General features: G+C 40.4%; 2 protein-coding genes across 9 annotated transcripts; one reads left to right on the plus strand and one right to left on the minus strand.

Moving 5' to 3' along the window:
• The first annotated feature begins 17,345 nt into the window (after window positions 1-17,345).
• Window positions 17,346-183,281, plus strand: gab1 (GRB2-associated binding protein 1). Of its 6 annotated transcripts, none has more exons than XM_078405050.1 (11): window positions 17,346-18,042; window positions 114,535-114,829; window positions 144,908-145,130; window positions 158,018-158,625; window positions 160,251-160,333; window positions 161,036-161,339; window positions 170,312-170,401; window positions 172,350-172,449; window positions 178,343-178,475; window positions 179,966-180,103; window positions 181,739-183,281. In XM_078405050.1, exons 1-11 carry the CDS (start codon window positions 17,971-17,973, stop codon window positions 181,892-181,894), a joined length of 2,202 nt encoding a protein of 733 aa, XP_078261176.1. In that variant the 5' UTR covers window positions 17,346-17,970; the 3' UTR covers window positions 181,895-183,281. The 6 variants fall into 6 exon arrangements, with proteins under 6 accessions (XP_078261176.1, XP_078261194.1, XP_078261212.1 ...); XM_078405058.1 differs by having other exon boundaries at window positions 17,349-18,042; window positions 179,966-180,094; XM_078405077.1 differs by lacking the exon at window positions 17,346-18,042 and adding an exon at window positions 81,493-81,574.
• A 4,917-nt stretch (window positions 183,282-188,198) lies between these two features.
• Window positions 188,199-226,992, minus strand: ints10 (integrator complex subunit 10). 3 transcript variants are annotated; one of them, XM_078405108.1, is made up of 18 exons: window positions 226,675-226,990; window positions 225,675-225,742; window positions 224,790-224,893; window positions 222,436-222,575; window positions 218,173-218,254; window positions 216,676-216,816; window positions 213,036-213,207; window positions 212,031-212,200; window positions 209,499-209,635; window positions 208,040-208,193; window positions 207,108-207,190; window positions 204,293-204,439; window positions 202,258-202,366; window positions 200,010-200,089; window positions 194,588-194,750; window positions 193,439-193,532; window positions 191,145-191,216; window positions 188,199-190,608 (listed from the first exon to the last, which is right to left on the minus strand). In XM_078405108.1, the coding sequence occupies exons 1-18, from the start codon at window positions 226,801-226,803 to the stop codon at window positions 190,452-190,454; spliced, it is 2,202 nt and encodes a 733-aa protein (XP_078261234.1). In that variant the 5' UTR covers window positions 226,804-226,990; the 3' UTR covers window positions 188,199-190,451. The 3 variants fall into 3 exon arrangements, with proteins under 3 accessions (XP_078261234.1, XP_078261242.1, XP_078261251.1); XM_078405116.1 differs by lacking the exon at window positions 191,145-191,216 and having other exon boundaries at window positions 226,675-226,992; XM_078405125.1 differs by lacking the exon at window positions 225,675-225,742 and having other exon boundaries at window positions 226,675-226,790.
• Between the last annotated feature and the right edge of the window lie 625 nt (window positions 226,993-227,617).

Here is a 227,617-nt window from a genome sequence, read left to right on the forward strand (position 1 = left end):
TATAGGTTTAATCCTGTATACTCAAGGACTGCACTGGCCTTAAAAAGGAAATTGCAATCCATGTCTCTCACATTCATTGTCTGATAAATGCCTTCAAATTATGATCCAGTCAATTCTTTTGAATTTGTTGTCTCTCACTTATTGATTGGATGTATTCATCATCTGAGATTGTGTTTTCAGTGTCGTAGAAATTAATTGGTGTTGGGTTCTGCGGTTCAATATGCACACTGGATGAATTGACACAATCGTGCCCATTTCCAGATTTTCACTGGTAATTTCATCCGGCAATTCTCCACAGCAATTACATGTCTGATCTTATAGACGTGCACAAAATCATGAAAGGAATAGATCGGGTGGACGAAAGGAGTCTCTTGCCCAGAGTTGGGGAATCAAGAATCAGAGGACATTGGTTTTAAGCTGAGGGGGGGACATTTTACTAGGATGGTGAGGGGTAATGCAAAGGATGGTAGATGTATGGACGAGCTGCCAGAGGAGGTAGTTGAGGCAGGTACTATTATAAAGTTTAAGAACGATTTTGACGGGTGCATGGATATGACAGGTTTAGAAGGATATGGGCCAAATGCAAGCACATGGGACTAGTGTAGATGGGTCATGTGGGCAAGATGGGCAGAAGGGCCTGTTTCCACGCTCTATAAGACTATGATGCGCATCAAAATGATGTTATTTCCTCATGTAATGCACCTTTTGGAGACTTGCAAAAAGAATGGCATCATTTTGTCTGAGGAATAGCAATTTTAAGGCACTAAAGAGCTGTGTTTACCAGCTCTGCATCAGACTGATCCTGCTAAGATAAGTTCCAAATGTCATCTGCCATCCTCAGCATCTCCCTTGCCCAAAGGAGACACATATGCAATCTAATCGCCGGCTAACCAACTCCCCAGAGACCTTGGCCCAACAATTTTCCAACGTCTACAATTTCTCTACCTTACAGGGCAACATTCTTGAAGAGCCAGACCAGTCCACCATGCAATGATTATAAAGCCCATCCTGCTGCCCAAAGGCCTTTCCACCATGCACAAGGCATCAATCATAAGGAGGTCTCAATTCTCAGAAGCATAATGGAAGCCACACAATAGTTTCTGAAATGGTTTTTGAAAAAAAGAGTCAAGATAATTGTGGCTACTTGATCCGAAAAATGCTTTCTTTTGCTGAAAGAAGTTTATACTTAAGAGGAAAAAATAAGTAGGGTTTTGATTTTGGAATTTTTGTTTGCGCTGGTTAAATCAACATTAATGAATTTTGACTGCTCAATATGGCTTGAGAACCAAAGAAATCAACCTAAAGCTTGATACTTGATGAGCTGGAATATCTAATTGAAATTGTAGTTTGAAGTTCATTTAAAATTTTGAAACATTGGATCATAAGTGGACCATTCAATCTTTGGAGTCTTTTATGTTTGTTGGGTCATAATAGGTTGAGTACAACTCCACTTTCTATTTCATTTTCCAGATCTGGGCGTTATTGAAAGGTGCCATTTATTGCCCCTCCCTGCACATTATGAGAATGTAGTCAAAGGCAAGTGAGGAGAAAGTCTAAACTCATCCTAATTTGAGCCCAAAAGGTCAAGAAGATAGCAATCTTGAATGGGTGCAGTTAGTCTGGTGAAAGTCCTCTCAGTTCTGTTGTTTCTAAGGATTAAATCCCAAAAAAGGTCAATGAAAAAACAGTAATATATTTCCGAGTCTGAAAGCTATGTGACTTAGAGGGGAAGCTGCAGGTGATGATGGTCCCATGCACCAGCTGCTCTTGTCCTACTTAGTAGTAGAGGTTGCAGTTTGGGAGGTGCAGTTGGAATAGCCTAGGTAAGGGCACTGCATTTCTGCAGTTGATACCCACAGTAATCACTGTTGCTGCTGGTAGGGTGATTTAATCTTTAGGATATTGATGGAGGGTCATACATCGTGGAAACAGGCCCTTTGGCCCAACTTGTCCCAGCTACACTAGTCCCACCTTTACACTAGTCGCCTCTTTATTTAATATCACTTGCTCTTCCATCCTGGATTCTATCGCTCCCCTTAAAATGAAAAAGCCTAAGCCCAAAGGTCGGCCGTGGCTCAATGACACCACCAAAGCCCTAAGAAGGGAGTGCAGAAAATCAGAAAGGAGGTGGAAATGTGACAAGCTTCAAATTTCCTTCGAAATTCTGAGAAACAATCTTCTCAAATACCAGGAAGCAGTAAAGTCTGCTAGAGCACAATACTTCTCCGACCTTATTTCCAAAAACTCTCATAACTCCAAGGTCCTATTTAGAACAATTACCTCTGTCATATGTCCCGCCCCCAGTACCAGCTTAGTTGGGTCCCCTGCTAAGTGCGAAGAATTCGCTAAATTTTTCACCAACAAAGTTGAGAACATTAGAATGAACATTTCCCCTCCCACCCGTGACCTAGCTGTCTCACTAGTCTGTTCATCTAAATTGGACTGCTTCCAACCCGTCACTCTATCCTCCCTTGCAAAGCTTGTCTCCGCTATGAAACCTGCAACCTGCCCCCTTGATCCTGCCCCCATTGCCCTTCTGAAGGATGTCATTGCAATAGCCGGTCCCAGCATCCTCTCTATTATCAACAGTTCTCTGGCCACTGGCACTGTTCCAACCAGTTTCAAGCACGCGGTGGTCCAGCCCCTACTGAAAAAACCTAACCTAGACCCCACCTTGCCTAGCAACTACAGACCCATTTCCAAACTGCCATTCCTGTCAAAAGTCCTTGAAAAGGCAATTCTAAACCAATTAGTGCCCTACCTGCACCAATACACCATCCTGGAAAGTTTCCAGTCAGGTTTCAGAGCCCACCACAGCACAGAGTCTGCCTTGTTGAAGGTACACAACGACCTGCTTCTCGCCATCGACACCGGCGACTGTGCAATCCTGCTCCTTCTCGACCTCAGCGCAGCGTTCGATACAGTGGACCACACCATCCTTATTGACCGTCTCCGGTACACGGTTGGCATTGATGGCACTGCCCTGAGCTGGTTCGCTTCGTACCTCAAAGATAGGAGTTTCGCCATCAACATAGGCAGTTATTCCTCTGCTCCAGCTAGCCTCTCCTGCGGAGTTCCACAAGGCTCCATCCTAGGCCCCATTCTCTTCTCTCTATACATGCTCCCCCTTGGCCAAATCATTCAAAGGCACGGCATTTCTTTCCACTGCTATGCCGATGACACTCAGCTTTACCTCCCCCTGAAACCCAACAACCAGTCAAATTTAAACAGCCTCTTACACTGCCTTGAGGACATAAAATGTTGGATGGCACAGAACTTCCTCCAATTAAATGAGAGCAAGTCTGAGGTCATCCTATTCGGCCCCCCCGACTCCATCAAATCGATAACAGGCAGTCTTGGAAGTCTATCCTGCCTAGTCAAACTGCATGTCAAAAACTTCGGCATGATATTTGACTCTGCATTAAAATTTGATAAGCAAGTCAACGCTGTGGTAAAAGCCAGCTTCTTCCAACTTCGAACCATAGCTAAAATCAAACCTTTCCTCCAATTCGACGACACAGAAAAAATCATTCACGCTTTCATTTCCTACCGCCTAGACTACTGCAACTCCCTATACACTGGGATCAGCCAATCTTCCCTGTCCCACCTGCAACTGGTCCAAAACGCCGCAGCGAGACTTCTGACGGGTACCCGTAAAAGGGACCACATCACCCCGATTCTGGCCTCTCTCCACTGGCTCCCTGTACGGTACAGAATCAACTTCAAGCTCCTCCTATTCACGTATAAAGCCCTAAATGGACATTCCCCCCCTACATCAAAAATCTTCTAACCCCCCTCTCTAACTCCAGGTCCCTCAGGTCGGCCGACTTGGGGCTACTCACTATCCCGCGGTCTAGGCTTAAGCTCAGGGGTGACCGCGCTTTTGCGGTTGCAGCTCCTAGACTGTGGAACAGCATCCCTCTCCCCATCAGAACTGCCCCCTCCATCGACTCCTTTAAGTCCAGGCTCAAAACCTATTTCTACTCCCTAGCGTTTGAGGCTGATTGAGGAGGCGCTGTGAACTGTTTGCGTACTACTGTATGTTTCATTTTTTTTCCTTAGTACCTAATCAGATGTACAGCACTTTGGTCAACGTGGGTTGGTTTTAAATGTGCTATACAAATAAAATTGACTTGACTTGACTGGACCTGCCTACGGTTGGCCCATATCCCTTCAAACCGGTATCTATATATGCGATATATTCCCCTCATGATCTTATGCCTCTACACCTTTATAAGATCACCCCTCAACATCCTGAAACAACATTCTTTATTAAAGAATAAAGTCCTAGCCTGCTCAACCTCTCTAGTCAGGCCCTCGAGTCCTGGCCACATCCTTGTAAATCTTCTCTGCACCCTTTCCAGTTCAACAACATCTTTCCTATAACAAGGTGCACAAAACTGAACACAATACTCTAAATGTCTTGTACAACTGTAAGATGACCTCCCAACTTCTATGCTCACTACCCTGATTGATGAAGGCCAATGTGGCAAAGATGTGGATGTAGGTGGCGCAGCAGTAGAGTTGCTGCCTTTCAGCACCAGGTTCGATCCTGACTATGGGTGCTGTCTAAATGCAGTTTGTACGTTCTCCCTGTGATCGGGTGGGTTTTATCCAGGTGTCCCAGTTTTCTCCCACATTCCAAAGATGTGTGGATTTGTAGGTTAATAGGCCTCTGTTAGTTATAAATTGTTCCTAGTGTGTAGGCTAGATCTAGTCATAGAATAATAGTTATAAAGCATAGAAACAGGCCCAACTTGACCATGCCAACCAACATGCTCCGTCTACACTAGACCCATTACCTGCATTTGAGCCCATATCCCTCGACACCTATCCTATCCATGCACCTCTCTAAATGTTTCTTAAATGTTGGTTTATACTAGTGTATGGGGTTATCGCAAAACATAAGCACAACCCCCCCGGTTAGTACAGAGTGTACAGAAAAGCCCACAGAGTCTGTAGGCCAGATTTTGGCTCCATTTCACAGTGCGAGTTGCAGCTAGCCGCAAAGGCCCGTTGCAGCCGTCACCTCCATTCCGGCTGTTGTGTGAACCATCATCACTCCTCTTACAAGGCCCTCTGCAAGCCTTGTCCCAGGTGGGGTGCCTCCCTCAGCCAACCTTGAGGGTGCGGAAGATAAGACTTCCCCCAGTCTGCCGCCTCTTCCTCCATCCTCTTCGATTCCCGGTACAGGGGCCAGGATTGGTGGCTTCCCTCTCTGGACAGGTTCTGTTGGGTTATTGTAGTTTAGTTTAGAGATACAGCGCAGAAACAGGCCCCACGGCCCACCGAGTCAGCGCCGGCCAGTCAATCGAGTGTACATTTATGGCCTGGATAACATTGAGCTTCTTGAGTTGTTGGAGCTGCACTTATCCAGACAAGTAAAGCCTTTTCCATTATGCTGTGGACTTGTGCATTATAGATGGTGTAGGGCCTTTAAGGTGCCAGTAGGGGGATCACTCACAGGAGGATGCCAAGTGTCTGACCTGCTCATATAACCATGTAGTCACGGGGCTAGTAAATTGAATTTCTGATCCATTGGGGTGACCCCCAAATGTCCATGATAAGGGACTTGGTGATGATAAGACCATTCAATGCCAGATAAGTGGTTAGACTCTATCTGGTTGTCTTCTTTTGACTCAAATAAAATCTCACCCAACAAATGTCTGTCAATTTCAGTATTAGTTGTCTCACCTCTGCCTTTTGTCAGAGTTCCAAAGCTCCACCAGCTCCACTCCCACTCAGTTATTTAGCATTCACAAATAACAGAGTGGTAACTTTAACAGTATGACCTTTGTTCTTGAACATTGGTCCAGAACTTCTGGAGGTTGCTTTTTTTTAAAGAACTCAGAGCACTTCCAGGAATGCATTCTCATATTCAGAAATACATTCTCAAATTCAGAAATCACAAAAATGCAATTCGGAAATCCTAATTATATCAGATCACCACTGGACACCAGAGGAGACAGTCTGTGGACTTGTATCTTGCTGAGGTGATCCTGACGCAATATCCAAGCCACCTTTGATTTCAATGGGGATTGTAGAGTTGTGGATATTAAGCAAAAGCTCCTTCCCTAATTATTTCACTAATTTAATGCCGTTATTTATGTGTTTCTAAGTTTTGCTTATAATCAAAATGTTTAATTCATTTTAAAAAAATTTTAAATCCCTCCAAGGTTTACAGCTAGGAAAGCTGGTTGTTTTCAGGGCAAGACTGCCATTGTGCATTGTTGGATGACATACTGTCACTCACCTTATCCGATGGATTTAAGAAGCTTTGGGCCACTAAGCGCTCCTCAATTAGATCAAGTAATCTCAATGCTAAGATTTATCTACTCCATCAAGTTATTTTATTATTTTAAGCAGTTTGATAAAATCACCACTTGATCTAAGTGCAAGAAAAAACGTTCCAAGTTTATAGAAGCTATCCTTGCAATCTAAACTCTTTAGGCTCTGGCCATACAATAAAACACCCTTATCGCCCGTAGACATTTTCAAAACTTTGGAATTTGGCATCCAAAAATGCTTCATTGACAAGTCACAATAAGTTGAGCATTTTGCAGCCACATTAGGTTTTTTGATCTTACAGCTACCACTTAGACAATGGTATGAATTTTAACTGTTTTCTGCAGCATAACCACAAAACGGATGGTTTGAAATATTCCAATGTTACAAACCGTAAGGAAATTTAACACAAGATTAAAATAATTGTTGCCCAACAATCTAAGTTCATGTTTGGAACATATTCAACAAGTATTGATAGTAAAGAGCACTAAATGGACAAGATTTTTTGCGGTGGGATAGGAACTGCTCTCGGTTATGTGTACTGTTGTAATATAGAGACACGAGAGTGCAGATGTTGGCATCTTGACCAAAAGAAAATAGACCACTGGAGGAATTCAGTGGTTAAGGCAGCATCTATAGAGGGAAATGGACAGATGATGTTCTGGGTTAGGACCATCCTTCATGCCTGGAGTCGAGGGGAGATTGAAAGAGATGGTAGAAAGGAGGGGGGCAAGAGCTGGCAAGTGAAAGATAGACCCAGAGAAGAGGTGTAGGAAAATAACTGCAGATGCTGGTACAAATCGAAGGGATCACAAAAGGCTGGAGTAATTCAGCGGGTCAGGCAGCATCTCAGGAGAGAAGAAATGGGTGATGTTTCAGGTCGAGACCCTTCAGACTGATGTCAGGGGAGGGGGTGGGACAAAGAAAGGATGTAGTTGGAGACAGGAAGACAGTGGGAGAACTGGGAAAGGGGAGGGTAAAGAGAGGGACAGAAGAGGTGGCTGATTAGCAGATAAATCCTCTAGTTGATTGCATTCAGTGACGTGGCCTCCACATCGGTGAAATCAGGTGTGGATTACTTCGCTGAACACTTTGTGACCATCTCCATCCTTCTCTCTCCCACTAGACTCACAAATCGAACCCTCCTTACTTGGATACCCTTATGGATTCCCAGCACTTGCTCCAGTCCTTTCCTCGCCTCTTTCCACCAGTTGTCTGCACTACACCAATCTTGAAGAAGGTCTCCCGACCCAAAACCTTGTCTGTCCATTTCCCCTCTGTGGATGGTGTGTGACCGGCCGAGTTCCTCCAGCAGTTTTAGTTATTTTTAATGTCGTTCCAAAAACAGCAGGGGGAGCCACCCATATGCAAATAATTTTCAAATGAAAGAAAATTGAAATGCCTTCCCAAAGCAAAGAGTTGAACTTCAAAGAAGCAGTGAATTGAGACAACAGTATAATAAAAGATATCTGATCAACATAGTGGACAGATTGGAGGGTTCATCCATTGAGGCAATATGGCTAGAGCTCAAAATTAAGGAAGATGCAATCACTCTAATGCAATTATATGATAAGACAACCAATAGCCAGCGGGAGATGGAGGAACAGATATATAGCTAGATGGAAAGATGTATAACCAACATGATTTATGACTGATTCCCCAACATTGATTAGGATTTCCTTAGTGCAAAAGGCTTAGAGGGGCAGAATTTGTCAGGTGTATACAGGAGGGTTTCTTAAAACAGTATGTCAATGGACCAACTCAAGGACGAGCCAAACAAGATCTTATATTGGGAAAAGAGCCAGGCCACATGACTAGTGTTTCAGTGGAAGAGCATTTTTTGGAACAATACTGGTAAGTCTGGTTGGGGGAATGAACCATATTATAGATTACATTATTACGCAGGAGCAAGTGAGAGTAAATGGGACGCAGCTTATAACGGGTAAGTCCACATCTGTTATATGGGAGTTGTTAAAGACCAGCTAATCAGAATTCAGGACCAGCATGTTCCAGTAAGGAGGAGGAATACGGATGGCAATGTACGGGCACCTTGGATGACCAGAGAAGTTCTAAATTTGGCCGAAAAGGAAAAGGAAGCATTTTTAAGGTTTAGGAAGATTAAATCAAACAGGACCTTTAAAGAATACAAAGTGAGTAGGAGAACACAAGCAGATAATTAGGACTAAAAGAGGCCAAGAAATGTCAATGGCAAGCCAGATTAAAGGAAATCTCAAGGTTTTTTATATATATATATTATAAACAAGAGGATAACTATGAAAAAGTATAACGGAGGGAATTTATGCTTGGAGTTAGAGTATAGCCGCATTACTGAACTAGTACTTTGCACTTGTATTCACTAAGGAGAAGGACATGGAGAATAGTGAGATCAGTGTGGAGTATACTAATATGCTTGAGCAGTATGAGATCAAGAAGGTCATAAAAAGCATTAAGGTAGATATATCCCAGGGCCTGAAGGGATCTATTCCAGGTTATTGAGAGATGCCAGAGAGATTGCAGGAGTCTTGACCAAGATCCTTGTATTCTCTCCCACCACAGATGAGCTCCTGGGGGATAGGAGAGTGGTCCTTTGTTTAAGAAGACGAGTAGAGATAATTCAGGAAATCGGGATGCATCACAGCTTGGTTTGAAAACAGCTCTATCCAATGCCTCAAGAAATTGCAGAGAATTATGGACGCAACCCAGACCATCACGCCATCCAACCTTCCATCCATTGACTCAATTTGCACTTCACACTGCCTCGACAAGGCCACCAGCATAATCAAGGATGAGTCTCACCATGGACACTCCCTCTTCACCTCTTTCCCATCAGGCAAGAGCTACTGAAATGTGAAAATGCATACCTCCAGATTCAAGGACAGCTTCTTCCTAGCTGTTATCAGGCAACTGACTCATCCTATCACCAACTAGAGAGCGATCCTGACCTACCATCTACCTCATTGGAGACCCTCAGATTACTTTTAATCAGACTTTACTGGACTTTATCTTGCACTAAACATCATTCCCTTTGTCCTGTATCTGTACATTGTTGCCGAACTTATCTGATGATTTGTAGATTCCCCTTAAAACCAATGATAAGAATTGACTGTTCATATAATTGGTAGCAATAGATGTATTGCCCCAGAATCTGGCTTGTAACTTGAAAGAATTCTACAACCAGAATGTCAAGGCGTGATCAAGTCACTTTAGCAGGTCCATTCACCCTTATTAACTCCTTGGAGTATGATTTAGTTCCATTTGAAGCTAACAACCCTAAACTGGGAAGTTCATTTAGAGTTAGGAAAGCACAGTCTAGACTGATTTCTTTCCCTTTCTCAATGCTGAAGGGGTCTCAGAACAGACACATGAACTGTTTTTCTTTCCACAGATGCTTCCAGAGTTCTGAGCTTTTCCAACTACCACTCATGTCTAATAAGACAGTGTATATAAAGGATAGACACAAAATGCTAGAGTAACAGCCGGACAGGCAGCGTCTCTGGAGAGAAAGAATGGGTGACGTTTTGGGTCGACAGCCTTCTTCAGCCAGAGTCAGAGGAGAGGGAGTCTAGAGATATGAAGGAGTAAGGTAGAGATATGGAGGGGAGGGCTGAGTTACTCCAGCATTCTGTCTATTTGCGATGTAAACCAGCATCTGCAGTTCCTTCCTACACATCCTAAATATGTATATATGTATATATTGGGAAAGAAATTCAAACAAAATTATAACTCTGAGCAATATATTTATATTTAAATTCCCTTTTGAAATTCAAATGCATCATTAAACAAACAAGGAAAAGTGGCTGAGGCAACCGTGACCTCTCCTAAAGCGTCACCCTTGGAATCAAAGCTCTTTTTCCTAATTGCTCCCTTTCTCTGATGCCAAAACTGAAGGGTCTGGTGCAGAAAAAAAACCATTGAACAAGCTGCTCCCAAAACATTGTGACAGGGAAGCCAAAGAGCACCACAGAAGCTATGAGAGTATTAGGACACTAAAAACCAGTTTCCTTACTTTCTGCCCTAGGGAAAATATGAACAATTATTCATCGGGCAAGCTCAACATGGTTTTTGTGGGGGAAAAAATCATGTTTGCCCAATTCAATGGAATTCTTTGATAAAGCAACATGCTGATTTCCAGAAGACTTTTGATAAGCTAGCACATCAGAGATTATTGAGGAAAATTCTAGCTGCTGGTGTAGAATATAATATGAGTAGATTATTTTACTGGCTAACCAGCAATGCAGAGTAGGCATAGAGAGCATCCTAACGCATGGAATCCCTGTGTGGTACCTCAGCTGCACGGAGGCAGAAAGGAAAGCTCTACAGCGGGTAGTCCATAGAGCTCAGAGGGCCATCAGAACACAGCTACCAGACTTGGAGGGCATCTACAACACACGATGCCTCAGAAAAGCCACCAGCATCCACAAAGACTCTTCACACCCCTGCAACAGTCTGTTCGAACTCCTTCCATCGGGCAGACGATACAAGGCCTTCTATGCCCGCACCTCCAGACTCAGGAACAGCTTCATCCCCAGGGCCATAGCTGCTATGAACCGGTCCTGCTGAGCCGGATGGCCACAACGCATAGATCAACTTGCACTTTACCCTGTCCAAAACTGTTACAACTGTTCGTTTCGTTGGGTTGCTGCTGTCTAAATTACCTAAATTATTGCATCGTATGGGAGGCGCATTCCCAATCTCGTTGTACCCCTGGGTACAATGACAATAAAGATATATTGTATTGTATTGTATTGTATTGTATTGTATTACATCTTTTTTTCTGATTGGCAAGATGTAACAAATAGTATGTCACAGGGATCGGTTCTACGGCCTCTAATTCTGGCCTCTAGCACATCCCTGACATTAATGAATTTCCTCAAGGAACCTCTCTGCCTGTACACTTTTTACTTTTTCTTTTGGATGATTTTTTAAAAACACTAGACCAAGTGGACCTGATGGGCCCAAACCTCTCCTGCATTGGTGCAGCACCCTCTCCTCCCCCACCCCCCCCCTTCCCTCCCTCCCCTCCCCCTCCCTCCCCTCCCCCTCCCTCCTCCCCTCCCCCATCCTCCCCCCCTCCCTCTCCTCCCCCCTCCCCCAACCCTCCCCCTCCTCCTCCACCTCCCTCCTCCCCCCCTTCCTCCCCCCCTCCCTCCCTCCTCCCTCCCCTCCACCCCCCCGGAAATGTTAGGTTATTTGCTTTGTTAGCAAAAAAAAAAAAGAGCATTATATTAGTGGAATGGTGTGAATAGAGAAAAGAGGATAGTGCAGTGCAGAAACAGGCCCTTCTGCCAGTGATGTCTGTGCCGAAGGTGATGCCAGACCAAACTAATCCCTTCTGCCTGCAGTGATCCATACACATCCTTTACCTGCATATTCACTTGCCTACGTGAAACCCTTTTAAACAATACTATTTAATCTACTTCCAGCACCAGACCTGGCACCAGGTTCCAGGCACCTCCTACTTTTAGTGTAAAGAGCTTATTCCACACATCGTTAAACTTTGCCCCTCTCACCCTTAAAGCCATGTCATCTAGTATTTAACATATCGACCTTTGGAAAAAGATTCTGACGGTCTACCCTCTATGTCTCTCATAAGTTTACAAATGTCCATCAGGACTCCCCTCAGCTGCCGATATTCCAGAGGAAACAATTTAAGTTTTTCCAACCTCCCCGTGAATATTGGACTTAAAATGCTTTTCCACTGATATGCCATCTGGCCAGGTTAATTTCCCAATACAAAATCTAGTATGATCCCTCCTCTGGTTCGATTATCCACATAATGTTTCAAGAAGGGCGGCACGGTGGCACAGCGGTAGAGTTGCTGCCTTACAGCGAATGCAGCGCCGGAGACTCAGGTTCGATCCTGACTACGGGAGCCATCTGTACGGAGTTTGTACATTCTCCCCGTGACCTGCGTGGGTTTTCTCCGAGATCTTCGATTTCCTCCCACACTCCAAAGACGTGCAGGTTTGTAGGTTAATTGACTGGGTAAATGTAAAAATTGTCCCTGGTGTGTGTAGGATAGTGTTAATGTGCGGGGATCGCTGGGCGGCGCAGACTTGGTGGGCCGAAAGGGCCTGTTTCCGCGCTGTAGAATCTAAATCTAAAAAAAAAATCTAAAAGGTGACAAGGGAGGTGCTGTGGTAGTCTGGCGTGCTGACCTCTACCGAGGCCAGACGACATTTCTCAGACACCTCTTCGTACTTATCCTTGGACCATGACCCCACCGACAAACACCAGACCTTTATCATCAGCACCATCACGGACCTCACCATTTCCGGTGATCTACCCTCCAATGCCTCCAAACTTATAGTTCCACAGCCCCGCATGGCCCGATTTTACCTCCTACCTAAAATCCATAAACAGAACTGTCCCGGCAGACCCATTGTCTCTGCCTGCTCATGTCCCACCGAACTTATTTCCACCTGCCTCGACTCCATCCTATCCCCCTGGTCAAATCCCTCCCCACCTACGTCTAAGACACCTCACACACTCTCCATCTCCTCGATAACTTCGGGTTTCCAGGCCCCCACTCCCTCATCTTTACCATGGATGTCCAGTCACTCTACACTTCCATCCCCCACAAGGATGGTCTCGAAGCCCTCCATTTCTTCCTCGACCGTAGAACCAGCCAATCCCCATCTATTAACACTCTCCTCTGCCTAGTGGAGCTGGTTCTTACCCTTAACAACTTCTCCTTTGACTCCTCCTACTTCCTCCAAACCAGAGGCGTAGCTATGGGCACTCGTATGGGCCCTAGCTATGCCTGCCTCTTTGTCGGGTACGTCGAACAATCCCTGTTCCGGGCGTACACTGGCCCCATCCCCAAACTCTACCTCCGCTACATCGACGAGTGCATTGGTGCTACCTCTTGTACCCATGCAGAACTCACTGACTTCATACACTTCACTTCCAATTTCCATCCTGCCCTTAAATATACCTGGACTATCTCCGACATCTCCCTCCCGTTTCTGGACCTCACCATCTCCATCACAGGAGACAGACTAGTGACTGACATGTACTATAAACCCAGTGACTCACACAGCTATCTGGCCTACACTTCTTCCCACCCTGTCTCCTGCAAAAAGTCTATCCCCTACTCCCAATTCCTCCGTCTACGCTGCATCTGCACCCGGGATGAGGTGTTTCACACTAGGGCATCAGAGATGTCCTCATTCTTCAGGAAGCGGGGCTTCCCCTCTTCCATTATAGATGAGTCTCTCACTAGGGTCTCTTCTACATCCCGCAGCTCCGCTCTTGCTCCCCCTCCCCCATTCGTAACAAGGACAGAATCCCCTTCGTTCTCACCGTCCACTCCACCAGCCAGCGTATCTAACAAATCATCCACCAACATTTCCGTCACCTACAACGGGACCCCACCACTGGCCACATCTTCCCTTCCCCTCCCCTTTCTGCGTTCTGCAGAGACCGTTTCCTCCATAACTCCCTGGTCCACTCGTCCCTTCCTACCCAAACCACCCCATCCCCGGGCACTTTCCTCTGCAACCGCAGGAGATGCAACACCTGTCCTTTTACCTCCCCCCTCAACTCCATCCAAGGACCCAAACAGTCTTTCCAGGTGAGACAGAGGTTCACCTGCACCTCCTCCAACCTCATCTATTGCATCCGCTGCTCTAGATGTCAACTTCTTTACATCGGCGAAACCAAACACAAGCTTGGCGATCGCTTCGCTCAACACCTTCGCTCAGTCCACCTTAACCAACCTGATCTCCCGGTGGCTGAGCACTTCAACTCCCTCTCCCACTCCCAGTCTGACCTTTTTGTCATGGGCCTCCTCCAGTGCCATAGTGAGGCCGGAAATTGGAGGAACAGCACCTCATATTTCGCCTGGGCAGCTTGCAGCCCAGCGGTATGAACATTGACTTCTCCAACTTTAGATAGTTCCTCTGTCCCTCTCTTCCCCTCCCCTTCCCAGATCTCCCACTGTCTTCCTGTCTCGACCTATATCCTTCCTTTGTCCCACCCCCCTGACATCAGTCTGAAGAAGGGTCTCGACCCGAAACGTCACCCATTTCTTCTCTCCTGAGATGCTGCTTGACCTGCTGAGTTACTCCAGCATTTGTGAATAAGTACCTTTGATTTGTACCAACATCTGCAGTTATTTTCTTACACTAATGTTTCAAGAAATTCTCTTGGATCCAGCTAAAAGAACCTGTCCTTTCTAAGCCTCTTGTTCTAAAGAAGTCACAATTAACATTGGGGAGGATGTGTAGGAAAATAACTGCAGATGCTGGTTGAAATCGAAGGTAGACACAAAATGCTGGAGCAACTCAGCGGGTCAGGCAGCATCTCAGGAGAGAAGGAATGGGTGACGTTTCGGGTCGAGACCCTTCTTCAGACTGATTTCAGAGGAAGGGGCGGGACAATGATAGGATGTAGTAGGAGACAGGAAGACAGTGGGAGAACTGGGAAGGAAGAGGGGAAAGAGAGGGACAGAGGAATTATCTGAAGTTAGAGAAGTCAATGTTCATATCGCTGGGGTGTAAACTGCCCAAGATTGCTCAATATTGGGGAAGTTAATGCCATCTACTGTTGCTTTTAGACCTTTCCATAATCTGTCAACATATCATAGGGAGGCCTGTAGTATAATCCATTCAGAGTGATTGCCTATTTCTTATTTTACGCTTTACTTATATTGTCTCAGTGGATAAACTCTGCAGTATGTCTTCTCTAAGTGTAGCTGTAACATTCTCCATGATTAGTAATGCAACTACTCCCCCTCATTTACCTCCTTCTTTAGAGATATCTCGTTGTGCCTAAGCAAGAATTAAAAAATGTTAGCATTCAGGTAGAAAAAGTGGTTGGAAAGGTAAATGGAATATTGGTCCTTATTGTGGTGGGATGGAAGATACAATTTTTGTCACCAATGTTAATTTAATAGACTGAATTGTGAGAAAATGCAGTCTTTTATGAGGAAAGATTCATACATTGGATCTGGAGTTAAACATGAGATTCTGGTGGATTTAACAGGTACATGGTGAGAAGAATCTATACTTCGGGTATTTTCAGGGTCACCCATTTAAGATGAGGAAGAATTATTGTCCTTAGAGAGCTGTGAATCTTTGAAATTGCCTTCTGTGGATGCTGTAATTACATACAGTACATTCAAGGCTGAAAGAGGGAATTTTTTTGACTATAAGAAAACAGGAGTTAGGCGTATCAGGCATGAAAATGGATTGAGAACAATCATATTTATTTTAATCTTATAGAATGGCACAGCAGGCTTAAGTTTCTCTCATCCTTTTGACCTTACCTTCTGCAGAGTAAATTAAATGAATCACGAAAGGGCTTTTTGGACATTTGTTGAAATGTCACATAAACAAACTGATGATGTAGCTGTGTTGCATTTGCTTTTTCAGGACTGCCATTAGTAACCTTGATGGACATAACATTCAACAAGATGAAAAGCAGGTTCCCAAATTTTGCAAAACCGTCCAAATGTTCCTACCTGAATAACTGTACTGCACAATTTGCCAAAGCAACCTTATGAAAAAACCCCAACATTTTCTTTGTTACATTTTGCTGAATGTATTAATTTATATTGATGTTGTGAAAATAAATCCTTAACGTAACAACATTTTCCACACGGTTTACTGTAAAACATTAAAAAACCGCCTTTACCAAACGTTTATTTTAGTTTGTGATGTAAAAATACACATTCTTTTCTTTGACGAATGCTAAAGTTGTCACTTGGATAAGTAAATCAATTATTGAATTTGGCAGCATGTAAAGCTTCGCGGAATGCATGTATAGCCCATAATAAAGGATTCTTCAGCAATTTTTTTGATGGTATACACTGCGCCCTTGTATAATCTGATGCAGCACATTTTCCCAGCCAGTTGCATGATGAAGTCATCATTTCATTTCAGACTATATCTTGTTAAATTAAGCATCCCACCGAAGTTCAGTAGAACTTCTTGTAAGTTTATTTTAAATAGGCGAGAATGAGCAGTTTTAGCAGCTTTAAATTCAGAATCCAAAACCTCCGTTTTTAAAGTACCGTGGCAGTGCTATTTAGAAACGCGCACTTCTGCTTCAACTTATTTAAGCACAAAACTGCACGTTATGGAGATGAGGTAGTGTGTTGTTTTCGTTCCATCTCTTATAAATCTCTATATCTTATAAATCTGCTTTCTGTTCCCGAAACGCGTTAATTCCCTGATCCATCAACAAAATTAATTTCCCAAAGTATTTTTGTTCAATGATCCCCTTTTTAGAACCTTCCTTCCGGGTCAGTCACGTAAGCATATCCTGAACCAGATAAACCAGCTCCTTGTAAATGTTTAGGCTTGTTTGATTGGGGGCGGTGGGAGCAAGTAGAAAGGGGGAACGATAAGGTGGGGTTTCTTTTCTGGACGAATAAGCCAGAAATAAGCCAGAATGGCCTTCTAACCCCACGATTATCTTGCGATCTTGTGACTTTCCACTCCACACTCAAGGGGGTTTCACCTTCCAGCAAGCGCTCGGAATTTGCGCGATCTTTTGTACCGCATTCCGCGAATTCTTTTCCCAGAGAGGCTAACAATTTTCTCATGACACAATCCACTAATGAACTGGGGTGGCAGAGCGAGCTCGCATTCAAGCCAATACTTTTTTTTTAAACTTTCACTTTGAAAAGTCCAGTTTACTAAAATCTAAATATGTACATCTGCTTTGCCTTCCAATGTCAAATAAAGAATGGTGCAACAAACACACTGTTCGGTTTTGGATAAATCGCAGTTGGTATTATTGTGTAAAATCTAGCATTGATTTCACCCCGGCCTCCCCACTGTATCTATCAGCAGGTTTTGTGAAACTGGATGGCCCCAATACCCAGAAGTTGGGAACGCAACGCACCCCTGCTGGGAATTGTAGTCCAACATGATCGAGAACTGACCCTTTGGAACTGCACTTCTAGACTGAATGTGAAGGCATGGATATTATACTTTCTACTGGCGGAGTTAGCAGTGGGAGAATCTGTTGATGTAACACAGGCCCGGTCTCCAATCGCGAGGGAGCTGGGGTGAGGATTCCTTTGCAACGTTTTCCAAGCCTGTTCCTAAACACCCAGGGACTCCGGTCTCGTTTGCAGAAGTGCGGCAGCGTCAGTGACTCAACCCCGAACGGTGCGGTGTCTGGAGGCGAGGAAGTTGCTTCCAGTCACTTCACTCCAAGCTCTGTTTGAGGAATGCAAAACTACAGAGCCCACAATTCCGTGCAATAATCCCTCCCTCCTCCTCCTCCTCCTCCTCCTCCTCTTGCTGTTGGAAAACGTCGCGTGTCGTCACGGAGCAGTCGGATCGGTTGGAGTCGCTACTTTGTTGGGAAAGTGTGGAGTCGAGTTGTTGGTGGGAGCGAAGCTGCCAAGCATCCCCGGGAGAGCGGCCGGGCCGGGCCGGGGCACGGAGTCAGGATCCGCACCGCTGCTGCCATCTCTGCCAGTCCGACCACCCACCCACCCACCCACCCACCCACCCAGTGCGCCGCCTTCTCCCACATTGCTGAGCTGGGAATTGGACAAGAAGTGAGAGAAGGAGAGAGAGAGAGAGAGGAGAGAGCGGTGGAGAGAGAGTGTACCTGGGCTACGCTGGGAAGTTGGCTCACAGGTCCTGGGGCTGGGCAGTCTTGGGGCTTAACCCTGGTTTGCTTCTAGCCGTCATTCGCACCGCTTACACCCTCAGCGCGAAGATGAGCGGCGGCGATATCGTCTACAGCGGCTGGTTGAGGAAGTCCCCACCGGAGAAAAAGTTGAGACGTTACGTAAGTTTCATTTAACAAAAAAAAAAACACCCATTTGAAATATGATACTTTGAATAGATCTAAACTAAAATACGGTAATTGTGAAGTTGTGATCCTGTGGGGAAATATTTAAAATTCGTTGGCAAACTAATTTTCCATTTGGAAGAGTAATGTGTCGATGCCTAACTATGCTGATACTGGCTGCAAATAATGCAGTAACTGTTTCACTGTCTCTTTAATTTTGTTCGTATGCAAACTAGGACTTGTTGTGAGTTACTATGTGAACTGCTTTATTGAGGTCCAAGCTGTGGGAGGGAGTAGCTGCCAGCGTTGGCGCAGTGTGTGTAGTTTACACCATAATTCCACCCTTTCTGGATGTTTGACATTCTGTATTAGTGTTATGATGTCCTGCGTTTGTTTTGATATTTACAACCAGCCATTTGTTGTCATTTGAAAACTAAATTTACATTTTTTTTAATGTTCTGGTGTGAATATTTGCTGAATCAAGCAGACTGTCATAAATGAAGTTTCCAGTGTGAGACACACCCATTAACTTGGCTGCTCCCCACAGTATATTTGAGGTGGAAAGGGTGTTGATGTATTTTCCTGCAGGTACAATGCCAAACGACGTGGAAGGTTGATGCAGCTGCCTGTTACGTATGGAAACCCGAGGGGCATGTCCTCCTGCGGAGTCATTATTGTCTCATCTCCAAGGTGTTCTCCCCTTGATAACTCTTGCTGAAATATTTTGGCAGCCTGTCAGATAAAGTTTAAGATCATTTACGTTTTAAAAAGGTGTCAAGAGTTCAAGCCATTTACCAGAAGCATCTCCCGCGGTCTGGAAAATTGGCTTTTAAATTGAGGGAAAAAATGGTCCGCGATATAAATTGTGGGATCCAAATTTCCCCAGGATTAAAATGCATTTTAATCATTCTGCAAAAAAAAGTATGACACTGGTAGAGGTTTGTGACAGCTATTAAGTTCTAATCAACTTTTCAGCAATTGAACTGTTTTGTACAAGCGACTTCGGGCAGTCGGAATGTCACGTGGAAACTTGCAAAAGCATTTTATTGCGGGTCAGCAGATTTTGAAAATTCAAGTATGCAAACCTCTGCTTTCTCCAGTCTACATATTTGCAGAGTTAATGGGCTAATTATTTACTGCAGCTTTAAAATATATTTTTTTCGGCTGGAGACTTTAAACCCTCTTTGGTGTTGCTGTGGTTGCTTCGCTAAATGAATAGCGCAGAAGACAAGATAAGTCAGATAAAGAAACTGCTTTCACGTAGATATTTGAAGTGGTAGCAGTTCCACACGTTAAATCACCCAGCCATCTTTTGAAGTGTGCTCGATTGGCAGAACATTTCTTTGGAGAGCATTTTCCTGATGTTTATTTAATTTATTAACAATATAACTCAAAAGGGATTTGGTTCTTGGTTCAACATTGGTAAGTCTGGGCTGTTCAAAATTTTATGCCCAACTGTTTCCTGTGGAGTTAATTACTTGCAGAAGACAGTGTCTTGCTATTGAAACTTGCTCTGAAAACTGGAACTATCTTATGTTATTCAAACTTGTAGGGGTGCCGAGAAGTGACCATCTCTCACTGATATTTGTATCTCTCATCAAATCAGTTGGTATGGAAATGTTGCTCGAATTAAGTTTGTTCTGTTGTAATTTTGTGATAGTGGTGGATCAGGAAGAAAGAAACTTGCAATGCTCTCCTTTGTATTAGATGCCTGAATTAAGAGAAGAACCCATATACAATGCCTTTACCATCTCCAGTACACCTGAATTACTTAATTGACAATAGATTACTTTTGAGGTGTAGTGCAAGTTGTTGAGTATGTAAAAATGCTGGCCAAATGTACACAGCAAGTCCAAACATGAAGGAAGCAAATACCCACAAAATCTGATTGTGAATTTGATTCAACGAAAAATGCTGACAAAAGAAAATAATTCTTTGGCTTTTCAGAAAGCTAATGGGGTTTTTACTCATGCTTCAAATGAAGAAAGGAATTATATCTTTATTCGAAATATGCAAGAAATTCTCAAAGGTCTGTTGCCATGGGTATTTGATATTTTCAAATTTAATTTCAGGTTTTACATTTTGGTTCATTAAAAACATATATTGGCCAAAAAAATAATTTGGTGCATTTTATTATGCAAAGATTTGAAACATATACATAATTGTGAAATGCAGTTGGCACAATTGTGCAAATTATATTGCAGTCTTCTGTGTGTTTGTAAGCATCACGTATTAAGATCCATGAATGCACAACAACAAAGTCAACGGCTCAGAACTTAACTAAAAGAGCAGGTATTACCTCAAAGGCGAAGCCATTTTTGAGCTTGAGCTAAAGAAACCATTCTGATCTAAGGGATAGTCAGTGAGTCTGCCACTGAATATTGTCAAGGAGTCTAAGCTGATGGACCAGATATCTGATGCATTTATCTATATGTGGTGTGATATTCGGGTATTGCCCAGCAATTGGTGCCGCTGAGTGCCCTCGGGTGCCATGATCAGGGATGTATGATGCCAACTCTGGAAGTCATTGCTCTAAGTTTGTGGCTCTGAGCACACACGTCTCATGGCAACTTAGAGTAATGTGACTACAACATACTAGTATCCATGGATCTGCAACGCTTCTGCTCATGGTACTTGCCATGTCGCAGCCATAGAAAAATGTAGCCCTCTGGCTACCAAGTCTGCATCAACCATCCATTTACACAATTCCAACTTTAATCCCATTTTTTAATCTCCCCAACATTCTCAACTCCATCCAGATTCCACCACTTGCAAATTACTACAGATAGATGCCAAACAAACCACGTGTCTTTGGGATCTGGGAGGAAACTGGAGTATCGGGAAGAAACCCATGTGGTAATAGGGAGAATGTGCAATCTCCACATGGACAGCACACAAGTCGGGGATTGAACCTGGGTTTCTGGCGCTGTGAGACTACCTGTGTCGTCATGTTGGCCCTTTTCTTTCATCCTTTTACATTGAAGAAAATCATTGCTTTGTAGTTAGTTCAGCAAAAAATAGGAAAAATGCTGTATTTCAGTGCAGGATTTTAGAGTTATACTTCTAACAATGCCACAGCGCTGATGTGTCAGCTTGCATTTTCTATAGACATTGCTAGTGTGACAACCTTCTGGAACCTAGTGTGATATCCTTTGACAGCCAAACTTCACTGTCCGCAATTTCACCAATTTTGGTATTGTCTGAAAAAGCACTAAACGGTCCATCTACATTTTTCTCCAAATCATTTATATATAGCACAAACACGGAGGTCCCCGCACAAATCCCTGTGGAACTCCACTGGTCACGGGTCTCCAGCAAGAATAACACCTTTCCACTACAATCTTCTTGTAAGCCAGTTTTGAATCCCAAAGAGCAAGGCTCCATGGACCCCATGCGCCTTGCGTGTTGTGACAGCAAATCTTGGCAACTAACTGTTCACTTGCAATGAAAATTAAAAAAACCTGCTTATATTAGAAACTGAAATAAGACAGGATACTGGAAGCATTCGGCAGGTTAGGCAGTAATTGTAAAAAGAGAAACAGATATTTCAGATTTTCGATCCTTCATCAGAAGTTTGAAAGAAAGAAAATTAATTTTCATTTACAGATATGGTATTGGTGGGTGAGTAAAACAAAGGAAATATCTTTGCAGGTCAGAGACTGACCTACTGAGAAGTTTCAGTTGATTCTGTTTTTATTTCACTCATTTGAATTGTTGGGGTGTCTTTAAAGCCCTCCAACATGTTTTGGGAGAATTTATGTGAGTAATTATCACAGTCATGATGGGAATTAATAGGAAACTTAACTGAAGTTTGATATCAATGAATATTTTAAGTATCTGACAACAAGAGAGAATAAAGATGGAGCGAGAAGATTCTCCTGTTAAACTTTCTGGAGCCCAGACAATTGGAGATATAGCATCAAAAATGGTGCAAAATTAATCAGGGATGTTCGTGAAGCTGGCATTGAAGGAACCAAATTTCTTTGCGGATCATGCAGATGGAGATTATTGGTAAAAAGTAGGTCAGAGCTAGCAAGAATTTGAATGGTCAGATAAGAATATGTTATTTGCTGTACTGAGAGCTAATGTAGCAAATATAGTGCATAATGAGCTGGAGTGTTAAGATTGGACAGCAGGGCTTTAAGTGAGCTTGCATTTAAGTAGGATGCATGCTGGAAGCCTTGCCAGGAGACCATCTTGATGGGAGGGGTAACAGATGGGCAGAGATAGAGCAATGATAAGCAATATTATCTCTGGAGATCAATTACATTTGTTGCTCTTGTAATTTTAATTTCTACAATCATTCACAACTCAGGCTCTGCTGCCAACTGGTGTTTTAAGGGAATAGCACCAGGTTACCCCATTGATGTGGAAATCTGAAATGGGCATTACAATTATAACTAGTTTTCTTGGTTAATTTAATATTTTGTAAACAATATTTTTCTGTTAATTTGATTCACAAAACTACAGAGCAAACGTGCAGTTCTTTTGTAGTAAAAGTAACCCTCTGCATCACGGCTGTTTTGATAGCGGAAATTCACTCTCCCAGAATTCACAAATCACGATCCAAAAATTCAAGACGCGCAATAAAATTTGAGCTCTTGGAATTCAGGTGGGAAAAATAGTAAACAATTCAACACAAAAGTAATCTTTTCACCTTGCGTTTCTTGCCGCATGTGCAGGTGATGTAGCTTTGTGTTACGGAAAATCACAACACTGACCGTTTTCTATGAATGCAAGTCACCCCACATTCACCTCCTTCTCTCCTCGCCTCCGCCTGCCCCCAACAGTAATCCGACCTCAGTGCAGCTTTTGGAATACAATTATCAATCACTGAGAAATAATTTCAACAATTTAAAAGAATCTGGCAAGTTCAAGGTATTACCTGTTATAATATTTTTTTATGACCTGTTTTCAATTAATTTTCTCTCTGTGGTACTAAGACTGGTTAGCAATTACGTGGTCCGTGTTACTGCCTCACAAGTCCAAGAAATCTGGGTTTGATTTTGACCTATGGTGTTTTCAAGTCAAGTGTGTTTTATTGTCATATGATCCAGATAGAACTATTAAATTCTTACTTGCTGCAGCACAGCATATGTAAACATTGTATGCTGTAAACAACATAAAAAACAAGAAAAAAAGGTTCTGTGTGTCTACACACACATACATACACACACGCACACACATACATACATATATATATATATGTATGTATGTATGTATGTATATAATTATATATATAATATAATTATAAAGAAAACAAACAATAATAGTGCGATAATAACAATAATAGTCTAGTTTGGAGCCTATTTGAGGCGGTAGTGTTTAATAGCCTAATGGCTATAGGGAAGAAGCTGTTCCTGAACCTCGACGTTACAGCTTTCAGGCTCCTGCATCTTCTTCCTGATTAAATGAGTTTGTGGCTAGGGTGGTGTGGGTCTCTGATGAAGCTAGCTGCCTTTTTGAGGTAGTGACTCCGGTAAATCCCTTTGATGGTGGGGAGGTCAGAACCCGTGATGGACTGGGCAGTGTTCACAACTTTTGCAGTCTCCTTCCTCCTGGGCATTCAAGTTGCCGAACCAGGTCGTTTGTAACCTGTCAATGTGCTCTCTACTGTACACCTGTAGAAGTTCATGAGAATCCTCTCTGACATACCGAATATCTAATTGTTTAAGGAAGTAGAGCCATTGATGGGCTTTCTTTATAATTGCATCAGTGTGCTGGGTCCAGGAAAGATCTTCAGAATTATCCATGCCCAGCAATTTGAAGCTTTTGATTCTCTCCGTCATCATCCATGTTTGTGTGTCCTCATCCTTCCTCGTCCAAAGACCACAATCAGTTCCTTGGTCTTAATGACAATGAGAGCCAGGTTGTTGTGCTGGCACCATTGGTCAATTGATCGTTCTCACTTCTATACTCTGATTCATCACCATCTGTAATTCGTCCAACGACGAACGGTGTCATCGGCGAACTTGAAGATGGAGTTTGCACTGTCTAGCTATACAGTCGTGAGTATAGAGTAAGTAGAGCAAGGGGCTGAGCACACATCCTTGGGGTGCTGATTGTTATTGAGGAAGAAATGTTTCTGCCAATTTGAACAGACAGGTCTGCTGATGAGCGAGCTTGGTAACCAGCTTGGAGGAGATGATTTTATTGAACACTGAGCTGCAGTCTATGAACAATAGCCGTGTGTTATTTTTGTCCGAGTGGTCCAGTGCAGAGTGGAGAGTCAGTGAGATCACATCCTCCGAGGACCTGTTTTAAGCGGTAGACACACTGTAATGGGTCAAGTTTCTTGTTGAGGTAGGAGTTAATATGCGCCATAACCAACCTCTCAAAGCACTTCCATCACCACAGACATTAGTGCGGTCGATAGTCGTTGAGGCACATCACCTTACTCTTCTTGGGGTCTCTTAAAGCAGGTAGGAACCTCAGACCTCAGTAATGAGAGGTTGAAAATACATCAAGTCTGTGTGAAGGTTATACGTTTCCTCCATGACTGCATGGGTGGGTTTCTGCAAGTTCTCTGATTCCCTCCCACTCCCCAAAAACGTGTTTGTGGGTTAACCGGCCAAATAATTACCCCAGAGTAATGGCAAAAGAATTAACAGTTAATTGATAGGCATGTGAGAGGATGATATCCTAGGGCTACAAGAAAAGGAGGCAAAATGGGACAGAAGAGGTTGTCCCTGTGCAAGCTGGTATGAACATGATGGCTTGAATGGCCTCTTGTGCTGTAATAAGTAAAATGAGCAATTTTAAATTTGGTTTTCTTTCCCACCCTGAGTGAGTACATTGGCATTGAGAAAATCAGACTTAAATACTTGTAAAAATGATAAGTGCATAGTAACAAAGGAGTCATTCATATTTTGTAGCCATGCCTTAAATGCAGTGGGACTGTCAGGATATTACAGCATTGGTCTGTCTCCAGTCCTTCACTTCCGAAGAAGGATCCAAGCTGGAAGCATGAACTTTTCTGTTCTCTCCACAGATAATAACTAATCTGTTTATCTTCTCTAGCATATTTGCTCATTGTTTCACGTTTCCAGTATCAGCAGCCACATTGTGGTTTGAGAATACAGTTCTGAAGAATACAGCTGCAGGTAGCACTGATTTTACTTTCCAAAAGCCCCATCTTTCACAATATCGTGAGCAGAAAGTCATGAGATGGCAAAAGCAGGAGGAAGTACTGAAAAGGAAATACAAAATTTACAACGGGAACATATCTTGTAGATGTAAAAACACATGAGACTGAAACCAGATGTATAATGTTCTGGCTTTCTTGTGAAGTTGTCAGCTATTTTTCCACTGACACTGATATCAGCATTAGGGTTAAGGGCCTGTCCCACTTAGGCAATTTTAAGGTGACTGCCGGCGACTAGGCTATCGCCGACAGTTCGCCGGGGTGTCGCGGGCATGATCGTGAGGAGTCTTCCAAAAATCGTAGTGGATCTCAGCGCGTCGCTGAGAAATCATCCGGAATGAAATTTCTTGGCGACAGCTGGCTTGTCGCCAGGTATCGTTGCTTATTGCGGGCGCTGTCGCATGCTGTCCCCAGGTTTGATAGGTTCTCTTAGAAGCATTTAGAAGCACACAATATTAAAATAAGTAAAGTTATTTCAAAATACCATAAAATGCTTGTGTTTAACCAATTTATTTACTGTCAGGACATTCGACAGTTAGATTGGAGGTGATAGTTTGACGGTCATGTAAGCATGGGAATTTTCGCGATGTTTATAGCCATCAGTCATTACATTTAAAGTGGGCTCCCAACCCAGATATGCAATCCAGAAACCAGATATGCATCTCCCGTACATTTTCAAAGAATGCCCACACACTTTTCACAAAAATCCACTTAACCACTTTAAAAAAAATAAAATTTAATACAGCTATTAGTAAACTGGAAGTAAATCCAGTTTATGCCTTGTTACAGTGAAGCTTGGTTTGTAAGTAACCCATACAAGATATTATAGTTCAAAACTCTCAAGTACTTACAGACTTGTCAGTGATTTCAGCGAAAATTAGGACGCCAGAGAAGCATTGACAGAGTGGGAATTTTGCGATGTTTCCGAAGACGGTGTAATCTCGGCATTGTCGTGGTCATTGTCGTCGGATAAAAGAAAATTTTGGCGATCTGCTACGACTTTGACAGTCGCCGGCAGTCGCCAAAAAAATCGCCTAAGTGGGACAGGCCCTTTAATGGTTGTGGTGGTCTGACAGCCAGACCTGTGATTATTGTTTGCTTTAGTTCCATTTTTAAAGGAGTTTGGTTCCTTTCTCCCACAGTTCGTGAACAACATGTGAATGCGCACTTCTCCCAATTTTTCACTTTAAATTGATTTGGCAAATATAACTTCAAAGAACAGCTGAGTGGAAAGGTCATTTGGAGTGGGTATCCCATTTGTGCAGAGATTAGTGCTGCTACTAAGTTCATTTAATAAATATGCCGGTGTCTATTTGATAGGGCACCCTGTTTATTGCTGCTATTAAGTGCTAAATTTATTTGAAGAAAAAATAGGTACTGGTTTAGGTTAAATATTAGCCTTTGCCTCGAAGACCAGGGTGTTCAAATGTATAGTTAAAGATGGTGTGGTTGATGGGACATATGTTTCATCTGCTAGGACCCTGTAAGAGCTGAATCTCTTCGAAAGCACCAAAATGGTTTTTAAAAATCATGCTTTTGCAGTAATGTCTTGTTATTTTACACACATCTTTTAATGAATTTGTGTGCACGTAATTAATAATTTGTGCTTAATTTGTTCTTGTGTGTTGTATTACTCTATGCAGCTGTAATGCAATGTGCTGCAATCAAGATTTTTCATTATACTTTTACCTCAAAAAGTAGTTGTGGAAATGACAATTTGGGCCTATTTGCGTGATGTGATGTGATGGCACGTTGGTTTAAAATGTATCTACTGGGGTATTGACAAGAACAAATTAAATCTGTAGATCTTTCTGCCCAAGTCATTGAGGCTTTTTATTCTTCAAACCTTGATTAACTGGATTATTGCCCATCAATTCTTGTGTTCTAAAAGTCTGGACCAGGACAATGGGGGTCTTGTCTAACTTTGCATATAGCTCTCTGAACAGAATGGTCAGAGCCACTGGATTTCAAGTAGCATTTAACTAAGCTGAATTAATTTTCAGTATAGCATTTGTTGATATCGACAAAGCACATGGTGTTTGGAAATAAATAAAGCTACATTTTTGTGTGTTTATTAATTTCAGACCTTGAGTTCTACAGGGTTGACTTATCAGTTGGCAATGCAAATGCTTAACACATCGCATACTTGCAAGAAATCTTGCACAAATTTGCAACATCTTTCATGATTATTGTTCTTGACATTAACATAGCTATTCACTTTGTTTGTAACGCTTCTGTATTTAAGTTGTGTTACTAATTTAAATTTTGAGCCATTGTATTTACTTAATTATGGTTCAGACTGCTAACTTGTTGACAAAAACTATAGTTATTTTCACTTCCACACCTTAATTATCTATTGTTTATGGAATTTGGAAAACTTTTCATTGAGATGTCATTCTAAGTACCTGTTTCCCCCCTGTAGGTGGCATTATAATTTATAATTTCAATCATAAATGTCCCACCGATGCACAATAGGTGCACTTTTAAGGATAATCATACCCTGTAATTGCACTATGTAACCACTGGGTCTAAAATTGCTCATTGATTTCACAAACTAAATAAATTGTAGTTTTGTTTTCAAATCTACTTTCGAAAGTTCAAATTATGGGTAAACCAGAATCCATTATTGCTTTCTATTTAACTTTTTTGGATGAATTGTAAAGCCAGTAAAAGTGCTCTTCGTGGTAATACACAGGATCTGCCATTAACTTGGGGTTTTGGCCACTCATGCCATTACGTGATCTGTGCTAGAACTGCAGGTTAGATATCTTGGGAAGTTCATTCTTGCCGGTTAATCGTCTGGTGGAAAGTTAGAAAGATCCTCTGATGGCAGGGTAGGTCACAGCCAGGAAACACAGCGATGAGTTTTGTCAAAGAACCAGTTGGTTACCAGTCATTTTGCCAGAGTATCTTTGGAAGAAGGGTCTCGACCTGAAACGTCACCCATTCCTTCTCTCCAGAAATGCTGCCTGTCCCGCTGAGTTACTCCAGCTTTTTGTGTCTATCTCTTCTATGAACTGCCCTTATGGTGTCAATAATATGGGTTGGTGTGATCGAAGATAGACACAAAATGCTGGAGTAACTCAGTGGGACAGGCAGCATCACTGGCGAGAAGGAATGGGTGACGTTTCGGGTCGAGATCCTGTTGTGATGTTGTGGTTGACATGATCTTTGTAGAAGCTGCCTTGGTTTGGCATGAATCCTCTTGAACTGCCTGCTTGTTATGATGTCTGTCCTAATTGTGAGGGAAATGATGTGGTTCAGAGCTAGGAACCGAGATTTCCTGTGGTGATGTGCTTAGTTGAATTGAGCTGGATGTGAGTTTGGTGTATCAAATACACTGATCAGCCAAAACATTATGACCACCTGCCTAATATGCTGTTGGTTCTCCATGTGCAGCCCCATATGCAGCAGGGTGCGATGCACTGTGTATTGTGACACATTCCTCCCGTGACTAACATTAAAATTTTCTGTGACTTGTGCCACAATAGACCTTCTGTCGGTTCGGGCCAGACAGGTAGCCTTCGTTGCCCTCGCACATCAATGAGCCTTGGGCGCCCAACACCCTGTCGCCGGTTTGTGGTTTGTCCCTCCTCGGACCACTGTCGGTATGTACTCGCCACTGCTGACCAGGAGCACCCCACAAGCCTTGCCTTTTCAGAGATGCTCTGACCCAGTCGTCTGGCCATAACAATTTGGCCCTTGTCAAAGTCGCTCAGGTCTTTACTCCTGCCCATTTCTCCTGCATCCAACACATCAACTTCAAGAACTGACTGTTCACTTGCTGCCTAATATATCCCACCCCTTGACAGGTGCCATTGTAACAAGATAATCAATGTTATTCACTTCGCCTGTCAGTGGTCATAATGTTTTGGCTGATCGGTGTATCTGGTGCACAATACTCTGCTGTTGATTATGAGCTGGCGGTGGCTGAAGTCTGAAGTATTGTAGTGATGGCTATCTTTGAGGAGCCTGCCAGTCTGCTGACCAGATTGGGTATTTTAACCTTTACTGCATTCATGTTCAGATGACTTTTATATGTTTGTGTTTGGCTTTGTGTTTTTCCATATTATTTTTTTTAGTTCCCTTCTAGCATTGACACAGTGGAGGTGGAATATATTAGAAACAGTCTACCCAATGCTGGGGTTAGAAGTGTAATATCTTGAAGTACTTAGCCAGCTCTGCAATGCCATAATTTAGGGTCTTCCCCAGTTCAGAAAATTTGAAGTTAATATACAGGCTTTTGAATTGGTCCAGTGGCAAGTCATTTGTGGTGATGTTGAACATAGATTCATTCTTGAAGCTACCCATTTTCTTCCTTTCTATATGCAATTTTGCCCTTGCAATTATCCTGAACCATGTGTTAGTGTTTAATAGTTTGGTTTCACACAAGGTTACGAATGACTTGACTTATGGAAATCTGACTTTACGCAAATTAAGTATTGCAAGGTATTCTTTATTGACAGTATACTGTATATATTCCATTAGTTTGATTATGGGCAGAGTTAGCGTGATTGTTCAATGAAATGAAAGTATTATAGCACGTTTATCGAGCAACAAAATATGGGTTATAGAGAAAATGGATGTTTCGGACTGAATCCGTTTTTGGATAGGAACAGTACCCTTGGATAACCCAGGGACTGCCTGCGATTCCTTAATACCTTGACAAACAGGCCTGCCACAATCAAAAATTTTGTAACAACTCCATCAGATTTGTTGATTGCAATATCTTTTCTAACTTATTTAAAATGTTGTCGAATTCTTTAACTGGTTTGGCTTGAATTCTGTAGCTTTTTGTCAGAACGCAGGCTTGGACCTTCATATTTTTGCCCACAGACTTAAATGGCATTTGGTTATGCAGTATGCACTTCTGATTTAACGAACTTCTCAGAATTTATGCTGAACTATTATTTCATCAGGTCTTCCGACTGGATTGTTTTGTGTGTGTGATAGTCGATAGTTATTTTGACATCCTCGTCTGGTATTTGTTTTGTGTTCCAAAACGAAAAAATGAAAGAGTATGCAAAGCTGGAGTCGCAATAACATTGTTCAATTTACAAAGGAAATGGTTTCTAGGTGTTTGCAAATCAGGCTCTAATTTTTAACACTAATGAGACAGTGTTCAGGGGGCAATGAAAGAATGCCATTCAATACTTTTTTTAAAAAGTTTAACCTGGAAAGCAAAACAATCGTTTTGAACAAAATGTGCAATCAGGAAAGGGAAAGATGAATAATGATCTGAATTGTTGACACCCTTTGTCCTTTGGACAAACAAGAGCAAGTTGATCGATAGAGCTCTGAAGAGAGAAGATAAAGACGTCTGTTCGGAAGTGAGGAAGTGATGGGCATGAGGAATGGAGGGGCTTGGTGGCCAACTTTGAAGGTTTCTTGGTGTTGAGTTTGAGAGCAACAAACGGGAGGAACATAGATAATTGGATAGGATAGGAACAAGAGAGGCAATAAAAGATAGATATTTTCTGCATTCATAAATCCAAATGTAGTGGGCAACTGCTGAAAACGCTTTATTATACATGATATTACAACACAATCAGAGGCTGGGAGAGAAATCCTGTTTGTCCTTTGTTAGAAGGCCTTGGAAGGCATGTGTGAAAGTACATATAACATGTAATTAAGTTTGTCAATTAGAGTCAGAATATACCACATGGGATAGCATTATGGTGGCAGCAATAAAATAACTGATTCAAAAGACATGAGGTGTGAGAAGATATTATTCTTGGTAACAAGGTATTCAGGAAAAAAAGATTAGGGTGGCAGTAGTGATCAAAGAAACTCTTATGGTACTGCCAGGATTCTGTGCTTGATTCCTGGCAATCCTTCCTTGTTCTGTTCTGTATATTTGATGTCATTGTAAACTCTGCTGCCTACCACGCATTGAATCCTGCTTGCCCATCACCACAGTACGTACCGATTAGCAGTTACTCCCCCAGTTAAGCAGCATTTCTATTTTTTATTACTGCATTTCCCCTTGGCCTTGCTGCTTTAATCTTCTCAGGCTGTACAACTCCTGAGATTTACACACAGCTCCATTTCTGGATTCTTGATTATCTCTTGAAATTAATCCTTCAACCATTGTCAGCCGAACAAGCATCTTGGCTCTGGAATTTCCTCCCCCTCTTATTTCTCATTCTAACTTTTCCAGGATGCTTCTTAAAATGCCCCTCTTTGATTAAACCTTTTGTTTCCTGCCCTTCTGCATAAATTATGTTCAGTTGTGTCTTGGAATGTTTCGCTGTTGTACAATTGACAAATAAATACAAATTATTGCCATTGAGCTTTTAATCGTGCACACTTATTTTGATGGGATTGGTATTCAGTTGAATGAGTGCACCTGTCTTTTATGAGATGGAACCTAAGACTGCTGTTAAAGACTATGGATTTCTCAGCAGCATCTATGTCAAAAGTGGTACTTTAATCGTTATCATATCCTGCGTTAAAAGTTGCATAATTCTCACTGCTTACATTTAACTAAGTATCCAGTTATAGACACGTGGAACTGCAGATGCTGGTTTGCAAATAAAGACATAAAGTGCTGGAGTAACTCAGCGGGTCAGGCAGCATCAGTGACAATGGGGCTGGGGCTCTTCAGAAGAAGGTACCAGCCTGAAAGATCGCTGTCCAGAGATGCTGCCTGACCCGCTAAGTTACTCCAGCAGTTTGTACCATTTCCCCCCCCAGTTATAGACTGCAGAACTTGCTTGTGTATTGATACCATCTTCAAAGTTATATTGTAAAGTAGGTCACAGCAAATGTAACACAGAAAAAGGCATATAATCCACCAGGTCCACATTTTTTTGGTCTCATCCTCTAGTTCAATCCAGTATTCTTGCTTAGTCTTTATTACCCTTTTCATATTTCTCCTATTGAAACCATCATCTAATTTCCTCTACCCTGGGTGAAATACTCTGTGCATTATCCCTATCTATTCCCTTATGATATTATAGACCTCTATAAGATCACCCCTCAGCCTCCTGCACTCCAATGAATACATGCCTTGTCTGCCTAACCACTCCCTATAGCTCAGCTTCTCAAGTCTTGGCAACATCCTCATAAATCTTTTCTGCACTCTTTCCAGCTTAATAACATCCTTCCTCTAGCAGGGTGCCCAAAACTGAATACTGTACTCCGAGTGTGGCCTCACCAATGTCTTGTACAACTATAAAGTCCCAACTTCTACACTCAATACCCAGACTGATGAAGACCAAAACCTACCTTGATCATTCCCATAATATCATAACTTAATTAATATATTCATAATTGATATATTCATAATTTAAGTATGACATGATTGCTGTGAACAGCCTGGGTCTTGCAATTGCTTCCCACAATGTCCAAAGGATTTATCTACCTTTGTGTTTTAAGACTCTAGCTGCAACATGAACTGCATTGAAGACATCCCTATTAATTTCCCCGAGTTCCCTAGCATCCATGTCTTTACCCAGGCTAAACATATATGAGAAATATTCATTTATGTCCTCACCCTTTCTCCAGTGGCTCCACACATAGGTGATCTCGCTGATCTATAAGGAGCTCTGCTTCTCCCTCATTACTCTTTTGCCCTCAATATACTTGTAAAATCTCTTTGGATATCCCTTTACCCCATCTGACAAAGCTACCCCAGATCCCCTTTTTGTCCTCCTGATTTCCCTATTAAGTGTTCTCTACACACCCGATACTCCTCAAGGGATTCACTTGATCCCAGCTGCCTATACCTGACATATGCCTCATTTTTCCTGACCATTGTTAATGATATCTCTCAGTGTGATGTATTATTAGCAGGAGGGGTTTGGGTTTAATTCTGAATCTACTGTTTATTCACTGTTGTTCTTGTTCACAGCAAACATGTCCTGCTTAAATACTGAACAACTTTAACAGTGATCAAATAGACAATAGACAATAGGTGCAGGAGGAGGCCATTCGGCCCTTCGAGCCAGCACCACCATTCAATGTGATCATGGCTGATCATTCTCAATCAGTACCCCGTTCCTGCCTTCTCCCCATACCCCCTGACTCTGCTATCCTTAAGAGCTCTATCTAGCTCTCTCTTGAACGCATTCAGAGAATTGGCCTCCACTGCCTTCTGAGGCAGAGAATTCGACAGATTTACAACTCTCTGACTGAAAAAGTTTTTCATCATCTCCGTTCTAAATGACCTACCCCTTATTCTTAAACTGTGGTCCCTGGTTCTGGACTACTCCAACATTGGGAACATGTTTCATGCCTCTAACGTGTCCAATGATATGCGAGGTTCCAGTTTGTGCACATATTGCAAATGTTCCAAGCTCAATTCCAAAATATAACCTCGACCGTCTGAATAAAAATATAAATGTTCTGTTGTTGAAAATATTTTAACTTTGCATCAGATTATTTTCAGCTATTAGCATAGCATTCTTTGGTAATAGCACAGAAAGTTCCAAAGTATGCATTCCACAATTAGCAGAAAGTTGTAGTTTTGGTTCTCGGAATTCTTTTGGTTTTTTTTGTCAAGCTGGTCTGTTTGAAGAACAGTGTTTGCATACAAAAAATTTGAGCTTTTCAGTTCTGTGGTTATTCAAGAAGAAGCAACATTAGTGATATTCTAATGCAAGGCTGCAAATTAGTTAAAATTTTCATTACAGACATTTTAAGATATTCCGTGGAATGTTAAGCATACTTTTTAATTTGTTCCATTTCCTGCGGATTATGAACATGTGAATAACTTGAATTTCTGCCTTTTTGATGTAGGCTCTTCTATTCCTAAAAATGTGTGGTGTCACTCTTGAGGAATGCAATTAATTTGTCCCTTCTGCCTTACATCAGCAGCATTCATTTCTCAGTTTGGTATTTGCAGTTCACAATATAAAGCTCCAGCATTATTGGTGACTATTAACACACTGTCAAAAGAATATCTTTAGCTATAACCACCATAATTTACTTTGGTTGTATTTGTATGAAGGAATCAGAGCCTGTAAATTTACAGTTTTGTAAATGAAAAGGATTCCAACTTTCTGAATCCATGCAACATAATGAATTCCGAAGAAAAATCTGATGGCAGAAAAATATATAATTTTCCTACGGCTCAAGTTATCCAAAGTGCAGATAAACCCTTTTATAAAACCTGATCTTCACCCAAATATGCACCTGTAAAAGAGGCCAGTGGTACTGATGAAGTGTAAGAAACCAGGTATTGTGTTTATTTACTTTCTTCCATGCCTCCTTCCTAGCCCCTCTCCTTTCCCCATCATGTCAGTTAGTGTGAACAACTGTTACCATGTTTGATCTCTGCTAACTCAGCAGGGAGTGAAGGTGAACCTGGGTCCTCCTTGCTTTCAGAGCACAGCAATTCACTGCATTAATTTTAAGAATCTCTGAGGGTGTAAAGTCATAGACTGATACAGCACGGAAACATGCCCTTCGGCTCAACTTGCCCACCCTAATCCCACCTGCCCATATCCCACCACACTTGTCATATCCATGTACCTGTCTAACTGTTTCTTAAACGTTGGGATAGATCCTGCCTCAACTACCTCTTCTGGCAGCTTGTTCCATACCCGCACCACCGTTTGTGTGAAAAGGTTACCTCTCAGATTCCTATTAAATCTTTTCCCCTTCACCTTAAATCTATGCCCTCTAGTCCTCGATTCACTTACTCTGGGCAAGAGACTGTGCATCTACCCGATTTATTCCTCTCATGATTTTATACACCTCTATAAGATCACCCCTCATTCTCATGCGCTCCAAGGAATAGAGTTCCAGCCGACTCAACCTTGCCCTATAGCTCACACCCTCTTCACTTTATAGTTTTCCAGCTTAACATCTTTCCTATAACAGGGTGACCAAAACTGAACACAATACTCCAATTTCTTGAACAGCTGAAGACAACCTCCCAACTTCTTTATTCAGTGCACTGACTGATGAAGGCCAGTGTGCCGAAAGCCTTCTTGACCACCCTATCTGCTGTGATACCACTTTCAAGGGTACAACGCTCCCCAGAGTCCTGCCATTCACTGTGTAGGTCCTGCCATAGTTAGACTTCCCAAAATGCAACACCTTACACCTATCTGTATTAAACTCTACTTAGCTTACCTGCCCAATCGATCAAGAACCCGCTGCAATATGTAGGGAGTGGAAGAAGAAGTTATATACAACCAGTGTGAATGGGTGTTGATAATCGGCGTGGACTCAGTGGGCTAAAGGGTCATGTTTCCATGCTGTGTCTCTAAAGTTAAAACAAAAAATAACTAGTTAAAAGAGAAAAAATAGGCTGAAGTTAAGGAAATACCTTCTAAGTAGATTGAATTTACCATAGTTCAGTTCCAGTTGAAACAAGGAACTGCAGGTGCTGGTTTACAAAAAGGACATAAAATGCTGGAGTAACTCAGTAGTTCAGGCAGCATCTCTGGAGAACATGGATAGGTGAAGTTGTAGGTCGGGACCCTTCTTCTGACTGGTTCATTTTGAGGTACGGCGAGATAACAGAATTCGTGGTTTCCTCCTAAAAAGCAGGCACTTAGATAATGAGCCTCTATAAAACGTAACCAAAAGTTTATTGGTAATGCTGGATACAAATCGTAGCTCTGAACTATTGGAATGGTATTGCGGCTTCAATAAGGATATGATGCAGAATTACAGGGCTGCTGCCTGGTGCGAGGAGATAAAGGTATGAAGAATACTTTTCTCACTTAAACAACATACTGACACAATTCTGCTTAAAGAAATGAAAGGATGGGATAGAGGAGATAGAACAGCCTTTATCCAATTTGTGATGAAATCTGGAGCAGCAGATTGTGTAAAAGATTTTGAAAGGAGCACAAGAAAATTCCTCTTTACTGAGTGAAGACTGTTGGTCCCGATTCCAGGGTTAATGACTAAGGTACATAACTAAGTTATGTAGGTATCACAAAATGCTGGAGTAACTCAGCAGGTCAGGCAGCATCTCTGGAGAGAAGGAATGGGTGACGTTTTGGGTCGAGACCCTTCCTCAGACTGATGTCAGGGGTGGGGGGGACAAAGAAAGGATTTAGGTGGAGACAGGAAGACAGTGGGAGAACTGGGAAGAGGGAGGGGAAGAGAGGGACAGAGGAACTATCTAAAGTTGGAGAAGTCAATGTTCATACTGCTGGGCTGTAAGCTGCCCAGGCGAAATATGAGGTGCTGTTCCTCCAATTTCTGGTGGGCCTCACTATGACACTGGGGGAGGCCCATGATAGAAAGGTCAGACTGGGAGTGGGAGGGGGAGTTGAAGTGCTCAGCCGCTGGGAGATCAGGTTGGTTAAGGCGGACTGAGCGAAGGTGTTGAGCGAAACGATCGCCGAACCTGCATTTGGTCTCGCTGATGTAGAAAAGTTGACATCTGGAAAAGCGGATACAAAAGATGAGGTTGGAGGAGGTGCAGGTGAACCTCTGTCTTACCTGGAAAGAGTGTTTGGGTCCTTGGATGGAGTCGAGGGGGGAGGTAAATGGACAGGTGTTGCATCTCCTGTGGTTGCAGGGGAAAGTGCCTGGGGAGGGGGTGGTTTGGGTAGGAAGGGACGAGTGGACAAGGGAGTTACAGAGGGAACGGTCTCTGCAGAACGCAGAAAGGGGAGGAGATGGGAAGATGTGGCCAGTAGTGGGATACCGTTGGAGGTGATGGAAATGTTGGAGGATAATTTGTTGGATACGCTGGCTGGAGGGGTGGAAGGTGAGGACAAGGGGGATTCTGTCCTTGTTATGAATGGGGGGAGGGGGAGCAAGAGCGGAGCTGAGGGATATAGAGGAAGCCCTAGTGAGAGCCTCATCTATTATGGAAGAGAGGAAGCCCCGTTTCCTAAAGAATGAGGACATCTCTGATGCCCTCGTGTGAAACACCTCATCCTGGGCGCAGATGCGGCATAGACGGAGGAATTGGGAGTAGGGGATAGACTTTTTGCAGGAGACAGGGTGGAAAGAAGTGTAGTCCAGATAGCTGTGGGAGTCAGTGGGTTTGTAGTAAATGTCAGTCACTAGTCTGTCTCCTGTTATGGAGATGGTGAGATCCAGACATGGTAGGGAGATGTCGGAGATGGTCCAATTATATTTAAGAGCAGGATGGAAATTAGTGGTGAAATGTATGAAGTCAGTGAGTTCTGCATGGGTACAAGAGGTTGCATCAATGCAGTCGTCAATGAAGCGAGCTAACTAAGTTATGTAAATCAGTGAAGGAAAAAGGGGTTAAAGGCCAATGGGAAATAGCATAGATAAAAGTGATCAGAATTAATTGCCATGAATATTAAAAGCAGGTCTTGGGCCAATTTCTGTTAAAACATGAATATATATGTAAGTAAAGGTTATTGCATCTGCAACGTAAGAAATAAAGTTGGAATATCTGGTCAGTGGGTCAAATTGCCATTTGATCTCCAGCTAATGCAATTTGTTACGTAAAAGGTAGCTTGGGTATTTAACACATTCAATAAAAACATAACATGCTGGAGCGATTAAATAATCATTAGTAGTGACAAACCTGGGTTTAGGATCTGGATTCTTATATGGAACTGAAAGCAAGGGAATGAGACTCATCTGGGGAGAGAGAGGTAGCATTGAAATAGCAGGTGTTACAAGTAGTTCACATTTTAATTGTCTGATCAATATGAAATAGTTTTAATATGCAAATAGAATTGCTTCAGCATCAATACTTGCAGTGATGTTTCAGCCATGAAATTAAATGTTTAGGAAATCAATTTGTTCATTGATTTTCATATGTAGTTCTGTGCATTTGATCATTCAGTAGGTGCAATGTTTGATGTAATATAAAAACTTAATTCGGCAGTGGTTGTTAATTGCCATTAAGATCACTTGATCACTGAATAGTTTAATATGGAAATTAACATGCTGATATTGTAAAAGTCCATATTGTAACCATTCAGAATTGTCTGTCATCCTATTCCTCCCCTCGCAAGCCGCCTCCTCAATACCATTAAGAATCTTGTATTTGTATGTAACTGGCACACAACTCGTTTATCCATCTCTCACCAGCTGTAGCTAGAAGTATTCAATGGATCTGTGGACAGAGAAGCAAGGTTAATATTGCAGTTCAGTGATCTTTCTTCAGAATTTCTATTGGGATCTTTTCTGATAAAATCTCTATAAACCAGGCTTGTCCCTGGAGAATGGAGAGATCATGTGGCTCATTTCTTCACAACATTGCATCTTTATACATTTGCCTACCCTGCCTGTTTTTTACCCCTTCACATTTAACAGAGTTCAATGTTATCTTTGTCACCAATCTTGAGACTATCTGATCAGCTATTTCTGTTTTTCCTTTCCACCTCATAGCCAAACCCTCTGATCCACTATATAGCTCTGAATCTGCATTTCTTTGAGCTATCGTCAAACATCACAGAAATGAGCGCTTGAGCGCAACTCATCAATGTCAAGTCAAGTCAATTTATTTGTATAGCACATTTAAAAACAACCCACGTTGACCAAAGTGCTGCACATCTGACCAGGAAAAAAAAGAAACATACAGTGGCAGGCCCGACCAAGATGCCCCACCAAACCTTGTCCCATTTGTCCATGTTTGGCCCATATCCCATTAAAGCTTTCCATCCTTGACTGTCGAAATGTCCTTTAAATGTCATATTGTACCTGCCTCAACTATTTCATCTGCAAGCTTGTTCCATATCCCCACCCTCTCTGTGTGGAAAAAGTTGCTCCTCGGGTTCCTATTAATTATTTTCCCTCTCGCCTTAAACGTATGCCCTTTAGTTCTTGATTCCCTTAACCTGGAAAAAGACTGTGTGCGTTCACCCTCATCATCTTGTACATCTCTATAAAGTCGTCACCCAGCCTCCTGTATTCAAGGACCAAACTCCTAACCTGCCCTATCTTTCTCTGTAGCTCAGCCTTAGTGTCCTGGCAACATCCTTGCAAACCTTCTCTGCACTTTTATACAGTCTAAGGGCACCTCTCCGATAGCAGGGTGATCAAAACTGAACTCTCTTTCTACTGTCTGCACACAAACTGAATTGCTGGAAACCTCGACATGTCATCAGAGTACAAGATACTCCATTTCTTCTGTCATCAAGAATGGCGACATCTGTCTCCTTTAAACATACCATAGCTGCTTCAAGATTTAACTGTTCCACTCCTGCACTGATTACCCTTTTCCAGCTACACACACAGATTTAAAACCCCCACTGCGATTATCCTGTAACCCCTATCTGCAAGTCCAAGTTTCCCAGATTTAACATCCACATCTTTGTTGAATTTCCTTCCTGTTTCTTGTGCCCAACCCAATGACGCCTAATCTGCATGACCTTGTTGTTCCTGAGTCTGACCTTTGCCCTAGCAACAGTATGCTTACTTCAGTCCTTCACAAGAATAAAAACTCAATGTGTTTTCAAAGATGTTTCATGCAAGAGTTATCAGACATTTGATTGCTTTTGAAGGATTTTCTTAAAAGAGAAAAGAATCCAGGAGTTAAAACGAGAGAACTCCAGAGCTAAAGGCACATTAGGGATGATTTATAAACAAAATCTGGATATATATAAAGGTTGGATTAGAGGAGTGCAATTATCTCAGAAGGTTATAAGATTGCAGGAGTTGAGTGGGATGGCCAAGGCCATGGAGAACAAAGTTTTTTGTAGGTGAGAGGCGTTGTGGACAAACAGGATGAACAGGACTTGTGAATTAAGACACTTGCAGCGAATGACTCAAGGTATAGAAGCATAGAAACAAAGAAAATAGGTGCAAGAGGAGGCCATTTGACCCTTTGAGCCAGCATCGTCATTGTGATCATGGCTGATCATCCATAATCAGTAACCCGCGCCTGCCTTCTCCCCATATCCCTTAATTCCGCTAGGCCCAATCAACATCTGCTAGCCCCAATCCGCTAGCCCCAATCATTCATCCGGTAGCCCCAATCAGCATCAGCATCTTCAACATCTTCAACCTCTCTCTGAGTCAGTCTGTGGTTCCCACGTCCTTCAAAGCATCCATCATCGTTTCTGTTCCAAAGAAACCTGTAACCTCCTGTTTAAATGACTACCGTCATGTCGCACTGACATCAGTCATCATGAAGTGCTTCGAGCGACTAGTCAAAACTCACATCTGCTACTCTCTCCCTGACACCTTGGACCCTCTTCAGTTTGCATATAGACCAAACAGGGCCCCGGACGATGCCATCGCCATAGCAATACATACTGTGCTCACCCACCTGGACAAAGGAAATACATATGTGAGAATGCTCTTTATTGACTACAGCTCGGCATTCAACACTATTATTCCCTCAAAACTCGTCCCCAAGTTCCTTGATCTTGGACTGGAGACCTCTATCTGCGGATGGATATTCGATTTCCTGATGGGCAGGCCCCAGGTGGTGAGAATTGGCAGCAACACCTCTTCCTCACTGATCCTCAACACAGGCACACCACAGGGCTGTGTGCTCAGTCCTCTCCTGTACTCCCTGTTCACGCACGACTGTACTGCTAAGCACAGCTCAAACAGCATCCTAAAGTTTGCTGATGACACGACCATCTTGGGCCTCATCACAGACAACAATGAGACGGCCTACAGAGAGGAGGTAAAGGCACTAATCAGCTGGTGCCAGGAAAATAACCTCTCTCTCAATGTCAGCAAAACTAAAGAGATGATTGTGGACTACAAGAGACAGCGGGGGAGTGGACACCTCCCCATCCACATCGGTGATGCTGAGGTTAAAAGGGTCAGCAGCTTTAAGTTCCTTGGTGTGCATATCACTGAGGACCTTTCCTGGACACTGCACACGGACACAATAACAAAGAAGGCCCACCAGCGGCTCTTTTTCCTGAGAAGACTGAGGAAGTTTGGCATGAACGCCAGCATCTTCATAAACTTCTACAGATGCACCATCGAGAGCGTGCTGACGGGCTGCATTACAGTCTGGTACGGAAACTGTTCTGCCCACAGCCACAGATCACTACAGAGAGTGGTGAAGATGGCACAGCACATCACTGGCAACTGTCTCCCGGCCATTCAGGACATTTTCTACCGGTGGTCCCTGCGGAAGGCACGCAGCATCATCAAGGACCACAGCCACAACATCAAGGCTGTTCTCCTTGTTACCGTCAGGCTGACGATACAGGAGTATGGCTGCGCGTACCACAAGACTTAAGAACAGTTTCTACCATCAGGCCATCAGGCTTCTGAACATAAACACATTTCAAATCATATATGTTGATTATTTTTAATATTGTCTTTTTACCTATTTTTAATATTGTCTTTTTACCTTACCTGTCATTTTTTATCTTATTTATCCTTGGAATATTTGTCTTGTCAAATACATTTCATTGTACCATTGACCCTGTGCCAACCTACATATGACAAATACATTTATTATTACCCAAGAGCTCAATCTAACTCTCTTTTAAATTCATCCAGTGAATTGGCCTCTACTGCCTTCTATGGCAGAGAATTCCACAAATTCACAACTCTCTGGGTGAAAAGTTTTTTCTCAACTCAGTTTTAAATGGCCACCCCTTTATTCTGAGACTGTTGCTCCTGGTTCTGGACTCCCCCAACATTGGGAACATTTTTCCTGCATCTAGCTTGTCCAGTCCTTTTATAATTTTATACGTTTCTATAAGATCCCCTCTCATCCTTCTGTGCGAGGAAAAATTATGCAAGAGACTGGAAAGAGGTTAAATGAGGTAATTTACCGTAGAACTAACAAAAACATGGGTGGAGGTTTGAAGAAGGGCCTCGACCCCAAATGTCACCTATTCCTTTTTTCCAGAGATCCTGTCTGACCCGCTGAATTATTCCAGTGTTTTGTGTAAATCTTTGGTTTAAACCAGCATCTGTATTTGTCTGAAGAAGGACTCGACTTGAAACATCACCCATTCCTTCAAATCAGAGTTGCTGCCCGACCCGCTGAGTTACTCCAGCATTTTGTGACTATCTTCAATGTAAACCAGCATCTGCAGTTTCTTCCTAGACATGGTACAGATTTAGTTTAGTTAGTAATACAGCATAGAAACAGCCCCTTTGGCCCACCAAGTCCACGCCAACCAACAATCACCCATCCATTCTAGTTTTATGTTATCCCTCTTTCACATCCACTCCCTACACACCAGGGGCAATTTACAGAAACCAATTTACCTACAAACTCGCATGTCTTTTTTGAATGTGAGAGGAAACCGGAGGTTGCATAGAAAACTCACAGGGGAAACATACAAACTCCACACACACACCCGTAGTTAGGATCAAACCGCGGTCTCTGACGCTGAGAAGCAGCAGCTCTGCCCCTGCACCGGGACACGTTGGATGTTGGAAGTTTGTATTGAGGTCAAATTTGACACCAGATGACAAACACCTGGAGCTGCAGATGCTGGTTTACAAAAAAAGACACAAAATGCTGGAGCAACTCAGTGGGCCAGGCAGCATTTCTGGAGAACATGGATAGGTGACATTTCAGCTCCTGATCCGAAACTTTACCTATCCATGTTCTCTGAGGATGCTGTCAGGCCCACTGAGTTACTCCAGGACTGTGTCTTTTCCTGTCCCACGGAACTGATTTCCACGTACCTCAACTCCGTCCTATCCCCCCTGGTCCAATCTGTCCCGACCTATGTCCAAGATACCTCACATGCCCTTCGTCTCTTTAATAACTTCCGCTTTCCGAGCCCCCACACCCTCATCTTTACTGTGGACGTTCAGTCACTCTACACCTCCATCCCCCACCAGGAAGGCCTTAAAGCCCTCCGTTTCTTCCTCGACCGCAGAACTATCCAATTTCCTTCTACTAACACTCTATTCCGCCTAGCGGAGCTGTCCTCACCCTCAACAACTTATCTTTTGACTCCTCCCACTTCTGCCATCTATGGCGTAGCTATGGGCACCCGCATGGGCCCCAGCTATGCCTGCCTCATTATAGGGTACATTGAACATCCAGGCGTACACTGGCCCTATCCCCAAACTCATCTCCGTTACATAGATGACTGCATCGGTGCTAACTCCCGCACCCATGCAGAACTCATGGACTTCATCAACTTCACCACCAATTTTCATCCAGCACTCAAATTTATGGACCATCTTCGACATCTCCCTCCCCTTTCTTGATCTCACAGTCTCCATCACAAGAAATAAACTATTGACTGACGCCTATTGCAAACCCACTGACGCCCAAGATGAGATGTTCCATACTAGAACATTCGACATGTCCTCAATCTTCAGGGAACGGGGGTTCCCCTCTCCCAACATAGATGAGACCCTCACTCGTGTCTCCTCGGTACCCCGCAGCTCCGGCCTTGCTCCCCTTCCCCCTAGTCCTTACCTACCATCCCATCAGCCGTCGCATCCAACACATAACCTTCTGCCATCTCCAATGGAATCCCACCACTAGCCACATTTTCCCATCTCCACCCCTTTCCGCCTTCTGCAGAGACCGTTCCCTCTGCAACTCCCTGGTTAACTCATCCCTTCCCACCCAAACCGCCCCCTCTCCAGGTACCTTTCTCTGCAACCGCAGAAGATGCAACACCTGTTGCTATACCTCCTCCCTTGATTCTGTCCAGGGACCCTGACTGTACTTTCAGGTTAGGCAGAGGTTCACTTGCACCTCCTCCAACCACATCTACTGTGTCCGTTGGTCAAGATGTGGACTCTTGTACATCGGCAAGACCAAACGCAGACTGGGCGATCGTTTCGTGGAACACCTTCGCTCAGCCCGCGTGAACCAACCTGATCTCCCTGTTGCAGGACACTTTAATTCTCCATCCAATTCCTATACAGACCTTTCTATCCTCAGTCTCGTCCATTGTCAGAGTGAGGCTTAACGTAAACTGGAGGAACAGCATCTCATATTTTGCTTGGGCAGCTTACAGCCCAGTGGTATGAATATTGATTTCTCTCACTTCAGGTAGCCCCTGCATTCCCTCTCTCTCTATCCCTCCCCCACCCAAGTCGCACTAGCTTCTCATTTTCACCCTGCAAACAGCAACAATGGCCTGTTTCCTTTATCATTGTTACTTTTTTGCATATCTTTCATTCATTGTTCTTTATCTCTCCACATTACCATCTTTATCTCTTGTTTCCCTTATCCGTAACCAGTCTGAAGAAGGGTCTCGATCTGAAACGCCACCCATTCCTTCTCTTCAGAGTCCATCGGGCAGTGGTCAGCACGGAATGTCCTGCAGGCACTGCAGGGGAATGACTCCATGGATCCTGTGGCGTGGTTCCCAGAGCAGACTACCCAGCTTGTCTGGCAAAATGCCTCATCGCCAGAACTCACCAACAAGCACCAAGACCTGGCTTGGCTGGCGGTGAGGGGAGCCCTCCCAGTCAGATCCTTCCTGCACTGCCGGAACCTCACTACCAGCGCACGCTGTCCTCGGGACGGCTGCTATGGAGAAGAGACGGTGGCCCACTTCTTCACAGAGTGGATTTGCAAAGAGAGTCTGGAGAGGTTTGTAGGGATCCCTGTCACGATTTATTCCGAGCAGCTCCGTCACAGAGGACTCTGTGATCTACGGACTGTCCCCAGGGACGCATTCGGAGACTGACATCGAGTGCTGCTGGAAGGTCATCAACTCGGTGAAAGACGCTCTTTGGTCTGCCCGAGCTTTGTTGACCTCCCAGTGGAGCGAGCTGTCTATCAAGGAATGTTGCCGACTGGCCCGCTGCAGACTGCAGGAGTACGTGCTGAGGGACGCACTGAAGCTTGGTGCAGCCAACGCCAAGGTTCTGTGGGGGAGGACCACAGTCTAGGGTCCTTCCGCTGCTGGACATGGGGGGCAGGGTCTGTTGGAGACCTAAGGGATACTGTGTAAATGTCTGTAAATTTGGAAGCGAATACCTGTATCGAATGTGTAACCTCCGGAAATGTCGGATGGGGTTGTTAAAAAGAAGATGTTTTGTACATATTTATTACTTGAATAAAGTATTTTTTTGATTTTTTAATTTTTTTTAATTCCTTCTCTTCAGAGATGCTGCCTGTCCCGTTGAGTCAGCTTTTCGTGTCCATCTAAGTGTCTTTTTGCCTGGTTTTCTGATTGCCAGGGAGAGGTAGCTTGGGAGCTAGGGAATGGAATTGGAGGTGGCAACTGAAGACAATGCCTTCAGTCTTCTCAATATTCATGTAGGAAATTTCTGTTCTTCTAGTACTGGATGCGAAAGAAACATTCTGATTTGTTTGAGACATTGCGAGGGTCTATGCAAGTGGAGTTGTAGAACAAAGTTTCAGCAGCTTTTTTTGCAAGAGTGTCTTCTTTGGTTTTGGTTGAGGGTTCATCTGGCACTACATGGACTTGATTTTAAATGGAGACAAGAGACTGCAGGGGCTGGAATCCTGACTTGTAAAAAATCAATCTACTGGAGGTATCTGTTGGGACAGGCAGCATCTGTGAAGAGAAACAGAGACAAATGTTATTTTGGGTCAGGACCTATCTTAAGTCTGAATTTCCTGAAGAAGGGTCCCCTCCCGAAACATTATCTGTCTATTTCCCCTTCACAAATGCTGCCTGATCTGCTGAGTTTCTCCAAAAAATTATGATTTGGTTTATGAATGGTGTGCATTTGCTGTTACCAATTTTTTTAAAGAAAAGGGACATATAAGAATTTGAATATATAGTTTTGGTAGTTTTCTGTGATATTTAGAAACAAAATGCTATCCCAACTATCATTTGCACTGGATTTTTGCAGAAGTGCTTTTGCCCTCTAATTTTATAGTGTTCAGGTATGTTTTAATACACCATTTGTGGTGCATAACCATATATATTATATAATTATCTTTTATTGGGATTTTGTCAATTCCATTCATTCTCCACTAAACATTTAATTAATTAAAAAATAAACTACTACTTAAGGAAAGGAATGTAGACATTATAGGAGATTTTTATTTGCTCCATTTTTATTACGTTTGAATTTTTGCTGGAGTTTACAGAGATATTTGTGTTTAATTAATTTTATTTTGGGCAGAAGCTTGAATAGCTTACAGAAAAGATTCAACGGGGGAACTATTTATAATTTCTAAAACATCGTTTTCCTCTTTCAGTAATTTGTGTGTATCGAAAGAATAAATGGTGTTTGTACTTTTGCTTTACTTGTGGCAAGTGACACAAAGATAATGTGAAGTTTTTCAAGTTCTGAAAGATTGCTTTGGTATTCTTTTGAAGTAGTGAAACTAACTGAGGAGCCAGCACTACTTTTCTGTAGGTCACTGGTGGATTCTTTGTCGTTTCATTTATTGTTAGCCACCAGTGCGAAACCTAGCCACCATTTTCTTTTTGGCTGATGTCACTTCTGAGCTGATCAGGGTAGTGACTGTGATTGCAGGGTGAGGAGTTAGTGTATGCAGTGAATTTTGACTGAAGTGGCTGTTTACAGTTGCTTCTCCTGCCAATGCAGCAAGACCTTGGTGACATAAATGATTTCCCCCTCCCTCCCCCCACCTCTTCCTCCAGCCACTTGCATGTCCTTCTTGGCCTTTGCTGTAACGGTGGTGAATCTATCTGATGTTGAAGTTTTCACTTTATAGCAGCCTGATCTTTGTAAGTGAAAATATGATCCAGCTTTCACCTCCACCCAAGTGCGATAAACTTAAAAATTAGTTCTTACAAATTATTCTAGCTTTTAAATAACCTCTACAAATTCGGGAGTTTGGGGGGGAAAAAAGGTTTTGTCATGGAGTCGAAAAGGTAAACAAGCTGTAACTTTTTTTTCGCCTGTTAGAAATCGGATACTGTGAGAAAAAGACTTGTTGTGTAAATATTACGTAAGTTGCAGTGATTTTATTTTTGATTCATTGCCCAGAACTGGTGAGATTGTTATAATGCACAACTGTGTAGGCAAAGACTAGTTTTGTGACAAGAATTCAAGTGCTTTGAGCAATGAGTGGTTAGCAATGAGTGCAGCCTTCGAACTGGAAAAACCGTCTCTACAAAACATGAGCAGTTGCTAGGGAAAATGGATTGACCAAAAGTGTTGGAATTAAGTGTGACTGATATGGCCGCTTCTGTATGTTTAACATCTGCTTGCAGATGAGTTAACTTTAGGGTGGGGTGGGAATTGTGTGTGGGTAGTGAGAATGTACCATTTATTTGTGGAAGATTTTTTTAAACTAAATAGTGAGATAGATTTTAACATTTTTTTTAAAAGCAAGTGTATAAACTGCACAGGAGAAAACATCCACCCACATCCTGTACTACTTTGCTTTGTGGGTGTTGTTGGTGAACGATTGTTTTCTCAGCAGTAAAGTGAACCAAAACTTTAACATTTAGTTCTTATGTTTTGAGTTGACTGGCTGAAGTGTTCTGCGGTTGGAATCAACTTAAGTGTTTTCAATTCATCATTTTGTGGTACTGTTCGTTAAATGCATTTGGATTTGTATATTTCATCAATACGGAATTGGTTTGTCAAAGAAAGCAATGAGATTTTAATCAGGTATGTTGTGGCATTATGTTAAAGATTAATTTTCGGAAAGCTCTCAATTATTTCATACTTATTTTATAATGAGAATGAAAGCAAATGTCTCTTGTTTTTGTTACTATGTGTCAAGGTCCTTTGTGCCACAGACGAATAGTAAAAGTTAAACCTCCGCATTTGCATACTATTAGTGCAGTTAATGGAGTTTTTGAGAAATTGAATGATTTGTTAAAGTTATGTTGGAGTATTTCATCTGTAATTGTGGATTAATAGCACTTCAATGTCTACTTTCAGATAACGAAAATGAAAAATAATATTTTCTCTACCTTTTGTTGCTTTGCTTTTGATCATACTTTTTACAGACTTTAGATTCTGCATAATCATTTTTAATGAGAAAATAGTTTGGACAGTTCAGTTTCAATGTAGCAATATGTCAGTTCAATTCAGTTGAATAGCTGATACATTTCAAGAATTTTTCCCATTGAAATTGTGGTTTGTTCTTTTCCGTATTTTTTTGGCATCTAAAAAGAAAATGTTTTTGTTGTAATTGCAGGAGAATGTGGGAAAATGTTCTGAAAGTGTGTAGTAGTATTCAGTTGAGTTTGATGTGGGAATGCTGGTGAGGTGTTAACTGGATCTCTTGCATGGATAATTTTGAATGCACAAGCCTAGAATCAGCATATATGAGTCCTAAAGTTGATCCTGAGAGTTTTACTTAAATGTCGTTTTTAGTTTTAATTTTAGCGATACAGCGAGGATAAAGGCCCTTCAACTAACCGAGTCCATGTTAATCAGTGATCAATAGTACACTAGTTTTATCCTACACACTAGGGAGAATTTACAGAAGCCAATTAACCTACAAACCTGCACCTCATTGGAATGTGGGAGGAAACCAGAGCACCAGGTGAAAACCCATGCGGTCACAGGGAAAACGTACAAATTCTGTACAGGCGGCGCCTGTAGTCAGGATCGAATTCTGGTTTCTGGCGCTGTAAGGCAGCAAATCTACCGCTGCAAAACTGTGCTTGTGTGTGTATAGAATATCTGTGTATGTTGCAAACTCGCTGAATTCTGTGCTTGTAGACTCATTGTAGAATGTATGTACAGGGAAAAAAAAGTTTATTTTAGCTCTTGGTCCAGTTTACATATGTGAATGCTAATTTTTGATGGTGCTTGCCCATTTGGGATTCTGGAGCTTATCTTGGTCTAGATTTTACATCGGTGTAGGTTGTGTATGATTTGATTAGAACATAGGAAAGCACAACACAAGAACAGGTCATTCGGCCTACCGTGTCTGCGCTTAAACTCATTTAATCACATCTACCTGCACATAGTCCATATCCCTCTGTTCATGTCTGTCCATATGCCTGTTAAATGTTGCAATTGTATCTGCTTCTACCATCTCTTGTGGTTTGGTGCTCCAGGCAATTACACGCTGTTTTTAAAAAAACTTGCCTTGCATGTCTCCTTTAAATTTTCCCACACTCATCTTTAAAACTCTGCCCTATGCTGTTTGACCTTGCCACCCCCGTGAAAAAGTCTCTGACTATTAACCCCATCTATGTCTTTTGTAATTTTATGTACTTTCAGATCACCCCTCAGCCTCCAGAAAAAGCAATCCAATTATTATTGGTCTAAATTACTTGTTTATAGTAAAACAGTTTATAAAAGTCCTGACAGTAAGGGACCAAGAGCAATCGCATTCTCGTGATCTTGCACCATTGGTATTTTTCTTACGGAGGTTCCAGGAATAGTTCCAGAATCCCAGGAATAGTCCCAGGTCTTGAAATGTCCTTGCTGAGTTGTCGTAGAAGACTGAGTGTTCTTCTCTTCTCTTTTTGCTTGGCCCACTGAAAAGAGCAAACGTCTGATTTTCTGGCCAAATTATGTGCACAAACCAGTATTTTCCTATTTGAGATTTTATGTCACAGATTCATTCTGGGACGAGTGCACTAGTCACAGTCTGAGATTTGAAGTGTAGATCATTCACAATGAATGTGAATTATTTTATTTTAAATAAGTATGGAATAATTTGCTGTTTGATCAATCCTGCAACCTCCCAAGATTTGGGATGAAGGCAAACATGGAAATTCACCTAAAGCATCCTTGCGAACATGCTTTCAGACAGATGGTTTGGATGAATATACAGGTCTCTGGAGGTGGAGCAGGTTAAAATTTCCATGTTTAACAAAAGAACGAGCTTAAGCACTTTTATACTTTACTTACATTAAGATGAAGGGCTGATATCTTGATTTTTCCTGCTTAAAATTCACTTTCACAACATTAAAAATAGCTACATGTATCTCAGAGTAATTTGTCCACACAAGAAGGAATTGTTAACTACTTTTTGCTTTAAGTTGACTAACTTTGAATTTCCCATAAACATATAGCTGCTAAGCAATTATTTCTGCGTGATTTAGTAAAGGTAAGGACATTACATTACATACACACATAAGCTCAGTTTTTACTGAAGAAAATACATTCCTGACACCTTTGGAATATTTTCCATTGTTCAGCATGAAACGTTTATGAGATTTGATTTGATTTCCTCAGAGACATTAAATGGAACTTGATTTGATTTTTGTCACTTGTTATCATGCCAGCCAATCAGTGCAATTATAAATTAGATAAATCTTGCTGATTATTTTCGATGTTATATCCAAAGATAATGAATGCAAAAATGAAATGAGTAAAGGGTTTTCTGTTTTTTCCAACCATGGTTTTGTTACAAACACGGTTCACCTCTAACCCCCTTAAATTGCTGACTTTAAATTATTTATAGTTCTATGGATGAATTTGCCGATTCAAAGCAAATGACAGCTGGTGCCATGGAAAGCAGGAAGGTCCCAGGATTAGATCCCAGTCTCTGGTGCGTTGGCAAATTTTGGTTAGATTCCGTTAGAAACCCTACAGTTTTCCTTTGGTCTTCTGGGTACAGTAAAGAGTCACCGGGCAAGTGTTCACCCCACATAATTATCATTTGAAGACATGGGGAGAATTGGGTCCAGGCCTCACTCAATCATACCCTCTCCCTTTCCCTGTCCCCCCTCTACAAGGAATGGGCCCAACTTGGTCTACTTGGTCTAGTCCACTGCTAAAAGTAGTGCAGATCCACGTGGACACACTGTGGTCGGCAACAGTAGAAATGTTTAGCATGAAGTCATTGCCTTCTGGAGGAAAACAATTGATGAAGTTTGTTGTTGTTGTTAGCCCAGTAATTAGATTACAGCTGTGTAAATCCTTGTTCAGAGCTTTCAAGTTGCTTTCGTGCTGTTATGAAGATAAACTATGAAAACTTATTGGACTGTTTCAGACTGTGACGCACTAACACATGGGGATCATGTTTTATTTTCTTTTTTTTCTTTCTACTTGGTGGATTGCCAAATTTTTGATGCAGTGGGTGACCTTTTATCCCCTGACTGACAGTGGTGTTGGTGGGAGGCAGGGGGAGTGGGAAAATACTCTGCAGACCACCCATTCTTTTCAAGATGCAACTCGACTTAAGGTGTTGATACAAACAGCTGTAATCTATTTGAACTCCTTGAATACATACTTGCTGATTTTTATTTGAGCAAGAAACTTCATAGATCATAGCCCAATCTTCATTTTCCAGTAAATGCACAGCATGGAATGTGAATTGCTTTTACAGCTGTTAGTGGGATGTCTCCAGAGATGCCAAAAACCCAAGTGAACTACATGTATAATAATTTGGTAAACATTTGCTATTACCGAGGCCATGACAATCTGAAATAGAGGCATACAGCACAGAGATAAACTCTTTGCCCTACCGTGTCTGTGCCAACCGTCAAGGACTCATCTCTATTAATCCCATTTACCAGCTTTTGGTCTATAATCTTGTGTGATATGATCATTCAAATGTATATCTGGATAATTGAATATTGTGAGAGTGTCTGCCTCCTTCTCCCACTCAGACAATGTGAATGTGTTCCAGATTCTAATTGTCCAATGGATAGAAACATGGAAAATAGGTGCAGGAGGAGGCCATTTGGCCCTTCGAGCCAGCACCGTCATTCATTATGATCATGGCTGATCATCCACAATCAGTAACCCGTGCCGGTCTTCTCCACATACCCCTTGATTCCGCTAGCCCCAAGGGCTCTATCTAAGTCTCTTTTAAATTCATCCACTGAACTGGTCTCTACTGCCTTCTGTGGCAGAGAATTCCACAAATTCACAACTCTCTGGGTCAAAAAGTTTTTTCTCACCTCAGTTTTAAATGACCCCTTTATTCTTAGAATTCCTCCTCTGATCCCATTGAAACCTTTTATCTCTTACCTTATATATGCCCTTTGGTGTGAAACAATTTGGCTACACAGAAATGTTTCTCGCTACCTTTGCATCCAGAGCCTCATGATTTTGCAAACATCATTTAGGTGCCCATTAATCATCTCTTCCTCAAGAAGAAAAACCTGTTCTGTCCAGTCTGTTGCAACTGAAATATTTAATCCCAGACACTATCCTTGTGAATCTTCTCTGCACCCTTTCGAGTGCGGTCAATGACCTCATATAATTTGGTAAGTATTGAACTGCACATAGTATCTCAGCTGTAGCCCAACAAAAGTCGCATAATGTTGTACATCCTTGCTCCAATATATAATGTGCTCACTAATGAATGCTAAGGGCGGCTTAGTGGTGCAGTGGTCGAGTTCCTCCCACGCTCCAAAGATAGGTTAATTGGCTTCTGTAAATTGCAAATTGTCCCTAGTGTGTAGGATAGTGCTAGTGTACGGCATGATCGCAGGTCGGTATGGACTCGATGGGCCGAAGTGCCTGTTTCCGTGCTGTATCTGTAAACTCTAAAGTCTATCCTATATGCTACCTTATGTAACTCCGGTCTCACCTTCTCAGGTACTTGGACCTGCACACCAAAATGCCTCTGTTCTTCAATACTCCCTAGTCCATCTATTAAAAAAATGCTATTTGATATTTTCTATAACTTCCACGGTTATGAAGAAAAAAACAACTTTATAACCATCTGGCATCAATGCTGATCACTTTGAGAGGAGAGATTTGACATAATTAAACAATAACAAAGGAGATTACTATCCTGCTTTGTCCCAACAACATATGCCAACTCCATGATTTCCCATGGTTTACAAACTGCTTTTCCTATTTCCTGGTGCTAATTTTCACACCTTATTATGCTTCATTGTTTGTCCTTGCAGGCCAAACTTTACCAACTGTTCTCCCAGAATGTGGCCTTTCTGTATCCAGCTCACTCTCCACTCCCCTTTTTCCTTCTCCTTAATCCAGTATCAATTATCTTGATGTCTGAAGAAGGGTCTCGACCTGAAATGTCACCCATTCCTTCTCTCCAGAGATGCTGCCTGTCCCGCTGAGTTACTCCTGCTTTTTGTGTCTATCTTCAATTATCTTGATGGGCTGGATTAGCATGTTCATCCAAGGAGCATGTCTACTCCGACCCGATCCAAACTAAATCAAGCCACTTTGAAATGTTTATATTATTTTTCAAAATCTAATGAACAGCATAATTTTAAAAAATAATAATTTCTAATCATTTATTTTTAAATGAAGGAAAATAAACCATTCACCAATACAGGTTCAGAATTCAGAATTACCTTTATTTGTCATCCAAAAAACAAGTCTTTTGGACGAGATTTCGTCACCCACAGTCCAACAATAAGAGCAATAAAATAAGCAAATTACACAACCCCAACCAACACAAAACACAACAAAAAGAAACATCCATCACAGTGAGTCTTCTCCAGTCACCTCCTCACTGTGATAAAAGGCCAGAATGTCTTTTCTCTTCCCCTGCCGTCTTCTCCCGCGGTCAGGCTGTTGAACTTGCCACATTCCAGGTCGCGCCGGACGGTGAAAGGTCCGCGATCCGGTGTGGGCGAAGACGCTGCCGCTGCTGCTGCTGCATGTCGGGGCAGTCGTGGCTCTCGACATTGAAGCCCCCGCCGAGCAGAGAAAAATCCCGCGGCCAACCCAAGCCCCGCGATCCGGGGCAGGCGAACACGCTGCCGCTGCCGGAGCTCCCGATGTCAGCATCCACGCGGCCCGAGCCGAAGCCTCCGAAGGCGAGTCACAGCCACTCCCGCAGCCTCCAAAGACAGCCGGCTCCGCGGATGGTAAGTCGCGGGCTCTGCGAACCAGAGCCCAGGTGGTCCCGGGTGGAGGCCGCCAGCTCCAGGAGTTTGGCCGATGGTAGGCCGCAGCAGGAACGGAGACACGACCCAGAAAACAAAGGTCGGGTCTCCGTTCGGAAGGGACCAATTTACAATTTTACAGTCCCCCCCCCACACACACACATAGTACACAACCACAAAAAACACGACATCACATCTACAATTAAGACAAAAAAAACAACAAAAACACAAAGACAAACGGACGGCAGGTAAACCGCAGCTGCTAGAGCAGCGCCGCCATTTTGGGTATTTATTTTCCTCAAGGTCGGTAAATTCATTCCAATAAATAGTTTTGCCTGCTGGAACAAAGGTGAGTATCAATGAAAAGTACATATAGCCCTACAGCTAACCATCACAGTAGTCAACTGTTGAGTGTACAGTGGGGATGGGGGAGGGGGGGGAGGTAGAGGGAGGGGGTGGTCTAGTGCACCAGTATCTATCCTTTCACGTTGTCTCCAGGTTCAATGGTTGTGCATTGCACCAGGAGATGAGCAAATCCTGGGGAGGAAGAAGCTGGTGGCTCGCTCTAGAATTGTCAGCTTGAAGCAAGTATGGTCAGGTCCATTCTAATAGTCCGATAGCCACACTGGTTTAAGAACAAGGAGACAAAAGAAACTGCTGATGTTAGAATCAAGAGCAAAAAACAAAAGAGCAAAAAACAAACTGCTGAAAGAGTTTTGCAAATCAGGCAGCATCTGTGGAGGAAATAGACAGACAATGTTTCAAATCGTGACCCTTCTTCAGATTGTTGAAAGGTTCCGACCAGATCTGTTCATTCCTTCCACAGATGCTGCCTGACTCTAAGAATAATTTTGAATCCACAATTTGAATCTGAAAGATAAGTTGGTGGTGATAAGATCACTGCCTCTCCACACTGATTGCAAAGCCAGTAGCTTCTTCCTTTCCTGGTGAAAGAATTTCAAGTTTTTAATTTTCATTATCTCCTGGGTGCGATGTACTGGAAATTAGTCTTTAGTTCTTGAATACTCCAGAGTATTCCTGGAGGTTGGCAACTGAAATGATGCAACTGAGACATTGATTTTTTTTTTGGTTGTTGAGGTAATTGCCCATCTGTCAGAGGGTTCTCTGGGATTAATGTGAATAATGGACGGTTTTACTGCTTTCCTTATCTGTTGCATTATTAGGACTCAGAGTAAACAGCAGCCGATTGCATCAATCAAATTTTTCATTACCTGGTGGTACTGTGTTAAAAAAGGTTTGCTGCCTGAATGGGAAGGTGAAGTGTGCTCATTCAGGCCATTCCTTTTGCTTTTAGTAAATGACTCCAAGATATAAAATGGATTGATGGAGCCCAGCAGTTACTGTTTCCCAAGGTTGAAATTGTGGGTGTAACTCCTGAGGTCTCTCTTTTCACAAATGCTGCCTGATCTGCTGAGCGTTTTCGCCATTTTCTAATTTTTTTGCAAAAAGACACATCTGTTTCACATTCTTGAGAGTGAATGATGATCTGGATACAATTGAAAAACATTTTTGCAATACGTGGCAAAAGATGTGAGGAAATCCGCTTTGGAAGAATGGCTTTGCAACTTTCTTTGCTCAAGTGTAATCTATTCACTGAATTCTGGGTACAAAAAGTCATCTTATTTTAACCAACTTGAAAACTAGTGCATTGTGATTGGCAACCTTAACTCTTTGAAATCTTGAAAGTTCAAGAAGATAGATTGGGTTTGCAAATCTTCACGTTGAAGACGTACCATGGAGGAGACCCCCCACTGCTATGTGCAAGTCAACAAGATGGCTATGGTCCATTGTGCATGACTCCCAAAGCATCGTGTGTGGTAGAACCAACCCTGCAAGTGCAATCATCCCTAAAGCGTTTTCTTCCAAGATCTTTCAACTTATAGAGGGTGGGAGATTGTGGGTAGTATAATAATAGGCAGTGAGGATGTTGGAAGAGAAGGGTGCAGAGGACAAGACCGGAGGCAGAGACACAAAATCGAGCAAATCTCCCGCAGCAGCCAAGGTATAGATGGGCCTTGAAGTACAATTGAAGCTGGCCTCACAACCCTCTGGACTCAGATGTTGCTACGTTGTTTGACACCCAGCTGCATGTGAACTGTGTGTGTGCGCAGTGAATCAAACCAGTGCAAGTGATGTCCATGGTGGTTGATCCTCCTGACTACCCAGAGGCCTGTTTGCCAGGAGGAATCAGTACACAGTCAGCTTTCAGATAACATTCACTTGCACAACTTCACCATGTGTGATTATTGCATATCATTTGCCACTGGTTTACAAAGGTCATCATGGTGCAGCATTGTCCATTGTTGGCATTTCTGTATTTCTGTCATCCTTAATTGATATTTAAACTATTGCTCTATTTAATTTTAATCAAGTTCTGGGGGTGCAGGAACATATGAGGATGTTGAAGTATGTCATTGTCTTGTAATCCACACAACACCTGTCGCACAGCGGGGGCAGTTGGAAATACAATGAAGATTGGAAACACCTGCTGGTCCTGGGCCTGGGTAATTTGTACTGAATCCCACTGTTACCATTGCAAAGCAGAGCTAATTCATGAGAGCCTGATTTGTAGCTTTATGCTGACACTTAGTACCCAAAGTAGCTCCAGAATATTTTCTGGAGCCTATTAGAGTTGAAGTACCAGCAATGAGTAAAATGAATTAACAGAGGTAAGGGTTTTATCTTCAGGAAAACTTTCCATTTTAAGAAATAGTTAAGCTCTTTAAAATGAAGAGTTCAGCTCTATCTTTGTGAATCTTTTGAACATGGCAGGGAGGAACATAAGTTCATAAGTTAAATTAAAGGAGCAGAAATAGGCCATTTGGCTCCTGCCTTTCAATCATGGCTGAACTATCTCCGTCAACCCTATTCTCCAGTCTTCTCTCATAGAAGGGGCTCATATATACGATACCTCAAATTACAGAACTAATTGGATGCAGTTGGTTTCTGTAGAATGAGCTACTGCATTCTCCTGGAAAACACTAATATTCTGAAGGAACTCAGCAGGTCAGGCAGCACCTGTGGAGGGAATGGATAGACACCATTTTGGGACTGTTCTGCTGTCTGAAGTATCCTTACCCGAAATGTCATCTGTCCATTCTCTCCACAGATGCTGCCTGACCCGCTGAGTTCCTCCACGGCTTTGTGTTTTGCTCAAGGTTTCAGCATCTGTAATCGTTGTGTTCTCCTGGCAGAGAGGAATTTTTCATATTGTTTTATCCTAAATAGCCTAGAGTGTTTTTTAAATGCCTCTCAGGAAATTGCACAGCTGTGTGAGTGTGTTGTAAAGGTGAAGATTCAGTGCAGGAGTTATATCAAGCTATCACAGGATAACCATGGTGAACCAACAAGAATTTTTTTTTTTACTGTGGTTGTGTAACACTTAAGAAGTTCCTGCAGAGAAATTATTATTTTAAATTGAAATATGCATTAGGGATGCAGTGGTTCAGGTTCTAAGGTGTGTGTGTATGTGCACAAAAAAAATCCACCTTGCATTTTATTTGAAGGAAAATAATGTGATTTAGCTGTTCGCCTTGCTTTGTGTGACATTCAATAAATAGTCAGAAAGATTGAAAGCATGAACAGTGGAATGGTTTGCTATCATCAATCATCCACAGAACTTGCAGATAGTCTTGCCTTTTATACCCCATTCTGTTTTATTATAAGCAATACTTGAATTAATTTACTTTTGATGGCAGTTCTTCTGTTGCTTCTCAGTTGCATTCACCGCATGTGACTGTTGTTTTAAATGTAAGAATTATTCTGTTAACTTGTCCAAAAACATGTGGTGGTCTTTTTATAACTGCCTTAAATTACACTGACACATCTTGCCAATGATATACAGGTCCACCACCGATTTTCCAGCATTCTTGGTTCCAGAGCCTTTCTGGATTATCTATTTTGCCAGACCAACAGAGGTCAAGGCCTCCGAGAAGAGTCCAACGGTACTGGAACATACGTCTAGGCAGCCAAGGAGCCGAGATATTGGCCCGTAAAGTCAGCCTCGGAGTCAGCTAAGGGAACGGATCTCCTGGCTCCGACCGGCCGGAGTTCCAGAACCTCGGCCGCAGGGAGCAAATTCGACTAGCTGATCGACCGTGGAAGTCAACTATGGAAACGGATCTGCGACCTCCAGCCAGGCCGGAGTTCCAGAGCCCCGGCTGCAGGGTGCAAATTCGATCTGCCAATTGGCGCGGAAGTCCCAGTGAAGTCTGGATCGGCCGCCTCACCCGCTTAGGCACCACATTTTTCGGGGGGACTTCCTGGGGGGGATTTTAAGTGCCCTTTGTAATATTGTCCGGGTTAAAAAAGGGCCGGAAAATTGGTGTTGGACCTGTACCAATATCTTTTCTCTGGCAAAACTTGGTGTATTGGACTATAATTTCAATAAAGTATATCAAAATAATTGAATATTTACCCTGATGTATGATACTTCTAATAGGAAGACATTCTTCAACTATTTATCTTGAAAGAGTTGCTTTGTATTTTTTCTTCGCATTCTAGGACTGAAACCAATAATATGACAAGAAAATAACCTTGAAGTTCAGTGATTATTCTGATTTTATACATAACATACATTCTTTGTGAGGATTAAGAGTACACAAGTCTGACTGACATTGAGACCTTCACGTTGAATTAATAATTTAATTTAGCAGGGCAACTCAATCGTCTCCATATTGTGAAGGGAGTTAATTTTGATTTATAATTGTAGCCAATTAGTTCTTGATAAAAGTTTGTGTTTTAAATTAGTTTTCCATTTTATATTGCTCTGAATGGAGGAAGCTTTAGCTGTTTCCAATTAGTTCCCTAATATGACCTGTAACTTTAATTTACACAGCCAATAAATTAATTCCAGTTACACAAAAACACCATAGTTAAGTTGAGATTCTTCTTTTCTTTCCTTCCCTTCTGCCTTTTTCTCGTCTTCCTTAAGATAGACCAGAAAGATTAGAGAAATATATTATTAGGTCAACTATGCTAGAATCTAAAATAAAAAATGATATTTCAAATTTTAACAGGTGAGTTTGTCTAAAAAGGCATGTATGTGTTCTTGCCATAAATTTCTCACTCAAATCTATGGAATATTTAGAAAGATGGAAATCAAAATTCAAATTTGAAAAATCTGTGCAGGAGTGGAAACTGCAGATGCTACATATCTCAAATGTTAAAAAAAAGGAAAATACCAATTAAAGGATTTTGACTTCAAGCATTAACTTTGTTTCTCTTCCCACTGATGCTACCTGACCTATCGAGAACACTTTTTTGTTTTTATCCCGTTGTACGTGTTAAAATTAAAATTGGAAGATTGATCAACAATTTCCTTAATTGTTTTGTGGATAACACCACAAAATTTGCAACAGAGCTTAGGAGTGGAAGAGAACCAAAAATCCATCTGAGCGAGACTTGAGAAAGGAGAGATGAAGGAGTTTGATACATTCATGCCTCATAGATCCAGCTGGATTTGAACCTGACTTTGAATGCTATCTGTGTAAAGATTGCACATCTTCCCTTTGACAATGTGCATTTCCCCCAGGTAGTCTGGTAGTCTTCCCACATGCCAAAAACGTGCTGATTCGTACTTTAATTGGGTATTGCAAATTGCCCCTTGTTTAGATGAGTAGTCAGAAAAGATGGGAAGAAATTGATAGGGGGAAAATTAAAGTAGTGGAGCTGAGTGTGTGATGGATGGAATGGATGTAGTGAGCCAAAGGACCTATTTCTGTGTGATCTATTTCTGCGTCAATATAAAACACAAATTGCTTCAATAGGATGACATCATTTAGAGCTAAATGTTTTTGATTAGTTCTGATGGAAAAGCTGTCATTCACTGTGCAACTGAAGGAAATCTAAAGCAGCAATGTGTTTTTCATTTTCTTCCTCTTCTCTCATGATGACCATCAGAAAAATTGATGAAATACATTTTTGGATTCTGCAGTGGTTATATTTTTTCCTCTTCACTGTTTTAATTCCGATTTCTATTATCAGCCTTTTGTTCTCGTACCCATTGGTGAGGGTTATTTTGGAATATAACAAAAAAAATCACCACAGGACCTCAAATTCAGATGCTTTATTGGACAGTTCATGTAAAATAATTATTTATTGGATTTTGTGCATTTTTAATTATGTTGGCAGAATTGCATAGCTGAAAATGTTCTCTTCATACGATGTAATAAGGACTTCTAAAACATTGCAGATAAGAACCCTTTTATTATCTAATGAGTTTATCTGAGAATAGATTCTTAATTTGTTTAGTTGGTCGAGAAGTTGCTAGTGCTTTAGCGCCTCTGAAACAGCAAGGGGAAAACTAACTGGCTTCCCTTCTTCTGTTTGTTGTCCTGAGAATCCTACAATAGATTGTGGGGGTTGTGAATATTGGCATGAAGACAGGAACAAGTGACCTTTATTGTTGGAATAGGCTGCCAATTTTAAAGCTGTATACGGATGTTGGGTACTTAACACAAGCTATCTGAGAATAAATAGTCTCTGTGATTACCCATAAGAAAGAATTATGATCCTCAAGGATAGGATTGGTGCTGCTCCACCACCCTCTTTCATTCAACCAAATTCATTTTCACATTGAACAACAACGTCTATAACTTAAAACATAAAGTACTGGAGGAACACACTGGGTTAGGCAGTATTTGTGGAGGGAATGAACAAGTGACGTTTTGGATTGGTATGGGTCTGAAGAAGACTCCTGACTTGAAATGGCGCCTGCCCATTCCCTCCCATGGCAATCTCCCTTGTCTCTTTTTCCAACTTCCCTCCACCATAACCACCATTTGTAATCTTGCCCTGACCTACTTCTTACACCCAGAGTGAGGAGATGGTTGTTCTTCCTTTCACCTTCTACCCCACCAAGATCCACATTCCATGGGTCGTCCTGATATAATGCCCCCACCTGAACTACTATCCCTACTACTAGAACTATGTCCCCTTCTAGCTTTCTGAGTGTACTCAAACCAGTGTCTGGTTCATTTCAATCTCCAACAACACCCTTGCAGCTTCTTACCATGTAACCTATTTCATAGTTCCAACATCTATGTAGTGTTGCTTTTTGATGGTTAAATTAAAGCATACCTTTAAGAAAGGAATGAATGGTATCCAGCTCAATTTACAAATTCCTGGATTTTTAATTTGACTTTAATCACTATGCGTCAGGTAGAAAAATATACATATGTTAGGCAATATTTGAGGTACAAATTTGAAAGCTGTGAACTTTCAAATGAATTTCTCCCCAAATGTGTACAAAAAATATATGACAGGATATACATTTTTCTGAAACTTTGTTGGAAGAAATGTTTATGCACCAATCTATACAAGACTTTTAATATAGAACCTTTTTAAATTTTAAATGTGCTCAGGAATTGGGAATCCTTTTGTTGTAAGCAAAGCTTTTAAAAATGGGATGAGGTGGCCAATTCGAGTATAAATATTTTATTTTTTTACTTTGTTTCCTGCTCTTACCCAGTGTTGCATAATCTGATGGGAAAAAGACATCAAGACTGAGGAATGGGATTAGGTCCAAGGTTTTCCTTTCCTGTTTAGGCCATTGCTTGCTTTGGTGCAGCTGTACCTTTTGTTAGACTGACCGTTTAAAAATAGAATATCAAATTGATGCTGTGGAACTGGCAAACATGCTTGATTTAGAGTGAGCTCTGACTATAATCAACATTTTGTGCCGAATTGCTAAAATGGATTCAAAAGTCAACTATGTACAATGCCTATCCTACCAATGTAATAAACAAAGTCCGAGGCTTTGAGATTGAGATCACACTCAACTATTTTTGTTCACACCAAGTTGAACTGCAATTGGTCTCAAGTATCTGCATCTATTGTCCCTGCTTGTTTTGCACGGACTTGTTTGTCTAACCGTGTATTTTTCAATAGGTTTTTTTTGCAGTCTTTTCTTCACCGCCTTGTGGAATTTACATAAATTTATATTTTTATGTTTGTCTGAGTCTGAGTGCCTGTGATGCTGCTGCGTTTTGTACCTGCAGCATACTATACGGGCATATGACAATAAATTTAGCACGACTTTACCTTGGTATTCTTTTCCTCAAGAAATGAACCAAATGTTCCTTCTCATTGAGTTACCCTATAGTGTTTTCTTTCCTTCTACTTTTCTCTTGTTTGTTGGCTATTATCTGAAGATTACTTTTCCATGCTGGCAGTTTAATCTAACTTTCACATTGTCCAGATCTTATAAGTACCACCTTTGGCTGATTGGTACTAGGTTTTCTCTTTCCATTGCCATTGCAAAGATTTTGATCAAGTTGTTCAAGCAAAATTCTTCCTTTTGGAAACAACCTTTTTTTAAATTACTATTCCCATCTTTAGATTCTTGGTCAGTTTTTAATTAAGTGATGATTAATAATATTTCCTGCTAATTGGATTAAACCAGCATGGTTTCATGAATTCATCATTAATTTAGTAATCAATTTAAATTATTGCTAGAAAATTAATCATTGTGTATTATACAATTTGGGCAAAGTTTCAAACCAACAACTTCCAAAAATATAATTAGATAACATTGCACTGAAAAGTTAATAAGGATATATATTGATTCAGTATTTTTCATCATCTTTCATCATCTGTATTAAATAGCTAGATTCCAAATGTATATGTAAGAAGCCAGAACGGAACAGCACAAGTTATTGAGGAGACACAATGAACTGCAGATATTGGAATCTTGAACTAAGCACAGTGCTGCAAGAAGTGTAAGAAAATAACTGCAGATGCTGGTACAAATCGAAGGTATTTATTTCACAAAATGCTGGAGTAACTCAGCAGGTCAGGCAGCATCTCAGGAGAGAAAGAATGGGTGTAAGAATTCAGTGCTGTAAGAATTCAGTGGGGCAGTGGGGCAGGCAGCATTTGTGGAGGTAATGGATTAGTGATGTTTCAAATCGGGGCCCTTCAGATTGATTGTAGTGGAGGGGAGAAGAGGTGCAGTGAGACAAGGCCTGGCAAGTGATAGATGGATACAGGTGAGTGGGGGTCTGATTGGCAGATGGGTGGAGTAAGTGTCATAGGCCAGAGTTGAAAAAGGCCGAGGAGCCTGTGAAAGAGTATGATAAATAGGTAAGGACCTTTGGGGAAAAAACATGTAGGGCTGGTTAGGAATTGTGGGATGGTGTGTTGGGAAGCTTGGATGTAGATAGTTCAGATCCAGGGATTTTCAAAGCTGAATGTCTTGGAAAAAAAACAAGCAGGAGCTGCCAGCTAGTTTTACCCACAATTTATTATGCTGTTTTTCATTTCAAGTTAGTTCTTCCAAATCAATCATTAGGCTGGCAGTAAAATAAGTTGATTAAAAAGCGGTCTAGGAGAACTCTATTCATGTTGGAACTATTTCATCCTGACCACACTTCGATCTTGCAGAAATTGTTATCTTGGATTTAATTTTATTTTTTAATGCTCAAGGTTGTGTTATATTAAATAGCACAACAGCATTTGAGTGCTGTTGTAATGCAAGGCTATATAATATGATTCTGTTTCTTTTGCTTAATCAAGTATTTCTACCAAAATGGCTGAAAACTTGTTTTATGTTCAGAAATGTTGCTAATTCTCTTGTAGCACAGCAGAGTCATAAGAATCTTGATGTCATGTAACCTAGTATTTCTGTGTATGTTCTTCAGTACTGGTGCCAGAGAACTTGTAATGAAATTCTGGGAGTCAAATAACCTTCAAATCCATTCTGTAATTGATCTGACCAATCTGTGTTGTCTGCCTGCTTTTTGGTGGATTGAGGTTTCACTGAGCTCGGTTAGCAATGTAATGCACAGCTCCTCTGCTCTTTTCATCATTACATCTTCCATTTACACAGTTGAGTTGTATTCATGCAACAATGATATTTGCAGTGTTTGGATCCATGGCTGAATGTCAGTGTTGCAAAAAGAGCTGCTCTATTTTCAGCAAGCGAGAGTAAATATGTGTAATAACTTAGACGGAGCAATCACTTCCATTTGAAAAATGTTCTTAATGCAAAACTAGGCTGCTGCTTAATTATGTATCTAACCAGCTCTGTTTTTGGAATCAAGTTGTAATTTTTGCTCCCCAAGCTGAATTGCCCAGTAAAAAGATGGAGCTTTGGGATTTATTCAAAGCTAGATTTCCCTTGTACACCCACAGCCAGCCACGTCCACCCCATTAGAATTCCACTTGCAATTTATTATTGGCCCCGAGAGCTCTTTTTTAAAAAAAAAGTGTTTCTGTCTTGATCATTATAAGTCATTCTGGAATCTCTAAACTTCTGGAGGTTACAGACAAAAGTAATGGATATAACATTTAAGAACAACAGCCAAAGAAGGCTCAACCTTCATAGAAAGTTCACATTGCACCATGGTTTTAGTTTTAAAAACAATATTTCTATTTGTTCCTTGTGATTTCATAGTAATTTGACTGTTAGTCATAAGCATTGACAAAATCCCTGAGCAAACCAAATTTTCCAAATATACTTGTTTTGCCATTTGAAACTGAAGTATATTATGTTGCCTTATGAACATGAAATTTATTCCAGTACTTAATCACAGCACAATCTTGAGTATTTAAATCTGAGATATTTTTTCTTCTTCCCCACTTTCTATTTTCTGACTTGCGTAATCAGTGACTTTAAACCAAGTTTATTTCCATCTTTTCTCCCCTCTCCTTGAGATAAGTTTCAAACAAACAAGTGAAATGTGTTGGCATTGGGTATTTAAGCAATAGAAAGAAAGCTTCAAGTAAGACCAAGACAAGATTTAAAACAACTTGAAACTATTCACTTTTCTAGTATTTTGATCAATGCTTACAGCTGATGTAAAGGCACTATACCAGTTGTGACTGATTACTGCAGATAGATTTAGAATCTTGTGTCAAGTTTATAGCAGTACTGAACGCAACTTGATACTCTTCATGATCAATAGAAAATTTTAAAAATCTAACAGAAATTGGGACTCAGCTGCTGCACGTATGCATGCAAAAACTTCACTTTTTATTTCTACTGATAGCAAAGCAGGAACTCGGGAGCCAATAATGCTAACATGTGAAATGCACTTTAATAGATTGTGATTCAGGTTTTCTTTTATTATTTGGTAAACCTGCCTTATAATCTGAATGTGAAAGTTATTTGAGCATTAATTTTATCCTGTGCATCCTTGGTTTGTATGTGGCAGGATCTTGCACAAGTTCATGTAAAACGCCAACCAAAAATCTGCATAGCATCATTTTACTATAACTTTCAGAAACAAACATCCCAAATTGCATTTTTCTGTGATTAGGAGATTATAGAAACAATTATCCTCTTGATATATAATTATGTTTTTTTTAATATGACAGTCATTTTATAAAACTGAGAATATCATTCTTGGTAAAGGAACAATTTAAATTGTGGCCTAGCTATATTACTGCATTTAATGACAATCTCATTCTTGTGTTTATCAATAATTTTAATGCTACACCAATGTTTTGTGATCCTTAAGTGCTCACAGGAATCTTCCATCCTGTGAATTATTATTATTATTTTTAAACCAAAGTGCAAAAAAATTGGAATTGGAGCAGCAGTTAACTAGATGCAATAATGCATTGATTTCTAGATTTTCCTAAAGTTGCACTGGCCCATTTTTATAATTTAGTGTATGATATACAAATATTTGGATGCATTTCTTAAATAATGGATGGAATATTCAATTACCAAGCTGATTGTCACAGCTATAAAATGTTAAGTGTGAATCGATAGCTGTAATGGTTGAAGATTATAACCTTGCCTTGGATCTCATTTTCAGTCAGTCAATCTGTATAGGCAGTACTCCGTTCAAAGATGAAGCTTTTCAAATTCTTCAGAATATACTAGAAACCACCAAAAGTTTATGAACATCCTCAAAAACAACAATTCTCATGCACTCATGAATTTAAACCTTTAATATTGACAAACAATAATGATGTAAACATGGCAGAGTTCCCAATGCTTATTTTAGAGCACAAAGGGGAGATTTCCCCTGTTGATTGGGAGATGTGGAGGTTGTGGAGGCAGGTAGAGAGACCGAATGGCACCATTACCTTATTTCCTACTCTGATGCCTTGGTTTCTCAATCCTGCTTTTCCTCTTGTTCCTCTCCCATTTTTCCTCCCACTTTGTCAAAACTCCCATTCTCCTCCCTCCCAAGCCTATTCCACTGGTACAAGACCTGACACCCCCCCCCCCCCCCCCCCCCCGCATCCTCCAATGCTCGCATTACCACTAACCCAAGCTCATACACAAAGCCCACACTCCCTCTCCACACTCCTATGTGTGCTCACTTGCAATCTCTCATCATCTTCTGTTCACATGTTCCCACACCAACTCTTGTGTTTGATCACCAGCTCAACCAACCTCCCCTTTGCATGCCCATTCAAACGATTTATCCTCCTAGGCACTCTCTCATTCACCTTTCTGAGTGCTTGGTGGCTCTATTTCTTGTTTTCCTCAATTGCACCCCATGTTTCCACATTTCCACATGCCTGTTTACTACGTTCCCCTGTGCACACTGCTGGTATGTAACTATGTAACTATTCACACCCGCTCTGTTGATGGACAACCCTCTGACCAATCCCCCTCTAGTACCCATTGACTGGCTGATATGCCTTTCTGCTTTGTGGTGGCTGGCATGCCCCTTCCCTCTGTGTTTGCATGTGTCTCTACATTTGCTCACTGATATTCCTTGTGCCACTTGATCTCTTACCTACCCCCTTCCCCCACTCGGGTACTTTAATCTTTCCTCGTGCCACATTTTCCCAAGAGTGCTGACATGCCCTGTTTCTTTCTCTTGTGTGTGTGTTATTTATGTCTTTTATACGGGCAGATATTTTGATACATGCAAGATATTAACATTCAGCCTTCATAAATTGTGACTCTTTTGTTCCACGAATAGCACACATTATGCAAACAGATTGTGATTTTCCTTTTGAGAACTTCTTTAAGTTTGTGCTTTATAGGCATGGTTGACTGTACAGAAATGGTAAAGAGATGGGAATAAATATTTACCAAATAATAGGGAAACAAGGAACTGCAGATGCTGGAATCTTGAGCAAAACATGGTAGAGTAATTCAGTGGGTCAGGTAGGATCCATGAAGGGAATGCATAGGCAACATTTTGGGGTCGGACCCTATCGCCAAATAATAATCGGGCATGGTTTAGGGACAGACAGGATTGAATCAAGTGGTTATGGGATTTAAATGTCTTTTTCCACGATTTAAAAAATGAAACTTAATTCTAACAATGAAGAATGAAAACAATCATTGTTGAGAAGGCTGACATTCTGCGAAAATGGAAAGGTAAAGCCACATTGTGCATTTAAGGTCATTTTTATTCTTTTGTTACTAATAAGAGGCTGACCAAATAGACAGGAATTTTGTGAGGGCCTGCATGAGCAATAGCATTGTAATACTTGGTATTTGTTTGGGTTTTGATCATGTGAAGTTACCTTGTTCCTGTTAGACAATAGACAATAGGTGCAGGCGTAGGCCATTCGGCCCTTCAAGCCAGCATCGCCATTCACTGTGATCATGGCTGATCATCCACAATCAGTACCCTGTTCCTGCTTTCTCCTCATATCCCTTGACTCCTCTATCTTTAAGAGCTCCAAGAGCTTTCAAGAGAAAACATCCAATCAACCTCCACTGCCTTCTGAGGCAGAGAATTCCACAGATTCACAACTCTCTGGATGAAAATGGCAAATTCTTTGATTAAACTCTTAAATGTAGCTCTCTCTTTAATATAGGAATGTAAAATAAAAGCATCCTAAAAGGAAAGGATTTTGTACCCTGATGATTGTAATTTGCCTGTTATTGGTCTCCAGTTAAAATAAAACTACATATTTTTTTCAGATATAATTTTTTTACATTAACTTGGTGCAAATAATTCTGATCCATATAGTACTGTGCCTTTCGGATTCTGGAATGGTATTAATAAACTAATTAGCTTCTGTGCGTGCTGATATTTTATTCTGTCAGGGGATTAGTATAATGGACTGTTAGTAGGATTGCATTTTGAAACCGCACAGATTACCTCATCGCATTAGTGGACATAAAATGGAGTACTCATGCATCATTCCAGGCCTCTTGCAATTACAGCAGTTGGGGAATAAATAACTTAAAAGGATCCACTTTTTCATCTTCCTCCAGTCAGAGATGGACAGTATCCACAGCGATAGCTACATTATCCTGTAAGGGAAACTGGGCAAAGATATTGAAGCCATTATTTCACTTATATACAATAAATATAGTTTCTAGTTGTGAATAGAGTACCATTGTCGTGCAAAATAGTTTCTTACAAAACCATTTTTTTAAAACATCTCATGCGTTTCAGTGCATTCCTGCTTGAACCCTGCCGGTATTTTTCAAGTTGGCTTTTTGCAGTGAAAGCATTTGACCAGTGTTGTGCTCAGCATGTTGTGAACTGAGCCGCAAGTTAGAAATGAACTCGGGTGCTGTCTATTGGTGAAACTGAACAATAAAAATGAGGTACATTGTCCTCATAATGAGACACATGCAGTTTAAGCTAACTCTGCTGATCAAAACCCAGTGGTGACATAAAACTAGTTCCCAAGGTCTATACATTCACCAGGAAAAGTCAGCTGCTGATAATTACTGCTTAATAATCCTTGTTGGAGTGTGGGTCTAATTTTGTATATGTGTGGGTGTTTTTTATTGGCACTGGCTGGATTCAGCTCGGATGTGAAAAGGTGAAACACCAGATGATCTTAAGTGTTGTCTTCATGGCATTAATTTTACCATACATCAAGCATCTGTTTGTTTCACTTGGTAATCTACACAGACCTACTCCTGAGTCTCATCAAGGAACTCTGAATATGTACCACAGGGCTGTCATGAAAGTGTAAACCCACCATCTTACACATCTGAAGTTGGAAGAATATATAAGCAAGGATGTCTGATCTACTTTCTCACACAGTCATGTTAAGATGCCAGACCATGTCGTTCAAACAAAGTTCATTTTTTGTCTTTAATTTTTCAGGATCTGGGCATTTTTGGGAAAGCTACCAATTATTGCTCATCCATACCTGACCCGATGAGCCACATTTATGAACTGCCATTTTATCAGTGAAGGAGCTACCATTGTGCTTTTCCAAGATTAGGGTATAATGATGAAGCAATGGTCAAATATTTCCAAGTCAGTATGGGGGGGGGGGGGGGGGGGGAGACACTCTGCAGACAGTGTGATTTCTTGTGGCTGAACCCCCTTTGTGATAGAGGTTACGGCTTACATAGGTGCTGTTGGATCCTTGGTAAGTAATCGCCATGCATTGTGTAGTAACTGCCAGCCATTTTGTGCCACAGGTGGAATAAATAAATGGTTATAGCGATGGTGGAGTACCAATCAAGTGGGTAGTTTTATTTGGGTATTGTCAGGTTTCTTACATTTTTGGAATTGCATTTATCTGGGCAACTGGAGGACATTACATCTCCCTGGTGACTTGTACATTGATGATGATGAAAGGGTTTGGGGTGTTAGAAGATGGATTATGTGCAGCAGTATACCCTGCCCCTAACCTGCTTTTCACAGGCACAGCGTTCACGTGCCTAATCACATTGAGTTACTGATCAGTGATCACGCATGATCCAAGGGTGTTAATGGTAGAGGACTGCAAAGGCAGTGACATTAAACATCAAGAATCAGTGGTTAGACTCTTTGCTGGATATGGTTCTTGTGTGGCACTTTTGTAGTGTGAATGTTACTTGCCATGTATTAGCTGCTGCTCTGAGTGTGTTCTAGGTTCTGTTGCATCTGGGGATGGATTGTATTATTTGCCCTAGGTGATGTGAATAGAATTGAACAGTGTGCCGTTATCTGGGAATATCACCACATCTCCCATTGTTATTGAAGAAATTGGGCTAGGAACACTGCCCTGACAAACTCTTCCACTCATGCTGTGATTGACCTCCCACACCCATGATGGTCTGACTTTGCGGATGCTGTGACCCCAACCTTTGGGCATTGTCTCCTTGATGCCCAATGACTTTGGATTTGCCAAGTCTCCTTGATATCAACTTGGTCAAATGTTGCCTTAATGTCAAGGGCAGTCCTTCCATCATCATTCAACTATTTAGTCCATGTTTAGACCAAGGCTCTGATGATGTCAGGACTTGACATCAGCGACTGGGTTATTGGTACATAAGTGCCACTTGATATCTTGATACCAACACAAGAAAATCAAATTAACTATGTTACAATGTGAAATACAAGAACATTTACTTGTGCTACCATTCTGTTTTCACAGTAGATAATTCTGTATAAGTAGGCAAAAAAATACAGTAGGTTTGTTGCATGTCCTGGTGTTCATTTCCATCTTGTAGAATAGAACTTTGCATTTTTCAGATTCGAAATGTCATCAGGTCCATTTCCCTCCACAGTTGCTGCCTGGTCTACTGAGTTCCTCTAGTACTTTGCTTTTTGTTCAAGATTTCAGCATCCCCAGTCTGCTGTGTCTCCAAGATGAAGTGCTGGATTAAAAGTTGTTTTTGGAATTAAGTCATCGACTTCACACTATTTTATTTTTTTTGGCTCTGTTCTCCTTTCTGATGGCTTGGGTAAGCTGCAGTAATGTAGCGTTGTTAAGTATTGCATGATTTATTTAAGAGTTTTAAAATAAGTTGCCAAAAGCATGGAAACTCCACTCCTTCCTTAATCAGCATTTCTAAGTGTAAGTTAGAAAACATTTATGCAACGCAGTAATTATGTTTTCAAGAAGTTATTTTGGGATGTCTTTAAAAATTGGAATTGCGTCATAACACTCCCAATGCAAACTGAACTCAGATGTTTATAAATCACACAAGGTTGAATTTTGGATTTGGTGAGCTCTTTGTTTTTCATTTAAAATCCTTTCACTTGTAAAGTCTGCCTTTCTCCAGAACCATGTTTATAAGTATTGATGGACACGTGATTTTTATAGGTCATCGCGTAAAAACATGAGCTTTGTGATGTCAGGAATCTGTAGGTATTTATTTTGAGAGAATTTAATTTTAAATGGATGCCATAAGATCATTCATTAGCAGGGAAATAATGGTGCTTGTAAATTTACTTCTTGATTTTGAACACTATGTTCTCGCCTATTTTTCTTTCTTTGTGTTACCAATTTCTTTATCATGTGGTCCTGCTTTCTCAAGCGCCAAGAGTGTTTTGTTATCGTATGTACCAAAATGGAACAAGGAAATTGCTACTTGCAGCAGCACATTAGATTTGTAAATGCAGTACTTAATAGATAACATAATAAACATGCAGAGAAAAAAAAGAAATTCAATAAAACCAATATAAACGCAAAAACAAAAAAAAGCCCAAAGTCGCTAGTGCAACAACCCAGGCAATTTGCAGTTTAGAGTTTAGTTGGAGTTTGTAATGTTCAATAGCCTGATGGTTGTTGGGAAGAAGCTGCTCTTGAATCTGAACGTTACAGTTTTCAGACTCCTATACCATCTTCCTAATGGCAAGAGTGAAATGAGAGTGAGACCAGGGTAATGAGAGTGTTGCTTTCTCCGTTGCTTTGTTTAAAGGTCTTTCCTGGTCCAATTCTTTCTCTAAATTTTATTGTGCTAGGCCTTTGGAAGCTTTTGGCCATCTTACCATTAGTTCTAGTTGTAGTCAACATGAGTTGTTCCGGAGGAATGAAGCACGTGTTAAGAGCTTAGATGGAAGCAAAACAAATCAATTCGAGCATTTGAAAAGAATGCTTATTCTGTATAAGAGCATTAGAGCATTTGAAAAGAATGCTTAAAGAATGTGGATCTATTTTAAAATTTGTTTGCTCAGAATTTGGACAAATCAAAGGAAAAGTAATATTTTAATATTGCAAAGAACCTGTGTATGAGGGTATGTGTATGGGTTGATAGGATGGGTGGATGAGGAAGGAATTCATGGTGCTTATCTATCACTTTGATTTCGACCTTGGATCGTACACCAAAGCTTCTTTCCTAAACACTGTTGTTTTTGATGTTTACTTCTAGATTTACACACTCTGTCAGTGCAATTTGGATGAGAAGCAAAGATATCTGTTAGCTTAGTGTAAAGTTCACCAGTTGTGTACAAGGGCATAGAGGGTGTAGGAGTTAAGTGGTGACTGGAAAATGTAAGAAAGCCCTTTGGACTTTGCTTGCTTTTTCAGTGGTTGGTTTGTAATGCTTGTTTTTATTGATTGGCTGCAAAGACACTGAAAGAGGTAGGGCTCTTTGTGCTGCTCCTGCAGTGACAGTGATATGCACACTCACATCAGAGACTTTGTGTGGCTTCTGAAGGACTGTTCGTTGCCCAGTGGATAAAGAAGTTCGAATGCGCTGATACAGCTTTTATAAGAAATCTTTCTGTATTGAGCAGAAAATCTTTTGCAGTCATTTTGTGTTCCAGGTAGGAGAACATTTTATAATAGTAAGACATTGTGCATTAACATCAAATTTATAGCTGTCTATTGATTTTTAAATGGCTATTTGATTCTGAAATACACTTGTGTATACAATTTAGTGGTTTAAAATGGTTTGAAGAGTCTGCTATATATTTCAAATTTCAAAAATGTTAACCAGTGCCTTAAACAAAGAATAATTTTGTAGGTGAAATGGCATTAAGACTTATTCTGCCTATGTTGTAAATGCATATATTATGCTTCATATTGGTAGCAAAGATAAATGCAAAGGTTCTCAGGAAATAACCTGAGATTTATTGAAGAGTTGGTGCATGTTTTAACAAAATCATTATTATACTATTTATAATAATAAATTGCTTTAGGTTTGGAATTGGAGTGTGTTTCATTATCTGGCCATTAAATCTTTTTTCCCCTCCACAGTCTCATCTGTATCTCGAGCTCTGCCTTTGGCCCTTCAATCTCCATTCCTCCCTAATTCAAACCTTTTGTACATTTTTGTTTTTCTAGATTTGTGCACATGCTTCAATTTCTTTAAAACTTGCATTCCTTCTGCTCGTCATTGCTGGGAGTTGTTCTAAAGCATTTTACTCTTAATGAAATACTTCTGCAGTATTGTTACTGTCCTGGAAAATATAGCAATCCATTTTCTGCCTAGTAAGTTTCCACAAATATGGTGTTCTGCTCATATGACTTGAGGGGTAAATAATGGGCTTAAAACTGGGGGAAAGTAACTGGTATTCTGTAAATAATAACGATATCCCCTCAATGTATATATGAAAAATGATAGAACCTGGGCTTGGCATTTCATCTGAAAGGCAGCACCTTTGACAGAGAACCACTTCTTTTAGATGGACACAAAATGCTGGAGTAACTCAGTGGGACAGACAGCATCTCTGGAGAGAACGAATGGGCATCATTCCGGGTCAGTCCAAATCGACCCGAAACGTCACCCATCTCTTCTCTCCCGGGATGCTGCCTGTCCTGCTGAGTTTCTCCAGCATTTTGTGTCTATCTTCTGTTTAAACCAGCATTTGCAGTTCCTTCCTACACATTTTGTAAGCACTTCTTTTAGTTTTGCACTGTAGTGTCAGCCTAGATTGTGAAAACCACTTAGCTGTGGAATTGTTTCCTGAAACTTGGCACCATTATTTTTCATCTTCTCTAAAATGCTCCTTCTAATCTAATATTTTGACCAAGCTTTTTGTCATCTGTCCTAAAGAATCCTGATGTGATTTGTGTCTATGTTTTGTTAATGCTGTTGCGAAATGTTATAGGATATTTTACTGAAATGAAATTTGGTAGCGTTACAGTATCCTTAATCTATTACCTCAGGTTCTTCGATCACGAAGAGTTGTGAGGTTTAGGTTTATTTTCACCTGTACCGTTGGTTACTGTGAAAAGCTTTATTTTGCATGCTGTACAATCAGATCAGATAGTACTACACATAAATACAATCACATCAAACTCAAGTACAATAGGTAGAGCAAACGAGAAGATACAGAGAGAGAGAGAGAGAGAAGATACAGAGTGCAGAATGTAACTCTCAACATTGCAATGCACCATGGCCGTTGCATTTTAAACAAAAAACAACACAAGGCACTCCAGAATCTGGTTTACAAACAATAAACAAAGTGCTGGAGTAACTCAGCGGGTCAGGCAGCATATTGAACATGGATAGGTGACATTTCCGGTCGAGACCCTTTTTTCAGACTTCATGTGGATTGATTTCTGGATGACGAATTGAAAAGCAAAGGAATTATGATAAACCTTGATTGGACTGCATTTTGCATGTAGGATCTTGAAAATAGTTTTGTGTCGCAAACTAGAAGATGTATTTCGAACATTGTAGAAGCATCGAAAAATTGGAATGGCATGAAGGAAGCTTACTTCCAAGGGGAAAGTTTGAACAGGCTTTTCTACAAAAAGACTGAAATGGAGATATCTGTGAAAGTATTCCTTAGAATCAATGTTTCCACTTACACTTGAAACAAGAACTGGGGTTCATAAATATGAATTTTTCACGAATAAACATTGGAAATTCAGCATAAAGTTCTTTAACCTTAGCTGGTGAACTTCAGTAGTGCAGGGATCAGTTGAGATAGATGGCATCAGAAGCTTGGTTAACGTGTGAAAATGAAAAGAATAGAAATGGTATGTTGATGGGATTAGAAGGGGAAAGGAGGCTCTGGGAGCGTAAATAAAACCCACGTGAGCCTGTCAGACTGGAAGGCCTTTTTTCTCCATGGTTAATATTTTATAATAGTTTTATAGTCATACCTTTACAATACAAGCTGTGAAGTGCACCTGCAGCTCCTGGTAAAAAGACCATTGCTTCTTAATTGACCTTCCAGCCACTCTCAATGTTGCAATGTAGCAAAATAATCTAAACTGCTTTTATTGCATCCACCATCAAATTTCAAGATGAATGGTTGTCATTTAAATTATATTTTTGACATGCATAGTATGGTGTACGGTGGAATTGCAAAGGACTTGCTGTTACAATAATTTCCATCTGTCTCATTTACCCAGGCCTCCCACTTCCACAGCTATTTAAACACTGGTTCTTTCCATTCCTGGGCTTTGGGATAATCTGTGAATATCATTCCATTTCCAACTCCTTTCTGGTTTCTTCTGCCTTACTTTTTATTTCTTGTTGCATTAACACGGCTTAGAATTTGATTCCATACACATTGGGAAACAAAGCAAACCCTGTTTATCCTCTCCATAGATGCTGATCAATTGACCTGTTATTTATGATTTTCTGTTTTTGTTCCTATTTCCTAAAGCATGGGCAGTATTTCTATGTACTTTAAATTACTTTTTTTCAAAGAACTATTGTTAAAGATATTTAAAGTTATGGAGACCTTGTCCAGCCTTTTTTGCATGAAAAACAGTATAGATATGGTTTTAAATGTTGCTCCATGACATTGTAATGGTGTCTTATTGAAAGTAGATTTGTAAATATACTCCTCTTTTGATTGCATCTCTTGCGGTTACTTCCAACTGAGACGGTGGTTTTCTCTAGAGCAAGATTGCTTGGAAGAATTTCATATAAAGTGTTAATTATCTCAAAAGGAATGATCTCGAATCTCTGATCATTTTAACGGGCTCCAGTCTGCAAATTCACAGATCAATCTCCTCATCATATCTACAGAGGACTAGTAATTGACAAATCCCTGTGTCTGGTGAGAGCACCAATTCATCATATTCCACATGGGTAGCTTGCAACCCAATGGTAGAAACATTGAATTCTCCAATTTTAGGTAGTTTCTAACAATCCTAAACCCCCTTCCCCATTCTTTTTCCCCCACTCCTCCGAGCCCCACCTGGACTTGCACCCATTTTCCCCCTGCCCCCCCCTAATTAATTAACTAATGCGCCCCCCACCCCCCTGGACCTTTAACTAATGCCCCCCCCCCCCCCCCCGGATCTTTACCTAATGCGCCCCTCCCCCCCCAGACCTTTAACTAATGCCCCCCCCCCCCCTGTGCACCGCCGCCCGTTCATGCCTCGCACCTGACATTCCTCAGATCATGCAGCGCTGACCACCGGGAGGTGTAGTCGCCTCTCCTGCTCCGAGAGGGGGGGCACCCGCCCGACTGACGGGAGTGCCATGCTCAGTGCCTTCCTCTCCCCTCTCCTCTCCCCCCCTAGCACGGAGGAGCTTTAAGCGGCGTTGCTGGGCCCGCAGGAGGGGGGTTCGAGTGGGTGGAGGGGAGGGTGGGGGTAGGAGGGGAGTGGGGGGAAAGAGAGAGTGGGGGAGGAGGGGGAGGGGGAGGAGGGGGTGGGGGTCGGGGAGAGTGGGAGTGGGGGGAGGAGGGGTGGGGGGAAGGGGGACAGTGGGTGTGGGGTGCAGGGAAGGGTGGGGGTGAGGGGGTTGGGTGTCGGGGTAAGAGGGTGGTGGTGGGTGGGGAAGGGGGGACAGTGCAGGGCAGGGGAGAGTGGGGGTGGGGAAGAGGGGAGAATGGGGAGGGGTTGGGGGGGAGGAGAGAGAGGGGGTGGGGGGAAATGGGGGGTGGGGGAGGAGAGAGTGGGGGAGGGGGTGGGGTGGGGAGAAAGGAAGAGTGGGGTGGGGAGGAGGGAAGATTGGGGGTGGGGGGGAGAGTGGGGTGTGGGCAGGGAGAGGGGGTAAGGTGAGGGGAGGGGGAATAGGGGTGGGGAGGGGGAAATAGGGGTTGAGGCAGGGCTGGGGGAGTGGGGGTAGGGGAGGGGCAAGTGGGGGAGAGGCAAGTGGGGGTGGGTAGGGGGGATGGAGTAGGTCAGTGGGGAGAGGAGGGGTGGATAAGGGGGATTGAGTGGGGGGGTTGAGGGTGCTACAATACAGGAGAGGCTTTGGGTCCAGGGCTCACTCACTCACACCCTCTCCCCTTCCCTGTCCCCCCTCTAAGAGGAATGGGCCCAACGGATCCACTTGGTCTAGTTATAAATAAAAGTAAGGACAAGGATAAATTGTTATCAGTTTACTGTGTATTCCTTAACTGTTACTGTTGACACGTCTGCTGGGAGCAGTGCTGGTTGTGCAGTCTCACAGCAGCGGGAAGGAAGGACCTCCTATATCTCTCCTTCACGCACTTGGGGTGAAGGAGTCTGTCACTGAAGGAGCTACGCAGTGACAGTGTCCTGCATGGAGTGGGAGTCGTTGTCCAGCAGCGATGTTACCTTTGCCATCATCCTCCTCTCTCCCACCGCCTGTACTGAGTCGAGGCGGCAACCCAGGACAGAGCTGGCCTTCCTGACCAGCTTGTCAATTCTCTTCCCCTCCGCCGCTGAGATGCTGCTGCTCCAGCAGACCACTCCATAGAAAATGGCTGATGCAACCACCTTGTTGTAGAAGATCATGCATGCATCTAGTTTTTTTAATAGAAATTTCATGCTGAATATGCAGTCGGGTGTTTGGCATCGCCATATGTGGTACTACATGGCAAACTATGCACACCGCTCTTTACACAATATTGATCTGGATTTTGGCTCAAATTGCTGTTGTAAAACCATTTTGCATCTTTGATGACATGTGGTAAAGCAGCTAATGTTGCACCATGTTACAGAATTGCTTTTTAGAGGTGCAAGTTCAACTGATTAGTGATTCTTGCAGACTGCTCCAGTGTTTGAGGGACAGCAAGAAGACAAGTTTTTTGTTGTTGCAAGTATGGTAAAGTTAACTTTAGAAAATGCATGGGCTTAAAAGAAAACAGTTTGACTGTAAGCTAAGGATATTTTGAATTGTATTTTGTATCCCAAGTTGACCTCTGGTAAATGTCTTAAGGCAAAAATACATCACCGTCGTTCATAGGTTTTAGGCTTTGGATTAATGCCCCTATTTGAGGTTAAATAGAAATGTCACTCCGGCAAGCTCCAAGGAAGGTACTGTTGCCATCAATTAATTATGGAATAATCTGAATTTGTGTTTTGAGTTACACTGTAGGGTACAGTAAAGGAAACTTGACTTTGCATTTGAGCATGGCTTACACGATCTGGGAACACTTGCGTCTGGTACTGAGTGGAAAACGTTGGTTGATTTCTGTTGGTTGAACAGAACGTTGGTTGACTGACCTTGACAAATGTTGACATTTTGCCTTCCTCCTAAATTGCTCTCTAAAAGCAATTGGTTAAAACTTCATAAACCTCTTGCTCATTTGCAACTAAACTTAGACAAACAGATTAAATGCGTGCTCTATTTTGAATGAATTCTCTTATTCTCGTTTAATGGAAACAGATATAAAAATAAACCGAACTAATGCATCCTCGCTGCTGAAAAGCTCTCTGAAAAGCTGCAGATGCTGGAATTGAGCAAAAAACAAACTGTTGGAGGAACCCAGCGGAGGTATATGGGGAAAGGGAGTGGAATAAATTAAGAAATATGGGACTTGGGGTTGGGAAGTGAGTGTGTGGAGGAGGTGAAAAGTGCAGGGTGACCGAGACCAAGCATATTCTAAGTGATCATTTTGAACACGTGCTCGTCTACCAAGGCCTGCTGGATCTCCCAATTGCTAACCTTTTTAACTCCCCTTCCCATTTCCATTAGAACCTTCCTGTCCTTGTTCTCTGTTGTTGTCAAAGTGAGGCCACATACAATCTGGAGGAACAGCACCTCATATTCCACTTAAGTAGCTTTCACCCTAATGGTATGAACAATTGAATTAAGGTCATAGAGTCAAACAGTGTGGAAACAGAACCTTCGACCCAACTTGCCCACACCGACCAACATGTCCCATCTAATCTAGTCCCATCTGCCTGTGTTTGGCCCATATCCCCCCAAAACATGTCCTATCCAGTTCTGCCTGCCTGACCTGCTGAGTTACTCCAGCATTTTGTGAATAAATCGATTTGTACCAGCATCTGCAGTTATTTTCTTATACTATCCAGTTACCTGTCTGATTGTTTCTTAAACATTGCAATAGTCCCTGCCGCAACTACCTCCTCTGGCAGCCCATTCCAGACACCCACCACCCTTTGTGTGAAAAAATTACCCCTCAGATTCCTATTAATTTTTTTCACCTTAAACCTATGTCCTCTGGTTCTCGATTTCCACTACTCTGGATAAGAGACTCTGTGGTCTACTCAATGTAATCCTCTCATGGTTTTATACACCTCTATAAGATCACCCCTCTTCCTCCTGCCTCACGTGAAAGGAATGTTGGGGTCCTTGGATGTAGTCGCGAAAGGAGTGTTACATCTCCTGCAGTTGCAGGGGGGGGGGTGGTTTGAGTGGGAAGGAATGAGGTAACCAGGAAGTTGCGGAGGGAACGGTCTCTGTGGAAAGCAGAAAGGGGTGGAGATGGGAAGATGTGGCTAGTGGTGGGATCCCGTTGGAGGTGATGAAAATGTTGTAGGATTATGTGTTGTAATACTCTAACTGATGAAGGCCAAAGCCTTTGTGACTACCCTATCTACCTGTGATGCCACCTTCGAAACAATGTACCTGTACTCAGACCCATTTGCTCTACAAAGAGCCCTACCATCCACAATTCTCCAAATTCAAGCAATACTTCCCTCACCCCCCCTTCTCTTTCCCATGCCCCTGCTCCACCCAGGTGCGCACACACCTCCCCCCCCCTCTTCCCAGTCACCCTACTCGTTTTCCCTCCTTTGTACATTTTTTCCAGCTCTGAATCCCCCATTTCCCTTTATCATTCTTTTTTCCCCTCCCTCTGCTCTCTTTTACCCATATCCCTCCTTTCAGCTTTACATTTCACTCCTCATCGAAACTCTTGTCTCCTTTTCACCTCTAGCCTTTTGTCACTTACTACACCCATTTGCCAATCAAACTCCTCTCACCTGTATCCACCTATTATTTGCTATGCCTTGTCCTACCCCACTGTCCAGCTTTTTCCCCACTACTACAATCAGGTTGATGCAGGGCCCCGAACCAAAATGTAATTTGCCCAGTCCCTCTAGAGACACTGCTTGACTCACTGAGTTTCTCCAGTACTTTGTGTTTTGCTAATGTATTCTTAATTTTGTTCAGTTCTCCAAAGTTGCTAATCAGTTGGAAAGCACTTGTTCCCTTCAACTTGTCTGAAGATCCTGATGTAATTCCAATGGTAATAGCACAGAATAGTAGGAGTATTGTTTTAGAGAAGTATGAATGTTTGTAATCAAAGGGAGCAACCTTGCTGGAATTGTCTGTTTTCTTTCTTTTACATATTATAATAACAATTTGTTACAGTATAGATTTGATTATTATGATGCCAGTGAGGAAATTGCTGGGGAAATAATGTACAGTGGGGAAATAATGTAACAGTGAAAAGCTGTTAAATTTTGGTAGCATTCATTTCCTGTACTCTTTCAAGCATAACTAATATAAGCACTTGTTTTTAATGTAGCATAAACATCTGTTAATGCCTATAAATGTCATGTCATTTAGGGCAGACAAAACTGAAAGATAAATGGAAATTCTAACATAATGCCATTACCGTGTCAACAATACACCTGTGGTGACCTACTAAATGTTATCTTCATGAATGCAATGTTTATTACAAGCAAGTGAAACGTGTTTGAGTTAAATGGTGTTAGGCTGGACCCAAAAAACAATTCTGCGAGAACATGCTATTTGCTTATTTCTATTGCCTTTTCCGTCAGGTTAGCTGCTTTCTTCTATTTTCTAAACTTCTAAAACTCAGATAAATGTATATCTTCATTTGGCTATCCGTTTCACCTAGGTAATACATCAGGCATTCATTCATTCATTTATTCCTGCATATGGTGTTATGCCATAACTTCAGTTGATGTGAGTGCAACCAGTGGTGGGAAACACTTTTTCACCAAGTGATTTCCTCGTGATTAATCTGCCTTCAAGTAAATCTGTACTTTGAAATGCAGTTCCAGTTTTGTTGTACTAATGTAAACTGTGGTGCAGGAGGGCCAGGTTGCGATTACAGGGAACAAGAGATTATTAGTTGACAGTCATTCTGCAAAGTGTTGAACTGAATCAATAAAATATCTTGATTTTGAGAAGAATGACATAGTTGAATACGGTATAGATCCACAGAACTTCAATACAGAAGGGCCCATGTCAATTTTACACAAATGCAATCCACGATTGGGACACAAGAAACTGCAGACACAATCATGAACAAAACACACAAAGTGCTGGAGGAACTCAGTGGGTTAGGCAACGTCTGTGGAGGGAACGGGCAGACTGATGGAATAGTGGGGGAAAGCCGGAAAAGGGAAGAGGAGGCAGGGCAAAGGGGGGGTATTATTTGAACTTGGATATTTCAACGTCCATACCATTGGTGTCCAAGTTTGCCTGCTTGGAAGAGCACCTTCTCAGAATGTTTTCTGCTCAAGGTCTTAAATGGTCGATCGCTTTTTCTGAGACCACGTCGCTTGGTTTGTATGAGTCGGAACTGTTCTGCCAAAAGAGAGACAAGTAATAAATTGCTTGCCTGTTCATTCCCCACAGCTCTAGATCCTATGGTTTGTATATTTCTCTCTTAACAAATTGCTCTGCTTCAGGCATTTCCAGTGACTGTACTCTATGCTACAGTGATACCTGCTTCACAAAATTCCCAATGACTGTACTCTATGCTACAGTGATATCTGCTTAACAAAATTTCCCTTTGCACATTCTTTTCCTAACTGATTTAAATTAATTGCACTTGAACGTATCAAGTTATTATTGGATTCAGAATTCTACTTTACTTCCCATCTAGTTACATCCAGTGGGGAAGGAAGCTCACCTCTGTTGGGCATTCGGGAGGGCAGCAATGGGGTGAGGTGGTTCTTTCCATGATAATGGACTGAGCTGATTTTAGACAGGATGATTTTTTTTTTACATAGACGTGGTTGATTTGAGTGTGCTGCCGTTGCTGGTGACTGTTATTTTCAGACCATTGTGTCTACTTCCTGTGTGTCAAAGGTCTTTGGAGGAGGGTGGTGTAAAGATGGGAAGCTGGCAGGAAAGTGACCAGATTGCCTGTCGTGGGGCAAGATCAACCGCAGGAACAGCTGTTGCAGTGGCTGAATTCGCAAGCAATGAAGGGTAAAACTGGTGAAAATAACTTCAGATTGCAGATAGACTTTAAGTCGTGGCGTTCACGTGGAGTTGCGTTTATTTTTTGGGCTGGAAGCAGCTTCCCTTAAAGGAGGAGATGTGTGAAAGCGAGAGTGCAAGACTCGGTGTGCGATTCTTGCAGCTGCGCTCATGTCAACCAGCCCTCGATTTCTCCACAAAAGGTGGAAATCCTTTCCCTCTGTTATGTGGAATGTACAGTTATTTGAAATGTGGCGGTTAGACGTTTAAAACAAAAACGGTTGTACAAACTTGAAAGCTTGTAAGAATTGCGATATTTTCTGTAAGGCTCCTGTCCATTATCTGTGAAGTCATTGTAGTTTACGATGTATCCACAACTTTGTAATATCAGACTGAGACTTGAATTCATCGCTATTGCTAGTAACTTTTACACATATTAGTTTCAGTCTGCTTAATGAAACTTCTATGCCTTGGCAAAGATTTTTGTGCAGCAAGCCTAACTAAGAAAAATAGATTTTTTAATGCAGAGCTTTGTAATAGAAGTCCTAAGTTTCGGACATAAGCATCTTAAAAACATATTCACTCTTTTGTTTTCTGCCAATGTATCTTATTCTGAAAGTTGGATTCCGTAGTGTAGTGCAATCTATTGATGAACCAGTGTTTTCAGAGGTGTTTGTGTTGCTTTCTGTTGGTTAGTATTTTGCTTGGCAGTAATTGTACTGGTGTTCGTTGAGTCTGTGCACACAAGAGGGTCTGTTGTCAAGTGTACCCTCTAGAAATCTAATTAGTGGGAGACACTTGTGTACATTGTTCATTCTTGAATCATAAATTTGTTGTGATGCTATTGGAATATCTTCCTTGCTCGAAGCGAGTTGATGCAATTGGGCGAGAGCTTTGGGCTATTTTTATATTGCAACTTTGAGACTAACAAATGTGAAAATCCTTTGAAAACAGGAAACCCGGCCATTCTGTGTGTGTGTGAGGAACAGATGATCAGGATGATAGCCAGCTAAGTGGAAACTTCCAGCAAGCTTGTTTTTTTCCTTGTTTTGCTTAGTGCATGATTGAGCTTCCTGGAAGACCCATACAAAATAAAACCTGATGGTCTGATCATTTGAGATTTGTGTAGTCACACATGCAAAAAATAGTTTCCCATTGTGCTCTGAACTACTGTTGCAGTGGTCGAAGCAATTTTGTTTTTCTCTGGTGGCGCAGTTTGCCACTTTTTGTTAAATGTGCTGTTTCTTTTCCGTTTGTTTTGGGATCACAAAAAAAAGCAAATATCTCAACCTTGGATTTACGGAAGGAAAATGTAGCAGTTTTGTGATGTAGACACTATTTTAAATTGTCAATCGATGTGTTAGCTCAAACGTAAATGGAGCAAAAATTGTTCTATCACAAGAACCCAGGGCGTGTTAATGTGTCCTGGTAATGCATCCGACAGATATGTTACTGGATATCGCTCCAACATGTGACACTCTCTGCTCCATATCAATTGTTCTACTTATATAGAGTATTGCATAAAAAAGCATTAAATGACAATGGAAGAAAAATATGTAGAGCTTGTCAGTTGTTACCACATGAATAAGCATAACAGTACTGTAAAATGTGACCTTAAGTAGAGATTAACAAGGATTGTAAACAGGTTTGACTGTAAAACCTTCCTGCGGTTTCATAAGCTGAAAACTCTAAAAATGGCAAACTCATTAGTTTGGTGGTTGAGAATGTGAGTTAGCATTTGCATATTTTTCTCAGATTGGTAAATCAAACATTTTTAAAAATTCAAGCTGCGTTGCCATCCAACTGTATTGCATCACTTACAAATATTTATGAGTGATAACATTACAGAGCAGTAAATCATGACTGTAAAACCTGTAGATGAAGTCGGCTAAATCAGAAAGACATTTTTTTTGTTTTGAAGGTAACACCTTGAAAGCTTGAACAATAAATGTATTATTATTTACTGTACTACCGTGGTTTATTGTCAGCTACCTGGAGTTTAATGTGGTTTGTGGTTGATGGTATCATCTTGCAGACAAACAATAATTGACTGCTGCAGATTGGGTTGGGGGTGAATATTTTGTGTTCATTGCTGGATTTTTAAGCATTAACCTGAATGTATAAGGCGACTTGTGCTGTATAGTGATGAGCAAATCCAAGGAGAATTGGATTTCTGGCAAAGTTTGATGAAGTCAAAAGGGAGTCATTATTAGCACATTGTATAAATAAGCTTGAAAATTCAGTAGTAAATTTGTTTTTGAGCATACAAAGTCATCTGCAGCAGTTTGGTTTAGCTGCAGAACATGACATCATCACACGCTAATCAATGTAGCTTGACCAGAACTCCACCTTTAGCTCCAGAGTACATGAGTACAATTTGTTCTGAATTTAAGGATGGGTGCATTTATTGGCAATTGCAAATGAGGCTGTCTTTCACTCTTTTTATCTTCCCTTCAGTTTTGTTTCAGTTCAAAATAAAATTTGAAGTGGTGGGGGCTATCATGAAATCAGTCCCCTTCCATTTCACTTATATTTTGTCTCTGAGATGAAAACGACTTCAGTTTTGCAGTCAAAAGATTTTTTTAAATGCAAGGACTATTTATGTAAACATCAGTATTGTGAATCAGTCTGAAGAAGCGTCTTGACCCAAATCGTTGCCTATCCATGTTCTCGGAGACTCTGTCTGACCAGTTGAGCTACTCCAGCACTCTGTCTTCTTCGGTAGCGTGAAATCAAACACCCTGTACTAGCTTTATAATCTGTATTTAGTTCTTGGATATGGTTTAAATGTTTTTAAAAGTAATATTAGAGAGTAGTGTGAGAGAACAGAATGAAAATTAGCTTGAAGATGTTAGCCAAGCATATATCAAATGATCTGATTTTAAAAACTCTACACGAGGATTATTCATTTTGATTAGTTAAACCTAAAACAGACTGAAGTTTTACTATTGGCTCTTTCAAGAATAGTTGATGTTTTAAAATAGTTGATGACATTTCAGAATGTGCGAATGACATCATAAAAATGACGAGTGCAGTCTTGTATAACGTAACATCCAGCTCACTCTTTGGGTTAATTGGATAAAGGTTTTCTGCTATTAGTTTTTAAACCATTTGGACTCACAGAATACAAGGTGTTAAGCCTGATTTCTGCTTCATCAGCTGGCAACGTATGGGTTGTGTTTGGGATGTGTGTTTGTGCATTGCCCCTAGCAGCATTGTTGGTTTGCACGTTCAAAGACTTATTCAACTGCACGTTACACAGAAAATTGTGGAAAGGCCCTTCTATGTGCATTTTCCTTGCACAAAGTAACTTATTCGGCCATGTATGTACCATTGCCATCATTGAGCATCTGATAGAGGAGCTTGGATCACTCTTGTGCTGCAACACGCTTGGAGATGATAAATATTATGGATAGACAGGCAAGGGGGAGGGATTGGTTCTGGAATGTTGCCGTTTCATTTGATTGGAGATAAAGACTGATGTTTGGGTCACGGCATCAATGGAATGAGGTTTGAGTTTGTAACCAGCTTGGGGAAGTAGATGAAGATTCGGGATGCAATCAGTGGGGAAGAGTGATCACGATATGAAAATGATGGGCAAATAAATTACCTGAGGAAGGATTAACCACCAGACCTCAGCCAAGTGCCTGTTCAGACTGGTCCTTGATGCCAGATGATGCTGTATCTCTGTTAAGTGAATATCTGCATCATTGGAGTTGACTGCTCAAATGTGGACCATATTTACACTGAGTTTCACATGATGGTAAAAGATGCTTTGCATCTCATTTAATCTTGCCACTGTATCCATATGGCTGGCATGAACCTCGTGCGAGAAGAACTGATGTAAGTTATTTGGAAATAATCTTGCAAATTGGATATCTTTGCAGCAGAAATTTTAGCTAACACTTGCCTTCAGTTTTAGCAATATTTTCTAAATAGGGGTGGCAGAGAGTTGCTGTCTACGTTCTCCCCGTGACCATGTGGGTTTTCTCCTACTCCAAAGACATATAGGTTTGTAGGTTGTTTGGCTTCGGTAAAAATTATAAATTTTCTCTAGTGTGTAGGATAGTGTTAGTGTAGGGGGATGTTCTCGCTGGTCGGTGTGGACTCGGTGGGCCAAACAGCCTGATTCCACGCTGTATCTCTGAAGAAAATGTCTAAAGTTTATGATGTTGATTAGGTTTCGGTGGGTTGCTGTGCTGTAGTGAAGGTGCCCATGTTATGAACGTTCCATCTTGAATCCAAACAGCTGGCATTTATGGTTTTGGAATGTGCTTAAAAATAGTCTGTTTTTGCTTTACTGTTACAATCCAGCAGATAAAACTAATTAGTTTAGAGATACAGCGCAGAAACAGGCCGTTCGGCCCACATAGTCCGCACTGACTAGCGATCCCCACATATTAACATTACCCTAAACACATTAGGGCCAATTTTTTTTCATTTAAACCAAGTCAATTAACCTACAAACCTCTACGTCTTTTGAGTGTGGGGGGGGGGGAACCGAAGATCTCGGCGAAAACCCACGCAGGTCACGGGGAGAACATGCAAACTCCGTAAGGCAGGAGCTCTACTGCTGCCCACCATGCCACCATGCAAATGTTAATTAAATAATTCATGAGGTGCGAAGTGCAAAGCTGACAGACCAATGGATTGAAACTTAGTCCAGAAGCAAGGGAGAGCAACCAAGCATGTCCATCATTTGGCGCAGTCTCAAGCGCTGCCTGCTTGATGCAACAAGAAAATAGATGGAGCAAAAGATAAGAGAATGAAATCCACCAACAGTATTTCTAATAAATATTTTCTCCAATTTCACCGAAAGGAAATTCCATTTCAGTGACTAAATTCATTGGTTAGAAACACAGGAAACCCTAATTTATTTAAAATCTCAACCAAGTTGACGCAAGAAGAGATTAATATTTGTGCTACTCAAATTGCACTGCAGCTAAATTGTAAATTGTTATCGTTCCATATATCTTCACCTCATTAACTGCCGACTGCTATAGGAGCATGTGTGAAAAATGACTTTTAGCCCGGTTGATAAAAATCTAATGTTTGACTTTTAGTCACAAGAAATATCAATCGTATCCATCTGATCATTGCAGTAAATCTCTCAATGAGATGTGCGGAGAAATTCCAAAGACGCCATGCATTTTTTGGGCTGTATATCTATATACTAAAACTTTTGTTTGTTTGTTTGTTTGTTTGTTCCTGAATTACAGCCAAAACGGTACACGATAGCGCAACAATTTTAGGCCCACCTTACTCACTGACATCCCTTTGGTGCTAATGGAAGAAGTTTCATTGAAATCAGTGTCATATTTTTAATGTTATTCACATTTTAAAGTTTAAATCGATCTCCGAGGGAGAGGGAGGAGGGAGGATAAGGGGGATTGAGAGGGATGGAGTGGGGGGAGGGGGAGGGGGGAATGGGGTGGGAGGGCAGGGGTAGGGGGGAGGGGAAGGGGAGGGGGGTGCAGGGAAGGGAGGGGGGAGGGATGGGGGGAGGAGAGGGGAGGAGAGGGTGTTGCACCAATGCAGGAGCAGTTTGGGCCCAACTTGGTCTAGTATTGACTAAAATTATTTTAGAATGATTTTAAACAGCAATGTTTGGCTTTTATTGTGAATAAATTGGTTTATCATATGTGTCTTAACTAGTAATTTGTTGAATATTAATCTGTGCAGCGGGTTAGTGTGTTTAAAACATAGGACCATATCAAACGTAGCATTTTCCAGTTTCCCATTAATTGATATTGCTTTTCCTATTGTAATCTATTTCTGAATAATGACGTTTTTCTTGCATTCCTTATTAAATTTATTAGCGGCTGACACATTCACTTCCCCTCATTTGTCTTGCCCACAAAAGGGAGCATCTCCGCCTACTGTCCCAAGCCTATCATAAATAGATCTCCACCTTATTTTCTCTTTTCTTGATCGAAAGCTCCTGTCTGTTGCTTGGTACCTCGGTTACTGTACTGTAACTGGATTACTCTGTGCTGTTACTGTACACGTGCCAATAAACTAAACTGAACTGTTTCCGGGCAAGTTAAGTGCCTGTCCCACTTTGGCGATTTTTAAGGCGACTACAGGCGACTAGGCTGTCGCCGCACGGTCAGCGGGGTGTCGCGGGCATGGTCGTGAGTAGTCCCCAAAGAGTCGTAACTTTTTTCTGGTCGCCGCGGAATTATCTCCCTGCTCGAAAATTTTCGGCAACTGCTGGCTTGACGCCAATGATCGTAGCTTGTCATCTCCTGTCGTGGGCGCTGTCGTGGGTTGTCGCCAGGTGACTTAGGTTGTCGCCGGTGCTAACGACGGTTATCCACCTTTTATAATAATTTTGTTTGTTTGAATAAAGTAAATTTTGGACATTTTGACAAAAGATTGATGTTTGAAGTTATTGTATTTCAGAGTAGTTTCTCATGGCATCTCTTTAAAATATTTTGAATTTCATTTATTTTGACCAATAAAACAAACACAAACACAAGCATTGCACTGCATTGAAAAGCGAACTATTTTCATTTATTTTGACATTGCACTGCATTGGGTCTCTTCAGGGACAAGGGCTTCAACCACACAGACCTCTTCTTGGGCTTCTTCTTCCCCATTCTTCTTGTCTTTCTGTCTTGCAGAATTTTAAGCATGAGGGTCGCTGCAAGCAGCAGGGCTTGTTCTTCTTGTAAGAGCAATGTCATCATATGTTGCTCCATGGCAGTCATGATGCAGAATGATTGGAAACCTTGCCCACACCACTTTGGCGCCAAAATTACGTGAAATGGCTACAGTTGTCACCAGTTGTGACCGACAGGGTCGTAGCTTGTCGAGGGCGGAGGTAGGTTGACATCGGTTGTCGTAGCTTGTCTTAGGCGCTGTCGTAGGTGGACGTCCTAAGTCGCGATGATTGGTTCGCCGGTTGTCGGTAGCTTGCCGTCAACTAGGTGGTAGGTTGTCGTAGCTTGTCGTAGACATTGTTGTAGACATTGTCATAGGGGGAGTCCAGTCGCCGTTTTTTCGGCGATCTGCTACGACTTTGACAGTCGCCGGCAGTCGCCTTAAAAATTGCCGAAGTGGGACAGGCCCTTTATGATTCAACTGAGGGGTCATGCCTGTTATCCCAAAAAACTTTTTTGGGGACTTTTGCCTCTGAATCAATTGTATGATCCTCGGGGCCATCTCACATCAATTCTAAATGTAATTTACCTCTTCCATGAGCACTTTGGAAGATAAAAGAAATAATATCCTTGTGTTTTGTCTCAGTCCTTATATATTCACAATATGGCACTCTCAGAATTCTGATGACACATGCTAAAGATTAGTTTACGTCTTCTCAATACTATGTCAAAGGCAGTCAATGGTCACAAGGAAAACAAAAATAGGGAGAGGTCCATTCAAAAGTAATTGAAGTAAGGATTAAAAACTGCAAATACTCGGTATTTGAAATGTCAACACAAATTTCTGACAAAACGTAACATGCCCACCAATCTGCAAAACCTGCAAAAATTGGCACTTAACAGCAGGAAAGCAATCTCATTGCTCCCAGTCTCTAAGCACCACTAGCATAATGTTCAACAAAGCATTCATATTAGTGTTTCTGAATTCCATTGCTTCCAAACCATATTATTAGCATCCCCTGCTGTAACAATGTTGGAATCGTCGCTCAGAGCTAAAGATTGTATTTGGAATTGTTTACTGAAAGATTGCATTTGAAATCTTGTTTTACACTTTTTGGGGACAATGGTTTCAAACATGAGATGTGTGAGTACATCAGGATTTGGGGTAAGGAAGGAGACAAAGGTTGCGGGTGGGGTGGCTTTAATAACAAATTAATTTAGATAGAGAGCTGACAAAAAAAAAGTACAAGTAGATTAGACACACCAGAAACTGGTAGAAAGTTGAGCAAAGGTGTTCTGGAGGGAAATGTCTCTTTGAAAAGGAGTGTGGTGGGAGTACAAGATGTGTAAAATTGTAAATATTACAAAATTAAGCACGTTTTTATCCTATTTTGGTCTGCAAGGAATAATGAGCTTTTAAGTATTAATGCATGACTGCTTCTGGGGCAGTGCAAGCCACCAGATTTAATTATAGAATCTGTCTAAAAAAATCTCAGTTATTTGTGCATAACAAAGAACGATTTATATGCCTGCATACTGCAAATTAACACAGCATAGAGAAGCTTTTGTATTGTGATTGAACTGGGGGGTGCTGATGTCAGTTCTCCTACCTCACATCCAGCATTATTCTAGCATTAAATTGATCATTGTTCCCTGATGCAGGGAATCTTTCTTTTACAGTGATTACATTCTCTAATTTGTGATTGCTTTTGTTCTTTCACTTGTTATTCACTTTGGAAGTAAGAATAGAAAGGCAGATTTTATCTGAATGGTGTCAAGTTAGGAAGAGGGGATGTTCAACGAGATCTGGGTGTCCTAGTGCATCAGTCACTGAAAGGAAGCATGCAGGTACAGCAGGCAGTGAAGAAAGCCAATGGAATGTTGGCCTTCATAACAAGAGGAGTTGAGTATAGGAGCAAAGAGGTCCTTCTACAGTTGTACCGACCGGGCCCTGGTGAGACCGCACCTGGAGTACTGTGTGCAGTTTTGGTCTCCAAATTTGAGGAAGGATATTCTTGCTATTGAGGGCGTGCAGCGTAGGTTCACTAGATTAATTCCCGGAATGGCGGGACTGTCGTATGTTGAAAGGCTGGAGCAATTAGGCTTGTATACACTGGAATTTAGAAGGATGAGGGGGGATCTTATTGAAACATATACGATAATTAGGGGATTGGACACATTAGAGGCATGTTCCCAATGTTGGGGGAGTCCAGAACAAGGGGCCACAGTTTAAGAATAAGGGGTAGGCCATTTAGAACGGAGAAGAGGAAGAACTTTTTCAGTCAGAGAGTGGTGAAGGTGTGGAATTCTCTGCCTCAGAAGGCAGTGGAGGCCAGTTCGTTGGATGCTTTCAAGAGAGAGCTGGATAGAGCTCTTAAGGATAGCGGAGTGAGGGGGTATGGGGAGAAGGCAGGAACGGGGTACTGATTGAGAGTGATCAGCCATGATCGCATTGAATGGCGGTGCTGGCTCGAAGGGCTGAATGGCCTACTCCTGCACCTATTGTCTATTGTCTATTGTCTATTATTTTGACTGTGCCAGTTATCCAGAGCATGAGTTATCTAGATTGATGTAAATTATAATGAACTCGGTATCTCACCGTAACCGGAGTGGCTCGCCCCAATTCATATGGGGACTCTCTCAACAAACTCAAAATATGAAAGATGTTATAGAGGCAAATAAAGGATTTTAAAATGGTAAAAAGATGTCATTTTTTTGTGCAAATGCAAAAGAAAACCTCTTGTATTAGATGCGATTATTAAATAGCTTTAAAATTGTCTGTATGAGAGGGATTTTCGCCGGGCTGGGGTGAAATAATGTAGAGAATAACATTTGAGTTATTTTTATAGGATGGGAAATTTAAAAATAAACAAGATCATAATCCAAGGTCCTGCTAATATGTGCTGCACAGTGATACTGAGTAAGGTTCCAGTTGAGCATTTCCCTCTCGTGAAATTAGGTGAAGGTGCATAGTATCATCATGTCCAAAACGAAGCTGGAAGACAGGATTGGACTCAGTCCACTTGACAACAGGACAATAGCAAAGGTGTATTCCAGTAAAACAGGATGGCCACTGGATCGCACCCTGGCCACTCCCTCTTCTCCCCTCTCCCATCAGGCAAAAGGGATAGAAGTGTGAAAACGCACGCCTCCAGATTCAGGCATAGCTTCTTCCCAGCTGTTATCAGGCAACTGAATCATCCTACCACAACCAGAGAGCAGTGCTGAACTATTATCTACCTCATTGATGCCCTCAGACTATCCTTGATCGGACTTGTTCACTTTACCTTACCTTATCGAAACGTATAAGATTATTAAGGGGTTGGACACGTTAGAGGCAGGAAACATGTTCCCAATGTTGGGGGAGTCCAGAACAAGGGGCCACAGTTTAAGAATAAGGGGTAGGCCATTTAGAACTGAGATGAGGAAAACTTTTTCAGTCAGAGAGTTGTGAATCTGTGGAATTCTCTGCCTCAGAAGGCAGTGGAGGCCAATTCTCTGAATGCATTCAAGAGAGAGCTGGATAGAGCTCTTAAGGATAGTGGAGTCAGGGGGTATGGGGAGAAGGCAGGAACGGGGTACTGATTGAGAATGATCAGCCATGATCATATTGAATGGCGGTGCTGGCTCGAAGGGCCGAATGGCCTCCTCCTGCACCTACTGTCTATTGTCTATTGTCTATAAACGTTATCCCATTATCGTGTATCTATACACTGTAAATGGATTCATTGTAATCATGTATTGTCTTTCTGCTGACTGGTCAGCACGCAACAACAAGCTTTTCTCTGTACCTCGGTACACGTGACAATAAACTAAATTGAACTGAACCTAAAATATAAATATATATTAAAAAATGTAAAACATCCGTTGAAACTAAACAATGTAATAGTTTAAGGATATTTACCATATGTTTAATCCCACATATGAGAAGCATACCAAAATATGTGAGATGTTTTGGCTATCTGAAAATAGTGTTTCATTGGCTGTATACAAACTTGGACTTGTGAAAGATATTTGGAGGTTTTCTACCTTCACCTCCCACCATTTCACCAGCCTTTTATTTTTCCTTCCTCTTTTTATTTCCCTTACTCCTCTCATAATATGGTTTAGCAAAGGAAGTATGATTCTGGCTATTATCCTTTGCTAAACCATATATTTTTGTGGTAACAATGCAGAACCTTTTCATCAGGAGCTGAGATGACGATGATTCATACTTCCTGCATAAGTATTAGTCATTAATTTGTTCAGCTTCAGTTAAGGTCCGGCAGAAACTTGCTTAAATTCCCAAAACTCCCTGTATTGAGGTCAACTGTCTGGCAAAGTGCATCAGGGCACACCTGAAAGATCTAGTTTTCATTTTGTATTGACTGTAAGCAGGAGTGATACCAAGACTGGTGTTGACCAGAACAGATTTCCATTGATGTGCAACACGGCCTAATGCCATTCTTAAAAACATGTGCAAATTGAAGAGAGAGACGAGAGACCACAGATACTGGAATGAGTGCACATTTAAATTTAATCAGGAGAAAGATTACATGATTGTTGCATTCTGCACTTCTGTGCAGTGACTTTGGTCTTCTAGTAATTGGCACTTGGAGATGGATACTGGAAACATTTGGACATATTGAAAGATTCAGACTGCATATATCTAGATGGTGGCATTGGATGTGAAAGATGACTTTCACCACATAGAATATCGCATAGTACAGCACCGGAACAGGCCCTTTGGTCCACAATATCAGTGCTGAACATGGTGCCAAGACCAGTCTGTATTGGCCTGCACATAATCCATATCCCTTCATTCCCAGCATATCCATGTGCCTATCCAAAAGTCTCTTAAATACCGTATTTGCTTCAACCACTCTCCCAGACAGTGCGTTCCAGGCACTCACCCCTCTGTGTAATAAAAACGTATTAAAAAAGGCTTATAATTCCCTGCATTTTCTCTACTTCCCTTAAACAAAGGAATGGTCTTAGCTACTCTCCAGTCCTGTGGTGAGAAATGATGCAAAGATCTGTATTTATGTAATGTTTCGTGTTTAAAGATTAAGAATCTAAGTATGGCCTTTTTCTGCATCGATAATTATCAATCTTAATTAACTGTCATTTGAAGACTTGAAACTTGTCTCTTTAACAGTTTTCTGAAGTTCTGTTTAGATTCCAGAACACAACCCTGAAATTGTCTTTTCCTCGTCAGTGTCACAATTCATTTCTATTTTACTGTTCCCAACACTGGTCATGAAAATTAGTTTGATTCACCATCAAGTTCAGCAAGTAAGGATTATGCTGTTTTTCCATCTTGGGCGCTCTGAGAAGTGAATCAGCCAGTTTGAAACTCTCACTGGGAAATAAAACTGCAGATGTTCCAAATCTAAAAGAAAACCAAACCATTGGAAGTACTCAGCGGGATAAGCAGCAACTCTGAATAGAAGAAATGGGTGATGTTTCGGGTTAAGACCCTTCTTCGAAACCCGTAACAACAACCATTCCTTCTATCCAGAGATGCTGCCTGTCCCGCTGAGTTACTCCAGCATTTTGTGTCTATGGTTTAAACCAGATTCTGCAGTTCCTTCCTACAACATTGGAAGTACTCGGCATGTTGTTCAACATCTACGGAGTTAACATCTCAATTCGATGACCTCTTGTACAAATGCAGATTTAAAATACAGTAATACTTTAAGTTGCAGGGATGGGGAGAACATTGAGCATGTCTGTGAAAGAGAGGCGAGCAAAGAAGATGGATAATACAGATTTGTATTGGTTGGCAGCGGTGGGTGAAGACATGTTTGTGGCGATCATCTGGAGGACGAGCTACCAGAGTGAGAATAGAGAATAGATAAACTAGGCAAAAAAATGAAACAATACCAAAACTGTTACACACAAAGCTGAAAATGTGAAATTTCGGAGAATGCTGGAAAAGTCTAGTAGATCAGGTAATATCTGTGGAGAAAGGAAAAACCGTGTTACATCAAAACTAGTCAGAAGCTGTTAAGCAAAACAAAAGTGGAAACAGAAAATGGTGTAAACATTCAGTAGGCCAGTGGAGAGATAAACTGCCAGCATTCCAGGTTAACGATTATAAACAGTCATCGGTCTGAAATATCAGCTCCAGTGTCCAAAATGCACTGGCAATGTAAGTAACCAAAGATTTACAAGATGATGCCAGCGCTTGAGCGATAGGGAAAGGTTGATCAGGCTAGGACTTTTTTCCTTGGAGGGTAAGGGATGATCTTACAGAGGCGTATAAGATCATGAGGGGAATAGATAGGGTAGACACACACAATCTTTTATCCAGAGTAGGGGAATCAAGAACAAGAGGACATAGGTTTAAGGTGAAATGAGAAAGATTTAATTGGAACCTGAGGTGCAACTTTTACACACTATATGGAAGGAGCTATCAAAGAAGGTAGTTGAGCCAGCTACTAGAACAACATTTAAAATATATTTGGGCAGGTATAATGAAAGATACAAATGCAGGTAGCTGGGGCTAGTGTAGATGGGGCATTTTGGCAGGCATGGGCAAGTTGGGCTGAAGGGCCTGTACCCGTGCTGCATGATTCTATGACTCTGATTCTGCGTATCACTCCTTCCTAGGCTAACATCACCATGATTGTAATCCCAGTTACTTAGTCCCCAATAAGTTTTGTTTGCGCAATACCAGGTTTTCAAAACATTGTGGTGCAGCTGGTAGAGATGCTACTTCACAGCGGCAGAGACCCAGGTTCAATCCTGACCTTGGGTTACGGTGGTGTGGCTGATAGAGCTGCTACCTCATAGCGCCAGAGACCCAGGATTGAAGACCCAGGTTCAATCCTGACATTGGGTGCGTGCGGTGGTGTGGAGATTGCCCATTCATTCCCCTGAGACCATGTGGTGCTCTGGTTTTCTCCCACATCTTAAAGACAAGGTGGTTTGGAGGTTATTTGGCCACTGTAAATTGTTCTGTGTATAGAGAGTGGATGAGAAGGTGCGATGACATAGAACTAGTGTGGTCGGCGTGAACTCTGTGGGCCGAAGGGCCTGTTTTCATGCTGTACCTCTAAACTAAACTAAAACAGATACCATATTCTGAGCTCTGTTGCAGGAAGAGATTATCAGGTAGGCAGAGGAAACGATTAAAAGATGTTCTCAAAGCCACCTTGACTAAATAAAATAACGGCACCTCTGATTTATGGTATTCCCTGGGCCAAGACCATCAAAATGGAGGAGGAAAATGGATAGTACCCACGGGCAAGGAGTAGAAACAAGTCATGCTCAATCCCAAGGGACTGTCAATGAACTCTGAAGAATTGAATATAGAATATTTATTTTTCTATGGTGTTTTATTTATCACTGATCCTGAGGTGGTCAGCAAAGGAAGGAAGGTAAACTGTTGAATAAGGATACGTTTGCTTTTCATTGCCATATGGATTTCAATATCTAGGCAGCATTTAAAATTCTTTCCATATTGTCCATGAGAAGACAGCAGAGAACGAGCTTGATCTGCATTCGTGCTTTTGTAGAGATCCTAACAGCATGCGGGTTAAGGAGTTGAAGCATTTTAGCAAACACTATGGAGGATTGGCAGATAGATTTACAAGTCAGAGTTGTGCTAACCTAGAAGCAAAGTTGTAAATGATGTTCCCATGTGATTGCACTACAGAAGTGGTAAAGTTTGTGGATTTCCCAGCTGGTGTAAAAGAAGCCTTGTTAAGCTGGGACCCATGCTTGGAGAAGGTTAGAAAGGAGTAAGGCCTGGTGTGAATTTGAACACAAATGACAAGTTTTACATTTTAGGCATGAGAAGTCTCGGTAACAAGTGAATATCATTTATACTATGGATGGTGAGTGTGTGGGACAGGATTTAGACTACTCTTTTATGAGGATTTCATAGATTTGGAGGGTTGCAAGCCAACTGGGAGATCATTAAAATCATCACCCCAACCTCAACTCCCACTTCCTCCAGGTGCGGTGGCTTTTGCAGCCAAATGTGGGAGCACCTCATCAATCTGTGGATGCGGGATGCAATATGGAAGTTATCATTACAAAATACTATTGTATTTCTGGGAGGAGGGTTCTATTAGCAATTGATCAAAGACAAATGTTGGTTAACACAGAGATACAAGCCTGATATTAGTCGACTCAGACGAGGGTTACAAAATTTTTATGAGGCGTGTATGAATCGGACTCGAATTAGATTGTTAAATAATTAGATCCAATTTTTTACACATTTGAAATACATCCGAAGATAAATACTTTTTAATATTTTATTTCTTAATTGATACTGATCATGTCACCTATGTACTAACCTTAGTGTAAGAGAATATAGTAACACATTGTACATTCCTTCAAATATGAACCTTTCCATTTAGTTGAGCTCTGAAATTTGTCATTTGACAATTATATTTATTTACTTCTACTTTCTCATTGATTCACAGTTGAGAATAAGAGTTACTGAATTCTGTCAATTCGGAAGATTCCATTCATTTTACATGTTTGGATTGTGAGCTTTTAATATTTAATAACATTTCACAGAAATGTGTCTGCTTTTAAAACGCAAAAATAGTTTGTCTTGTAAAGTGCAAGGATTTGTAAAGGCTAGTGCAAATCTGAAATTTATACAGAAAATCTTGTAAATACAATTGGTTGAAAGAACCAATTCTGAGGATTTTATATGTGCAATCTAATGCACCCAAACATTTACAGGTGGTCATACAGTGGATTAAAGAGTTGTGCAGCATAAAAACAGGGTCTTTGGCCCATGGTGTTGATGCCAACCATTATGCTATTCCTGCTGATCCAATGTGCCTACATTCATTTCATATCCCTCTAATTCCTGTTTGTTTAAGTACTTTGTGGGTTTCGATCCATAGTATATTTGTAGACTTTAAATACAATTTAAACTGCTATTCTGGACAGCATTTCCCCAGGCTGGGTAGTAAGAATCGGGTGTCAATTTCCATGTATTGACAATTCACAATTAAAATTAAAAAAAGATTCTTCATCCAGTGGAAAGGCTTAGTTACTCGGCACATTCAAGGCATGATTGATAATTTTTTGTATTTAATGGAAACAAGGGATATGGGGCACCATGGAAAGAGATCAACTTTGATGGTGGAGTGGACGTGATGGGCCGAATGGCCCAATTCTGCTCCTATTATTTATGACCTTATGACCTTCCACCCCGAGAGGCCTTCAGCCAATTATTAGGCTGCTTACAAGAAGATTCTCACTTAAAGAACTGCTACAATTACATTCAGTAAGAACCTGTCTCATGCACCCACCCATCTAGCCATATGATAACCAAACCCATCCATGACAGAGCTCACCACTATGCTAAAATGCAGACCACAGATATTTGCATGGTATTCGAGCCATCTCTCAAGCTAGCCTGGGTTATTGTCTTTATATATTTTTCAATCTTTCGATATTGCTCCTCGCCTCCCAACAATTCCCCTGCTGGAATGGAGCTAAACCATGAGATTGAAACCTTTCCAGTCTATGGCACATACACTCCAGAAGCAAGTGTAAGAAAATAACTGCAGATGGTGGTACAAATCGAAGGTATTTATTCACAAAATGCTGGAGTAACTCAGCAGGTCGGGCAGCATCTCAGGAGAGAAGGAATGGGTGACGTTTCGGGTCGAGACCCTTCTTCAGACTCCAGAAGCAAGGTCAGCTCAACTGCAATACGCGGATGACACTTGCTTTTGTGCACATTCAGAGGCAGAGTTCGTTCATTGAAACATACAATCATACAATACAGCACTCAAAATCTGCAAATCAAAATGCCCAACATTGAAGTGCTTGATATACTCTGCTCTGCTTCGTAATCCACTCAAAAGCAGACTGGTTCAAAGTTTGGTCTAAACTTGGGTTCGGGTTTTAAACCTTGCCGTTGGCATTTAACTCCGAAGAGCCAGTTTAGGCCAATATAATCTGAATCAGAGTTTTTTTTAAAGTTTTGAAATCCAATCAGATCTTATTCCACCAAGCTATATAGCACCACGTTTTCGAAGACATTAAATAAATTTTGTTTGTGAGGCCCAGTTAGTTCAACTCATCATCTAACAAATAAAATAACAGCCAAATTTACATAGATAGAGCTACATGCTTCCAAAGCCTGCCTTTAATTCATTCCTTACAGCATATTTAAAGATTTAACACTTAATTATTTTAAGGGCAATAAAGATTTTATCTGCACATTTATTTGTGTATGAGACTTGTCTGTAAGTGGGCAAAGAAATGTGAAATGTACAAAACTGAAAAATGTGTTCATTTATTTGTAAATTAAATTATAAAGGCACAGAACTTTTGTTCTTGGAACAACTGTGGTGGATTTACAAAATACCCTGTACGTTCTGGTGAATTGAACTAATTGTTGAGTGTACTGGAATGTATTTCCACTCCTTTCTCGCCCCACCCCACTCTACCGCTGCCACACCAAAATTACAATCCAAATCATTTCAGTCTGAATTGAGCAGGTGAAATTCTGCAGGTCATATCCAATGTCTCTCATTTTAAAGGACCATTTGAGGTGCATTACAGTTCAGTTATTAAATCTTCATGCTCATTAAATGAAACGATTTTCAAACTTAGTTTTAGATGAGAAAGCTTTGTGAATTTAATATAATGCTTCAGATAACTATCCCTGAGCAGCTTGCTTTTTGTTTTATTGTGCAGGCCTTGATTATTTCTGCTTTCAGTTGCTAAAATGCTTTTCTGGCCAAAATGAGTAACAATTTTATTCTGTGGTTTTGTGATTTCTTTTTAGTATTCAATATCGATTTGATTTTAAAGACTTGGCAAAGTTTGGGGAAAAGGGAATAATATAAATCTTTAAAATGTGATAGTCCCACTGAAGACCATAGTAAGCCAAAACTTTAAAGAGGTTTACAAAATACCACAGTCTTCATACACCAGCTTTAGTTATTTTGCTCAAAGTTTTAAAGCACCTTGAGATGTACAATATCACCTTTGAATGCAAATACAGCAACCCTTGTAGACCCCACCAACAATAATAACAAAATAATTTGATTTGATACGTGATTGAAAGGGGATGGGAAGTTTACCAGGAGTATTGGAATAGTTGATGGTTTTCAATTTTCAGAACTTTCAAGTATTGAGCAAATTTTAATTTATTCTGTATCTTGCTCCAAGATTCTCATAGCTTCTTTTTGGTTATTTTGCATGCAACACAATCTTATTGTCTCATTTCAAATTATGGTGCCTTCTTGTATTAATGGCTATTTATAGGTACAGTGCATGTGTCAGTAGTTATGGGGAGAAGGCAGGAGAATGGGGTTAGGCGGGAGAGATAGATCAGCCATGATTGAATGGCGGAGTAGACTTGATGGGCCGAATGGTCTAATTCTATTCATTCCTATTCCTTATGACCTTATGACTTATTTGTATTCTCTCCAATTTTTGCTTTTTACCTCATGATCCAGTTCTTAGACTATCCAGATTAGTACAGGTATTTTTAAAAATTGGACTGAAAAATTGCCCTATATTTCATCATCAGTGCCACTAAAAATATATATTTCACACACTTAAAATTGCAAAATGTAATTAAATGTGGTATCTGCATTTTGCAGCATTGGACTGTAATTGGCAGGCAAATGACAAAGCTTATAGCTTTTTAATTGCATTTTAATTGCAGCAATCTTTTGTGACACGGTTTTTTGAAGATGGCACAACAAATGAAACCATTCAAAGGGAGACACAAAATGCTGGAGTAACTCAGCGGGACGGGCAGCATCTCTGGAGAGAAGGAATGGGTGACTTTTCAGGTCGAGACCCTTCTTCAGACTTCGATTTAAACCAGCATCTGCAGTTCTTTCCTTCACAAATGAAACCGGTCATCTGGAAAGTGAGGGAACAGGGAACAAACTACATATCATTTTAACCACTCAGCTTGAAAGTTTGAGAAAGAAGTGTAAATCCGAGTGGGATGATTCTTTGTCACAATAGTTATTGAAGGAGAAATGGAGAAGGAAAGGTGATGAATTAGAAAGGAAAAGTCCAAAGATAAATATTTTTTAAATGTACAGACATTAAAATGAAACAATTAAAACATGAAGCAATGAGAATCCACAATAATTAATTTTAGTCACTTTTCAATGCCAGGATAGTCAATTAAAATCTGATCAAAATAATCTCTGGAGACCACGTTAGATCCTGACCTCGGGTACTGACTGTGTGGAATTTGCACAATAAAGTTTAGTTTAGTTTATTATTGTCACGTGTACTGAGGTACAGTGAAAAGCTTTTTTGTTGCGTGCTATCCAGTCAGCAAAAAGTCTATACATGATTACGATCAAGCCGTCCACAGTGTACTGATAAAGGAAATAACATTCAGTGCAGGATAAAGTCCAGTAAAGTCTGATTAAAGATAGTCTGAAGGTCTCCAGTTGCCTGATAACAGCTGGGAAGAAACTCCTGATTCTGGAGGTATGCGTTTTCAAACCTCTGTACCTCTTGCCTGATAGGAGAGGGGAGAAGAGGGAATGATTAGGGTGAGACTCATCCTTGATAATACTGGTGGCCTTGCTGAGGCAGCGCATTGTAGATGGAGACAATGGAACGGATGTTTGTTTGAGCGATGGTCTGCGCTATGTCCGCTGCTCTGCAATTTCTTGATGTCTTGGATGGAGCTGTTCCCAAACCATGCTGTGATGCATCCCAAAAAGATGCTTTCTATGGCACATCTATAGAGGTTGGTGAGAGTTGGGGACATACCGAAATGCCTAAGCCTTCTAAGCAAGTAGAGATATTGGTGTGGTTTCTCGGCCATTGCTTTGATGTGGATGGTCCAGGACATATTGCTGGTGATGTTTACTCCTAAGAACTTAAAACTTTCAACCATGTCAACTTCGGCACCGTCAATGTATACCACTTTGCTTCCTAAAGTCAATCACAATCTCCTTTGTCTTGCTGACATTGAGGGAATGGTTGTTGTCTTGGCAACAGTTTACGAGGTTTTCAATCTCCTTCCTGAACTCTGTCTCGTTATTATTTAATATTATTTGCAGGGGAGGGGGGAGTTACTTAACTGCCTTAAGGATGCTGTTGTTTATGGTTCCATTGATCGTGTTGTAAACGAGTAAGAAGCCATAAAATAAATAGTGAATGATATTCCTGGCAATTATTTTTGTTTCACTTAGAACATAAAACAATGCAGCTCAAGAACAGGCTCGGTGGCCCACGATGTCTGTACTGAATATGACGCCGTTAAACTGGTCTCATCTGCCTCCACATGATCCTTGTCCCTTTATTCCCTGTACTTCCACGTGCTTATCTAAAAGCCTTTTAAATGCGACTGTCATTTCTGCCTCCACCGCCAACCTTGGCAATGCGTTCCAGACCCCCACAACTCTGTGTAAAATAACATCTCCATTAAACCTTTCTCCTCTCACCTTATAGCTATCCCCTCTGGTGTTGGACATTTTCACCCTTGGAAAAGGTTCCGATAGTCTATCTATACCTCTCAGAATTTTATTTACTTCTATCAATCTCCCCTCAACCTCTGACGTTCCATAGAAAACAATCCGAGTTTATCCAGCCTCTCAATGTAGCTGAAACCCTCTAATCCAGGCAGCATCATTTATTATTGTTATAATTGGTGGAGAATCAGTTTAATCTCAATTTAGGTGGAAAACCACACTTCTAATCTGAAACACTATCATTTAAGTTGTCTTTGTTTTTTAAAAAAATGCAAATTTCAAAATTTCACAGACTATTGTGCATTGGTTTGAGGCATTGAGTACAAGAGTTTGGATGGCATGGTGGAGCTGAACAAAGTGTTGTTGAAACTGTACTTGAAATATTGTGTGTAGTTCAGGTCATCATGCTATATTTAAGCTAGAGATGGTGTAGAAAAGATTCACTAGAATGTTGCTGGGACAGGAGGATGTGTTATAAGGAGAGTCTGGATAGTCTTGGACTGTTTTCCCTGGAGCTGAGAAGACTGAGGGATGATCTTACCGAAGTTGTTAAAATCAAGAGATGTGAGGAAAGGGTAGATAGTCAGTTTTTTTCCCACTGAATAGGGGAAGAGACATAGTTGAAAGTGAGAGGGAAAGATTCAAAGGTGAACTGAGGGCAGGTTTTTCCCACACAGGGTGGTGGGTGCATTGAAAATGAGTAGGGCTGAAGCGCCTGCTTCCATGCTGTATAATACTATGACTCCATGACTTAAATCATAGACACATAGAAAATAGGTACAGGAGGAGGCCATTCGGCCCTTCAAGCGAGCACCGCAATTCATTGTAATCATGGTTGATGGTCCACAATCAATAGCCTGTGCCTGCCTTCTCCTCATATCCCTTGATTACACTAGCCCCTAAAGCTCTATCTAACTCTCTCTTAAATCCATCCAGTGATTTGGCCTCCACTGCCCTCTGTAGCAGAGAATTCCATAAATTTGCAACTCTCTGGGTGAAAAAGTTTTTTCTCACCTCAGTTTTAAATGGCCTCCCCTTTATTCTAAGACTGTGGCCCCTGGTTCTGGACTCGCCCAACATTGGGAAATTTTTTCCTGCATCTAGCTTGTCCAGTCCTTTTATAATTTCATATGTCTCTATAAGATCCCCTCTCATCCTTCTAAACTCCAGTGAATACAAGCTTACCTTCTAAATTCCAGTGAATACAAGCCTACCTTCTAAACTCCAGTGAATACAAGCCTAAAATCATTTTAGTAATCTCGCTCTAAGAGAAAGTACATCATATATATAACATTTTATATATTTATTTTGACAATGCCATTTTCAGCGAATGAGATCCAAACAAAAAAGATGCATATCAAAATAATTAGAGCCTCAGAGAACAATTTAGAAGGAAAAAGATGGGATGAAAGACCAAAGAAAAATTAAAAATAGAAAAGTGTGTGTATGTGTGTGTGTTTTATATACGGACACTTGAGAAAACAAAACTACAAAGTATAATGCAGCAGACTAGACTGGAAGGCAAAACAAAGAGCTGGAATGTTTTTTAGCAGACAGGAAAAAAGCTTTGATTCTCTTTCTTTTGAGTGACAGTATTAGTCGTCAACTGGTATTTTTGTAAGTTTATCAAATTTAATAATTCCCTCAAATTTAGCAAACGCATGATAGTTGGTTGGGATAAATTTGAAACATTCTGACAGTACACGATTGGCTGTGTTAAAATCACATCTACATTTGTACGTCATTACTTCTAATAACAGATATGAAATGTAGTTTAATTGTATAACAAATGTTTGCTTTGAAGTGGTCCCACAGAAATGGAACAGTAACGTTCTGATCCATGCGGCAGGGTTCATACCTGGGAATAGTGTAATTCAAGCCACTATTAGAGTGGAACATGTGTTGTACTTTATGCAAGACATGGTTTTAAATATTTTCTTTGTCGCCTTTTTCGAATGTCTAGAAACAGCTCGACTTAGTTCCCAAAATGATGCAGGTATAATCTGCGTGAGGGAAATTTTAGCATTCCTATACAATCTTAGATTTTTTTTCTAATTTCAATAAGTAAGATTATGCTTCAGAAAAATGTGACAAACACATTTAATATGCTGAAGCCGCATTGGGTTGAGGGACTATATGGTGCAAGGATGTTTTTCCAGCATGTGGAACTTCCTGTGAGAAGACTTGTGGTCATAAATGCATTTTATCCTCCTGTAGTTGTTTACCCAGCAGGAAGAAGTGTGGAGTGGTCATGCTATAATTGCAGGCGTTGACGGCATAGCAGACCAGGTCAGATTATGGGCCTTGCTATGCAAGGAAGGCAAGAGATGCGATTCCCGTTTACTGATTATTTTACCTTCAGTCCCCACGAGGAATAATCCAGCTGCTTCCCTTTGGACGACTATTCATTGTACATTTTGTGCAGTGAGTGATCTGTTTATTGTTACATTCTAGACCTACTGCAAGTGAAAATGGATGTCCACTGAAAAATTCTCTAATATTCAGATTTGTTTTACTGAGTATTGATCAATATGTTGGTCAGAGTGAATATTTAAGAATCCACAGATAGCTAATTGTATATTTGACAAGTAAATTAAGACAGCTTCCATTGGGTATGTGATCTCAATGCTCTTATTTGTGCATGTATAATTAGCTTTTTAATGCTTATTTGGGAAAATGAGTCAGTGTGTCAGTTTGTATGTATGTTTACATTTTTATTTTTAGTATTTCATTGGTAATCTTCTGAAATAATTTGTGAATATGTTGAATTTAAACACCATGGTGATACCAGCGACATTTTATGAGAAAGGAAGCAATGATTGTGGAAAGCTCGAGGAAATTTGATAACTTTTCTTCCTGATCCAACAACAAGTAGCCCCAGCATCCAGCATTGTTTCAAGAGCCAGTAGCATCCATCCACTGAACAAATTTTAAAAAGACTCGAGAAGTGTCTGATAAATTTATGTTGGTGATAGATGATGACTGAAAATATTATTATGAATTGACGATAATTATAAAATAAAGAATCTACTTGTGAGTGAAATGTTTCCAATTGAAATTAGTCCTTAATCAGTAATTTCCATTCATCAGCACTGTCAGTATGGTGATGTTTGGTAGCTATTTAACAATACAACCACTCCTTGCTTTAAACTATGGTTTGCAGTTGCGATTTGTACAGATTTTTGACCAAATGTGGAATATTTAAAGTCACAGAGCTATAGAATACGGAAACAGGCTCTTTGGCCCAAGTCGTCCATGCCAACCAAATTGCCTAGCCAAGCTAGTTGTAGTTGTTTCTACCTGGCTCGTATTCCTCCAGACCTTTCTTATCCTTGTCGTTGTCCAAGTATCTTTTATATATTGTAATTATACCCACCTCTACCTCGTTCCATACAAGCTCTGTGTGTGGAAACCGTTGCCCCTCTGGTCTTTTTCCCCTTCTCACCTTAAACTTATGCCTTTTAATTTTAGACTCCCCTGGCCTGGGGAAAAGATTTTGTCTATTCACATTATCAATGCCCCCATGATTTTATAAACCTCTTTCAAGCCAACCTCCCTGAGGAAAATAGATCTAATACATCTTACAACACAAACTTTTCAAACCTGGTTACGTCCTCCTAAATCCTTTTTGCACCCTTTTCAGTTTAATGACATCCTTTCGTGAGCAGGCTGATGAGAACTGCACACAGTACTCCAAAAATGACTGTACGCATGCCTTGTACAGCTGTAACATGACGTCCCAACCCCTGTACTCAATATCCTGACCGATGAAGCCAAGCATGCCAAACACCACGTTCATCATCCTCTCGACCTACACAGCATTTTCATGGAAATGTGCACATGCACCCCAAGGATTCTTTATTCTGATACGTCCCAGGTCCCTACCACTTACTGTGCAAGTCATACCCTGGTTTGTCTTATCAAAATGCTTTTATTTGGATTAAACCCCATCTGCTATTCCTCGGCCCATTGACCCAATTGATCAAGGCCTTAGATAAACTTCTTCACTGTCCACCAATTTTTTTGTATCACCTGCAATCTTGCTTATCATGCCATCCACATTCACATCCAAGTTGTTAATATAAATAATGAACAACAGTGGACCCAACACTGATCACGTTACAGGCCTCCAGTCTATAAAATGACCCTCTGCCACCACTCTTTGCCAATTTTGTATCTCACTGGTTAGCTCGGCCTGGATCCCATGTAATCTAACCTTCCAGACTAGCCTACTATGCAGTACCTTGTCAAAGGCTTTCCAAAGACCATGTAGATAATGGCCACCGTCTTGCTCTCATGAATCTTCTTGAATCTTCTTCGAAAGAAAATTCAGTAAAATTGGTAAGACACTTTTTCCCACGCACAAAGCCATTCTGCCTATCTCTAATGGATTTTCACCCATCCAAATGTCACCCATATCACTCAGAATGCTCTCTGATCCTCTCTGCCCAGTAATGTTAGACTCACATCAAATCATGTGGTCCAACATCAATACAATATAATGCCAAGTTCTCTACCTTGTATATGTTTAATGACAAACTGATTGGACTTCTGTTAAAGGTTCTCCACAGCTACAATACAAATAATATACTAATTTTAGTATTCCATAGAATAATTCAGGATATAATATCAATTGTCCCGATATTGCCTTACAGCAGTTTCAAACAAATATTCTCAGTATATTAGCTACATAGAAACATAGAAAATAGATGCAGGAGGAGGCCATTTGGCCCTTCGAGCCAGCACCGCCATTCATTGTAATCATGGCTGATCCTCCACAATCAGTAACCTGTGCCTGCCTTCTCCCCATATCCCTTGATTCCACTAGCCCCTAGAGCTCTATCTAACTCTCTTTTAAATTCATCCAGTGAATTGGCCTTCACTGCCTTCTGTGGCAGAGAATTCCACAAATTCGCAACTCTGGGTGAAGAAGTTTCTTCTCACCTCAGTTTTAAATGACCTCCCCTTTATTCTTAATAACAGAGACTGTGGCCTCTGGTTCTGGACTCCCCCAACATTGGGAAGTTTTTCCTGCATCTAGCTTGTCCAGTCCTTTTATAATTTTATACGTCTCTATAAGATCCTCTCTCATCCTTCTAAACTCTAGTGAATACAAGCCCAGTCTTTCCAATCTTTCCTCATATGACAGTCCCGCCATCCCGGGGATTAACCTCATGAACCTACGCTGCACTATCTCAATAGCAAGGATGTCCTTCCTCAAATTAGGAGTCCAAAACTGCACACAATACCCCAGAAGTGGTCTCACCAGGGCCCTATATAACTGCAGAAGAACCTCTTTACTCCTATACTCAAATCCTCTCGTTATGAAGGTCAACATGCCATTAAGCCTGCTGTACTTGCACACTTACTTTCAGTGACTGGTGTACAAGGACACCCAGGTCTCGTTGCACTTCCCCTTTACCTAATCTGACACCATTGAGATAATAATCTCCCTCCTTGTTTTTGCCGCCAAAGTGGATAACCTCACATTTATCTATATTACACTGCATCTGCCATGCCCTTGCCCACTCACTCAACCTGTCCAAGTCACCCTGCAAACTCCTAACATCCTCTTCGCAGTTCACACTTCCACCCAGATTGGTGTCATCTGCAAACTTGCTAGTGTTACTTCTAATTCCATCATCCAAATCATTAATATATGTTGTAAATAGTTGCGGCCTCAGCACCAAGCCATGTAGCACTCCACTCACCACTGCCTGCCATTCTGAAAATGACCCGTTTATTCCTGCTCTTTGCTTCCTGTCTGCCAACCAATTCTCTGTCTATGTCAATACCCTACCCCCAATACCATGTGCTCTAATTTTGCTCACCAATCTCCCGTGTGAGACCTTATGAAAGGCTTTCTGAAAGTCTAGATACACTATATCCACTGGCTCTCCTTCATCCATTTTGCTTGTCACGTCCTCAAACAATTCCAGAAGATTAGTCAAGCTGGATTTCCCCTTCATAAATCCATGGTGACGTGGACCAATACTGCTATCCAAATGTGCTGTTATTACCTCTTTAATAATTGACTCCAGCATCTTCCCCACCACCGATGTCAGGCTAACTGGTCTATAATTCCCTGTTTTCTCTCTCACTCCTTTCTTGAAAAGTGGGATAACATTAGCTACCCTCCAATCCACAGGAACTGATCCTGAATCTATTGAACATTGAAGAATGATCACCTATGCATCCACGATTTATAGAGCCTGGGATGCAGACCATCAGGCCCTGGGGATTTATCAGCCTTCAGTCCCATCAGTCTACCCAATACTATTTCTCGCTTAATGCAGATTTCTTTCAGTTCCTTCAGCTCCCTAGATCCTCTGTCCTCTAGTACATCTGGGAGATTATTTGTGTCTTCCTTAGTTAAGACAGATCTGAAGTACCTGTTCAACTCTTCTGCCATTTCCTTGTTACCCATAATAATTTCACCCGTTTCTGCCTTCAAGGGACCTTGCATCAACGAAGTGGTGTGCCGTGTTATTGGGAATCCTTTCTAGAAGATACAATCATGAGCCTAAACTTAGTTAAGAATTGTATAGTGTCTATATGCTTACAGGAGTAGATATTCTGAGTTGGTCAGAATGGAGATTTGAGAATTGATTTGGAATTGTTCTTAAGACGTAATAAAAGTATTTTTAACAAACTTTCAGTTTCAAAAACGTTCTACTTTCCTCTTTATTTGGTCACATCATCTTAATATCCAATTGTGAACTCTGTAGGAATAATCGATTACTTGAGTAGCTATGCATGTGTCTAAGAAGCTGTCACAGAGCCTACAGGTGGACGTATGACTAACATTGAGTCAATGGAACTGTAAAACTGGCAGCTGCTTCTGCACACTAACATAGAATAAAGGACATGTCTAGTGCATCAGAATATATGTGCAGATGTGAAACTGCAGAGATTGCACTTTCATATCCGGGTAGATACAAAAAACAATAAGTTGACTAAATTCCTTTTCCTCTTTTCCTCCACTTCTCCCTTAGTCAGCTAATGTGTAGTTAGAAAAGTTCAATGGGTTCATTTGGCTTTTATTTATGAAAATTAGTGATTTTAAATTTGTTGACTTTTATTTCATTCATAAACCTGTCAACAGAGAACAAAGTTATGATTTGTTAAGTTCTGATGGGTTCAATAAAAGATACTTGTTCAAGTCTAGTTTCACTTGGAAAATCTCTTTAATTTAAAATTACAAGGGAAAGATTATGCTTTACCATTCCCCAATTTTCCTGCTTCTCCCAACTTCTTTCTCTCCCTTTCAAAGATAGATATTTGGCATATGGATTCATAAAAGTATATAGTTCCATTATATTTCAGATAGCTAGTTGGTGTCATAGATTCATACACAATGAAAACAGGCCCTTCAGCCCAACTTGCCTACGCCCATCGACATGCCCCAACCACACTAGTCCCAGCTCCCTGTGCTTGGCCCATATCCCTCTAAAATTGTTGTATCCGTGTACGTCCCAATGTACTTTAAACATTGATAGTACTTGCTTCAACTGCCACCTCCGGCAGCTTGTTTCATATACCATTTGTGTAAAAAAAGTTGTTCCTCATGTTCCTGTTAAATCTTTTACCCCCCCTCACCTTAAACCTATGCGCTTTGGTTTTTGATTCCCCTACTCTGGGTAAGACTCTGGACATTTACCCTATCCATTACGTTATACACCTCTACAAGTTCACCCCTCATGAGTGTGTGGATTTAGACAGTGCATGTTGGAAAGCTGTTCTTTTGCAGAGTCTGCCACAGCTCGGCCTGATTCTACTGAATCGGCATTTTAGACCTGGCAGTCAATACTGGGAACCCTGATTTTTTTTTTTCTCTGGCTTAATAGTGCCGAGGTTAATTGCGACTATACTATCTCAACAAAATAGCAATAGGGATGCTGATTATCTTTAACCAGAAATTAAATCTGGAACTTTGTCAGTTTCTTTATTTTGTGGAATAGGTAACTGAATATCTTGTTCATCAACAGTGTTAGTCACTACATTGACCACTATATACTTGTGACTATTTGGGAATCCGCATTTGGAATTTTATTTCTGAATAAATAAAAATGAGCATGATGTTGTGTTGCTGGCCATATTGCCTCGGTATTCACTTTCGCACAGGTGCAAGATGTGTACTTTAAACTTTGTATCTGTGGTAAAATAGTAAAGTTAAAGCAATGAATCATTTTTAATTAATGCTTCACTCAGTTGTTGATTGATGATACATGTTAAGTAAATGTGTGCACTTGAAGTACTTGTCTCTGAAATCTTTTAAGTGCATCCAAGTCTGCTTCTACCAAAATTAGTGCAAATGGTTAAAATACACAGAGAAAGCCATTGCTGTTAGAGAACATAAACTCAAGAGGAGTCTATTTAATCCTTAGAGCAAACTCTGACATTGAATCAGAAAATGGCTGGTCTGTAATCAGGCTTTGAGATTAATAGTCCTCAACCCTCCTTATCCTCCCTCCTTCCACCCTCCCTCCCTCCTCCCCCCCCCCCCCCTCCCTCCCTTGATTTAAACTTTAAAATGTGAATAACTTTAAAAATATAACACCGATTTCAATGAAACTTCTTCCATTAGCACCAAGGGACGACGGTGAGTAAGGTGGGCCTAAAATTGTCGTGCCATCGTGTACCGTTTTGGCTGTAGTTCAGGAACAAACAAACAAACAAACGAGAGTTTTAGTATATAGATAACTTTGGCTAATAGTAAAATTATCAAAGATGACCGTGGAGATGGATTTCCCAGTCCATTGCTTTGAAGGGTCTCGACCTGAAATGTCATCTCTCCATTTCCTTCCATAAATGCTGCTGACCTGTTGAGTTCCTCCTGCACTCTTGTGCCCCCAGTAGTTCTTGATGTCTGTATAGTTCTTTAAATGTCTAACAATCATGAGGATGTGTGTTTGTTTTTGCCTCTCTATATGCATTGGCAATCATTAAGCACAGGTATTTAAATTATTTTGACCTTTGGTGTAGAGAAGCAACCTGAATAGAGAGGAGAGTTGTTAATGCCAAATAAACCAGTGTCTAAAATTTGCAATAGCCTTGACCTTGGGTAACTAAAACTATTAAATTTGTGCTCTGCTGCCTCCAATAGTTTTGTGTATTCAAGGCTGCAGTATTCAATGTCACTGCACCTAATTGTCCACATGGGGCCAATATGGGAAAAAGGAATGTAGTAAAGTAGGAAGAAATAGATGGCCATGGTGTATAAATTGTAGATAGACACAAAAAGCTGGAGTAACTCAGTGGGACAGGCAGCATCTCTGGAGAGAAAGAATGGGTGACATTTCGGGTCGAGACCCTTCTTCAGACTGGTTATAGGGAAAAGGGAAACGAGAAATATAGACGGTGATGTCGAGATAAACAACAATGAATGAAAGATATGCAAAAAAATAACGATGAACAGGCCATTGTAAGCTGTTTGTAGGGTGAAAATGAGAAGCTAGTGCGACTTGGGTGGGGGAGGGATAGAGAGAGAGAGAATGCCGGGGCTACCCGAAGTGAGAGAAATCAATATTGATACCACTGGGCTGTAAGCTGCATAAGCGAAATATCATTCCATGTACCCTACAAAGAGACAGGCATAGCTGGGGCCCATGAGGGTGCCCATAGCTACGCCTTGGAAGAAGTGGGAGGAGTTAAAGGAGACGTTGTTGAGTGTGAGGGTTCTGCGGTCGAGGAAGAGGACTTTAAGGCCTTCCTGGCGGGGGATGGAGGTGTTGAGTGACTGAACATCCACAGTAAAGATGAGGAAGTGGGGGGCTCAGAAAGCGGAAGTCATTAAAGAGACGAAGGACATGTGAGGTATCTTGGGCATAGGACAGGAGAGATTGGACCAGGGGCGATAGGATGGAGTCGAGGTACGTGGAAATCGTTTCTGTGGGACAGGAGCAGGCAAAAACAATGGGTCTGCCAGGGCAGTTGTGTTTGTGGATTTTGGGGAGAAGGTAAAAACGGGCTGTGCGAGGTTGGAGGCTGTGGAAGGCAGACAGCTAGAAGTGATGAAATCAGTAATGGTGTTTGAGATTAAGGCCTGGTGCTCATCTGTGGGATCATGTATAAATTGTAGTCTTTCGAGATCATGTTCCCATCGCATGTCCATTGTCACAGAGAATTGTTGTTAAGTACTTGTGCTTCATCTTTAACTGTGTAAAATTAATTTTGTAACAACATCTGATATTTTGCGACATAGAGGCAAAGTTATTGCATAATCATCTCGAGGCCTGGAAAGTGATCCAAGGCGTGAGTTAAATTGTCTCATGGCAGCTGACAATTTAAATTCAACAAATTAAAAATGGAGTAAAAACTGGTAATCATGCCCACGGAATTACTGAATTATCACAATATAAACGATACAGTTCACTAATGTCCGAGAGAGAACAAAGTTTGATGTCCTAAATTGACCTGACCTGTATGTGACTCCAGAACCACAACATTTTTAAACTCTGAAATGGCCTGGTAACCCACTGGGGCAGAATTTGAGATGAGCATGAAATGTTGCCCCAGCTGGCAACACCCGTATCGCCGTACTTCAATTGAAAATAATGTAATTATGAATTATTTTCTTATTAAAATCAGAATCTTCCCCACCTCCTGAAAGCATTGATTCCTGGTTGGGACATTTTAAACGTTGGCAGTGCCCTGAATCTTGTGCATGTTTGTCATTCACAAAACCTATCTGTTGACAACTGATGGCCTATTTACTTGCAGCTATTTTTATTTTAATTTTGATCTTGTGTGATGTTGCAGTTGGACATTTGACTGGTACCTGGCAATTGTAGTTTGATTAAAAAATAGGGCGGCACGGTGGCGCAGCGGTAGAGTTAATGCCTTACAACGCCAGTGACCCAGGTTCAGTCCTAAATGGGGGTGCTCTCTGTGTGGGGTTTGTACGTTCTACCCTTGACCTGCGTGGATTCTCTCCCGGTGCTCCGGTTTCTTCCCACACTTCAAAAACTTGCAGGTTTGTAGGTTAATTGGCTACAGTAAAATTGGAAATTGTCCCTGGTGTGTCGGATAGTGTTAATATGTGGGGATCTCTGGTCAGCACAGACATGGGCTGAAGGGCCTTTATTCACAAAATGCTGAAGTAACTCAGCAAGTCAGGCAGCATCTCGTGAGAGAAGGAATGGGTGACGTTTCGGGTCGAGACCCTTCTTCAGACTGAGGGGCCTGTTTCTGCCCTGTATCTCTAAACTAAACTAAACAAATCTAAGGAATACGCTAAATATTCCCCTTCCACCTCCCCCCCACCCCACCCCCTTGGTACCCTGGAAAAAACAAGCAGTTTGTGGTGGCGGCCATGTTTTCACATGCTGTTATCCCTTGGGAAGTCTGGGGAATTTAATACTCAGGCTCTTTGAGGAGAATGTGCTAAGCAAAACATCTGATATAATCACCTCTGAGATTTGTGATCTCTTGATATGTCTTGTGTCTGCAATTTGCCATATTCATGTTTGTGAAAATATTCATTTTTAGAAAAATGATAGCAAAATAGGCATTTAAAACTAATTGATGTGAGCTCTTCTCTTAATAAGTAACTTTACAGCTTGTTCATGTTGTAACAGTTGTTTGTAGTGCCTCATCAAACAACAAATCCCAAGGTCATTGTATCATAAAGTATATTATTAGTTATAAATTACAATTGCAAGAATGCAGATCCTTTTTAGTGCATTATAGGGCAGTAAAGGCCTGGGAAATGACGGGCTTCTTTCCTCAAGTTGAAATTGCGTTAGGTTCCAGATTCACTTTGCAATTCCATAATATTAGCTTTCACTGTTCATGATATATAAAGGAAGTGCTGTGCTTTTAAGGTGAGGACAAATATACCACCTCTTAGCGGATGTGAGAGACACTTAAGCATTTGTCAGGATTTGGTGCTCTGCCGGTATTTTAGTCAATATTTACTGCCTCAACCACCCCTACCAAAACAGACAATCTTTTTTAATCTTATCATGCTTGCTGGGCCTTGCGGTGCATAAAAAAGCCGTGATGTTTTTGAAAACAGTAATGCCATCTTTTTCTTTTAAGCAAAAAATAATAATTCATTGACTAATCTGACATAAATACACTAATTCGTTAATTCATTCAAGTTGTGTGGCATCAAAATTTGTGGTGCTAGTTAAATACAACTATTAAAAAAAATTCTGCTCCATCTTGTCTCAAATATACTGATATGGGGCTTTTGGAACAAGAGATAATAGTAACTTTGATTAGGGAAAGGAACATTGGTCTTGATATTTAGTCCAAATTACCAAACAAGGTGTGTAGGAAGGAACTGCAGATCCTAGTTTAAACCGAAGGCAGACACAAAAAGCTGGAGTAATTCAGCAGGGCAGGCAGCATCTCTGGAGAGAAGGAATGGGTGACCTTTCGGGTCTGAAGAAGGGTCTCGACCCGAAACGTCACCCATTCCTTCTCTCCAAAGATGCTACCTGTCCTGCTGAGTTACCCCAGCTTTTTGTGTCTATCTTACCAACCAAGGTCTCTAGTCCGTAAATCTACTTGGACATTTGAACTGCTACTGACTCTGTATGTATTCTTTCAGTTGGCACTCGGTTGTGTGTTTCAGGAAAAGGGAATCAAACAGGTGGTGGACACTTTTGGAGCAAATGGTGACAGCATTACTTGCATCACAAGCAAAAATTAGTCCCCTTAAGACCCTGCATTTGGTGTGGGTGTGGCAATTGTGCTTTTATTGCAGCCATAAAAATCATGAACCAGTTGAAAATATTCTTGCAAGCAAGATAAAGAAATGACCAAAGAAGATTTACGACCACAGTGTTAGTTTTATCCACCGCAACTTTTGTTTTCAGTTTTGAACAATCTGGATTTCATTAAAGCACGATATCACAGTGAGTGTATTAGTTCTGCTGTAAAAAATTGTAATGGTGCTGACACTTAAACAGACTTTTTCTCTTATTTTCAGGCATGGAAGAAGCGCTGGTTTATACTTCGAAGTGGCCGTCTGACAGGAGATCCGGATGTGTTGGAATACTACAAAAATGATCATGCAAAAAAACCGATCCGTGTCATTGACTTAAATCTTTGTGAGCAAGTGGATGCTGGGCTGTCTTTTAACAAGAAGGATCTTGAGAACAGTTACATTTTTGATATTAAAACCATCGACCGTGTCTTCTACCTGGTAGCAGACACTGAAGAAGAAATGAATAAGTGGGTCCGATGCATCTGTGACATCTGTGGGTTCAATCCTACTGATGAGGGTTAGTGCCTTATCTTTGTTTATTTTGGGTTGCGTTACTTTTCATGGCATACTTGTATCGCCCGCTCTGTAGAGGAAATGGGGAGATCACTTTGAGGCCAACATGTTTGTAAATTAAACAGCATCTGAAAAAATGGGGTGGGATAGTATTAAATCAAGTCACGATGTCCTCGTGCAAGAACACTGGATACAATAAGCCAGTAAGTAAGTGGTGGGCATATCAGGACACAATGCAGTTGAAAGAAGAAAACTGCAGTTTCTTTTGCTAGTAGCTCTATAACTTGACCACCCAAGGGGACCAGTGATATTAATGTCTTCTGAGATTTAAATGTTTGAAGCTGTTTGGCAGATGATCATTTCAGTCAAGAGAGTAAGAACATTTCACATTTAACATTTGAAGCTCGTGTTGAAGTCTCTCTCTAACATAGAACTTCTCTGCACAACAGAAGGGTTAGTTGCTATCTTTTACATTTATTTTGTATTTGATCAAATTGAACTGTTTATAAAAGCTTAGCTTTTTGTTCCTGCGAGTCATCACTGAAATATAAAGTTTGTGTCCGTGCTAATGGCTAGAAATTATGCCTTGCAACTCTAAGTAAAGATTATTAATAATGGTAAAAGCAGTGGCCCTGATACTGATTCTTGAGATCAGTCCAGTTGCATCAGCCCAAACAAATCTACCCTGTGATGTCAGTAATTTAGTCATTAAACCATATCTATGCCATCAATGTTCCTATTTTGCCATGTGTTACTAAGTATTATGCGACACATCAAAAAGCCTTCATGAAATCCATGTTCATCACATCAGCTGTAATACAATCATCAACTCTTCAAAAAAATCCCATCAATTTGGTTAAACACTATATGCCCTTTAGAAATTCATGGTGGTTTTCCTTAATGAATCCATTTGGCTGTAGATGAGTATTAATCCTAACCTGGATCAATGTTTCTAAAAGCTTTCCCACCACTGATGTCATACTAACTGACCTGGTGTGCTGGGTTTAACCTGCACCTTAGTTTGATTTCGTTTTGAAATATAGCGTGGAAACAAACCTTTTGGCCCATGGCGACCATTGTTCACCCACACACTAGTTCTGTGTTAATCCACCTTTGCATCCTGCACACTAGGGGCAGCCATTTAACATATAAACCTGCATGTCTTTTGGGTGTGGGAGGAAACCAGAGCACCCGGAGAAAACTCACGCAGTCACTGGGTGAACGTACAAACTCCACACAGACTGCACCCATAGTCGGGATCACCCGGGTTTCTGGCGCTCTAGTCCACTGTGCCGCCCATAAACAAGAAAATGGCAGGTGCATTCTCATCTCTTCTGTCACCGCCCTCACTTCATATTATCCCATGAGCATTGAAAAATTATGGTTAATGCTCTCACAATTTCCTATAATGCTTCCCTCTAAATACTTGGATACATCCTATCCAGTCCAGCTGTCATGTATACAGGCATGTGAATTTTCCGCATTTCCACAGATTTCCGTATTTTGTAAATCCATTTTCCTCGCTTTTTGCATGATTTCCGCGTTTTTCACTTTGCCAAAATCACGTTTACCAACGGAGAAATCGGATCAGAAAAAAAAGAAAAGAAACTGTGTAATGAACTCTCGGGTTCCGCTAGAGGTCGCTAGAAATCCCCCTGCCCTGGAAGTCTCCCCGAAAATGTGGCACCTAGGCTGGACAAGGCAGCCAATCTCGACCTCATCGGGACCTCCACGGCCGATCGGTGGGTTGAATTTGCAACCTGCGGCCGGGGCTCTGGAACTCCAGCCCAGCTGGAGCCAGCACATCTATCCCCATAGCCAACTTCCTTGGCCGGCTCGATAAACCAGCAAAGCTCTGGAACCAAGAGTGCCAGAAAATCAGTGGTGGAACTGTAATGAGTAAATATTAAATTTAAATGCAAGATTATATAACTAAATTAATTAAGACGGGGTTAAAATATAAAACACAGCAGGAAAGCCAATTACCACCTTTTTGGGCTGATTAGCAATTAATGTGCGAATTTACTTAAAAATGTTATTAATATACAGTGACATGTTCACATTATTTTGTAATGTCGTTTTTACTTTGAAATGCACTAAAAGAGGCTAGAAACTAGTAATTTTGTGTGTAAATTTCCCAATTTTTTGACCCCCGCTGTACGCCTCGCGCAAGTGATCGGCTCTTTTCCTCTTTTTTTTACCTCACTCACATGCATGTGTATACTTTGTTCAGCCACGTTTGACTTTACACTGCTGTCAATTTATAACTCATCAAGTATCTTGCAATGTTACTTTTAAAAGCACTTCTTCCCTGCTGAGCACATGTCGAAAGTACTCATTTAGTACCTTAACTATGCCCGCAGAATCCATGTGCAAGTTCCTATTTTTGTCCTGAATAGGCCCTACTCTTTCATGTGCTACTGTTTTGCCTTATATGCCTTTGATTCCCATTTTACGTTGGCAGCTAATCTTTCCACATCTGCTCTCAGTTCCTCCTATCATAATATTTGCTTACAGGCTGATTAGAAAATAATCAGAGAGGTTCTCATCAGTAATTACACCCCAGCAGTTATAATACTTGGCCTTTTTTTTGGCTTTATCTTTTGTCTCTTTCATTATCCAGGCAGCTCAGGATTTGTTTGTCGGAAATGTGCCTCAACTGTGCCCTGGTTTTCTTGAAAGCAGCCATTATTTTGGTGCAATTCTTCGTGTCAACTTGGGCTTCAATTTACCTGGATTAGATCCACTCTCACCCCATTGAAATTGCCTTTCCAATTTCATTATTTTAACTTTAGATTCCTTTTTCATAGCTATCCTAAATTTTATCTTTTTTTTTGCATGAAGAAAGAACCCGGCAAAAAGGTTAAACCAAATGATCTATCATGATGAATTTCAGATTTGCAGAATGTAAAGGCAGTGGCGGAGCATGGCTTTCAAAGCTTAAAAAACTCAAATAGAACTCTTGAGTTACATCACAGTTACTCCTTGTACCTAAAATAACCTCTTGCAGCAAGACATCAAAGTCAGTGTCGGAAACAGGTGCAGAAGGGGCTAAAGTTCTATTTGTTCATTCGCCATTGATGGAAAGTTCAGTGCAGCGAGGGTCAATGTTCAACATCAGTGTGGTTGTGTGGGATTTTGAGTTCTAATGTGCTCTGTGGAGTTCTGTATTGCTGGTACTTGCACAGCTGATAGACAAGTTTCTCCCTAATCTCAGGCGATTATCCCTAATCAGAGTGAATGTCCAGTTGGAATTGCTTTCCATAGATCTAACAACTCAAAAGTTTCTAGTTGTGGGAATTTGTCAATGAGTTATAGAAATGACTTGGATAAAGGCACCATTTATTTGGTTGCAAAGATAGGTAAGAGAGTAAGTTGGAAAAGGACGCAAGAAGGCTACAAGGGGTTTTAGATAGATTATGTAAGTGGGCAAAGATGTAGAAAATTGAGAATAATATGAGGAAGTGAAGCTGTCCATTTTAGCAGCAAAAATGCTGAAGCATATTATAATATGGTTGGGTGAGAGCAGAGGAATCTGGCGTCATTGTGCATGATTCCATAAAGTCAAATGTACAAGTACCATGAAATTATGGAAGACCAGCTAGAGGGACTTAGCAGGTCAGGCAACATCTGTGGAGGGAAATGGGCAGGCAACGGTTTGGGTCGAGACCCTTCATCTAGACTGAAAGAGAGGAGAAGTGGAAAGAATAAAGAGGTGGAAGGATAAGTGGGGCAAGAGCTGGCAAGTGTTAGGTGAGTGTGGGTGAGGAGGAGTTCATTGATAACGGTCAGGTGGGGGAGGGAATCTGTGGAGTTAACCACAGAGGCTGGGAGATGATGCGAAAACACAAGGCTGCAGATTCCAGAATAGTCATAGTCACACAGCATGGAAACAAGTCCTTCAGGCCAACTCATCCGCGTGTACAAGATGCCCCATTTGAGCTGGTCCCATTGTCCCGTGTTTGGCCCATACACCTCTAAAGCTTTCCTACCCATGTATCTGTCCAAGTGTCTTTTAAATGCTGTTATATTACCTGTCTCAACTCTCTCCTCTTGCAGCTCGTTTCATATACCCTCCACCCTTTGAGTGAAAAAGTTGTCCATCAGGTTCTATTAAATCTTTCCGCTCTTACCTTAAATGTATGTCCCCTTTTTTTCTATTCCCATTCCCTGGGTAAAAGACTCGGTGCATTCACCTTTTCTATTCCCCTCATGATTTAATGTATTTAATTTAATAAGATCACCCCTCAGCCTCCTGTGCTCCAAGAACAGTCCTAGCCTATCCACTCTCTCCCTATAGCTCAACCTCTCACGTCCAGGCAATATCCTTGTAAATCTTTCTAGAATGGTGGAAAGAAGATGAGAGAGAGAGGACAAGGGTGTGGATTACATCAAATTGGAGAATTCTGTGTTCAGAATTCAATAGAATACTCATGCGCAATATGAGGTACTGTTCTTCCTAGTTTGCAGAAATAAATGTTGATTCTTGGAGGGAAAAATTGGTCAGCAATGAACACTATTGCAGAAAGCCATTTCAGAAAGTTTTTGGTAGTAGCAACTTCGGATGAAAGACACGTGGTATGCTCCCTAGAGAATGGTCACAAAGAAATTCTTATTATTCACAACCATCAGCACACAGAGACAATAATTTCTATTGAGGAAAAGATCCGGGTCCTTAATGAGGGCCCAAGGATGCACATCAGTGCAGTCAAAGTTGTTGACATTAAGTAGATGAGATCTGTCCTCTTGAAATATGGTACATGTATAATCTTTCTGATGCAATGGTGGGTAACAAATTCTGAGAAGGCATTGATCTTCTGTAACTGCTTGGGTAAAAATGCTGTGGTGAGGAAGGTGAAACACCTCACAAACATGATTACCATGGAAAGAGCAATCCAGGCTCAAAATCTTTCTGCAACGTTTCATATATCCCGGTTACAACTGGGAAATGCGAGTCTGAGGAAAAACTGATCCTGCAAATATATTGTTCACCGGTGAGGCCCAGGCATTGTGGTGTCTCTGCCCAGATGGGCACGTCTACCTCCTGCCCCAAGGTTTCCAACCTCTTCACAGTGTCCAGTCATGACCATAATGATGCCTCGATGATTAAATGTGATCACAGGTGTTACTACTGAGGCACTCATGGAATTACTATTTAAGCCCCAAAGCAGCATAGAAAATGTGCATTGTTAGTTCTGGCACACTGTGTGGACTTCAGGAACTGCTCTGAAGCTGCTCTGGCAGGTTTCTTGTGTCAACAGCATCTATTCAATTAGCAAAGAAAGTAACAACTACTTATGCAGATGCTGCCTGACCTGCTCAGTTCTTCCAGCAGCTTCCCTTTATTTTTCCATCAATGTTTGGTCATTGCAGCTTTGAGATCCGATTTATATTTAGAGGGTCAAAGTTTGGTATAGTATGAATAATGCCTTTAGATGCATATCTTGTCGCCAGGATGTGCATTCTGCTTGTGTGGATCAAGGGTGCCTAAAAAATGAACTCAATTGAACCAATTCCTAGCTGTGAAATGTTCAGCTCTATGACAAAAAAAAGTCACAGTTTGGAGGGATTGTAGGCCAGGTGCAGGCAATGATATTTTATTGTCACATATATCTAGGTACAGTGACATTCTTTGGTTTGCATACAATATACAAAGTACACAAAGAGTCGCCATGCTTCTGGTGCCAACAAAGTTACAAAAGTACTCATTAAAGTAGAAACATAGAAACATAGAAAATAGGTGCAGGAGTAGGCCATTCGGCCCTTCAAGCCTGCACCGCCATTCAATATGATCATGGCTGATCATCCAACTCAGTATCCCGTACCTGCCTTCTCTCCATACCCCCTGATCCCTTTAGCCACAAGGGCCACATCTAACTCCCTCTTAAATATAGCCAACGAACTGGCCTCAACTACCTTCTGTGGCAGAGAATTCCACAGATTCACCACTCTCTGTGTGAAAAAAAACGTTCTCATCTCGGTCCTAAAAGACTTCCCCCTTATCCTTAAACTGCCTCCTTGTTCCCCAACATCGGGAACAATCTTCCTGCATCTAGCCTGTCCAACCCCTTAAGAATTTTGTAAGTTTCTATAAGATCCCCCCTCAATCTTCTAAATTCCCATGAGTACAAGCCGAGTCTATCCAGTCTTTCTTCATATGAAAGTCCTGCCATCCCAGGAATCAATCTGGTGAACCTTCTCTGTACTCCCTCTATGGCAAGAATGTCTTTCCTCAGATTAGGAGACCAAAACTGTACGCAATACTCCAGGTGTGGTCTCACCAATGCCCTGTACAACTGCAGCAGAACCTCCCTGCTCCTATACTCAAATCCCCTCGTTATGAATGCCAACATACCATTAGCTTTCTTCACTGCCTGCTGCACCTGCATGCCTACTTTCAATGACTGGTGTACCATGACACCCAGGTCTCGTTACATCTCCCCTTCTCCTAATCGGCCACCATTCAGGTAATAGTCTGCTTTCCTGTTCTTGCCACCAAAGTGGATAACCTCACATTTATCCACATTATACTGCATCTGCCATGCCTTTGCCCACTCACCTAACCTATCCAAGTCACGTTGCAGCCTCCTAGCATCCTCCTCACAGCTAACACTGCCAGCTTCATGTCATCCGCAAACTTGGAGATGTTAGGCCGTCTTTGTTGTCGACACGCCCCCTCCTCCTCTGCCGGGTCCCTTTGTGTTCTTGTTCCCCCCCCCCCCCCCAGGTCCACCTTTTTTATTGGCCCCTCCTGCCGGCTCCATCTTTGTTCTTGGTGGTTTCACCCACCGGGTGCTTCCTTGTTCTCGGCGGATGCAGCTTGTGGACAACTTGGTCAGCATAAACGAGTTGGGTCGAAGGGCCTGTTTCCATGCAGTATAGCTACAGGTGCTCCTCACCTTACGATGGGGTTATGTTCCGAGAAACCCATCTCAAACCGAAAATATCGTAAGTCGAAATGCATTTAATACACCTGGTCACGCGGTCGGAAGCGAGCTGCGGCTCGCTGCCCATTGCCCAGCGTTTGCACCATCGTAAAGTTGAAATATCGCAAGTCGAAGCATCATAAGGTGGGAAGCATCTGTAATATGACTCTATAACTGAAATATTTTTAGATCAATGTTTATAAAAAGAGAAAGATAACTGATAGTGATCTGATATGGAACAAGACACAGTTACTACAGTTAGTGTTTAGAGTGAGATCATTGCACACATTTTATGACCATGCAGCCAAAGGCACGGAGCATTGCCAACTAGTAGTAAGCTTCTCTTTTTCTAATGTGCTTTAGGTTATTTCTCAACTGGCTATACGCTTAGGATGTCTCAAGGTTTTACAAAACCTCTGGATTCTTTTAAATTAAGCATACTTACACAGCCCACATGGCTTCCAATCTATTTATAACAGGCCACACAAACATTAAATAAGATTTGTTTACTAGCAGATCTATTTTTAGTTAAGCCAACTGAGGACGTTTGTAGAACAGCCTTCTCTTTAATGCCAGATTCCCTGGGAACATTAAGCTACCTCGAGAAACAGCGCAAGGCTCTGTTTAATATTTTCCTCTGGGGGGCTTCTTCAGTGCTGGAGTGCCACCTAAGTAATGTGTTTAAATTTGTGTAAGAATCTCAGGAGGGGCTAGATTTTACTTCGTTCTTTTACAGACTTCTGAAAGTGCAACTAACTCAGTTAGCTTTTACTGAAATTGACAAATATCTGCTTTTGTAGATCAAATCTAGTGGATCAGGAGATGAGCTATTGACTAAAAATAAACAGCTGACAAATGGATTCATTACTTAGATTGGAATTATCTTTCATTTGTTTGTTCCTAGATTGTGCCTTGCTCTGAATTCATCAACCAAGTAAAATCTATTCGCAAACAGCTATTTTACTGCCCTGGATATTGATTCATTGAACTCATCAGTTATCTTTTTAGGAAAAAGCAACAGCTTATATGTGGTAATTCATTGTCACATTTGAAATTGGTTACAGAGAAAATTATGGATCAGCAAACTTCTACAAAGTAGTGAGTGAGTGCAGTCCACACTATTCTGGTAAACCTATCCTGTGTATGCTGCAACATCTTGCTGGTACATAGGATTGTGCCAAAACTAGTCATTTGATAAATGCCATATGTTATCTCAGTTTCAATAACTGTTGTTTCCAAGTTAATTCTAATGAAGTCCTGCGTGCAGTAAATGTCCTTGATAACCACTTCTCGTTCTCTCAGCTGTGAGCAGTTTGAGCACGATGTCTATGTCATTCCTCTCTTCTGCCAACATCAAACGTCGTCCACATGGGTTTTAGATCTAATCCCCCAACATTTCTAGATGACTTGTTAGTCAAGTTTTGAATTCTTAAAAGGAATAGAAGACTTTCTATGTATGTTTTAAGAATCTTTTTCAAACCTCTTCAGGACGACTTCAAGGGGCGGCACGGTGGCGCAGCGGTAGAGTTGCGGTTTTACAGCGCGAGAGACCCGGGTTTGATCTTAATTACGGGTACTGTCTGTACGGAGTTTGCACTTACTTGGGGTTTCCCGTGACTTGTATGGGGTTTCTCCGGGATCTCCAGTTTCCTCCCACACTCCCAAGACATGCAGGTCTGTAGGTTAATTGGCTTGATAAAGTTGTAAATTGTCCCTAGCGTGTGTAAGGTAGTGTCAGGATAGTGTAAGTGTGCAGGGTTCGCTGGTCGTTGCGGACCCAGTGGGCCGAAGGGCCTTTCTCAGTGCAGTATCTGTAAACTAAACTAAACAAGTATTAAAAAGTGATGTGTAATTCAAGTAGCTCTCAGATTGCTCACACGTGGAATCAGTCTGAAGAAAGGTACCAACCTGAAACCTCGCCTATCTATTCCCTCCACTGATGCCGCCTGACCCACTGAGTTTCTCAAACATTTTGTGCTTTGCTCACAATCCACCGGTCACTATTAGAAGGGAGCCAGTGGTCGCTGTCGGTGTGTGCCACCAAACATTTGAAAATAGTTGGAAGCCTGTCAACATTTTCTTCCAGCAACCAGCAATCTTCCTCTTCATCCGACCAGAAAAGCTGCTCTCTTCCCACCACCCACCCCCAATCTCTTGTCGATGATGCAGTCGATTCAACAAAAAAACTGGATTTGTATCCTTCCTTGTAGCACAGTACATTTTCATTGCAATAAAAGGAACACAATGCAGATCCAGCAGCATCTGTGAAGAGAGACATTTTGTTTAATGACCTTCCAGAGGAGGTGCTTAAGATGAAGATAAGCATATTTAAAAATTGGAGAAAGATGGAAGTGGTGAAAGATCATGGACTTGGAACAATAACTGTTTTACATTATTTATCTTTTCCACTGAGGTTGCCTGACCTGCTGAGTATTTCAAGCATTTTTGTATTTATTTCAGATTTCTAGTATCTGCAGTAATTCCTATTCGACTATTTTACCTCTACTCTATAAACTTATTCATGAATGTTCAAAATGTAATTATCAAAGGTGGCCATTTGGTTCATTCCCCTTGAAGGATAAGTCCGCATCAAGTGGTTTACCTGGTATGTTTTCCCTTCCAACAGAAATTCCACATATCTGCTTATATTCCTTGGAACATTGATATTTCCCATTATCATCCCATGTCCCGATCATTTCACTTTGTTTTACAAAAATCTTTCATTTTAAATATGATTTTAAATGTGCTTTAATCTTCTTTTCAGGGGTTCAGTGTAATTTCTTGTATTGTTCTGGTATATAGCATTGCTCTTTCTCCCCAGGCTTGTAAAATGTGTGCAACATTCCAACAGCATCACAATGATATATTGTATGCTAAGTGCAGTCATATTAATATTGTGTATGAAGGAACTGCAGATGCTGGTTTAAACCGAAGATCGACACAAAATGCTGGAGTAACTTAGTGGGACAGGCAGCATCTCTGGAGAGAAGGAATGGGTGATGTTTCGGGTCGAGACCCTTCTTCAAACTGATGGACCTTTCAAAAGGTCTCTACCCGAAACGTCACCCATTCCTTCTCTATAGAGATGCTGCCTGTCCCGCTGAGTTACTCCAGCATTTTGTGTCTATTGTCATATTAATACTGTTGGCTGTGGCTCAATAGCAACATCTCTCCCCTGAGGCAGGAGATGGATGCTGCAGGATCGAAGTCCATTCCAGCCACATGAGTGCAAAATCTAGAAAAGTGTGTCAATGCTGTACATGAGGTGGTGCTGCATCATCAGAAGTACTGCTTTTCTTATGCAAGGAACACTATGCAGATACCAAATCCTTGGCTGCCCTTGAAGGTGCTCATTGGATCCTAAAACACTATTCAAGGAACAATAGAAATTATTGCAATTCCCCTGTAATTGTTCAAAATCAAAAAACGCAAAACAGATTATGATTATTGCATACCTGAACTGCACAAAGTGGTTATCACATTTTCTACATTGCATTAGTGAGTATACTTCAAAAGTATGTAATTCTCTGAAATATAAGACCAAAAGTCAGGAGAATTAGGCCATTTAGCCCATCGAGTCTGCTCCACCATTCGTTCATGGCCGATCTATTTTACTCTCTCAACCCCATTCTCCTGCCTTCTCGCCATAAACGTTAATCAAGAATATACCAATCTCTGCTTTAAAAATACCCAATGACGTCCTCCACAGCCACCTGTGGCAATGAATTATATTATTTCACCACCCTCTGGCTGAAGAAATGCCTCCTCATCTCCATTCTAAAGGTATACTTCAAGAACTTAAGAAGGCAGTGCAGTGGAGCTGCTGTCTCACAACTCCAGGGATCCGAGTTCAATCCTGACTTCCAATGTTTTCTGTGTGGAGTATGCATGTTTTCCCTGTGACTATGTGGGTTTCCCCCAGATAATCTAGTTTTTTCCTACTTCCCAAAAAGGTATAGGTTGATTGGCCAGTGTAATTGCCTCTAGTGCAGAGGTGAGAAGAGTGTCTGGGAATAGTTGATGGGAATGTATGAAGAATAAAATTGGATCAATGCAGGTCTATTCTAAAGAAGTGTTTGGTGGGGTGAAGGGCCTTTTTCCATGATGTAAGACATGCATAAGGTGCCATATAAATGCAAGCCTATTTTCCAAAATCTGATTTAGTCTAAGCCTACTGCAAGGTTAATTCAGTATTTTATCTATTTAATGGCCAGAATTCCAATTCCTCCTTTTCCCAATTATTCCGTGTAACTTTTACCAATCATGTTTATCTCCAGCCCAGAACACCGATGTTCCTGTTGGCGTGTCCAGAATTGTTTACAATTTCTTCCCTTGGCACACTGTCTGTAAGAACAAGCTATTTTTTCCCCAATGTGGCTTTTTATCATGGTAGAGGAACTTGCTATTTTTTTCAATGTTGCTTTTTATCTTGCTAGAGGAGTGGTTGTGGTAGTTTTTTATTCTTGGTTACAGGAAAGTTGATGTTTGTTTATAAGTTTATTTTTTATTAATTCGTTTTTTCAGGATTGGGTGTTACTGTATTTACTGCCCGATCCTTGAACGCATTAGAGAATCATAGAAACATCGAGACATAGAAAATAGGTGCAGGAAGAGGCCATTCAGCCCTTTGAGCCAACACCGCCATTCATTGTGATCATGGCTGATCGTCCCCAATCAATAACCTGTGCCTGCCTTCTCCCCATATCCCTCGATTCCACTAGCCCCTCGAGCTCTATCTAACTCTCTCTTAAATCTATCCAGTGATTTGGCTTCCACTGCCTACTGTGGCAGAGAATTCCACAAATTCACAACTCTCTGGGTGAAAAAGTTTTTTCTCACCTCAGTTTTAAATGGCCTCCCCTTTATTCTAAGACTGTGTCCCCTGCTTCTGGACTTGCCCAACATTGGGAACATTTTTCCTGCATCTAGCTTGTCCAGTCCTTTTATAATTTGATATGTTTCTATAAGGTTCCCTCTCATCCTTCTAAACTCCAGTGAATACAAGCCTAGTCTTTTCAATCTTTTCTCATATGACAGTCCTGCCATCCCAGGGATCAACCTCGTGAACCTACGCTGCACTGCCTCAATTACAAGGATGTCCTTCCTCAAATTAGGAGACCAAAACTGTACACAATACTCCAGATTGGTCTTACCAGGGCCCTATACAACTGTAGAAGAACCTCTTTACTCCTATACTGAAATCCTCTTGTTATGAAGGCCAACATTCCATTAGCTTTCTTCACTGCCTGCTGTACCTGCACGCCAACTTTCAGTGACTGGTGTACAAGGACACCCAGGACTCGCTGCACCTCCCCCTTACCTAACCTGACACCACTGAGATAATAATCTGCCTCCTTGTTTTTGCCGCCAAAGTGGATAACCTCACATTTATCTATATTATACTGCATCTGCCACACATCTGCCCACTCACCTAACCTGTCCAGGTCACCCTGCAACCTCCTAACATCCTCTTCACAGTTTACACTGCCACCCAGCTTTGTGTCATCCGCAAACTTGCTAATGTTGCTTCTAATTCCCTCTGCCAAATCATTAATATATATGGTAAACAGTTGCGGCCCCAACACCGAGCCTTGCGGCTCTCCACTCGCCACTGCCTACCATTCTGAAAAGGACCCGTTTATCCTACTCTTTGCTTCCTGTCTGCCAACCAATTTTCTATCCATGTCAACACCCTACCCCCAATACCATGTCAGTGATAGGTAAAGCAGGTGGATCATTAGGGGAGAGGTAAATGGCAGATGGAACTAGAGTACCTCTTCAAACTACTGCATCTCTTCTGGTGTGGGTATCTACATATTTTGTCACTTGTCCATGAGTACAAAAACAAAGTTCACCGCTCAGTTGCATATTTACATTCCTTTATATTTCAAAATAGCCAAAACCTTTGTTCCTCGTGGAGCTTGATTACAAAGTTTTAATTTAATTTTTCCGTTCCTCTTTCATTGCTTACTAAAGAATTGGAAGAGCTAATTCAACTGCACCATGTTGAAGATTGCAAGACCACAGAAGGATTAGAGCAGCTTAACCTAGAGCATGACTGTGGAGCAATTTTTGTTATAGTCATGTCTCGCAAATGCGCATGAAGTTGAATTAAAAAGTAAGCAATTCATCTATTGATACAGTGCTGTATTTTCATATAGTGAATCACCTTTATGTTGACTCATTGAATTTGGTGTCAACAGGTTAGGCCGTGTGATTGAAGGAAGAAATCCTTCAGGTGTAGGTGGATTAGAAACCAAGGGAATCGCCCATGCCAGACATGAATCAGCAGACACAAAGTGTGAGATATTTAGAGTTTTGTTGCCATTGTGATTCCATATCTAATCTGTTTTTTTACCTTGATAAGAGAACTGCAACCAGTAGCTTTAGCATTATAAAAATGACACTGAGAAGACTACTTTATTATTTTGCATAAATTTTGATTCTCAAAGAAACCATAAACACATTCTTCACCCAATTCCTAGTTGTGGTTAAATGTTCTTCTCACCGGGTAGTATGAAGATTGATGCCAAGACTCCTTTTCAACCCAATGCCCCTTGCTTTGATATTCAGAACCTCACCATGCAATGCAGGATCAGGATGTACAGAACTGTAATGTTTGTTCAAAAATATGTCGTGGAAGAGACTTTGAAGATTGATTTCTTGAGCAAATTCTTGAGCAATAAGTAAAATATTTATTTATTTGAATTATATAGATTTCTCCAGATGGCTGCTCAAGACATATTTATAAAAGAAAAAAATCTTCCATAATCATCCCTTCATACTGATTTGACCAGGTTTTGAGCTGGTGTCAGAAGCCCAAGGGAGAAAACAGGAATTTAGCGACTGTTGAGACAGCTTCTCAGGAATGTTGAGAAGCATAAAGACTTCAGAGTACATCCATAAATCTTGAATATAGTTGGGACATGTGGTAAGATGGTTAAGAGTAAGAGTAAAGAATGAGATCAGGAAAGTTGTGCTGGACCACAGTGAGAGTAGGACTTGCAGTCCTGGTCATCACATAAGGAAGGATGTGATTGCATTGGACAGAATATGGATATTTGTGGTAATGTTGACTGAAGAACATGCAGTGTTGGTCAATATGCAAAAAAAAGCAGAGGTAGAATCTGCAGCCCTGCTTCAACATTCATCAAGGTATTGGCGGATCTTCTCCCTCAACTCCACCTCCCTGCTGTTTTCCCATCTCTTTATTCCACGTATCCAAAAATATATCAATACATCAGCAGCATAAAGCTCATATTCGAGTAGTTTTAAAGACTTTTGGCTTCTAAATCCTTTCATGCAATGTCTACTGTGTGTAGCATGCCCTCTAGCATGAAGACTTCCAATGATCCATAATCCTTTGAGAAAATATATCTCCTCGAGTGAGTGACCGATTTTGTGTATTCTGAGATTATGTAACAATGTTTTAAAATTGATCGATATGGAAAACATTTTTCCAGCATTTGTCATGTCAAGCCTCTTAAATGTAGGTCTCTCATTCATTTAAACTCCAGGTGATGTAGACTTGGTATGGTCAATTTTTCTCATGGGATAGTCCCTGTACCCAAGAATCAATGAAGTGAAGGTAGACACTTTTTCTACATTCCTTCAAGGGTAAAACAGTGAAAACAAATAGTCCTCGTGGCGTTTAATCTCAAAGGCTCTCTAATAGCACGCAATTCATTGTTCAATACCAACATGGAATGCAGCAGTTCACGAAGAAGGCACACCACCATTTTAAGGACAATTATGATATAAATGTTGATCTCCATTTATACCCGCATTCCTGGTATAAATAAAAAGACGTAAGATTTGTTTTCACTTTTATACACTAATCTCTCTGTAATATAGGCAAACACGGTATTTCTTTTAATGTGCAGGAGGGAACTGCAGATGCTGGTTTACACCAAAGATAGACCCAAAATGCTGGAGTAACTCAACGGAACAGGTAGCTTCTCTGGATAGAAGGAATGGGTGACGTTTCGGGTCGAGACCCTTCTTCAGACTGAATCAGGGGAGAGGGAGATACGAAGATAAGGAAATGTAAGGTGTGAAAACGAGACGGGATGGAGATCAAGGAAAATGTAGAATAGATCATTGTTAACTAGGAGAAGGTAACAACAAAGCAAACAGATAAAATGTAAACAAGGACAGTCAGACTAGTCAGAAAATTGGGAAGGGGGGAACTTGCGTTCCTTCCTGGCTTTGCATTAGCAGCAAACTTGGATATGTTACCCTCCCTTGTTCAAAACATGGATATGGATTGTAAATAGATGATACATAGACACTGAACCTGCTGTACATGAGTGGTAAGAACCTGGAAACTTTGTTTCAGTAAGCTGTGTTTTCTGCTCATTAATCAGTTCTACATCTACACGGGTATATATTTTACTAAGCATGCTTTCAAAATGTCCCAAGAATGTTTTGACATCTAGACTGCTACTTGCATAACTGTTGAATGGAAATTGAATGTACTCCAACATTGTGTCTCTGATGCTTTTCAGAATTCTAGTTTTAAAACCTGGTAATGTGACTATTGTATTTTTTTTAAAATGAAAGCAAAGATAATGAATTGTGATATTTCCTGGCCCACATGAGGTAGCTGGATGTTGCTAAATAAAATTTTGCAAAACGAGATCACAGATTTACCATTCAAAATATGACACATTATTTTTCAAATTGGGAATTTGACTGGACCCCAACAATGTTTGTCAGCTAGTTGCATGTGTGTCTGTGAGGGTCTCATTTTCCATACATCACAATGGATAATCCTTTTGTGTTTAGGGTTTAATTTAGAGATACAGCATATAAAAAGTCCCTTCGGCTCACCAAGTCCATGCCAACCATCGATCACCCCTTCACACTAGTCCTATGTTATCCCACTTTTTGCACCACTTCCTACATATCAGAGGCAATTTACAAAAGCCAATTAACCGACAAACCCGCACATATCATATCATATCATATCATATATATACAGCCGGAAACAGGCCTTTTCGGCCCTCCAAGTCCGTGCCGCCCAGCAATCCCCGCACATTAACACTATCCTACACCCACTAGGGACAATTTTTACATTTACCCAGCCAATTAACCTACATACCTGTACGTCTTTGGAGTGTGGGAGGAAACCGAAGATCTCGGAGAAAACCCACGCAGGTCACGGGGAGAACGTACAAACTCCTTACAGTGCAGCACCGGTAGTCAGGATCGAACCTGTGTCTCCGGCGCTGCATTCGCTGTAAAGCAGCAACTCTACCGCTGCGCTACCGTGCCGCACTTTGGGTTGTGGGAGGAAACCCGTGCATTCACACAGACAGCACCCAAGGTCAGGATCGAACCCAGGTCTCTGGTGCTGTGAATCAGCAGCTCCACCAGCTGCGCCACTGTGGCGTCCATTTTGTTTAGGATGTTTCTTTATATCGCTCTGGTGAGTTGGACCGTGATTCGTGGAAGATATTGGGACTGCAAGCATAAGTACAATTGTTAATGTAATAAAAAGGAACTGCAGATGATGGTTTATACCAAAGATAATTATCTATAAAGTTAGATAATGCAATTGTTAGTGCCAAATGTGGCTCGGTTGCAGGGTAGCCAAAGTTCTTTAAGGCACTAGATTTCCTGTATCTTTAAGGAAAATTAGTTGTCCTGTGTGAGCTGAATCTGACACGTCAGATCATTGTTATTCCTGGGTCCATGATGCCAGAGGCAGCAGTGGGAGGCCCGGATGGTATGGGTAGGCAGAAGGTTTGTCCCTAGTCCAGGTCTGGAGCCAGGTGGGCTCTAATGACCTGAATCTGTTAAGTTTCATTTATTTGTTCTATGCACCAGATATGAATCGAAACAATATCACTTTTTTTAAATTTTAAGCTTTACAGGCACATTAGACGCTAAACAACAATGAAGAAACAATAAATTATTATTTATTTTAGCAACCATAGTAGTGCAAAGTTTGTGTTGGTTAAATAGGCTTGTGGTACAGTACAGTTCTCAGGCGACTGTACTATCTTCATGATGGTGGAGAGCATGGTCGTGGTAAACTAGGTCTTCCATGTTACCTTCCTTCTTGAGGCAGCAGGTCCTGTAGATCCCTTCAGTTGTGGGGAGGTCAATACCCATGATGAACTGGACAATGTCCACACTTTCTGAAGCCTCTCTTTTTTTCTTCAGGATTCAAATTTCCAAACCAGGTTGTGATGCAACCAATCAACATGCTCTCCACTGTACAGTTGTAGTGTTTATTAGAGTATTCGGTATGGCCCCTAAATCAGAATGGACAGTGGAGTTTCAGCAACTTTTTACTCCTCCTGGGATGCTAATTTTCTCATAAAACAAATATGAATGTGAAGATGGGACTGAATTACAAGGGCAATCCCATTTCCTTCAGACATGCGGGTGGCTTCACCTAGTTTGCTCAAAAATCCTGTACCCTGTGATAATGAAGAGGAGTTATCTGGCTGTTAAAGTTATAGAGTCATACAACATGGAAGCAAGCTCTTTGGCCCAACTCGCCCATTCTAACAAAGATGCCCCATCCAATCTAAACCCACGCCCACGCCAGACCCACATCCCTCTAAACCTTTCCAATCCATGTTAAATAGAGCTAAGGCTCTACTTCCTCGAAAGTACACCAGGTTTCACAGCCATCCTTATGGGACTGGCACCGTGTAATGAAGCTAGAATATTGGAAGGATCTGGCTTATCTCTGGATAACACAACTATCATTAATCATATGGGGATAATAATGGTGGTACTGATTTGTCACAGAGGACCGGCAGGCACATTTCTGACAAAAAGGTGGGTTTAAGATTGTTATATAATACTGGGCTGCAGTACTGCTGAGTATAATTCTCATAGAGGCATTAACTGCAATTTCGAAGCACTTATTTAAAAAGCTATTGCATAGAAAATAGGACATACCATAGAAGTTTGAACAGTACAGCACAAGAACAGCTCCTTCAGCCCTGTCCACAATGCCTTCACTTTTCTACCTGCACATAACCCCATTTCCCTCCATCCCAATATCCTATACCAATGTCTTTTAAATGCCCTAATGTATCTGCTTCAACCACCACCCCTAGCAGCACGGTCTAGGCACTCGCCACCCTTTGTGTAAAGAAAAATCTTCCCTACACATTTCCTTTAAATTTTGCCTGTCTCACCTTAAAACTAAGACCTCTAGTATTTGATTTTTCCATCCTGGGAAGATGATTCTGTCTGTCTACCCTATCTATGTCTCTCATCATTTTATGTGCTCCCATCATGTCTCCCCGTAACCTCCGGTGTTCCAGAGAAAATAATCAAGTCTGTCCAGTCTCCATAGCTATTACCCCCTAATCCAGGCATCATTCCGGTAAACCCCCTCTGCATCCTTTCCAAAGCTTCCACATCCTTCCTGTGATGAGGTGAGCAGAACTACGCACAATACGCCAAATGCGGCTTAACCAAAATCCTTTAAAGCTGCATCATGACGGACTGCAGATCCAGATTTTTTTTCTTATAATTACCTTCTCTGCCATGGCAACCTTCCCATTTTTTATCTTGCTAAAGACAAGCACATTTATAATAATATGAATTAGTAAGTTTGCAGAAGACACAAACATTTGTGGCATCTTAGACAACAAAAAAGATTCATAAAAGGATACCAGGGGAAAAGATCAGCTGGAAAGTTGGTCAGAGCTAAGGCAGATTGAATTTAATTCAGACAAGTGTGAGGTCGTGCATTTTGGGAAGTCAAAAGTGAAATAAGTGTGTGGCCAGGGTGTTGTGTGTCTCTGATGATGCTGGCTGCCTTTTTGAGGCAGTGACTCCTGTAGATCCCTTGCATGGTGGGGAAGTCAGTACCCATGTTGGACTGGGCAGTGTTCACGGCCTTTTGCCATCTTCTTTGTTCCTGGGCATTCGGATGGCCAAGCCAGACCGTGATGCAATCAGTCAATATGCTCTCTACTGTACACCAGTAGAAGTTTGAGAGAGTAAATGACAGGAACCTAAGGAGCATTGATGTACAGTAAAACCTAGAGGTGCAAATCCATGGTTCCCTGAAGGTGGCAACGCAAGTCGGTAGGATAACGAGAAGAACATTTGGTGTGTAGCAAGGAACTGCAGATGCTGGTTTACACTGAAGATAGACATAATTGCTGGCGTAACTCAGTGGGACAGGCAACATCTCTGGGTGATGTTTCGCGTCAAGACCCTTCAGACTTTTGGTGCATTTGCCTTGATAGGCTGAGGTATTCAATATAAGAATTGGACTGCAACAGTTCAAAAGATTGGTTAGAGAGCACTTGAAGTATTACGTACAGTTCTGGTCACCGCATCACAGGAAGGATGTGGTAGCAGTAAGGTGCAGAAGAGATTTACCAGGATGTCAAGAGTGTTTTATTGCCATATGTCCTGAAATGGAACAATGAAATTCTTACTTGCAGCAGCACAACTGGTAAACATAGTGCTATAAACACCATAATGAACTACAACAAAAAAAGTTCAGTAACAAACAATAATAGTGAAAGACAAAATCAATATATCCCCAAGTCTATGTAGTTCAGAGCTTATTTAGAGGTTGTAGTGTTTAATAGCCCGATGGCTGTTGGAAGAAGCTGCTTCTGAACCTGGACGTTACAGTTTTCAGACCTATACCTTCAGGTTCCTATACCTTCTTCCCAATGGCAGGAGTGAAATGAGACTGTGGCCAGGGTAGTGTGGGTCTCTCATACTGGCTGCCTTTTTGTGGCAACGACTCCTGAAGATCCCTTCGATGGTGGGGATGTCAGTACTCGTTATGGATTGGGCAGTATTCACCAATTTTTGTAATCTTCGTTCCTGGGCGTTCGACTTGCCAAACCAGGCCTTGTTGCAACCAGATGCACTCTACTGTAAACCTGTAGAAATTGAAGAGAGTATTCGTTGACATGCCAATTCTCCTCAATCTTCTAAGGAAGTAGAGTTGAGGGGTTCTCTTTCTGATTGCATCAATATGCTTGCCTGGAAGAGAGGGCTATCGTTATAAGGAGTGATTGAACAAACTGTGTTTATTCTCATTGCAACATAGGTGGCTGACACATGACATTTGTACAGATATATAAAATTATGAGATGTGTAGCTCGGACGATAACCAACATCTTTGCCCTAGGGCAGGGGAGCGTAGAAATAAGGAGAGATGGGAGAAATGTAAAGATCTGAGCGATAAATCATGTTTCACTTAAAGGGTGGGTAAATATCTGAAATGAGTTGCCAGAGGTAGAGGTAGATACAATTGTAATGTTTAAAAGGAGGTGTTCCACATTTCTCTATTTATATGAATTTGAAGCAGTTAAGCTAATGCTGTGCAGTACGGTAGTATTTTTAGGTGGCAGACAGGGAGGAAATGTTTCCAATCTCCGGATGTAGAAATATTGTCCTTGGAGAGGAAGGTCTGAACAACATCTTTTTTTTTTAAATCAGCTTTCATACTTTTTCTACAGGCCAGAGGGCTGTCTTTATACTTTGCCTCAGAATGTAAAAACACATTTTGAGGACAACAGTGCTTTTAAAGTTCAGCAAAATCCTACATTTCTTTCCTTTTTCACTTATTTAATATTTCACTTGATGTTGTTTGTTGCAGGAGATGGTTTCAGTCTATCCTGCTCCTGGGATCTTCAGGAATAGAGTGGGACATACCCACAACAAACTCTGACCATAACCTTTCTGCTCTGTCCATTTTCAGTAGAATATTATGGGTCAGAATGCCTGAACTGCCATGTGGCGGCTTCCTACTGAATCTGTTAGTGAATCAGTCTGGTTGATCCCATTGGTATATGTAGGATGCGATGTGACCACAAGACTTTATCCTACTTTTCAAGGGCATGGGAGGTGAACTCACAGACTGTTCATTTTTATTATTTTGCTTCTGGTCTGTCAAGAAGTGGGGTAAATGATGCTCAGTGGGCACATACAAGCAGAATATAGCTTTTCCATTGAATCTAATCATTCATTATATGGGAAATCATCTTCAAATGGGGGCCGATAAACGTATGCAGGATACAAGAAAGGAGGAAGTCACCAGGATAGATGGGGCTATAATAAAATAATAATTACACATTACACAAAGCCTGATTTGGGAAGAAGGCTTCCTTTGATCTGAGCAATTTTGCAGTATATTTTTTCACTTGTTTCGTTGTTTGAATTTTTGCACCATCAGAGGATCCTCCAGAAATTACATATAATGTGCACAAACATTTATTTTCATCAAAACAATGCTTCCAGCTGACCTATCCAGTCCCCATTATCGTAAAAAGGTTTAATTTTAATTTTATTTGTCATATGTAGGTTGGCATAGGGTCAACGGTACAATGAAATGTATTTGACAAGACAACGGGTCACTTTGTGTCAGGGGGGTTTGAGGTCAGTCTTACTCTTATGTGATTTTGGTGCTTTCTAGTCTGGTCTCATTGCTGATGCGCACCTAATCCACCTGCAGGTAAATGCAGGTGTGGAGTGAGCATAGGAGGTGATTATCAGTGGTGACATATACCACTGGCCCATGGGCAGTAGGAGTTGGCATAGGTTAAGCCTGTCTTGTCAATAGCCCTTCTAGATGGTATAGCTAATAGAGGTATTTGGGGGAAGTTGGACACTTAGCATTTGCAACAGTCCCCTCAGCTTGCTTTGATTCCTTCTGAGAATCTGAGAAGAATGTCAGAATTCGGCTGATTTATTTTCTTTCTTTTTTTTCCTAACCTAAGGAATTACATGATGCAGAATAGGTTCAAGCAACACATGGGAAAGACTAAATGGATCAGCATGTCTGACTTTACCCTCTGAGTGGGAATAAAAAGATGACACGCATTGGGACTTGAGTGAGCAGGGTGTATTGGAAGAATTAATCAGTCAGGTTGACACAGAACTCCCACAGAATTCATTAATGTTTTTTGAACATTTAGATTTTGCTGAGTTTTTGTTTCAACGTGGGTCGGCAGTTCTTAATTTATTCCTTCAGTATTGGTTAAGTCCTAAATCCATCAAGAAAGGTCAGCACTCTCCAAGTCCTGCCAAACATCAGGAGGCTGTCATAGTATTAGATTTTAAAAATGATATGGTAGCTAGACATTCCATTGTGCAAAAGAAGCCTTTCAGATTGTGGAATTTTATCATTTCTGAGTTATTCAAAGCAAATGTGGCATCAGTTACTGACGTGGATTTTAAAGATTTTAGAAAAATGTTTTTTTTAAACCTTTGAGGCAACAAACTGAAACATAATATTTCAATGTTCATGAACACCACCAGCAAGGATGACTGAGAGATGGAGATGGTGATGCCATTTAATTTCTGTTTGGACCTAATCTAAATCTAAGTCTTTAGTTTTGTACTGAGGGAAGAAATCTGACCAACATGTAGGAGTTCATGTGCTGGTTTAAACCGAAGATGCTGGTTTATTCCGAAGATTAACACAAAAAGCTGGAGTAACTCAACAGGACAGGCAGCATCTCTGGAGAGAAGGAATGGGTGATGTTTTGGGTTTTGGGTAACGTTAGTTCATGTTGTTTTGTTCAGTGCATCTGTATTGTGCTATACTTTCATTAAACTGTTCTGGAAGTCTTTCTTCTTTTGGCCATTGGTGGAGAATCAGGCCTCCTGTTTAGGAAGTCAAAATTCATCCACCGATTTCAAGCTACCCTAATCTCTAGCAAATTGTTTCTTCATAGATCACTTTTTGGAATATCTTATGATTTCACAGCATTTCCAGAGAGATTGTCCTTTGTCAATAAGCAGGAGATATTGTGTGATAGAGACAGCGACATTAGAAGATTCTTTCTTTCTTTCTTTCTTTCATATGTCAACTACAACAATCAAAAGTGGCAATTGGTGCTTCAGAGTATAAGAAAATAACTGCAGATGCTGGTACAAATCGATTTATTCACAAAATGCTGGAGTAACTCAGCAGGCCAGGCAGCATCTCGGGAGAGAAGGAATGGGTGACGTTTCGGGTCGAGACCCTTCTTCAGAGTACCGTAGTTGACGCTTTGCTGCAAATTTTGCCCGTTCCGTAGAACTACCCAGGGTGGATGACGAGGACGTAAAGCAACTCCCACCCCATTAGAAGATTTTGGGTCAAAACAAAGGTCTCAGAACAATACGGCTGTTCTAGAAGACACAGGGAACTACAGATGCTGGAATCTCGAATTGTGCTGGAATCTTAAGCACAACAGTGCTGGAAGAAAACTCAGCAGATCGGGAATATCTGTGGATAGAATACACGGACAACTTTTTTAGTGTCGGGACCCTTCTTCAGACTAATTGTTATGGCAGATGGGTTAGTGTTAGGAGAAACATAGGGAAGCACTTGTCACTAACTTTTGTCATTGAGAAAAGAATCAAACACTATTTCTTCCCATCACATTGATCACGAACTCCATTCAGGAAATGCTGCCATTCTCCACCTTTTCGACCTTATCTGCTGCTGAATCACAAATCTGTAACATTGCCACCTTTTCAAATAAGCTAGGCTGAAGCTCATCCCAAACTCTGCAGCTCATGTGCGAATTGACATCTTCTCGCACCTGTGCTCGTTAACTACCAATCTCACACATTTCCACATTAAACTTGTCATTTTGAAGTCTGTTACCTTCATGGTCTTACAAGCATCTCCAAACACAAAATATTCCTTGATCTCTGACCAGAATCCTCCATTTTCCCCCACTTTAACTTGCAATCTCTAATTCACTCCCTAATGTTTTGTGCCTTTCCACCTCCCCTTCCACATTACCATTGTCTTTGACTGAGGTTGGAGTTATCTATCCTAATATTTCTGGCGAACTGTTTTTTTACCCACCGTAAAGTTGGTTTGTTTTCTACTTCATGATATACAGCAATATGTTTCTTAAGTTATATAACACTTTGAATGGATTCAGGTTATTAGTAATGGTGCAGGAAAGTTGGAGTGACAGGAAAGTTCTCTAAAGTTTATTTATTGGTGTCAAAACTGAATCCAGTGCATTTTTCATATTGGAACATTAGATTTAGAGTAATAAAAAAATTGATTTGCAAAACAGTTACTCCCAATTTCCCCGGACTAATAATTGAGAATGAGTTACTTCATGCTCTGTTGCTGAGCTTCAAGACATTTTGGAAAAAAATTGGTGGGGAATTATCCACTGAGAGTAAAGTCTAGACAAAGCATTTAATTTTAAACGTCAATTTCTGCTCAACTAAGTGCAGGGTCCTAGCTAAGGTTGTTTTAGGCTTGGCAGCTTAAGTGCTAGGAAAGTGAGCCAATTGCATAACTTTGACATTATCTTTGTAAAGTACAATCAGTCTTCCTATCAAGGACTATACTGGATGCCCACAATGATCATACATGATGATGTTAATGATGTTGCTACAAAAGCTTGATAGTGCTGTCAGAGTACTGATTTTAAGGCCCACAACATCAACCCTCTAATTTTAGCATCCAATTTGAGTTCTAATTTCTGAATAATAATTACTGGTTCACAAACAGGACTGTCCAGGAAGATCCAATGCGCATGGCCTGTCCATGCCCCACCAAACTTGCCTTTTTATACCTTCATCCTGTCTCCTCTTGTCCAGTCCCTTCCCACCAACATCCAGAACACCTGATATGTCCTTTGCCATTTTGAAGACTTCCAATTTTTAACCTCATGTTGACCATGGACATTTAGTATTTGTACACCTCCATCCCCTGTCAGGATGGATTTGGAGCCCTCTGCTCTCTGGAACAAAGACCTCACCAGTTCACCTCCACTAACACTCTCAATCTTGGCCACAATTACCAAAATCTTTCAAATCTTCCCTCATTCCACAATTCAAAGGTATATATGGCCATAGAGTGAAACAGTGTGGAAACATGCCCTTCGGCCTGACGTACCCACGCTGGCTGCCTCGCCAACAGTCTGTCTGTCCTTTTCGTTATTTTTAGTATGTGTTAAAAAGTATGTTTTAGTGTTCCTTGGTTTGTTTTATGTAGGGAGGGGGGGAGGGGTTGGGGGAAACTTTTTTCAATCTCTTACCTCGACGGAGATGTGATTTTTTTCCATATTGTATCTTCATCCACACTGCGGCTAACATCATGGAGTTGGCGGCATTTCCTGGAGACCGACAGGCACTCCAAGCCACGGGAGTTTGCGGGACTTTAACATCGCGGAGCTTATGATTCCTTTGCCGGGGATCGAAGCTCCAACTACGGGGCCTGGGGATTTTAACATCGTGAAGCCCGCAGTCTCTGGTAATAAAAGGCGACTCGGGAGCTCCAGAGTTTCAACCGCCCCAACGCGAGTTTCGATCACCCTGACGGGGGCTTCGATTGTCGGCTGCGGGGGCTTTGATCGCTCCTACTGTGGATGGTTTGACTGCCCCGACCGCGGGAGAACAAAGAAGAAGAAGATTGAACTTTATTGCCTTCCATCACAGAGGAATGTGGAATCCACTGTAATGGATGTTTACGTTAACTTTTATGTGGCTGTGTGTCTTGTTGCTTTTCACTTAGTATGGCTGTATGGTAGCTCAAATTTCACTGTACCTTAATTGGTACATGTGACAATAAGCTGACCTTGAGACCTTGAAACTTTGATATCCCAGCTACACTAGTCCCACCTGCCCATGTTTGGTCCATATCCCTCCAAACCTGTCCTATCCATGTAACTGTCCAACTGTTCCTTAAATGTTGGGATAGTCCCAGCCTCAACTACCTCCTCTGGCAGCTTGTTCCATACACCCACCACCCTTTGTGTGAAAAAGTTACCCCTCCGATTCCTATTAAATCTTTTCCCCTTCACCTTAAACCTATGTCCTCTAGTCCTCGATTCCCATACATCTATAGCCATGGACCCCGGCTCTGTCTTTCTTATCATTGGCCATGAGTAACGATCCTTTTTCCAAACCTTCTCTGGAACCCCTACCCTACTCTTTCTCTGCTCCATCATTCCTCTTCAGATCTGCAGTAGCAATAGAACAATGGAGGTTGATGTATGTTTTACATTGTGCTTAATATTTTCTGCATTGCATTCAGAGCGGTTATGGGGGAGGTAGAGTTTAAGCCAAGTAAACGAATTCAATGATTAACAGGAATTTTTATTGGCAACATCCTATTAAAAAAAATGCTCCAGGTATGCATTTTTACAGCATTATGAAGCTGGCATCTAATGCTAAACCATTATTTCAAACAGAGACCTCATTTTGGCCAATCAGGAGTCACTTTGATGCCTAAAGGCACCTTTAAAATTCAACTACTCCTCTAGAGGTCCTAGAGAAAAGGTGAGATGAGTTAATTAGAATAAACTGGCTACAGATGCGCATGAAAGGCCAAACATATGTTTGAGCAAATATTAATTGATTGGAGGAATGGTTAGAAATAAGATGTCTAAACTATTTGCACTAATCAGGAACAATATTTTGATGAGATTAGACATGAGAAAACTCAGGATTGAAATTAATTTAGCAACCATGGGTATAAAGTGTGCAGAAAGAGTTAATATATCCACAACAGGAAGGCAGTGAACAGCGGAATGTAAAGTACATAACTAATCTGGATAGAAATCTCCAAAATTAAGAACAATTCAAGTGCTTGTGCAGTTGCTAGTGTTACTGCCTCACAGATCCAGTGAGACAGCAACAGTACTGACCACCAATGCTGTCTGTGTGGAGTTTGCATGTTGTCCCTGTGACTGTGTCGCTTTACCACATGGTCACCAGCTTCCCAAAGATGTGCTGGCTGGTAGGTTAGTTGGTTACTCTAAATTACCCCTCGTGTAGGTGGGCTGGAGGACAATCTGAAAGGAGTTGATAGGTCTGCGAATGAGAACACATTACAGGGAAAATAAGTGGATTGATAGAATTGCTCCATGTGCTAACATAGACTCACAGGGTTGACTGGCCTCCCATGCTTGTATAAAATATGAGGAAAATTGAATAGCAATAAAGAATTTATAAAGATCTTCAGGTCACTAGGAAAATTGTTTGGCCTGTGGATAAAGAGTTTTTGAGGAAATATTTTGACAATGAAACCTATTGGTTTAAATTACTAGACAAATGTAAGAATGAACGTATGAGTTTAGAAGTGTAATGCCTGGCTGTTTTTCATGACTGGTAAATTAAAATCTTGCATTTAAATGTTATATCAAGATATTCAGGCAATGAAATGCTTCCAAAGAATGATCACTGAAATATCATTTCATGACTCATGATGCTTGAAATCTAAGGAGAGTTCACAGAACATAAATATTAGAAGGGACCATTCAAATAATGTACAAGATTGCATGCAGGAAAGCAAAATAGGAACATTTTCCATGAATCATGAATATTTAAAGGTTGGCAGTCTCAGTGCTCTATATTTCCAGAAAAGTTGGAGAAGCAATCCCTAAAGCTGGAAGAATGTTAACCATACAGCCAAAAACAAGGCAGAGACAGTCTGAAGAAATCACAGCTGAATATTAGGTCAGCTTTGTTCAAGAAGAAAAACATTAGAGGAAGCCCAAAGGCAAACTATGCGGCTAATTCCGAGCAACAGAGGGACAAAAATGAATGATTTGGGCTTTCAAGCCTTTGAAAGATAGCCTTGAGAGGGAATCCTTCAGAAATAAATAAGTTAATGGAACAGAAACAATATTCTTGAAATCAGATTGAGAATGCAATATGGGTACACAGCATGAAACTGGTGGAAAGTCCTCGCCTCCCAGTGACAACTCCTCCCAACTCCAACACTCCTGCTCCTCATGGACTCCCCCTGTTGGTCTTCTACCTTCTCTGGGCCTTTTTATTTCCGACTGCCAGCAGAACATCAACCGTCTTGGCTTCTCCATTCTATTTCACCCTCTCTGAAAACATAGCCCTCAGCTCACTCAGTAACAATCTCAATAAAATCACCCCTTCCCCAGATACTTTCCCCAGCAAACTCAGGAGATGTAACACCTGTCTCTATACCTCCCCCCTCGCATCCATCCAGCAGTCGTTCCAGGTGGAGCGGAGGTTCATATGCACCTCCTCTACCTCATCTACTGCATCTGGTAATCCTGATATAGCCTCCTTTACATCGGCGAGACCAAGCATAGACCAGGCGACAGTTTGCCAAACACCTGCACTCGGTCCCCCAAGGCCTACTGGATCTCTCAGTTGTTTACCATTCCCATTCCCATACTGATCTTTCTGTCCTGGGCCTCCCTCCTGGCCAGATTGAAGCCACCCGCAAACTGGAGGAACAGCACGTTATAATCTGCTTGGCTAGTTTACAGCTTAACGGTATGAACATTGAACTCCCCAATTTTAGGAAACCTTCCTCCTCCCCCCCCCCCCGTTTTTTTTCTCCCCTCTCTTCCCTGTGTCCCACTTGGCCGCACACCCATTTCTCCCTTTCCCCTCACCCCGCCCCCTTCCACCTATATTCCTTTCTCTGGCTTCACAACTCCTGCCTCTTCTATCCTTACCTCTTTATATCACACTTCTTGTCTTTTCATCTGTCGCCTCTGTCCATCCATCTGCCAAGCAAACACCCCCCCCCCTCACCAGCATCCACCTATCACTTGCCAAACTTGTCCTGTCCCCATCTCTATTCTAGCTTCCAGTCCCCTATCACCATCGGTCTGAAAAATAGTCCCAACCTGAAACATCACCTATCCATTTTCTCCAGTGATGCTGCCTAAGTAGCACCAGCACATTGTGCCTATCTTCGGTGTAAACTAGCATCTGCAGTTCCTTTCTACACGACGGTTATGGGTAGTAGAGTAGTTGTGGGGTTGGGGTAATTGATTCAAGCATTGGGTCTTTCTAATCTAAACTATAAACTGAATTAAACCTAAGCGCATGAAATCATGTTAATTAATGTCCTGAATCCTTGGTGATTTCTGATTTTATTTGTGTGTGTACTTCAGTGTGTTTTGTGTACACACCATAAGCAAAAACTCCATAAAATATTTGAGATCTAAAGCTGTAATTTTCAGTTGTAACCTTATAAATAGAAATCTATTCAATACCAAGACACCAAGAGCCCAAATCCCTTACCAATTTATTAGTTATTTTGTTGATTTTGATCTTGTTCAAGATCTCTAACAGGAATCAGTTTCATACAGTGATCACAGGGGTCAGTCACATTCTTTGTACCTTATGAATTATGTCAACAAGGAATGCAAGCAAGAACATGTAATGATTTAAAATTGCTAGTACAAAATTTGCATGCTAATGATATGTTTCTGTGCCACTCTTTTTATCTGTAATTTCCTCTTAATATTTAGTTTTCCAATGGATTTTTTTTGTCAGCTGGCTAACAAAAGATATGTGCAAGTTAGCTTGAAATGTTTCTGTACTCAAAAACATATTTTAATTTGAAAGATCTCAATCATTCTGTTACTCCAGCTTATGAGAAAGATGTTCAAAGGTGCTGGAGGTTAATCAACTAATAAGGAAGTTACAAAATGTATGGTATTTAGCCTTTTGACAGTATTATATTTCATAATCTACAACATACATTTTTCCAAGTGTGGGAAGTAGATTAAAGCCAGGAGAAAATATTTCCAAAATTTTTGAGTTTGAGAAAGTCAAAGATGAGCACTGAATCAGGCCCATCTGGCTAAATTCTTCCATGCTGACCCTGATCCTATTTGTTCTATTCCAATTCGCCTGCATTGGGGCTTCATCCCTCTGATCCATTCCTATCCACGTACCTGTCTAAATGATTTTAACCTTTGATTTTGCCTCCACCATCTCCTCTGGCAGCTCATTCCATGCAACACCTCGCTCTGTGTGAGAAACTGCCCTCAGATCCCCTTTAAATTTCCTCCCTCACCTTTTACCTGCCGATTTTAAACTGCCCTAGTCTGGGAAAAAGCCTCTGACTATTTATCCTATCTATGGCTAATGAAAGTTTTAGTGTATTACAGCAAGGTTGTTCCACATGAAACATGCAATTAATTTTAACACATCTGTTGTAATTTTAAACACAGCATGCAATTTGATACAATTTTCAGACAATTTGAATGTTTGCTGAATGAAATGCCACAATTTGAGTTTCAAATAAAAAGTATAATGGTCAATTCTGTTCATTTGTAAATATCAATCTGCCCTGTTTCAAATCAGTGCAATTAAAAAATTAACTGAATTGTTACACGGCTGTAACATTTTTAGAATATTTTTATTATGCTAGCTATTGATAGGTTATTTTTGTCACCTTTTAGATGCTGTTAAATCATCCAATACTTCCGGCACTGCCATGACTGAGGTACCTCTTTCTGTTAATACTACACAACCCACCGTGCGATCAGCAGTTTCCATGGGCTCACTACCTCCCCCATACCAGCCGATTAGTGTGCGTCACCTGGAGTCTAGGTCCAGCCAAGAAGATCCACAAGATTATCTATGGTTAGCCAACTGTGAAAGTAAAAAACCTGAACCCACCAGGTAAGATGAGTGTAAAACATTCACTGTTCACAAAGTCTATTAATGCTAAACTACTTAATCTCTAAAATCCTCATCTGATTTAACAGTTTGTACCTCTGGAATATTTTTCATTGCAAACAGGAATGTAATTTTAATTATTTATCTTTGGTTTCATAATTTTGCAGCAATTTTTTAACTAGTATATTTTTAAAGAATTATAAACTTTTGAAAGATAGGGTATTGAATTTCCAGAGTTGACTAGAGCTAATAGGTTGGATAAGCTAAAAATACTACATTTTGATCAATGTTTGTTGATTCTTATCACTTGTATCAATCTTAATTTTATTTTCTAACTGAATAAATTTGTGCAGAAATGCTGAAAGATTTTATGCAACAAAGTGATCAAAGTGACAAGTTGAAAAGGTGCATGTTGCCCAGACTAGAAAACATAACTGTCTTCACTTTTTCAGTTTTTGAATCATGCACTCAATTACGTTTTAGCTCTGCCTTTGCCCACTATCTGTTCTGCTGCATTGGCTAACCATTTTCCTTAATTTGTTGCTTAACCCTCTACAGTAGTATTGGGATGAACAGAGACGGGATGAGGACAGTTTTATTTCCCAGTTTCACAATCCATTTTGGGCAAATTTGCTGACTAGATAAGCCAGGCCATTATCTCATCGTAACCTCATTTTACATATTACACGCTATAAATAAAGTTCATTATTGTAGCATAACAAACATAAAATTGAAAGGTTACTTCCTAACTATATTAGAATCACATTCTTGTGGAAATTAAAGCCTATTAAATCTATTTTGGTCACATTCTGTCAAACTAGCATAGCAAAATACATCATATCTTTCATCTGAGTTGTATGAACTTATCAGTAGAAACGGAATCCAGATGTAAGCTTACCCACAAAAGAACTTTATCCTGTTTTCATTACAGTCCGTATCTGTGTGTGAATGAACAGACTTATCCCAGCTGGGCTTTCAAATATCAACAAAGTAAACACATTAGAAGTAGAAATCAGAAAAATCGCAGATGCTGGAAACTTGAAATAAAACAGAAAATGCTGGAAACATTCAGCAGGCCAGGGACATCTGTGGTAAGAGAAACAGTATCACTCAGATTTTAGGTCGATGAAGGTCTTGAAATGTTAATCCTGTTTCTCTTCCCGTAGAGCTGCCTTATGTTTTCAGCAACATCTGTTTTTGTTCCAGATTAGTAGTATGGAATGTAACAACTTCCTCTGGTTGGTCTTTCTTTACAGACACAAAAAGCTGGAGTAACTCAGCGGGTCAGGCAGCATCTCTGGAGAGAAGGAATGGGTGACGTTTCGGGTCGAGACCAGTCTGAAGAAGGATCTTGACCCGAAATGTCACCCATTCTTTCTCTCTAGAGATGCTGCCTGACCCGCTAAGTTACTTCAGCTTTTTGTCTACCTTCGATTTAAATCAGCATCTGCAGTTTTTCTCCTACACCTGGTCATTCTTTATGTTGACCAAGCAACTAGACACATTACAATGCCATTCAGCCATTCTATTCTGCAGCTATATGCTGTCACAGCCAAACTGTTGAATGGTTAGGCCGCTCGATAAGCGAGATGCTGCTGTTTCCCTAGGTCTCTATCTCCATCTGAGACTCTTGGACTGGTGGAATGTGGTTTGATGGGCAAGTGAATTTGGTAAATGTTATCCATGTAGTTACTTGCCCAAAATACCAACCAACAAATCAAATGCATTTTGGGGCAGCTAATTAAATGAAGGCAAGCAGGTCCCAATTATATTAAAATATTTTTAATATTTTTCTTAGAAACTGCTTCCTGCCATGGGCATGGAAACCTTGGTGATGTTTCTCGATTATGACCTTTATTGGGGTTCGGGTCCAATTATGTCTGTAATTGGGACTGGGGTCAGATATAAAGTCATTCCAAATAAGGTCACAATCAAGAGACATAAAGACATTTTCCATCATTCAATTTTTAAACAAAGGAAGTGATGCCCTCAGGCAGTGCAAGGGCAGGTCTTGTGAACCTCCTCATACTTTGAGAATTATTGAGGGGTATGGTGTGGCGTTGAGTTGGCTTGATATGTTTGGTCAGGAGTGTGGTAGGCTCATCAGGATTTCCTGAGTGATCAATGCTGCAGCCTCAGTTACAAGGGGCTAAATCAAATGATCCAGGCATTGGGCAGGTATTGGGTCATCTGAGTCAGCTCAATAACCACAACCAATACTCAAATAAATGGAACACAAAAAATACACCCAGGCATTAGGAACTTGAGGTAGAGGATTCAAATTTGGGGAAGGAATGAGGGAGAAAGAGTCACGGTTCAGTGGTTCTTCAGCAGAATGTGACAGCTCCTTGAAATCATGAAGAAGACAGTGGAGGTCACGTGGCTCAGTAGACATCACATGGTGAGAAAATCTAGGCATAAAAGGAAGCTGGAGATGAAATGAAAGGGAGGTGTGTGAGACTAGACAAAAGGACATGAGACAGCAAGGGAAGTAGAATGAGCATGTGTGCTTGTCAGAGACTGGTGGAGTAGAGAAAGAAAGTAGAAAAACACATAAAACATTTAGTTAATGTCAGATTTGCACCACTAAACTAATTTAGAATTTTGCAATGGTGATGTATCAGTTTCCCTACCTATAAAATATACATTTTGTAATTTTCTTTCTGACAATAGAAAAAAAGAATTTGAAGCGTCAGATAATAAAGTTTGGTCATAGAGTCATACAGGGTGGAAACAGGCCCTTCGGCGCAACATGCCCACGCCGACCAACATGCTCCAGCTACACTAGTCCCTCCTGCCTGCCTTGGCCCATATCCCTTTAAAGCAATCTTATCCATTTACCTGTCAAAGTGCCTCAACTTCCTCCTCTGACAGCTCATTCCATGTACCTACCACCCTTTGTGTAAAAAAAAAAGTTGTCCCTCACGTTCCTATTAAATTTTTCCCCGCTGACCTTTATCGTGTGTCCTCTGGTTCTCGATTTCCTTACTCTGGGGAGATTTATGATGACCCAAGAAGCTGGTCATTAACTTAAACGGCCCATCATGCAGGACATCATTTTAAAGTAGTGAGATTCTTAACAACTGACTAAAAAAGAACAAGCAACTTGATTAATTATAATATTTTTGTAAGGAAGGATATGTCCAAAGATAGCTGGAGCCACATACAGGCAATTTAATACAGAATTATAACAGTGCTCGGTGAACTGAAGAATACTCTGAATGCTTTTGAAAGTAAGGAGATAAATGGCAAGTTGTAGGTGCTTTGGGAAGAGAATCACACAGAAAAGTTGAAGCAAATTACACTTCCTTGTGCACTCTTAAGTATTTTGCACACAATGAATTATGTTTTGAATTAATCGCTATGAACAAAGGCAAATGCAGCAGCCAGTATATATACATTGAGGTTTCTAATTACAGCGGTGAGATAAATAACCAGTTAATGTGGTTGGTGGCTTTGATTTCGAGGCAGAAAATCCTCAGGCAAAATACATTGCTCATTCTTCTTGAGACTGTGGCAGAGTATCTTTTATGTACACTTGAACAGCTAGGTAATGATCTTTTGAAAAGCACCCTCTAAAATCACCCTCTAAAATCAGTCACCTTTCATCATAATATTGCAGTGTCAGCCAGATATGTATCGGAGTTCCGTAGCTGAGCTTGGTACCGTGGTCTTCTGGTTCTAGTGAGTGTCCTGCTACTAAGCCAGACTGTTTTGAGCCCCAGATAATATAAAGATTGGCCTTTGATAAAGTAGCCAAAAATGATGCAGGGAGATGGGTATTTGGCACTCAAGCAGTAAGCTGTACAGAAGAATGGATAGTGCATGTATGGTCATTTCACTTTAGTATGATAGAATGAACTAATGATGAGATCAAAGTGAACAAAGTTGAAACCTGTTTGGTTAAACAAAAGTTGTCAGTGAAAGTTGTCAAGAGGTAAGAGGAAATGAAGGTTCTAATGTTGAAGAATCAATGAAGAGCTTGAGGGAAATTAATCATGAAGGGGATGTGAATTATGGTTTTGGTTTCAGTCCACAAAAATATTTGCTGTGTAATCTTGCTTTTAGAAACGCTTTCAGCTTTTATTTTGTAATTGCTTTTTGATCAGTTTCATCATCCTTTGAGACGTAGGAAAAATGTAAAATATTGGAGCAGAAATCGTTTTTTTGAGCCTGCTTTGTGAGACCACTGTATCCTTCAATGATAATACCAATTTTGCTGACATTTTTTTTCTGATGATCATTTTGGACAGTAAACTTCAGAATCGCAACTTGCATGAGATTCCTCAGAATCAATAGCTTTTCTGACAATTATATTCTATTTTCTTGAATCTTTCATTACTTAAATGCTTAGAGCTATTGTTCCAAAAGATAATTTAACAATCCATCTTTATTGAATTCGCTCATTTAGAGCTAAACGTATAAATCAATTCAGTTTAAATGTATCAAATCAACAGAGTTGGCCAACTTCAAAAATGTAACCGAGAAATTGATTATTTCTAGATTTTCCCTAAATGTGCTAACATTCTATTTCAGCGGAGCCTGAAATTTCCAAAGGGAAAGATGGTAGTTTCACATGTAACCGCTGGAATTTTCTTCCATTCCTGAGGAAATTCAGGGCTCCTGCACAAGCTGTATCAACAAACATCTCCTATATTTCCTTGCTGTTCTGATGACAATCCAACTTTGAGCTCATGAAGCCCAGGCTGAGCAAAGTATTTTCTATTATTTCCCAGCTGTTAATGCTGGGAGTGTCTGGCCCCTGATTATGTGCTGGATTAAGACTGATGCAAATTCAGAAATTAGTTTTAACATAGATAGCAGGTAGATTTTATGTCATTTACATTTATTTTGGATTCATTTGAGCAAATTTAACTGTTTAATCATTATCAGCCATTTGTATTTTAATATATTTAATTTTAAAAGGTTTTGAATGTTTGTGAATGTTAGAGATTTACAGACTTTGCAAGCTCTTTGATAACTGTTTCATCCTGCATAAGAGGTGGGCAGGTGTTGTCATCCAAAAACATGTTTTGGACGAAATTCCGTTACCCACAGTCAACAATGAGAAGCAATAAAATAAAGCAATAAAACACACAATCACAAAACCAACATAAAACAACAAAAACATCCATCACAGTGAGTCTCCTCCAGTCACCTCCTCACTGTGATGGAAGGCCAGAATGTCTTTCTCTTCCCTGCCGTTTTCCCTGCCGTCTTCTCCCGCGGTCAGGCTGTTGAAATTGCCACGTCGGGGCAATTTGTGAGACAAAGTGTGAACCCCCGAGGGGCAGTCAGGACAATGATGTGAGACAAAAGAATTGAAACATAGAAAATAGGTGCAGGAGTAGGCCATTCGGCCCTTTGAGCCTGCACCGCCATTCAATATGATCATGGCTGATCATCCAGCTCAGTAACCTGTACCTGCCTCTCCATACCCCGTGATCCCTTTAGCCATGAAGAGTTGCGAATTGTGAAACTAGAGGAAGGAATGTAGGGGGAGGGGTGAAATACATGCAGGTCCAGCTGGGGCACAGGGGAGAGGGGTGATGGGGGGGGGGGGGGAGTTGTAGTCACCTAAAATTTGAGAATTCATTGTTCACATAATTGGGTTGTAAGCTACCCAAGTGGAATATGAGATGCTGTTCCTCCAGTTTGTGTGTAGCCTCATTCTGGCAATGGAGGAGACCCAGGACCGAAAGGTAAGCATGGGAATGGAAAAAGGAGTTTAAATGGTTAGCAACTGGGCAATGCTGTAGGACTAGGCAGAGTGAGGTTACCTTCTCTAACCTGATATGTTGCATCCGGCAAACCTAATGTGGCATCCTTTAAATCGGCGAGATCAAGTGTAGACTTGGCGACATTTCGCCAAACACTTGCGCTTGGTCCTATTCCCCCTTCGTCCCCCACTCCCCTTTCTTCCCCCATCGTCCCTGTGCCCCACCTAGATTCGCACCTACATATCTGCTCCCATTCCTCTTCCACCTAATTTCCGTCCTCTAGCTTCAAAAGTCGCAACTCTTCAATCCTTTTGTCTCACACCTTATGTCTTCATCTCTGGCCTTGTCGAATCATCTTCCTATCGAAAATCTCCTCAGCTGTATCACACCTTTATCTGCCAGGCTTTGTGCGGCCGCACCTCTCCTTCAGGTTTCTTTTCTCCCCACCGCCCCAATATTTAAGCTGAAGAAAGATCCCAACTGGAAACGTCACCTCTCTGTGTTCTCTAGAGATGCTGCCTGACCCACTGAGTTACTCCAGCACCTTGTATCGTTTTTTTCTAAACCAGCATCAGCAGGTCCTTGTTTCTGCATGGTTGAGATGTTTTTTTCCAGGGGATCTACTAAAGACAAACTTGTATTCAGCAATTCCACATTCTTGAGACCTTATCTCTGTAATCACTTTTCAGAAAACATAAACCAAGGCCTCATCTCTGGACTCCCCTTGTTGCCTTTGACGGCTAAACAGTTTCTAAATAACTAATCAAGGAAATATTGAAAATATACTTAAACAATAAAAAATATATATTGATTTAAATTTAAAAAATTGAAAACACATTCAACTTATGTAATCTAATTGAAAATTAATATTAATTAATTTTGTAGGAAAAAAATTGCCCTTTGATGAAGAGAGGTGAGCCTACTCAGTCTAATGAACCATCTCTAAGACGAGGAACCAACTCTGGACTCCATGTAAATCCATGGAGGCCGGTAGTTGGATGATGTTGATGGGAAGTTGTTGAGATTTCTTTGGTGATTGAGCTAAGATGGCCCTGTCACTCCTTATTCATGCTGATTGTTTCTGATCTGATTTTTAAATGCTACACCTTAAATTCTAGCTAATTGACCATGTGAACTGAATTGTCTCTTGTCATCATTTAATCATTCATTATAATCAGCAACATTAGACCAATCGGGTGTTGGCTTTGTGGAGTTTGCACATTCTCCCTGTTACCACACGGGTTTCCTCCGGGTGCTCCGGTTTCCACCCACATCCCAAAGACGTGCAGGTTTATAGGTTAATTGACCTCTGTAAACTATCCTTAATGTGCAAGGAGTGGATTCAAAAGAGAGATAACGTAGAACTAGTATGAATGGGTGATTGATGGTCGGCATGGACTCGGTGGGCCGAAGGGCCTGTTTCCATGTTGTATCTGTAAATTAAACAGGGAAGAGTGACCTATTGCTGCTCATTCAATCTTCCATGTCTGATGGGTCATCTCATCTCATCAAAGCTCAAAATGAGAAGATCAACCTTGTGTAGAATTTATATAAATATATTTGTTTTTCTTCCCACTTGTTCTGTTTGACCATCTCTGAATCTAGCATGCCATTTCAAATCTAGACTGAGACATTCAAAGCTGAAAACAATTTTGCTGCCGGAAATGGTTTTAGTAAACTGTTACACAAAATGTTTAATTCTGATTGCATTCTTAAAAAGAATGGCAGAATGACTTGATTTCCAGTATGTGTACACTTGTTGTTTTATACTTCAAAACAAACTTTTAACCTTGAGAATGTCTGTGTACATCGGTCCCTTGCATTTGAAGGGAAATGGTGGTAAGATGGACTACTGATACAAAGCCAATATTTAACCGTTAATAATATGTATGGTATTCAATTTGAAACAGAGAAAATAAACCAGCTATTCATATAGTTGTTTGTGCCTAAGTCGATTTATATGCTGAAATGTCCATAAAATTGGTGCTAGTCGTAATGACAATAGTTAAATATTGTAATTTAATTACATTTTTTAATATTGCTTTAATTTCTACTGCATTTCATTGGAAGATGACACTTCCGTGCAGGCAAATATTTATTTGTGCTTAATTGCGTTTGCTATATTCAGCTCCACACTTGGTTATCGCCAAGCCTTTATGTTGTCACGTTCCATTTCCTTTGTGAATTAGCCATGCATCATCAATTACCACAGAAGAGGGAGACGAGTATCTTCTGCTAGAAGATTTTGAGAGCAAAAAGCATCCGTTTCACATTCAGTGAGTTTTAATAATCTGTAGATGGGTCTATAATGAAAATTTAGGCCCTTCTGCAGTTCTTAGTATTACAGAATTGACCTGTGTGACAGAATTGGTTTAGCTTTCCACTCTGCAAATTCCACTGTTTCCACTGCTTGAACCTAACCATAATATTTCAGCTTCCAACTAACTCTGTGAAGCTTCATCAACCCAGAATTTGTGGGAGATCGCAACTTGTGGGTCTCTTGCTTGGTGAATCCTGAATCATTGCTGCAGATTGCATGATGGCACTTGTTTCTTAATCAAATGCTCTCCAATGCGGACACTTGGGCGATGTTCTTTCCAATTGTAGTTTTTGAACTCATTTGCAATGTGAAGTTGATTCTGACTTTCATATTTTGGCTCACAATATGTTGGAGTAACTCAGCAGACTCTGAAGAAGGGTCTCGACCCGAAACGTCACCCATTCCTTCTCTCCTGAGATGCTGCCTGACCTGCTGAGTTACTCCAGCATTTTGTGAATAAATACCTTCGATTTGTACCGCAGTTATTTTCTTACACTTCATATTTTTGCTGGTTAGCATGGAAAAATTAAATGCAAGGCATGTGTTAAATTTGTAGTGTGATTGAGGCGATGTTCCGATTAAAGGATTAGGCACGTTAACATTGAATGAAGTTTGAAAAAACGCCTTCCATGTCTCTTATCATAGTTAATCATAATTGGCATTTTTATAAATATATTCCTATGTAAGTAATTCCATGTATCTGAAAACCATGTATAATATGCATTTAAAGTGAATGAAGGCTTTCACCAGCCAACTAATCATGTAGGGGATTAAAAAAAAGTGCTTCCTGAATGACTAGACATTAGCGTGTTCTGGTTTGGCTTTGTGTAGCGAACATGAAAATATATTTGAAAATGGCTTATGTTCAAGGACCATTGTTCATAATAAGTTGCTAGATGATAGTAAGTAACAACACATATTCTGTCTATATATTGTACGTATTTATACTGATTCTGGTTATGGCAATGTTACTATGTAATAAATAGGAACTGCAAATGCTGGGTTATACCAAAGATGGACACAAAATGCTGGAGTAACAGCGATCAAGCAGCATCACTAATAGATAGATGACATTTCAGGTTGGGACTCTTTTTCATTCAGATCGATCTGAAGAAGGGTCAAAACCTGAAACGTCACCTATCCATTTTCTCCAGAGATGCTGCCTGACCCACTGAGTTACCCCAGTATTTTGTGTCTATCACAATATTTACTGACAGGTTAGCCAAGTGATTTAAGGATTTTTTCTTTCTCTGTGACTTAAGTTCAGTTATATGCCGTATTATGAAGACTTTTTGTTTGCTTGGATCAAAAGATAAGCAAAAGAGTAATGCTACAGATTTTGAAACACTATTGTTAACGAAAAATGTAGCATGTCACTCAACATCATTAAGCAAAATGGAATAAGGTTAACATTTCATTTGAAGAACGCTGCACAGGTAATTATAATTTGTCTGTTCACTCCACGGATTCTGACTGACCTGCTCTGAGTTACTGTGTAGGAAGGAAATGCAGATGCTGGTTTAATCTGCAGATAGACACAAAGTGCTGGAGTAACTCAGCGGGCCAGGTAGCATCCATGGAGAGAAGGAATGGGTGACGTTTCGGGTCGAGACGCTACTTCAGACTGAAGATATGCTGCCTGTCTGCTTTGAGTTACTGTCTTGTTTAAATATGAAAATGCGCCTCTGCAGTTTGGCAGGTGTGCATATGTATTCTTGCATAAAGTTATTGTGAATTATAGAAGATTTTATTACCTCATAAATATTTAAATCCTTCTCATTCAACATGTCATAAATTTCAGTCAAGCAGATACATTTTAATTATTTGGCCTTAAATTACTGATAAGTGATGTATAGCAGCTTGTGGCAGTAGAACTGTGAAGGCCCATGAAACGATTGTTTATGCTTACATAATAAAAGAGTGTCACCTCTTTAATTTCCCATGAATGATTTAAGATATGTACTTTTATTACAGAATAAAAATTCATTACCTTTCTTTTAAGATTTACTTTCAGTAAAGTATGAAAATAAACGCAAAAGAATTGTGTTCAGTTCTGGGCACCATGTTACGGGAAAGATGTGTCAAGCTGGAAAGGGTGCAGAGAAGATTTATGAGGATGTTGCCAGGACCCGAGGGCCTAAGCTATAGTGAGAGCTTGAGCAAGCTAAGACTCTATTCCTTGAAGCACAGGAGGATGATGGGTGATCTGAAAGAGGAGTACAAAATCATGACAGCAATAGATCGGGTAGAAGCACAGCCTCTTACCCAGAGCAAGGGGAATCGAGAACCAGAGGACATAGGTTTAAGGTGATGTGGGAAATATTTAATAGGAAAATGAGGGGTAACTTTTTCACACAGGGTGGTGGGTGTGTGGAACGAGCTGCTGGAGGAGGTAGTTGAGGCAGATACTATTGCAATGTTTAAGAAACATTTAAACAGGTACATGGATCAGACAGGTTTAGAGGGATACAGGCCAAACGCAGGTAGGTGGGAATAGTGCACATGGGACATGTTGGCAGGTATTTGCAAGTTGGGCCGAAGGGCCTCTTTCCATGCTGTATGACTCTATGGCTACTGTTCACACTGAGAAAATGTGTTTCCTCCTGCAAGGAATGTGAAAAAAAGAATTACATTTATATCAGTCATACTTTCCCTTTAAAATGGATGGAAAATGTGGTGGAATTACGCAAAGCATTGCAAAACTGAAACCTTGGACTGAGAGGAATATTGTTGTTCTACACAAGAAAAGTTTATATAAAAAACTTGATATTCATTGCACGGTGTTTGCTCAAAATTTATCCCTATATCCTTCTCAGATTTAAATATTAAAAAATATATCCTGAAAAGATCCAATAATTTCTGACTCGTCCTTAACATGATTACAAACATCATTTTCAACCACTCAACAACTGTACAAAGAAGCTTCTTCTAACTGCTGTTTATTCATTGTGACCACTTTAAATTGATAATTTCCTCCCATCGTTAATTTAAAAATCACAGCTAAATTTTTTAATTATGTCTCCACGGAGTAATATTTCACTCAAATGTAAACAGTTTCAGTATAAATCGGCTCAGTATCTCATGCCATCTGCGTTTATTTCCTCACCTCAACAAACATAAATTTCAGTTGTGTTGTCTTTAATTAAGGGTTTATGGATCTTTACAATTAAATGGTATAGGAGTATAGGAGCAGAGGTCCTTCTGCAGTTGTACAGGGCCCTAGTGAGACCGCACTTGGAGTACTGTGTGCAGTTTTGGTCTCCAAATTTGAGGAAGGATATTCTTGCTGTTGAGGGCGTGCAGCATAGGTTTACTAGGTTAATTCCCGGAATGGCGGGACTGTCGTATGTTGAAAGACTGGAGCGACTAGGCTTATATACACTGGAATTTAGAAGGATGAGAGGGGATCTTATCGAAACACATAAGATTATTAAGGGGTTGGACACGTTAGAGGCAGGAAACATGTTCCCAATGTTGGGGGAGTCCAGAACCAGGGGGCCACAGTTTAAGAATAAGGGGTAGGCCATTTAGAACGGAGATGAGGAAAAACTTTTTCAGTCAGAGAGTTGTGAATCTGTGGAATTCTCTGCCTCAGAAGGCAGTGGAGGCCAATTCTCTGAATGCATTCAAGAGAGAGCTAGATAGAGCTTTTAAGGATAGCGGAGTCAGGGGGTATGGGGAGAAGGCAGGAACGGGGTACTGATTGAGAGTGATCAGCCATGATCACATTGAATGGCGGTGCTGGCTCGAAGGGCCAAATGGCCTCCTCCTGCACCTATTGTCTATGGGCTAAAATTATTCTTTACCGTGTTAGTTTGCTAAGCTTTTATTCAGAGCTTTTATTACAAGGGGAAGAAAGGTTCAGTATAGAATGGAACACCAGAATTGAAGTATTAACATTTGTATTCATGCCTCATTTGAAAATGCAAGAAAATATAGTAAAAGTAAAATGGTACGTTGTGAAGAATTACTAAACTTTAAGCCCTCGCCTTTTCATATACAAGCTATTTCATACCTTTAATGGAGAAAGGCCAGGCTCAACATTTATGAAGATGACAGAAATACTGATGGCCAAAGTAAAATCTGAGAGATTAAAACTGATCAAAGACTTGATTTTAAGGTTGGTAATAAAGGAGCAGGAGAGGCAAAATCGTATCAGGTGTTAAGTTTGAGTGCAGGATGGATGATGCATCTGGCAGTGGTACAAAATATGAGTCTGAGGAGTCAAGTCGTCATCGTATTGAAGGAGACAGGGAAATTAAACCAGTAAGCTTTTAAACACCTGTGAGTTTTTTTCATTATTTAATGTAAATTGGCAAAGCTGCGGGTTATGGTTGTATGAGAACTGATGGAGAAAAGGATTTGGGTAGCCGAGTTTTGGATGAGCTGTGGTTTGTGGGAGGTTAATATGTTATTCTAGTTTATATCTGAATGAAAATTTATTTGAAGTTGAAAATGGAAAACATTTTACCTGCATGTATACCTTTCCACAAATTTGCTTTCTTTGGTCTGCTTGTCGATGTGACTACTTGGTGTGCACTTACAGCAGCCCCACCTTTTCAGTCGTGGTCGGTTAAATGAATAAACAAAAGCCTTTGTCCATTGAAAGTCTGACCTCAAACATCAATTCCTGGTTTGAAATTATTGCAAAATTCGTGTTACGAATTCTAATCCAAAAATTATGACTCTGTCCACAAGAAAAGTTGGGCTTGCTAAATTGCCTGCCTGAAATTGGTTTTCCCTAAGGGCTACTAATTGTAAGCTGTTGATTTGCATTGATCACTGTGGCCATCCTGCAAAAGGCGCAAGTGTGAGAAACAATTTCTGAATTGTTCTGATTTGTTTTCCAGGTTGCATGCAGATTCTTCAACCAAGTCCACATCATCAGAAACTGACTGCAATGACAACGTACCTTCACACAAACCTCCAGCACCTCCAGCACCTAAACAGGCAATGAATGGCTTCTTCTCACAACCATGTTTTTACGATTCTCCCCCACCTAGATTCACTTCAAAGTCTACAGATTCAAGTCTTTACAACCTGCCTAGGAGTTATTCTCCAGACATAATTACTGGAACTTGTTCACTTTCGACCGCTGATAGTGAAGGAGATTTATATGTATTTAATACACCGTCACGGATATCTGGCATAGAGAATCAAATGAGACAGATTTCAGTGTGTTATGACATTCCTCCAACACCAGGAGGCACATATCAGATTCCGCGGCCTTCGGCAGAGGGGACCCTGAGTCAAAGTTGCTCAAAGTTGGAGCCTATAGCAGACGTTCCCCCACCTCGCCCACCAAAACCTTCTTTGTCTCATGACCGCTCCCCGGTGGACACCTACTGTGTACCTCGATCATCCTCCGAGGCTGATACCAATTACAGCGTTCCCACATCTGGCAAAACTCTTCGAAGCAACACGATTGGCACGGTGGAAGGCCACTGGCTAAGAAAAGGTCAGTTCAGCGAGTTGCATGAATGGCAACAGTTTACTCATTGAATCATGCAGAACCACACAGATCAATTTTTCCAGATTGTGCTGAGAAATGCAATGACTGCAGGAAGAGTTAGTCCAACTAATTTGTGGCTAGTGAGAGGAATAGTAAAACAGTTTTCTGATCAATATGTAGTGATCTCCCATAAAAAAATATGAATGTATATTAGGTATGATCATGATTTAGCTTGTTATTATTCCCTTCATAGTTGAATAATCTAACAACATTCTCTCTTGAGGCACATCAATTAATAATAACCAATTTGAAGAATCTTGCTTAATCAATGCTTTTCAATGAGATGGGGAGGAAAAATGGTTTTGAGAAAAGAATGTTCTTTGAAATGTGAAGTCAACAAAGGATAAGGTATGAAGTTAACAGTTTGAACATTAATAAGTTTGGACAAGTTTGTGCGTGTCCAGAGCGATATGACATGAGGAAATTGCCATTCAAATGTATCTGGAAACTCAAATGCCTTTCAGATTAGCTCATTAATAGTTTGAATAGTTTTGATTGGTATGGATGTCACGGGTTAATGGGAGAAGGCAAGAGAATGGGGTTAGGAGAAAGAGATAGATCAGCCATGATTAAATGGCATAGTAGACTTGATGGGCCGAATGGCCTAATTCTGCTCTTATCACTATTAGCAGACGGAAGGTACATAGTATAAAAATGTGTTAATACCTTTTAACATTCCTTTGATAAATCTGGCACTGGCTAATTTTGCTGTCAAGAATAGCACGATCATTTTATTTGCTTCATTTAAGAAAGGTCCACGTCCTGCTATTGGTGTTGCCAAAGTATATGGAGCGTGCATATACCTCGCTAAAAACAAACTTCACCTGAACTCAGGTGAAGTTTGTTTTTAGCGAGGTATATGCAATCTTCTTGCCCTCCCTGGGTGAATGATTTGCTACTCAGTCAGTTTCTGGTGTGAACTGGAATTGTACTGAAGTGACTCGTATCCATGTCCTAATTCATTATTGCTAATAACCTTTTTTATATTTTCTTTTTTGAATGAATGATTGGTACTGCTGCTTTTCTTAACATTAAATGTTACTTTTCAAGCTCCTTTTCAAGCTCCTTTTTCTGTTTTGAACAACTGGATTAGTAGGATATAGTACCTTATAAATAGATGTGCTTAATAAATGAAGATGGAAGCTGAGATAGAACTCTGGCACTGAGTAACTTCTACACATTTATTTATTTTGTCATATTCGTATCAAATAATTTCTTCAAGTTTTGCTAACATTTTAACTAGTCCAGGATGTTAACTTGCAGTAGCTCTCAGTTTTGAGAAACAACCAAACTAGTAAATATGCCACCCCTCAGACATTATGAGGCTTTACGATTGATGCATTTTTGTGACTTGCGCAGAAAATAATATACACTTGAATATGGTCTTAATTGTCATTTTTAAAAAGAGGTTAGAGAGGTGCTATTTAATTTGAACAAACTATTGGCTTACTCACTTTCACATGGTTCAGTCTTTTACATAATGAGACAGTGGATTTCACACTGTTTGTTGATGGAGTTTCTTCACTAAAAACAGCATATTGTTTTTTTTTTGTGACTTCACTCTTTTGCAGACTGTGGTCCTCAAGATAGCTATGATATTCCCAGAAAATTTTCACATTCAGTAGATCTTGGGGAAGGCTTTAGCAGTTACCTAGTAAGTATATTTTAACTGTTTTGGTACAAAAAATATATAAAGAAATATTTCATGTATTTCATTTATATTTTGACAAAATATAAAGCTATATTTCATGTATTGCATTCATAGCCTAATTTAGCACTGGAGTGATAAGCTGTATATGTAATATGTATTGTGTGTGTTTTTTATTATAACAAATTTGACGTGTGGGCATACCATTATTTCAGAATGCACGTCATGTTTGTGATGGTATTAAGGCATACATATCAGAGTAAATAAACATGCAATAGCACAGTGTTGTTACGTTATTGGGTACCCAAAGCTCCCATCAGCCATTGAATTACTACTGAATTGAAGTTACAATGTAATGTAGACAAACATAATGGGCAAGCCTCATACTGCAAGATCTCGGAAATTGCAATAGTGTCATTGACCACCTAACATGTTTTGATGATGTGGTTCAAACATTGGCCCGGATAATGAGAGCCTTACTTAAATAGCGCAGTGGGTTCTTCTAGACCCCATAGCTTTGATATCCTCCTGGACAATGCAGAACGTCCTCGCTGGTGTACAAGTCCTATATTGGGGCTTGAGCTTAGTGCTTTCCAATTTGGAGGCGAGATTGCACCCAAGTGCAACAAGCTGATACTAAGGTGAATGTTGTCCTACGTTAAATTATCTTTTAAAATGATTGCAAACTTTGTTTCCTTCCACTTTAAGCAAAAGAAGGGTATGATGCCACTAGCAAGTTTGGGTAATGAAGAAGCTGACCAGAACTATGTGCCCATGGATGCTAGCTCTCCACCTCGCCTGCAATCGGTCAGCCACTCGGAGCCAGTCCAGGACACTAATTATGTTGCCATGACACCTAATACTTTTGATTTCCCCACGTTGGGAATGCAGGTCCCACCTCCAGCGCACATGGGTTTCAGGGTAAGCCCCAAAACTCCTCCCAGGAGACCAGTACTTAATGCTGACTGTCAGCCACCACCAGTGGACAGGAACCTTAAACCTGACCGAAAAGGTAAGATTAGATCCGTTCTGTTTTCATTTGATTTAGTTTGTTTATTTTTTGGTTTAACCCCTGCCGTATTAAAAATACACAACTCGTAACTATTTTAGCTTTATCACAAGACATTTCTGGTGCGAAAATATTTTATTGAAAAATCAAAACAAAGCTTGGCATCACAATTTCAAATTTTGAATTTGAAGTTGAAGACTTCAAAGCCAAAAGTATTCTAAAATTAAAAGTATGAAAATTTGTGCACACTTTGGGATGGAACTAATCAAAAACTACTTACAAGTTCATGTGCACTTATATGATGGAAATCAGATTTGAAACTGAGAAATTGGATTCGAAACTTTTTCTTACAATTTATATTCATTATTAGAACTACAAGTTCAAAAGTTAACCTAATTTATATCTTAATTTGAGATTTATTTGAATACAAGTGAAGATATGTTATCATGAACAAAGTGACCTCTACAGTCACTTTTCATTTATCGTTAATGGTGGCCTGGTGGAGAGTTCCTAGAAAACTGGTGCTAATCTATTTCCTGTTACAGAGCCACCTGCCCTCTTAAATGTTTGTAACTTTATAATCCCAAATTGGTGTACCACAACATGTAGATATTTTGTTGGTTCGCTGACAGTCATTTCTCATTTTCAGTGAATAGTTTCATCAATGATTGGGAAGTGACATTATTCAGACAAATATGACACAAATCTTTCTACCTATACAAAATTACCTTGAACAGCTTGAACTTTATTGTTTAATTATGTTATTATGATTATTGCAGTAAACCACATCAATTTGTTCTTGTCCTGTTATGGAAAGCTACTTTCACAGCAGTTAAAAAAGGGGAAATGCTAAAATATTTTGATTGTGTTTGAATTGTTACTATACGTGATGCTTGTTTTTTTTAAATGTATACATAAATGTAGTGTGCTCTTGCACCTGGGCTTTAAGTACACTTACTGTCAAATGCTTTTCTTGTGTAGCTGCTGCTGGTGGAGGATGCTGCTGGCTACATTTGTACTTAAGCACCACTTTGCATCTGCTGCTGAGAAATTAGTTAATTTTAACAATATTTGCAAAAAAATTAAGTATCAAAATAATTGTTCATGTTACATTAAGGAAGTGAATCAAGGTTTTCTGCATGATTATTGTCACTAGGTTCATTTGGTAGCTTGGTGCCAGTAACAGCAGGCTAGGGGAGAAAATGCTCTCAATGCGATGTATTTCTGACATGACAGTTTAGTACCATGGGTCTGAACTCTATTCTTGATCACCGTGTTAGTATATGTCTCAAGATACACTCCGAACACAACTCGTGTTAATATAGATAAATTATATAATTGTATTTCTACATCTTTTTACAGTATCAAGATTAATGGCTTGCCTTTTTATTAAGCTCCTGGTGACAATAATATGCATATTAAACTCTGACAAATGTTACCTGAACAGTTTGCTCACAACACTGGACTTTCTTAGCCCTCACTCCATGCAATCAGTGTTCCTGGTCTCAACAACTTTGCAGTGATATAGGGGATAACAGGGAGGAAAGATGTGCATTCATACAAGGCCTTTCAAGATTTGGGACATCCCGAAGTGTTTTGAAATATTTTTGAAAGTGGCTGCTGCAATTCAGGCAACAAGATTCTTGCACATAGAAAGCACCCATGAAGATAAATATATTAGTAAAGAATTATGCTCTAGTGAGCTTTGAGTTAGGGATACATTTTGCCCAGCACCACCGTTGATAACTCCGCTGCTCTTCAAAATAGATTCCTAGATATATATGTACATCTATCTGAGAAGGTGGACAGGATTTCAGATATTGTCTCATCTAAATGACAGTATCACTACCAAGATAGCAGTGTTGAGCTTACAATTTTGGAATTGCAGCCAAAATCTTGAGTACTCAAATATCGAGTGGGATTTGAACTTGCAACCTCTTACTTGATCAGAAGTGCTTACAGTTGAGCTGTACGCATGATTCACTGCTCTGGAATTATAAAATTCCCACCCACTATGTTGCAAAGATAGCATGAAAATATCTTCACTGCATGATTGAGTTTATTTTTATTGCTACTGTGCATAAAGCAGTCATTTTAAGGACAATTTTAGGCAACAAGAATTTGCCTATCTCATATTCTCAACTTAAGATGAACTTTTATATTAATATTCTAAATAGATTTGCACTTAGCCTTGCTTCACAATACACTTGAGTGTTGGTGTCGGATCTTATTTGACATGAAGGAAATGCAGTCAGCGACCAGCAATCCCTTATCTGCTGAAAATTGCTCTGATTACATTGTTAATGTAATTGCTGTTGATGGTTTGTTGATGTTGTTCATTTGGATTTGTAACATTAAATGCTTCATTAAATGCTTTGTTGCAAATTGAGGCTGTTTTGCCAGTGGATTGTCAAATTGCTCTCCAGACAGAGACGTAAGAAGTAAGGAGATGACGGTGAAACTCTTTAAGAACTTCAAAATTGGGTACATATCCCTTGTCCTTTTGGATGCGTTGTGAAGACGCAGTGGGAGGGAATATTTGAAATTCCCTTTGTCCCACCAGAGACCTTGTTCTGCACATTTTTTAATGCCTTGGCAGATGATTCTGGGAAATCTGCAGCCTCAAATGATGTTTGCAATTGTGAAACAACTGTTCACATTACTCAAGGTTGTATTAACTGGGAACCAATTCCTTCGTAGTTTTTGTTAACTAGAAGAAGATGAGATTAGTACCAAAATTCATTTTACTATCTTTTTTACTACGAAAAGGCAGCAAATTGCAATCTTCCAAAGACACATTTTCTTAGGGATGAATTATGTATAGATGTTGTGGCAAGCAATGGTGTGCATTTGTACTGGTCTTTACCTCCTACAATAGAATATTAAGTCAAATTGATGGCAGGAATGGCAAATTTCCTGTAGCATTGAAAATTGATATTAGCATATGAGATATTTTCATTATGGAGACATGTTATTAAAGAAATGTGGTGGAATGGGTGCTTGTTCTTTAAAAAAAAGTATTTGCAATGTGGTAAAGGGAATGTGTGAACAAGTATTTGTAGAATATTTGTCTCAGAATTGATTTGTTCCTGTTTTTAGTGGGTAGGTTGATAAGAGTAGTGTATGTTTGTTAATTCCTGTCTCATTTAGAGATTATTTACCTTGTCTGATTGCAGCATCTGTTAACTCTTGTGAAGTGTTTGAATTTATGACCATGTTAAAAGTGCTTTATACATGCTAACTGCTTTTATTGCTGTACACTATGGGAACTTCAAGCTTTTTTCTCCCTTGTTCAGCTATTCCCAAATCAAGTAGGTAACACAGCTGATGCAGAGAAAGGTCTTTCTGTTCTTTTGACAGCCCTGAACCTAATGCTCAGATACAGTGTGGAAACAGGTCCTATGGCCTAACTTGTCCACACCGGCCAACATATTCCAGCCACACTAGCCCCACCTGCCTGTGTTTGGGCCATATCCCTCTAAACCTGTCCTATCCATGTGCCTGTCTAAATGTTTCTTAGACGTTGGTCATTTCATCTGTGCGCAAGGCTGAGAATTTATAATCAGAGCGCAGGAAGCAAGCCTATTTGTGCTTTCTGCAAAGGTAACCGTAATATTTTCATTTACCGCCACCGTAATATTTTCATTGGTAATTTTGTTTGATCTCCAAAACACCAGAGTACAGTGGGAATCTCCAAACTTATTTCCTATGAAGCTTTGCAGAAAGCAGAAATAGACTCGCCTCCTGCGCTCTGATTTTAGATTCTAAGCCTTGCCACGGAGATCATCACATGACCAATGTTTAAGGTACATTTAGACAGATACATGGATAGGACAGGTTTAGAGGGCTATGGCCCAAACACAGGCAGGTGGGGCTAGTGTAGCTGGGACATGTTGCCTAGTGTGAGCAAGTTGGGCCAAAGGGCTTGTTTCCACACGGTATGACTCTATGACCATATGAATCTGCTGTTGTGAAGTTTGATTGTAAAAGCTGCCCATTTGTGGTAACAAAAGCCATTATGCAAAGGGCTTACAACGGCGATTGTTGTTCTTCTCTTCTTTGCATCCCACTGCTGAAAATTGTAGAGTCAGGGAATCATGGGACGTCATGTTATAGCTGTACAGGGTGACGATAAGGCCATATCTGGAGAACAGTCTATGCTATGTTAACAGTCTCAAGGAATCATTGCATGAAGTCGCAGCATGGAAACAGGCACTTTGACCAAACTCATCCATATCTAACTAAGCTAATCCTATTTGCTTGTGCCTGGCCCATATCCCTCCAAACCTTTCCTATCTATGTACCTGCCTAAATATTACAATCATAACAACAGCCACCAGTTCTTCTGGCAGTTCGTTCCATGCACACGCCCTCATCTTCTGTGTGAAAAAGTTGCCCCTCAGTTCCCTATTAAATCTTTCCCCTCTCACCTTAAGCCTATGCACACTGTTAACTTAGACTCCCCTACCCTGAGGAATAGACAGTGGCTATTCGCCTTTTCAATGCCCCTCTATAAGGTTCAGCCTCCTCCGTTCCATGGAAAAAAGACCCAACATTGCCAGCCTCTTCTTATAACTCAAACCTTCCATACCCAGAAACATCCTGGTACATCTTTTATACACCCTTTCCAGTTTAATGACTTCCTTCATGTAGTAGGGCGACCAGACCTATATGCAGTACAGATAGACCTTGTTATAACGGACTACCGCAGCAAGGGAGAGGAGGGGGAATGGTGTCTGCAATTGCCGATTGCCGGCTATAACCGAGTAATGGTGTCGCTCGAACCACCTCCAACCACCTCCATGAAACAAAGAGTTGTTTTCAAATACAAAATTATTTTTGTGCAAAAAAAAACCTAAAAGGTGTTTGTTACATTGTTTAATAGAATATCATTGCACAAGTGTCGATGGAAGCAAATGCTTGTCAATTTCGATGAAATCCTACAGTGTAATTAGCAGACTGCGTTCTTAAAGAGATAGTGGCGTCTGATTACTGTGGCAACACTCCGTCCTCTCTACTGGAAACTGTTATAAACATGTTAATAATAACGAGGGTAGACAGTTCTCCAAATATGGCCTGACCGTTATCGTACAGCTATAACATGATGTCCCAACTCCTATACTTAATACACTGACTGAAGCATGCAAAGCGTCACCTTCACACCCTGTCTACTTTTATCATCGCTTTCATAGAATTATGTAGCTGCACCCCAGGTACATCACTCCTTTTCTTACTGTTCTACAACACTCCCCAGGGCCATACCATTTTTTGTTAAGTCCTGCCTGATTTAGCCTGCCAAAATCCAAACCTTTACAATACCTCATATATATCTGAATAAAACTTAATTTACTACTCCTCACCCCACTAGCCCAGTTGATCAAGAAGATCCTGTTGTAATTGTAGATAACATTCAGTGTATTATACCACCAATTTTAGTCTCATCAGCAAACTCACTAACGATGCCACCTACATTCACATCCAAATCATTGATATAAATATCAAACAGCAGTGGACCTGCTGTTTATTTCTGTGGAAATAAAACCACTGAGAATTGGCTTCTAAACTGATCATTCACACCCATGAACTAAAACATAATTTGCATTGTTAATAGAATGAATGAGGAGATGAACAAAATCCAAAGGAAATAGTAGAGCTTTTAAGTGGACTTGAAATGATCTAAAAATAACTAAAATGGTATTTAAACTGGCAATGAGGAAATCTAAAATGCTGTTTAAAAAATAATCATGAAGAAATATCTGAAGTTGTTCACTGACTCCAGTATCGTCACCAGTCAAGATTTGGCCTCTTCATGTCATCATTTTATAAATCTGTTCTTGTGTGCAACACCAAACCACAAGCAAAATCAAAGCGATGTCAAGATAACGCAAAAATGCTTCTGAACATTGCAATTAGTGAAACTCAAACAAAAGCCCTGAACATACAACTGGTCGTAACGTAAAGTGTCCACAGCATTTCTTAAGAATAATTGCAAAGTTTTGTTCCTGAATAACAAGAAAAATATATATTTGGTTCTGTAGTTTTTTTTTCAGTTTCCTTAACATCAGCTTTCTTTATTATTTAGACCATTGTCAAGGTTTGAATTTAATGCCCATCCCTAGATACCCCACTATCTTGAGCCACTACAGTCCTTTCAGTGAAGGTGCTCCCGTGGTATTAGTTTAGTTTAGTTTATTGCCACGTGTACCGAGATACGTTGAAAAGCTTTTGTTGCGTACTAACCAGTCAGCTGAAAGGCAATACATCATGACAATCGAGCCATCCAGAGTGTACAGATATATGATAAAAGGAATAATGTTTAGTGCAAGATAAAATCCACTAAAGTCTGATTAAAGATAGTCTGAAGGCCTCCAATGAGGGAGTTAGTAGCTCAGGATTGCTCTCTAGCTGTTGGTGGGATGGTTCAGTTGCTCGATAACAGCTGGAAAGAAACTATCCTTGAATCTGGAGGTGTACATTTTCTTTCCTCTTGCCTGATGGGAGAGGGGAGAAGAGGGAATGGTCAGGGTGAGACTTGTCCTTGATAATGCTGATGGCGTTGTCGAGGCAGCGTGATATGTAAATGGAATCAATGGAAGGAGGTCAGTTTGACCGGTGTGTTATTGTTGACCTGACATTATTCCAAGATTTGGGCCTAGCAACAATGAAGGAACAGTCTTCCAAGTATATTGGATGTGCAGTTTGATGGAGAATCATCAGATGTTGTCCCTATGTGTTTGCTGCCCTTTCCTCCTCTATAGTAGTGGAGGTTGTGGTTTGCATGTATGGGCAAGAGAATCGTTTGGGGAAATAGTTACCTTGCTCCTCACTGCATAAGTACTGACTATTTGTGTTTGCTTCACAATTTTGTTTTGTGAGAGCATTTAAATGACTGTCCATTTGAATAAGTGTTTCTGGTCAGTATCCTCAGGAATTCTCGACAATAAGAATGCTGTACAATGTTGTGTATTGTTGATTAAACTTCCGTTATTGCAGATGACTTTAACTGGCACTTAAGTGGTGTGCACATTGCCACTTATCAGCCTCTGCATGAATATTGCCTTGCTGCGTACAGGCATGGGTGATTCACTTTCTTGCAAGATGTGAATAGAACCAAACATTATGGATTTTCTGCAGCTGTAGTTACTTGCATCTCCATTATGTATTTCTGATTGCATGAAGGGAGAAAGTTCAACTGCATCATCAGTCGCAGTTGTTGAATTAATACATTGCCCTGAAGAATTCCCACAGTGGCATCCACACTGGAAGATCGACCTCCAACAATTTCCTCATGATGCCATTAGTTTAAAGCTCATTTCTGAAACTTGGCTGTCAGTTTGTGTTTGGACAAATAGTTATCGTGAGAAATTGAACTGAATGCCCTTGGTGAAACCAAAAGAGAGTTTCACTGAGCATGTTATGGGCAAAAACAAAGAGCTGACAATAAACTTTCCGTCACTTGCTGCTGATTGAAATTCTAATGGTCTTGTAATAAGCTAAACAGCATTTGTCCATTTCTTTCTGGAAACAATGTACGTGAGCATTGTTGTAATTGTAATTGCACTGCAACAGCTTGGATAGAGACAGTAAAGCGCCTATCCCACTTAGGCGATTTTAAAGCGACTGCCAGCGACTAGCCTGTCGCCGAACGTTCGCTGGGGTGTCGCGGGCATGATCGTGAGGAGTCTTCAAAGAATTGTAGCGGATCTCGGCGCGTCGCTGAAATATTTTCCAGATAGAAATTTCTCGACGACAGCTGGCTTGTCGCCAGGTATCGTAGCTTATTGCGGGCGCTGTCGCATGCTGTCCCCAGGTTTGCTAGGTTGTCACAGATGCATTTAGAAGCACGTAATATTAAATTAAGTAAAGTCATTTGAAGATACCATAAAATACTTGTGTTTAACCAATTTATTTACCGTCAGGACATTTGACAGGTAGATTGGAGGCGACAGTTTGACGGTCAGATATGCGTGGGAATTTCGTGAGGTTTATGGCCATCAGCGATTACTTTTAAAGTAGGCTCCCAACCCAGATATGCAACCCAGAAACCAGAATTGCATCTCCCGTACATTTCTAAAGAATGCCCACACTCCGCACAAAAATCCATTTAACCACATTTAAAATTAAATGTCCTAATACAGCTATTAGGAAACTGGAAGTCAATCCAGTTTATGCCTTGTTACCGTGAAGCTTGGTTTTCAAATAACCCGGGCAAGATGTTATATTTCAAAACTCTCAATTACTTACAGACTTGTCAGTAATTTCAGCAAAAATTAGGACGCCGGAGAAGTATTGTTAAGCGTGGGAATTTTGCGGTGTTTCCGAAGACGGTGTAATCTCTTAACCAGGTGCTAGTTTCACAAAAAAAGTAACTTGTATCGACCTGACTCGGCATTGTTGTGGTGATTGTCGTAGGGTAAAAGAAAATTTTGGCGATCTGCTACGACTTTGACAGTCGCCGGCAGTCGCCTAAAAAATCGCCTAAGTGGGACAGGCTCTTAAGGTTGGAGCACACATCTCTGTGCAGCAGCTGGAGATGTTGATCTGGTGCCATAGTCTAAAGTATCAGAAAGCAGGTTATCTCTAACCCAGGTTATGTGATATCCCAAAAATAAAATAGATGGAAGGCTGTGTGGCTTTTGTGCTTGGTGGTTATAATGATCTGGGGAGAACCTATTGATTACTTGGTAATACCAGAGAACATTTTGACACTTGTGCAAATGCCTGTTTTTTCTACACTTTATGCTGCTGTAGCATGCTGTAGCTTTTTGCTCCTCTGTCTAAACAGTAAATAATGCTTTAAGCCTCAAGCATGAGCATGATGAGCACCATGATGGTCGGCCAGAGCTATATTCATCGCTTTTGCTCAGCTAGTTAATACTTGCACTTGCTAACTGGCCATGCTGAAGTCCAATGTTGCACGGCCAGGTTACTGAAGAAATATTGTAACCGAAGAGTCTTCTTTTCTCATCAATTAGGTCAAAGTCCAAAAATATTAAGATCTAAACCTGTTTTAGAACGAACTGATACTCAAACCATAGGTGACTTTACTCCAAGACGTCACAAGGGTAGGTAATGTTCAGCATGCTATATTTAGATCGCTTGAAACTTTTAATTGACTAAATTTTCAGTAATAGCCCATACATTAAAATTGATCCATAAAATAATATTAACCATTCCATCAACATGTTACATTTTGCTTTGTTGATCTGTAATTATGGTAACTCTGTTTGCATTTTAGGCTTGTTTTCTACTTTTTTTTAATCTTCATTGGCTCACTAAATAATTCCTGAATGAGTCACAGAATCTACTTGTTGCTTCTGATTCAGAATTTTCTACATTAATGTAATAGTTGCATTTTAACTGCTTACCTGGGTGCTGTTGTTTCTATTTAAATTATTTTGATTTTTTTGCTAGTGATTCAGTTAAACCTTCAAAACAGAATTGACTGACAACTTTAATGGTCTTCTATTTAAGGACTCTGAGAAACTCTGGGTTCATACTCTGAGAAACACAGGACTGAAAGTTAGTTTAGTGTGACCTCTACTGACCAAATACGGGAATGCAGAAAAGGCACAGGAAATTACAACTACAGAGTATTTTTTAGAATACTGTTAGTTTAGCCTTCAGCGTAGTGTTAAGTAATGTATTATAACATGGGGGGGGGAGAGAGTATGCATATTTTATAAACCTCAAATGTAAATAGTTTTCATTGAATTTGCTTCATAAATATTTGGAAAATGGAGGACTAGAGAAGGGGAAAGAGATTAAATTGCAGATTGAAGATTTCAAAATGTTGTATAATTGATTTCCATCACAAAGAAAATTTGGTATGTGTCTGTCAACTTTAACATTACTGTCGTTCAATAGTTTCAAAAAAGATGTTTGTCAAACTCCAAGGATTATTTTTAATTTGATTGTGTGGTTGATATCAGGAAGCAGATCTTGAATCTTTGCAGTTGGAAAGAGGTTTTGTTGGCTGGTATGCTTTAGAAATTCAGATGTGTAATGTCTACTGTTTTCTGGGCTCTCAAATTAAAATGTACAATTGTATAGGCATGTAAAATCCTTGGAGCGTGGAAGGCGGAGGGTGATCTTATAGTGATGTATAAAATTGTGAGGGGAATAGATAGAGTGAATGCAGAGTCTATTTCCCAGGAAAAGGAAATGAAGAACTAGAGGATATATTTTGAAGGTGAGGGGAGTTTTAATAGGAGCCCAAGGACAACTTTTTCATACAGAGGTTGGTGGGCATATGCAACAAGCTGCCAGAAGAGGTAGTGTGTACAATAATAATATTTGAAAGACATTTGGACAGGAACATGTAAAGGAATGGAGGGATATAGATCAAAACCGGGCAAGTAGGGACAAGCTTAGATGGAACATGTTGGTCGGCAGGGATAAATTGGGCTGAGGGACCTGTTTCTGTGTTACATAACTCTGACTCGAAATTCCTTGATCAGAAGAATGGGGGCACAAATGCAATGTATTTTGACCTAGTGCAGCCAAATCATGAAATATCCTTGTAGACAGACTTGCTTAACTGAAGAAAGACTGATGTTTAAACAAGAGATTTGATGACATTTTTGTAACAGGACTTTTTTGTGAGGAAGGAGTGGGAAAGGAGATTTGGATTGGAGCATCCCATTATCTGTTTTTCTCTCTGTGAGAATTAACTGCATCCTGTGTGATGCCAGATGTTTTTCTAGTCATGATAATCACTAAGAGTTGAAAAGCGTTGAAAAACACAGTTGAAACTATAATAAAATGTAAAAATCATCAGACTGCTGTATTAATTTTGAGTATTTTGTAAGAACTCAGTAATGCTCGTTTACATCTACCTGCAGTGTTAGTTACTTAGTAACTGCGTTCAGTTTTAAAGTTTTCTTTTTGAGATATAGCAAATGTTCCATCTGAACTGTTTAACATTTGTATGTTTTAAGAAAATGCTAATACTCAGCAAACGCCTTACTTTTTATATAAAAGATATACTCATGTGCACTTTTTATACCACAGTTAAACCTGCTCCACTGGAAATTAAACCTTTACCTGAATTTGAAGAAATGCAGGAATTAGCTCCAGTCCGATCACCAGTGACCAAAACCTTTACTAGAGAGTAAGTCACAACTTATTTTCTGTTAAATGTAGCTTATTTTATCATTGCATTTGTTCAGCAAACTTTGGATAAGGTCGGCCTGGAAGGAATTGCACTCCCGACCACTTGTGTGCTTGCTTGCAATTTTTAATGGTTTTGAACTTCAGAATAATATAAGAGGAGATCTCTGACTTCATGCTGACTTTAAAAAACAAAGATCCCTATTAAGAATATATTGCCATGGTGACAAACCACCAGAGACTTGTATCCTCTCCTGCCAGTACTCATCTTATTCACTCCATGAGCACTGTCTCCTGACTTGCTCTATTTCATCTCAGAAAACAAATATCTTGTTCCGTTGGTCTATAGTTTATCCTCTATTTAGCTCTATGATCCAATATAATTCAAAACTTAGTTTTCACTGTCAATAGCCCATCTTGATTGCCAATATAAGAAATCGTATTGCAAAGTTGCTGACAAAATAGCTATATGAATAAATGGCTGGAATTACTCAGCAAGTCAGGAGCATCTTTGCAGAGAGAAGTTATTAATATTTCAAGTCTCTGGCTTTGGATCAGCATATCTATTCTCTTGCACAGTGCTATTTCACCATGAGAGATAAAATGAAATACTCTCAGGTTATTTGATAAATGAAGTACACTCAGCTTATTTAATAGATATATTTGATTATATAAGTAAGTAAACTTGTATTTTCTTTTTTTTTTAGCTTAAGCCAAGTATATTGTCATGTCGTAAATCATGGTTTTGTTCTTTTCGCTGAAAGGGTATAAACTACCTGTCCCTTCATGTAGATCTTGTATTTTACAAAATGTAATTTATCCTATAATATTATAAACTAATCCCTTAATTGAGATCTGTGGGATAAACTCGGTACAGACTGTAAATGACCGTGGTTTACTGGTCCGCACCCACTTCTGCAGAAGCAAGACCTTGCATTGCTGCAACAAAACAAATACTTAAGTGTATTTATGGTATTGATTTTGTTTCAGCTGAAAGAATGTAATCTGTGCAGGCCAGAACTTGTTTCCTAGCCCTTCGGAGCTCATTGTTCAGCATATTGTACCAAAACAAGTTAAACTCTTACTGAGTCCAGGTTCTGAAGTGTCTAATCGTTTAGATTGGATGCATAAAACCTTCTTGCCATCTTTTACAGAACTCCATGTTCTTTTAATTTAGTTAAATAAAGCCAACAGTTTAATTAAATCTTATGAATCCACATATATTTGTTGATTTTTGACAAAGCATTCCGTTTTGAGATGCATTATATGAAAGTAGTTTTTTCAATAAGCAAAAGTTGGTTAATTTCAAAATAGCACTTGGTATTCATTATGAGGTCTTTTGTCACAATAATTAGTTTTGCAAACTTAGTCTTAATATTAGATTCCACTAAATCTGTTTCTCCATTCTGTTTAGCTTAGATTGTTTGTAAAAGTAAACCTTAAATGTAACTATACCAATGGATTTTGAAGTCTACAATTGAAAATGGGTGTGTTTTTAAAAAAAATGTCACATCCACTAGTCAATTTGGGCATTGATAGCAAGGAAATTAGCATTTTTGTTTTGCTTCAAGCACCTCGACTAACTGGTTGAAGATGTGGTGGATGGCACTGAGTAAACAGACCTTGGAGAAAATGGCAGAAAGACTGGTTACTTGGGATCCATTTGGGAATTTTTGGAAACCATCGAATCATTTATCAACACTAAATACTTGTACTTTAAGAAATGTAATTAGTTGGAAGTCTGGCCTGTGAGACTGAAATTTATCAAGGCAGAATTTAAATTCCAAATGAGATGTAAATCCTTTGGGCTTGATCTTGCAGTCTGGTGTCCACCTCCTCTCTGCCAATAAGTTGCAGTTACTTTCTGCATCCATCAACATGCTTTGAGCTTGTAGAACTACTGGGGGTGGGGAATGACATACAACCCCCCTCTAAAAATATACAGCTGAGGAAAGGAAATAAAAATGAACTTTAGTATGAACATTTATTTCAAAAATCTTTTTTTTAAATTGAAAAATGAATTAGGACCCCATATCTCCATTCAATTGGTGGCCCAATATACTTTTGGCTTGCTGTTTCATATTTTGGGTACCATTCACTAAATTCTCTCTACCACATGGTCTCTCACCACTGAGCCATTCAGCTGCCCATTTCTACCAAAACAACATCTGCAAAGCTCAATCCTTGAGTAGTGCGAGGGGGTGTTGTCAGGCGAGACGATTCCACCCTGTGGCTTGACAAGGGGCTGTCTTTGACAATGAATTGTTGGCGGGTTTGGTGGATAAGGCCTTCCACCAATCTGGCCACTATATGAATAGTGGCTGATAGTCGCTAACCCCCTGATGTGGTAGATCGGCCCCTCCACACCCATTTCCTTCCATTCTCTACCCTGCCTATGCTGTCTTCATGTTTCCTTTACTGGACCAGCTGTCTAGACCATAGTCAAAGACAATAAATAAGGTAAATAGTAGATAAATAGGATAGTACTTCCTGCTGATGGCAAAAATAAATAATAGTAAAGCCTGAATATTTGAGAATCTGCAATTTCTGCAGAATCACAATTTAGCGAATAAACTAAAAGTATTAAGTAAGAAATATGTGAATCTAATGGGATGTTTTCATAATATTAGTTTCTATTGCAATGCACAAGCTTATTTTATAATTTGTTGTTGACTTTGTGGAATGTGCAACATGTATATTGTTGGTTAGGATATAGAAGTATTATTGAATATTTCTCTGATCGTTGCGATTTTTAAAAAAAATCTTCGGATCCTTTTGCTTGCTTCTCCTCGTTTAATTGTACATCACCTGTTGAGATCGAGAATAGGCAGCTAGGCTCTTGTCCTGTAATGCTTGTGCTGGCCACCAGGTGGTCTACTAGCACAATCAGATGAAAACACATTTATTTGTTCAGGAGAGCATTAGGATTGACCACCAAGCGAAGAGCTGTACCTCATCATTCAGTGATATATGTTACTGGGGATTTCCATATCCTCAATGCAAAAAACAAGGTTCTACTTTCTGAATTTTTAATAACGTTTATAAAAGCAGTTATTTTTTGTTGGGGGGTTGAATAGTATGAACAGTGTTTTATAGCTCAACAAATTTTATCTAATAGTAATTGACAATGGAAATTTGAAAAAGAAAAAAAAAATTGTATTAAATTGAATGAAAGAACTTGCATTTGATATTGTACCATTCATGATATTCCATAGCAGTTCACACGCAATGAAATTGTAACGTCTTGATGTGTTATCCACTGTTTTAACAATTAATTCAGCCAGATAACAACAGTAGTGAAAGAAATAACCAAGTTGTATATTTTTGTGATGTTGGTTGAGGGATAGATTTGGGGCAGCACTAACTGAGAACTATCCTCTTCAGAGGACATGTTATCAGCATAAATCCCATTGCATTGCACTCCCTCAATCCTCCTACCTGAAGTTGTGTTCAAGCCTTTGTACTAGATCTTGAATCATGTGAGGGTGCAACGATTGTGCCAAACCATTTGGCATTTATTCAATGGCCACAAAGTCTTACACTTTTAGTCTTTTTACTTTTTGATCTATCACCGGAGAAAGGTAGACACAAAATGCTGGAGTATCTCAGTGGGTCAGGCAGCATCTCTGGAGAGAAGGAACGGGTGACGTTTTGGGTTGAGACCCTTTTTTAGACTGATGTCAGGGGAGAGGGCGGGACAAAGATAGGGTGTAGTTGGAGACAGGTAAACTGGTGGGAGACCTGGGAAGGGGGAGGGGATAGAGATGGAAAGCAGGGACTATCTGAATTTAGGGAAGTCAATGTTCATACTGTTGGGGTGTAAACTGCCCAAATGAAATATGAGGTGCTGTTCCTCCAATTTGTGCTGGGCCTCGCTCTGACAATGGAGGAGGCCCAGGACAGAAATGTCAGATTGGGAATGGGAGGGGGAGTTGAAGTGCTGAGCCACCGGGAGATTAGGTTGGTTAAGACGGACTGAGCGGAGGTGTTGAGCGAAACGATTGTCGAGCCTGCGCTTGGTCTCGCAAGATAGCTATCTTGACTACACTTCTTCCAATCCTGTTTTATATAACAATTCTATCTCCTACTCTCAATTCCTCCGTCTATGCCGCATCTGCGCCCAGAATGAGGTGTTCCATACCAGGGCATCGGAGATGTCCTCATTCTTTAGGAAATAGGGGTTCCCCTCTTCCATTATAGATGAGGCTCTCACTAGGGTCTCCTCCATATGCCGCAGCTCTGCTCCTGCTCCCCCTCCCCCCATTCGTAACAAGGACAGAGTCCCCCTTGTCCTCTCCTTCCACCCCATCAGCCTTCGCATAAGTCAAATTATCCTCCAACATTTCCGCCACCTCCAATGGGATCCCACGACTGGTCACATCTTCCCATCTCCACCCCTTTCTGCGTTCCGCAGAGACCGTTCCCTCCATAACTCCCTGGTCCACTCGTCCCTTCCCATCTAAACCAGCCACTCCCCAGGTACTTTCCCCTGCAACTGCAGGAGATGCAACACCTGTCCCTTTACCTCATCCCTCGACTCCATCCAAGGACCCAAACAGTCTTTCCAGGTGAGGCAGAGGTTCACCTGCACTTCCTCCAACCTTATCCAACCTGATGTCAACTTCTCTACATCGGTGAGGCCAAGCGCAGGCTCGGCGATTGTTTCGATCAACATCGCCGCTCATTCCGTCTTAACAACCTGATCTCCCAGTGGCTCAGCACTTCAAGTCCCCCTCCCATTCCAAATCTGACCTTTCTGTCCTGGGCCTCCTCCATTGTCAGAGTGAAGCCCAGCGCAAATTGGAGGAACAGCACCTCATATTTTGCTTGGGTAGTTTACACCCCAGCGGTATGAACATTGACTTCTCTAACTTCAGATATTCCCTGCTTTCCCTCTCTATCCCCTCCCCCTTCCCAGTTCTCCCACCTGTCTTCCTGTCTCTGACTACATCCTACCTTTGTCCCGCCCCCTCCCCTGACATCAGTCTGAAGAAGGGTCTCGACCCGAAAAGTCACCCATTCCTTTTCTCCAGACATGCTGCCTGACCCACTGAGTTACTCCAGCATTTTGTGTCTACCTTTGATCTAAACCAGCATCTGCAGGTTTTTTTTCCTATCACAGGAGAAAGGTACCCTTCCTTAATTTACAATAGCACCAAATTAATTTTTTACACTTACCTGAAAGGGCAGATCAGATTTCTGAAAGATGCCACCTTACACCAGTCCCTCCATACTGTACTGACGTGTCAACCTCAGTTTTTGTTTCCTCTCAAAGCCCCAGAAGTAAGATTTAAACCAAAAACCCTTTCCTTGATGGCACTGAGCTACAAGTGGTTCACACATATCATTTTGATTATAATATGAATATGTGTTCTAGGGAGAGTAAAACAGTTTAGTTCTTATTCTACAATTTCATTTTCATAGTTTTACTATAACCATTGCCTAGTGTTCATTAAAAGTAAACCAAACATTGAGAAGCAGATTAATTTAAACTTTTTAAATAATATTAAGCATAGCTTCAACAATTCAAGTTTTTGCCATGGTTCCTGATATTTATTGCTACTCTGCATCATTTTACCTGAGGTTATCTTTAATCCTAATTGTCCAAGCTGTTTCACTTGAAAATTTAATTTGAAGTTCTTTATAGCATGTCAAATCAATTAGACAAATTAACATTATTTTACATAATTTATTTTATTCATTAACTTTTACATTGTCATGAATTTAATATAATTTCTGATTTAGTCATGTCATCAATTCATCCTCTACCTCACCAACTTAAAAATTGATGTGCACATAGTGTTTCTATATAAATGGTGAGCTTTTATATGGGAGGAACATAAGGTGTAACTATTTGGACTGTTGCTTTTTTTCCTCCCCTGATAATTCCTAAGAATCAGCCACTCCAGGTTTCCTGTCAATCCCCGACCAGCCTCCGTTCACAGCACTGCTTCCAGCACTGATTCACAGGAGGACAGTGAGGAGAACTACGTGGCCATGGAGTCTGCTCCCTCCACAGATGATCCAGTATGTAACCTTCAGATTCATCCATTTTATTGTAGTAATATCATGTTTCAGGTTCAGCAGAGAAACTGGGAATACAAGTGCCCTGAAGGTACAGAGTATTAGTTGCATTCACAATTGGAATTTGCAAGAGCAACTCAGACAATGTTTCTCAGACGTGAATCTTCTCATTAGCAACCAGGTTATTAAAAACAGGTGTATATTTTCACTGAATGGCTTTGAGGTAGAATGTTGGTTGCTTGTGTTAATGCTGTATTTGTATCTAGAACAAGTGGTTCAAAAGCAATCTTTGCCTCAATGATTGAATGTCATTATGTCCCAAAATGTTCAGTTTGGAATAATGAATTTAGAAACACTCCTCATTAATATGTGGGATTTCTCACGTTGGTTTTGTCCTTTTTAAGCCTTCTTTCTTTGATTCTTTAGGATTTCTTCTAGAAGCTACTCACTTTTACTATTGCTTCTTTTAGGGCAACAAAACTCCTGCTACCTTTTCCAGAGTTATTTCTGTTGTTTTACTTTCACTCTCTTTCTCAGGGTCTATGCTGTTCTGCTTCATGACCTTGCTTTGTGTGTTTATTCTTTTGAAGCTTTCTGCTTGCTCTGGTTTCACCTTTTTTAAGTTTTACATTTCCTTTCTTCCTGTTTCTTCATTTTTAGTGAAGAATCCTTCTATTGCACTGTCCCTATCACACCCATTGAACGGGAAGTATCAGGAAGGGAATGGACAGAAGAGGTGAGGTGGTAGATATGGGGACAACAGCTTTTATATCTGTAAGCAGCTGCTTTTTATTTAACAACCTTACAGTACTTTTCATGAAAAGATTTTGTGTATAGTATTCTTTCTGGTCAACTACACCTGAGCACTCCGTTAGGTCACATAGAGGATAATGTTCAATAACCTTATGATTATTATTGAGATGATTTATTAGTTATAATGCACCAACCACTGTTCCCAATTTGGTCATTTCAGCCTGAATTGTTTACATCAATGTAGACAATACTTTAATCTATCTATTTTAAAGGAAGGGAATCTTTCTCGTACAAACTCACGGGTTAGTACTGGGAGGTAGAAACGAGTATTCCGTAAAGATCCGGAGAGAATCAAAGGAGGTGAACTGCGTGGGGATGAGAACATACAAATAGTAAAAAGACTTTAAGGTGATGGTTTATGGAGAGATGTGCCCTGTGGTCACAAGGAACTGCAGATGATGGTTTACAAAAAAAGACACAGAGCTGGAGTAACTCAGCAGGTCAGGCAGCATTTCTGGAGGGCAAGGATAGGCGCGCATTGGGTCAGGACCATTGCTTTATGTTTAATCTGATAGTAGTAATGTTTTTCTAGATTATCAATCATTCTTATAATTTTATAAACAAGGTAATGTTAACTTTTTAGGATGTTTTATAACATTTTGCTCGGGGGGAGGGGGGGGGAGACGGTGTCTTCTTGTTCCCATGATAATGTTGGATTTATTCCTGTCGGACCTTTGCAGACCATAAAACAAGGAATACTACAATGTAGTGATGGAGGAAGCAGTTTAACAAGATCTAAAAGTGACAAACAACAAGTTGAGTACTTAGACCTGGATCTAGATTCTGGAAAATCAACACCTCCACGAAAGGTACGAATGGTGAGAATTCGTAATCTGATCTGTGTAGAGTTTGAAGTTTTTTTTAGTTTAGTTTACTATTGTCAAATATACCAAGGTACAGGGAAAAGCTTTTGTTTGCGTGCTATCCAGTCAAAGAGTTTACTACAAAATAATAATAATCCAGCTGACAGTTGTATGAGGTAGCAATTAAAAACAATTGCAACACTCACAATTTTTCAATAAAATATGTAGAATTGCCTGTGATTTTAGGAACTAACCCTGAAATAGTCCTAACATTTTAAACCCTCAATCCACCTGGAGATGAAGCATTGAAGAGATGCAAGTCTATAAATTTGTCTGCATCATTCTTCTTGCATTTAACAAACTTTCTAACACTTTATAAAAAATGACATTTGTTAATGCTGCTCACAAAGTCATGATAGCGGGCTCCCTTGAAAACACATTTTTGATCAGTTTGATTTTGCCTTCACACATGGAAGGGCCATTTGTCTGCAGTGACAGATATCTATATACTAAAACTCTCGTTGGTTTGTTTGTTTGTTCCTGAACTACAGCCAAAACGGTACAGAATAGCAACTATTTTAGGCCCACCTTACTCACCGTCGTCCCTTTGGTGCTAATGGAAAAGGTTTAATTGAAATCAGTGTTATATTTTTAAAGTTACTAACATTTTAAAGTTTAAATCTATCTCATAGGGAGGGAGGGGGGAAGGAGGAAGGAGGATAAAGGGGGTTGAGGGGGATGGAGCGGGGGGGGAGAGGTAGGGGGGAGGAGAAGGGGCGAAGGGGGAGGGGGGTAGAAGGGGAGACGGAAGGGGGAGAGGTGAGGGAAGGAGGAGAGGGTGCTGCACCAATGCAGGAGAGGTTTGGGCCCAACAGGTCCACTTGGTCTAGTTTTTTTAAATAAAACCCAGATATTTATAGAGGGCATTGCTGCCCTTTGAGATACTTTCCTAGTGACTTCCATGATTGGTACCACCTTTTATCTATATTCTTGGAGTCTTCCATTCATTTCTGACCTGATGAATTGGGAGCTACAGTATTTATCTTTTTACAGGTTTTCTTCTGGCCACTAAATTTTAAGGTGAACCTATTGAAACCACTGTAATATTATTGGAATCCCAGCTTGAGTCAGACCGTTTAAGGTTTATTTGCTAGTTGTGTGGCAGCCTCCCTGTGTAACTGCAGAGAGGCATGCATGACTCTTTTAAATAGCTTTCCAGTTGAGTCTTCATCATTAAGTTATTTTTTTCTCTGTGAGAAAACCAATTTAGGTTCAGCCTAATGTAATCTCACCAGAAACAAAGTTTGGGCATTACATTCTACTGGTGTTATTTGGGTGAGCTGAATACCAAAGCACCATTAGAGTTCATAAATTTTGTCCTGGCATTGTTTTTCTTTGGTAATGCACAGATACATTTCTTGGCTATTACAGTGTAAGACCAGTCCTTAGTTTTGAATTGACTTTATTATACAAAATCTGTGATTTTATATCTACTCGGGTGTGGGTTCTGTGTTACTAAAATTTGGGAAATGTGATAAATCTTTGTCACTGTTGGAAATGCAATATACTCAGCCAATACCAGCCTTGTTTTGGACAACGAACTGAATAATACTGAACCCTTTACAAGTTCTTTTGTTTCTTGATTTTCAGAAAAGCAATGGTACAGGTACAGTAGCAGCAGATGAAAAAGTAGATTATGTATTGGTGGACCAAGAGCGAACACTCGCACTGAAGAATACCAGAAAAGCATGGACAGATGAAAGACAATCTACTGAGTCAGAAACTCCAATTAAAAGTGCAAAGTGACTTGATGGTGTCATTTAACTGAACATCATGACATGTTGAGATGCCTTCTTATTCCTGCCACTCACAGCATTCTAGCCAGCATGCTCTAACTTGAATGAGCCATCGGTGAATTTATCAAGTGACTTGAGATTTTACATACAAGCAGCATACATCATCAAAAAGGGGAAAATTTTGGAGTCGTCAAAAGCTGTAATTAAGTCCATGCTGTCACATGCTGTGAAGGCCATCTTTGACACTGTATGTTAGTTTTAAGCACTCTAATGGGTTAATGTAGTTTTTAAATGCCAATGGTAATTGTTACTTTGGTACATGAGAAGCTATTAGTTACTGGAGGAATCTGCGCTCGGAAGTTGATTTCTTATATAGAAAATAACTTCACTTTTAATTCTAGTCTGAATCATGGAAATATCCAATCTGTAAAGTATGTTTTAGCTGAACTAATTTTCTAATTTTTTTAATTAAAAGTCCAGGTTATTTAAGCTAAGTTAGATGAGGCATTCTTTGACACTTTATAGACTTAACAATGGTAGTTACAATAGAACTAATAATACATTGTTAAACATCTCTCTTGCAACATTGCTGGCAGTGGCCTTTAGATCACCACGATCAATAACTAGATGCAAATAAAAAACAGAATCCCACATTCCTTGCCAGTATTGAACAATAAAGGCCAATGTTTTCTTATTCTACAATGTGTTTACCAAAATGACTACCACAGGGGAAGAGGTGTGCACTACATGTACTTAATACTTGTTGAGTTGGTAACTGTGGCAGGTTGAGACTTTAATTCTCTCTGTGGTTTACAGATATGATTTTAACATTGAACAGCGCAGAATGCAGATTTCTGCAGGGTAGAGTCTTGCATTCCTTGTCACTGATCCAGAGTATAATTAAATTGGTGTTATGGTAGTGAGATGGCTCATATCTTTTTTACTGAAATGTATTTCTTGCCATAATTCTAGCATACCTGTGATTGAGAATCTTTTTGCAAAACATCTGTTCTATTTCAGAAATATGTTTTGATTTATTTGCAAGAAATGTAAATTTTGTATTACTTTCAGAACCAAATTCTATTTGAAGCTATGGATGGTTTCTTTTTTTGCATTTTGTTGGCATTTTGGGAGAGTGCATACTTTTTTTTAAGATCATCTGTTTATAATGGGAACCAATCTGTGTCAAACATCCATCTCTAAAAGCTACCTACATCATTTCAGTAACATAACCACAACCTTATCTCGGGAATGTGATTATATTGTATATAACTTGTTTCATCACTTATAAAGTGCTTACAAACTGTAAATGTACTAAAAATTACTAACATTTGTATTTACAAAAAATGTCTATATGCATAAAAATGTTGGAGCCCATCAAAGATTTTATCATTAAACCTTGAATGAATTACTATATGATGTTTATGTTCATAGATTTCCAGCACAGGCCTTGTACCTAAATAAATACCTTGTCAGAAGCACCCTTTTCACATATTGTAAATCACACATAACGATTATTACTCATAATATGAAGCAGTACTACCATTTGTATTTTAATGAGTTCATCAAAATGTCAGTCATAATGTAAATGTTAAATTAAATTAGCATTATTTAGTTTAGTTTAGAGATACAGCGCTGAAACAGGCCCTTCGGCCCACCGGGTCCGCACCAACCAGCGATCCCTGCATATTAACACTATCCTACACCCACTAGCGACAATTTTTACATTCACCAAGCCAATTAACCTACAAACCTGTATGTCTTTGGAGTGTGGGAGGGAACCGAAGATCTCAGAGAAACCCTACTCAAGTCAGGGGGAGAACGTACAAACTCCGTACAGACAGCACCCATAATCGGGATTGAACCCAGGTCTCCAGCACTGCATTCGCTGTAAGGCAGCAACTCTCCCACTCCGCCACCGTGACCACCCTTTACATTATTACATCCAAGATTTATGAGCCAATATCTTAAAGTAATTTGTGCCAATATCTGATTGAAATTTATCATTCAACTTGCAGTTTTTGTATGATCAACTTTATTGGGTTTTTTAAAGAGATAACAGTAAAGTATAAACAATGGTAATGTATCAAGATTTTCTAAAGATTCCATAGCTAAATAATAAGGTTGGGTAATGCAGAGTTGGAGAGAAATAGATTGGAATAGGGAGAAGTAGAGATCGTGAGTAAAGAGAGTGGGTAGTAGTGTTCCATAAGCAGTGCAGACAGAGACTATGGCTGTTCAGAATTTACATTAACAATTGAGATTGTTTACCACACCTTTTCTACCCATTTGGTAGAAGGAACAGTGGGTTAATTATCATTTGAAATATTTAAATTTTGGAAATCAAAGGTTCTCAGAGTAAAATAAAGTCATTGAAGACATGCTGGATTTCCTAAGCCTTCTAAGGAAATAGAAGCATTAGTGTGCTTTCTTGGCCATAGTCTCAATGTGGTTGGACCAGGAAAACCAGTTGGTGATATATGGCTAGGAACTTGAAGCACTTGACCAGCTCCACTTCAGACCATTGATAGACTAGGTTGTGTGCACCAGCCTGCTTCAATGCAACCTGAAATCATTGACAATTTCCTTCATTTTGCCGACAATGACAGAATGGTTTGTTGCCTTTACACCATGCTATTGAGTTTTCTTTCTTTTTCCTGTACTTTGTCTCATCATTATTTGAGATCTGGCCCATTATGCGGTATCGTGTGCAATAGAGTCAGAGAGCTAAACAGCACAGAAAGAGGCCCTTTGGCCCACTTTGTCCACATCAACCAAGTTGGCATACTGGCCTAGTCCCAATTGCCTGCATTTGGATCATATTCCTCTAAACCCTTCCTATCCATATCTGTCCAATTATTTTTGAAAAGTCATAATTTTATTTGCTTCTAGGGCTTCGTTGGCAGCTCATTCCAGGTATGGACTTTTGGAAAAAAAGTTGCCATTGCGGTCCCTTTCACCTTATGTCAATACTGTTTAGTTTTAGAATCCTCTACCCTGGGAAAAAGACTGTTCACTTTATTCATTCCCCTCATGATCTTATACACTTTAACAAGGTCAACCCACAGCCTCCAACACTCCAACCAAAAATATCCCAGCCTATCCAACTTCTCCCTATAACACAAGCCAAGGTAACATCCTAGTGAATTTCTGTGCACCCTTTCCAACATAACATCCTTTAGCTGTACGACCAGAACTGCGCAGTTCTTAAAGTGTGGTCTCACCAAGTTAAATGGAGTTAAAGCACAATTGGACCGCACAGTCATGAGTATGGATAGGGACTGATAATGCAGCTTTGCAGGGCATCGGTGCTGAGAATTATTGAGGAGGATGTTTTGTTGCCTATCGTTATTGATTTGGTCTGAGTCCGGAAATCAAGAATCCAATTTAGTTTAGTTTAGAGATACAATGCTGAAACAGGCCCTTCGACCTACAGAATCTGCGCCAACCAGTGATCCCCGCACATTAACACTATCCTACACGATGGACAATTTACATTTATGCCAAGCCAATTAACCTACAAACCTGTAGTCTTTGGTGTGTGGGAGGAAACTGGATCTTGGAGAAAACCCACATGGTCACAGGGAGAATGTACACATTCCGTACAGACAGCACCTGTGGTTGGGATCGAACCCGGGACTCAGGCACTGCAAGAGCTGTAAGGCAGCAACTCCACCACTGGGGGGGGGTAAACAGTTAGCTGAATCAGGTTCAGGAGTTTGGTTAGAAGTATGATTTTGAAGGCAGAGTTGTAGTCAATAAATAAGTCTGATGTGGATATCCATATTTCAGGGCTGAGTATACAGGCTAGCTAGTCCTGTTGTAGAAGTACGTGAATTGTTGACGTGCACTATGACTAACCTCTCAAAACACTTCATGATGATGGATGTCAGAGCAACTATACGGTAATCATTAGGACAAGCTATCTTCTTTGGCATGGGGATAATCATGATCTTGAAGCATGTGAGAACTACAGACTGGAGTAGGGAGAGTTTGAAGATGTCTGCACATACTCCTGCTAGGTGGTCTGCACAGGTTTTGATGACACCATCCAGGCCAGTCGCTTTTTGCTGGGTCATTCTCATTAGGATAATTTTACATATGCAATGGTGACTGAGTACAGATGCACCCCCCCGGCCCCCTCCTCCCCAAGGCTGTCAGGATAGGTTGTCATCCATTGCCCTTCCATTCAGAACAAGCATTGAAGTAATTGGGGAGGTTAGCAATGTGCCAGCAATTTCTGCCAGACTCCATTTTGTAGCTTGTTATAACATGCAAGCCTTGCCACAATTGTCAGGGGTTTGTGTGGTTAGCCTGGGATTCCAGCTTATCCGGAATTGTCTCTTGGCTCATCGCTGATGACTGCGTGCCACTTGTACCTAGATTTCCTGTATTGGCTTGGATCACCTGACTTGAACATTTTAAACTTGGATTTCACAAGGTAGTGAACCTCACTGTTAATCGAAGATTTCTGATTGGCGAACATTGGAACAAGTTATGTGATGACTAAAATAAATCTTTAACATCGTGAAAGGTTTTGCTAGGTGTGGTTGCAGAACATTTCCACTTATTGGGTGGATCATAACTAGAGGGCATCAAATATGAGGGCCAGTCTGAAATTAAATAAGGAATTTAGGGGGGTAAAAAGCTTTACCCTATGATTGAGATATGGAATTTGCAAACAAAGAGTAATTGAAGACAATATAACAGCTGCACTTGATAAAGTTGCCAAGAGGAAAGGGAATTGAGTTTGATGCTGCTAGATATAAGGAATAGCAGGAATTGACTTGGTTGAAAAGAAAACATTGACATGGCCTAGTTGAGCCAAACAGTCAGTTTATATCCTACATCAACCATGGTCCAACGTTGATCGATCTTGCTTCCCTGCCATCAGTACCCGGAAAAAAAGTTTTGCAAGGAACATTCCGTAATTCCTCCCCAGTTTAGTAAATCTGCAGTACAACAATCTTGAGCAGTTAGTACACAACACACTTTCCTTCTGCCTGCACAAAATGCTTATAAAGCCCCTTGAGCAGGAGCAGCAAATGTTTTCTTGAAGTCCTGGAGTTGTATGGCATAGAAACGAGCCATTCATCTATGCTGACTTTCATAACTATCTGTACTAATCCCACTGGTGTGCATTCATTCCATCATCACTCTATGCCTGGCTCATTCAAGGACATGTCTCTTTACCTCTTAAATGTTGTTACTGTTCCTGCCTCCACCTACTTCTCTGGCAGCTCATTCCAGATACCACTATTCATTGTATTAAAGATTTACCTCTTTCCATCTCCTCCCTCTCACTTTAAACCTGTGCCCTCATGGATAGCAACCACTCATAATTTTATACACAATATTATACACCATTGCATCATTTCTCAGGTTCCTTCATTCCCAGGCCCGGGAAAACAGATCCAACCTTTTCAATCTCTCCTTATAATTGAAGCCCTCCAATCCAAGCTCCATACTTGTGAATATTTTCTGCATCCTCTCTAGTTTAATCACATCCCTTTTTGGAGATACTCAGACTAAAATAAATTGTCCATATCAATTTCCTTCAGCTGGTGCATAAAAGATTAAATGATTTCTTGAAAAATGTAATTCCATAATAATTGTTTAGACGAATGCCTTGCTCCCAAAATACAAAATGTACTTGATTGAGGATTCGAACCACAGAAGGCATCATTTGACCAGACTAGCCCTTCAATCTGAATAAATAATCATATTTGATGGCCAGTACATTAAGTGTAAACTGCCTTAAAATTCATAGCCAGTCACCTACACTCACCCCTGAACTGTTAATAAAGACTGTTTGCCTCCGTTTCCCAATAGGTGATCATTGAGTGAATCTGGCACCAACGGCCATGGCCAGGCTAGAGCGATCTGCAATGGAATCTGTAAATGGAATCTTTTTGGGGACTAGAACAATCTCGAACAGCCAGATTTTGTATAGCCACGTCACAAATTATGAATGCCAAGCCTCAACTGCTTACAATTTGTTCAGACCAATTTCCTGCCACTATAATGCTCTACAATTTTATGCTCTTGCATCAGACTTCAGGAATACTGCTTGCATCAGACTTCAGGAACAACTGGCTGATCATCAAGATTACCACGTACTGCAGAACTACAAAAAGCTGCTGTAAGTGAACACTGGGGAAATTATTGTTTTATATAATTTACTAAGTGCATTAAGCTTTGCTTATGGAGGGTGAAAATGGCTGTCAGTTTGCCAGATATTAATTTGAATCACATATTCAAGAAATATGTTTGAAGTTTAAATGTTATACATTTCATACCTTTAATTGTCACAGCAGAAAAAGACAGTTATAAGCCCAATTTCAACAATTTTAGAAAAAGCTTTTCATAAAAACTAACAAGTGTTCTATAAATTTGTACAAGAATTCTACAAAAAAAAAGATATTTTCTGGTGATTAGGAGACCTACACCACCTTCAAATATCAATACACACAAACAATAAATAGTTAATCAGTCTCTAAAATAATCTATCTTTTGCATCTTAAATTCACACTATCATGAGTCACTGTTCTACTAAAACTCTGGGCATCAGTTTTGGCAAGGTTAACCAATTAAACAGAATCTCTCGCACACAAATAAATTGAATAGATACAAATCTGGGAATAAAATGTAATGCTGGAGGCTTAAATCATGTGAAGATTTTAGTCCCTGTGCTTTACACTGTGGGCCCACTATTCTGACACCCAAAGTGGAGTGTTCCCTTTCTCTCAAAATATTTTTCAGATAAGATCACCCTTGCTCTTCCTAACAAACATTCATAGTAATAAAAAATAAAAAATAAATCTTTAAAATATAATTGACTTGGGAATGGTTATTAAAATTGATATCATTTTAATTTTGCAGAGGTTATAGCAGGCACATACTACAAATATTTTGATCAAACAAATACTTGTCCTACAACTCTGGGCCCAGCCTAATGCAGTTCACTGAAGATCTGGATTCTTGGAATGTCTGAATGTTATCTCAATCAACTGTCATAATGTTATATGCCTGGATAAATAACAACAAAAGTTAAATAATAACAACTTCTACCAAGTTGTGGTTGTGTAATTAATACTGATCATTAGATATAGCTGGTGTCCAATGCAAGAAAGATAATAACTTTATAAACATTTTTAACCTTTTGCATTACATCAGCCTTTGGTTGTAAACAAAATTGGAAAATTAAAAAGTGATTAATTTAAACATTTAACTGACATTACTTTGAGGAAGGTCTGCATAAGTGGAAAAATGTTTATACTAGGATCACCAATCTCAGCTGTTAATTCCAAATTCACAAAATTTCACAAGTGTAAAATTGTTAAATTGTAAAAATAAACTTTAAGTCTGTAACCAATAAAACATTATAATATGTTCAACAGCATAGTTTGATGTTTTTTCAAAACATCCTACATTTCCTTCAGAAATAATTATTTCAAGTTCCCTGCCACAGTAAATAAGTTGTGAAGCTATTTCTGATATTAAGAGGAATTATTATTTGTGTCTGTAGCTAGAAGAAAAACATTGGAAACAAAATGCACAATTTCTTTAGAAGCAAATAATTTTAGATATGAGTTTCAGCATTATACAACATGGACCAATGGGGGAGAACAAACTTGGGAAAGAGGTATTCTGCCTGGACAACGTTGATTAATCTGTAGTAGCACTGGATACTGTGTAGGAAGGAACTGCAGATGCTGGTTTAAACCGAAGATAGACACAAAATGCTGGAGTAACTCAGCGGGTCACACAGCATCTCGAGAGAACAGGAATAGGTGACGTTTTGGGTCGAGACCCTTGATGGAATTGCACTATTTTTAGAATTGTAACTGATTTGCTAATAACATTTCCTCTTAATACAAGGCAGGCTGAATGCTGGGATGAATGTTAATATGTGATCTCTGGTTTTCATTTTTACCATTAAAATTATGGATCAGAAGTAAAGAATTACAGTGTTCTCCCTTCATCTTAAGCTAGTGAGTGATAGATAAATAGAAAATACTACTTCTGCTAGTATCTCCTAAGGAAAACCAACCAAAAGAGCATAGAAAATCAGCTTTGGTGTGATATTAAATGCACAATACTAATATGACAATAATTTTCCAAAGATCTGACAGTGATTTAGTAACCTGGTTCAATAAATACAGAAATAGACATTGGTGAGTTGAGTGTGTTCTTCTGAGGATGGGACTTGAGGCAAAAGCAAACTGCTGATCTGTTGTGAAATTTCCTCCGCACATAACTGTAGATCTGCTTAGAATGGTGCCACTTAATGGCAGAAAACAGAAGGAAAAATACTCTAGTCTTTTAGCACAGCGACCTCGAGCTTTAATGAATGCACGCACTCATCTAAAGTGGAGCACTTTAAGAACTAGTATATTGGTAACATCAGTGGAGCTGGAAATAAAATGTACTTTCCTGTCTTTGCTTGAATTCTGTTTAGGTGCACATTAATGTTTAAAATTCAGTACATCTTTCATTCACAACAGCAACAGACAGAATGACATAACCATCCATATATTCTAAAAGAAAGAGTTTAATAATATCCCTCACATCAAGGTCTGGAGTAATATGATCTTCTCAGAAATACAAAATCTATGTAACACAACCATTAGGTTTTCTCCACAGCGAGAAACCTGTCGCTCCATTGCTAGCCGGAAGTCCTCCTTTACTCCCTTTGTTATACCTCGGGTCACGGTATGATGTCTGTAACAAAAATGAAATAGGCACATCATCTATCTGTTTACATTCCTGTCAGCTGTGGATAACTTAATGTCATTATTATACCATAATAAAATTCTAGCTTTTAAAAGTTAACCAATAAAATTTGATAACATATACATACAATATAGAAAGGACATTTAGTATTTGAATATTTTACTGATTTTTTGTAAATAGTTGTCTGAAGAATTTTTAAGAAAATAATCTTTAGAAGCCTTTGCAAAAAATAATTAAACAATCATTCTTTCTAACTAAAGCACAACATTTTGTTGTTACTTTGAAAAATGCTCCCTTCTTGCATCCATTTTACAAAACAAAATACAGTCATTAAGGGCGCTTTAAAAAAAACTGTACTGAAAAAGTCTCATGGCAATTGCATTTTGTGAAGCACTATATACTAAAATGATCATTGTATGGCATGGCTTAAATCATGGATAGTGTAAATAGAAAAAAAAATCTTTAAAAACCCATGGATTAACATGGTGACAAACACAGCACATGACGAACAGGTCGTATGGTACCTGTCAGCTGCCTGACTGCTGGGCTGCAGTTTGAACTCCTGTGGAAGTACCCCCAGTGGAGGGCTAGAATTCCTTGAAAACAGTAAACATCAACAGTACATTCAACACTCACACATTGTCACCTAATAGCACAAATCTCTCTACCTGTTACCAATATGAGAAAATAAATAACTGGAAGTGAACAAAGTGTGTTATAAAATTGAAATTCATAAATTTCAGCAATTACCTGGGGCATCAAAAATGCCAACATACTGATTAATACACATACAGTACACATTCCCGAAATATAAGTATCAATAATTTGAAGCAACATTCAAAGTAATTAATTAATTAATTATAACATATTATGCAACCAAACAGAGAACATTTATACATATTTTTAATGGCTGTGTTAAAATTACTAGACTGATATTTCCACAAAAGGTGCGTACAATTAATCATTACATCTATTTAAGAACTGGAGCAAAATCTACTTTCTTCCTGCAGATTCACTACCCTACCTACGTCTCTCCTCTGACAAATGCAACAAATGATTGTTCTCAATGCTTTCTTTTGGCAATTTTCACTTCATGTGCTACTCTCTCCTGAATTTTCATTTACATCCAGTACACCTCACTAAATGTTTGGTAATTACAGAAAGAAACATTGAGGAAATACAAGTGGGTGCATTACTGCTTAGCTCATGTTTTCCAACAGAATAACTGGATTCGGATAAACAAGGTAAAAGGATAACTAGACTTTATATGGTATGGCCAACAGAAAACTACTACTTTGTCCATATCAGTAATTTTTTCTGTGCTATCCATAACAGCCGTAATTAGTATAACATGGGTGAGAGGCAATAAAACCAGGTGCTAGCTTCCACAATAGACAAAACGACAAGCACATGAAACGCAAGTACACAGTACTATGAAGCCTGTATATCCTTGACACCCATGTGCCACCACCACACTAAGATCCATCTTTGCTCCAATCTTCTGAATACTTTTATACTATATTAGCTCACAAAAAAAGCATATTTCAGGCATTAAAAATGATTGATTTCAGAAGTTTTTAATATTCTTTTTAATTATTTTGAAATTGTGATTTGCATATATGTCAATGTCCAAGACTTGTAACAGAATTTTTGTTTCATATTGTCAATACCACATCCATTTTAGAGCTATCCACATGGAATCTTTTCCACCGTTTCTTTTCCCATGTCTGGTCAATTGTTTAGCAAATATTGATTATTTCAAAGGGATTTTTAATATTAGGTTAAGGAATAAGATTATGAGAACTGGACACAGATAGCTATGAACATACAAGTGCCTGTTTCATTTAACAGTCCCAAATATCATTCTTACACTTTCAACTATCATATTCAGGTTTCAAAACTTTCTGTAAAGAGAGGAAAATATTTTAGCTATTTCCAAACACAACTCCAAAACTATTTTGCTGAAAGTAATTATACAACTGTTTTCCTTACATCAACATCACTTGCATTAAAAGTGTAGATTAATTCCTACATCTCAACACCGGTACTCTTCAGTCTATTCAGGTCAACTATATCAGCTGCCCAAATGTAAAAACAGAAACAGTGAGTTCAACAGAGAAGTGATTTCAATAAGACAATCATCTCCCAAACAAAAGGAATTCCTCACGGTTTCTATTGATTAGAAAAGTTTCCCAACTGGTTAGTTAATTATTGTTCAAATTCCCTGTACTCTGAAGCTCTTAGAAGAAATAATAATTTACCAAGCAGGAGAAAAACTAACCTTACCAGCAATTCTATTTTAGTTGGATCAGAAATCCACTTTTAGAAAGATGTAAGCATCCGCATATACACATACACTCTCACACATGGACACACATTTCTTAACCAGAGTTTTACATGAGTACTTGGATCATCAAGGCATCAATGACATAGTGAAATGTTTTTTAAAAAACAGCTTTCCAGCATCTTCCCAAAGGAGTTTTATCCACAGAAGAACATCAACTCCAAGAGCCATTAAACTACCACAACTAAATTCTACACTGCAGTTCTTGGATAGGTTAATAAGTCACTTTGGGAAATAATTAGACTGCCACTAAAATGAGAAAAAAAGTCTGCTTACTACATGATTTAACAAAAAAAAATTAAAAATGAATATAGTAAAATCTGAAAAAACTATCACTGATATTCCCAGATAGTTGAAAAAAATAAGGCTTCGGGCTCAGGGTTAAACTCCCAGCACCGTTTCCCTTTGTACAGAAATTTCAATCTTTCAATCACAGTGCACACCAGAATCGCAGTCTTACAGCACATTACTCACTTTATGAGAAGGCCTTGATTTGGCAACAGTTCAAGATGAATTTTACCACCTTCTGTAGTTCTAAGATAAGCAAATTCTTCCAACATATCAATGTCTGTGGGTGATGTTAAGGTCAACTATCGGTTCTATTTCGTACCTCTTTTGCAATAAGTTAATTTTACCGCTCAATCTTATTTGTTCTTGGGACAATTTACACAAGTACAAAAATATCATGTTTATATAAATGAGATATAAACGGTTCAACAAATTACACAGAATATATACAATGCAGAAATAAGCCACTAGGCCTAACTGATCCATGCTGGTGTTTCACTCCATTCAGTCTCCTCCCACTTTAACTACCAAATCTCTGCTTTTCAGCACATCTTTCCATTACCAATTTATTCATACCCAAATTCAGTTCCCTTTGGAATGCATTTAAACTATTTGCCTTCATTATTTCTCATGGTAGGATGGTCCAATTTCGATACACCATCTGGTTGGCAATGCCCTTCATTTCAGCGTTTTATGCACGGAAATAGTGTCAATTCTTTCTTTTCTACTGTTTCACCAATTTGCTATCCATTCAACTATCTATCCCAAGTCAACATGCTCCAATCCCTAAAATTGAGCCGTGAAACTAAAGAAACAAGCTAGCATTGAGCCACAAAGAACCAGAGATCAGAAATAAGAATAAAAAAGATTGTGTTAAGAAAAGAAAATACACCTCCAAAAAGGCAAATAAATATTTGCAGAAGACACGAAACATCATTAAATATGTTTAAGAACAGCTGAAAACAAGTCTCAAAAACAACAGTAAAGACTTAAGTAGATAATAAAAGCAGCCCTAGAGTTAAGTGAAAAACGTGAATATAAAAACAGTTCCCAATGAAAGGACCACAGATAACAGGTTAATTTGAGAAATTAAGTTAAAATCTACAGAGATGAGAAAAAACGTATTATCAATGCAAAGCAGAAGATACAAAACATAAGCTGCCTATATGTCCTAACATTGTCAAGAAAACCACAAAAAAGTGAAGTTTCTTAGAAATGACATGCTTCCTGAAGACATACAGACTGTCCCCAGGTTACGACAAGGTTCCATTCTTATTAAATATGATTAATAAACAAAATGGTACAACCAGACTTTATTGTATATACAAAGGATACTTGTGACATAATTGAAGAAATTTTCATACTGAAAAGATCCTTGTTGACAGATTTTATCAATAGCTTTGAGAAAAAGGTTCTCTCCTCGAGGCCAGTCCAATTGTAGCAGTACAACCACATGACCCAACGCTAAATCATCTCGGATGTCTGTAAAGGCTCTCAGCTGCAAAGCAAAAATTACTTGTCAAATCTTCCGGATGATATTAAATGGGTTAACAGAAATAAAGAACACTGAATAGCACACTGCATCCTATGCTACTTCCAATATACATAATTGCCATCTTTAAACATTTGGTATCAAACCGTTAAATGTAAATACCTATTCAACTTTGCTTTAAAAACTTGGCTGAGAATCGAGTCCCTCTTTCGGTCTGTGCTCATTTATTTACCTTCTTTCGAAAATGTAAATGGAGGTTCTTTTGTAAAGATGATTTGAGCATAAGATGCACAGAATTTTTAATCATTGCAAAGACTTGGCTGGGAATAACGTCCCTGTTTCAGTTTGTGGTAATCTATTTACCTTGCATTGTACATCTAACTGCAGGTTATTTTGCAAAGACAACAATGAAGGGGTGATAAAACATAAGAATTTGAATATGCATGTGTACATTGCCCTCACAAATCTACGGCATGTCTCAAAAAAAATTACAGCAAATTATTTATTGATATGCATTCATCGCTGTATAGGTGAAAACAGCAAACAATTCCTACACAGTAAGTTCCACAAATTAGGTCAATGAATCATTGCTTTTTGGGGGCAAGTGAAACATTTGCCAGGATACTATTAAAGAGATTTTGGAATCTTTTTAAAGTAAATGAACGAACTAAAGGGATTTTAGACATCTACAGGTCCTCCCCAGATTATAAACACCTGACTTATGTACAGCTCATACATACAAATGAGACTTTGGGTGAGTGGCGGGGTGAATTTGCCAGCTGCTGCTGGGCTGCAGTCAACTGACATGTGGGAACTCGATTTGCAGTAAATATCTGAACGGTTGAGTAAATGCATTGGCTTAACTAAATGCTGTCCTTGGTTGGCCTAAATGTTTATTTTAGTATGTTGCCAGGTGGCCACATTTCCAACTTGTGAATTCTCAGGAACTGAATCTGTCATATCCTGAACAAACCTGGATTTTAAATTACTAAGGTTCATTTATTTAATGTGGTACCCTCACTATACTGGTGAAAACAGCAAACTATTCCTGTACAACGTTCCATAAATTAGGTCAATGATCAGTTGTTTTTTTGGGGGCATCAAACCTATCACAAGGCAAACATAAACTGACAGAACATACTACGCCTGGAGATTGCAAAAGGGATTCCTAGCAGGTCTTTCAGGTGTGTAATCCTGGTAAACCCCAACAGGTATACAGCAACAGCAGCACCATATGTAAGCAGCTACTGACCTGAAGTTCCCTGAATAAATATCCAGTTTCCACTGTCTTATCTGACATCAGCATGAGGATTAAATACAGCGCTAATGCTTTGGGCTAAAGTTGGGAAATATGAGCTAGCATTTAAATTCCTGGCACTGTTCAATAGCTCTGCTGGGAAGTGCAGGTTATGACCCAGATTAATACAAGCTTTGACACAGTTTCTATTGCCACTACAATTGCAGAGTAAATGTACAGGTTATGGTTCCGATAAAAAAAAAAAAACAATCTGCCCTGGATAGTTTATTTGGTAAAAACACTGCAGTGTGATGACCTACCAAAAAAAAAATTTCTTCAGACTTGGCTAATGAGTCTGACTTGGCTATTGAGTCTGAAGAAGAGTCCAGACCTGAAACATCACCTATCCATGTTCTCCAGAGATGTTGCCTGACCGCTGAGTTACTGCAGTACTTTGCGTCTTTTTTTGAAACCATCATCAGCAGTTCCTTGCATCTACCTTCTATTCTTATTTCCTTGCCTCCTATGTACGTTCTTCCTAAATAAGCAACAAAATGGTCACTAGTTTGACTTGAGCAACCAGGAGATGAGGGATTAAGAGAGGACCAAGATGGAATTGGGGATAATTATGTTTTTGATCATGATTAGACTATGATAGAAAAGCATCACTTGCAACAACAGCTACATGCAAGAACAAGGTCAGAATAAACAACACTTAAAAAGTGTTTGAATAAGCACTTGAAACACCTCAGCAGAGAAAGTTATGGGCCGTGCTTGAAGATGGAATTAAATAGAATGGATTCCCATTAGTCGGCCTGCATTTGACCCGCCAAATGGCCCACTTCCTGCTGTATGACTCCATATTTACGTCTTTCACAAAAGGAAAGTCTTCAACAGATTACAGAGATTCAACAGAGATTATGAGGCCGAGCCGGCGGAGAGAAGGAATTCAGACAGAGGGCTGGTAAGCGGAGCAGCGGCAGGAAGCAGTGCAGGGCTTTGACGATGGAGAGTTGCTGCAGGTCCTGCAACAGCGTGGAACACATCCCAGCGGCCTGGCAGGCTGCAGCTGCATCCCAACCGCAGGCTCAGCTCACCCAGAGAGGAAAGGATGTCGATCCCGTCCCCTGCTTGCCCCGTGGATCAGGAATTGGTGGAAGGAGATGGCGATGACAGCGGATGCTGAATAAAAAGCATAGGTAGAAGAGCCCAGGGGGGTGGGTTTATCTTCCATGCCCTCGAGATCAGCTACGGTAGAACAAGGGCTGAAGAGGACCGGGCAAGGAGAGGGACATCGGATCGCGGGATGACCGGAATGCAGGCGACGGCTGCTGCGTGGCCAGCTGCAGCTGGGACTATAAAATGGCTCCAAAATGGCACCTCTCGCATATGGACTCAGTAGGCTGTTCTGTGCATACTGTACGGACCGGGGGATTGTGCTTATGTACGGGGATAGTCTTGCTAAGCTGTATGCAAAAAATGTATTTTAGAGTGCCTGGTACATGTGACAACAAAAAAAAACATTGACCATTGTTGATTGTGGGAGGGTAATGTGCAGATTGACAGAAATATTTCTTGAATTAAAATTTCAAAAGTAATTAATTAAGTGTAAAGCTCTTTGGAACATTCTAAAGCTGTGATAAATGCTACATGGATGCAAGTTCTTTTTTCTCCATCTGCATGTAGCAAAGGGTTATCAATGCCATAGAGCTGTATTTGGCAGACACATTAACTGATATGGTAAACAAATCGTTCTCCTCAGTCTACCATTCCCCTCATCTTCAAACCTGTCAGCTGATCTCGCCTCAAAAATAAAACATGTGAACTTCTTACCATTGGAAACCACCGGTTCATCATCAATTTCATTTTCTTTTCCTTGTGTTTCACGTTGGTTCAAAAATCTATCACCATCTTCCATTAAATTCCTTCTTTGAATCCTTCTAATTAAAACACCTGAGCCAAGGTACCTAAATTATTCAAATTAACGTTACTCAATTACCCTTACAAAAGATACCCATGCCTCTCTGTCATTCTCAATCTATCTGCATCCTCTGATATGGCTCTGACAACATCCCCTTCCAGCACCTGTCTACCTCTGTCCAGATCTGTGGAACACTACTCACTTGATTCTGCAGATGACACCACTGTGGTGGGCCAGATCACGAACAATGACGAGACAGAGTACATAAGGGAAATAGAGAACTTAGAAACTTGGTGTCAGGACAACAACCTCTCCTAAAGAGCTAGTTATCAACTCAGGAAATGTGTCATGCCGCAAACAGCATCAATAGTGCTGATATGGAGCTGATATTTGACAGCTTCATGTTCCTGTTGCATACCAACCACTTTGATGCAACAGCCAAGGCATACCTAAGGTGACTTCCTTAGGAGACTGAGGAAATTCGGCATGTCTTCATGGATTCTAACAAACTTCCACAGATGCACCATAGAAACCATACTGTTGGTTGCATCACAGCTTGGTTTGGGAACAGCTCTGTCCAAGACCACAAGAAATTGCAGAGTTGTAGATGTAGCACAGTCCATCACACAGACCAGGATTGATTCCATTAACACATCACAATGCCTTGGAAAAGCAGTCAATATAATCAAAACCAAGTACTACCCTGGTCATTCCTTCTTTCCCCTGCTCCTGTCCGGCAAAAGGTACAGAAGCTTGAAGTTGCGTACCACAAGACTCAGGAAGAGCTTCTTCCCCTCTGGATCAGGCATCTGAACAGTTCTTCCATAAGCCAGGATACTGCGTGATTCACCTCTATCCCATTGCGGACATTAAACTTTGTCTATGGAACTGATGTACTACAATACAATATTCTGTTCTCTGTATCTTTTCGCTCTGACAGTTGTACTTGAGTTTGACTTAATTTTATGTATGTATAGTATTTGATCTGATTGGTTCGCATGTAAAACTAAGCTTTACACTATACCTCAGTACGTGGCAATAATAAGCTAAAACTATACCCGTTCTTACCTAACTGAGCATAACCAGAAAATTACTGTAATTGCTTCTCTTGCTCTTCATGGGCCACTTCCCCTCTCTCCTATTTTTCATCTATACAGAGCCAAATGGCAATATAATTTGCAAACACATATTACTGATTGCAGTCGACTTTTATATCCCAACCCGTCCCCATTCCCTCACTTTCCCTTTCTGCCCTTGTTCCTCCCCATCCTCGAATCCCAATTAACTCTATAACCTAAAAAAATCTTTATTTAAGCATTTCAAAATTTGATTACTCCATTATTAGTTTTTGTACATCAGCTGCAAAAGGCCTAAATTCTGGATTTCACTGCATAATCTTTCTGCTTCTTTCTCTTCACTAAGATGCTTCTCAAAATCTTTTTCCTTAACCAATTTCTTTTGTACCTTTAATTTGATGTGAAATTCTCTTGGAAGTTCTGTGAATCTTCTTAACTGCTTTAACTAAACACAAAGTCAGCATAACTCCAATATTTTGTGTTTTACTCAAGATTCCAGCACCTGCAATTCCTTGTGTCTCCACCCTAACTACCTGATGTTTTTATAAAAGCTATTCAAATCCTTAATTAAAGAGTACATTCTATGGATTATTGTTACACTGGCCCACCAGCGTGTGGGCACGTCCTGATGTCCATCAACCAGGTTCCAACTATGGGTTAAAATAGCACCCCGCTGCCTTGTGGGTAAGGCTCAGGAGAGCCAAAGGCACTGGAGCCCCTAGAGACGGTTGGCTGATCCCTCATGCGTCTGCCTTCCGGCAACCCCTACAACTGAGTAGGCCCCAGATGTAGCAGTCATGCCGTTCCTCTGGAATCAGCCTATTAGGTCGAGAGGGGAATGCAGATGCTGGGCAAGTTTGTATACCCATTTACCTGCCCAGGCTCAGCGGCCAAATCAAATGGAGAGGACACTGAAAAATCCCCCTCACCAAGCAGGAAAACGCCAAGCCGCACCATCATCTCCCACAGATGGACGGATATCAGAAACAAGAAATTGTTACACTGAAGCATTTCATGTTTAATCATCTTACCTTAAAGCAAGCCAGTATCAGCTGAAGGCAATAGGGCATCATAGTTTTGCTAGTACATGGTAAGAGTTTAAGATCTGAACCTAAAAAGCAAATGGGTTAAAAAGAAAAATGTAAACATCAGTAGGCTATAGACTGTAGTTACATATATAACCTGCAGAATATATGTCTCTCCACTTTTTTTTTAATTTAAAAAATAAAGGAAATAGAGAGGCGATTCAATCAATTATTCATAAGCTCTATCACTCAAAATAAAATGACCGACCTTATATTGCCTTGCCATTTTCCTGCATTAACCCAAGTCCCTTGATTCTCTTAATATCTTAAAACCTATTTATCTTTATCTTAAATGTGACATCTCCAAGTTTGCTGATGACACAAAGCTGGGTAGCAGTGCGAGCTGCTAGGAGGATGCTATGAGGCTGCAGGTGACTTGGATAGGTTGGGTGAGTGGGAAGATGTGTGGCAGATGCGGTATAATGTGGATAAATGTGAGGTTATCCACTTTGGTGGCAAGAACAGGAAGGCAGGTTATTATCTGAATGGTGTCAGATTAGGAAAAGGAGAGGTGCAACGAGACCTGGGTGTGCTTGTACATCAGTCACTTAAAGTAAGCATGCAGGTACAGCAGGCAGTGAAGAAAGCTAATGGCATGTTGGCCTTCATGGCAAGAGGATTTGAGTATAGGAGCAAGGAGGTCCTTCTGCAGGTGTAAGGGCCCTGGTGAGACCGCATCTTGAGTATTGTGTGCAATTTTGGTCCCCAAATTTGAGGAAGGACATTCATACATTGAGTGAGTAGAGCATAGGTTCACCGGGTTAATTCCCAGGATGGCGGGACTGACATATGATGAAAGAATGGATCGACTGGGCTTATATTCACTGGAATTTAGATGAAAGGGGATCTTATAGAAACATATTAAATTCTTAAGGGATTGGACAGGCTAGATGCAGGAAAAATGTTCCCGTTGTTGGGAGAGTCCAGAACCAGGGGTCACAGTTTAAGAATAAAGGGTAGATCATTTAGGTCTGAGATGAGGAAAAACTTTTTCACCCGGAGAGTTATGAATCTGTGGAATTCACTGGATGTTTTCAAGAGAGTGTTAGATATAGCTCTTAGAGCTAATGGAATCAAGGGATATTGAGAAAAAGCAGGAACAGGGTACTGATTCTGGATGATCAGCCATGATCATATTGAATGGTGGTGCTGGCTTGAAGGGCCGAATGGCCTACTCCTGAACCTACTTTCTATGTTTCTATAGCTTCTTGGGCCTCAAAAGGTAGAGGAGGTGCAAGATGATCAAAGGACATTGAATATGGCATCTTTATAGGAAGGATGTCGACAAAATGGAGAGGGTACAGAGGAGATTTACTAGAATGTTGCCTGGGTTTCAGCACTTAAGCTACAGAGAGAGGTTGAGCAGGTTGGGTCTTTATTCTTTGGAGCGTAGAAGGTTGAGGGGGGACTTGATAGAGGTTTTTAAAATTTTGAGAGGGACGGACAGAGTTGACGTGGGTAGGCTTTTCCCTTTGAGAGTGGGGAAGATTCCAACAAGGGGACATAGCTTCAGAATTGAGGGACAAAAGTTTAGGGGTAACATGAGGGGTAACTTCTTTACTCAGAGGGTGGTGGCAGTATGGAATGGGCTTCCGGTGGAAGTGGTGGAGGCAGGCTCGATTTTATTATTTAAGAGTAAATTGGATAGGTATATGGATAAGAGGGGATTAGAGGGTTATGGTCTGAGTGCAGGTAGATGAGACTAGGTCAGGGAGAGTGGTCGGCGTGGACTGGTAGGGCCGAACGGGCCTGTTTCCGTGCTGTAGTTGTTATATGGTTATATGGTTTACACAATAAGGGCCACTGGGATAAGCCAAATAATTAAAGGTCTATAATTTTAACATTAGTTGTCTAAAAATTATTGGGAAACATTCAAACCTGCATTTGAAGAAGCAGTGATTGCTCAGACACGGCAGGTTAGCTTTGTTATTAGGTCCTGTTTGACCAATTTGACTGAATTTTTCGAAGAGGTGATTAAGTGTGGCAACCAGGCTTATACAGATGTTTCAGAATGGACCAGTGTTGTGGATAGTGGCAAAGCTAGTCTTCAACTACAGAACAAGATTGTTCAGTTGGTTACTTGGGCATTGAAAAAGTAGACGATATTTCATCCCAAAAAATGTGAGATGTTGCATTTGATGAGATAAAGGGCATGTTCCTGTGTTGTATGACTCTAGGTAGCTGTGCTCCATACCTTTTCTGAATCTAGGTTTCACTTTTGGAATTTCCTCCTGTACCTTCACCACATCCTGTGTACATGGAATGATGCTACACATAACATCCAACACCTTATCACAAGTCATCTGCAGGAGGAAAACAAAATTCAGATTCATGGATAATCTTTACCACATTTTCAATTGATTTGCAGTCTTTTCAAATAGTGAGAAAAATAGTTTTAAAATCCATTAAATCAATTTGACAGTTGAAGTAAGAACATGATTCTTGGCATAGCTATGGGCACTCGCATGGGCCCTAGCTATGCCTGCCTCTTTGTAGGGTATGTCGAACAATCCCTGTTCCAGGCGTACACTGACCCTATCCCCGAACTCTATCTCCGCTACATTGACGACTGCATTGGTGCTACCCCCTGTACCCATGCAGAACTCACTGACTTCATCAATTTCACCTCTAATTTCCATCCTTACTTGGACCATCACCAACATCTCCATACCGTTTCTGGATCTCACCATCTCCATCATAGGAGACAGACTTGTGACCGACATCTACTACAAACCTACTGACTCCCAGAGTTATCTTGACGACACTTCTTCCCACCCTGTTTCCTGTAAAAACTCTATCCCCAACTCCCAATTCCTCTGTCTACGCCGCATCTGTGCCCAGGTTGAGGTGTTCCATACAAGGGCGTCAGAGATGTCCTCATTCTTTAGGAAACGGGGCAGCTCCGCTCTTGCTCCCCCTCTTCGTAACAAGGACAGAGTCCCCCTTGTCCTCACCTTCCACCCCATCAGCCGTCGCATACAACATATTATCCTCCAACATTTCCGCCACCTCCAACGGGATCCCACTACTGGTTACATCATCTCAGCTCCACCACTTTCTGCTTTTCGCAGAGACCGTTCCCTCCAAAACTCCCTGGTCCACTCGTCCCTTCCCACCCAAACCACCCCCTCCCCAGGTACTTTCCCCTGCAACTGCAGGAGATGCAACACCTGTCCATTTACCTCCCCCCTCGACTCCATCCAAGGACCCAAACAGTCTTTCCAGGTGAGGCAGAGGTTCACCTGCACCTCCTCCAACCTCATCTACTGTATCCGCTGTTCCACGTGTCTACTTTTCATCGGCGAGATCAAGCGCAGGCTTGGCAATCATTTTGCTCAACATCTCCGCTCAGTCTATCGCAACCAACCTGATTTCCTGGTGGCTCAGCACTTCAACTCCCCCTCCCATTCCCTATCTGACCTTTCTGTCCTGGGCCTCCTCCATTGTCAGAGAGGCCCAGCTTAAATTGGAGAAACAGCACCTCATATTTTGCTTGGGTAGTTTACACCCCAGCGGTATGAACATTAACTTCTCTAACTTCAGATAGTCCCTGCTTTCCCCCTTCCCAGTTCTCCAACTAGTCTTCTTGTCTCCAACTACATCCTATCTTTGTCCCACCCCCTTCCCTGACATCAGTCTGAAGAAGGGTCTCGACCCGAAACGTCAACCATTCCTTCTCTCCAGAGATGCTGCCTGACCCGCTGAGTTACTCCAGCATTTTGTGTTTATCTTTGATTTAAACCAGCATCTGCAGTTTTCTTTCCTACTTATTTCTTGAATCAATTTGAATTGTGTGCTTTATTAATCTTACTATTCATTGAACACAATTAAATCTTTAAACACAAACCAGAAAATGTAGTCTCTTCCCTAAGCGTGTAAAACAGTAAATTCTTCATTTGGATATAAACCTTATGTATTATAAGTCCTGGATTTCATTTTTACATCTGCCTACAACCCCTTCATCAAGTAGCCAATTTAGTTTCATACAAGGGGAAGAGCAACAATAATTTATTTCATCATATACTATTAATATCACATATTCACATTAAAATAATCACAGAATAACAACGTTTCGGCTTTCGTGGTCAGACGTGATAAAGAATAACATTTTGTTATATAAGCCATTTAGCTGTGATTTGAAATATAATGTTGTATGAAATCTGAATTGTGTTAAGTATGTAGGCAAAATCTGTCCTCTAAGTTTTTTTAAAACGCCATTATGAACTTACTCTGTATTCTCCCAATGCAAAATGACAGGCAGCCATTTGGATTAATGCCCTCTGCTGTTCGAGTGTGCCCCGACTCATGACATGCTGCTGGGCTCCCTGAAGAGCACCCAACTGGTGAAGACTGTTTATTGCTTTTCTACATTGACCCTTCAAAAAAAGTTTCAATAATTACACAAAAATATAAACAAATAAAGAACATCAGGTAAATAATACTATATGCACACATTAAAATGTAGAAATCACAAAACTAAAATTTAAAACTAAAGTTAAAACTTGAGTTTAGAGTTGGATGTACAACTATACTCACTAACTCCCGGATCTATCCCCATAATCTTTATGTTTGTAATTCTTTTTGTTTTCTTTGCTTTCTCTCTATTAGTTTATAGTCTTTTTTTTTCAGTCTCATTTCATCTTTATTTTTTCTTTAAAAATTTAAAATTGAAGCTATGCAAGAACTCTATAACCAGTTTGTCGTTTATTATTATTTGTACATATGCTTTAAAAAAACAATTTAAAAAAAATAAATAAAAAAACAAAAATTTATAATGAGCATAGAAAACTGAACTGTTTATCTATAAAGTACTATATATTTTATATAAACAAACACCTATTTTCTATCTATTGCCATTCCTTCTTATCCTCAACAGCACACAAGTTGCAGTTCTATGGCTAGCTGCACCAACAGATGGTGTGCCATTGTCAATATGGCATACCTCTGAAATGCAGGTTTATTACTAAAATAAGGGAGTTAAATGTTAATTTTAAAACTATTTGAAAATCAATTTATTCTCTCATTTACACTGATGAGCCAAAACATTATAACCACCTGCCTAATATGCTGTTGGTCCTCCATGCGCCAACCCGCCGAGGCATGGACTCTACAAGACCCTTGAAGGTGTCCTGTGGTCTCTGGCACCAAAACATTAGCAGCAGATCCTTCAAGTCCTGTAAGTTGCGAGGTGGAGCCGCCGTGGATCGGACTAGTCGATCCAGCACATCCCACAGATGCTCAATCGGATTGACATCTGGAGAATTTGGAGGCCAGGGCAACACCGTGAACACTTCATCATGTTCCTCAAACCATTCCCGAACAATGTGTGCAGTGTGGCAGGACGCATCATCCTGCTGAAAGAGACCACTGCCATCAGGGAATACCATTGCCATGAAGGGGTGTACCCGGTCTGCAATGATGTTTAGTTAGGTGACACGTGTCAAATTGACGTCCACATGAATGGCCGGGCCCAGGGTTTCCCAGCAGAACATTGCCGAGAGCATCACACACCCTCCACTGGCTTGTCAACTTCCCACAGTGCATCCTGGTGCCATCACTTCCCCAGGTAAATGGCGCACACGTACACGGCCATCCATGTGATCTAAAAGAAAACGGGACTCATCGGACCAGGCGACCTTCTTCCACTGCTCCAAGGTCCAGTTCTGACGCTCACATGCCCAATGTAGGCGCTTTCGACGGTGGACAGGAGTCATCATGGGCACTCTGCGGCTATGCACCCCCATACGCAGCAGGGTGCGATGCACTGTGTATTGTGACACATTCCTCCCATGAACACCATTAACATTTTCTGTGATGTGCCACAGTAGACCTTCTGTCGGTTCGGACCTGACGGGAATAGCCGTCGTTGCCTTCGCGCATCGATGAGCCTTGGGCACCCAAAACCCTGTCGCCGGTTTGTGGTTTATCCCTCCTCGGACCACTGTCGGTAGGTACTCACCACTGCTGACCAGGAGCACCCCACAAACCTTGCTGTTTCAGAGATGCTCTGACCCAGTCGTCTGGCCATAACAATTTGGCCCTTGTCAAGGTCGCTCAGGTCTTTACTCCTGCCTATTTCTCCTGCATCCAACACATCAACTTCAAGAACTAACTGTTCACTTGCTGCCTAATATATCCCACCCTTGACAGGTGCCATTGTAACAAGATAATCAAAGTTATTCACTTCACTTGTCATTGGTCATAATATTTTGGCTCATCTGTGTATATCTGTTCAAATATATCTGATTAGATACTCTCTCAATACATCTTAAAGAATTAGTTCAAACCTACAATTAAGAAATTGTGTCTGACTGAATACAATTCCCTATGAATCTTTTGACTGGGTTAAAGTATTGGACATTAAAGAAAATGTCACTCTCAATTTTAAGTTAGAGTGCTACACATTCCAGAAAATGACTGTATCAGAGTGACTGGGAGTTCCTGGGGTCCTGTACTAGACCATCAACCAGAGGCTAAATAAACGGGAAAATTCAATCCCATAAAATGTGCATGAAAACCTCCAGGAACTTGTTACCTCTACCACAGTCTGGCCTACAAGTGACAAAATTCCCCTTTCGCATTATTTATATCATCCCCAGGGCAGCAAAAGCAGTTTTATTATTAAAATTGTCTGAGGATGGGTGATGCTTATGGAGAAGAGATTACATTGAGAAAAAAAAGAAAAAACATTAGCAATTTTTTTGAGTTTCTGCAAGGTCATGAATTTGGATTCTATAGATCAATAATGTAGGAAGATACGGAACTTTCATGAAGATGTACACTAGACAATTTTAATTTGTAGGAGCAGATTTTGATGAAATGTAAATGGCAAGAAATGAAAGGAAAAAGTAACCAAATAGAAAGTAGAAATTATGCAGAGCACACTGCAGTTAAAAATCAAGTAATAATGTTTAAAACAAAATATTTATTAAGATAACAAACCTCCGTTAATAAATTTGGAATGTTAATGGCTAATGGAGCTCATAGCCTCTGAAAAAATGTTGATGTATAATCCCACATAAAGTATGACCCCAAATAATTTACCTGATATATTATCATGTCAGTTATAAATATTCTCAGCCATAGCCAGGTTTCAGTCTTCCACGATATACATGTCCGCGTGAATTCTACAGTGGGAAGAAAATTCAGATTAAATTATAGAATATAAAGTAATAGGCAATAATAGTCCTCAATTTAAGAAAAAAGATTGGATTTGCATGTGCCCATGCCGAGGTACGCAACCGCCAGAAGCAAATATTATACTAAATTTAATCTAATGTAGCAACAGCTCGAGAAATCAATGCCAAATGCAATTAATGTAAAATAAGAAACAATTCTAGGTCAATTAATCCCTAGCCCCGTTTATTATTGGCAACAAATATAGGCATTATGGTAAATATATGCATTCTCTCAAAAATGCATAGTTTAGCTTAACTTTAGCTTAGCAAGCTGGTTATTGTTTAAATCCAACTCTATTAAGAGAGATACCTAAATGATTGGAAAAACTCTGGTTGCATTCCAAAGCTCAAAATATCTGTTTGCAAACACTTTACCACTAAAAACACATTACCAGTTCCTCAAAAATAAGAGATCAAACCTCAAAGGATAAGATAAAATAAGATATCAACAATTAAACATTACAGTGAGATCATAAAAAAATACTTAATGTACCCTTTCAGTGTACTCCCTAAGTAAAACATAGAAGAACCTGAGGACCTGAAATCCTAGGCCCTGAAAGACCTGAAAGTGGCAACACGTAGATAGGTAAAGAATGTATATGGAATGACATCGGTCAGGGCACTGAGTATAAGACCAGAAAGTCATGTTGCAGCTTTATAGCACTTTGGTTAGGCCGCATTTGGAGTATTGTGCTTCTCATCTTGACAGATCTACAAAAAAATCCCTTTCTCTTCAGGTATTTAACCTCCCTGGAGAGTGTTGATTTATTTTCTTTAACAGAATGGAAGCAGTCCTACCTTTTTCTAAAGCCTCTTGGGAATGCAGCAATTCCCAACTTTCTCTTGCTACTTTAAAGCTCTCAAGTACATCTACTGAATTTGGCAGCTCAATCTTATTGACAACAATGTGGCGGCTACGCAATTTGCCAGAACATTCTTCATCATCTGAACTCTGAAATAAAAACAAATTGATTTCTTCAGAATTTAAAAGTCAAATAAATAATTTTACATACGACACAAAATGCTGGAGTAACTCAGCGGGTCAGGCAACATCTTCAGAAAACATGGACAAGTGACATTTCGGGTCCAGCACTTTGTCGCGTTATTCCAGCACCTGCAGTAATAAATATTACTTATGACACTAGCTGCAGTTGTTTCTAGCAATTTTCTCTCTGGTTTATCATCGGCTGAAGAGGTTTACACCTTCTACCCAGTTACTGTTCCTTTTCCATGCTCATCAATGAACAGTCCCAGGTCATTCAACCTCAACTGACCCCAACCTCACTCTGTGTACGAAAATAACTGCAGATGCTGGTACAAATCGAAGGTATCACAAAATGCTGGAGTAACTCAGCGGGTCAGGCAGCATCTCTGGAGAGAAGGAATGTGTGACGTTTCGGTTCAAGACCCTTCTTCAGACCGATTCTTGTCTATAACCCTTACCCCAAATCTATGCCCTTTAGTTTATTCACCTCTGAGAAAGGGAAAAGTTTCCTGCAGTCTACCCAATCTATATCCTTCATAATTTTATATAACCTCAATCGTGTCCCCTCTTAAATGGCAGATTTTTTTTAAAGACTTAAGAGTCATGTGTATCTTGAATATCATTGTAATGCTAAACTGATTAAAAATATTTTTGAATATCATTGTCACGGGAGGCACAGAACAATTTTGGAATAGTGATAGATCCAAAATGGGCCATTCACTGATGGCTTCAAGTTATGGCCCAGTATTTTAGATCAACCAAACCCTATCCAGTAATATTCCCCGTTATGTGACCTACGGAAGTTGATGATTAGCTCCTTGGTCTTGGTGGTATTTAGGGACAGGTTGTTATCAGAGCACCAGTCCGCCAGGTTCTGCACTTCCGCTCTGTATTTTGTTTCATCACCGTTTCACCACCAAGGCACATCAAGCCAGACTTAATTGATAAAATTATTAGGATGGAATTGGAATTATTTACAAGACACAGAGTCTGTGAAAGATGCTAATAATATGAACTTTCATCTTCCTTTTTTTAATTGGAGTAAATCGCAGTTTAATCTGATTGATATCGGATGGATAGTCTGATAATCTACACAGCTACAAAATCAAGAAAAGTGACAGAGGAATGGCAGGGTACAATTTGTATACTGATGGAAGCTGATCAATTTCTGCAGATCACAACACTGCAAAACATCTGATACCACCCATTAAAGAAGAGAGAAAAATAGGCTTCCCAAAATAATATAATATTCAATAATGCTAGATTACTCACTAATGTTTTTTCTCTCCCATCTCCAAGTTTTCGTCTTTTATGAATATGTTTACTGCGATCAATATCCACATCACCATAGATATTTGACAAATCATCCAATAAAATAAGAGGAACCTGGTTGCTGGAAGGGCTTGGCACTGGTAAGAAAGTTGATTTAAATGTTAAACCAATGTGCATCAACCAGAAATAAAAATGACTTAACAAAATTATTCTGGTATTTTTGTTAAAATTTGTTTGATTCACAGTGCAATATATACGACAACTTAACATATGATATTAAAATCTGTGTTAACATTAATAATGGCACATAACACATTTTATGATAGACACCATTCAAATCAACAAACACGCCTGGCAGTTCCTCGTAATTGCTTTTGATGTTGATTCTTGCTAACCTTCTCGTTCATCGATAGACAAAATCATTCAGTTACATTACTTTATATATTTATCTATGCATTTTTTTTAAATCACGAACATCTGTAGATTGGAACCAGAAAGCAGGGTTTTGTGAACTTGGAAAGATAATTTCAACAGCTATTCACTAGCAGGACATTTTCTGGGATTGAGTTAAATTTTCTTTCAAGAATTCAGTATACAGTAAACTCTCATTATAACAGACCATTGAGGGGAGGAATGGTGTCAGTTTATTGTATAAGTAGTAGAAATAAACATCTGCAGTTGCTTGTTAATACTCAAAAGGACAGAATGTGCCGGAGTAACTCAGCAGGTCAGGTAGCATTTCTGCAGAACCCGGATAGGTGACGTGTTGGATCAAGACCTTTCTTCAGACTTCAGTGAGGAACTGGGCCTGAAATCCAGTTAACAGCCATGGCCTGCTGGCGGCCAGGGGAGAGGCGAGGATCGGCAGAGTTCAATGGTTGCAGCCCACAGGCTGCCAGGGTGCAGATACAGGTCGGCGACGGCGCAGCCTGGAAGCGGCCAAGGCAGCTGTGTGGGTCAACGGTGGCGGCAGGAGTTCCAACCTGGAAGCAGCGAGAGCCCAGACGTGGCATGGGCAGCCTCCACGGGGGGATGTGGCGCAAGCCGGAAGCAGCATGGGGGTATACAAGATGTCTAGGTAATCTTATTTCAGTATTTGTGGTATAAAAGACAAAATGGATAATTCACAAATGGTTTAAAACACATACTTGAAAAATATCTACCTTCCATCCCTCTCTCGCAAGACAATTAGGCAAAGGGGACAGAAGTAAAGCTTGGATTCGCTGTTAAGAAAATATCATTAAATTGGAGAGGAGGAAGGAAGTGGTTTTAACTAACACTTTTATCTCTTCAAAAATATCTATTGTGAGAAAGGATTCTGATCCCATCCAAATTGTAAAGGGCCTGTCCCACTTAGGCGATTTTATAGGCAACTACAGGCGACTAGGCTATCGCCACACAATCGCCGAGGTGTCGCCTGTATGGTCATGAGTAGTCTCCAAAGAGTCGTAGCCTTTTTCTGGTCGCCGCTGGATTTTGAGATGTTTAAACATTTTCGGCGACTGTTGGTTTGACGCCAATGATCGTAGCTTGACATCTCCTGACGTAGGTGCTGTCGTAGGTTGTCGGCAGGTGACGTAGGTTGTCGCCGGTGCTGACTTCGGTGAGTTCCATTGGTGACTACCTACGTCAACCAGCGACAGGTACCGGCATCAAAACCGGAGGCCAAAATTACGTGAATTGACTTCAGTTGTCCTCAGTTGTCGCCGACAGGGTCGTAGCTTGTCACAGGTAGACGTAGGTTAACTTCAGTTGTCGTAGGTGCGGTCGTAGGTGGACGTCCTGTCGCGAAGTTTGGGTCACCTGTTGTCGGTAGTTTGCTGTAGCTTGACGTCGACTAGGTGGTAGGTTGTTGTAGCTTGTCGTAGACATTGTCATAGGGGGGGTCCAGTCGCCGTTTTTTCGGCGACCTGCTACGACTTTGACAGTCGCCTAAAAAATCACCTAAGTGGGATAGACCCTTAACACTCATCCATTCTCCTGCCATGCACATAGCACACAAGGTCCAGGCATTAGAACTTAACATTTTCTTTAACTTAAAACCATGCAAACCATACTTCTAAGCTTATTTGCAATCTGTTAAGGTTCAGCACTAGCAAATTATAGGAGTGGTCCTGCAGGCCATATTTTTCACAAAATGTTTTCACCTTCCTATTTTTCAACATATATTTGTGATTGACACAAGAAACCTTTTACAATTACATTTTATATACTTGAATCCAAATGATTTTGTGTCAACATTGGTTCAAGTTCAGCAGCACCTAAGAGGCACTTCTGCAAAAGTAATGTAGTGATGTCTTATTACATCTCATGAAGAATGTATGTATCTTCTCTGTTTTGTTTCATTAAATTTTAAAATCCATCATAATACCAGTACACATCTTTTCTCAAGTCCTATTTCATACTTTTCATGCTTTGCTTCCAACATCAATATACACAGATAAAATTGATAAGGGGATTCCTGTAAATAAAAGAACATTAATTTTGATCTGTCTACTACAATGTTATTTCCTTTGCAATTCCTTAACTAACCTTGAAATAGAGATGGCTGGATACTACCAACATATTGGAATGCATTCTTGAAAAATACCAACAGGGTGGAATAAACAACTTGATGCTTATATTTCCTGTGGCCTTCATCATCGAAGTTGTTTATATATCTGCATAAATCTTTCATTCTGTGCAGAATTTCACCACAACTCCTAAAAAAATAATTTCACCACAACTCCTGAAATAATAACTCCAAAACTTAAAAGATTAATAATTTAAAAAGTACAAAAACTTAAACCACACTATAATACCAGAATCGTCTGTTTTTAAGAAATGTTTATGTTGCACATTCATAGTCAGTTTAAATAAAATTGAATTAAGAATCAATCATTCTTCAAGTTCATTCTTTAATCTTTTGTGTTTTTACAAAGCTGCTTGAAGATACATTTGGTTCTAAAACACTTCACTAAAATTCAGTTCACAAAAATTAAAGTGCAGGAAATGAATATTTGCAGCTTGATATAGAATGACTACAGCATTGGAGGCAGCCATTCAGTCAATGAAAACTATGTCACTTCCTGTCAGTTCCAATACCCAGATCTTTCCTTTTGGCCATGCAAATTATTCCCTCCTGTCCCTAACTAAAACCTTTTGAAAATATACTGAATCATGCAGTTTCAACCATTTTTACAATAAATTCTAGATCCCAAGTAAATGTTTTTTTCAGTACACCTCCTTTGCATATGCCTATCAAAATTTTAAATGTCCCCTGGTCCACGAACCATTTTCTAGTAAGAACTGTTTCCCTCTATTCACCCCATCCAAACCAGTCAGAATTAAGATTGCACAGGTTGAAAGTTGGGAGATCACACAGTAACAAATGTATAGAAGATTGCTTTAGTAGACAACCGATTATGACAAACCTTTTCCCCTTGGAATAAAAGGCAAAATACTTAATCTGACTGTTGCATTAAGTAGTGAGATCTAGAGCATTTTCTGTAACTCTTATTCAAGAAAATGGATGATAAAAATGCTCACAATTCTTACCTGTTTGCTTTGTCCATCTGCCACTCACACCTCATTGCCACGATAGATAGGATTTCAAACAATCTATCCCAGGGTTCTATTATCACGGATGACCTTTCAGTCAAGCCTTCTATAATATATTTCTGGGTGCTCCGCTTGGTAGGTGACTTTAAATCAGCTGAGTCTTGGGAACCTAGCAGAAGATGGCAATGGGTTATTTTGTTGATTGGATGTATCTGCTGCCAGAATACAAAGGCTACAAATACACATTCATCATTCATTTTCCACTGCCTAACTTAAAAATTCAGAATTCATAAGGAGACATTATTCAAGAATGAAATTCTTCTGCACCAAAATATTTCTGCCATCAATTTACAAGACAAAATAATGCAACTGATTGACATTTTGAATTCCTCATGATGAACTGTTCCAAGGTTCTGCGATCCATATTAAAGCTTGCGTCCTTTGCAATAGGTTATCAGTGCCAATTTGCATCACTGAACTATGATTTCCCCTCAGTTTCTCATCATGAAAATCAAGAGCTTCCCCAAAATAATAGCAAGAAATAACAGTGCTACCAACATTTTTTGACAGATTGTGCCTGTTTTCTCAAATTAAGAGGCTGGAAACTGGACAGAGGTAAATCTGCTAGATCTTGTCCCATTCTCCACAACAATCCGTAGGCAGCACGGTGGCGCAACGGTAGAATGCAGCGCCGGAGACTCAGGTTCGATCCTGGCTATGGGCGCCGTCTGTACGGAGTTTGTACGTTCTCCCCGTGACCTGCGTGGGTTTTCTCCGAGATCTTCGGTTTCCTCCCACACTCCAAAGGCGTACAGGTTTGTAGGTTAATTGACTGGGTAAATGTAAAAAATGTCTCTAGTGTGTGTAGGTTAGTGTTAGGGGATCGGTGGGCGGCGCGGACTCGGTGGGCCGAAGGGCCTGCTTCCGCGCTGTATTTCGAAAATCTCTGACATTCACTTAAATTGGGACAGGAATAAGACTCAGGAACAGGCCTTTACCCACAATATCTATGCTAACCATGATGCTAATTTAAGCTGAATATCTGCCTTCATGTGGTCTATATTTCCATGCTTAGCCAGTTTGTGTGTCTTAAAATTTGTTATCATATCTGCTTTCATCAATTCCTCAGGCAGCAAATTCAAGGCATCTACAACTCTCTATGTTACAAAATCTGTCTCGTAAATCTCCTTTAAACTTTTCCTCTCTCACCTTAAAGATATGTCCTCTAGTATTTGGCATTAGCACCCTAAAAAGACTAACTATCTACCCTATCTATACCTCTCATAATTTTATATACTTCCATCCATTTGCTTATCAGCCTCCAACACTCCAGAGAAAACAATCCAAGTTTAACCAATCTCTCTCTTACAGCTAATACTCTCTGTTTCAGGCAATATCCTGGTAAACGTCTTCTGCTCCTTCTCTAATGCCTGCATATCCCTCCTTTAATGTGGCAACCAGAACTGCACACAATATTCCAAATATGGCCAAACCAAAGTTTGATATGAAGGGGAAATCCTGTTTGACTAATCTTCTGGAAATTTTTGAGGATGTAACTAGGAAAATTGACAGGGGAGAGCCGGTGGATGTGGTGTACCTCGACTTTCAGAAAGCCTTCGACAAGGTCCCACATAGGAGATTAGTGGGCAAAATTAGAGCACATGGTATTGGGGGTAGGGTACTGACATGGATAGAAAATTGGTTGACAGACAGAAAGCAAAGAGTGGGGATAAATGGGTTCCTTTCAGAATGGCAGGCAGTGACTAGTGGGGTACCGCAAGGCTCGGTGCTGGGACCGCAGCTATTTACAATATATATTAATGACTTGGATGAAGGGATTAAAAGTACCATTAGCAAATTTGCAGATGATACAAAGCTTGGTGATACTGTGAGCTGTGAGGAAGATGCTATGAGGTTGCAGGGTGACTTGGACAGGTTGTGTGAGTGGGCGGATGCATGACAGATGCAGTTTAATGTGGATAAGTGTGAGGTTATCCACTTTGGTGGTAAGAATAAGAAGGCAGATTATTATCTGAATGGTGTCAAGTTAGAAAAAGGGAATGTACAATGAGATCTGGGTGTCCTAGTGCATCAGTCACTGAAACGAAGCATGCAGGTACAGCAGGCAGTGAAGAAAGCCAATGGAATGTTGGCCTTCATAACCAGAGGAGTTGAGTATAGGAGCAAAGAGGTCATTCTGCAGTTATATAGGGCCCTAGTGAGACCGCACCTGGAGTACTATGTGCAGTTTTGGTCTCCAAATTTGAGGAAGGATATTCTTGCTATTGAGGGCGTGCAGCGTAGGTTTGCTAGGTTAATTCCCGGAATGGCGGGACTGTCATATGTTGAAAGACTGGAGCGGCTAGGCTTGTATACACTGGAATTTAGAAGGATGAGAGGGGATCTTATCGAAACATATAAGATTATTAAGGGGTTGAACGTTAGAGGCAGGAAACGTTCCCAATGTTGGGGGATTCCTGAACCAGGAGCCACAGTTTAAGAATAAGGGGTAGGCCATTTAGAACGGAGATGAGGAAAAACTTTTTCAGTCAGAGAGTTGTAAATCTGTGGAATTCACTGCCTCAGAAGGCAGTGGAGGCCAATTCTCCGAATGCATTCAAGAGAGAGCTAGATAGAGCTCTTAAGGATAGCAGAGTCAGGGGGTATGGGGAGAAGGCAGGAACGGGGTACTGATTGAGAGTGATCAGCCATGATCACATTGAATGGTAGTGCTGGCTCGAAGGGCCGAATGGCCTACTCCTGCACCTATTGTCTATTGTCAATTGATACAGCTGCAACAAGACTTTCTGACTTTTAGATTCAACACCCCAATTGATGAAGGCAAGTATGCCGAATATCTTCTACACCACCCAAACAACTTATATTGGCACTTACAGGGAGTTATATAGCTGCACCCCAATCTCTCTGCGCCCCAATGATTCCAAGGTTTCTGGCATTTATTATTGTGTAATATTTATGTAAGGAGATAATGACAACAGCCTTATGTTACACAATCATTATTAACAGCTCTAATATAGGGTCCAAAGAATGACTTGAGATACCAGGGTCAGTAACATACATCCCTAACTCTATAAAGGCACGATCAATAGCTTAGTAAATAAGAGCACTGAAAACAATTTGGTGAATACATTGGATTAGATAAATTATTGGTAGTTCTCTGAACTATTATATGGTTGTCAACTCCTAAAACTGATGGAGATCTCCCTAAGATTCCATCAAAAACTACACAAGGCTGAGCATGGAAATATCAACAGAACCACTGATGGGTCAGTGAAACTTTCCAATCTTCCAGTAATTTTGTGACTGTTGGTCACAAAGCCTCATCAGTGGTTACTCCAGTTATATTTCCGAGCAATCATATATAGAATATTTAGATGACTATCTGGGAAAATGCTGCAGACTTCCTTTTAAATGGAGGAATGTTAGATCAATGAGACTTAGAAGAGAAACAAAATAAACGACTAAAAGTAAAACTGATAGAAATGCTAGAAATTTCTATTTTTAACAGGTTTACTTACACAGGTGATTAATGAAATATAATTTAGGAAAAAAAAGATTTTCATGCTAGCATGCACAATATATGCAATAGTGATCTCTCAGATATGCATTATCTTACCTTGGTGCTGACTTTCCAATGAAGGTGATCGAGTCAAGTAACCAATATAAAACTCTGCTGCCTTGTGAAGATACTGATACAGCAGGTTAGGAGGTAATCTCACTTCAGGGTTATTAATAATTAGAGGTAAGACATCACATACTGTAGGCAAAGAAATACAATGAGTTGCAGATGCATATCCAATGCAAAAGATAAAGCTTTCATAGATGATATAACTCTAGTTGCATATACAGCGCTAAACCATCATTGTCTCACTTTCAAACAAAACTGTTTTAGAGGGAGAATATTTCCCATGCCTTTTCACGAAAAATGGATAATGAGAATTATTTTGCCTACTTTCCCAGTTAATCTAAATCCTGTTGTAACCATAGGCAACCTCGTCACTTGCCACGCAACACCAATTTTGGTGTCATCCGCACACTTACGAATCATGCCAGCTACATTCCTATTCAAATCGTTAATGTACATGAAAAACAGCAAGGGAGTCAGCACCAATCACTGCAGCATACCACTGGTCACAGACCTTCAATCTGAAAACCAACCCTCCACTACCACTCTCTGACTTAATCCAACAAGCCAATTTTCTACCCAATTAGCTAACTCACCCTGGATCGCATGCGATCTCACCTTCCAGACCAGTCTACGATGCATGAGCAGGAGAGAAAATAAATAGCTTAAGGTGCTAAGAATTGGATTAGATCCTTTGACAGCACCGAGTAATTCTGTATGGAAACAGGCCCTTCGGCCCAACCTGTCCATGCCGTCCAAGATGCCCATCTATGCAAGTCCCACCTACCCACGTTTGGCCCATATTTATCAAACCTTTCCTTTCCATATACCTGTCCAAATGTCTTTCAAATGTTGTTACATTAACTGCCTCAATTAGCTCCTCGTGCAGCTCACTCAATATACCCACCACTCTCCATGTGAAAAAGTTGCCCCTCAAGATTTTATTCATCTTTCTTCTCTCACCTTAAACCTATGTCCTCTGGTTCTTGATACCTCTACCCTGGATAAAAGACACTGTGCATTCACCTGATCTATTCCCCTCATGATCATATACACCTCGATTAGAGCACCACTCAACCTCCTGCGCTCTGAATAAAGTCATAGCTTGCCCATAATCTGTCTATAGTTCAGGCTCTTGAGTCCTGGCAACTTTCTCGTAAATGCCATTTTTTTTTCTACTTTGATCTCTTGAAGCCAGCAATTGCTGCTTAAGTTTCATCAAAATGAACAAGCAGACAATAAAGTGAAATGAAAACACAAGGAACTGCAGATGCTGTAATGGGTTAACCACAAAATGTTAGAGTTACAGGTACTGGAATTGGATATTCATCTCATACCCAATCTAGATGGACAGATCTTACTTCATTACATGACTCAGAACCAAACCGTATAATGTATTTATCAAATGAATGGCTGGGAGGTTCCAAATCAAAGTAAACTATGCATTGTTATTCTATTTTTTCAGATTGTCATATGAATGACTCTTACCAAATAACTTTCTAAAACAGTTGACAGGTGAATCTTGATCATCTATGTTTTCAGCTTCCAATAAAGTTTCACCAAGGCTGATCTAATTTATGAAACAAAAACAGCAAAATATCATCTAGATGAACACTTGAAAATGTCTGTGTTAACAGTCCTAGTTAATGCAGTATCACCCACAGTTTTCAGAGAAAGTTACAGAAAAACCATTGCATACAAAGGAGGCCATTTGCCCATTTTACTTTAATTTAGTTAAGAGATGCAGCATGAAAACAGACCATCCTTCCGTTAATGTTTTATCAAGATTCATATCATTCTCTCGTCTAATGGATAATAATTTGTCAATCCTAAAAATCCATCTTATGAGATTATTCCACCAAATAATCACTGTGTGGTTAGTGATTTCTGACATCAATCCTGAAATAAAATTTGAAACATTGTTTGTGTTGCAATGGAAGGCTCAATTTTAAAACATTGTTTGAAAAGTTTACTAGTTCAACCTTTCAATCCGACCTGTACCTACAGTGCCTTCCATAATGATTGGGACAAAGACCCATCATTTATTTATTTGCCTCTGTACTCCACAATTTGAAATTTGTAATAGGAAAAAAAACACATGTGGTTAAAATGCACATTGTCAGATTTTAATAAAGGCCATTTTTATACATTTATGGTTTCACCATGTGGAAATTACAGCTGTATTTATACATAGTCCCTCCATTTCAGGGCACCATAATGTTTGGGACACAACAATGTCATGTAAATGAAAGTAGCCATGTTTAGTATTTTGTTGCATATCCTTTGCATGCAATGACTGCTTGAAGTCTGTGATTCATGGACATCACCAGTTGCTGGGTGTCTTCTCTGCCAGGTCTGTATTGCGGCCATCTTTAGCTTATGCCTGTTTTGGCAGCTAGTACCTTTCAGTTTTCTCTTCAGCATATAAAAGGCATGATCAATTGGGTTCAGATCAGGTGATTGACTTGGCCACTCAAGAATTCACTATTTTTTAGCTTTGAAAAACTCCTTTGTTGCTTTAGCAGTATGTTTGGGATCATTGTCTTGCTGTAAAATGGACCGCCGGCCAATGCATTTTGAGGCATCTGTTTGAACTTGAGTAGATAGGATGTGTCTATACACTTCAGAATTCATTATGCTACTACCATCAGCAGTTGTATCATCAATGAAGATAAGTGAGCCAGTGCCTTCAGCAGCTATACATGCCCAGGCTATAACACCATCACCCCCGTGTTTCACAGATGAGGTGGTATGCTTTGGATCTTGGGTAGTTCCTTCTCTCCTCCATACTTTGCTCTTGTCATCACTCTGATATAAGTTAATCTTCGTCTCATCTGTCCACAATACCTTTTTCCAGAACTGTGGTTGCTCTTTTAAGTACTTATTTTACAAACTATAACCTGGCCATCCTATTTTTATGGCTAACCAGTGGTTTGCATCTTGAAGTGGAGCCTCTGTATTTCTGTTCATGAAGTGTTCTGCGGACAGTGGTCATTGACAATTCCACACCTGACTCCTGAAGAGTGTTTCTGATTTGTCGGACAGGTGTTTGGGGAATTTTCTTTATTATAGAGAGAATTCTTCTGTCATCAGCTTCATTGGCTTGCCAGTCCTTTTGCGATTAGTAAGCTCACCAGTGCTCTCTTTCTTCTTAATGATGTTCCAAACAGTTGATTTTGGTACGCCTAAGGTTTGGCTGATATCTCTGACAGTTTTATTCCTGTTTCTCAGTCTCATAATGGCTTCTTTGACTTTCATTGGCACAACTTTGGTCTTCATGTTGATAAACAGCAATAAAAGTTTCCAAAGGTAATGGAAAGACTGGAGGAAAGTCTGGTGCTGAGAGCTCTCTTATACCTGCATAAAACAATGCTGATTGCCTATAAGAATGCACAATATCAGCATTGCTGCTGTCTCAGTTCTGAATCGCACCGAGCATCAGGTATACTAAACAACCAAAAAAAGTGCGAGTTACTTAGTGGGTCAGGCAGCATTTTGGAGAACATGCATAGGTGACGTTTTGGCTTGGGACCCTTCTTCACACTCCCACGTATTAAACACCCACCAGTTTTTGATATTTTAGCACTTTTTATTCTCCTCTCCTAGTATTCCACCCGTGCAATCCTTCAGTCATTTACTCATAAATCAAAATATTTCAATGTTTCTATGTCTCCCTTTCTTCCAACTGACTTAATATTGTATTTTTTCCTGTTGGAGTGCAAATGGTTCTTTATTTCTCACAATTTCGAATGAATGGTATGGCTTGAGAAGCAAGGTCTATGCGCAGCAGATCGTACTCTGCAGTGGTGGCAACTTAACTCACAGCCATGCCACCTGTTCACTGCACTAATAGTTGAACCCTACACCAATGCCATTCCTCACCTCATTACTTATATTTTAATTGATTTCCAAGCATCTTTTTACAAAGGACTAAAGATATCCTGTCCCACCCCCCACCCTTAATATCCATTTCAATCTTACCTTCAACCTCCTTTACCAGCCCAATACTCTCCAGTCCCATAACCTGACCCAAGCTATCATTAATTTTGTGTTGATCTGCTTGCAGCACCAGCCTCAACTCATTTCCGACCACTATGCTTATCTCCTTATCTATCCCGCATAAAGCTTCCTTTTATTCTCCAATAAGATCAGAGGTTCCTTCATAGAGCACTTATGCTAACGCAATATTGATTTGAGTCAGTATATGTTTTCATTTATGCCATTATACTAAAAAAATATTAAATTTCCAATATCCCAATGCTGAGGCTGCTATGGAAGAGGTGGTCATTGCCAATACTGGATCCTGGAGAGGGTTGATGAAAGAAATGCAAATGACATTAATAAAATTATTATAATGTGGACAGGGAAGTTATAGTATCTGATGGGGCCACATATTTTTTTGTTATTTAGGATTGGTAGGACAGTATTGAGGACTTTAAAGTTTTACAAAATAAGTTATTCATTCATTTGAAAGAACAACTGAAAGCTACAAGATAAATGTATGTGTCAAAAATTATGTTACAAAAAGTTACCAAGGACAACTAAAACAGACTTGAATAACAAAAACTGAAAATGAAACTGTCAATGTGGAGTCATAGAATTCTAAATAATGTATGATCAAAATGAAAAGTCAACACCTTAAAACTAAACTAAACTAATGAATTCTATTGGAGCCAGGAGTCATCAATTTCAATGGCTTCTGAGTACATAAACTGATGTTAGTAAATATCAATTTAGTCTTCTTCATATCTGTACAAACCATAAAATCCTCTCCTTGATCACAAAATGAGATGATACTCCTTTTTGGCATAAAAAGTATTTTCTACCCCTTTTATCTAATAACGTTCAATCCCAGGAGTGGTCACCTAAATATATGTTCTTACTCCTCTAAACCTATTTAACCTCCAAAGCCAGTCACCCACATTAAGGAGCAAGTTTTAGAATAATAGCAAGTAGTAATTCAGTTCAAGTAAAGACATAAAGTGCTGGAGTAACTCGGTGGGTCAGGCAACGTCTCTGGAGATAGGTAACAACTTGGGTCAGGACCCTTTTTCAGACATCAGTAGAAGGATCCCAACCTGAAACATCGCCCATCCATGTTCTCCAAAGATGCTGCCTGACCCTCTGAGTTACTCCAGCACTTTATGTCTTTTATTGTAAACCAGCATCAGTAGTTCCTTGTTTCTAATTCAGTTCAAGTGTCTTACTAACGATAATTTGTTTCAGAAAATAAATTTAGGCAAGAGCAAGAGAAAAAACAATGTACATTTTAAAATTACACATCATAAGTAACCAAATAGCAATTGCTGAAACATAATGCAGGCACTCCCTGACTTACAAAAGGGTTATGTTCCATTAACCATTCAAGTCAAAGGCCTACAACGTGAGCCACATCGACAGCCGCGTCAGCCGAAAGGTGTGGCAGCTGGTGAAGAAGAGCACCTTGTGGAAAATGTCTGCAACTCAGCCGGGAGGTGCTCTCCACCACTCGTTTGCCTTCCCAGCATTGTTGGAAGAGCAGCGAGCCCGGGCGACGCTATTATATCTATGAGGCGGACAGGAAGCCCTCGCCATCCTCCTGTTGCAATAGCACAGGTTATTCAAGAAACAGAACCACCTGTTATTCATTATTTACGTATGTGCTAGTTTATGTAACTCACCTATTACGCAAGTTAGGGAGTGCCTGTACATCATATCAGCCATGGTTACAATAGTGTAATAACTAAATCAATATTGTATGAATACACATACTCCATGCTGTACCACAGACTCTGGGAAGCGTCTCAAAAGAAGCAGCAACATCTCTGCCCTCTCCAATGTGTTGAAGCATTGCTCTGTGGCTTTGAGGAGCATTTCACATTGTATTCGACCTGGAAGAGTCTCAAATAGACCTGAAACATAATTTAATATAGACACTAAATTTGCAATTTGCATAAAGTAATTCTAAAAAGTTCAGTATGTTATTTTTACTTCCATGTCTTATGAAATATTCACATTTAGGTGAAACTGCTATTTCAGATAGTGTATATGTAATTTCTATACTTAATTTGAAAAGTCAAAAAACTGCAAAGCCTGGAAATCAAAAACAAAAATAGTTGGAAAAACTCAATAGGTCCAGCAGCATCAGTATGGAAAAAAAACTGTTAACGTTTTGGATCAATGATCCGTCTGCAAAAAAAACAGGGTCACCAGCGTTTACCATTTGTTTTATCTGTGCATCATCGGTGCATCATCGGTTAATATATTATCATCCTCACTGCTCAAACAGCAAATGTCACCAGCAGCTTGGGCCATTCTGATGCAAAGCTAAAGCATGGGAATTCTTGCTCAATTTCTATGCACCACATTAAACATGGCACAGGAATTAGTTCAGTGCCCATCAATTCGAATTGGGCTCTGCTTGGCACAAGAAAACCTTTTCATGATCCTTGTCGATGGTAATGTGAATACTAAAAAGTAAATTATTTTTGCTTCCTTTTCTGGGAAAACTAATTCTAAGTTTATGAAAAACTAAACTCTTGTTACTAAGACAATTCAAACCTGCAGACAGATATGTAATGGCAAGGAACAAAGAACATAAAGCAAAGATGGGTGAATAGTTAGGCACAGGGCAGCCATGATGTAAATTAATCTAAATGAGTGGGTTTCAGGGATTAGATGGCCTAATCTTGTTTCCGATGTTTCTATTGCTTCACATATGCAATGAAGCTACGCAACATTTAAATATCACCAATAGAATATTAATCAGATAAATTTTCATATAATGTTAGGCATTTTTGAAATCAGAGTCAGGTGAATTAGAGATCATAAGATCCTTTCAAAAAGTTAGCTTTTCAAAGGCAACTTTACAAAAGCAGTGACACTTTAGCAGTAAAGAAGATATTGGCATAACTTGTTTTCTAACAAGTCTGAAGTTGAGTCTGAAGGAGGGTCTCGACCCGAAACGTCACCCATTCCTTCTCTCCCGAGATGCTGCCTGACCCGCTGAGTTACTCCAGCTTTTTGTGTCTACCTTTGTTTTCTAACAGATCAATAAACAACATCAATAAACTGTTAGGTTTACCCTTGCTGAAGGGATTTTATGCTAGAATTTCTTGAAATATGTGACAGAAACAGAATTGTGTCCTCTACAGGGCATCTAGAATAGGAGCAAACAGGTCCAGAAAATATGCATCTCCTGAGCCAATCAACTAATAAATTTTGATCTGGAACTAATTATAACCATGCATAAAATTTACCACAAGGTAACCAACACTCTAATCATTCTCTTCTTTCAAGGGCATTTGGCTTCCAGATATCTTTGCTCAGCAGAAATCAATAATACCTTGTGCGAGAAAAAGCAAACCTAGTCTTTTTTTTTGTGACATAAAGAATGACACAGCATAACCTTAGTTAATTTAGTTCATTTCAATTCATCAAAGTTTTTTAAATAGCAGTATTCTGTATGTAGAAAATATAAAAGAACCATGCTTCACAAGTCAGAAACCTAAACAAGAAAAAATAGCTACATAATGAGAATCAACTTATTTTACTGAATTACCGTGAATATCAAATTACCATGATCAATGGTTGCACGTGTGATTTTTTTTATCTCTAGCATTTTACTGGTAACAATTTTGACATAATTTGCATGAAATTTTGTGTCTACCAAAACTGTCCTAGGATTATTTGATTTGATTCCAAATTATTTACTATTCCCCAATTTACTATTCAGTAATATAACAATCTATATTATGTTGTAATCAGATTAATAATGAGACATTTGAACTATTCAAAAATTGTAAAGACAAATTCTTATACTTTATTGTAAATTTGAATCAATTTGAATTTTGGAATTTTAGAAATAGGGTGCCAAATGTACAGCCAGGCCTCCTTCATTTGCTAAACAAAATGTTAGCAATCAACATGGATAGCCTTCCATCTTCCAATTTTTCCTCCCACTCATACATGGTTGCTACGTTCTCTCCTCTCCTTTGTCCCATCTCCAGAATATTGTTTTAAATCAATTTTGACAAATTTTATCTTAAATTATCTCACAAAATTGTTTGTTGGTTTAAATCTATTTGATGAACATATGATATATTGACATAATACTATATATTTACCTCGTAAAAACTGTGTCTGCTTGTCCTGAGCATCATTACGCAGTGCAGCTGTAATAACACTTATTTCTCTCCAAACCATTGGTTGATCAGGAAAATTTACAAACCTGTAACAAAAAAATAATGCAGATATTTATTTACAAACATTCACGAATCTCTTTCCTGCATTGCCGGCCCACTCGCAAAATCCCTGGTCTCCAAGCTCCCCGACTACTCAACAGGTTCCATCCACATACAGCTTCCCACATTTCTTTTCATTTGCTGACCGTCTTTTCACATTCTCCCTTTTAAACTCACCTGGTTCGGATGGACGTGCTCTTTTGAAACTTGAGACACAAGAGACTACAGATGCTGGAGTCTTGAAACAAAAAATAAACAGCTGGAGAAAGTCATGGGTCAGGCAGCATCTGCAGAGGAAAATGGACCAGTCTGAAGGGTCCCAACCCAAAATGCCATCTGTCCATTTCCTCCCACAGTTGCTACCTGACCCACTGACAATTTGTTTCTTTCCTTTGAAATTTACCAGGTTCACTGAACTCTCATTGTGTAACATCGTTTTTAAAAGTTAATTAAAGTGCATTGGAGTATTAACAAAATAACAATCGATAATCTGAAAAATCTTCTATTGAGGTTCCAAACGCGATAGATTTCTGATGTATAACGTACTATATTCAAATCCTAAACAATCTTGCATGCAACTCAACACCTCAGCTGAAATTTTCATCTATTCAAAAGCTTACAGGAATTCTACATAATCCCAGAATTCTGTTAATCATTTACATTTCTGTCACTTGTAAGGAAATTTTATCATCTTTCAAAATAATGCCCAACTCCATTACAAAAAACTTCATGAGATCTGAATATGGAATGTGGCTGCATATTACGTACATGTCATAAAGGATTCTTCCAGCTGAAGCAGTCCTCTCAGCATTCCGTTCAATCATATACATTTCGTACTAAAATAAAAAATTATTTAAAATTTGAAAATTACATCAATAAACTATTCCAAGCCCTGCAGACACAAACTTATCAATTCAGCTTTATTCATCTTTAACCACACAGTTTTTGTGAGAAATAAGTAAAAATGTATAATCAGCAACAATGTATTAAAGATATCCCAAGCTGGTTCCAGGACCACTATCAAACAAAAGCAAATGTTAGGATTGGAGAATTCCTAACTGCCTTGGTTGCTTGCACGAGAGATTTCAGGGGCATTGTTTTTGTCCTTGTACTATATTGTTTGTTTGTTTTTATATATTGAAGTTCTTTTAGTTACAGTGTCTACTGAGTGCAATGTTGAGCTGTTATGCTGCTGCAAGTAAGAATTTTATTGTTCCATTTCAGGGGATATGACAATAAAACACTCTTGACTTTTGTGTATGACACAATAACTAATTTCTCAGCAGAATATACTCTCTCGTTAAATTATTGGTCAACTTTCATGTTTATATTGGGAACCACAAAGGCATATGGCCATGTGGAGCCTGCACTTTCTCCCTATGACTGAATGAGATTTCTCCTCCATCCCAAAGATGAGTTGGTAGGTTAATTGGCCAAATGTGTAGGTGAGTGAAAGTAACTGGTCATAGCTGATAGGAATGTGGAGAAAATAAAATGGGATTTGTGTAAGATTACTGTGAATGAGTGCTTGATAGTTGGTACAGACTTGATGGGTCAAAAGTTGCGAATAAATCAACTATTATAATGATCTAATCAAGCCAAATGCAGAATAAATTTTTCTTTGTTGCCTTAAATTTCGCTATTAATCTCACAAATGAATGGCGACAATGAATGTTCCCCTTGAGTTGTCCAGCCGGGATGTCCCATCCCCCCCAATGTTACCCTGAGCTCACACAAGAGGCCACGCCGCCTCTCGCCTCACACCGACCTGAATTCCGAAGTCAGTCGGGTACAAGGTTCTGGCGGTAATTAGCCAGGCTTTGGCGGCCCAAGGATCGTCCGTGACTAAATCCCGAGCTTTCTTCACTAGAAATTCACAGTCTATCTGCGCCGCCATCGCGGAAGCCGGGTCTCGCCGCAGCGGCCCAGTGCGCGCGCGCGCGCTCGCGCTCTCCACCGGGCCTGCGCACTCATTCAGACTGTGGAGGAAGGAACTGCAGGTGCTGGTTTAAACCGAAGATAGACACAAAGTGCTGGAGTAACTCAACGGGACAGGCGAGAAGGAATCTGGTGAGAAGGAATGGGTGACGTTTCGGGTCGAGACCCTTCAATTGTCTCGTCCAGAAGCGTCACCCATTCCTTCTCTCCAGCCACGCCGCCTGACCCGCTGAGTTACTGCAGCACTTTGTGTCTACCTTCACTTATTCAAACTGCTTGCGCCCGTTGGCGGCGGCGGCGCGCGACCAACGGCCGCCCCTGCCCCGGCCCCGCCCCTGCTCGGCGGCAGAAACACTCACTCTCGAGCGCTTTAAAAGTACATTACCAAAACGAGTTTCACCAGGACCTCTCTGCTCCAGACCTCGTCACAGCTTTAATCCTCGCATGGATCAAACACTGACATTTCAGAGGTAAAGTGAGATTGACAGTTTAGTTTATTGTCACGGGTACCGAGGTGCAATGGAAAGCTTTTGTTGCGAGCTTTCATCAGAAGATCTGCAGCCATCATTTCAAGAAATTGGTCACCACAACTTTGTCAAGAGCACTTCTTAGGAATGGATCACAAATTCTGGTTGCACCAGGGACACCCAGATCCTGAAAGATTGATTTATGTAAAGACTTTCAACATAGCTCTTCATCGCCCATCTCGGTATCTCCCAATTAACTTCAAATTCAAGAGCTTTCTTTTGCATATCATAATCCAAACCTTAAAG

Source organism: Rhinoraja longicauda, chromosome 1 (assembly GCF_053455715.1).
Source record: "Rhinoraja longicauda isolate Sanriku21f chromosome 1, sRhiLon1.1, whole genome shotgun sequence".
Taxonomy (NCBI): domain Eukaryota; kingdom Metazoa; phylum Chordata; class Chondrichthyes; order Rajiformes; family Arhynchobatidae; genus Rhinoraja; species Rhinoraja longicauda.

Coding starts and splice junctions, on each gene's coding strand:
- gab1 (XM_078405050.1), top strand. CDS start 17,971: ATGAGCGGCGGCGATATCGTCTACAGCGGCTGGTTGAGGAAGTCCCCA. Junction 114,830..144,907: donor GTTCAATCCTACTGATGAGG/GTTAGTGCCTTA, acceptor GTCACCTTTTAG/ATGCTGTTAAATCATCCAAT. Junction 172,450..178,342: donor ACCAAAACCTTTACTAGAGA/GTAAGTCACAAC, acceptor ATAATTCCTAAG/AATCAGCCACTCCAGGTTTC.
- ints10 (XM_078405108.1), bottom strand. CDS start 226,803: ATGGCGGCGCAGATAGACTGTGAATTTCTAGTGAAGAAAGCTCGGGAT. Junction 212,201..213,035: donor CAGATGGACAAAGCAAACAG/GTAAGAATTGTG, acceptor TTATTTTTTTAG/GAGTTGTGGTGAAATTCTGC. Junction 207,191..208,039: donor CCAAGAGGCTTTAGAAAAAG/GTAGGACTGCTT, acceptor TTCCCACTGTAG/AATTCACGCGGACATGTATA.